Source organism: Bactrocera dorsalis, chromosome 1 (genome assembly GCF_023373825.1).
Source record: "Bactrocera dorsalis isolate Fly_Bdor chromosome 1, ASM2337382v1, whole genome shotgun sequence".
Lineage (NCBI taxonomy): Eukaryota > Metazoa > Arthropoda > Insecta > Diptera > Tephritidae > Bactrocera > Bactrocera dorsalis.
The window spans coordinates 83,412,855-83,701,212 of record NC_064303.1 but is presented as its reverse complement, the minus strand read 5'-3'; the positions used below and the strand labels follow the sequence as shown (position 1 = coordinate 83,701,212).

The 288,358-nt window shown below is 35.6% G+C and overlaps 18 protein-coding genes and 1 long non-coding RNA gene across 34 annotated transcripts in view; 10 read left to right on the top strand and 9 right to left on the bottom strand.

The window, feature by feature from the left end:
• The window catches only part of LOC105222050 (PITH domain-containing protein GA19395), a 1,360-nt gene extending 476 nt beyond the window's left edge, over positions 1-884 (top strand). Inside the window, exons 2-5 of the mRNA XM_011199230.4 lie at positions 1-10; positions 72-176; positions 519-604; positions 673-884. The exon at positions 1-10 is cut by the window's left edge and continues 112 nt beyond it. Of these exons, the coding sequence (XP_011197532.1) occupies positions 1-10; positions 72-176; positions 519-604; positions 673-797 (326 nt within the window). The 3' untranslated portion in view covers positions 798-884. The remainder of the gene's footprint in view (positions 11-71; positions 177-518; positions 605-672) is intronic.
• A 10,672-nt stretch (positions 885-11,556) lies between these two features.
• LOC125775247 (AF4/FMR2 family member lilli-like) lies at positions 11,557-15,826 on the bottom strand. Its single transcript, XM_049454426.1, has one exon. The coding sequence runs from the start codon at positions 15,824-15,826 to the stop codon at positions 14,027-14,029; it is 1,800 nt and encodes a 599-aa protein (XP_049310383.1). The 3' UTR covers positions 11,557-14,026.
• A 270-nt stretch (positions 15,827-16,096) lies between these two features.
• Positions 16,097-43,633, bottom strand: LOC105222051 (UPF0047 protein YjbQ). Of its 2 annotated transcripts, none has more exons than XM_011199231.4 (5): positions 43,392-43,633; positions 39,053-40,025; positions 16,575-16,629; positions 16,400-16,481; positions 16,097-16,312 (listed from the first exon to the last, which is right to left on the bottom strand). In XM_011199231.4, the coding sequence occupies exons 2-5, from the start codon at positions 39,249-39,251 to the stop codon at positions 16,097-16,099; spliced, it is 552 nt and encodes a 183-aa protein (XP_011197533.2). In that variant the 5' UTR covers positions 39,252-40,025; positions 43,392-43,633. The 2 variants fall into 2 exon arrangements, with proteins under 2 accessions (XP_011197533.2, XP_049310482.1); XM_049454525.1 differs by having other exon boundaries at positions 43,372-43,627.
• Positions 43,634-55,914: 12,281 nt separating this feature from the next.
• LOC105222052 (transmembrane inner ear expressed protein) lies at positions 55,915-62,624 on the top strand. Of its 2 annotated transcripts, XR_002183803.3 has the most exons (4): positions 55,924-56,309; positions 58,033-58,185; positions 62,122-62,261; positions 62,394-62,528. XR_002183803.3 is itself a non-coding variant. In XM_019988909.3 (3 exons), exons 1-3 carry the CDS (start codon positions 56,201-56,203, stop codon positions 62,519-62,521), a joined length of 390 nt encoding a protein of 129 aa, XP_019844468.1. In that variant the 5' UTR covers positions 55,915-56,200; the 3' UTR covers positions 62,522-62,624. The 2 variants fall into 2 exon arrangements, 1 of the variants encoding a protein (XP_019844468.1); XM_019988909.3 differs by lacking the exon at positions 62,122-62,261 and having other exon boundaries at positions 55,915-56,309; positions 62,394-62,624.
• LOC105222053 (actin-related protein 2/3 complex subunit 2) lies at positions 62,607-74,946 on the bottom strand. Of its 2 annotated transcripts, XM_011199234.4 has the most exons (9): positions 72,637-72,849; positions 71,991-72,526; positions 70,911-71,004; positions 70,745-70,844; positions 70,502-70,688; positions 70,215-70,435; positions 63,407-63,498; positions 63,224-63,333; positions 62,607-63,150 (listed from the first exon to the last, which is right to left on the bottom strand). In XM_011199234.4, exons 2-9 carry the CDS (start codon positions 72,062-72,064, stop codon positions 63,123-63,125), a joined length of 906 nt encoding a protein of 301 aa, XP_011197536.1. In that variant the 5' UTR covers positions 72,065-72,526; positions 72,637-72,849; the 3' UTR covers positions 62,607-63,122. The 2 variants fall into 2 exon arrangements, 1 of the variants encoding a protein (XP_011197536.1); XR_007421381.1 differs by lacking the exons at positions 62,607-63,150; positions 63,224-63,333; positions 63,407-63,498; ... (2 more) ...; positions 70,745-70,844; positions 70,911-71,004 and adding exons at positions 73,950-74,091; positions 74,157-74,431; positions 74,489-74,630; positions 74,690-74,946 and having other exon boundaries at positions 72,447-72,526; positions 72,637-73,888.
• A 166-nt stretch (positions 74,947-75,112) lies between these two features.
• Positions 75,113-76,639, top strand: LOC105222055 (very-long-chain (3R)-3-hydroxyacyl-CoA dehydratase hpo-8). The gene is made up of 2 exons (XM_019988911.2): positions 75,113-75,277; positions 75,353-76,639. Exon 2 carries the CDS (start codon positions 75,450-75,452, stop codon positions 76,179-76,181), a length of 732 nt encoding a protein of 243 aa, XP_019844470.2. The 5' UTR covers positions 75,113-75,277; positions 75,353-75,449; the 3' UTR covers positions 76,182-76,639.
• A 205-nt stretch (positions 76,640-76,844) lies between these two features.
• On the bottom strand, positions 76,845-78,993 carry LOC105222056 (cysteine desulfurase, mitochondrial). Its single transcript, XM_011199238.4, has 6 exons — positions 78,714-78,993; positions 78,565-78,656; positions 78,297-78,508; positions 78,019-78,227; positions 77,353-77,944; positions 76,845-77,278 (listed from the first exon to the last, which is right to left on the bottom strand). Exons 1-6 carry the CDS (start codon positions 78,868-78,870, stop codon positions 77,125-77,127), a joined length of 1,416 nt encoding a protein of 471 aa, XP_011197540.2. The 5' UTR covers positions 78,871-78,993; the 3' UTR covers positions 76,845-77,124.
• Positions 78,994-79,231: 238 nt separating this feature from the next.
• LOC105222057 (leucine-rich PPR motif-containing protein, mitochondrial) lies at positions 79,232-84,149 on the top strand. The gene is made up of 7 exons (XM_011199239.4): positions 79,232-79,444; positions 79,698-80,223; positions 80,288-80,762; positions 80,832-81,695; positions 81,760-82,283; positions 82,354-83,464; positions 83,526-84,149. The coding sequence occupies exons 1-7, from the start codon at positions 79,302-79,304 to the stop codon at positions 84,053-84,055; spliced, it is 4,173 nt and encodes a 1,390-aa protein (XP_011197541.2). The 5' UTR covers positions 79,232-79,301; the 3' UTR covers positions 84,056-84,149.
• Positions 84,150-87,015: 2,866 nt separating this feature from the next.
• LOC105222058 (cytosolic Fe-S cluster assembly factor NUBP1 homolog) lies at positions 87,016-88,285 on the top strand. Its single transcript, XM_011199240.4, has one exon. It carries the CDS (start codon positions 87,287-87,289, stop codon positions 88,229-88,231), a length of 945 nt encoding a protein of 314 aa, XP_011197542.2. The 5' UTR covers positions 87,016-87,286; the 3' UTR covers positions 88,232-88,285.
• Positions 88,286-93,901: 5,616 nt separating this feature from the next.
• LOC105222060 (pre-mRNA-splicing factor CWC22 homolog) lies at positions 93,902-97,819 on the top strand. The gene is made up of 3 exons (XM_011199242.4): positions 93,902-94,524; positions 94,585-95,836; positions 95,946-97,819. The coding sequence occupies exons 1-3, from the start codon at positions 93,991-93,993 to the stop codon at positions 97,622-97,624; spliced, it is 3,465 nt and encodes a 1,154-aa protein (XP_011197544.2). The 5' UTR covers positions 93,902-93,990; the 3' UTR covers positions 97,625-97,819.
• Positions 97,820-97,899: 80 nt separating this feature from the next.
• On the bottom strand, positions 97,900-101,292 carry LOC105222059 (EF-hand domain-containing family member B). The gene is made up of 3 exons (XM_011199241.3): positions 99,714-101,292; positions 99,475-99,648; positions 97,900-98,729 (listed from the first exon to the last, which is right to left on the bottom strand). Exons 1-3 carry the CDS (start codon positions 100,226-100,228, stop codon positions 97,952-97,954), a joined length of 1,467 nt encoding a protein of 488 aa, XP_011197543.2. The 5' UTR covers positions 100,229-101,292; the 3' UTR covers positions 97,900-97,951.
• A 944-nt stretch (positions 101,293-102,236) lies between these two features.
• On the top strand, positions 102,237-110,252 carry LOC125780093 (uncharacterized). Its single transcript, XM_049461644.1, has 3 exons — positions 102,237-102,616; positions 104,040-104,111; positions 109,742-110,252. The coding sequence occupies exons 1-3, from the start codon at positions 102,365-102,367 to the stop codon at positions 110,210-110,212; spliced, it is 795 nt and encodes a 264-aa protein (XP_049317601.1). The 5' UTR covers positions 102,237-102,364; the 3' UTR covers positions 110,213-110,252.
• Positions 110,253-110,276: 24 nt separating this feature from the next.
• Positions 110,277-125,173, top strand: LOC105222062 (carbohydrate sulfotransferase 11). The gene is made up of 3 exons (XM_011199243.4): positions 110,277-110,898; positions 124,042-124,507; positions 124,593-125,173. Exons 1-3 carry the CDS (start codon positions 110,542-110,544, stop codon positions 124,820-124,822), a joined length of 1,053 nt encoding a protein of 350 aa, XP_011197545.2. The 5' UTR covers positions 110,277-110,541; the 3' UTR covers positions 124,823-125,173.
• LOC125780099 (uncharacterized) lies at positions 113,299-121,420 on the top strand. The gene is made up of 2 exons (XR_007423548.1): positions 113,299-116,270; positions 116,751-121,420. It is a non-coding gene; the product is annotated as an uncharacterized LOC125780099 (long non-coding RNA).
• A 1,916-nt stretch (positions 125,174-127,089) lies between the features above and the next one.
• Positions 127,090-127,701, bottom strand: LOC105222064 (electron transfer flavoprotein regulatory factor 1). The gene is made up of 2 exons (XM_011199245.4): positions 127,519-127,701; positions 127,090-127,443 (listed from the first exon to the last, which is right to left on the bottom strand). The coding sequence occupies exons 1-2, from the start codon at positions 127,561-127,563 to the stop codon at positions 127,234-127,236; spliced, it is 255 nt and encodes an 84-aa protein (XP_011197547.1). The 5' UTR covers positions 127,564-127,701; the 3' UTR covers positions 127,090-127,233.
• Positions 127,702-127,904: 203 nt separating this feature from the next.
• On the top strand, positions 127,905-131,217 carry LOC125776494 (uncharacterized). Of its 5 annotated transcripts, none has more exons than XM_049448734.1 (5): positions 127,905-128,081; positions 129,962-130,098; positions 130,162-130,354; positions 130,418-130,980; positions 131,055-131,217. In XM_049448734.1, coding segments are annotated over exons 2-5 (774 nt in total). In that variant the 5' UTR covers positions 127,905-128,081; positions 129,962-130,081; the 3' UTR covers positions 131,056-131,217. The 5 variants fall into 5 exon arrangements, with proteins under 5 accessions (XP_049304691.1, XP_049304700.1, XP_049304718.1 ...); XM_049448743.1 differs by having other exon boundaries at positions 129,950-130,098; XM_049448761.1 differs by having other exon boundaries at positions 129,950-130,102.
• On the bottom strand, positions 128,376-129,812 carry LOC105222065 (uncharacterized). Its single transcript, XM_011199247.4, has 4 exons — positions 129,667-129,812; positions 129,413-129,605; positions 128,997-129,350; positions 128,376-128,915 (listed from the first exon to the last, which is right to left on the bottom strand). The coding sequence occupies exons 1-4, from the start codon at positions 129,681-129,683 to the stop codon at positions 128,511-128,513; spliced, it is 969 nt and encodes a 322-aa protein (XP_011197549.2). The 5' UTR covers positions 129,684-129,812; the 3' UTR covers positions 128,376-128,510.
• A 10,349-nt stretch (positions 131,218-141,566) lies between the features above and the next one.
• On the bottom strand, positions 141,567-221,222 carry LOC105222066 (synaptotagmin 1). Of its 9 annotated transcripts, none has more exons than XM_049446701.1 (13): positions 221,067-221,212; positions 220,078-220,345; positions 218,919-219,473; positions 175,732-175,945; positions 175,387-175,649; positions 175,234-175,329; positions 172,513-172,707; positions 172,265-172,441; positions 159,547-159,661; positions 156,637-156,770; positions 150,623-150,899; positions 146,309-150,494; positions 141,567-142,389 (listed from the first exon to the last, which is right to left on the bottom strand). In XM_049446701.1, the coding sequence occupies exons 4-11, from the start codon at positions 175,934-175,936 to the stop codon at positions 150,693-150,695; spliced, it is 1,392 nt and encodes a 463-aa protein (XP_049302658.1). In that variant the 5' UTR covers positions 175,937-175,945; positions 218,919-219,473; positions 220,078-220,345; positions 221,067-221,212; the 3' UTR covers positions 141,567-142,389; positions 146,309-150,494; positions 150,623-150,692. The 9 variants fall into 9 exon arrangements, with proteins under 9 accessions (XP_049302658.1, XP_049302661.1, XP_049302663.1 ...); XM_049446704.1 differs by having other exon boundaries at positions 146,309-150,415; XM_049446706.1 differs by having other exon boundaries at positions 159,547-159,658.
• A 49,552-nt stretch (positions 221,223-270,774) lies between these two features.
• On the bottom strand, positions 270,775-274,060 carry LOC105222067 (uncharacterized). The gene is made up of 3 exons (XM_011199253.4): positions 273,747-274,060; positions 272,531-272,633; positions 270,775-272,464 (listed from the first exon to the last, which is right to left on the bottom strand). Exons 1-3 carry the CDS (start codon positions 273,899-273,901, stop codon positions 270,887-270,889), a joined length of 1,836 nt encoding a protein of 611 aa, XP_011197555.2. The 5' UTR covers positions 273,902-274,060; the 3' UTR covers positions 270,775-270,886.
• Between the last annotated feature and the right edge of the window lie 14,298 nt (positions 274,061-288,358).

Below are 288,358 nucleotides of genomic sequence, written 5' to 3'. Positions count from 1 at the left end.
AAGTGAGACTGTAAGCAAACGAAATTTATAATGTTATATTATCGAATAAGCACAACAAAATATGTTATTAGTTTTAAAAATCGTCCTAAAATGACATTTGATGATGCACGAGCCAAGGCTGACCAAGAATTTGAGCTGACTAGAGATCCCCGAGGAGAAATTGAATATTCGCCAAAGTAAGTGGAAAGTACATATGTTATATATATATATTCATTTATAATTTTTTTTTATAAAATAAGATTTATTAAGAAAGAAAAGTATTAAACAAACTTTATTTGCCATTAAAAATTTAAAGGTGTCCGATTTTTAGTTATATTTACGAAATAAAATCTGCTTATGGAGATAACAGGGTTTTGCTCATTATCGTTTTAAAAGGCCTTTGCTGTACAATATTGGAAAAATAAATTGCAATATATAAAACAACAAATTGATGAGAAACGTAGTTAATAATATTACAATACACTTTATTTTACGTTATTTGCATTTCATTGATTGATAATTTTTCCGTGTATCCTCAGAGTGGTCACATTCTCTTCGGTGCATCATTTATCATTGCATTTTCCTTCCAATTTCGGCGACGATGCGACACGAATTTACTATATTGGTGAGGTTATGATAATTGAATTTAATTATAATGAAAAAATTTTGACTTTTCACATTTCTTATACAAAGGCCTACGTGGTGAGTTCAGCGAGTCACATTACCATGGCGTAACAATTTGCACCTATGAAGCGCGGCCAAATGTAAGCGACCACAAAAATGAGGCCTTCGATGGAGTTAACCGTACAATACAGTGATAAAGTGGTTTAATTGAATTGCAAAATGTAAAACTAAATTATTTAACGCTTTTTTGATACAATTGAAATTTGAAATAAAATGTTATATATTGCAAAACTATTGATGTATCTTTCTTACTGACCCATTTAAAAGATACATTGATAACAATAATTACGATAGTATTTACCAATTTGTAACTGTTAAACTTGAGGGTATTTTTATTTTGCTTTAGTGGAATAATTCCATTCAGGTGGATATAAATACGACGCTTTTCCTGTTAAGTATAGTTAAGATTAGAAATAATGCATAAATTAAATTAATTTTATTAACATATGAATAAAGTTTATTGATACTGAAATTCTGATTATTAATTAAAAATAATTCTTAAAACTTTTAATCCAAGATACCGTAGTGAAAAACAAAATTATTCCCAAATACGGGACTAAAAATTCTATTTTTTTTAATTTAATAGTAAATTTTTTTTTTTTTATGTAAGAGTAAAAAATTAAAATTTAATTTTTAACATCTTAAATTAAATTTTAATTCACCATTAAGAATCTAATCTTTAGTCCCCATCTTTAAAAATCTACTTTTTAACCCCAACAACTTGGATTAAAAATTAGATTTTCCATTTTTTGTACCGATTTTGGAATTTGTAACCCAAATTTTTTAATTAACAAATTCGCAACCCTATGTGAAGCGCTGTTATGGGAATGAATTTTTTTTGTAGATTTCTCTAACAATTTAAATAGATTGAATAAAACATTTTCCCCCAACACAAAGCTACAAATGAAAGTCAAATCACCATTTTGTGAAATTATTCGTTAATATTTTTAATAATTTTATTTTTAAGATAATCTATTCACTATTTTATTTCATTATCATTATTATCTTATTTTCTTCTTCGCTTATACATTGTGTTTTTTCGCTTCTCGTTTTTATGTTATTTTATTTATTATTATTTTCTTGAGTGTATGCCGTTTTATACGATTTAGTGTATACATACTTCAATTTTATATCTTTAAGATTTTACGTTTTGATCCAAAATTGGTTACTATTACATACTTAGCATGTTACTGACAAAGTTCTGTATGTATGCAAGGTTTTATTAATTTCATATCCGTTTAAATTTTTTTTTGTCTTTTTTCTTTGTTTTTACTAAATGTTTAATGATGGTATGCGACCATTTGCCACCCGCACACTGCTTTTTCGTATGTGTGGAAGTACAAATAGCATAACCATATGTATGTATGTACCAGTATGTATGTATTATATTATTAACAAATGTGTGTTAGGCATATGGATTCGTAGGATGCGGCAAAATCGAAATTTTCTTTATTAATGCATGTATGTATGTATTATTTTTATTTAAAATTCAATAATTTTTATTATTAATTCACTATGTTATTGATTTTTTTGTTATTTATGTGATTATTCAAGCTTTTCTTTGCATACATACATGTACGAGTATGTATGTATGTATATATAGTACAAATGTTTCGTATATAAATGTGCTGCACGCAAACGCATACCATCTGTATGTATGTTTGTAAGTATATTCGTGGACTTGGCGGTGTGCATAAGCGTGTTTATGCAAAATGTTACTGTACATAAATTATTACTCTTATTTACATTATTACTATATATATGCATGTAGTTATATACGTATATATATACATATTTCTATTTATATAATGTTTCATAGATCTCCTTAACCTTTGGATGCACATTGACTTTATTTTTTTTTATATTCATAATTCCCATCTATTTGGAGGTGTTTCAAATGTGTGTATAAATGTAAGCGTGTTGTTTGCATATGTGTTGGGTGAGCTGCATATTTTTTACACACGAGTTTTTATGTTGAAGTTTTGCTATAAAAAAAGTATTTAACCGTTCTCACGCAATATTCAACAAAATCTTCACTTTTCTTGTAAAATTTAATATATATATAATTATAATCCACACATTTCTCTAATATGGCACCCTCTTTGAAATCACAATTTGATATAACCACTTTGGTTAAACAAAATTTGAAGAAAGTAATATTAATTATTGATGTGTGTGTATGTGAATGATTTTTGCAATCGGCTGTGTTTTAAAATATTTGCGTAGATTATTAAAAATGTATCTTAATAAGTTATGTTTAGTATTTATCGTTCGTTTTATTTTATATATAAGCATCTAAAACTGGGTAGTAATGATGTAATGTTAAATGATTGACGACTTTGTAAAATTTGTATTGATTTATATATTGTATTTAATAAATTTGTGCTTCCCTTTTACAAGTAGGATTATTAATCACCCACACAGGCTCAAGCAAATATCTTTAATTGAATAATTTTTAAGATTTTAACATATAACAAGGAGGAATAAAAGAATATTACTTTAAGTATATACAAGTATGTATGCCTATGTAAATTATAATAATAAAATGTAAATATAACGATAACGAAATGTAGATATAACGATATAATATGTATAACGAGAAAAAGCATTAACTACGGTTGCAACAAAACTGAATACCCTGCACAATTAAAGATGATTCCATACAAGAACTTGATTTTGAGCGTTCAGTTTGTATGGCACCTATATGATATAGTGGTATGATCTGAAAAATTTTTTGAAATATTATAGCGTTGCTTTGGACAATAAGCCATGTCAAAATACTGTGATATCTGATCAAACAAAAAAGTTTTCCATACAAGAACTTGCTTTGACCGTTCAGTTTGTATGACAACTATATGCTATATTGGTTCGATCTCAGAAAATTCTTTAAATATTGTTGCATTGTCTAGAAAAATAATCTATGCCAAATTTCGTAAAGATATCTCATTAAATGATAAAAAGATTTCTATACAAGAACTTGATTTTGAGCATTCAGTTTGTATGACTGTTCTTTTATAAGTATAAATTTTATAGAATCTCCGACGTTTCCTACTGGGTTTTACGAACTTCGTAGCAAATAATAATGATTATTTAATATTTTAGTTCAAATTCAATAATTTTTAATAAATAATATTTTTTTTCAAATAATAACTTCTCAGTCGTTTCGCAAAGCATTCCTCGACATTATTACATTTTTATTTTACTTATTTCGTATTTTGTTTATTTTTAACTGTTTTTTTTTCTTCTTTGCAATCACAAAGAATTTTCCTGGTTGCATAAATTCCGTTCATTGGCTTTGAAACCAGTGCTTTCTTATTTTGACCGAATATAAGTGAGCTTGTGATCTGGATCGGAAATGTAATAACCATTGTAATACTTATAGCAGATTTTTCAATAATCGGCTTGAAGCAAGTGTGGGTGTATATTTTAGATATAAATATTTTTTTTTTGTTTTTGTGTTGTTTTTTTGGGTTTAAGTTTATTTTATAGTTTTTTTTTTTGTTTTGCGCTTTGAAACAAATTTTTTCAAATTTACAAATTTTTCGGAATAACTCAAATATACATACATATATGTATTGCAACAAAATTAAATATTATTTTCGAAAATTAGCTACTGTATTGCCATTGTATTTTAATTAAAAAAATATATATTTTATTTTATACTGTTTTTTTTTAACTAAGGAAAATTACTTAATACAAATATTTTTACTTGTTTGAGAGTCGATTTGTATACTTCAAATAATAGTAAATAATAATAATAAAATAAATTTTAGTATCTTTTTATATTTTTACGCCTTTTGCAAAATATTGAAATGTTCGTTTTAGAAAACAAATTTTAACCCCTTTTTATGGCTTGGTATGATTTATAAGTCTTGCTGCCTTTTGTTGGTTTTCGTTTTTGGTCTAAATTTTTTCATTTAATTTTAGTAAGTATTCTTAAATATATGTATGCAAGTGATATTGTATATATATGTATGTATGTATGTATGTATGTATACTGGTATAAGGTTTATCAAACATGCAAAAAGTCTTTACTGGTATGGTGATTAGCTTTGCTCTGCATTTAGTTGTATGTGTGTATGTATGTAATAATTGCGTCTAACTTTTGCTGATTTCGATTTCCTATATCCTTTTATAAATGTATATTTAGTACAGCGTAATCGCATTGCTACGGAATTTCGGTTTTTTTCTCTCAAAATCGTGTCGAAGTAATGCTTTTTTCATATATTTATATATAATTATAATTTGTCTTTTATATTAATTTATCATTTAGCAAAAAGCGGGTTTTTTCTTCAAGCAGGTCAATTGTTTCTTGGCAGGATTACATTTTTAATTTAAGTTTTATTTCTTTAGTATTATTATTTGTTTAATTAATTGTTACATATTAAATATAGTACTTTGTTTGTTATTAGCGTTAAAAACTTAGTTTATTTTAAAAAGATTGAAAATGCAAAAGAGTTTGGTAAGAAAATGCGCTTTTATTTAGCAGCGGCGGTCGCTCACTGTGCGTAAGTTGAAGTAGTTGCATTCGGCTATGAGTGTGTATGTGTGTGGTACGAGTGGTTGCTGGCGCATGTGTGTGAGCTGTATACATATATGAATAATATTTGCATGTGTTTGTGTGTGTGTGTGTGTGCATGTGTTAAGGCGTTGTACACAGTGGTATAAGTGTGTGCTGCAGTTGTGAGAGCCCTTTTGTTGTCGATGCAAACGCTGCCAGCAAGTGGTCGTGAACAACATTTGCATCGTGTTTGGTCATAAAACTTGCTTTAATGGCTTTGCTCGTACTCAATCAAGTAGATTAGTTCAACAGCTAGTTTGTTTGTTCATTATTCATTTTATGTTTATTATGATTTAATATAGCAAAATACACAGTTAGGCGACATTTACTTAGGTGCTAAAATTGTTTATGTTGATCATTATTAGATATTACATTGATTTATTATAGGCATGTATGTATGTATGTATGTATGTTTGTATATATTCAAGTATAATGCGTATTTTATTTTATTTATCTACAAATTTCAATTATTGAAATTCTTTTAATTTACAAATTAACTATTTAACACTAGACTACTGACAATGACATCGAATTAACGGTTAATTAAATTAATTAAAGCTTGTTTTTACTTTTTACACTTAGTTTTATAGTTGGTAATGAATGTACAATTTTCTATTATCAAAAAACAGTAGAAGTTGAATATAAGTACATAAAAACCGAAAAATAATAAAGTCATTAATAAACCGTTATTTACCAAGTTGAAATTTATTTTTTTTCGTTTTTTTTTGCAAACGCATCTTGAATCCATGAAGTTTCAGTTTTTGATCTAAACAAAGGAACCAATGGAAATTTTTAAATTTGGTTTTTATATTTACTAAAATTTCTATAACTAAATTAAAAATTAAAATTTTAAAACTACTAATTGCGAAGAAAATATACCTACAGCTTTGAAAAAATATTATTCGAACACAAAATTTTTCTCTCTACAAACAAGTTTTCTTGATTTTTTCATAAACATATTCCTTTAAATGTTATACACAACTTAAATCATGCATCAACTGCATTGTACTCATGGCGTACACCATGGCGTATGAGCAACACAGAATGTACAAATCACTTGCATGAATGCGCAAGCAAAATCATGTTTACATATGTACCTTTAATTGCGTGTACAAAGGTTTTGATCAAAAACTGAAATTTTCAGGGGCGTTGACAAACAAAAACCAACTAGGATAATAATGGAATCCACGTACTTACTTATGTACATAGATAAGAATATATAAACATCAAATAATTAATAAGCAAATATAATACGAACGAGAGTTAAATTATTTTTTAAGTGCTTACGAGCAGCGGATAAGTAAACGATAATTCAGCTATTTAACGTAATCATTACTTAATAACATACGAGAATGAAATGCTGCAAAAATTTATACATACATATGTACATATATACTTATGTATGTACTTATATATTTTGTAAATATATATTATAATAATAGTTAACCAAAAATCAAACCCTCTCAGCTTTAGACCGATTGTTAAGGCCTTAACGAAAAGTAGACACCGCTTATTATTAATGTAAATATGAAGAGTTAGTAAAAACTGCATAAAAATAAAAGTATTTAAAATATATAAAAAAAAAAAAAATAAAAATATATAAAAAAAAATAAAAATATATAAAAAAAATAAAAATATAAACTGGAAAATAATTTTTCTTGCTTAAATAGAAGTAATTTGAATTTTTCACCAACAAAAATCAATTGTATGAAACTTTAAAAAATATTTTTTTTTCCTTAATAAAAGGAAAACTGTTTACTAAAATTAAAAAAAAAATTAAAACTGCAACTCCATACCAGGTTCTGCAGATATTTTGACTTTCAGCGCTTGAGGAAACTGCTTAATACAGTCATTTTAGGAATTTAGCTTTAAACACTTATTCAGCTAAAGATAACGATAGCTGAATTAAGTGTTCAATAATGAAAGCGCATAGAAAGCCTGTTGAGAAGTAGCCTCTGCAACTTACTTAAAACTTCAGCTTCAAACATATTGCATTTTCACATTCAGCACCTATTCAGCTGAAGAGAAAATAAGCCATAAGCCATATAAATAGGTTCTTCATATTTTTGGGTATCAACTATCATTCAGTGCAAGCCAAAGTCAGCTGAGTTGCAGTTTTAGTTTTCACACAATTAAAGTCAATCTGTGAAGTAACAAAAAAAACGTTCGATATTTATAAGCTACTTATTTACTGTTATGGCGGTAGTGTTTGTGTATATTTGCATGTATGTATGTACGTTTCAAACTGTGGATAATGTACGCAAATATGTGTGTATGTGTGTAAAAGGCATTTGTTTGGTTTTAATTTAAATATATTTATTATTTAATTAATTCACTATGTACTTTATAATGGCATTCAGCAACTTTCTTGCAACGTCATCTCACTGCTCTTAATTATACAATAAAATTTAGCTACTCGCGTTCATACAAGCATAATTTAAATTTCATATTCTTATATTTTTTACCTTTTTAATTTTATTACAAATATAATATTAATATTCAACAAAGTGTAATTTTTATTATGACTTGGAAGAACTGCGTTGATGAATTGCTTAAAGAGATACCCATTGAAATTAAATTCAGCAGTCTATGCAAAAAAATATTAATTTGTGGGCATATATACATATATATATGATATAGTATATGTATGTACATGTACCGGCTAGACGCATGCTGTAAGAAGCTGCCACAGACGCGTTAAATCGAGACCCTTTACGTTTTTCACCGCAATTACACAGGGATATGCCATATTTTAAACTGTGCTCCGCGAAAGTTTTTCCAATTTTCAAGTATAGTGAATTCTCCACATCTGCTGAATTGCACTTACCTCTAAGATTAATCAAATTTAGCTGATAATCTGAAAATGTTGCAATATATTAGTTCTGCAGAAATATAACAAAGTTGACGGCTAATTTTTAAAGTTTGCGTCGCAAAGCAGTTAGGATCCGATGGTAGCGTTATGCGCCGACGAACTTGCTTTTGATGCGGCTTTCAGAGCCTTATTCAGCGACTATTCGCTCGAGCTGAATAAGCTTTAAAATCTCCACGTGTGAAGTAGATTTAAAAAATTAAAAAAAAAATTTAAATAAAAATATAAAATAAAAATATAAATATAAAATAAAAAAAAAATAAAAATTAAAAAAAACAAAATATGTAAAAAAAAATATAAAAATAAATAAAAAATAAAAAATACAAATTAAAAAAAAATTAGAATAAAAATAAAAATAAAAAAAATAAAAAGAAACATACAAAAAATAAGAAAAAAAAACAAAGAACTTTAACGAAGCTAAATACAAAGTAAATTTCTTTTCGCCGAATGTCAGACAAAACATATTAGACCCATACATAGGAGTTACGTTACCATCTCCTATTCTCCCAATTATCATTTTAAATATAACCAAATCATTCAGATTTGAAGAATAATGATTTATTTTATGAAAACATACAAAAACTTAGAAATTACTTGACTCCTTGCCATTTTATACGAAAAAATTTAACATATTCAATATTCAGAGCGACAAAACACATTGGACTAATGATTGTTATTTAGTATTTTATAGCTTAACAATTATTTGGCATAGAAGCTATAAGATTGTTAATAATTTCTTGTGGATTGTTTTACCAGGCTCCATCCTTCAATTTATTATATCTCAAAGATTCTCAATAGGATTGAGATCCAACGATTGAGCTGGCCACTTTAGGACATTAATATTTTGAGCTCTGACCCAGTTTGTCACAAGTTTCGGCGTGTGCTTCAGGTCGTTGTCGTGTTTAAATGACTACGAAAGTGGCATATTCCACTCGGCATGGGGAAGCATAACGTTTTCGAGAATATCCTTGTATATCAATCGATCCATAATGCCATTGTTTCGATGAAGAAGTCCAACACCAAACCCGGAAAAAGATCCTCATATCACAATACCACCTCCACCATGCTTAACCGTACCTTAAGAGTATCGGGATTCTTAAGGAAGAAGAGAAGATTCTCAATTCCAACGACAGCCGGTTCTACGCACCCGAATTGACTCGGATTTTATCCGACCAAGGGCTGTTTTTTCGGCGATCTAACGATCTAACAAGATCGGGATTCTTATTTTTTGATTGGCGAACTCTTATCATTCTGTCTGAATATTTAAAATTACATAAATTTCAATTCATCAGAAAAAATTATTATTTTTCATCGTTTCACTGACTAATTGATGTGTTCCGGACAAACTGTAATAGTCTTTAAAGATTTTTTTTTGAGGTTAAAGTATATTATAGCTGCGCTATAACTTGTTAGCCCACCTGCTCACGCTCTTCTTTGTACAGTACGGCTGTTAACTTTCAAATTTACGGCTTTAACCGTGCACACTGCCGACTTATCTGGAAACTTTTTTAGTTCTCTAAGTATTTTTGAATCGTCATAACGTATTGTAGCTTTAGGTCGTCCTTCACGATGATGAGTTTTCACAGATCTACTCTCCCTAAATTTCTTCATAATAATGTTCACTGTTGATTTATTGACATAAAATTTGTTACAAATGTCTTTTTGTGATAATCTTATAGTATTTAATAATTAATTGTTTTATTTAAATTGAATGTTTGTTTCCAGCCATGGCCACTTTTTGCTCTTATTTTTTTCGAAATAAGTAGAACTTTAATCGCATCACAACTTTTTATATAAAGAAACTTGGTTAAACTAAATGATGCTGATTTTTTATGCCGTTGTTCAAATTGTGTAGAGAATTCAAAATCATCAGAAAACAACGCGATTTTCGACCCTTATCGCGAATAGCTGCGAATAGTTCAATATGTTTTGTCGCAGTGAATATTGGGTACTTGTAATTTCTTTCTTATAAAATGTAAACATTTTTGAAAAAACATTTTCATTGTTTCACTAAATATACCTTTATATTGAAGTAGTTACTTTTTTTATATCCAAAATTGTAATTTGGAGTATACGACATGTTTTTAGCATTCATAGTCATCAGTTCCATTTGTTTTGTCCGACACTCTATGGGACCAAGCACTGTTAGCTTGATAGTCACTTGGGCCAAAACTCTTGCAACTAAATAACTAGTATGTGGAATTAAAAAATCAAGCACATATGACTTCAAGAAATTAAGAAAAAAACCGAAATTGATTGAGGTTGGTTTACTTGCGCTATAAGTGCAATAACTGATTAAAACTAAACGGCAATATAAATAAAGGCAATATTTAAATTATTTGCTAAAAAGCGTTATCCTTCGATTGACGTTTACGAAGGCTCCGTTGCAATAACTGTAGATGTACTCAACTGCCGGTGACCACCCGTCCGTTTATTAAAATTAAAATACGAGGTTAAAAAACGTAATGCGACGAAGAGCAAGTAAATGCTTAGTTGCACTTATCCTTAGAAAATATAGTTTAGTCCTTGAATACATGGAATTAGAAAAAAGCGCTGTTTTTGGTTACGTTTTTTGTAATATTTTTTTATGTTTTATTGTGTATAATTTCTTCGCATTTTTCAATTGCCCATTTTGTGAGTATATATATGTGTATGCGTGTTTTATTTGGTACTAGTGATAATATAAGAATAATTAATCCATAGAAGAGAATGCGTTATAATAATAAGAAAAAAATTGTAAAAGTTCCCCAAATATGTATCTCATCTCCACTTAAACGCCATAAGAAAAATGTTGTTATTGTAGTACAATATAAGTATTTCATATATAATAATAATGTTCATAACAAAATTGACAAGTTTGCTTTTGATATATATTCATGTATATATATATTTGTATATATATGTTTTGCTTTGTGTTTCTTTGTATTAATGCTTGCATGTGTGTGTATGTATGCGTCTCTACGTATACAAATTGAATGTATGTATGTAAGTGTTTACAACGCCGATAAGGATTGAAGTATAAGTTTAAGCAAAAAATAAACGAAAACAAAACAGGAAATCAAATGTAATGACTAAGCTACTGCGCCAAGCGTAACAGTAATTCTAAATAGCTACGAAATTTAGTTTTGTTTTTTCTTTTTAATGATGCTTGACGAAATTAAGGTAAGTAGAAGACGGCTTAACAATTCCTCGGAGTTAAAGTTTTTAAATATGTTCTTTGTATGTATGTATGTGCATAACCTCAAAGTTGCGGTGTGCGTGCGCACTTACATTCATTGCTTCTTTGCTTTTTAAATGTACTATATGTAGGTATGTATGTATATAAAAATCAACGAACAAAATTAACAGCATCGTACGTAACATTTCGAGACTCGAATAATCAAAACCCAAACTTAACAACTGGTACTTGGATTAATTTATTATGCTATATGTAGAATTTAGACAAATTTTTTATTATATCCACTTTTTTTAGTTTTTCTTTTTCAATTTTATTTCAATGACTCCGTTAATGATAACAGTTCCTGCACGCTTATTGCGCTGTCACATGACATGGTGTATTTTGTGTTTTCTTTTTTTGGTTTTTTTCTTGCTTTGTTTTACTTCTTATTTGCTTGTATGTATATTTATATGAATTACCTATTAAGTTATTGCTAGAATGTTTTGAAAATTAAAAATTAGCGCTTAAAAATTTCACTTCTACGCTTTTTGCTTTTCTTTTTTTGAATTTAAATTCATTTATTATGTTTCAATATTTTTTTTTGTTTTTGCTTGCTGACTTTTATTTTTCTTTTTCGATTTCACTCTTTTTCTATACAAGCTCTCTAATTAAATTAATTACTGGTATTTGATGCGCTTTTTATAGTTCATAGCATATATAGTTAATATGCATTGCATGTGGTATTGTGTTTTTTCTTTTTGTTTTTGTTTTTGGTTTATGTTCATATAGCTTCTATATTTTTAGCGTTTCAATGCATTAACAATATATTTTCTGCATTTTATTCACTTATTTTGCAAATGTTTTTTTTTAAGTTTTTTGTTTTGTTTTTGTATGCGTTTCTACTGTTATGTTTTACTTCTTTGTGTTTTAGAAAAAGTTACTTATCCTTAGTATTTGCATTAATTATAATTAATTATGTTAAGACTAAACGCTCGCGTTACAATTATTTTAATTTTGTAAAGTATTTTTCGTAAACATTCGTGAAATATGCTATGTGCTGCTGCTGCTATATTTACTTTCTTTTGCAATTTTACCTACCGACGGCATTTGTTCTTTAATTTTGTTTTTTTGTTCATATATATTATATATTAAGCTATTATTATTTACGTTTCCATGCTTGCACTGCCTTATTTTATTAGGTTTAGGTTTACGCTTCTTCTATGCAGTTTGGTGAAGCTCGCAAACAAAGTTGTATGTGTATGCATGTATGTACGTATGTATGTATGTATCATGTGCAGTTTTCGTTCGGTGTGCTGCAGTCACTTAAGTCGCTGTGTGAGTGTGTGTGTGTAGGCAATAAGATGACATTCGGTGTTCTTACAATAGGTGATTATTTAGATGCTTCTATCAAATTTGAAAACAAAAGCATTCGGAATTCACTACACTGCAATCGGTACACACTAATATCAAAAATAAGACAAAGCCAAGGACGTAAAATGTGGTAATTGTAACACTTGGTTTAATTGAAGTCAATTCAGTGAAATCCAATAGTTTTTAGGTAGGGAATATAAAAAAACAAAAACGACACCAAAAATATGACATTAAAATTTTTTTAAAATTATAAAAAAAAATAAATTAAATTAAAAATAAAAATAAAAAAAATTAAATTAAAAATAAAAATAAAAAAATTAAATTAAAAATAAAAATAAAAAAAATTAAATTAAAAAAAAAGAAAAATTAAATAAAAAAAAAAAAGAAAAATTAAATTAAAAAAAAAGAAAAATTAAATAAAAAAAGAAAAATTTAATTAAAAGTAAAAATAAAATAAATAAAAATAAAAAATAATAATTAAAAATATTTAAAAGAGTAAAATAAATACAAAAAAATAAATAAAAACTAAAATAAAAGATTAAAATTGAAATTGAAAAAAAATTAAAAAAAAAATAATAATTTAATTAAAAAATAAATTAAAACTAAAAACATTAAAAAACTAAAAAAGGTAAATAAAATGTAAAAAATTAAAAAAATGCTGAAAATTAAAAAGTCATAAAAATAATAAAAAGCAATAGCTTAGAATCAATATCGTTATTTTATAACTTAAACTTGTTTTTGAAAACTATAGCTACCTTTGGAATGCTCAAAAGCAAATTTTTCGCTCGCGTTTCTTCTTTTACGCGGCGTGTTAAAGAACTTATTAGTCTAACATTAATTCATAACAAAAAAGTTAATTTAAAAGCGCTTATTTCCAATGCAAATCTCTTGTTTAGTGCGGCGTATTTGTGGCTCTTTATTATCTTTGAGGTTAGCGTGTGTGGCTTACTAATTTAACTGGTACCAACTGACACTGGTACACGACTGGTTCACTTCCTGCATGCATGCATACAACTAAAAGGCTTTTTAAAAAAGCTTTAACATTTAGAACACTTTTTAAGACTTCTATTTTATGCTTTACTACAACTGTCAATATTCAAAATCTCTTTCACTTTTTGCCACGCATTGACGCGCCTTCAATGCGCTGCAGAAAATAACTCTTCCTGCTGCTCCTCCTAGTTTATCATCTAAGTTTGCGCTTTCAAACAAATAATCTACTTGGAATATCTTCATGTATACAAAAGTATTAGCGTAAATATTCCAAGTATAATTTTGAAATAGAAGTAATTGTTGATATCGCAAATAGACAGCGACGCTGATGGATTCTCAATTTGCTCTGTTTTGTTAGTAATTCCATGCTCACGCTCACACCCACGCCTACACACTCCAATGCGTACGCGAAATGTCAGACTGCATGGCCATTTTTGCGCGTATGTTGCTGTGCGACGCTGGCTTTACTCGCTCTGGCACTGGCGGAGGCGCCACCGCGCTTGCTAACCGACGCTGCAGCTGCAGTGACACTTGGTCGCTCACTTTGTCGACTGCCACGCTTTTGCGCTGCCGCCGCTGAATGTGCTGCGCTACGCTTTTCACGCCAGCGATCTATAGGCGTGTAGCAGCACTTGAAGAATGGCGCACGCCGTCGCTGCTCTTCAGAGCTGGCGGAACTACTGCTGCTCTTTGCTAGCGACGCCTCGGTTAGTGAGGTGGCGGTGAGTTCGGTTTGTACGCCGCTGCTAGTCAGACGCGCTTGCATGCCGTAGCGTCTGGGTGTTGTCGGCACATCGACGCCGCTTGAAGATGGTGTTGGTGTGGCAGGCGCTGGTGGCGGTGGTGCCTTGCAGATTACGCTCGGCGGCTCGGTCTCGTGCAGCTCGAGGGATTGCTCCGATGAGACAGATGCGGCCGATGTGCCCGTTGTCGTCGTCGTCGACGGTCGGAACTCGTGTGAGCTGCTCTCAACCATGGCAGTGCGATAGTTGGCGGCAAAATAATTTGTCTCCAAATAGTGGCAGGACTGAAAAAGGTAGTCGTCGAATTGTTGCAGCAAATATTGCTGTTGATCGACGCTGTCGATCGCCTCGTCGCTGTCGAGCGGATATTGCGTGCACTGCTGTTGGTGCAGTGAGGCGTACCGTCGTATGCCTTTGTGTGACAGCGACGATGGCGAGGTTATCACAAGCGATTGCGCTGTCGGTGAGTGTGCCTTGTCCACGCCGTGGCCCATATGCTGTTGCTGTTGTTGTTGCTGCTGTGTTAGCTGCTGTTGTTCATCCAGCTGTCGCTGTCTTTGCTCCATATCAACAATTTCTATTTCTTCTATATCACTAAAACTATTTAATTGTTTCAACAAATAATGCACATCATTTCGTTTCATTTGATTATCGTCGTTTGATGGCGCTGTTGCAGCAGCTGCGGCCGTCAAGGCTGCCGCTTCTACTTCCGTTGCTATTTCCGCTCGCGTTGTACGCGAACGATCATGCGTTGCACCGGATTTTCCTTTCACTTTCGCTTTCGGTTTTGCTGTTTGTGTGGTTGTTGCTGCTGTTGTCTTCGCTGTTGCCGCCGCTGCTGCTGCTGTTGTGAAATTAATTTTTTTCGTTTGCGAATCGGTCGAGACAATGTCGGGATAGACGAGCGCTAAGCGCTGCTGTAGTGCATCACTCAGCGTTGCTGGTGGTGCTGCACCGACGCATATGGCATGTTGCATGCTCTCTTGCGCTTGCTGCTGTTGTTGCAAATGATGCTGATAATAGTTAGTTGCCGGCATTGTACTGTCGATGATTCGGTTAAATTTAGCTAATGCCGTTGATGATGAATTCAACAATGACGGTGATGATGATAACGATGTCGCTACTCGTTTTGTTGCTGCTGCTACTGTTTCCACGTCTCCTCTAATTGTGGTTGTTGTTGTAGTTGTAGACGACTGTCCCACTGCAATTGCTTCGATTTTGCTATATGCTTTCCTAAGTTGTTGTTGTTCTGCTTCTAGTATTTGTTGTTGATGTTGTTTTTGTTCGTGTGGTTGTAGTTGTTGTTGTTGTTCTTGAGGCACTGTTGTGACGGTTTCTACATTAACACCATCCCATTTTAACTTAGATACTGCTACTGCTGCTGCTGCTTCCATCGAATCACTCGCATTACCATCATTATCAACATTCAATGTTCCCGTTACATTTAAATTTAAATGTAATTGGTTTTTCATGAACAATCTTCTACTATTACTTAATAACGCGTTCGTAGTTATATTAGTTAAATTAGTCGTATTTTTCGCACAAGTAGTAGTTGTAGTGCTCGCAGCTGCTGCGGCTGCCACAGCTGATGCGGCGGCCGCTGTTGTTGTTGTTGCTGTTGCTGTCGCACTGATTTTGGTATTAGCTAAATTTCTATTAAAAATTAATTTCCTCGACGAAATGATGCCATTATTGTCGCTCCCCCGCGATTACCGACTATCGCGGGTGGAGCGAGGCCTTCCCTAACTGGATGTCGAAGCGATTGGCGATACTGGCGACAGCGGACTGCGCGCTGTCTCACGCGGACACCCAGACAGTGTTATAACTAGCTTGCGTGAACCCGCTTGATCGCGATGCTCGCATAGCCAAACGCCCTGCCATGTACCAAGCGATAATTTACCATCAGTTATGGGGATTGTCAATGAGCTGCCGAGGAAGCAGGCTTTCACGTGCGCCGGCTGAAAGCATGAAATTAAAATAAACACAATTATTACGATAATTAACGGTATTGCAATTCAACACTTCACAAATTTATTTGTACCCACCATATCATCGGGTCCTTCGCACGAGTGCCTGTACGGTAGACCTTCGGGAACTATTTTATTTAACATCATTTCCATGTCGTCTCTATATATCACACATATTAAGTTTAAATTAGCCAATTATAAAGAAATCAATTTGGTTTAAACATAAGGAATAGAATAATTGGTTTTATATTACCTGACGTCTGGATCCCAACTCTCATTTAACGCCAAACTCGCGGATGTGTGAAGGACTGTAATCAAAAAAGAAAAAAACTGTTATTTTACGAAACAATTCCACATTTCACAAGTTTTTGTTACAACATTTAAATAAAATAAAAGTATCTATGCTCTTGTTACTGATTTATTCACAAAGAGAATAATTGTTTTGTTCAACTAACTGCAGTTAAAACTAATCTAAATAGATTTAGAATTAAATATAAATATCAAAATTGTCAAGATGACGAAACAAATTGGTATCGAACCATTGACGCGCCCACAAAATCGGTATGAAACACTAACGAAGGTAGAAAACTTAAATTCCCCTCCAGGGACGATAGTAGGTTAGGCTTTTTTGATTCCAATATTTTTCAACAGGGAGCATGGCCACGTCCTCAGATTAGTTTAATGTTCCAAACTACTTAGGAAATTCAAAGGTAATGATACAGAAGGGCCGACGTAAAAATTTAAGTGGCTGGTGCCTCGTCCACTTTTAGTTAAATTTCATTTCTTGGCAACTCTTCGATTGATCCGAACCACATTTTGCGCGTAACGTTATCTTGATATCCTTATGACGATAGTTTAAAAATAGCCTATTTTCCATACATAATATGGAATTTAAAATTTTTTCCACTATTCCTTCACTTCACAATATTCTTAATATGAACACCAAAGACAATGAAAATTAGTACATCGAGATAACTGAAACACAAAAAATATCAAAGGATCGTGTTGGATGTATCATTCATGAATATTCAGGCATTAAAAATCTCAGTGCAACGTGGATTTTGATGATTTTGGACACTATTTGAAAATTTGGAATCATCATCATCCAAGTAAACTGTAGAAAAGCTCAAAGGTACAGCTAGCAAATTTCGTATGAAGTGTCCGAACTACGATTATGCTATTGTGAACTTCGCACATATGGGTTTGTTTTGATTTAATGGCATTGTTTTCATTTTATACAATTATACCTCGTATTTACATATTTTTTTGATCGAGTCGGTATTACAATTTCAATTTTTAATTTTCGAATGTATTAGTATATTTTAAGCAATAATGGATTAAAAAAATTTTTTACTCACATTGAGTAGCAACCTCAAATGTACTTTGTTAATTACAAATTTGTGAATTTCTCCCTGGGCAATGGCACGATAAGGCTGAACATTTTTATACAAGCCCACCATTTTGCGAAAAAATTATATCAAGTTAAGAATGTACGTACTTTCCTAGATTAAGATCCCGCTTTTTTCTCTCAGATAGCACTTATTTCTATAATTGGCTCAATAGCAGCCATTTTATATCAAAATGTCAATATAAATTAGATTTAATAGCTTCCGAATCCACTCTATACGGCGGATCTGGAACGGAGACTTCTTTTTGTTCGTAGACCTTAAAATAATGATTGTTCGAAAGAACAATGGAGAAAATCTCAAGGTAATCGCCACGACTGAGATCTATTTTACAGCAAAAGACAAATGATAATAAGAAATTTGTATCGATATGTTGAAAAATCTTTTTAACAGGTGTATCGCTTTTCTTGGCAACTAAATACATATATTACAGGTGGGGTGCGGTTTTAAAATCCTTAAATTAGTGCGTAATATTTCAAATACTGTTGTGTCCAAATTTCAAGTCGATTAGTGCAAAATTGAATTGAAGCTATAAGTTGTTGCTCCCCATAACTTCAAAACTACTCCACCGATCCTTTTCAAATTTTCTAATAACAATATTTTTTCGCTATTTCTGTACAGAATTTACGAGGTAATACCGGAAAGTTATTTTCAAATTTGTTAAAAAAAAAAATATTCTATAATATAAATATAATTAGTTGATTTTTCGCAAAAAATTGCGTCTTTTCCTTTAAAATATTCCGAAAAATAAAATAAAAATTTAAATTTCCAAAAATTTTCGTTCGAATAATTGCTGCTACATATGTGACAACTTTTGCACGAACTTACCCTACTTATAATACCTTAATTTTCATGGGCTTACTGGTTATTGTTTCTGATGGATACCGAGGAAAAAGTTAGGCCAAGGTGTTACAACAATTTTTAACCCACGTAACACCTTGACTTTGTTAAATATAATAATACTATACAATCGTATGAACAGTTGATGTTCGGACCTTGCGGTTAAGTTTGATTTGTTGAGCAGAAACTAGAATAATTCTTTAAAAATATTTTTTTCACTTTAAAGCTTCTACAGCGAAGTGGTACGCACGCTATTGACTTCGCATTACGAAACTGAAGTCCATATGTTTTTTCCGCTTCTTGTCTTGCGTATATTAAGCGATTAGAGATTCTTTCAAAATCTCGAAATGCCAATTAATAATTTAATGGCTCGTAACTACGATTTATACCGGCGTGATACTAATGAAAGTGTTTATCATTCCAACCAGAAGGAAGTTGCAACAACGATATGAATCTTTGGAGGAGCGCGTTGTACACCACACCTACAAGAAGGCAACACGTTACATGCCAAACACATAAATATATACCGACATACAAACGGGCAAATACTGAAATGCTTTTTAATTTATACAATTAATTGTTTAAACGGTGGAAACTTTAATTATAACGCACAGTTCATAAAGAATGTCAGACACACCGACGCGTGCGAGTCGGCTGGTTATGCGGCATGCCGCAGTAAGAAGCTACTGCAGTATGAATCTTCTTTAAATAGGCGAATGGGGGTATGCAAATGTTGGTGAAACGAGCATTGCGATTGCGGCGTGTAAACGGTTGAAGTGGTGGTGGGGAGGGGCGGGCCGTTGGGGTAGTGTGTAAAACATGAAAGAAAGAAATAAAATGACTTGTGTGAAAATATGCAAAAACTGAGACACAATGATGACGCCGGCGACAACAGCACAGCAACAACACCAATACAAACATTAATAAGAGCTACTATAATGGGACAGCAGTAACGCGGCAAAAAGTGGAGAAAATATACTTGTAAATATGTCGAGGCATATACAGTCATATGGAAAATAACAGGAACATATTTTGGCATGTCATACATATCCATATATTTTTTTTTATTTTTTGTTTTTTTTTTAATCAATAATCAAAGAATTTGATGGGATTTATGTAATCAAAAAAAAAAACAGTTTCAATCGCTCATCTCGTTTTATACTGTGAAAAAATACGTAGATTTCGAAAATTAAAATTCTATTTAAAAAAAAATAATTATTATTGCTGCGATATTTTGATTCTTTAATATTTTATTTATTTATTTGCCGACATTGACGAGACATGCTTCCGTTACCAGTGACCGCAGGAGGTTCGTTTTATTGGTGGATTTCTTACTGCTCTAAGCTACTTTCAACTCTCGCCACAAGTTTTCAATTGGATTGAAATCCGGCAACAGAGCAGGCCAGCTAATTTTATTTTCTGAGAACGATTTTTTTACCAGCTTCGATGTGTGCTCTGGTCCATTGTCTTGCTAACATCACTTCAGCGCCTAGCCGCTGGCATTGTCTTCTCAATCCGATATATCCGACCTACTCTACCAGAGCTGTTGAGTATCCCAGTCACTGTTACATTAAGACTCCTCTGACCATTGCATATTACGCCATTCCTCCACTGGCCAGTTGGCATGCTCATGAGCTTTTTAGAAACATTTTATTTTGTCAGATAAGGTAATTTCTTCGGCTTTTTGATTTTAAATCCTTTGCATTGAGCCTTTTCAAATGGTGAAGGTCTCAACGTTTAAAGAAAATTCCAGGCTTTGTATTTTTTGAAGATGCAAAGGGGGTTTTCACAATTCTCACGACTATATCACTTTCAATAGTTGGAAATAGTTTTGGGTTTGGCTGGAGTCTATTGTTCGGAGCTGGACTTCAGGCGACCATTCAATAATCCGGATTACTGCAGTATCTTCCAGCCGGAGGTTGGGAAAGTTGCCGAGATAGCTAACAACGCAGGAAATAACTTTTTATATGGATAAATATTGATGTCTATAGCAAGTAAAATTAATCAAAGAATTTCCTTGGAAGCAGTAGATGTGGCGGCTGCGCGAAAGCGGCTCCATATGTACTGGGTTCCAGGCCACAAAGTTCGAAACGAAGCACGAGAGGAGATAGCTAAAAGGACCACCCATCTACCTGCCAAAACAGTACAAGAAATATGAAAGTCTAAGTCCGATATACAACGAAATTCACGAAAAGGCTGATAGACGGATCAGGGCGGGATGGAATACCTTAGCCCTCGAAAGGGCACAACCTATACATGCAGAAAGTTCAGAAAAGTTAACATGACATAGACGCTGAAACATCTCTTATACATTTTCCAACACTATCAAGTACTCGACTCAAGTATAAAGAAGCTACGAAGTTCAAAGGACTGGACGAAATATGAAACGTAGACGTCAAGTCGCTCTTAAAGTTCGCAAAAATTTTTGACGTCCTATATAACGAATTCTCCACCTCAAATTAAACTGAACCTTCATCTGACATTACTAAGGGCCAGTAGGTCTATGCATGGCGTGATAGCCGGCCAACATAAACCTTACCTAACCTAACTGAACTCACTTCACTAAAACCTGAACTAGTTTTTGAGATATCGATCTGAAATTTTGCAAACGTCATTTCCTCATCAAGAAGCTGCTCATTTGTCGGAATCGGCGATATCAGACCACTTTAGCATATAGCTATCATACAAAGCGAACGGTCGGTATAAAGTTCTTGTATGGAAAAAGAAATGTAGGGTTTTGAAATATTTTAATGTTGGTTTCCCTATAGTTTTTCACATGACTGTATGTACATACAGTAGGGTATGTACTTGCAGCAATGAATATGCATGAAAAACAAAAGCAAAAATAGCATAAGCAATAACAGTCACGCCATAAGCAACTAAACAACCGTTATAGCCACTATTAACAGGTGTACCAACAACGCCAAAGGACATTAGCAAGGTAACTAAACCAAGCCACTCTTACACACACACACACACACACGACAAACACAGACAATAACAGCGCAAATGCAAGGGAGATATACCGCAACAAACATGGCAGCTTCCATTTTCTTTTTATTTACTTTATAAATATGTAAGAAACAACGGAAACAACCAGCTAAATAAAAAGAAGAAGAAAAAAATAAAAAAAAGAATTCCCACATTTTTTCACTTTTGGTGAAACAAAGAAGTATAAAAAGAATATGGTGTGTATGTATGTGTGTATGTAGATAATGTGTGAGCAGAAACAGAAACAAATAACAACTTAACAATGGAATGTGATGACTTTAAAATGTGAAGTACATAATGGCGACTAAATTAAATTATGTGCTTTACAAATTAAAGATGGGGCAAGAGGCGAATTACGCGCCCAAGCACTCATTATAAAGCGGACTCAACACGTGCACACATACAAATGCAAATTGATACATATGGCGGTATGAGTAGCAGCGCTTATGTTTGGCCTCGTGTGCCGCACGGTATAGCTATGTAGGGGATGTGGGGGTTAATAAAGGTCCAATGATGACAACAAAGGCGATGAAGGACACTGGCAACATGTCGCGGACTTCTTTGTCTCGCGAAATATTTAGTTCGAAATGTAAAGGTGAGCAGAACGCCACACAGAGCGAAATAGAAGGAGGGCGAGAGCGGGCCTGTGACTCCAATTGAAGCACTAATATGAACTACAGTGACAATGCATTAATTGTTGTCTTCGAATTGCCACTCTTCTGCTCAGGTGAATACCTCATTCAAGTGGTATAATTGCTTACTACTTTCGATATCTATTTTATTATAGTCGTCTGTATTTAGAAGAAATTTATTCAATTCGTCACTCTCTTTGACGAATCAAAAACAGATCCCCTTTTATTATGGCAGGCTTGCTGCTGAACCCTAGATAGCATCCTTATACAATAAAAACTCAATATGGTGGAATACCTTTTAATAGGTAGTGATCCAAGTAGAGGTACTTTTTCAATAGCGTGAGTCGTGTCAAGCTGTCGTGTTATTTTGGTTTAGTATTGTTTGGGATTTTATCATGGAAAGACTTTCAAATCGTTCAACTTTATTACGAAAATTTACGTTCTGTTTCGCTGCTTCAAGCATTCATTATTGGATAATATTCGACCGAATAGATCACATTCAGCACGCAGTGATGAAAATATAGCAGCCGTAGCTGAGACCGTGGATAGTCTATTCGGCGCCGTGCGCAACTGGGACTGACGTATTGAACAACTTGGCGCATTTTACTTCGAGATCTTAAATTGAAAGCGCACAAAGTACAGCTTGTAGAAGAAGTGAAGCCGATCGATATTCCCAAGCGACATCGCTTCGCTCTAAAAGCTCTTAAAAAGTTCCAAAAATATCCGACGTTTTCGACCAAATTTTGTTCAGCGATGAGGCCCATTTCTGTAAATAAGCAACCTAAAAAGATCGGTTTGATGTGGCTGCGGGGCCGGTGGAATCATCGGTCCGTATTTCTTCAAAAATGATACCACTGAGATTGTAACCGTCAATTTAGAGCATTATCACGCCATGATAACCGTCTATTTGATGCTTGAAATTGAAACTCGTGATCTGTGCTACATTTGGTTTCATCCCACACATCGCCATTTCCCACACATCGCATCTATCAATGGATTTATTGAGAGAACGTTTTGGGCCGGTCGATTGGTCACCAAGATCGTGTGATATCACACCGTCAGCCTTTTTCCTGTGAGGACATGCTAGATCTAAAGTCCATGAGGATAATCCCGCTTCGTTTCAGATTTTGGAGCAAAACATCACGCTTGTCATTCGAATCCATCAGAGACATAGCAGCGGCCAACATTTGAAAGAGATAATCTTCAGAAAATAAATGAATTCTTCATTAAATTTGAAGTTTGTATTTTTTAATTCTTAAGTTCTTAATAAGAACGAGTATTAGTAGATAGGGTGTTTTGATTGGGCTCTAAATGCACATATACTTAGGTCGAATCAACCTAATACCCTTCTAATAATCTCTGTATGTATAAGTATATGTTTTTTTCACGTGACACTATTCCCCTGTCGCATAATTGTGGTATTTATAAACATGCATGCATGCATTATTACAGCGTTCTGTGTGCGATGGAAACGATTATGTAATTGTCAACGTCATACTTGTTACACTGACAGTAAACGCATTACAAATTAAAATAGAATACCCAAATGAAATTACTAATATATTCAAATTCGTACGACATTTGCAAATTGATTCAGTTGCACATAAACACAGCTCCTTCGCCTGCTCACATATGCACGCACACAGATGAATGTAACATACATATGTACATGTGTAATGTGTGGATTTGTTTTTAGGTACACTAGGCATCAAATGAAAGTATCAATTTCACAGACATGATTTCAAAGCAGATCTTTAAAAAAATACATGAGTATTTCATTCAATAATATTATTAAATTAATAAAAATAATAATAATTAATAATATTGTCAAATTTTAACATATGAAGCGCCTGTCGTTTGGCCATCGATTTTAACTAAATTACCTAGCCCCAAACCTTCTCCATGCTTCACTTATAATTGTATGCGGTTTTAAGCGATCAGAAGGTTTACTTGTGTACTTCTTAGCTCGAATTTGGATTCATTGGACCAAATTGCATTATCTCAAAACGTGGTTGGCATATTTAGATATTGTTTCATTTTTTGCAAACCAAATGCTCTCGTAGTTTCCTTTGCATTGTACCAATGGAAACATCCAAACCAAGACTTGTGATCAACTCCCTCGACGAAATTTCAGGGTTTTTAGCAAATTTTCTCGTATACGTTGCTCAGCATGTATGGGAATTTGGGATTTAGACCTCCAAAGTTCAGAGTCTTCATTTTCTTGAAGTTTTCAAAAATTTTTCTTGCTCCTCTCATCAAAATGGAATATTTTCAGATACTTTTATCTATATGATATGAGTTATGAATATTTTCTCAAGCGGAAATGTAGGAAGTAAATAAATGCTCTGAGATTGCCAGTATGTAATATATTTATACTTTTATTTGGCGCCTAGTGTAGTTACATATGTCCTCCTAAATAGTTAAATGCATTATATCCTAATGCGTTTGTAAATGCGACAGTAGACAAACGACAATGTGAATCAACTGAGGAAGTGCCATAAGTACCAAAGTATTGATTCCACAGACTCGTGGAAAGATTTACAGTAGTATAATACACCTACCGAGGATAATAGTGCACAAAACCAATTTTGAGTGGGATTTCGGGTTTAAAATGGCTATGTACGGATAGAGAAGGTTCTCCAGATTAATTGACTTTTTATTTTTGAGATATTCAACAACTTAAACTGCATGTTTCTTTGATTTATAATTAATTTATTTCACCAATTCGCCGACCACAAATACATACATACATATGAAGTTATTAAATTACGTTTAATCTATTCACTAATCTAGACTTTTCTCACTTTTATTGGAGATTTATAAAACAGCTGGTTTAAACACTCAAAAATTCACATCGTTTAATATTTATTGAAAGAAAATATTGCAATATTTTACATTGTTATAAAAGTCGTCTTGTTTTAATTTTTTTTCCATTTAATGGAAATAATGGACACAGTCTTTGATTTAGGAAGTTGATTTCCAGGTGAATTCAGATGCATTATTTTAATTTATTTGTTTGTTTACTATTTTTTCAAGACATTGTCTAAATCAGCTGTGATGTGATAAATTTCACTACTTACAAACAGATGGCGCTAAATCTGCGTAGGGAAATTCCGAGCAGTTTAGCTTTAGAACTCCGCGGTGACGAGATTAACAAGTGTAATTTTTGTCGGTGAAATTTTGCTAAATCTAATGGAATAGTGAGATTATCCATTCAACAGCCTAAATTTCGTGATTAAGTGTCGGTCGGAACATGGTATAAGGGACACACTGTGATAGCTTCGTATTATTATTGTGATTTTTACGTGAACATGAAAATAATGATAATGGTATGAATCGACTAATGTGGAATCAAATAGGCAATTCTTGACAAACGTTTTGGCAGCAATTGCTTACAGGGTTCAAAATCTCGTACGCGTAATACCCACTGGCATTTTAAACGTTTTATGTGACGAGCAATGACGGACGTCACTGGCACGTCAAGTGAGCCAGAAATCGACAACAACCGCATTAACTAGTGTTTTTGTAGTTTTTTTTCTTGCATCACTAATGTTGACACCATGAGTAGCAGAAATATTATACTTATAAACACCACCAAACACATACGCATATAAAGACATACATATGTATCTATATGCATACATACATATGTGAGTGGGTATCCCTATATAGAAATTTACCAGATATGTAAGTAGTAGTTGCGTTTGTTGCATTTTGTGTCACCTGTTTGTTGCGCGGCCATTATTACTGCGGTTTATGATGTGTTGTCACTGGAGAAGTAAAGTAGGCGGGGATATGGCAACGACTCTCAACTGCGCATATGAATATGTTAACTATCTTTGTTATCAATAAAAGACAAGTATGTATATGTCTATGTACATATACAAAATAAAATAAAAAGATTTAACAAGCCGAGATGGACTAAAAATTTGGGTTTCGACTGCGGTTCTAGTATTAAAAGCAACATATGGTAAGGAATTGGGGTTGTCATCGACACTATCTGCCGGAAAGACTCGAAACAACGAGGAAACACGGTCGAACCAATGAACTATGGATGAGGGGCCTGGACAAATGGGGTTATAATGCTACGGTATCAAGGACGAAGGTTGATCTGTGATTGACAGCCTCGTGATATTCGGTTCGTTGGATATTTTGATTTAAACAAGTGTTTTCGGGGATCATTTCAAAAGTGAAGAAGTAAATCCCGTTATGTTTATTGTCCATCTTAAGTATGGCGTTCTGTCAGTTCAGTAGCTTAGTTAACCACCTTCTATAAATTTGAAGTTCTACACCATCATCCATAGTATAGAATATATCCAACCGATTAACATTATCCGTATAATAAGGACCTCTTTATATGAAAGACTGGGCCCAAAATTCAAGTAGTGATTCAGTCCGGTGCAGTTGATTAGAGGCAATAATTTTTATAAAAGGAAATACTGATTACAACAACTATATACATATCTGATCTACTTACTAATGGTTCAAATAGAATGTTTTTAGTCGACAAGAATGCCGTGAAGGTTACATATACTATTGGCTATGTTTGGATACAACATCTACTTCTAAGTTTCTTGAAATATTTAGGCCTATTCCATGCATTTTTAAATGAGTTAATACGCCTTTCCACACTAAAAGATGCGTCCAGAATGGGATTGGTATGGCATTATTGAAAATTAACTGATAAATTATTTTAGTAATCATTAATCATTTTTAGATCACATATAGATGTTGTAATCAGGATTTCGTTCAACAGTTTATTGTCTCTAATCAAGTGTACCGGACTGCACTGCATATAAACTTACCTATACATCTATGGAGAACATCAATTTACATACAAATGTAAAGTAAATCGCAAAGCCTGACATTTTTTTGTAGTCACCATTATTATATGTATATGTAAATATGTCTTCTTACAATATTACACTCATTAACACATTTACAAATTAAATATGCACAAGAAGAATGCAAAGGTACATATTGCCACCTCACAATAAAACTTCCAGCTTATGCACTTTCAGAAAGCCCAACACTGCAGCGGCACCCTCCCTTTCACTCCCTTGCATTCTTGGCGGGTGATGTGTAGTGTTTGTTGGCATTGTTTGCTCGGTGTATAAGTTTGTATAGACATGTGAGGCAATACATAATTCATTATTCTTTAAAATGGCATTTTCCAGATTCATAAACACATTAGTGGTGACTTTACAAAGTAATTGTCTATTTACAGGCTGTCAGTCATGACATAAAATCTAAAGGGAGCATTACAACACACCAGCAAATGGAAATGTACATCGGAACATTTTGCAAAATTTAATAATTTCGCTAGCCTAACAGTTTTGGCATACCAAATTCTGATTGAGAAAGATATTGAGTTATACATATGTATATAGTAAATGATCGGGATTATTTGCGGATGTACATATATCTGGTAATAATTCTAGTAAGATTTCAGGTATCTTGATACAGGTTGCACGGCTACCTTGGCACTCTGAGCACTTAATGGTAGTATACATACTTGTATGTATAATAAAAATTTAATTTTTTATCTAAAATGTTGGAATAAAAAATTGGAAATATAATTTTCAATCCAAATATTTTAATTAAAAAATTCGCAACCTTGTGAAAGATTCTCACAGCCGACTTAGAAGTATACATATATAAATATTCTTGCCTTCGCCATTACCGTTTTCAATTTACCCATATGATTCCATATAGAGAATGTTTTAGTATTAGCATATGAGAATCCCGCAAATTGTCACTTCCCTTTTGAATAAAGCAGTGTTTTTGAGATCGCTGGTATTCTAGTTTTTCACCACCAGTAAAAGTATTAATTCTATTAATTCTTAAAAAAGTTAGTAAAGGAGGTTTATTTTAAGTATTCAATATCAATTTAGAGGTTATTAATTTTGAGCGGTCAATTTGTTCGAAAGCTATATGCTATAGTAATCCGATTTAAACAAACCCTGCAATTATTTTTGGATAGGCCACGTCCAGCACGCAGTGAAGAAAATATAGCAGCCGTAGCTGAGACCGTGGAGAGTCGATTCATCGCCGTTCGCAACTCGGACTGACGTATTGAACAACTTGGCGCATTTTATGTGACTTTATGTTGAAAGCTTGTGCAAAAACTGAAGCCGCTCGGCCATCTCAAGCGACATCATTTCGCTCTATGGTCTATTGAAAAGTTCCAAGAAGATTCAACGTTTTTAGGACAAATTTTGTTCAGCGATGCGGCCCATTTCTGACTCAATAGGTGCAAGCAAAATTGCCGCATTTGGAACGACGAGCAACCTGAAGAGATTCGAGAGCTGCCATTTCATTCAGAAAAAACAACGGTTTGGTGTGGTTTGTGGATCGGTGGAATCATGAATGTATCAAGGAATAGATTTATTGAGAGAACACTTCGGTGAGCAGATAATTTCACGTTTTGGGCCGGTCGATTGAACACCTAAATCAAGTAATATCGCACTGTGGGAATATGTAAAGTCTAAAGTCTAAGCGGACAATCCCGCTTCGATTCAGGCATTGAAGCAAAACGTCACGCGCGCCATTCGCCAGTTACCAGTCGAAATACTCGAATGTGTCATCAAAAATTGGACTCAACTGATAGCCCGTCTGAAAGTCAAAGTCAACTTCATTACTACATCCGATAACCCCTTCGAAACCGAATTTTTTACACCAAACGCATTTCAAATAGCTATGGGAAATTAATGCTTTTTCAGTGTTGCTCCAACAAGTGCTTTCAGTCAGATCGATGATACTTTGGATCCAAATGATCCTGATTAACTTGGGCGCCACAGTCGTCAGATCTTAAATGAATTGAAAATGTACGGAAAGAGGTTAAAGTTGTTTTTAGAGGCTAGAATCCTTTTTTGAATGTTTATTTAGTATTTACTGGAGACAATAAGTTAACTCATGTCCGAAATTGAACCCCATATCTCTTATTTACATACATATATGTTTGTGATTTATTTAAAAGAATTGTATGAAAACAAACAAGGGGGAATTTTCTTCGCAGAAAAAAAGTTAAAAGATACCAACGATTGATATCTTATCTTTTTCAAGCTTCTGTATTAAGGAGCAGAATCTATAGGGCCATATGAGTGAAACTTTTCAGCTTTTTGCAAATCATTCTAAAAATGTAGATGCATGTTCTTCATAAAATAAATCAAGTCAAATGAAAAATATTTTATTCCACTAAAATCCATCGTTAACAAAAGCCTAAACAAATATAATGCTGTTTTGCGACAATCACACTCGCACTGTAATATGAAAATCAAAACTAAAGAAAGCTTCCGCATTGAAGAAATCTGTTTCTGTCTTTACAACCGCAAATATCCTTGCAAATTAGGTTATAGCGCACTGTGGACTGTTGTCTTTGCAACGGCAAACATAGTGCTGTGCGATGTTAATGTAGCAATATGACCCAAATTAAATCACCTTCGTTAGCATGTTCGTAGTGAAATAAATAAATGTAATATAAAGAAGACTGCAAGCACGCATCCGACACAGTAGAAAAAGGCAACACGCACAGACAGAAGGAAAGCAAAGAGGTGAGTAGTCGGCGCATAATGAAATAGACAGGTGATAGGCTGAATGAGTCCATTGGTGGTGTTTGTCTCCACACTATGCAATCAAAACTGTAACACCGAACGAAAACTACTTCCCAATTGGTTTGCTAGCAGTGACTACACTGTGGGTCTTACTACATTGCAATTGAATTTTGTGTACAATATTTTTTTATCGAAATCTCAACTGTTGGAGTTCAAAGTAGAAGTAAAATTCTAGCAATACTAGAATTTTCAATACGCTGGTTCGAATACCGCACCCTGTGTGCAACTAGTTCCGCAAGCTAAAGTCTGAAACTGTGCTCTCAAACAAATTCATCTAACACACTTATACCTATAGTTCAACCCCGCGAAACAGCTTCTACCTGGAACTCTCATTAGATAATGCGACGACAACTAAATTAAATCTTACTATTTATTGAGCCTAACAGGGTTAGATCACCGAAATAACCCTTGGCCGGATAAAATGACTGTCAATTCCCGTAACCTAGAACCGCCTGTTGTTACCGACCAGACTACGAACGCAACGAACTTCAGACATGCATTAAACGTCTTTCACGGTTCTTTGGGAGTCAAACCATCATTTATAGTAGAAAAAAATCCCCAATTATCTCGCAGATCTGTGAGTTACCCTTAAGCATTTTCGTTTTGAACTCAGAATCAACCCGAATATCTAATCTATGCCTGCGTGCAGTGAGTCTCCGCATGGCTCTAACCACCTCTTTGCAAACCCTATGAAACGAATCCATCTAACATCATTTTCTCGAAAGAGCACGTTGCCTGGACCTCTCTATAGATGATTTTGATGACATCTAACTTGCGCCTCCCAGGGTCTGGATAACCGGGAACAACAATATTTACAACTAAATTGAATTGTAAATAATACCAACTTCAACATCATAGAGCACCTAACCGTCTGAACTTATTTTCTAATATACTCAGCTTCCCCTTTTACACGCTTTCATAGAGGCAATGAAGTGGTCAGTAGTTAACCGGTACGAATTCAGTGAATTTTCTAGCCAAATAATTTTGCTGCGAGGGTTATAGAATTATACATATATACATATTTATTTACATACGTAAGCATATACATATGTAGATGAGGCTGTGCGTAAAAAAGCATGAGGAAGTGTTAAAACATAAAATACAGCACAAAGATGGACTATAAAACAAATTTTCAAACTAACTTCTGCATAAGTATATGAATACCGGGTTTTCCAATAGGGATTATATGATTTCTAAGCGCAAATTGAAGGTTTGGTTTTCGGTCTGGGGAATAATCGCTTCGTACTTCTTTCGAAATGCAGCTGTTGATACCGTTACTGTCAATGGAGAGCAGTATAGAATAAATCGATGATAACAAACTTTTTTATGGTCGCAATTGGAATAAGTTGATCTTGCCAACATCTGGTTTCAACACGACGAGGCTACGTGCCACACAGCTCATGCAACAACCGAATTATTGCGAGAAAAGTTTGCGGTTTCGATTATTTTTTAAGAAATTGTGACATTGAATGGCATTCGAAAAGTTGTGATTTAACGCCATTGGACTACTCCTTGTGGGATTATTTGAAGTCATTAGTCTATAACAATAAACCAGACTCTCTTCAAGCTTTAGAAGTCAATATTAAATATGGTGTTCATGAACCGGGTTGATTTAGTGGAAAAGTAAAAATCATATCAATCTTATTGGAAACCCCTGTACTATGTTAGATATGTACATGTACATATATGAGGGCACATGAAAAAATAAATATGTCTGCATATGACCAGAAGTGCATAACAAGCGACGGAATGACGACTTTCAATGGTTCTAAGGTACACACTTTGTTCACATCATTAAGCACACATACACACATTTATACACGTGTGTCTCTGATTTTGATATGCAAAAGATGTTAACACGTTGATGCATTTTTATTGCTTGCAGTGCTTTGCATTTTTCAACCACATTCAATTGAGGCCAAGACATATGAATATTGATTTCCATCCCCACCGCAGTTTACCTTTGATTTCCTCCATTACCGGATTCAGCAATTGAGCTTTGAACAAGCCTCTTATTGGCACCTCTTTATTGAATATTAACTGCTGATCGTTTTGATGGTGTAAACCCATTTCAAATTAGTGATTACATTTCAAACTACGCCAAACTTGGGACTTTTTATACCCTGAACAGGGTATATTAAGTTTGTTACGAAGTTTGTAACACCCAGAAGGAAGCGTCGGAGACCCTATAAAGTATATATATAAATGATCAGTATGTTGAGCTGAGTCGATTTAGCCATGTCCGTCTATCTGTCTGTCCGTCTGTCTGTATATATACGAACTAGTCCCTCAGTTTTTAAGAAATTTTGAAATTTTGCAAAAGTCATTTTCTCTTCAAGAAGCTGCTTATTTGTCGGAACTGCCGATATCAGACCACTATACATACAGTTGCCATACAAACTGAACGATCGGAATCAAGGGTTTGTATGGAAAAATTTCACATTTGACAAGATATATTCACGAAATTTGGTAAAGATTATTTTCTAAGGCACCAATATAATCTCCGAAAAAATTGTTCAGATCGGATTACTATAGCATATAGCTTCCATACAAACTGAACACATAGTTACTAAAAGAAATACACCTGTGAAGGGTATATTAGCTTCGGTGCAGCAGAAGTTAATGTTTTTTCTTGTTTTTATTAAATTTAGTGCTTTAACTTTTCACGTTGTCATTTTTGTTTTGTAATTACAACAATAAATAAAATAGCCATAGGGCCACATACGATATTACAATGATCAGAAAATCGAGGCGAATTGTTTTTGAAGACTTACATGATCTCAGAGTATCGGGTAATAACCCCTTCCTCCTTACTTATAACAACACTTAAGTGCCATAACTCCCCAAAGAATAACCCAAAACCACTTTTCTGAAGAACAACAAAACGGCGGAACCAATGGATTGTCGTCTGAGCTAATTAAATACGGCGGCGAAGAACTGATAACGAGCATGCATCAGCTTTTTTGTAGAAGATGGTCGAAAGAAAGCATGCCCGATGATGGAAATTTAAGTGTGCTGGGCCCAATTCACAAAAAAGAGGGACCCACAATCTGTGCCAACTACCGTGAAAGATTAAAGTACGCTTTCAACAAATTGGACCTCATTTCAGTCCTGGAAAATCAACAACTGATCAGAACTAAACAGAGAAGGTACAATCTTCTACAAGAGTGTACAACTGCTGCCGTACGCCGATGATATTGATATCATTGTAATCAACAACCGCGCCGTTAGTTCTGCTTTCTCCAAGTTGGACAAGGAAGCGAAGCAAATGGGTCCGGTAGTGAAAGAGAGCAAGACGAAATATCTCCTGTTATCAAACAAACAGTCGTCGCACTCGGGACTTGGCTCCCACGTCACTGTTGACAGTCATAACTTCGAAGTCGTAGATAATTTCGTCTACAACAACAACAATGTCAGCCTTGAAATCCAGCGCAGAATAACTTTTGCCAACAGGCGCTAATTCGGACTAAGTAGGCAATTATAGCAATATAGTGCAGAGGCATGGACGATGACAACATCTGAGGTGTCTCCGTTACAAGTTTTCGACAGAAAAGTTCTGCGGAAGATTTATGATCCTTTACTCAGTTGCAAAGTTATTCTGCACTGGATTTCAAGGGTGACATTGTTGTTGTTGTTAATACTGGTTCCAAGGTAGACGAAATTTCAAATACCGCAGTCGATGGAACGATGAGCTGTACGAGAACACAGCGCATAGTTGCGACAGTGGCTATGCTGTCTAGGTCAATTGGAAGAAACAGCGAAGAGGAAGAAGATTAATTCAATACTTTTATATAACTTTTTGAATTATTCGATTCGGACATTCCATTCGAAAGATATCACGAATTTAAAAATATAAGTATTGGAAACAAATTCGAGTGGTGAACGGCGACCCGCTCGGACAAGCTGCTGTAGGCGTTATTGGGCTACTGAGCGAGAATCAATATCGTGATCTGCTCGTGATTAATAATTTTGAACTAACTAATTTTTATACTTCGTAATTGTTTTATATAAAAACGTGCTAAGCTTAGAAAATAATCAGTTGAAGAGCCAATTAAAATATTTCTTAGAAATATTCAAACACTCACTTGTATTAAATTCAACTGGATTACATTTAAAATTGTTTAAAAGAGACCAGAAAACAAACTCAAGGGGTCAGTAGGGTAATCTGGCCTGTTTTTTTGACATTTTTTTTCATAGAAATTTTTATTCTACAATATAACTTTTTTCACATATCATGAGGTATATCGTGAAATGTATAAAGAAATTTTTTCGGACTTTTTTTTTGATGACATCTGTCAAAGAAATGGCTGGGTGAATGAGATGCGTTTTTTCACTGACGGACACGATTTCTCATGTTTTTTACATAAATTTTGTCATAACATTGTCAATAAACTATAATAAATTATGAATCTAGTAGGGACGATAGCCAGGCGTTTTGTGAACATTAAAAAAAAAATAAGCCATAAAAAAGGGTGTTTTGAGAAAAAAGGGTTTAAAGTTTGAAATGTGCACTCCGAGCGCTCCAAACGTCGAGCGGCATTATTATTTTTGGGCCTTTTTCGAAACCTTCCAACGATAAAGTGGGTTTCTACATTAATACTAAGGGTATAAAGACACAGAAAATGCAAAAAAAAAATTTTAAAAGATTACCCTTACATATCAAAATATGAAATCGAACCGATTTACGATTTTTATAGGGTAGATTAGACAGTTTATGGGTATATCGTATCCACATACATACTTACATACATAAGTATAGCATTTATGTATCGTATGTCGAATATTTATGTAGCCCAGTATGGTAACTGTTTATGGTGTATTAACTAGTTTCCTTAAGGGGAGCTGTTTTTAAATTTAAAAAGTTATTTTAATCTTTTATACGATTTTCGAAAATATTATAGTTTGGGAAATTATTGTTTTCATAAATATGACTATATTTATTCGAAATCAGTGAGAGTGTTACAAACACCCATTCGCTGCAAGAGCTAAAAAGCCTTGCGAGAAATGTTGAGTCTGAATTTAATAATACTACAAATAACAATGCAAAGAGAGATTGTACTAAAACAAAACAAAAAAGCAAATCGAAAAGTTAATACATAAAAGACATTTGAAAAGGCCTTGCCATATGCCTTTATCTCTTATACCAAGAGTTGTGCCACACTTCGCTCCACTGCAGCTCAGCACAGCACAGCACAATCCGTAACCAAGCTTGACCTCAATTTTTGTTTAGTCGGTAGAATTAAAGAGCAAATTAAAAAGGACTAAGCAACAGCAGCAATAACAATCCCTTATATGCTGTAGATGAAGAGGGGCTGAGAGGACAGAACTTGAAATAATATCGAAGCAACACGAAGGGCACAGGATGATAGACAACATATGAAAACCTCAATTTCATTCACTGCTGCGACCGAGTCGCACCGAATGCTTTTGGATTGAGTTGCGGGGCAAGTGTAATGAGCAAATAATATACATACATACATACATACATATAAGCACTTACAGTCACAGCAATGTAAAACTATAACTAAATAGTATGTGAAGGCATAAATTTAGGGGTAAGCGTCTGCACATAGGAACGAATATGTCAACACCGAAACAATCACAATCGATTAATAAAAAAGGGCGCTAAATTTTCATATATACGTACACATGTAGATATGTATATATGTACATATGTTATGGACCCAGTGTATTTTATGTACGGACAGATTGGTTGAAAAGAAATACGAAATCATATTTCGTATGCAATTGAACATGATGACATGACCGAAGTGTATTCAACAAAGTGAAATAAGTACTTATGTATTTGGCATCTAATTTTTCTTTACGCCGATTTGAAGTCTACATACACACATACATATATTGTCATTGATTTTACCCTTACGTTTAACCAAAAATTCAAATTTCGAAATTCAAAAGTAAACAAATTTTAAATGAAAAAGAACAAATTTTTTAAATAAATAAAAAAATCCAATACTTGCTGCTTGTGCAAGTTAACTCATGGAAGCAACTTACCAATGTTTTGTGCTTCAACTGACAAATCGCAACGAGAGCAATGGGGAAAGAGTTTATCGCGTGCAACTCAGTTTCTCATCGAGAAAAAAACATAGAAGGGTTAATAGCGGGTGATCCAAGTAGAGGTAGAGGTATTTTTTTTTGACAGATCACGCCTGAGTTGTATCAACACAACCTCTACAAATCGTTCAACTTTATTACGACAATTTTCGTTCTGTAAATGCGGGCTTCGCTCTATTTGTGGTCAACATAGTCGACTTTGTAAAAATACTATTCGCAATACCATCACTCATCTTGAGGCCCCCAAACATTATTGGATAATATTCGACCGAATAAATCACGTCCAACACGCAGTGAAGAAAATATAGCAGCCGTGGCTGAGAGTGTACACGAAGATCGTGAAGAGTCGATTCGGCGCCGTTCGCAGCAACTTGGACTGACGTATGGAAGGACTTGGCGCATTTTACGCCAAGATCTTAAATTGAAAGCGTATAAAATACAGCTTGTGCAAGCACTGAAGGCGCTCGACATTTTCAAGCGACATCTATTGGCTCTTGAAAAGTTCCAAGAAGATCAAGAGTCAACAAGATCGCGCTACTTCACACACATTGAATCAATCAATGGATTTATTGAGAGAACACTTAGGTAAGCGGATAATTCCAACTTCTGTGCCGGTTGATAGGCCATAAAGATCGTGTGATATCGCACTGTGGGAATATGTAAAGTCGATTGTCTATGCGGATAATCCCGCTTCGATTCAGTCTTTGGAGCAAAACATCATGCGTGTCATTCGCCAGTTACAAGTCGAAACGAACGAGTCATCGAAATTTGGACCCAACAGATACACCATCTGAGACGAAGCCGCGTCCAACATTTGATAGAGATAATCTTCAAAAAATAAATACCAATAAATAATAAATTTCACTTTGTTGAATACACTTTGGACATGACTACAGAAAAGCTTGCTGTCAGCTTTGTCCTAATATCATCACTTCAATTTCCATATCCTCGTGAACTTCGTTTTACCTGCACGGACCATGAAAAATTTATAAACCAACACGTTATAAACACTTAAGGGAGTGAAAAATATATATTTTTGACTTCGATGATAACTGTTAATTTGGAAACACATTTCATATTTACTACAAATTATCGGCCCATACACATCGCTCGAAAATTAACTAGAAGAATGCACTCCGAAGCAATAGTCACGAATTTTATTCCAGAAGCTTACGTAGCTTGCTCTATAATTTTTGGAATTTTATATTTTTGGTGGTTTATAATTGTCAACAGAAAAAGCTAACAAATATAATGGAGAAAATAGGCGCGGTTAGTCACGTTTACACACAGGACTAACCGCGCCCCCAAACTAAATGACAGTGACGTACAGTAAAAGAAAACCCATTTGTAATTAGTGATGACCATGCTATTTAAGACGATAAACAGGTTAGTGGATTTACGAAAAATAGTCGTAAAGAATGGATTTTCATATAGAAAGCCCAAAAATAAGTCGTAGAAGTATGAATTCAATAATCAAAGAAAAGCGTAATAACCAGACTTTGGAGTTTTGGGACAAAATTTTATTCTCAGATGAGTTTAAGTTTTGCATAATTGACGCAAAGCACGAGAAGCGCTCAACCCAAAGAATACGGTTGAAACTGTTAAAGATGGAGGCTGTGGAGTTATGGTGTTGGGATGCATGGCAGCTGCGGGGGTAGGAAACCGTGTTTTTGTCAAAAATAATATAAACCGAAATTCGCATTTATTTTTTCTACGAAATAGTATGAAGTAAAGTACTCTAAGGATAATTTTACACGAATACTTCTTTTTTCAGTAAAAGGCCGGAGCGACGGCGCCTACCTGGAACCCTAACCCTTTTATGCACTTAAGGAGGCTATGTTAGAGAAACGGAGCAACATTAGCAGCGAGTTCACCAAAAAATTCGTTTAGATCAGTAATAAGAACTAGAGGACATCCTACAAAATACTGAAAAAATGTGACGTTTGAAGAGAAAGCAATGTCTTTAGGTGTACCTTGACATTTGTTCAAAACTTTATTTACTGTACCTCCACTTTTGAGGAAGACTGTTCACATATAGTAAAATTTCTTAAATTGAAAGCGTATAAAATACAGCTTGTGTAAGAACTGGAACCTCCCAAGCGATATCGCATCGCTCTATGGGCTCTTAAAAAGTTTAAACAAAATCCGACGTTTTCGAGCCAAATTTTGTTGAGCGATGAAGCTCCATGCCTTAATGGTTACGAATGGGAATGGGACGAAGAAGTTGCGAGTTGAGTTGTTGCGAGAGATTCAAGAGCTGCCATAGATAAAAAACGGTTTAGTGTGGTTTATGGGAGGGTAAAATCATCAATCCATATTTCTTCAAAAACTAAATGCCAAAAAATAATCTTTCGAATTATAATAAACATTCCCCATTAAGTTGGAAGTTTTAGAGTTTTTTCTTTTAAAAAGTGAGGAACCTCGAAATGGAACGATCTTAATATATTTCGCCATTTTGCTTGTTTGCAAGATTTCTATCCGCACACAGTTTAGTGCTAATTGATAATTTAGTTCATTGCTGATCCTAGTCCGCCAGCAAAAAGCTTCCGATTTCTATAAATAATTCAAATTACTGCTACATAAAAGAATTCTTCGAGTACTTACTTTACTAATTTTGTGAATATTTGAATAGAAAGGAAATGTCTAACACTTCTAATTTTTTAGAAAGCAATAACTCCTAGAACATGAAGAGCTGAACAAGAATATCAGTCATTTTGTGGACAACGGTTTTAATTAAGAAGGCAAATTTCACAAAGCAAAATACAAGTTGATATACTTGTCCCCAGATATGGCTACAGCAATAAGTTAATTTTTGTAAAACAATGTACATTTGTATGTCACATTAGCTTGAAGAGGCGTTGTTTTTGCGTGTGTACTCCCTTATAAGTAGAACGAGTTTAGTTCATTTGCCACTTGTGAAGTAAATACTTCAACGACAACAAATCAATAAAGTCGCTTTTGGCTTTTAAAGAAACCTCGTTACTACAAATCTTAAAATGTTTTATTGCCATGTTAAACTGTCATATTTATGTATATAGTATATGATATGAAAAAAGTTCTTTTCCAATATTCTATACTTTTAAGGTACAAAATAAAGCACTATAATATGCATTTCACATTCCGTCTCTTGCAAGAGTTTTTCTTTGAATAGTTAATAAGCGAAAATTTACTTACTTTGCACGTGACACAATCCCACTGAAAACTGCCCTAATTCGGGCATCTGTCGGAGTATCTCTTCTGTGACTAAATGAACACCTCGATGCTGTGGTCGTAAATTGATTTTGCGTTGAAACCACGCCGAGCCAATTTGCAGGCCCGAACTACCGCCAACACCGCCACCACCTCCGCCACCACGGTGATTGGACGATGCCATTGTGCTATTGGACGAAGAACTGCGAATGTTGCTATTGCGGCTCGCACTAGTCTTAATGTTGTGGCCGCTTCTGGTGTTGCTAATAGTGTGCTGCTGCTGCTGTTGCGGTATAGTGCTGCTATGACTGCGTCGTCCACTGCGACTATGTGCACCGCCGCCGCCGCCACCACCACTTGCACCACCTGTTCCTGACGCCACACCAGCACCAGTGCCTGCACCACCACCTGATGACGATGGAATCGCCGTTGTTGTCGTCGTTGCCGTTGTTTTAGCAGCAGATGATGCTGCTGCCGCTGCCACTGTTACCACTTTGCTCGATCGGCGACCACCTGCTGTCGGGCCTGAAGCAGCAATAATTGCTGGTGATTTTTTGCTTGTATTTTTCGTCGACGTTTTGGCAGTAAAGTCGCTTGTAAATTATTACTAATTTTTTCACAACTCGTATACTTTTTTCTATCTTCCTATTAAAATCGCAACCAACCGATAATTTCTTGAATTAGTCGTTGCAATGCAACTAAGCTGACACTACTCGTTGTCTGGCTTAAACTTTGAATTGACTGTGCAATTCTCAGAGCGGTTGTAAATTGTTTCCTGTGTATTATTTTCACCCAAATCTATAGCAGTGATGTATACTGCAGCACTCGTGTTTGGGTACACGTGGTAGAAATATCTTGTGCTTTCTCGATTTATATTCTTAAAGACACTAAGCCGCACACGTTTCCACTTGAAATTATTGCATTCTGGTTACTACGCTCAAATCTATTGGGAAAGCACCTGAAATTAAAAAGAAGCAAAAGAAATGTCATTCAAACCTTTACTTGTAGAACATATGTATGTATGTATAGTATAATAAAGCTTTTGCAAATAGACGTATGCATAAAAACATTGATTTACGCGAATTCTGTTTAAATGAGCACAAATACAAAAATCAGGCTTTAACTTAAAAATGAATTTCTAACAATTGTTAACAAATAATTATATTTTATAGATCAACTTAAGCACACAAACTTTAATTAATTAAAAAGATAATGTTTATGTTCCATAAGGTATCGGTTCACTTTGTAAATGTAATCATAACAGTTCTCACGCCTGACACAGAATTTCTTACTGTACAAACATATATTTTATAACATATATTTGGTAATAATCAACTATCACATTTAATATTAAATCTATTGACGAGGAAGGTAAATCGTAAGACCTTTCAAATTCAATTTATTTTATTGATTGAAGTAAATAACTGACTGCTACACAGCATACATATGTATGTATGTATGTATATATTTTATCAAAAATAAATTGACAAAATTATTAAGACAATACAAGAACAAGAAAAAGCATTAACTTCGGTTGCAACAGAACTATAATACCCTTCACAAATAAAAAAGTTTCCATAACAGAACTTGCTTTTGATCGTTAGACAACTATGTACATATATGCCATAGTGGTCCGACCGGAACTAGAAAAGGTGTGCAAAATTTCAGAATCATACATACATACGTAAATTTTAAAAAAAGATTCAGAATTTGGGGTTAAAATGAGTATGTGCGGTTATTGGAGAAGGAGACAATATATACATTTATATAGTTGCCGCTACCTTATGGTTTTTTAGATATTTGCAATTAAAGTTTAAAAATACAACTATTTAAAGTACGCGTTTCTTTGATTTTTAACGACACTTATCTTTTAACTTTTTATATTTTATATCCACTAACACTTCATTAATTCCTTTCTAAATATTTATTTTAGATTATAGAGTACGAAAATAACTTTAATTAAATATTTAACTTTTTTTCAATTATTTTTGTTCCAAGAAAAGGGTTACATTCTAACAAAAAATGACATTACGATTTCTACATATTTTACAAAGGAACCAAAACAGTAAAGAAAACAGATAATTTTCCAATAGCAGGAAAAAATGGCACATTATTAGTTTTTCGAGTAGAATTCAAAATAAATAAGCATGGCAGGTCTGGTCGATCCAACAACGGTATTTATAAAAGGGGTGGAATTTTTGTATGAATTTTTGATTTGAACCAAAGTATGTAAATGTATAAAAACGATTTATTGAAGTGTTAATGGATATAAAAGTTAAAAATATTAATGTAAAATTTCCTATAAATCAAAGAAACATGCACATTAAAGAGTATCCGAGGTTTCCTTCTGGATGTTACCAACTTCATTGCAAACTTAACATACCCTCCTGTTCAGGATATAAAAAATTGTGGAGTCTGATTTTGTTTACTCAATCTCTTTGTAAAGGCGAAGAGTGTATGTATATCGTTGTTATTGTTACTGTATAAAGCTAATTTAGTAATAAATGATTGCTCACATACAAAATTTTTTAATTTTGTTATTGTTGTCGTTGTAAATTGTTTAATTAACCCCACTGCCGCCAAAAAGCATTTCTCAAATTGCAGCGATAAAAATGTTTACTTTGTGTTATTGTCACATTTAACGCAATGGCATTTCCAGATAAAAATATTAAATAAAACATTAAAGTGAAATAATTGGAAGTTTTCAGCACAACAATATTTTACTTGGAAAAAATGTACCCAATTTAAGTAAACAGAGCTACTTTCGGTGGATGGGACCAAAACTTCGAACGATATATGACACCTCAACCATTCAGAACGAAGCTGAGTTTGAATCATTTATAATTTTTTGTTCGAAATTTAGATTTTATGAATTTAGTGGTTTTTGGGTTGATATACATATGTAGAGTGGTGTTCACTTAAATATGGGCGCAGTAGAAGTGAAAACATTAGATGTTCCAAAAACTAGTGGTAAACAAATTTAATATATCCAAAAGTGTCGTATACTTTTGATTGTACAAATATGTCCAATGTTTGTCAAAACGATCGAATACGGTGAATTCGAGGCGTTGCTTGATGAGGATACGAGTTAAACACACGAAGGTCTCGTTTTACCTTTGGAATCACCCTCCAAAACATTTCAAAGCGACTATATGCCCTGGGAATAATTCAGAATTAAGGAACCGGGGTTCCTTATGACCTCAAAACCAAGAGAGATATTGCACCGTCTGATTATTATTTGTTTTCTTCGCGGGCACATGTTCTGGCTCAAAAGTCACAAAACAACACTTTTTGCATAGCACCACAAGATGAATAATAGTATTCGACCTTTGCCAGGAAGACTGGAAAAAGTTCTCACATATTATTGATGGATAATACTTCAAATATCTCACTTCTAAAACAGTGAGAACTTCAGTTGCCTAATATAAACCTAATATATACATTTACATTTCCATATTGTTTTCGAAAGTTGCCAGTTATCAAGTAACGAAAAAGATGATGTTAAAAGAACGTTATATATTTTAGCTTCCAATGCGCTTTTATATCTGTGAATAGAATAGGTGAAAGCCCATATGTAGTCACTCTAGCATTAACTAAAAGATGCTTGAAGTTTTAAAAATATTAAATTTTCTAGTGTTCGTAATCAAGAGTCATTGCCCTTTTGGCCTTTTTATATTTTAGAGCACAAAAACAACGCAATCAGGGTACATACATATGTATAAGAACACATGCGATAACATACATATGCACATATAACAAAGCCTCAGCAACTGTCTGTACTGAAGGAACTTAAATGCAAATTCGTGCTTTATCGCCCTAATTGCCACTTGGTGCTATATTATTTAAATTATGTAGCGTTTGCTCAAGTACCAACAGACCGGCTCCTTCGAGGAGTTTGGATAAATATCCAAACATATTCGAACGTTTAGCTAAGCACAAACATACATACTTATATTTGCATGGAGTACGGCAATGACAGCAGGCCAAACACGCCAGTCAAAATGTATAAAAAATCAATTTCTTCAAATGAATGCTTTGAAATCTGTTGTTCCTTGAATTTCCGACTTGAAATTTCGGAAGGCAATGAAATAAGATACATACGTAAATATTCGAAGCATTTTATAAAAAATCTTCAATTTTTTATTTCACTAAAACAAATGGCACATACAAGGCAGCAATTGCCCATTTATAAGAATTCACCAAGTATAAGTAGCTCATTATAATAATACTATGCTCATAATTCTTTGACTTTTTTTAATTATTGACATAACAGTACTCGGTCACCGCACGCCACGTACACACACCTGTACAATATTCAACATACCGAAATGCAGTCAACGATACTTGCTTCGCGTTTTAAGATTTTTTGCTGAATTGAAAATAAATCGTTTAATAGAACCACTATCAGTCACTTGTACGTAATATTCTCAAATATGATTATGTATTTATTCTTCTTTTACCAAATCTAGTGGAAAACTAGCACATTAAGATTTTTCTTCTCGACCAAATGACACAGTATTTGACAGTTCTGAAAATTCGCAAATTCTTTTTTACATGTTCTTCTTTATGCTGTTATTTCTTCATACTCGTTACGGAGAACGTCAACGAGACTGTCCCCAACGTGCGCTTAACCAACGAGTAACTATGGAAATCGCTATAGTTCTGATACAGTAATCTACTAGGTACGTGTACAATTCAAATTGGAAATAATTTGGAATCAGTTTACGCACACACTGAGCATTTGTAGGACATATAGTGTTTTGCAATAACTAACATTTTTATCAATATACATACATACATACATACATAGATAATTTTGTAGTAAGGTTATTAAGGGGTTAGGAGTAGTCAGAGGCACGAAAAAATTAGAGTTTTCAGTATTTTTTTTTTGCTATTAAATCGTGTTATTTTACAAAAGTAGTAATATGTAATTATTATATGTAGAATGTGTTGACTTGAAGTCACGAAAATTTCAAAAAAAAAAAAAATATTTCCAAAGTTATAGTTGTTTGTGTTGACCCTGTTCCAAAAAAAGGTACTTGCGGTGACAAGCATAAGTCCTTGGAGATTCATCTAAATACAATCGAACAAAAAATATTGGGTTTTATAAATAGATAACCCTGGGCCTGATCGAAGGATTTTATGTTTTTTTTTTCAAAATTAACAGAATGGCGGCCTCAGGAATTTTTTTTCTAAATTTTTGCGAAAAAATCAAGAGTTAATTGGTCTTAAAAAATTGAAATTTTCGAAAAATAAAAATCCTTCGATCAGGCCCAAATTTATTATGTATTCTAAAAGCTGTATAAATTTCATTAAAATCTACTGAACGGTTTTTGAGTTACAGTTGTCACCGTTTCAAAAGACATAGTTTTGAGAAAAACGCGTTTAAAGTTTGCCTTTTGCCCGAGCTCTCTTTGTTATTTGTCGAATAGCGCAAAAACTAATTATCGGATCAACGTGAAATTTTCAGGGAATATTTTTAAGATATTACACTTAACGAAAAAAACGAAAAAAATTTTGGAAATTTTAACTACCCCTAACCCCTTAAACATAATTAAAGAAAGTCACTGTAGTAGAATTCGTGACTGAATTTAGATTCATTTAAATTTGTATAAACAAAATAGTAGACTTTGTGATTAAGTATTTTAAATTTGAATCTTTTAATATATATGTACGCATGTATGTATGTAGATGTATCAAGATGTGAAGTGTCAAATTAGGAAAGTGTGTCCAAAACAGCCTTTTAAAATCCAATTATTTCTGAATTAGCAAATAATATGACATCTTTTAGCGTGCATTTCATACAAAGTATTATATAAATATAAAGACAAACTGTCAAAAGTATTTAGACGAAAGTCTAGAGGATAATTACATGTAGCAAATGAAGCAGCTATGTAAATTTGATGTATGATGCTGAATGATGAGAATATTAAAACAACCCAGTTTAATTCCTAGACTTTCTATTATTTTAGTTAATGGCTCTTCTTTATTGGTTTTACAATTTAAAGGAAAAAAGAAACGGTTTAAAATTAATATGTTGTATATATGTACATACATATTACGATGCCCGTTATTTCACATGCTGATTTTTTTCAGACGCCTCCTGAAATTTTATTTTTCTCATATATGCATATATGTATGTATATACATTTGTATTTAAAACATGACATGAAATCAAAACTTTAATGAGATGATAAAGTACATTTACATATTATAAGGAAAGCAATGAAGCCAATACGGATATAATTTATAAAAGTCAAATGGTTTTATTTTTTTGAATTGCTTAAAAATTGCAGTTATGTGTCATGATATAATTTCCTACTTTTGCTTCCACTGTCTTCTGTGTCAATATATTTGTGTTTGTGCAATCGCGCAGTAAAATATTTGTTTCAAGCACTAACCTCACACATCCGGGTGTGACATAACAAAATGTTGCGGTTTGCTCCACAACACAACCCATGCAAACATTAGAAACGAAATGAATGAAAACGAATTTAAGCCGACTACTACAAAGACATATTAGGACACAAGGTTAGAGGCCACGAAATCACAAAATATAAAAAAAATAATGCAAAATAGTGAGGAATGGCACAGAATATTTGATTGTTACGAGCATTGATTACTCTCTGTTCGAGGCCTTTTAAGTCCTTGGACTTAAAGGCATTACTTTCCGCAGTTCTTTTACTAGTAAAGGCATGCAAATCTTACTTTTTCCTCATTTTTTCAAACAGCGTATTTTTCGATCACAAATTGCCTGAATTGGACGAAGTGAAAATGGGTGTGGGCGACGAGGACGAGTGGGTGGTGGCCGCCCCAAAGGGCTGTCGTATTGAGTGCTGTTGCTTGAGCTGCTTTGTTGAAATGATTGCCTGCATTTTGTAGCACACATTTGAAAACTTCATCCTTGATATATGTATGTACGTTGCATTAAATACGCTATTATTTAAAGAAAAGCGAAACTCGAGCTTTAAGCCACAATACGACGAATTATTAACACCGAAAAAATTGCATTTGTGCGAAAACCGTTCATGAGAAAATTAACAAAATTTAACAATACAGGATTGATTTGACTTTCGGTTAACGATTGGTTGGTTAGTTAGTTGATTAGTTGCTTAGTTGCACGTACAATATATTTATGGATATTAGTATGTAAGTATGTATGTAGTAGTAGCCGTGGCAGTGGCACATTAAAATATTTTACTCGTTGACTTGTGGTCCGTATATTTGCACACACGCTTCTGAACTAAAACTACTACATTTGATTGTTGTTGTGAGCTCAAAAAATGATTTGCAAAATTTTTTAATCATTACAAATTTTGCTGTTGGCATTTTTTCTCGTCGTTTACATTTTGCTATTTTATTTTAAAGCACTATTTATTGTAGAAGAAGAAAAAAACAAATCACTTACTGGCCTCCCTTCGTTGTTTTTCACCTGCGCCGTTTCTATCACGTTTTACTAGCCTTCTTTATTCTCTTTTATGCTCTTGCGACTTTGCTAATACTCTGGCTCCGCACTCGTTCATGCTTTTTACATGCCACCACGTTCACTTCACTGTCTTTCTTCTGCGGTACACTTTACACTTTACACTTTTCCGCTTTTGATCGCACACACACGACCCTACAATTCCACTCTGCCACCACGCTACAATGCCTAAAAGTGTGCTACTACACTAAACTAGAACGCTCCAATGGTACAAAGAACGCCACGGTACACTCGCACGCTGCACACCCCTCGCCCCGTATTCGCATGTGTGTTTGTAGCTACGTTTGTGTAGTTCACGACGTACTCGCGTTCGCTCATTCACGAACCTAAACCAAAGCAGCAGGCGCACTCATTGCCATGAAATTGAAAATTTTCATCATTAATTTTTTTTACGAATCCTTTACATATATGAACATGCTTTCTTTAGATAAACTTATTTAATCAGCATATTGATATTTTGTAGGCCCTTGTGCAAATATTTTTATATGGTTTTTCACTTATACACACACTTATTTAATTATATATTATTCTTTCTATTAACCGATGTATGGCATTTATATACATACATAAACAGATTTTCAACTATATATTTGCACAGCATTACAATTGCTAGAGCATGCGGCTGATTAGATTTATGTAAATTAGAATTTTGCACAGTTTTTTCTATATTTATTTAGTATTACTGTGCCTTATTATGTGCTCGACAAAATTTTCTGCATTCTTTGGGACAGACAAACAGACACTCGCAAGCAGCAGTGAACCTTAACTTTTCGTGTTTCCACCTCTTCGTTTCGTGGTGGAGTGCTGCATCGAGGGATATTTTGCGAAAAACTGGTTAAAAGTAGGAAGTACTCGCCACAAATGCAACTCAACTCAAATCGTCTCTCGTTGTGTCCTAACTATTTGGCACGATGAATGAATGAAGGCGTGTTTGAATACACCACCGCAAATCGTTGAGAATTCACCAAAATGAATCAAACTCACGTGCAGCTCAACGGGACGTACCACCACACATAAGTAGTTTAAGAAAAATTATTACAACAGCTTTTATGAATGGCTGCTCTTCTTGTTCTCAATTATTTGTAAGGAAATCGAATCTTTGTTGTAGATGTAAATGGTGCTCAGTGGACAAAGTAACCGGAAACGGATAAAGTTGGATTACGAATGCTATGAGGTGGCCAGAATATTTTTAGATTTTAATTAATAATTGAAATTTTTCTATTTTCTAAGGGATTGCATATACTTACTACAGTTGCTCTTATTTCTTTGTTTCCTTTGAAATGGGGTTGTGCCTCACCCATAGACAAATTTTATATAAGGGTATCATATCAACCACAACAATTAAAATGAGCATTTTCGCAGAGTTTGATTGTAAAGTATCATCAGTATACTAAATATTTTATATCGGTGAATGAAGTCACGATCACTTTCAAACGTTAAAAAATATATAAATATATGTAACTAATATCAGGAATTTCGAACTTCCGGTTAACTTTACTCCATTTGATTAGTGATCGTATGTGAGGTACCTTAATGAATCTCAGGGAGCATTTTATTAATATGTGGCATGTTAATCGAAAAATATAAAGTCGAGCCAATACCATCGTCATCTCCCGCTTACTACTTATAATGATTGCTGTTATTCTAACAAGTTATATGCCGAATATATAGTTCAGTGTGTGAGTTTTATATTTATAAAATTACTTGAAAATCTGTTCTCAGTTAATAATATACAAATCTGTTTGTTATCCATGTTTATACTCTTGCAACATGTTAACATAGGTTTGTTGACCTAACGGTTGCTTGTATCACCTAAAAATTATCGAGTTAGATGTAGGGTTATATACATTCATATATACCTGTACAGGGTTTTTCCGGAAAGTAACAGGACTGAGTCGATTTAAAAAAATAATTATTGAACTAATCATTACAATTCTATAAAAAATTTCAAAATAGACTCCTTCTGCGTCGATGCAGCGCTGCTAGCGTGTTTTCTAAGCATTGAAAGCGTCACGGAAGGCATTTTCCGAAGAAGCCTTGAGAGCCGAGGCGCATGCTGCTTGGATCCCCTTTGTCGTCCTAAAATGTTTGACTTTCATCGTTACGTTATTCCTGTATATCCTCTGATTGTGACTGTGTATACTCTGTCGGTGCGCGCACACTCCGAAGTACAGTCGCAGCGGAAGAAAATCAGTCTTATTACTTTCCGAACAAATCCTGTATATGTATATATAAATAATCATGATGACGAGACGAGTTTTTCTATGCAAGGGAAAACTTAGGTAAAAATTAAGATATCTTAAGAAACTTAGAATGTGTGTTCATTGGCGAAAAGCCTCAAAACAGCATTAACCGAAAACCTATAAAGTGATATGACTAAGCACAAAAATAAAATAAAGAACAATCAGTAGTCACAGGGGATCGCAATAGACCCTGTTGGCTAAACATTTTGAAAAAAAATTGTTTAAAGTACATATCTACTAAACCACTTAAGCTACAATAAGCAAATCCGCTCAGGGCAAATGTCTTAAGCATGCGGGTACTATTACAAAGTACTTAATACACAATCCATAACTAAAACAGCAGAAACTCAATATTTTACACCAGAGTTGAATATCACTATAATAGGTATGATCGGGGTAGGGGTAGGTCTGATTTACTGTTGCCATTAACTGTATGCTCACTTTCACCTGGTATAACAAAAATATTGTAAAGTACCACTTATGGGGAAATGATGCAATTCATGGACTCATGGACCGTTTTCACCTACATACGGTATAAAATAAACATGGAGTATAAAAATCCCTACATTGGATATATCCCTCTGGAATGTACTGAACTAATTGTATAGATTTGAAGCACTAGAGCACTTGGTTATAGGAGAAGATTTTCTCTGAATTTCGATAAGGCAGCTTATAAATTAATTGATGTTTTCGTTATAAAAAAGGCGTAAGCGTTTTATGTTCGATAACTAGGATGTTGTAAAGTTATAGTCTGTTTTCAACAATTTTTAAAAGAAAGAATCAGTTGGAATATACTGTTTTTATATATGGCGGATGGAGTCATGTGTAGAAGTTCACGCACGTGAGGAAAGTTCTCTGATCGCCATTCACTTGGGAGTGGCTAGAAACGGTTCTTTTACATATGACTCAAGCAGCTCACGACTTCCGGTCTTTGACCAAGTATCCTCTGGGTAGCCATCCCAGATATCCCATCCCATAGAACATCCGTTTGAAGGCGAGCTAAAGTGAGAAGGCGAAACATCCCCTGCATAGGGTTGTGCGCTGGGTTTGGGACCCGCCACGTAAAAAAACACCCCCAATGAAAAATTATCTCTGGCATGAACGAGGGCAAGACGAAATATCTCCTGTCATCAAACAAACAGTCATCGCATTCGCGACTTGGCTCTCACGTCACTGTTGACAGTCATAACTTTGAAGTCGTAGATAATTTCGTCTATTTTGGAACCAGCGTAAACACCACCAACAATGTCAGCATGGAAATCCAACGCAGAATAACTCTTGCCAACAGGAGCTACTTTCGACTGAGTAGGCATTTGAGAAGCAAAGTCCCCTCTCGACGCACAAAAACCATACTCTATAAGTCACTCACAATTCCCGTCCTGCTATATAGTGCAGAGGCTTGGACGATGACAACAACTGATGAGTCGTCGTTGCGAGTTTTCGAGAGAAATTTTCTGCGAAAGATTTATGGTCCTTTACGCGTTGGCCACGGGGAATATCGTATTGGATGGAACGATGAGCTGTACGAAATGTACGACGACATTGACATAGTTCAGCGAATTAAAAACAGCGGCTACGCTGGCTAGGTCATGTTGTCCGAATGGACGAAAACACTCCAGCTCTGAAAGTATTCGACGCAGTACCCGCCGGGGGAAGCATAGGAAGAGGAAGGCCTCCACTCCGTTGGAAGGTCCAAGTGGAGAAGGAATTGGCTTCGCTTGGAATATCTTAGCGAAAAGAAGAAACGACTGGTGCGCTGTTGTTAACTCGGCTATAATCGCGTAAGCGGTGTCTACGCCAATTAAGAAGAAGTAGAAGATATATAGAAAGTCGACTTTGATATTAGCTGATTTCGCGCATTTTCTTATTAAAATATAAGAATTCCTAAAAAGTGCATTTAATACAAATAGCCTACTGTGATCAAATCGAAAAGTGAATTTTATCCATTTCATCTCCTTCAAAGTAATTCCCCTCCGCTGCAATACACTTATGCCAAGAATTTTCCAGTCATCATAGCACTTGGAAAACTCCTTCGTCGTGATGGCCATCAGAGCCTTCTTCGATTCAACTTTTATATTCTATATTGAGATAAAGCGGTGTGCTCGGAGTGGTCATGTGAATTTGCTGAATAGCCAGAAGTTACACGAAGGTAAATCAGGCGAATGCGGCACGATATTAATTCAAAATGTGCCGAAATGATCACGAATAACCTATGCAGTATGAGATGGTGCATTATACACTTGTTCAATAAATTCAGATATAGTAAAAATCGAAGAATTCACTTTTAGAGCCTCACAAAACGACTCGTATCTGAAATACTAATAAATATTTTGACGTGAAAGTTAGCATAGATGTCACTAACAGTACTAGCAACTTACAGAAAAAATTTACCGTTTCGAAAAACACGTGAAGTATAAATTAAAAATTCACCTTTTAATTTGATCACAGCATTATTCTTACATACTATAGTACATATGCACAGTAAACCTACTGTTACAGAGCAGACTCACGCTTCACTTTGTCAAAATTTGGACCACAGTTGCTAATCACTACCGTAATAGCTAAATTTCGTAGCTTTAATTATCACCTTTAATATTTTTTTTAATTAATAGCATTTGGTGGGCTCCGAATTTTCAAAAACAACCTTTTCAGATTGCCAACAGACACGTGTACCAAGTTTCATTAATTATTTCTATTTGCACGGGGAGACGAACGGACAGGTACTCAATTCGTCTTGAATTTCGGATCACTTTGATACTCTATATCTATCTCTATTAGTTTTAGATGTTATAAACAAGCCTTATGAGAACAAAATAAATAAACTCTGTGAAACACGTTGCGAGAATATAAAAATCTGGTTAATCGTTAAATATCTCCTGTGTATTGACAGATTTAAGTCAATTATAACGGAATAATTAGCCATGGATTAGAGCAGAAGCAGAAATGGGTTTGTAGTCACACAAATGCAAAAATATTTATGTACTTAAGCGTAAAACCACAAAAGGGTCATAGTTACCAGTGGTCAAGCAAACGTGAATAGCAGACGCAACCGGTGAGCTGCACGCCAATAGGTGAGCAACAACAACAATAACTGTGTAGACTAGCTACAGAAAGTGTTCATCACGCCATAAAGACGACGCTATGCGCTGGCCCTTTCCCGTAATCACCTTTTTTGCTTTTGCTATCTTAAAGTTATGCCAACTATTTCCACAATTTTTACTTAACAAAATGTTCGTTCACATGTATAGGTTAGTGTGTATGTATGTGTATAGTTGCATATAAAGGATTCTATGTAATCGCACGTTTTTGATTCAGCACATCCGTCCGAGCAAAACAAAACAAATTAATACCATCAGCAAGGAGTGCCCCATTTTCAGCTGTGGTGCAAGTAATGACCTGCCACTGCACAGTGTATCACGTTACGACATATTCTTGACAAATATTTGTGCATGTACATATACTCGTATGTATGTGACTGGAGTAATTCTAAAGAAGTAAAAAACTGTTATGGCGCCAGTGCAGATAAATTTGAAAATATAATTAGGAACAGTGATTTTTTTTATATCCAAATGCACTGGTATTTTAACTGAAGATTTGTTATATAAAATGAATATGTTGAGAAATGGCGATTTATTTCGCCATGTACTTGTACATAGTTTCCACTTAACGCAGCAATGCTCCTACTTCTTTAACACGTCTGTAAAATACATTTTCTGGAAGTCTGTCAAGCAAGCTAATGTACCGGGGATAAACTACTTATTCCAATTGGGTTGAATACGGTGGATGGGACACCAATTCATCCCTACTTCCGTCAAAATTGAAGGAGCCAGCCGGTACGGTTGGCTCAATAATTCGGTGTAGTAGAGCCCTGTGACAATTTCCACTCCGACCGTTAGCAAAGCCTTCACCTTCTGAAGTCCACTGTTCCTTGGCCTCTGCTGTTTGGTAGTAGATCCATGTCTTGTCAACGACCACGGTATGTGATTAAACAGCGACTAATATTACTGTGAAAAGATTAACCGGATGTGCAAAAACGGTAACATCAGACAAGTTTCTCACGCTCAATATTTCATGCAGGATATTACTCATGCGATCTTTTAAGTTGCCTCTACTTCAAGCTATTTCGCTCGTCTTTAAACACGTGTCTTCGAATATAATTTGATTGTTTTTTTTTATGGTATTTCACGTTTGTTCTTTTGCAACGTTGCTCGAATGATTGTACTTATACTTGTATAAGCGACACGTGTGAGGCACGTTTGTCCTTGAGCTCATCCAAGATCCGACAAAAGTTTTGCTTTACAAAACAGCCCATCAAAAGACGTTTGCAGTAATCAATTCTGAAACTGAAGAGTTTGATTCGCAAGAGGACATTAAGGTATGCGTCGTCTATGTGAAACCAGAGTCCGATCCATCGTCACCTTTTTCAGACATTTAATGGTAGACATAATAAGTTAAGGTTCACCGATATTGGTGTTCTATGGAAATGGTGTGCGGAAATTGATTATTGTTCCCGAAATATGATAATATATATAAAATATGTTACACGATAGAACGTTGAGTCAATACAACCGAAGTAAATCTTTAATCGAACTAAAATTTGTTTTTTAGCCAAAAAATTACAAAAAATATTAAAAATATAGGTAATATATTGAAAATAGACTAGCCTTATAATTTTTTATGTACTACAAATGAAGTAGAAGTAATACAGTGAATCTTCGATAACTCGTATTTGCAAGGGACCACAATTTAAATACGAGTTATGGAGTTTTTTTTATTTATTTTTTCAATTTTACATAAAAAACAAGAAATTATTGCACATATTTAAATTTTAAAATATAAAGTACATATGTTATTCAATCAATATATCGTCACCTGAAATGCAAAATAACGTAACAACATTTTCGGAAATTTAAAGTGGCATGAATGAAACACGAAATAAAATGGAACATGAGTGAAACAAAATTTTAATATTGGTTAAAACTGGTTTATATCTGACTGCAGAACCTGAAAATGTTGAACATATGTAATATTATGTGTGTAATTTGAAGTAGTGAAGTGAAATCAAAAAGACACTCAATTTCGGATTTTTTGATGATACGTTATTTTGCATTTCAGGTGACGACATGTATGTATGTATTTTGAAAAATTGTACAAAAAAATTAGGAAAAGTGTTCATTTTAAAAGAAATCCGTAATATGTTTTTGACGGACATTATTTTGGCGTATTTTATCTATGGCATTATCAATATTTACAATGTCATAAAAAATAGTGTCTTCAACATTTGATGCCATGAAAAAAAGACGCAAATTTTCAATTGAAGCTTTCGCAACCTTTGTGGAAACTGAGGGAATTTCAAAAGTTTCATCGTTTTCATCGTCGATGTTTTCGAAACCCAGAATTTCATCATCATTGAGGCTTCCAGTAATCACTAACTCATCATCAACATGAATGTAGTCATCAAAGCTTACACGTGTTTCTGCATTTTGTGGAACACGAGCCCACTCTGCGATGTGAAGTACATCTTCGCTGATTATGACTACATTTTGATCCTTAACAAAACCGCAAGCTCGAAAACAGTTTTTAATAGTCGATTTACTGATATTTGTCCAGGCTTTATGAGCAATATTCATTGCATCATAAATCGAAATGGAATAATCTAATAATAATTTTGTGAAAAAAATACGAGTTGTAGAGGCTTTTGATACACATTTTTCAATTTTTGTCTCAAGAAAAATACGAGTTATCAAAGGGACCGAAATACATGCATTTTTCGCAAATTTTTCTAGGGACCGAAGAAATACTATGAAATATCAAGGTTTTTCGCTTATCGAGGTTACGACTTATCGAAGTTTCACTGCAGTTCCTAATTTTCTATTATTTGATACAAAGCTCTAACCCTCGGCACCTCGAAGGATCGTTCCCCATGCTTCGTAGGCTTAAAACAGATTTGCGACAAAGACTGGCGGGCCAGTTTCACCTTTTGAAAATTACTTGTAGTATTAAATAATATAAATACACATTTTATGTAAATAGAAGTGAATTCTTTAAGAACTAGGCTACGTATTCATAAAAAATATTGAAATACCCTTAGAGTATACATATGTACAAAAGCCATGACTAGGGACAGATAGTAATAGATATTATCAGTTAAATTGATTTCGAAAACATTTTCAAGAGTTTTCATAAAGCTTATTTAACAAGTAAATGATATTTTGAAAATGTTTCGGCCGGTGCTATTTTATTTTAACTCGTCATTAGCTAATGTCCTTTTACTGTGTACCGACATTTATCGCGCCATTCACAGAGCGTTTATGTACGGAGAACAATAGCGGTGACGGGGATTGAACGGTCGCTGAGACACATATCAACAACGTGCCGGCAGCCTCGCCTACTTGCACACGCTTCAGGTCATCATCAGGCCGCCTACATAAGGTATGCAAAGTCAGCGCCACCGTGTCGTATTAAATGAAAAAATTGTTGTGAAAACAACAACAAGGAAAAGTGAAAGCTCAAGAATGGCGGTGAAAATAAATTCGCTTGCTGTGGCACTCCCAGTTCACAAATTCTGGTGTCACTTGCTGGCCTTTTTCTAGTTTACCACAACTTAGCATTCACCATCCTAACTTATGAATGTACGAACACATAATAAAATGCTTTACATGCATACATACATATGTATATACTTAGATCTAATGCTATATCATATCAATATTAACGCACTATGCTACCTGCTTTATGAGCTGAAAGCGGTGGGTGTATATAGGGTCACACGACATGTCACTTGGGCGAATATTGCTTGGAATTGCTTTAATAGACTTCAATTCATCGAATTTTGGAAAGTGGCGAATCGAAGTAACAACTGTTGAGAGTCGAAAGGCTGACGAAGTTAAAGTGTTATATCACTTTAATTATTGTGAGTACTTGTATGTAATTAAATACTAAGATATAACTTTGTTCTTGCTTTTACATAGTTCCCAGTACTAACTTTCTCACTGTTACTCATATGTTCATTAATTGATTCTTTCACTTAATATGACCACCCTGTATTTAATATACTGCACCCATACATGGGAAGATTAAAAAAAGTACTCATTCTAGTGAGTTCGGCAAAGTTTACCGTTAAGGATATTTGAAATTCAGTATTCCTTTAGCTTTTGCACGTAGCGCTTCCTCCGAAGAATCTCAAACTTAGTCTACCATACATAAATTGAAATTGTATACATGTAGACCGTAAAACAGTATTTAAAACATTGAAAATATTAAAAAATATCGTGTATATATTGATTAAAAATTCATACCTGATATTAAGTTCACGTGTGTAAGCCCTCGAGAATCAATACTTTGAGACAACTCTTCAAGTATCACTAAAATCAGTCAAATCTACAGAGCCCACTTAACATATTGGCAATGAACGTGGAAGAGGATCCCGAACCTGTGTGGCTGGAAACAGTTACTATTGGCGGTTTTCGTGTTTGGCATATAATTGCGATTTGTCTGGGCATATCATTAAGTATATGTAGGTGTTAAAGGCTTTTTCATATATGTACATATACATACATAAAGCGTTTTTATTCCTATTTGTATGTATGAGTTGAGATATAAATATAAAATGATTGGAAATTCGGAATCAATTTATAAGTAGTTTTTAAACCGGCACTTTTAAATAATACAAACAAATCAAGAATTCTCCTAAAATACAATAAGTTTGCAATGAATAATAGATTACGAACTTCTTTACTCCTTTTGGACATTATATCGTTTGAAATCACATCTACCGTAACAAATAAGATGTCTCAAAAAACCTTGTTTTCCTTGTTGAGTAAGGCACAACAAGATATGTATACCTAAGTACGAGTACAAAGTGGCGAATAGAAAATATTTCAGACTTACTTCACTCAGGTGGGCGGATTAAAACGCCGGCAGGTGTATACTATAAAAAGAACAACATTGTGACAAAAAAATTTAAAAAATTTGTAATTTAAATTACCCGGGTAAAAGATATTTAAAAAATTTTCTAAGTTGGTAGGATCGTCCTAAATTACTATGCCAAATATGAGCGCGATCTGTCAACTGGTTTGTTTATAGCAACTGCTTAAGTCAGAACACCTCAGTGATGCGTTGCGGTTTTTACAATGGATAAAAATGTCGAACAAAGAATTTGTCTAAAATTTTGTATTTCTAACCAAATTTCGTATGCCACATCCTTGGGAATGTTGGAAATGGCTTACGGCGATTCAGTTTTATCAAAAACACAAACCTACGAGTGATACAAGGCTTCAAAGACGGTCGAGAGATCATTTTCAACTGATGAAAATATTAAAAAAGTGAAGGATTTGGTACTTGAAAATCATCAGACGAGAGTTAGAGAGATGGCACGAGAGCTCAAGTCCGTTCGAATGGTCTTGGTGAATATTTTGCGTATGAAACACGTTCTTGCACGACTCGTCCCGATAAAGCTATTTTTTTTTTTCAAAAGGAATCTTTTTGAACGTGCTCGATCGTGCGAATTCCGATCCAACATTCATGGAGATCATTATAACTGCCGATGAAACATGAGTTCATGCCGATGAAACATGAGTTTATGAGTTTGACATGCAAGCAAGTCAACATCATCGGAATGGAAGGAAAAAACCACGTCAAAGCAGCTCAAAAATCAAGATAATGCTCATTTTTTCTTTTGATAATCGTGGTTTGGTGCATCATGAATTAGTTCCGGAGGGTCAGACGGTAAATAAGGAGTTCTATTTGACCGTATTGATGCGTTTGCGTGAGAGCAGCCGTCGAAAACGGCCGGAATTGTTGAAGAACAATTCATGGATTTCACACGGTGATAATGCACCATGGCGGCGACGCACGATCGTGACCGAATTTAAAGCCGCAAAAGCAATGAATACCATCAATCAACCACCGTATTCACCAGATTTGACTTCGTGTGATGTTTTCAGTCAATAGAAGAGATAAAACAAAATACGCTGTAGGAACTGAAGCAATCCCAAAAAGTGCTTATGAAAAGTGTTTCGAGGCTGGAAAATCGTTGGCATAAGTGTATAATATCTGGTGGGGATTACTTTGAAGGAAACAAAATAAATATTGATGAATAATGTCGTATTATATATATATATGTAATATGACCTGTTTGTTATCTCTATTATGTATTATGAGTATTCATTTACTTTTTTACTTCTGCACTTATATTAAACTCGAAAAATATAATAGTTGTATCTTTCGTCTCCATTTAGTAATTATGGTCTGCTGCTGTATTCGATTTCGGATACCTCGCACCAAGCAGGAAATAGAGGCGGACTATCAGCGTAAACAAATCACGAAGAAATTTCGAGAAAAACTTCAGCAAATCAAAAATTCTGACATGGACGAAATGGACCTGCAAAAAGGTATTTTTAATACAAAATCAAAAACATTTTACTCAGTGTTTTCTGGTTAATAAAAATATGTTGTTTTATGTGAAAAACAAAAGCACCATAATATTACAAATCAATAATTTCACATGTACTAAGTACCTTAGCACATGACATATTTTTACTTTACTGACAACTGTTTCATTTTATAAATATCCTAAAAATGCGATAAAGCTCTTGTCCAAAAAGACCTGGTACTCTTTTTGAAAAAAAATTTAGCTTCATCGGGACCAGTCGAGCAATAACGCTTTTCATACCGAACATATACACCAAATCATTCGAACGGACTCTCGAGAGATGTCGAGTTCTCTTGCCATCTCTTTAACAATATATATTATTTACCCGGGGAATTAAATTACAACTTTACTCACTCTGAAATTCCTTCATCTGAGCCTTTTAACAAAAACAATAGGCCGAATATATTTTGCAATACATAATGAGATTTCGTATCAATATCAAAGTTTCCAGACGCATGGTTGTGTCATTCTATCAAACCTAGATTACCCGAAAACTACTTGAACCAGTTTTTCGATAATCGTCTTTACACAATTTCAAAAGTCTAAATCATCAATGTTAATGAAATATTACTAATGACTTATGTTCAAATACTATGAGGGTGGACCTATAATGACCATGCCAACGATTGACAATGCTCTAGTGCATTTAGTACGCTTAGTGTAAAAATTTAAGCCCAATCGGAGTCGTAGGTTTTTATTTTTGACTACGGAATTAAAAGAAATAAAAAAAGGGCAGTGATTCCATTTTTTTTTTGGTGAAAATTTGCTATGAAATCAAAGAACGCTTGTATGCTGGGTATAGTGATTCTACTCCTTCGATGGCGACTGTCAAACATTACTTTAACGACTGTCAATGTGGTCGCAGGACGGGTTTTGAAGAGCTACACCTAGGTGCCGCGATAACAGCTTCCACAGAGGATACCGTGGCAACAGTCTAGTATCTTTAACTAGCAGACTGTCAATTGAAGGAGCGCGAGATAAAGATAATACATTAGACATTCTTATAGTGCAGGTGTGATAAGCGCCACATTTGTTTACTCCGGGCAACAAGAAAAGACGTAAAACCTCTTAGCTTTAGTAAGGTGTAATCCGCTGGGGATTTTTCTTCGTTTTGAGACTATTAAAACATGGATCCATCGGTGTATTACTGTGATCGAACTGAAAGGTGAATTTTGTCCATTTCATCTTTTTCAAGGTAATCCCCACCCGCTGCAACACACTTATGCCAACGAATTTTCCAGTCATCATAGCACTTCGAAAAATCGTCCGTCGTGATGCCCATCAGAGCATTCTTCGCTTCAACTTTTATATCCTATATTGAGATAGAGCGGTGTGCTCGGAATGGTCATGTGAATTTCCTGAATAGCCAAAAGTTACACGAAGGTAAATCAGGCGAATGCAGTGGTTGCGGCACGATATTAGTTGAAAATGTGCCGAAATAATCACGAATAACCTATGCAGTATGAGATGGTGCATTATACACTTGTTCAATAAATTCAGATATAGTAAAAATCGAAGAATTCACTTTTATAGCCTCACAAAGCGACGCCGATCTCAAATACTAATGAATATTTTAATGTGATTTAGCATATCACTACAGTACTACCAACTTACAGGATAAAAAATACCGATTCGAAAAACACACGAAGTATAAATTAAAAATTCACTTTGAATTTGATCAAAGTAGTATATCAAAGACAAAGGAACATTCGAAACTTAAGTTTCTTATAATAGGTGGTACGTTTGTAGGAGTTTCTAATCCCTGTTTTTTACCATTACCCGCCTTTCTTTTCAAAGATAATTTTGCCGTTTTTAGTTATTTAGCGATTTCGCTATGAGTCACGTTTTTAACGCAGAACTAATCCGGGGACGTGTCATATCTCTGTAAAAAAATAATGATGCAATAATATGAACGACATATGTATGTACATAGTTTTCTCCATAATTTTGAATTAATCGTTACAAATTTTCAAATTACGCGACTTTCCATGCGGCTATTTTTTGTGCCCATACTTTAATATTACCTCAACCCATTCCATATGTTATATTCTCTGATTCCAACAAATGCTGTTAACTATCGAATTCTAGTTCCATTAATTCCTTGTCAATAATGGGTCTATAGAAGATTTCCACGTGGACTTTTCTTATTAGTATACCTAGAACAAACGAAGCAATGCTTACTTGATAATAACAACCTAACTGAAGCTTATAGAGTGAGAGTGAGGCATCATCAACATTGCTGTATTCTGACTCCAATGATTAGAACGAAGACGGTACTTGACCTTCTGTCGACATAATTTTCTCCTTACTATTCCAAACAACTAACATTTACATTGTACATTATATGCAATGCTAACACACTACATATGTATAGGGACCTTATTTGAATTCGATGTCTTCTCCGAAATCGTTCTCTTTAAAACAACTTGAGCAACATTTTCATTTATGTGATATACTGATACACAAATAGCGTTAATATCTCGTATTTGGTGAAAGTTATTTGTTCAATAAAATCAACGATTGTAAAAATCGCAAAAAATCACTTTTAATTGTTTTCAAAAGCAAGTGAAACTCGGAGATAATTAAACCTTTTGACGAATAGCAAATGTTATGGTCAGGTTGGTAAGCTACCTTCCTGATACCCGGAAGTTTTTTATTTTTTTTTTTAACACTGCAGTATATATTATACCAAAGTAGTGGTTTGTGTCATTTCTTCACCAATTTTACCCATTTTCTCCTATAAACTATAATGCAGTTGAACTTCTACAAGTATAACACGAAGTTCTCCATAACTCGAATACATGAAAATCGAAGTGCGCCGCATTCATTTATCCCTGCAAATGAGGTGAGAATAATGAGATTTGCTCAGCCGGATTTACAAAATATGATAATGTAGAACGGAATATTTCAGACCCAACAATATGACTTCTAGCACCATGGAAAAGGATGAGGACCATGAAGAAGAAATTATCATTTGCAATTTAAATTTCTATTTAAATACGAATATTAATACAACTGACGATTACTATAAAGTGTAAAACATATTATAATCTCTTTTCATTGAAACATAATTATTTGCAGAAAAACGTATTCTAGTAGTACAGACACGATTTCATCTCACAGATTGACCGATATTTTCGATGCTTGACACACATATTCGATATCTGCGGACTTGAACAGTTTACAACCAATCTTACACATGAGAAACCTTATCATATCATAAAGGCACTATTGATTTTTATCCGATTTCACTTTTTTTGCACGGTGGTGGGTGTATCCAAGAACCCCAAATGTCCCTACCTAATGCTATTCATTGTTCTAAATAATCCCTAAGTTACGGCAATGTATAAGTTTTTGTTTACTGGCATATTGTGCGCGTGGCAGTTTTCCGATTACGTCTATCTGCGCTTGGATGTGAAGAAACGTGTGTACATGTGTTTCATCAAGTTATCTTAATTTTTACTGAAGTTATCGCTTGCACGGACAGCCCTCCAACGGTCAGACAATTGCTTGGAATATTTTTATATATAACTTTATATCTACCTCAATTAGTTCTAAGTACCACAAATAACCGTTAGGTGAACAAAACTATTATACTCTTTGCTGCAACATGATACAAGAGTATAAACAAATATGTTCGTACTTAAATTGCAATCTTCTATAAACAATCAATAATATTTAATATCAAATCTAGATATTGTTAAATGTAAATATCTGCACATACATATATTCATCGATTTGTAAATATATATGTATACAAATTTTTAGTGTACTCCATTGTCACTCACATTAAACAACTCTGCTTACTATCAGCACTTTTCATCTTTTTGAACAATCCTTGAAACTGCTTAATCCTACTTCTATAATTGCAAAACTAATTTTATCAACAAAACAGCACTACATTCTATCAAATTGGAAGAGTTTGAAGTGCCATAACATCCCTACACATTCTCTACATCCGCCTGCATGTCTTTGCTTTGTGCTTGTATATGTCGGTCCTTTCCATACATATATCAAGCGATTTTAAACGAAAATGTGAGTAATATATGCTAATAATTAATATATACATACATATATATACATATATATACAAATAAGAATTTAAATAAACTTTTTAGATTTCTGTTTAAAAAATAATAATTGTTATTCTTTCAAATCTGTTTACAGCCATCGCGCATATCCAGGCGGATTATTTATCAGCACAAAACAGCTGTGGCACCAGCGACGCTGACAATGCAACCAAAGATCCATATGGCAGTTTAAAATTTAAGAGCAACATACAAGTGCCTGCGTAAATGAACATTTATATACTTATGAACATACTTACTTTCTTCATGTTATAAATTAATTATATCAGAAATATAATTAAATATTAAAAAGTATTGTTTTGATTATCAATATTGCAATTGTTTTATTATTTTTGGATTCTATATCAAATTCTTTAATCGGCAGCGTTGCATACTGACGAAGCTGTGTTATTTCATAGTTCACATTATCTAGTATGTATTTTCAAATTTAATTTTTGTTTAATTATTTTTTTACTTATTCCGCTTTTATACAGCGTCATTACATAACACGTTTACTCCGGTTTGGAACTTAATTGTACATATTTAGTTTAATTTCATTAGGGCTTTTACCAAATTATTAATCCAATTATGTATCGAGGAATTATTTCTTGTATTGTGGTGTTTTTAGTTGATTAATTTAACTTTTAGTTTTTAATACCCTTAGCATTTTTTGTTTTATATGTGCCGACAGAATATATTCCTGTCATGTTTTAAATCGCGCACAATTCATTTATTATGTATTTGTTTAATTTCACGGCTTTTAATACAACTTTTTTCATGAAGTTATAATTATTATATAAATATAAAACAACTAGACATTTTCGGTGAATCATTCCTTGCGAATAAATGTTCTCCCCCTGTAAATAAATAAAATATTTAAAATGAGAATATTCACAAATACTTGCATAATTGCAGTGAAAACGAACTTACGTAATTGTTTTCTTTTCCGTATTCTTAGTCTCCGGTCTAGCACGATTAAGCACTTTCAGAAAGTCGGACGTTTTTGCGCGCATTCTAGAATGAATGTACGCTTTTGAACACTGCAAATCAAAAATGAAAATTTTCCAATTTTAGTCAATTTGCATAAAATAGCTGTACAAAGTTTTAGCTTACCTTAATATGATAATGTAAATAATCTCGGAACATGTGTATTAGATTAATGGTGTTATCCCTGGTTTCCTTATTAGTATGTCGAGGGAACAACACTGAAAAAGCAAAAAAAAATATTTGATTAATTATAATTTACTTGCTAAAAAGTTAATATTAAAAACAAGTAAGGAAGGTTTAAGTTGCAGTCCAAATTTACATATACTGTCGATTTAATTTATCTAAATTTGTAACCAAACACAAGTCATCTGAGATAAAATGTGGTTTATTCAGGATGCCGTTTGATCTATAATTTAATTTAGGAGTAGTTGAGAGACACAGACCAAACGATAGTAAATATCCCACTTTTAGCTCCACCTAACAATGTGCAATTATTGCTTGCTAACTCTCTAAGTTTCCATTTGTAACCAAACACAAGTCATCTGAGATAAAATGTGGTTTATTCAGGATGCCGTTTGATCTACAATTTAATTTAGGAGTAGTTGAGAGACACAGACCAAACGATAGTAAATATCCCACTTTTAGCTCCACCTAACAATGTTCAATTATTGCTTGCTAACTCTCTAAGTTTCCATTTGTAACCAAACACAAGTCATCTGAGATAAAATGTGGTTTATTCAGGATGCCGTTTGATCTACAATTTAATTTAGGAGTAGTTGAGAGACACATACCAAACGATAGTAAATATCCCACTTTTAGCTCCACCTAACAATGTTCAATTATTGCTTGCTAACTCTCTAAGTTTCCATTTGTAACCAAACACAAGTCATCTGAGATAAAATGTGGTTTATTCAGGATGCCGTTTGATCTACAATTTAATTTAGGAGTAGTTGAGAGACACATACCAAACGATAGTAAATATCCCACTTTTAGCTCCACCTAACAATGTTCAATTATTGCTTGCTAACTCTCTAAGTTTCCATTTGTAACCAAACACAAGTCATCTGAGATAAAATGTAGTTTATTCAGGATGCCGTTTGATCTACAATTTAATTTAGGAGTTGTTGAGAGACACAGACCAAACGATAGTAAATATCCCACTTTTAGCTCCACCTAACAATGTTCAATTATTGCTTGCTAACTCTCTAAGTTTCCATTTGTAACCAAACACAAGTCATCTGAGATAAAATGTGGTTTATTCAGGATGCCGTTTGATCTACAATTTAATTTAGGAGTAGTTGAGAGACACAGACCAAACGATAGTAAATATCCCACTTTTAGCTCCACCTAACAATGTTCAATTATTGCTTGCTAACTCTCTAAGTTTCCATTTGTAACCAAACACAAGTCATCTGAGATAAAATGTGGTTTATTCAGGATGCCGTTTGATCTACAATTTAATTTAGGAGTAGTTGAGAGACACATACCAAACGATAGTAAATATCCCACTTTTAGCTCCACCTAACAATGTTCAATTATTGCTTGCTAACTCTCTAAGTTTCCATTTGTAACCAAACACAAGTCATCTGAGATAAAATGTGGTTTATTCAGGATGCCGTTTGATCTACAATTTAATTTAGGAGTAGTTGAGAGACACAGACCAAACGATAGTAAATATCCCACTTTTAGCTCCACCTAACAATGTTCAATTATTGCTTGCTAACTCTCTAAGTTTCCATTTGTAACCAAACACAAGTCATCTGAGATAAAATGTGGTTTATTCAGGATGCCGTTTGATCTACAATTTAATTTAGGAGTAGTTGAGAGACACAGACCAAACGATAGTAAATATCCCACTTTTAGCTCCACCTAACAATGTTCAATTATTGCTTGCTAACTCTCTAAGTTTCCATTTGTAACCAAACACAAGTCATCTGAGATAAAATGTGGTTTATTCAGGATGCCGTTTGATCTACAATTTAATTTAGGAGTAGTTGAGAGACACAGACCAAACGATAGTAAATATCCCACTTTTAGCTCCACCTAACAATGTTCAATTATTGCTTGCTAACTCTCTAAGTTTCCATTTGTAACCAAACACAAGTCATCTGAGATAAAATGTGGTTTATTCAGGATGCCGTTTGATCTACAATTTAATTTAGGAGTAGTTGAGAGACACAGACCAAACGATAGTAAATATCCCACTTTTAGCTCCACCTAACAATGTTCAATTATTGCTTGCTAACTCTCTAAGTTTCCATTTGTAACCAAACACAAGTCATCTGAGATAAAATGTGGTTTATTCAGGATGCCGTTTGATCTACAATTTAATTTAGGAGTAGTTGAGAGACACAGACCAAACGATAGTAAATATCCCACTTTTAGCTCCACCTAACAATGTTCAATTATTGCTTGCTAACTCTCTAAGTTTCCATTTGTAACCAAACACAAGTCATCTGAGATAAAATGTGGTTTATTCAGGATGCCGTTTGATCTACAATTTAATTTAGGAGTAGTTGAGAGACACAGACCAAACGATAGTAAATATCCCACTTTTAGCTCCACCTAACAATGTGCAATTATTGCTTGCTAACTCTCTAAGTTTCCATTTGTAACCAAACACAAGTCATCTGAGATAAAATGTGGTTTATTCAGGATGCCGTTTGATCTACAATTTAATTTAGGAGTAGTTGAGAGACACAGACCAAACGATAGTAAATATCCCACTTTTAGCTCCACCTAACAATGTTCAATTATTGCTTGCTAACTCTCTAAGTTTCCATTTGTAACCAAACACAAGTCATCTGAGATAAAATGTGGTTTATTCAGGATGCCGTTTGATCTACAATTTAATTTAGGAGTAGTTGAGAGACACAGACCAAACGATAGTAAATATCCCACTTTTAGCTCCACCTAACAATGTTCAATTATTGCTTGCTAACTCTCTAAGTTTCCATTTGTAACCAAACACAAGTCATCTGAGATAAAATGTGGTTTATTCAGGATGCCGTTTGATCTACAATTTAATTTAGGAGTAGTTGAGAGACACAGACCAAACGATAGTAAATATCCCACTTTTAGCTCCACCTAACAATGTTCAATTATTGCTTGCTAACTCTCTAAGTTTCCATTTGTAACCAAACACAAGTCATCTGAGATAAAATGTGGTTTATTCAGGATGCCGTTTGATCTACAATTTAATTTAGGAGTAGTTGAGAGACACAGACCAAACGATAGTAAATATCCCACTTTTAGCTCCACCTAACAATGTTCAATTATTGCTTGCTAACTCTCTAAGTTTCCATTTGTAACCAAACACAAGTCATCTGAGATAAAATGTGGTTTATTCAGGATGCCGTTTGATCTACAATTTAATTTAGGAGTAGTTGAGAGACACAGACCAAACGATAGTAAATATCCCACTTTTAGCTCCACCTAACAATGTTCAATTATTGCTTGCTAACTCTCTAAGTTTCCATTTGTAACCAAACACAAGTCATCTGAGATAAAATGTGGTTTATTCAGGATGCCGTTTGATCTACAATTTAATTTAGGAGTAGTTGAGAGACACAGACCAAACGATAGTAAATATCCCACTTTTAGCTCCACCTAACAATGTTCAATTATTGCTTGCTAACTCTCTAAGTTTCCATTTGTAACCAAACACAAGTCATCTGAGATAAAATGTGGTTTATTCAGGATGCCGTTTGATCTACAATTTAATTTAGGAGTAGTTGAGAGACACAGACCAAACGATAGTAAATATCCCACTTTTAGCTCCACCTAACAATGTGCAATTATTGCTTGCTAACTCTCTAAGTTTCCATTTGTAACCAAACACAAGTCATCTGAGATAAAATGTGGTTTATTCAGGATGCCGTTTGATCTACAATTTAATTTAGGAGTAGTTGAGAGACACAGACCAAACGATAGTAAATATCCCACTTTTAGCTCCACCTAACAATGTTCAATTATTGCTTGCTAACTCTCTAAGTTTCCATTTGTAACCAAACACAAGTCATCTGAGATAAAATGTGGTTTATTCAGGATGCCGTTTGATCTACAATTTAATTTAGGAGTAGTTGAGAGACACAGACCAAACGATAGTAAATATCCCACTTTTAGCTCCACCTAACAATGTTCAATTATTGCTTGCTAACTCTCTAAGTTTCCATTTGTAACCAAACACAAGTCATCTGAGATAAAATGTGGTTTATTCAGGATGCCGTTTGATCTACAATTTAATTTAGGAGTAGTTGAGAGACACAGACCAAACGATAGTAAATATCCCACTTTTAGCTCCACCTAACAATGTGCAATTATTGCTTGCTAACTCTCTAAGTTTCCATTTGTAACCAAACACAAGTCATCTGAGATAAAATGTGGTTTATTCAGGATGCCGTTTGATCTACAATTTAATTTAGGAGTAGTTGAGAGACACAGACCAAACGATAGTAAATATCCCACTTTTAGCTCCACCTAACAATGTTCAATTATTGCTTGCTAACTCTCTAAGTTTCCATTTGTAACCAAACACAAGTCATCTGAGATAAAATGTGGTTTATTCAGGATGCCGTTTGATCTACAATTTAATTTAGGAGTAGTTGAGAGACACAGACCAAACGATAGTAAATATCCCACTTTTAGCTCCACCTAACAATGTTCAATTATTGCTTGCTAACTCTCTAAGTTTCCATTTGTAACCAAACACAAGTCATCTGAGATAAAATGTGGTTTATTCAGGATGCCGTTTGATCTACAATTTAATTTAGGAGTAGTTGAGAGACACATACCAAACGATAGTAAATATCCCACTTTTAGCTCCACCTAACAATGTTCAATTATTGCTTGCTAACTCTCTAAGTTTCCATTTGTAACCAAACACAAGTCATCTGAGATAAAATGTGGTTTATTCAGGATGCCGTTTGATCTACAATTTAATTTAGGAGTAGTTGAGAGACACATACCAAACGATAGTAAATATCCCACTTTTAGCTCCACCTAACAATGTTCAATTATTGCTTGCTAACTCTCTAAGTTTCCATTTGTAACCAAACACAAGTCATCTGAGATAAAATGTGGTTTATTCAGGATGCCGTTTGATCTACAATTTAATTTAGGAGTAGTTGAGAGACACAGACCAAACGATAGTAAATATCCCACTTTTAGCTCCACCTAACAATGTTCAATTATTGCTTGCTAACTCTCTAAGTTTCCATTTGTAACCAAACACAAGTCATCTGAGATAAAATGTGGTTTATTCAGGATGCCGTTTGATCTACAATTTAATTTAGGAGTAGTTGAGAGACACAGACCAAACGATAGTAAATATCCCACTTTTAGCTCCACCTAACAATGTTCAATTATTGCTTGCTAACTCTCTAAGTTTCCATTTGTAACCAAACACAAGTCATCTGAGATAAAATGTGGTTTATTCAGGATGCCGTTTGATCTACAATTTAATTTAGGAGTAGTTGAGAGACACATACCAAACGATAGTAAATATCCCACTTTTAGCTCCACCTAACAATGTTCAATTATTGCTTGCTAACTCTCTAAGTTTCCATTTGTAACCAAACACAAGTCATCTGAGATAAAATGTGGTTTATTCAGGATGCCGTTTGATCTACAATTTAATTTAGGAGTAGTTGAGAGACACAGACCAAACGATAGTAAATATCCCACTTTTAGCTCCACCTAACAATGTTCAATTATTGCTTGCTAACTCTCTAAGTTTCCATTTGTAACCAAACACAAGTCATCTGAGATAAAATGTGGTTTATTCAGGATGCCGTTTGATCTACAATTTAATTTAGGAGTAGTTGAGAGACACAGACCAAACGATAGTAAATATCCCACTTTTAGCTCCACCTAACAATGTTCAATTATTGCTTGCTAACTCTCTAAGTTTCCATTTGTAACCAAACACAAGTCATCTGAGATAAAATGTGGTTTATTCAGGATGCCGTTTGATCTACAATTTAATTTAGGAGTAGTTGAGAGACACAGACCAAACGATAGTAAATATCCCACTTTTAGCTCCACCTAACAATGTTCAATTATTGCTTGCTAACTCTCTAAGTTTCCATTTGTAACCAAACACAAGTCATCTGAGATAAAATGCGGTCTATTCAGGATGCCGTTTGATCTACAATTTAATTTAGGAGTAGTTGAGAGACACAGACCAAACGATAGTAAATATCCCACTTTTAGCTCCACCTAACAATGTTCAATTATTGCTTGCTAACTCTCTAAGTTTCCATTTGTAACCAAACACAAGTCATCTGAGATAAAATGTAGTTTATTCAGGATGCCGTTTGATCTACAATTTAATTTAGGAGTAGTTGAGAGACACAGACCAAACGATAGTAAATATCCCACTTTTAGCTCCACCTAACAATGTTCAATTATTGCTTGCTAACTCTCTAAGTTTCCATTTGTAACCAAACACAAGTCATCTGAGATAAAATGTGGTTTATTCAGGATGCCGTTTGATCTACAATTTAATTTAGGAGTAGTTGAGAGACACAGACCAAACGATAGTAAATATCCCACTTTTAGCTCCACCTAACATTGTTCAATTATTTCTCGGTAGCTATTATACAAACATATATGAGAGAGAAATGTCGGATACATTTGAAAGTACTTTGGCAAGGTTATTAAATATGTTTGCCAGATATCATGCCAAGCATACAGAAAAAAGTTAAGGCTCGTTCACAACCAACACATTTATTACACTTACTTCATTCCGTTAATGATCACCGTGGCAAGCTTAGTCAATCTACGCTTGTCCATTGGTCTGTCCGATTTTATATACGTGAGCTAGTTTGTCAGTATTTGACATTAATAGATTTTTAGACCCCATTTTTATTTGGGTTTAAAAGCCAAATTTCCTTAACATTTAAACAAATCAACTACATGCATATTTACTTACCGAAAGTAACGTATCCAATGTTGTCGCCAACTCTTGCATCCGTTTTTGCCAATTCCAACGGTGGTTCACGATGCGAGAACAATACTTGTGGAGCTGTATGTGATGCACGGCGACCTTCTCTCAATTCCTGCATGAACACTTTACCAATAATCACGTCGTCCTCATCACGAAAAATCGTACTAAATACGACAGTTACACGATCAGACTTTGCCTCAACATAACTAAATGAAAAAATTTTTTAAAAATTTTCCTAACTATGTGTTATTTAACCAAAGTCTAATATTTACAGAGTTTCGTCGTTTCGGTAATTAATTACAGCACGCTTTTGGCCCTCTTCACCCTGTTCTTGAAAATCGAAATATTTTTCGAAAACAGATGCAAAGCAATTGCGCTTCAATAGACCAATTTTTTTAGCAACTGCCTCCCAGTCAGCAGGTATATTTTCTAGGTCAATAAGTACTGAAACGTTGTAACCTAAAACAAAAACACTATTGAAATTATACTTTCATAAATGAGTTATTATTTACTACCATCTTCAGTGTCTGTTAATAAACCGCCATATTCACGCTTCAGCAATTCGTCAGCACCATGCTCTTGTAATTGCTTGTAGAACTTTAGCGAAATGCTTGTCTGTATGATGAAAGAAAATTATTGAATTTTTGGTATAAATTATATTGCTTATTAATGTTGACTTACCCTAACTTTAGTCTTATCGCCATTAACATTTGATATGTGAAATAGCACACCATCAAAGTCAGCAATTCGAACATCAATAGATTCCGCTTTCGCTCTGTAATTTAAAAGATATGTATTATATATTGAAAATATGGCAAAAATTAAATTGATAACTCTATAAACATTAAATTTTAGAATGTGACATAGAATGTTACATATCAAACAAACACCTAAAACCCTGCAGTTTACATTAGTCATTTGTATACTACACATACTGTTTGCCATACATACATACGTGCATCTATACAAAATATAAATAACATTAATACTTCATCGACGAGTGTCGACCGAATGGTGGCATAATGCCTGCGTTTGTTATCAGAGTTTGATAAGATTATATTGGGCAGTTACATATGTATTTCAAATATTATGTATGCATATATGTACATATGTACATACATATGTAAACTAAAAAATTTTCAAGAATTTTTAATAATCAGACACATATACATACATATTATATAATTGCATACATATGTGTGTAACATTGAGTGGACATTTTACACACATACATGACTTGTAAAAACAAATTTAAACATAATTGTGTTTTGATTATTTATTTTATTTATTTGAATGAATTATTACAGAGCATACTACAATATATGATACACAAAAAAAACACACTTTAGGTGCTGAAGCATAAACTGTGTATGAGTCAATTACTCGTTAATTCTCATACATCTAATGTTCAGCTTTGGAGTGAAATTTATACTTTAATGTGGCTTTGACTCTTGCACGGATGATGATTAATACACATAAATATATAGGTAGATGTGCGGGGCGGGTGACAATTCAGTGTTAATAGCATAACAATTGCAACCATATGGTAAACGCCGGATATATGGTACATACATATATGTATACACATGAATATAAATCTGTACAAATGTACATAAACACAAAATGGTTTTTAATGAACATAACTAAACAATTACTCAACCAAAACTTTGATAACAGCGTTTTCGATAGTCAAAATAAAACTTAATATATATACATATGTACATAAATACATGTTCATTTAAATTGAATAGATTTACTTACCCAGCTAACGCATTACGAAATTTGACCAGAAGTGTCTCTTCTACGATGCGGTTATTGATTTCCAGTAAAATCATGTTATAACCTCAAAACAAATGACCAATACGCGTGAATGCAATTCTTACAACTTCAACTTCGCCTCCACTTTCCCTTTTCGTTTGGCGGTGACAATTTCGACAAAAGTATTATTGATATTTTTAATACTTTCAGGCAGTATGTACACTGATTTCTTAAGTTTTGGTATGTATCAGCACATTAATATTGTCAATTGGAAACTTGCATCCGTCTTTCGAATCTATTCAAATCAGTCTCGATTTGGCCTGCCAACAACCGCTGCCAATTCACACTTAGTGGTCACTGGCTATTCACTTTTTTAACATCACACAGAAAAAAACCTTGTACGTGTGCTTAAGTAGCGCCAACTCTTTACTGCGATACGCTTACTTTGATGACTGTCGTCACGATCGGTGTAAACTTCGACTGCACCAACACCTTAGTTTCAGTTTCTACTCGTACGTTACCACCGTTTGGTTCCCGTTCTAATAATAATATATGTAAAATTTTAACAATAGTTATTCAAGTCAACTAAGTAAAAAATTCCAACACTTGATTGCCCATTTATAGTAAATATGATTTGCTTATACTTTACATTTTTTTATTCTCCTTCTCAATATATGTATTTTTTTCACAATTCCATTAGAGAGCACGACAGATATATATTAAATTTACTTAAACTACTTTCAAAGCTTAGTAATTTTTTAATACTTAATGATAGCGAATCCTAAATAATTTTTCACAAATATCGCCGCTCCCGCAATGAGAAATCGTATGGTGTGTTTAGTATAGTTATCAATTGCTGGAGTGTGTGTCATATTTTTAATGGTGACAATGACAGCCTTCACAACTTGGGTACGTTCAACAAAATAGTTAATTTTTTAAAATACATTCTCGTGAAAAAAATTGGAATTAAGAACAAATGGATTGATTGATATCCTCCTGTGCTCAAATTATAAAACTTAATGAGGAGCAAGTGATAATAAATAATGGCATTCTAATTTTCGTTAAAGGGGTGTCAAAAAATTAAAATCAGAATATCACTCCAAGTAGGGAAATCAAAATGTTAAGAAAATTTTACTGATTGCATAATTTTTTTTCTTAAAAATATTTTAAACTTCCTTTTATTTAATTCAAAACTTTTAATTATAATTTTATTTTATGAACTAACTTTATGTATAAATATATAACCACAATAGTAATATTTGAGATTTACTTCATTTTTATGTAATTAATAATCTTCTGTACCATCCACATCTTCTATATCCACATTGTTTAAAGTCTTAATTTGACATTCGCATAAAAATTGTACTATTCGACGTTCAGCTAGCGTTCGATTTGGCAAATTCAAACCATCCAGTAGTATATGCACTTTTTGGATCATGCTAACTTCGGCATTAATTGATAAACTGACGTCGGATTGCATTTGCTGTTTTTGTTGTTCTTTTTGTTTTTGCAATGTTTTCAAACACTCTTGTGATTGCTCTAAAACTTGTTGAATTCCTGAAATAACAACTGAAAGTTTTTGTTCGGGTTCTTCTAAATTTGTTCCTTCAGACATTTGAAAACTAGACTGTGAGGTATTTCCTGGCGGTGTTATTGATTCATCAATGACAATATCGTTATAGGACTCGTTGCTTTTGGGCATTATTATTAGTTCATCTAATGAGTTTGAATTAACTTCACTAAATTCGGGGTCTAAATCATCTATATCTTCGCCGTGTGAATGATGTCCGTCTTTAACATATAGAAATGGACAATCTTCAACCCAAGTCTCATCTGTGGATGTTGTTGTCGCTGATTTCATTTTCTTCCTTTGTCTGATAGTATCTACTGGCAGCGGAATTCTTAAAAAAAACAAGCACAAATGTTTAACTAATGTACTTTTCTTATAATATTGAAGTTTACCCTTTTCTATAATGATCTTCGAGAAAAGACAAATCCTGAAAATAGACCCACGTTACAGATCGCTCAGGATAAATTTTCTGGTGGCGATATTCGCGGGCAAATCGGTCCCTCAATTTTTTCCAACGTTTGTAACATGTCTCTTCTAATAAGGTATGTATTAGTTTATTTTATCTGTGACAGTGTAATATGAATTTAGTTTTAAATTACCGGATATTCCCATACTCTCTGAAATGTCATGCCATGCGTCATTTTTCAGTGTCAAATTTTTCGAGTCCCTTATTTTATACTTATCATACAATACAGGATGTTCTTTTACTAATTCGATCAATTGTTGATTTTCAATTAATTCTTCAGGATCTACATCGTCATCATCTCGTTCTTCCTTAATTGCTTCAGCTTCACACTCTACTCGCGGCTTTCGCCCCCGTTTTCGTTTTTTTGGTTCATATTTTATGTTAAGTAGAGCTTCGCTGTTTGTTTGTCTATAAATGAGTTTCAAAGATATTATCAATCCTCAGTCACAAATATTTTAACAATACCCATGTTTGTAATGTTCTCGTAAGAAGAGTAGATGTTCAAACATGTCCCAGTTAACCGCTTCCTCAGGATTTTCTTGTGCCCTACGCAATTCTTTTCCAAAGCGGTCACGAATACTTTTCCATCGTGTTATACAAGCGCGCTCTTGAGAAGATTGAGGAAAGTTGGCAAATACAACACTTTATCGGTAGATTCCTACTCACCAGAGCAGTTTAACTGTATCGATAATTTCTTCCAAATATCATCTTTTAAAGAAGAAGTTTTAGGCCCTCTGACGAGATTTCTATCATACAAAATAGGATGCGATTGTACCAGTTTAATTAATCGAACATCGTCTAATTGTGTGACCATTGTATTAATTTATAATAATAAACAAACATGAATTGTAGAAATACCACTTTTGTAAACAAACTAATAAATTGCATTTGTCAGCTTCTTCTTATTCCGCACTGTTCACAATTAACTGTCAATCTTTTGAAAATCCAGCATTTTGGCCAATTCACATCGAACTTTCGCTTCACTTGGTGTCAGACATTAGTTTTGACAGAAGTTCGATGTACGCTTTTGAATGAGTACGTACACATAAAAAGTTCTCGACGCGAAACCAAGAAAAATATCTCTCATCTTTTTACGCTTTGCTAAGCAATAGTTGCAATTTTTATTAGATAAAAGCATTGAATACAGTAATGTATTCCATCATTCTTAGCTGAAAGCAAGTCGTTCATAGTGGCTAGCATTTTCTTTTCTGCGCGTTGTTTTAGTTTGAACTGTCACGTAAAGCCAGGAAAGTTGTATGTGAATGTACCCTTATCAACCCATCTATTGCCAATTTTGTTAAAACAAGTTTATTTCCTCATTTACTACAGCTGTTGGACGATACTGACAATACACTTGCTTAAAAGTAGTGAAAGTGTATGGTCGTGTTGATTTCGTTTATTGGACTTTGAAGGTAGTAAAACAAAAATGTCTGCGAAATCGACAACAGTGAAATCAGCTTCACAGCAACAGGGACTTGCGGTCAAAGGTTACCTTTTTGTATACAACGCTACACAAGTGGTTGGATGGAGTTACATCCTCTTCCAGTTAGTAAATTACTATTTGCTGCAAGGACCGGAATTCCGAGCTGGATTGGGACTTTGGGACTATACTCGCGTTGCAGTAATTGTATTCCAAAATGCCGCCTTCGTTGAAATTTTAAACGCAGCTTTCGGCTTAGTAAAATCAAATCCTGTAATAACTACATTCCAAGTGCTGAGTCGAATGATGGTAGTTCTCGGAGTCGTTATGGCTACACCAACGGGTAAAGTGTCGCCTGGGCTACCGATAGCGCTTTTTGCGTGGGCAGTAACCGAAATCATAAGATATGGCTACTATGCTCTCAATATTATAAACTTTATGCCATTCATTGTGGTTTTTCTACGATACACAACATTTATAGCTCTTTATCCAATTGGCGTAACCGGCGAGCTGCTATGTTTTTGGTGGGCACAAGGATTTGCCAAATCAAATACAATTTGGTCATTGCAAATGCCAAATAAATGGAATGCCACATTTTCATATTTTGCTCTGCTCTGGATTGTAATGCTCTTGTATATACCTCTATTCCCGCAAATGTATCTCCACATGTTTGCGCAACGCAAGAAGATATTGGGAGGAAACGGCAATAAAACCCAGCAGACGAAGAAAACTAATTAAGAAATATATTAATAATAATATTTACCAACTACATATGTTATTTTGCATTTGAATATACATATGGATGTACATAAACCAATATTTTTTTAACTATATTGCAAAACAGTTTTTGAACTTTGCAACACCTTTGGCTCATTATGCAAACATTATTAAGTTGCGCTCAAAACACACATAATACAAAATACATCGAATAATTTATACAAAAGCTCATTAGTTATACGACCACCGCTGAATGGCTCTTCACCCTTCACATTTTCGACGTGTGCAAGTATAATTAAATACAGCTAGTGTTTTATAGCCGCTGTGTTGTTAATACATTGGTTGTTTGTACTATCTCGATCAAAGCATATACATACATATGTATATATTTTACTGTTGTATTCATATTTAAACAGCTTATATAACTATGACTTTTGTAATCTCTTTAAGAAAAAAAATTAAAAAAAAAAACAAATACACATTAAATATTATTATTTAACTCAAGGGAAAAGTATAACTATTAATTACAAGATTGATAAAATTAATTTTTTAAAAATGGTGGGAAACTGTGTATCCCAATGTAAGTGTTTTTTGCTTATTCTGGTTCATCTTGGATCGGTTAGTAATGTTTGGCTTAAACTATTACCTATTACTAATATTTGGAAATAAATACATAGATATGAATTGAGTTTTCAATTTAACTGAAGTATGCATATTTAATCGGTTTGTTATTATATAATATTTGAGTGCAACTATGACATGCATATAACTAATAGCTCTTTAATATTATCTAGGTATTACGAAAATAGACCGTTATTCTGTAGACAAAAGCTTTTCCTTTTTCAATGTAAAATTCTTATTGAAAATTTCCATCGCTTTTATAAAACGAAAACATTTTCTTACTAACAATTGTAGGTACAATTCAATACAGTCCCTCGGACACAATAGTTGTTTTAAGCTATAATTAATGCTGTGACCACTGAATATTTTTCAAATCAATGCCTTCTTGGACCATCTCCCACAGTGGCGACATTTCACGTAGACGTTCCACATGTTTGATACATTTGTCAGCAGTGTAATCAACCTCCTGGATGGTTGTAAAACGACCAATGCCAAATCTTAATATATAAATATAAAAGTAAGTGTCGTTAACTAGGTATGATTACTTAAAGTTATAATTGACAATATTAACCTGATTGAACTGTGAGCCAGATCCTCATCGGTCCCTATGGCACGAAGCACATAGGAAGGTTCCAATGACGCTGAAGTACATGCTGAACCACTGGAAAGGGCAACATCTTTTAAAGCCATCAACAACGATTCACCTTCCACGTAGGCAAAAGACAAATTTAAACAACCGCTATAAGTCTGTTCAGGATCACCGTTGCGGATTACATGTGGTAGAGCCTGTGTTATACGGTCATACAACCGTTTTGATAGAAAATCGATCCATTTTTTATCATAATCCATTTCTTTCAAAGCAAGATCGCAAGCAGCGCCAAATCCAACCACCAGAGGTGCGGGAACAGTACCACTGCGAAGACCTCGTTCTTGCCCACCTCCACTTTGAAGTGGTTCAAGACGTACACGTGGCCTACGACGCACATAGAGTGCACCAATACCCTTTGGTCCGTATATTTTATGTCCCGATATAGACATTAAATCGATATTCATCTTGTTTACATCGATTGGAATTTTTCCTACTGCCTGGGCAGCATCCGTATGAAAGAATACTTTTCGTGAACGACAGAGTGCACCAATATCTGCTATCGGCTGTTTTACTCCTGTTTACCATATAAAGGGAAAATTTTTAATTGTCTTCTTTATGAGAAGTTTCATTTTAAACACTCGAACGTACCAATTTCATTGTTTACAGTCATAATAGATACTAATGATGTTTCCGGAGTGATAGTTTCCTCTAATTGCTTCATATCAATGATTCCATTTGACTTAACAGGCAAATAAGTCACTTTGAAGCCCTCGTTCTCCAAAGCACGACATGAGTCTAGCACGCATTTATGTTCTGTTTGTGTGGTAATAACATGTTTTTTCTTGCTCGCGTAAAACCTAGGAATTAGCAAAGAAGCCATAACCACAAGTGTTAATAATCCTAATAATTCCATGCGTTACTTTTACCTAGCAACTCCTTTGATAGAAATGTTATTACATTCTGTAGCTCCTGAAGTGAATATGATTTCTTTTGGTTCGGCGCCAATTAACTTCGCCACCTGTTCTCTTGCAGTTTCTACCGCTTTTTCAGATTCCCAGCCATATGCATGTGTACGAGAGTGTGGGTTTCCATAGTAATTCGTCATATAGGGCAGCATAGCGTCTAATACGCGTGGATCCTTCAAACAAATTCGTTAGTAACAACAAAAATATGAAGTAATTAATTTTTAATTACCATTGGTGATGTTGCCTGAACGTCAAGGTATAATGGTCTACCTTCAACATGCTCCGCTTTTATATTGAAACGTATTTGCTTCTTTCTAAAGTCTAAAATATATAAATATTATCAAAATGCACACGCAATTAACAAGCAATCATTTTTACCTTCAGATGTTAATGCCGGCTCAGCCTCAGTAGAGTTAAATCTATTATTTGGAAGAACAAAACATGACGGAGCACTTACTGTCGGAGCTCTTTGATTGATTTTTAGAACATATGATGCAAGAACGTTATTGTGAATTCTTCCAAATAGCTGGAACATTTTGGTAGATTTTATTAGATAATTTATGCTCAAACTATGCAGCAATTGTTTTCTAGCAACTTTAATTTCACAAGTTTTCGCTGTTATCACACACGCCGTATGTTTTTTCAGCTGATGGAACGAAAATGCGCAGAAAGAAATATACAGGAAAAACTCACTCATAGATGTCCCCACACTGTTTCTAATCAGAATATCATTATTTGACTCTTTTATTATAAATGCTTAAAAAGGAATAATTACTTGGTATTTTCTTATACCAACTAATTGCGGTAAAATATACAAATACCAATAGCACTCATAACTTTACACTTAATTTTTTTAATTCTAAGGTTTTACGTTAATTTGATATATTTTCTTTGAATGGCAATGCTATCGTTCAGATAGCTAGAAATATTTTTCTTGTCACATCCATTCCTCCAGGAGACGAAAGTATGGCATCAATTTTACGCACAGGAAAATTTCTTCGCTATTTCGCTGGTTTTACCCGAAATTTTGTGGTAGATTCAGTTAGACAAAGTGAAAATGGAAGCAGCCTGCTACAAAGTTCTCCAAGCATTGGCATACAATTCCAGCAGTAAGTAAATATTTCCGGCCGGTGCCCTCCCTCATCATAACATTACGCAATACAAAAGTAGTTTTTTGAAATAAAATAATTTTGATTTGCAATCTCCTTAATACAACCAAGCTTTTCAGTAATTGTTGAATTGAAAATGTATATATCTTTAAGATAATTGTTTTTCTTATTTCAAAAAAAAATGTTTTAAATATTGTCATATGTTTGTGATCTTAACCTAGAAACTGTTATACTCATGTTTGCACATTTCTAGTGGGTTCGCCAGCAGTCCAGCAGCGAAGTCAGATCTTAACTTAGAGAAACAAATACGCCGGCTAGACCAGGATGTTCGTCGAGTCGGTAGAATTTCACGTCGCGATATTGAGGAAGTTCTTGAAGAAATACGCACTCAGCGATCAGCAACTAGTTCACAATCACTGCTCGTAATACGTTGCTGTGGCAATTTAGTGCCGGAAGAAATGCCCGAAGTGAGAACAGCGCTGGTGCAGGAAATTTGGAAAACGCTAAACTCTTTAAATGTGCCAATGGATATATCCCATTACAATGCACTGCTGCGTGTGTACTTAGAAAATGAACATCATTTTTCGCCAACAGATTTTCTCGCAGAGATCGAGTCAAAGAATATTGAACCAAATCGAGTGACATATCAGCGTTTAATAGCGAGATATTGTCAGCAGGGTGACATTGACGGAGCTACCCGTATATTAGAGTTTATGCGTTCAAAAAATCTTCCGGTTAACGAAAATGTTTTCAATTCTCTTATTCTTGGTCACTCGCAGGTAAATTAATGGCATAGAAAATTACATTTTGATATTAAAATATATATTTAATTCTTTGACATAGGCAAATGATTTGGAATCAGCCAAAGGAATTCTGTCTGTTATGAAACAAGCTAACTTGGAGCCCAGCGCTGATACATACTCCACCCTCTTATGTTGCTATGCACGCCATGGTGATATTGATGCTATACTACGTACATTGGATGAATGTGAAAAAGCAGAAGTAATCTTGCTAGACAAAGATCTTTTGGACATCGTTTACGCTCTAAGTGTTAACGGTCACTCGGATAAAGTAGACCCAGTGCTGGCAAGGTTGCGTATATCAACCGGATTCAATCAAGATGCTGTAAATGTTATATTGCGTTTGGTAAATAAGGGTTACGAGGATGTAGGTCTACAAATTTTGCGAACAATGCCACGTGCTACCCGACCTGATGGCCAACTCGTAGATACAGGTAACTTTTTTATAAAACAACTTGTCAAAGTGGACCGTCCCGTAGAGAAGATCTTGAGCATATGCAAAGTTCTGCAAGATGAAGGTATGTTTTAAATTGATTCATTACGCTCTTTACCTACACTATTAAAATTTTTGTATTTGTCATTCTCAGGTCTGAATCCTAAAGCTCTGTTAATCGCCACTGAAGCTGGTCTAAATAATGGTTCGATTTCAAATGCACTTCCACTTCTGCGCGAATTGAAGAAGGCGGGTTTGCCTATACGTCAACATTATTTTTGGCCTTTGATTTGTTCTGCTGAATCCAACCAAATCATTAGTATTATCCGACACATGCAAGATGAGTTCAGTATAAATCCCAGTTCAGAAACTCTACGTGATTACGTCATTCCAAATTTAAAGGAGAAGAACTGGGATAAAATCGTGACAATTTTACGTGATGCAGGTATATCGAGTGCTAACGCAGCGGCTTCAGTTGCTTATGCGGCGTTAGCAACAAATCAACTAAAGTCCACCGCCAATATTATGGAGTCATATCGCGCATTTTATTCACCCCAGTTATTTAGACAGCCTTTGATTCATGCGCTATCTGCAACAGATGACTATGCCTCGTTTGTTCGTGTAATTAGGCAGCTTTACGAGAGCATACAGAGCCGCTCAACAAGTGCTCAACGAACGGAGCAGGAGGAGAGTGCTGAAATTGCAGCAACGGCTGAAATGGTCGAAAATGATGAAGCTAACCAAAGTTATGATATTGTTGGTGTTATTTTAAATGATGTTTCCATATATTTCCGTCGCAATACCGTAGAAATCTTGAGTAACATTCTTCCTAAGCTGGCAAAGGAAGGATTTACAATTAGCAACAAGAATGCTGCAAGAATTTCCGAACGCTTGGGTTCAGAAATGACAACTGAGATTTCTGAAAATTTGGGTAAACTTAGCTCTGGTGATCTAGAATTATCTCCTTTAAAAACTGCAGAACCGCGTAAGCGTAGTTTGGATTCATTAACTGTTGAAGGTAAAAATAATATATACATAGATTGATTAATTGGTTTCTTTAAGATTACATTATATCCTTGCAGAACTTGAACGATTCATCGCTAATGTGGAAGCTAAAGGTGAAAATGCTAACAATTTGAAGCGTCAATTATTGATTGCATGCTTCCGTGCTGGCAATCTGGAGAAGACCTTGCAAGTTATTGCGAAATTAGAAGCCGAAAATTTCACTATACCAACTGGTATATGGGCACAACTGATCGATTTGTATGCGATTGAGGGAAAAACAGCCGAAGCTCTGGAGCAATATGAAAAAATGAAAACAAAAGATCCCGAATTCATATTAGACAACCTCAAAACAGTGCACATCGTTAAATTATTGATTAATGAGGAGCGCTTCGATGAGGCCATTAAATTCCTAGAACGTAATAAGAAAGTAGAATTGGTTGTGGATGGCGAAGGCTCTTTCAATTACACATCTACGGTATGGCGTTTATTAAATACACTTGCCGAAGCTGGTAGCGCTGATAAGCTGCAGAAACTATTTGACACATTAAAGGACGGCAATTATATATATCCCACTAATGTACTTTTGGGACCATTGATAAAGGTATATTTGTGTTCAGTATTCTATGGCATAGAGATTATTTATTTATACATTTTTGTAATAATTATTAAAGGTACATCTAACAAATGACGACATCACGAAGGCTATGGAGACATTTGAGCAAATCTGTGAAAAGTATAAGTCAACACCGTGGAAAAATGAACTTGCATGCCGGCTGATACAAAAAGAGGATGCTGCAAATTTGCAGAAGTTGACTGATTTAAGTACAAATATCCATGGTGAAGTTAACAGTCTCTATGATTTGGTATTTTCATTCGTTGAGTGTGGGCGTATACGTCAAGCGAGAAAGATTTTGGAGACACCTGGACTTCGCACTCGTCCACAACGTATCAGCCACGCATGTGAACGTTACAAAAACGAAGGTATGGTAGAGCCTCTAGAAGGCCTAGTAGAAGCGACCAAGGACCTTAATCATATAGATCGCAACAAAATCTACTACAATTTATTGTTGAGTTACTGCAAGTCATCAGATGCAGAAAAGGCTTTAGGCTTATGGACTAAAATGCAGGAAGAAAATATAGCACCCACTGATGTTTTCCTAATTAAATTAGCAGAGCTATTGAATTCGCAGAACATTAAGGTACCTTTTGTAGTACCAAAATCAGAAGAATTTTCTAAAACTAAAACTGTCGAATCAGTTGATAATTCCAAGAAAGTAGTCGTCAAACATACAAATAATATATCGCTTCTTCGGAAAGCTGTTAACGCTGGTGACATTGACGCCGCACTTAACTATAAAAACCAGTTGCAATCAAATGAAACCTTGAGCATCAGTGATCTTTCTCATCTCATCGAACATTTAGTGCGTGCTGAACGTCTAACGGAAGCAACCAAATTTGTAAATGAATTGTTGGCGAATAATCGTTACCCCATTCCGAAAATTTTCAAATTTTATTTAAATAAAATCGCTGCCGCTGGCGATGACCAAACTTTAGAGACAATTGGAGGGCAATTATCCGACGATCAAAAAAAGATTGTTTCTTTCGATAATCGTTTTTGTCACGCCAACATTGTAGCTGGAAAAACGGACCACTATTTGAATTCGCTATATGAGAATATTTCTGCAGTAAATACCACCGAAGAGGCTGCGAAACTTGCTGAAAAGTTTCCACGTGGTGGTGCTCTTGGTATTTTGCAACAAAAACCTGAATCATTGCCGTTATGTGAGTAACAATTGTATAAATAGATTTTGAGGTATGACTTTACATTTTCATTTTATTTTAGTCCAAAAAATCGCTGAAAAATATGCTGAGCACAATCAGTTGGGTCCAGTGAATGTACTTTGGATGCATTTACTCGCACTAGGTGATGAGACTGCATCAAAAGCGTTATGGGATAAACATCTTTCGAATGCACCTCGCCTTATGTTTCAGCGAGTTTTGCAGACAGCGCGCGAGCAAAACGACGAAAAACTCGCCCTAACGGTTATAAATCAATTGCGTGATTCAAAGATTTCGGAAGGTGCTATTGGTAATGCCTACTCCTGTTTGATAGACATTCATACCACCAGCAAAAACTTAGATAAAGCTTTGGACACGCTAAAAACCGCCATCAAAGATATATGCTTGGAGAATATAAATCGTACTGCTCTCTTGCGTCTTCAAACTGCTTTACAAGAACAAAATAAGGAATTCCCATATGAAATTCCAGAAAAAAAGTCACAAAAAGACAGCAGTAGCAGCTCGCAGTCATCCGATGATGATGTTACACCGAAGCGACCTGAGACAAGACCAATTACCCGACCAACTAAGTAATAGAAATATGTTAAATATGTTTGTAGCTCCTAATATTACCGCATAATTTTGCTTTTTATTTTATTTTAAATAAATGCTAAGTATCCCATGTTGATTAATATGTTATTTGATTTTAAAATAAAATTGATTAGATATAAACATATACATATGTATGGCAGATAAATAGCACACTTTGAAAATGTGTGTAAATACATGGCTTGACTCAAGAATGATAGAATATAAGATTACGACACTGGTACTACCGTCAGTTTTCTATCATTCTTGGCTTGACTTCCACAACTTTTAACGGTGAGTTGATGCCGTTAGCATGCTTACTTTTTTGTTGTTACCCCTTCAAATGGCATTCTAACGAAATTTGTTTGGGCAAGGAAAGAGCACGCATCTGGTTATTTGTAAAAATATTCATTATTATATTCATTTACAGTCGTGGGGAAGAGATATTGTTTTAAGTGTAGTTGTTAAATAAAATTAAAATATTTAACATTTTGTTGAAATTTGCTTTATACTCTGGAAAAAATGATGATGATTTTTGATCTACACGAAAAAGGCAAAAATCCAAAACAAGATTGCCAAAATTATGAATCGAGGAGAATTGTATATAACGCCACACCGTTTGATAGATGTAATACTAATTTGAAAATAAAAAAATACTGAAAAATAAAAAAAAAATCTGCAAAGCTCCTCCACGTAAAACAACGAAACATACTGATAGAGTTATCATGAATCATCAGAAAATATTAAGTCCACGGCAAAGAGCAATGGAGCATTGCTAAGATGCAGATTGCAAAGAAAAAATTCAAAAATACTGGACTACTTTGAACTGGGACCGAGGAGGCATAGTACTCGATTCCGAAAAGTAGGTGCCAGAGTTGGTAGATAGTTGTAATTTATGTAAGATTGGGGGAATGTTTAGTTTAGTATCTCATTTTGAAGAGGTTTTGCGCAAAGGGGGAGGGGGCGGGAGGCTTGCTAGCCCCCTCATTTGAAAGGTAATGCATGGAATTTTTGAATAATACCACCCTTAGGACCCCGGGGGGCTCTAGGGCGGCCTCCTGAAAATGGCGTAAAATCGTAGTTTTTCCATACAATTTTCACTAATTAATATAAAATTTGTGTATTTTTACGCATAGAGTGACTCTATCCGTGCGATTCTGTAACGTGAGACAGTCTCAAGTCTCTAAATTTGAGATTTTAAGTTAGAGACAATTTTTGAGACTTGAGACGATTTTGCTATTCTGTAAGTGACAGTCACAAAATCTATTACATTTCATCATTCAGAGATGTTTTTACACTTGAATGGAAATAAATATGTCGATAACAAATATTAAAATATCTATAACATCGTCAAAAACCATAGTTATCAATAAAAATGAAAATATATGTTGACTTTGTTTCATAATATTTACGAAATTTATGTAAAATTTATTCATTTTTAACTTTTTCGTGTTTGAGTTGCTTACAAAATATAAAAATACGACAATCGATTTAATATCTATGATGATCTCTATCAGTATATTCAAAATGACAGACAAGAACTCTTTTTAGTTTTGTGACCGGCTAACTACCAGGTCTCAATATTTTGAGACTAACGCTAGAGACTGTTTAGTGAATAGTAACTAGTCTCAAATTGAGACTTTGCCTCAAAATGTCTCAAATAGAGACTAGAGACTGGTTACAGAATCCCGCTATATGTTTATTATTTTTATTATTTTAATGAATTAAAGTGGAAATCCACTTTATTTAAATAAAAAACACTGAAAATTAAAAATTGTATATGCATCGGTAATAATGCAGTAGTTGAAGTACCGAGATAACCCAACCAACCATTTATACAAGACCCCCTCAATAATAAAATTTTTCATCGCGCGATCTTTTTTTTCAAATTTTGAATATATTTTCAGCATAATATACTACATCGAAACAAGCGCCGCAGTATATAAGGCCTACCATTTTGATTCGTTGGGTTATTACTATCTTCCTTTTGTGCTTATTTTCTTCGTCGTTTGACAGTTCATATTCAGTAATTTTGCTTACATTTCAAGGAACAGTATAAGACGTAATTGAAAGCTGTTTTATTTATTAAATTGTACATAAAATTGCAACTTAAAATTCATAATTTATCATTAATTCAATTAAATATATTTCAAAGAATGTGTGTGTGTTAAATTGGTTAAATTTTTCACAAGCAGTGCAACAAAAACTTCAAAAGAAGAGAGCCATTTTTTGAGAAGATGTGAAAATGTGCGTTTTTTGCTTACTTATATCTAAAAAACAAATTAACATTTAACAATAAATTTACATTTAAATAAAAGTTTAATTCATTGGCTATCCGTGCTATATAAATTTAAAAAAATCCGTGCACGCATTTAAGAGAAATAAGCAGCGAAAATGGGATACTTAACTAAACCCAACCCTAAGATTATTATTTTAAATCTTTTCGTGTTTGAGAGACTTGTTAGAGAAGCCCGCTATAATTTGAACCGCGTTGCAGTACAACTTGGTAGCGCTTGTATAAAAGATTGTTACCAAAACATCGTCACTCGAGCGGTTCTGGCAACTACGAATTTTGCTGTATGGTCGGTTCCAGCAGTCTATCGTCGATTAAATTTTGTTCTGGCATTCGTATGCGCCACAATACGTCCTCTGAAGTAACCGTTTGAAAGTAATGGCCCATTTCTAAAGCAATTTCTATTGCTATTCGCAACTCAGAAATATTGCTATATAAATATTTTATTATTGGCATGTTCGAGTAGTGCTTGATTATTCGATTAGTGTTTGCATTATCACACTTTATTTTTATAAACCAATTATTTTTAAGTTATAATTTGAAGCAAACAAAACAAAAATAGTAAAAGTAAAAACTTTTCGTAATCTTTACCTTCTATCATGTTGTGTCCATTTGCAATATTGACTGTGGGATGATTTAGAAGTTAACACCTATTGCCTGTAGAGACACTAAGTTACCCTGGTTTTGTGTTATAATGATTTAACAAATAATGATAAATAATCTTTAAAAAGATTTACACACAAGTTGTAAGGTCCACTCTATGTAGTTCTAGATCTATCTTAGTCACATTGACTATATTTTTTGTAAGGTCTAAAATTGACAAAGGACAGCCGTATTAGTTGGTTCATTATACAACTTGGTTGATAAATAAAAACAGCGCACGGAAGTTTTTCAGCTAACTAGCAGCACCTTTATATTTGAAATTTAATCTGTCTGGAGGGACGATGGAAGCTGAACCGGAGAACTGTCCGGGAGTTGGTACAGAGAATGCAGGCAAATCTAGTGCTTGCGCTGGTTGCCCCAATCAAGCATTATGCAGTGATCCAAATACCAAATTGGAAGATCCTGGGAAAGCGCTTGTAGCTGAGTCAATGCGTGAAGTCAAACAAAAACTACTCATCCTTTCCGGAAAAGGTGGTGTTGGCAAAAGTACTGTCACCACATTATTATCACGTTATCTATCCCGCAAATATCCCGAACATAATTTTGGAGTTTTAGACGTTGATATATGTGGCCCATCGCAACCACGTTTGCTTGGTGTTGAGGGAGAAAATGTACACCAGTCGGGTTCTGGATGGTCACCAGTTGGTGTGGATGACAATTTATGCCTCATGTCAATTGGCTTTCTGCTCGGTTCACAAGACGATGCCATCATTTGGCGCGGTCCTAAAAAAAATGGCATGATTCGGCAATTTTTGAGTGAAGTAGACTGGGGAAAATTGGATTTGCTACTATTGGATACACCTCCTGGAACTTCAGATGAACATTTAAGTATTGTGTTATATTTACGAAATAATGAGGCTCCTGATTCTTTAAAAGCTTTAATAGTAACAACACCACAAGAAGCTTCTTTATTGGATGTGCGAAAAGAAATAAATTTTTGCAAGAAACAGAATTTGCCTATATTGGGTGTGGTAGAAAATATGTCTGCATTCCGTTGTAGTTGTGGAGAAACGTCTGAAATATTTCCAGCAAAAACGGGGGGCGCGGCAGCGATGTGTGCGGAAATGAATGTACCGTATTTAGGTGCCCTGCCATTAGATCCGGAAGTGACTAAAGCTTGTGATTTGGGTGAAGACTTAACTAACATAAAAAATTCAACTACAGATGCTCTAGTCAGTATCTGCCAAAAAATTATTGGGACTTTAGAAATTGAAGAAGTCTATTAAAGTTTATATAAAATAAAGTTCATAGAACGAGTAGAAAATAAAAATACATATATGCTTGTGAAAATTTTAACAATGTTAGTTTTACACTTAAAAAATTCTACTCATTTAATTTTTTTATGCCAGAACAAGGGCCCAAATATTGAGAGTCCCGTTTCCCGTTATTTTTTATGCTATGTATTTGCTTTTTGCTGTGATTTAAAATAGCAGTGCAAACTTAATTATATTGTTTCAAATAATTTGATTTAAATGTGAAAATTTTAATTAATGTTATTCATTAGTGAATAGATCGGCTTTTAAATTTTAAAATATATTTCTTTAGTAAAAAGGGGACGAGCCAAACAAACATTGAAGAACTAAATATCATTACAAAAATGTTGACGGAAGGAAAATCTTACAAGTTTATCGAAGATTTGTTCGGATGTTCTGCCAAAATGATGGCAAATGCAAAAAAAATTTAAACGAAATCCCGAAACAAGGGGACGAAAAGAAGATCTTTCGCGGACACGGTTGAGGAAAGTTGTGGCTTTGGCTCGAGAAAAGTCATATTATACTACAAAAAAATTAAATATGAGTTAAACTTTAGTGTCACTGCTTCAACATCAAGAAAAAATTTGATAGCAGCTAAACTCTATGGCAGGAGCCCAAGAAAGGTGTCGTTCTTTAAACCCCGACATTTGCAGGCCAGAGTTCAATTTGCTGAAGAGCACCTGCATTGGTCAGCCAAACAATGGCGCAATATATTGTGGGCCGATAAAACAAAAATTGTTTTATTTGGTTCCCAAGGACGCCGATAGCATGTACGAAGGCCAGTAAATGCTTCATTTGATTATAAATAAATATGTTTCACGGACGGTTAAACATGGAGGTGCTAAAATCAATTTATGGGGGTGCTTCTTTTACTATGGTACAGGTCCGTTATTTTGAATTAAAAAAACATGGATGTCAAATTGTACGTTGAAATAATGGAATCGACTATGCTACCACACGCTGAATGGAAAATGCCGTTGAAATGGGTTTATCAACAAGATAACGCCTGCAAAAAATAGCACCAGGTTGGCAAAAAATTGGTTTGCTCTAAATGGAGTTGAGTTTATGGGTTGGCCGGCTCAGTCATCGGACCTAATTTCAATTGAGAATCTTTGAGCAGAGGTCAAAGATGCTGTAGGGAAAGAGAATCCGCCAAATACGAAGCAATTGTGGAGTGGTGTCAAGAAGGCGTAGGATTCCATTTCTCTCGAGAAATGCAAGCGTTTGGTGGACTCCACGCCTACGAGATGCGCAGCTTTGTTATCCAACATTCGTCATTCAACGAAATACTAATTGTTTAAACTTTATTTTGTATTATTAAAATTAATTAATTGATTTTTTATGTAAAATCCTCAATACTGCTATTATTTATCACAGCTGAAATTTTCATTTACACATTTGTTTATTTATTTAAAAAAGAACTTTATCTTATTCTTTAAAGAAATCAAATTTCTTTTAAGCTTGAATATGGGCGAATTAAATACAATAATAATAACCCATAATAAAAATCAATTACACGATTTGATTCATTTGAATTCCTGGTTATTCCACTGTTATTATTTCGAACACAGTTGTAGGCGTTCGAGTCTACAAATGTATTGAAATTTTTGGAAAGATTACCGTACAACAGCACAGTTTTTTCAAGATGGAAATAGGAGAAATATATTAGAACTAATATGTTTTATACAAATCGCTGATCATCAGCTAGAAGAAGTCACAGTAATAAAAGATCTTGGTGTCATGATTGACAATGCACTAAATTTCGACAGGCACATTGACAAAACTACATCACAAGCATACAGGACACTTGGGTTCATATTCAGATGTGGGGATGACTTCTGGAATGCTGATACGTTCGTAAGGCTGTACTCAACCTTGGTGCGTCCGATTGTAGAGAGTGCAGAAGAAACTCTGTAAATATGTCGCGTACTTCCTGGGACGTAAAGGATGGGTCAGAGGCTCGGAGGAGGCTCGTGGTCAATTTGGGATTTGTGATATGATGAGTCGGAGACAAGTATCAGATCTCATGTTTGCTTTTAAGTCACTAAATGGATTAATCGACTCTCCGGAAATTTTGGAACAATTCGGCATTGTAAGCCATATGCCTGGGTTGAGGTCGTTAAAAACAGTCAACTCTTCGGAGAACTACGTGCGGGGTGGACCGAGGAGCAGGGTGGTAGACTTAGTTAACAGAAATTATGAAAATATTAATATGTTTGGTTGTACGTATGCGAGGTACGGCTCAACGGTTAAGGAATTAATTAATAATGTATCGATAATGTATCATTAATGTGTGATTTGCCTAGTCATGGATATGCCTTCTTTTTTATTTTTATTTTTGTTATACTTCTCTGTACATAGCCGATTGGCGTGAATAAATAAATAAATTTTGTAATATATTAACTGCAAAATAGTATTCACTCAAATAAAGGGGAACATACTATTGATAGATAGAAATAGAAATAGAATAAAATTTCAGGTTCTGCACCGCGACCTAGGGTCTATTGTGCCCTCCCCTATATCCCATGACCTCCCAGAGCTCCAGCAGCCTGAACAGTTCCAGTAGTTTGCCGGGCGCCAGTGAGGTGATGTGATCCCTACTGATATATACGGAATCCAGGGCCTTGAGCCTTTTCCCACAGATTGCTGTGCAATCCAGGATTAGGTGTGCTGGTGTTTCCACCTCCAAGTCGCAGAACCGGCAGGTAGCACAGGAGACCATGCCCATGTTGGACAGGTACTTCCTGAGCTTGCAGTGCCCTGTGTAGACTGTGACGAGGAGACGGAATTTCTCACGGGGGAGGTTCATTAATTCTTTGAACCTGGAGAGGTTATATCCTCCTAGAAGCAGCTTGGCGTGATGCATACTTGCTGCCTGCCGCCAGTACCGCTCCCTCTCCTCTCTCTCCTCAGTGCGAAGCAGCTTCTTAAGAGTGTGGGGTCCTACTGCTATATATGGCTCTGGTCCCAACATCTTGGACGCTGCCGCCTTGCGCGCCAGTTCGTCGGCCTTTTCATTTCCTTCTACTCCCTTGTGCCCTGGTACCCAAATTAGGTGTACCCGGTTGCGCAGGGACAGGCGGTTTAGCCTTTCTATACATTCCTCGACTAAAAGCGATTTGGTCTCGAACGACAGGATCGCTTTTAGTGCCGCTTGACTATCACTGAGGATAGCTATACGCTGGTTGCGATAGTTGCGGCTGAGGTTAACTTCGATGGCAAAAACTTCAGCCTGGAAGATGTTTGGGAAGCAGCCTATAGGGATGGACAGCTTAGTATGCGGACCCGCTATACCTGCCCCAATGCCTTCCGGTGGTTTTGAGCCATCAGTGTACCACTGAATGGTACTGTCCTCCAGCAGCCTTTCCAGAGTGGAATCATTCCACTCCGTTTTGCTGCCTAGAGTTACTTTGAAGTTCTTCTTGAGGTTTATTTTCTTCGATGTGCCGTCTCTTGGGAGGAGGGCCAGCGGTGTGTTTTCTGCTAGAGCATCCATCTGTTTAGAGGACACTATTTTCCCTCTTCCACAGCCTTCGGCTGACATTAGCATGGTGTGCTTTGCTGCTAGCTTGATCACCTGATGCAGCGGTGTGAGCTATAGTATGACTTCCAGTGCCACCGTGGGGCATGTGCGCATTACCCCAGAAGCACAGACACATGCAAGTCTCTGCAGCTTTGTTAGTCTCTGAATCACAGAAGACTGTGCTACTTTGTCGGCCCAGGCAACCGCTCCATAGGTGACGATGGGTCTTACTATCATGGTGTACAGCCATCGGATGATATTAGGCTTGCATCCCCATGATCTACCGGCCAGGCGTCTGCATATCATGAGCGCTCTAGTTGCTTTGGACAACGTTAAGTCCAAATGCTTGCTCCATTTCAATGTTGAGTCTAGGGTGAGGCCAAGGAATTTGACCTCCTTTGACATCTCCACCTCCGTGCCCTCAATTGTTAGGGACCTCAGGCCCGGAAGAGATCTCCGCCTAGTGAATGGGATCACGGTGGTTTTGATAGATAGAAATAAATGAAGTCTTGCACCGCGACTAATAAATTCTGGTATACTCGCGGATGATATGGGGTGACGTGATCCATATTCGGATACATAGAAACGAAGGGATTTATTCTGCATCAAATACAGAAAGTAAATGTTAAAATTGTGAGCTTGGATTGTGAACATGATATGTTGTCGACATTCCACTAATAGAAAATGTACAACAAAGAAAATTAAAGGAAGCGCGAAATATTTGATGAAATGTTTTGTGATGTGATGCTTTGTACTACTAATTTTCAATTCTAAAAGATAGAAAAATAAATGTTTATTTATTGAGAACTAACAATTTTAAATCACTTTGTTAGGTATTGAAAAATCAAAAGTCAGTTGTTTTAATAAATCATAAAACCATAAAAAATATTAAAATAGCTTCTCCATATATTAAGTGGCAATGGTAAATCTATAATGGTTGTTAATCGTGATAAATGTTGGGTATCGTAATTTAAATACCCAAAAACAAGATTTTGTCTGATATGGCTACAAAGCAAAATGTTGTTGTTGTAACGATTATCAATACCCGCTTGAGTGGTAAGTCTGATATGGGTGGGGGACTTAGGTCAAACTACTCCATTTACTCGAATGAAGACTGTGATGATGTTAAATACTTTCCAGTGTTTTGTTATGTCCTTAGTCGGCTAGGCGTATTTTTTCTATGTCGTTGACAAAATAATGGAATGATCTCTTGATCTTGATCCTAGGAGGCGACTTGGGTCCAAGCAGATGAGAAGGGGTAGTTTTTTATCTTAAAACATGCAACCCTCACTATGTAGGTGTTCAAGGAGATATAAGGATGCATCCAGTTATCGTACAGAGTACAGTGTTATGGCAAATCGTATACTTCTTCGTCTCCGTTTCCCTACATCCTGGCTCTCATATTGATACTGCCTTCTACGTTGACAACATAGTTCTCTCGAAAGGTGATGAGCAGCAAGCTTCCCTTGCTTCAGACAAACCGAAGGGTGCAAACACCGCATCTGTTGTAAAACGGTGTAACACGAGTCAGACAAGGCGGCGCCAGCGACACTATCAACGCAGGTAGGACAAACCGCGAAGGGCAAGAGCGAAAATAACAGCAGCCACCGAGTTCCGAAACTAAAGGATTCTAAAGGTTTTCTCCTATGAGCGAAAAGTGAGGAAGGAGTCGTGCCTATGCATAGCATGACGGTGTTTCTCACCAGGAACGGCAGCAAACCATTCGAGTTACGTTCTCGGGCTTTCGCCAATTTTGTTTTTGAATTATGTATGTATTTCAAAGATTATATGTGTATATTTCTGTCATAAAAAATGTTTTCAAATGTTTAGTGATGACATGCCAAGAAAGTGGTATTGAGGTACTATCAAGTAAAATAAATGTTATCTGTCAAATATTGAAATACTAATATTATATAGTTGTGCAGCTGCCTCAAAAACTGTGTCCTTAAGAACATGTGTATTTTAATATTTGACGGATGTCGCTTGCAGTCAGTCGCGCTCTATGCGTTCCGGGCGTGACTTCCATTATAATGTTTACCTGGTCACCTATAATTAAAAATTTTAATCGATAAATTTTTCTAAGCCATATCGGCGTTCTGTTTAAATCGATATATTTTGATCATCTAGAGTTGTTTTGCACTGGAAATTGTAAAATTCAAAGCAATTTAAAGGCGTGCATTTAGAGTGAAATATTTTCATTTTGTAAAAGATGGCAGACAGTGATACCGATAGCAGCTCATCTAGCAGTGAGAGTGGAAGTGTAACTTCAAGTTCGTCAAGTTCATCGTCTTCTGCTGATTCGGCTCCAAGTCCAAAAGAATCATCTGCTAAAAAAGATGTTACTACTACAGAGAATGGAAAGGATTATAAATCTTCATCAGTTCCCTCGTTAGAAGAAAAAAAATCTTTAACACAAAGCGAAGATTACTTGCCTGAAAAAGTTAATGTAAAGAGCTGCAAAAATCGAGAAGAAAATGATGAAGTAAGGTTAACTAACACAGTAAGTCCTGACAGAAATAAAGAGTTAAGCGATTCCACCGGTGCGGCTGAATGTGATTCAAATGAAAATAAAGCCTCAGGAGAACTTGAAGAAGGTGAAATAACTAATAATGAAGCACTTACCCAAGTAGTTGATGATAAGGAGAGAGAATCAGAAGGATTTAATGGGCCGAATGAAAATATCGAACCAACCCCTACTAATGATAAATCTGTGGAAAACAATTTCGACTTGAGCGAAAACAAGGTTTGATTTTTTTTATACTTTGTATGTTATTAAAGTAATAATTAAAATTATTTGTTGCAGGACCAACCTTCCGAAAAAAAATCGGAATCAACTTCCGCTAAAAAATCTGACGAGAATAATAAAATACAGGAAACTAAAGAAACCCGTATTGCAAACAAATCGCGTCGACGCTCTAGATCTCGTTCTCGAGAGCCAATAAAACCATCTCGACGCAATCGTTCCCGTAACCGCTCTATTTCCAGACAACGTTCACGATCTCGTTCCCGTAAACGTTCCCGGCGGTCAGTATCCCTAGAAAGACGACAAGAGGAACGTAAACGACGTCATGCCGAACGTGAGCGCGGCGAAAATGAAGATCGGAATAAAAAAAGAAGGGAGAGAGGAAAAAGTCTTAGTGCTGAAAGTTCGCCCAAACGTAATAAATTGTCTCCAACGCGTAAAGAAAAAGACGATAATAAAAATGATGATAATGACAATGCTACGGTTACTGATCCAAATGCAAAGATTACTGATCGCCAGCGACGAACTGTGGATCTGTTAACATCACGTACTGGCGGTGCTTACATTCCACCAGCTAAGTTACGTATGATGCAAGCCGAAATAACCGATAAAGCTTCAGCTGCATATCAGCGTATAGCATGGGAAGCACTAAAAAAATCAATACATGGTTATATCAACAAAGTGAATGTAGACAACATAGCGATTATAACGCGTGAGCTCCTAAAGGAGAATATTGTACGAGGTCGTGGTCTACTTTGTCGTTCTATAATACAAGCCCAAGCAGCATCACCAACATTCACACACGTCTATGCAGCTTTGGTCTCTATAATAAATTCCAAATTCCCTAATATTGGTGAATTGTTACTTAAGCGCTTGGTGATACAATTCAAACGCGCATTTCGTCGAAATGATAAAGCGGTTTGTTTATCTTCGTCCCGTTTCGTTGCCCATTTGGTAAATCAACGTGTGGCACATGAAATTCTCGCATTGGAGATACTAACTTTGTTAGTAGAAACACCTACAGACGACTCAGTGGAGGTGGCTATTGCCTTTCTTAAGGAATGTGGCATGAAGTTGACAGAGGTGTCATCAAAAGGAATAGGTGCCATTTTTGAAATGCTTAAAAATATACTGCATGAGGGTAAATTGGATAAACGCGTACAGTATATGATTGAAGTGGTATTTCAAGTACGAAAAGACGGTTTTAAAGATCATCAGTCAATTATTGAGTCCCTAGAGCTGGTGGAAGAAGATGATCAATTTACACATCTGCTAATGTTGGATGAGGCCACAAATCCTGAAGATGTTTTAAGTGAGTAACATTGAAAATTAAATATCCATAGTAAATTTTTCATGTGTATTAAAATAGTTTTATCATTTAAAATTTTTCGTAAGAATAAGAACTTTATTTTCCCTTTTAGATGCTTTCAAATTCGATGATCAGTATGAAAATAATGAAGAAAAATATAAAGGTCTTTGTAAAGAGATATTGGGAAGTGATGCTAGTGGTAGTGGGAGTGGTTCGGGCTCCAGCAGCGATTCTGAAAGTGGCTCTGGTGATTCGGATTCAGAAAATGAAGGAGAAGACGGTGGCCAGAAAACGGCTGGGGACATCATCGACAACACCGAAACTAATCTAATTGCTTTACGGCGTACAATTTATCTAACAATAAACTCGAGTTTGGATTATGAGGAATGCGCTCATAAGTTGATGAAGATGCAGTTGAAACCAGGTCAAGAGATCGAGCTCTGCCACATGTTCCTTGATTGTTGTGCAGAACAGCGCACGTATGAAAAATTTTACGGATTACTAGCGCAACGATTTTGTGCTATTAACAAAATCTATATTGAACCATTTGAAGAGATATTCAAAGATACATACCAAACAACTCATCGTTTAGATACGAATCGCTTAAGGAATGTAAGTAAATTTTTTGCACATTTACTATTCACTGATGCCATCGGTTGGGATGTGTTGGAGTGTATTAAACTAAATGAAGATGACACGACCTCCTCAAGCCGGATTTTTATAAAAATTCTGTTCCAAGAGTTAGCCGAATATATGGGACTGGGGAAATTAAATACTAAACTGAAAGATGAAGTTTTAACGGAAAGTTTGGCTGGTCTATTCCCTAAGGATAATCCCAGGAATACGCGCTTCGCTATCAATTTTTTCACATCGATTGGCTTGGGAGGTTTAACTGATGAATTAAGACAATTTTTGAAAAACGCTCCGAAATCAGTGCCAGCTATCAATGTTGAAATATTGGCTGTTAAGCCAGAAGAAAGCAGCTCTTCAAGTTCGTCATCATCTTCTTCAAGCTCATCAAGTTCATCAGACAGTAGTTCCACGACTAGTGATACGTCAGACTCTAGTGATTCAGAAGATGAAAAGGGCAAGAAGAAAAGGCGCGGCAAAGCAAAAACTGATAAAAAGAAAGGTAGCAACAAGGTTTCGAAGAGGGAGAAGGTAAAGCGGAAGGCTCATTCAAGACAAAATAAAACCAAGAAAATTAGCGAACACAATAGTAGCAGTGATTCTGACAATTCATCAGACTCCAACAGCAGTACAAGCGATGATGAAAGCAGTAGCGGAAGTAGCAGCAGCAGCAGTGACGATAATAGGCGTAATCGTGATCGTAAAAAGTCCAAAGATTCTTCGACCAAGTCAAAGAAAAAGTCGAGTAGAGCAAATGATGATAAACTGGATAAAATTCAACGAAATCGTCATATTAACGTTGATGAAGATAATAGAAAAGCAAGTAAAGTAAAAAGAGATAAACGGGACAAATCGGAACGAAATGAGCGTAATGACGAGGAGAAGAGTAGGAACGATAATAGATATTCTGACCGGCATATGGAGCACAGACGGCAAAGAGATAAGTCACCTGATAGAAAGCGGGAAGAAATACGTGAGCGAAAGGAACGTGCTAAAGAGTATGTTCGCCACTCTGATGAAGAACGACGAAAGGATCGTGAGAACAGACGCCAACGCAGTCGTAGCCGTAGTCGCAGTCGAGATCGCAATCGTAAAGACCGTAACTACTATGACAAACGTAGTGTGCGATCAACGCGCAATGGTTCGAAAGAACGTGGATAATCGTTACAGTTAGTTTGACAATGGACTTAAATAGGCTTTAGAGCTATTGTGAATTTTTTATGTTAAATAACTGATACTGTACATGTTAAAATATTTTGAAAAAAGTATTTTCTCTAAACTTTATCAGGATAAGAGCTATAATGTTTACTTACACACAAATTTTTACATACATAAATGTTTGTATTTTAAATCATACACATACGAAATTTTAATTAATCAAAAGTCGTTTAAGGATCAAAGGTATCTATGAGCATTGTCGTTCAATAGCTTTCAAATTAATTTTAAATACTTTGTATTACTCTGATTTGCACCTCCCAATTTACAATGTTAATCTTTATGACTATTCATAGCTAGTCGCAGTTCATCTACTGATATCAGTTCGTTTGAACGTTTTAGTTTATTTTGCGCGGTTTCCCACATAATATCGAATTTTTCTGCAACCAATAAACGTTTAAAAATACGTCGGAGTTCCTCTTTGGGGCGTAATTTAGCGAAATCACTTGGGGCAAGCCCGAAATGCATTGGAATATCAGGAGATATAACATCCTTGACAGTTGTCGGCTCTTCTGCATTCTCTGGATCGAAGGGCTTCGATGGTATGGCTTCAACGGGTGGTTTGTTTCGATCTTGACAGAGTAATCGGTAGGTGGTATCTTTGTTATAAATATTCGGCGGCATTTTCGATATATTACCGGTTTTTGGTATTGGGTATTGTACATGTATGAGCTTCCATAGCTCTTCATATTTGACACCTTCTGTTGGTAGACCCTCGTTTTCAATCAATTTGAAATGACGTAGCGCTGTAGTTATCTTTTCCGAATTACAATAAACACCCTCTCGCCTTAATATCTCAAATAATTCCTTCATGGTTAACAGTCCTGTTTTTTTAATGTCACGATTCTCCAAAGCCAATTTTAAATCTTGCATATGAAAGTTGTGGCGTTCGAATAGCTTCTGTCGCACTTTATTTAAATGTCCCAGAGCAGTTATAAGCGGACTCGTTCCTTCACACTGATCTTGTATTTCCATAAGTGCTTTCACATTACATTCATCTGCGCCAGAGGGTGCACCGAAAGACATTTCGGGTGTTATATAACGATTTTCTCTAATAATAAAAGAAAAATAAGAAGAAGCATTAGTATCGGCAGTTATAATACCCTTCACAGGCGAATTTTTTACAGCGATCAGTTTGTGTGGAAGCTAAATACTATACGGATGTGATCTGAACAATTTGTTCGGAGATTGTACTATGGTCGCGGATAATAAAGATATCTTGTCAAATAAAAAAGTTTTCCATACAAGGACTTGGGTTGGATTGGTTAGATTGTATTCTTGTCAAATCTAAAAAATGGATTCCGAGATTAGCGATGCCTTGGATAATGTTATATTTCGTTATAATATATCGCCAAAAAAAAGTTTGCCATACAAAGACTTGATTTTGATCGGTGAGTTCAATAGAAGACATGTGGTACGATATCGGTAGGTCCGCCAAATGAGCAGCCACTTGGTGAGAAAAAGTTGTATTTTAGATACTGAATCTAAAATATTTATATATAGTAAATATGTATGTACTTTATATGGTTTCCTTTTAGGTGTTACTACATTAAGCTATAACTGGCTCAACAGTTCTTAACCTTTTATGCTGTAGTAGGTACTTATGTATGTATGTAGGTAATAGCTCTTCGGGCCGAGATACGAAAAAGTTTTTGAAAGTACTCTCATTTAAAAACTAAAAGTATATAGTATAGTATTATTAAGTGAATAGTTTATAAACATACTTAATATTCCAGTCTAGAGCTCAAAATTTCGGCCAAGGGTGTAATTACAATTTAAAATATTATTTCCTTTACCTATAAATACTGCGTCCCAAACGGCCCAAAGTCCTTTCAAGAAATTGCTTTTGCGCCTTACTGATAACGATAAGATTATCACATTGTTGAATTGCTCTCTTAACATATTTTCCATTGAAGTCCACATCGTAAACTATACCGAAGTGGTTATTCTTGTCGAACGGTTTTTTGTAACTAAGAATTTAAATTTTATTTTTGAGTTTCAAATACTTGAATGAATATAATATAATGCTTCTTACTGGCGACTTAATTGTTCTGAAGGTAAGTAATGACCATGGCTGATAATATACTTTTCATGCCAGCGAACATATTCGCGGTTCACTTCATCTGGAGACTTTCGTGGTAATATGAGATCATATAATGATTCGGATCGTATTGTAGAGTCCCCAAAGGTGGTATTATCGTTGGTAATATTTTGTGGTTTCGAGTCCAATGGAAAGACTTTACCGAGTTCAGGTTTCTTGAAATACATATTTTCGGCAAATTTTTCGCGGAATACAACAAATCTACTCTTTTTCAATTCAGGACTAAGTAATTCCTTTATGTTTTCCTCTGGTATATATCGCTGGAAGGGCAAAACATCGTTGTTTACATTTTTGTTATTGAGGCGGCATTTGGTGAGCAATATATTTTCCGCTGCCTCTTCCGTGGAGAAAATTTTCAGCGCGTCTTCCGTCTTCTCTTTCGAGACAAAACATTTCCCTGCTGCCCGCAAACTCGGATTGCGATCTACGTATTTACCGCAATTGCTCATTTCAATATATGTATGTACGTATATAAAATAAAGAGCGCAATTTGGCGATTACTACTATCTTTAATGAAAATTATAATAGGATTTATCTATTGTCAAGAAGAAATTGTAATGTTTTTATTTTGTACCAAATAAGGTAGTCAATGAGGTAAAAAGAAGCAAACGTGATTGTTGAGTACAATATAAAAGTAAAATCAGGCATTTAAAATTATTTGTAAATACTTGTAATTGTTGGAGTTAAGCGAAGACGAAGAAAGTGAAAAACAGTTAAAAATTGAGGATTTCTTTCTTCTAAAAATCACAATTTTGTGGGCTTGGTAATGGTCGAATTGTACCCATTCATAATATAGTAATAGAATATACGCAATATGTGGAAAGTCGGAAAAGTATTCCCCAAACTTAAATCTAAGAAATCTGCTAACCTAGGGAAGTCTTATCATCCCATAACTCTCTTTGCCCCTGTAGTAAAGACACTTGAGGGCTTGTTACTCCCGATCTTCACCCACCTGAGTCTCGTAAACCGTTAACATGATTTCCGTAAAGGGTACAGTACCACAACAGAACTTCTACTTTACGTTCAGACGACAGTCGGGTCTAAGTAACTAGAATGGACTCGGTACAATTCCTCGAAATTCGTTAAGGAATGTTTTCTACCGTTAAAACAGCAAAAGCAAGCTTTAACTTCAAGCCTAAATTAAAAACCACCCTTTGAGAGGACGATCATAGTCGCGTTGGACTTCCCAAAAGCTAAAGAGGATAAAATTCTCTGTTAGGGCGTTATATTCACTTGTAAGTTCGAGTTTGTGTTTTTTCTAATTTTTTCTGGAGAGGTTTAAATTATATGAAAAATATAACGTATTTTAAGAATTCAAATTTTATTAATAAAAATATTGGGTTCTGTCGTTTCTGTAGAATATCTCCTGATAGTCCTCCACAAAAAGGTTTTTGGCGGTGAGAAAGATATCTCTGATCTAAATTATCTGAAATAAAAAACCAAAAGGATTACTTTTAGGATAGATAAATACAGGTAATGATCGAAGAATAGTCAACAATTTGATTTTAGACAAAATGGCGGCTTCCCAATAAAAAAATCTTTTTTTTTTGCACGAAAATTTACACTTTAAAGTGATTAAAAAAATCGAATTTTTTATCAGAAACTTTATTCCTTCAATCAGTATCTAGTAGTAGAAGATCCTGTGACATTTTCAAGTCAATCGGTCAGGCCATTTTAAAGTTATGGCTACTCCGGGTTACGGTTCCGCCTATTTTAAAACGCTCGGAGACGAGCTCATTATTCCGGATTACTTTGAAATTTACAGACAATATTCTCGAAAATATATACATACAAAATATGAAAAAAAATAAATTTTTTTTCAAAAATATAATAAGAGTAAACAGTGAGTGGTGATTCCCTCTTTTACTGCTTAGGTTCTTTATTTCGAAACTTTAGGTTCTCTTTATAGCTTCTTCTCAACAACTTTTACACTAAACCCACAGCGACCACATTCACGAGCTGGACGAAGGAAATAGACTGGAGCTTAATAACAAAAATGACGACTGACAACAATCCTAAGAATATAGACGAAACTAACTTTAGACACATGAGTTGTCCCGATAATTTAAAGACCCCTGCCAGCTTCTTTGTGGATAATGTAGCAGCCCAAACTACTACTTATCCAGAATCGACACCAACATACGAAATATATGTTATGCGTCCCGCATTACTCTAAACACTTCCTTCATCTAACACACCTTTCCCTATGGTCTGAACCCATCGAAACAGCAGATTTCCTGGGCTCCATTCAGTTGACTTTAATGACAAGCAACTTGAACCTTACCAGCATATTTACTGGTAACTACTGTCTTTCATAAGATAATTAACTTTTTTTCTTTTTAAGTGAAAATGGTGCAAAAAATATAACACAATATCCATGGGATTTAAGATTTAAAAATCGATTTGTCGATATTAGTCGATTTAATAGGTCGTTAATTTTTTATTAGCACAGTTATCGACCCATCACTACATTAGTTTGTTTATACTCCGAAACTTTGTGACATTTTCAGGAATATTTAATAAGACAAATATTAGATTAGTGTAAATATTTCCTATTATATATAGGTGTAACGCATTATTATAATATGCGCCGCAAAAGAAATAGAAAAAGAATGCCAATAAATTTGTTGCGACAGTATCAACGTGAGCAACGTCATTTGAAGCCGGGTGATAAGAAACCGGGTAAGAAAAAACGAATTCCTAAATTGGATGCTGAAAGGAGAGACCATGATCGGTTAGTTCAGGCCACTGAACTTAAGCTCCAACAAATTTTGGAATCTGATGAGGTACTCTCAGATATTCCATGTGATATAACGCCAGAAGAACTTCGTGGTGAGGTAATTATATTTACTTTCAAATAATAGATTTGATTATTGCGAAGGGAGGAGAAGGGTTTATTCGTGTAAAACCAAAGCCATTTTTATACCTTTTTTTTAATGAAAAAGTTAATTTGTTTAAATTGAAAATAACATTTTAGTATGATATTTTGGGACTATTCAGTTAAGTTTTTATCATCTAAAATCGAAAATATAAAAGTATATTGTTATAAAAACCCGATGTTTTCAAAAAATTTAAAACTTTCAAAAGGATCGGTGCAATAAATTAAAAGTTATAAGAAGAACCGTTTTTGAAAACGTGAATAGCGACAAAACGCTGTAAAGCTTTGAAATCTGATGTATATTTTGTTGTATCGACTAAAAATCTAGACACAACATTTTCGAGAGTGTATGCAGTTATGTATTTATATAAGGAAAAATAATTTCGAAAAAAATCCTTCTCCTTCTTAAGTAAAGCATCTTAAGGAGTCAGTAGTAGTAGTAATCTGGCCTGTTTTTTCTACTTTTTTTTCATAGAATAGAAATATTGTGGAGTGTATAAACAATTTTTTTCTGAATTTTTTTTATGACATCTGTAGGAGAAATGGCTGGGTGATTGAGATGCATTTTTTCATGGCGAACACGATTTCTCATGTTTGGATCATCTGAAACACAAAAACCCAATTTAGTCTTAAAAAGTACGTAAGTTGTCTATCGTCCCTACTATATAGAATCATGAAAAAATGTTGATAAATAAAAAAGTAACTAACGGTTTTTTTTTTTAATTTTCCCCATGTTTTTTTACATACATTTTGCATAACATTGTCAATAAATTATAAAAAATGTAGGGATGATAGCCATGCTTTTTGTGAACATTAAAAAAAAATTAAGTAAATCGGTTGAGAATCATGTCCGCCAGTTTAAAAAAATGTGTGTTTAGAGAAAAACGCGTTTAAAGTTTGAGGTACTGAAAAAGCATACAAAAATGGACATAAGCGTTGAAAGATTGGGATACCCCTAATTATTATTTTTGGGCCTTTTTCGAAACCTTCCAATGGTAAAGTGGGTTTCTACATTAATCCTAAAGGTATAAGGGAACAGAAAATGCAAAAAAAAAAACAAAATTTTTAAAGATTACCCTACTGACATAAAATATTACTTCTTAACAATTATACTTGCATACCATTTAGGTATGTCTGTATTCCTATAACTATGCACTTATCTGTTATAAATTATAAATTTTCGATGCTATAAGAAAACTTTCATAGGGATTTTATGTTTTATTACAAACAAAAATGTTATATATTTTTTATTATTATCTTTTTTTAATGTACTAAATTAAGTACGAGTCAGGCGATTTTAATTTTACAAGTAGTAAATGCAATTTATATAGAAAGTTACATTTTGACTCAAAATCATATTGTTTTTCCTCTTATTTTTTCAGATAGCGATAGCGAATGGTTATGCAACTACAATTTATATAGAACGTGATGGCTTATCAACACTGACAATAATTGTAAGTAGAGGCATGTTCAAAAATGGTAATAAAGAAATTGTTGTTGTAGCGGCGGTGTTGGCAGTCCGGATTCGTTCAGATAATATAGACATGATTTTCGTGAGAATAGTAATAGATGGTCCAACTCTTTTCAAGTCCTTCATATAATACTGTTAGAAATGCAAATCGAACAAATTACTAACGAAAATTATATACATAGATTGGCATAATCAAAGAGAAATTTAAATTGAACTCAAATGCATAGCGATGCCACCTGTTGTATTTCTGTATTTTTCAAATTAGGCAGGACCGATTACTTGCCATGGCCCTTACCTAAACTCTGAGGGTACGTTATTCAAGTCTTTCTTTGTGGTTTACCTGAACGTTAATTTTTTGAGGAAATAATTGTAAATTAAATTTGGTTGCAGATAATTAATAGATCCAATTATCTTACACAAAAGTTTGCTTGTCAATATAATCGAAATACATATATATAAATTGATTCCTGGTCTTTAAAGAGTTAAACTGGTACTAAACCTGCCACTTATAGACCTCTTCGCAGAAAAATGCGCAGCAAAATCGGTGGGACGACAAATACTCGGTATCGGCCAAACACCGACAACATGATCCCATTTGGAAAGAAAAAGATTGCTGGCTTATAGGTATTTTACCTACGCACAACACCGTAAACACTTTTACGGATGGCTCGAAAAGAGACGATGGAGTTGGTATGGGAAAAATACTGTCCAGAGTTAGACATAAAGCAGCTTTTTAATTTGCCGGACCACTGCGGTTTATTTTGCTATTGCGAAAGACGCGGAGCTGGCCTCTAAACACCTGCAAGCAATTCCACACACCAAAGCAGTAGCATCGTATCAGAAGTGTCTTGGAAAGTAAAGCTGCAGTGGAAAGTATTGCCAAAAGCAGGTAACCTCACTTCTACTGCGTGTCAGGCCACAAAGGCATCGAGGGCAATGAAATTGTGGACGAGATTGCCAAAAATAATGTACGGCTAACACCCGAAAACGTGATCAACATTGGGAAACCCATGCATTTTCTATACGACGATCTGGACCGAAGCATAGTAAAGAAAATCAAAACGAGCTACTTGGCTGCAAAACTGTAAAAATCATGTGCAAAACGGTAGATCGGAAGTACACAAAATTATTATTGGTCCTCGATAAAAGAGACTGTAGGGAAATGGGACTGACAGATCAAGAAGACTCCAGGAAATGCTTAGAGCAGGCACTAGGGAAACAATGGAGCATATCTTGTACACTTGTCTCGCATTTTCAAGACGACGATGTAAGCATCTGGGGTTCCCACGGCATGATACACTGGAGGAGGTATTGATAGGGAGGCCGTAGAATCTGTTAAAAATCGCGTCAAGCGCAGGCATCCTAAAGGATGAATAGTCCTCATGAACCTAGAAACTGAACTCCATCTAGTATTGCAAAAGACTGGTCTATGCGTGTCTTATTGGAATACCAGATTAACCTAACTTAACGGGAGTTAAACGTTTTCCTGTAATATCAAAATTTCATTTGAGAAATTACTAAATTACTATCAATATTATTATATTTACACCCCGAAGGAAAAGTCTGATGCCATAACAAATATGTATATAAATGATCAGCATTACAAGCTCAGTCGATTTAGCCATTTAACCATGGAAACTGTATTTGTAAAGTGTATAATAACTTCGGGGCAAACGAAGTAAATGTGTTTTCCAAATTCAGTTCTTCATAATCGAATTGAAAACTGAGGGTTAATTTGCAATGTTTTTTATTATAAATAATAACGTTAAAATGAATACGAAACATGAAAAAAATTGAAGAACAACAAACAATTATTAATATAAAACTAGTCTTAAATCACTTAAAGCTAAAATATAGCAGAACTTCTAGGTGGTTGTTGTTGTTTTGATTCCCAGAAGAATTTAAATTTTGCTCTTGGATTATTATACGCAAACTGTTTGAGTAAATAAGCATAATCACTTAGCACGTTACTTTTGAATCTGGGTCATTATGACAGACCTATCGAAGTGAGAAAAAAAGAATTTATTGTAGAAATAATAATTGATTTAGTTAATTCAAACATACATAAATATGTAGTCATAAAATTGAGTAGCGACAAATTATAATTGGGGATAGTATTCCCCAGCAAGTGAAGTGGGACTACTTACACATAAATAAATATATATATGTATCTTCCCGATACTCTTGAAATAAAGCCTTGAATATTTGGAAATGGCGGCATAGTCTAAACGTTCAGGCTTATTAGGAATTCGTTTAGTTTAAGTGATACACACAACACAAAACTATTCTACTCTGGGATGGAGACATTGAAGACATAAATAAAATCAGTGCTTAAATGATTGTTTGAAATTTAAATTTATTTAAATGATTTTTTTATAAATGAAAGTTTGCAGCTTAATTAACCTCAAGTAACATTTAGCATCTTAATTGGCAAACTGAGCATTATTTCTTGATGATTTATGCTGCAAGTTCAAGGTTTTGAGCCATTTGCGTCTATAGTGGTGATACTGCGTCAATTATGCATATGTTATCATATTTGTTGTTATCTTTATATTATAAATGCTTTTAGGCGGCAACGAATGCATTGCTGTCGTTAGTTAATATAATTTATACAAACGGTGGTCACAGTTTCTCTGATGTTTTATTAGTTAGAGCAAGCAAAAGCATTTGGATTTAATTAACATCAATGGGGATTTAAATTATAGCTATATATATACATATCTATACATTTAAATTTAAAACTATTTTTTTTTTTATAAATTCAATCGAAGCTGACATTTTGTAATAAATACTCTTACAATATGTTACACAGAGTAGAGCCAGATGTTCGAAAATCCTGATATTAGTTATATAGGAGCTATGCGAAGTTTTCGCTCAAATTTATCTATTTCACTAATATATCTCACACATTCACCGATATTTTCGGTAATAAGCCAACTATAAGCACTGGGTCCACATATTCGGTACCTAGAGGCTTTAACAGTTTTGGTTGGATTTGGACAATTTTTGGTCATAAGGTGGTTATTAGTGCAAAATTTATTCCGCTATATTAATTATTTCTTGATTTGTGTACTGGAAAGTGAAAGAATCAGATGGAATTTAAAATTGTGTTTTTTTGGGAAATAGGCTCATTTTCGCACTGTGACATAAGAACATGATGAAAATGTCACGTACTAAATTTAGTCGAAATCGGTTGGTCGGGTCCCAAGATATATGATTTCACCAAGAAGTAAGCGGCGCCACGCCCATCATCCAATTTTCACACCCGCTCTCATAAAGCCGTCTCATATTATCACGGAGGTATAATTTAATGTCTCTGCCGTAATTAGTTATTGATTTATTGCGCTTTTAGTAGTTTTGAACAGTACCGCAATATAGGGAGTGCAGGGTTATGTTTCGATTTCATCAATTTTTGTACTGTCAGTAGTTCTTACTCGTATTATATTTGTGCTGAGTAAATTTGATTGTTATAGCTTTAATGGTTTAGGAGGTATGTACATTAAACTTGTTAGAGGGCGGGGCCACGCCTACTTTTGGAAAATCAAATTAAGATTTTATATCTTAATTTAGGGCTTGATTATGGTACTTTATATGTTTTCAGTTAAAGGCGTTTTGTGGGCGTGGCAGTGGTCCGATTACGCCCATCTATGAACTTCTAATTTTTTTGGGTACTAAGGAACCCGCATACCAAGATTCATAAAGATATATTAATTTTTACTCAAGCTTGCCCGGACGGACGGATTTCAACTTTTCTTGTCATCCAGATCATTTATTTATACATAACCCTATATCTAGCTCGCTAAGTTTTCGGTGATACGTACAACCGTTAAGTGAACAACACGAGTATAAATAGACGTTTTCATTGGGTTTTTATCACTGAGAACTCATTTCAGTTAATTAAGTTGATTTTAATGTACATATTTCGGACGCCAAGCAAAATGTAGTAATGAAACTAAGTAAGTCTACGACCTACAAAATAAATTAGTAAGTTACCGAATTTAATTATATTTCATTCACAAATTCATCACATAATGAATATTGGAGTTGTCCCACGTTGATTTGTGAGAGTAAAACTCCCTTCCTTACTTGTTTATAGTATACTAGAGGACCCGTCTACGTTTCACTTTGGCTGATACATAGATAATACTACTACTACCATCTATATAATTTCTATTAGTTGGATTGTAATTATTAGTTAATGCATTTCTGTGAAGCAACTTGTGTTAGTTTACAAAAAAATGGATCATAGAGCATTTCATGTGTTAATAAGTCATTCTTTTTGGAGGAAAATACTGTTGAATTTGGGCTCAGGGAAATCCACCGATGAAAAGATATTTGCTAAGCTTAAAGATGTGAAAGCTCTGTGCAAAGTGGGTGCTCGCAAGTTCATAATCCAACAAAAACAGCGAGTAACTAATTCTGAGAAGTGTTCGAGTGTTCTGTAGTCGTAATAAAACCGACGTTCGGTGTGTGACAATAGAAACACAGCTTCATCATTTCCCACTGAAGTCCAATCGAGAGTCATTCTAGTGGACTGCACGTGATAAACCAGTTCTCAGGCGTGGAAAGATGAAAATGTTGGCTACAGAGGTTATGACATCAGTATTTTGGGATGCACGTGGTATAAAACATACTCAATGACTGATTACTGAGCCAGTTATAATCTATTTCATTGCATATTTGGTTGCACTTCTTTTCTACTTCTTTTCTACTATTTCAAATAGTTGCATATACTCAAATTTCTACAAACATGAATTTTGAAATTATTATTTTTTTAGCCAAATCGGTTCAGCCGTTCTTGAGTTATAAATGGTGTAACTAACAACAATTTTCTTTTATATACAGATATATAGATTAGAGGGTTAAAGATTCTTTTAGTTATGAAAATACTGATAATTCTTATATAGGGTGGGATTCGAAAAAAGTATGGTTCAGGTACAGAGAAAAAGTATGAAAATACTGAAAATGTACTTTTTCAAAATTGTTTGTTTCCTACCAAGTTTCAAGGGCTCACCCATGTTTGAGCGTATACTTATTAATTGTAATTTCAATTGTTGCCATGTAGAAGTTTTAAAACCGGTTAACGGTTATTGCTAGTTACCACAACTATATTATTCCTACAGTGGCGTTTATGAAATACGAAAACATAAGAGCGCTCACCTATTACAACACGTTTTTTATTTGTCTTATATTGCTGATGCCAAATATACCTGTAAATGAATACATATACATACATATATGTAGGTATTTATATATGAATAAAAGCTAAGGTGTCAGCTAGTGTGTCAATTTAAGGTGGCGTGACTTTTAATGTGGCTTATTCTTACACCTTTCTAGACACGGGTGTTTGTCTAAAAACTTCCCAGCTTTTATGATTGCTGATGCTAAATAAAAACTTAAAAGTTTCAACTTCAAACATTATAAACTTACATTTTAGATTACTTACTTAAAAACTATATTTCTCTATTTTATTGCTGATCAAAAGTTCAATCAAGCAATTAAGTTATTTAAAAATTCCGTATATGTACATAGGTATGTGTGTAAAAGTTGTTTGTAAACCTTTCGCGCCTACAGAGGCTTTAATCTAAGTTTTTTGTTTCCCTTTTCCATTAGTTGCCGCAGCCACATCCAACAATAGCTAATTTAAAGAGAGCAATCGAATCAACCGCACGTGTACAGCATAAAAGAGAGTTGCGTGAGCGATACGAAAGCCGACGACGCAGACGACACATGTCCGAAGAAACTGGAAATGTGAGCAATAGCAACGATAACTCCGACCATACTGACAACAGAGTGGTAGCATGTCAGCAACGGCAACAACAGGTTGAAACTAATGCCGCTTGGTTGGCGGCGAACAGAAGCACCGGAGAATTCGTCTACTCCACAACGCGCTGCGGTCATCCACATCGAACAACGGTTTCATGGCGTTTTCTATGGCGCGCCTTCATGTTGATCGATGCTCATACCAAAACGCCGCTTTTCGACCACGACGGACGTAAATTGTTGAGTGAATGCGGCATAGAAAACGGTTCAACATTACGCTTTTGCAAACGTGAAATATACTACAAACGTCGCCGGCAATAATCAGTGCAACCATTCTATCCATAAAGTTACCAAAAAAAGCTTATTCTAGTTTAAAATAAATCCGAAATATAAAAAAATATAAATAAGGAATAATAAGCAAGTTGAAAGTGTGTAGCAGTGCAAATCAAACGACATTGTTTAAAGCAAATTGTGCGTCCATAAGTTTCCGCAACTCAAATGTTAAAGCTTTTCAAGATTTCCATGTCACACATCATTTCGCCACCACTACTATCACCGCGTCGCACAAAAAGTAAGAAGTCAAAATCACGAAATCTCCACCAAACCACATATACATACAACCGCATCGTGGTATTGTGTCGCAACGACGCATGTATGCCAGCCGTCAGCCTAAGAATACAGAGATGATCATGCCGTCAGCGGAGGCGAATTCAATTTGCTGCCGTCAGTCCTGGTTGATCACTTTGTTCGCGTTTACTTTTATTTGTATGCTGCAAGTTGACCTCAACCGCGCTGCCTTCGAAGAAGGCAACAATAACAATGTGAAAATCGCCGAACACAGCCTGGAACTAACACAGACCATTAATATACAGCGACAGGAATATTTGCAGAAACAATGTGAAACGTTGGGCTATAGCGCTCTCACCCTGGATGATCTGACGGATGAGCAAATGGATCATATGATTGTGGATAAGGAGCACAAGTTTCTTTACTGCTATGTGCCTAAGGTGAGGGTTTTTAAATAAAACATTACCGAGGATTGGTAGTTGATAAAGAGGAATAAGCAATAAATATTATATATTATATGTACATAAGTGTTCCCCTCGTGTCTCGTTTCGTTTTGAAGGCAGAGTCATATTTGTGCTTGTACTTTTACTGAAGCTGCTGCTGCGGTCGTATAGGCCCCTTACCATTTCTGTTGATTTTTTATTTGACTTTAATTTTATAATATTAATTTATTCATTATATAAATCGTAAACATCATAACCTTTAAGCAATTCAAATAGGTTTTATTTTATCATAATCCGATTCCCCTTGTGTCTAATACCTCAGGAATTAGTTTAAAGTTTTGTAGCCAACAACCTTCTCATGTTGTTCATTTTTTCCTTGAGTTGTTAATAAATATGAGTAGTTAAAAATATATTTCAATTTTTTTTATTCGAAAACAAACGAAATGCAAATATAATTTTGTTTCTTCATGAAATCTAACCTACAAGTCAACGAAATGTGGTCAGTAAATAATAATTTAACATTATAAATAGTTGTGGTTGAGTTTGTTTACTTCAGCACAGCCACAAAATTTTTGTTTCGCAGAATTTTTTTTTGTGGATATATCAAAATTTATATAAGTGGATTTTAAAAATATGTATATGCAATTATCGTTATCGCTTTTGAAAATTTTGGACTTTGCAACATGACATTAACATCGGAATTAGAACAATAACAACGGTAATATTAACTGCTTGTATACACAAAATAACGCACGAAATATATTGATATTCGAAACCTCATAAGTATTTCAAAACGTGGATTAGATGTATATGTGATTATGCATTATAAAAATGCTAAATAACCATTTACATACATTCGAAATTTAAATATCTTGCTGAGTATCTAATTACACCGAAAAACTATACCGTAAACAAAATATGAGTTTCAAGAAAAAAAGACGAAAATTTCGGTGTTAAAACCATTGCCAAAATGCAAGGAACTCAAAATAGTGTTTATTTGATATTTTCACATAAAACGATTTTTTCTTTAAGCACCGCAAGGTATCTAGAATTAATATATGATATATTCTAAAATCTGTATTCTTGAAAAAGTTTGCTCGAACAATAGCAAAGGGCTTTTGTGCGGAAAATCCTCTGTCTAATAAATTACTGTATTGTAAAATATTGTATTGCAGAATATGATTTTTATCGATACAATAGATTTAATAAAAACAAGTTATACAAAGACAGAAAACAAGTGAATTGAGTGCGTTAGTGGCAGTAGGTAGGCAATGGTATGGGTTTCGAGAGTCCCAGCAACCACATTCAGATATATTTTTTCCCCAAGTGACTTTTTTATTTAAAAATTATTTCAGAGATTAATTAATTTAAATAAAATTTGTGTATATTTTTAAACGTAATTTTTTAATTGACTGACCTTGATATGTGTATATTGGGTATTCGAAAAAGCCTTTTTGTATTTCTATTTAAACTTCAACTAATTTTTTTCATATTTATAATAATAAATAAATGAACAAATATGTACTACTTTTATCGATTTCTTTTTGCCATTAGAGACATTACTCCATCAGTGTAAATCGAAATTTTGAAATTTCCAGAACGGCAGCGAGCGAGCGATTTCATTGGTGACTTGCGTGGCGTTCTTCTTTTTTTTATACAAAAATTTCAAAATATAGCGAATTCCTTCATTATTTTCACTCATTTTTGAACAGTTATAACTTTTTTTCGACTTCCCCGAACTTAAGTTTTTTTGGTTAAATGAAGCTCACCTTTCCAACACTATATGATATGGGAGATATACGACTGCAACGACATCTATTGACATAATACGAAAATACTTGTTTGACTACCCAATATTAAGTGGCTGTAGTACCTAAGCATTGCGCACGATGAAATTGATGCATACTTTGCAATTTGTAAAATTTCAAATTTTTTTCACATGCAGAGGGCTTTGTAAAATATAAATATAATAATATAATATAAAGTTTCAATAGCAGTCGATACGTTTTGCTTTCAAAATGAGTAGTCCATTATAGTGCGTGAAAAAATTATTCGATTTTAAACGAAAAATAAAACAATTGCTAGAAAAGCAAATGTTTCCAAGCATACCGTATCGTGTTTTGTTAAAACGTTAGCTGAATTCCAATAGGAAGCAAGGAAGTGGTAGAACGAAAGGTTTTAAAAACAATATATAATTTGCAATCAAAATTGACAATCAGCAAATTTTTTAAATACATTAATAGTGACAGGATTGATTGTTCTGAGTATTCAATATATTCTTAAAAATTAGCTTAAACTTCTAAGAATTAAAATCTATCTGGAAGATCCAAAATGTGAGTGTTTTAAAACATAAACTGTTGTCTAGTAAAACCAGTCCTTTTAAGAAGAGCGTTTTTTTTACGAAAAACTCCAAAATATCGAGGAGAAAAGCGGTGAAAACTACAGTGTTTGAAACTTTTGTCAGAAGGGTTAAAAAGGAGGAAGGTTGCAGAAGTTTAGAAAGTTTTAGACAGGATATCCAAAAAGAACAGCACCAAAGATGGAGTTAAACGGCTTCACCTTAATTTCTTCAAAATTTTTAACTGCTGCATTATATGTGGATGATGAGGCGTACATATGTGCTTGGAGACTTCTCAGCTTCCAGGATTTTTATATTGGAGATTATAGAGGGATGTTCAAGAAGAGTTTAAAAAACAAAAAAATTCAAAGTTTCAAAAGAAATTTCTGGCTTTGCAAGCAATTTGTAGCTGAGGTAAAAGAGGCACCTTTATACATCCATTAAGTAGTGTTTGTAAAAACGGCTTCTGACATTCATAAGACGGCATGAGGTGTCCACATTTTGCTGGTCTGACTTGACTTCATGCCATTATAGGAAATCGGCAGTTGAGTGGTATGAGAAGAACAATATAGTTTTAGCCTACAAACTGTTTTTTAATAAATTTAAACATGATATGAATTTCTGTTGAAAAACTGTTTTACATGAACTATTTGAAAAGCTATTGAAATTGTTTCGTACACTAATTTCATTTTGCGCCGTTTGCAACTACATGCTATATACTATATTTACTTGGAAACTGATTATTTATAAAGCTATGTACATATATAAAAAGTAGTAAAATATGTACATATGTGTATGAGTAAACAACTTATTTAATTTATTTACTTTCTAAACAGCTTTTAATATACTATTTTTGTGGAAGAGTAAATAGTTTTTAAAGCTGTAATTACAACTAGCATATGTATATTAAAAGTTATTTATACAGCCATTATTAAACATTGAATTACAGCGATTAGAGCTTACTTGCTATTTATTATAAAAACACAAATACATTCACATACGTGTCTATATATGTATACAGAAATATGTGTTTGTATTTCGAGCTGCAAAGTTTAAAGTTCAATGTGTCGATGTTGATTAGAACAAACTGTGCGAGTGTGTTTGCGTTTTGATAGCAAATTATATTCATACAATTCATTTGAAAGTACAATTACGAAAGCATTACGATAATCATTAGTTTCTAGTAAATTCATATAACTTGAAGCAGAAATTGAGGTATAATTCTTGGAAAAGTATTAGCGTGCTTTTCTAACACGAGAAGTGCATAAGATATGCATTTGTAAATTTAAAATACTTTGTTTAGTATTTTTAGGTTTTATTTTGAATTTGGTTTGGAATAGTAGAAAAGTTTTTTAAACTTTAAAATATTGGAATTTCATAAATTAAATGTAAATATGTTGTTATTATATAATTGAAAACAATATAATTCTGGTGCTGCCGCTTGCTTTGTGTTACTTTATGAATTATATCTAAAGCAATTGATTGTTTGTTCAAATACATACAGTTTTCAAATAAAAAAAAATATATATTAAATAGCAAATAACCTCGCAACATTTTTGTGAGTGACTACAATACAGTTATTAGGCACTTAACGAGCGTCCAGATATACATAGTTACTACATATCTTCTAGAATACATAGTTGTCGTACTGAGTTACTTTCAGTTAGTTTTCCAACCTTTGGTTCGTTAATGTTTTTACTTAAACGTGACACTTTTTAAAACTTAAACTTTCGAAGAGCATAATGTACATTAGACATTAATTAGACCTACAGAAAGTTTGTTGCAGACCTTTATTAACGTAAAGGTAAACATCCAACACAACTATCGCAATGAACGCATAGCTATACTAAGCGATAGTCAAGCGGCACTCAAAGCAAATTCTGCGTACGAGATCAAATCGCTATTGGTGCAGGAGTGTATAGAACGACTGAATAGTTTATCAGATCGTAACCAAGTGCACCTTATTTGGGTGCCAGGTGACAAAGGTATAACCGGAAATGAAATGCCTGATGAGCTTGCCTGCTCCGCAGCATTCACCAACATGGATCAGAACCTTTTATTGCGGTTGGACCCCACAACATAAGGGAGCTGCTCCGCAATGATGAAGTAGTGGGTAGAGAGAAACATTGGCAAAAACTCTTAGTTAGAGTTGCTAATGGGTGGTTACAACCTTAAAAAGTTTAAATATGTAATCAACCTCCCATGGCAAAAGCTCGGTCTACTTGTCGCCTTCAATACTGGCAATTGTAAGCTCAAAAAGCACTTATTTTTTATTCTTGTGCGAATTGCCGGTTCTGCGACTTGGAGTTTGAAACACCAGAACACCTGCTAATGGAGAGAAGTATGTGGGTGCATGATAAAGGCTCTTGGATTCATGTTTCCAAATAGGGATCACATCGCCTCAGTAGCACCTAGCAGTATATTGGAATTTATCAGTTTACTGTGGCTAGCTGAGACGTTGTAACTTAGGAGAGGGCACAACAGACCCTAGGTGGCAGTACAATTCTCATTTACTTATCTAATCTAATCGTATTAAACCAATTTTCAAAGTTGAATTAACAATTTGTTATCCAGTGGCTAATATTTTCATAAAATAATTTACTATGTTAATAATCAATAATCGATAATTAATTAAATTTTAGAATGATATACTTATTTCTTTAAGAAAATAAAGCTGTAAATTATTTGAAACATGCAAATGTATATAATTTTGTAAATATGTACATACAAAAATAGTTTTCCTTTTAACTAAAATAAAAAATTAGTATATGCAAATGTAATTCAATGTATTTCTTCATCACACAGTATTTCGCCACACTTGGTATACCTAATAACCCTGTCGGAAATTTCATTTATTCACAACTAGTGATATTGAATATCATGATAGTAAATCGCGTCAAGTAACAGATTCACGGAATGCAAACACCAAGCAGGTGCCTAACATTTTCTCAAGCGTAACCGATTTTATTCTAACTATGACTGGAAAATAATAGTAATTTTCCGGCGATCATTTGGATTGAAAGGATTTTGGGTAATTTACTTTTCCAAATATATACATAAATTATCTGTTTTTATAATATTAAATGCATTTTTAAACTTAAAAAATTCATTCATTTATTTGCTTCAATAAAACATATGGATTTACATGAAAAACATATGTATTTATTATGAAGAGAAAAAATTTTGAATATTCTTTTGTTTTTTTTTTCTTTTGCAATATATTTTCTGACCATTTACATATGTACATATCTCAAAGTTTATTTACTAAACAGACGCGATAAACAAGAGAGTAAGTGTTTTTGCAACATCGTAAAAAATGCTGCTTGCTTCGTTTCGAATTTTTTATCACACTCTCTGAAAAGTAAATTAAAAAATTTACTTTTTCGAGGTGCATGTGTAATCTTAAAGGTGATTTACTTTTCCGCGATTATTTACTTTCTGAGAATTTACTTTTCGAGAGTATACTGTAATAGTAATTTTCCGGCGATCATTTGGATTGAAAGGATTTTAGTTCTTTTGTTGCTTTAGAAAATAATGGTAAAACTCTCAAAGGAATCTAAAATTGTATTCATATTAAGCCCTAGTCCACCAGTATAATAGATTTTTTTCTAGCGGGGTAAGTGCCAAGTAATTATGTCTATTTAATTACAGCCAGAGCGTTAATGAAAATTTTAAAAGCGATTATGTGCTCGTCTATTTCCATGCACAACAGACTTAGCGGCCACGACAGTTCATGTAAAGTGTTAAAATATTGAAGCTAAGGGATAGGAAGATGATAATGCTCACATATATGTGCTTATAAACTATTGCCAGCTAAATGTATAATTACATTTATGTTCACAAAAATGGCAATGCTGATTTAGGAATGAGAAAAGGCGGTAGGGTTTTTAGAAGATTAGATTAGAGTTCACTGTTGACCACATTACCACTTTACTGTCAGCTGTTCGTTAAATATTTCTTTAATTGTATTCGTAACACAAATGTTTAGAAGTGATAAATTTGTTTGTGCTTCATGGCTTGAAAAAGGGAAATAACAAATTTATTCTGACTCCCTGTACTGACATTATGGTTGAAGTCACCCTTCACCTTCTGAGAATTAATATTTGAGTGCCTTTTAACTAATTCATTCACTGAATTTAGAGACGTTTATTTGTCTGCCCATTCTTTTTTGCCACATTATTTCTCAATTTTAGACAACTTAACAGTACTTTCGTCGAACACTAATTATTTTTTGTATATCTCTGAATTTTTTCTATTTTTAAGTTTTTATTAAATATTTGGATATTTCAGCATAGGGCTTGAATCAATTATATTTAATTTCAAAATATTATTTTTTGATTTAAACAATTCACAAATAGAAAAATTAAGGACAGCACTGCTATTTCTATGAACAACTCAAAAAGGACGATCAACATAAAATGTGCTCGTAAATAAAAATACGGTTACTATGTACATAAGTACATCCGAGCCTGGATTAATAGTGATTTTATTTACTGTTATATTAATCTGGAAATGCAATTTAAAGTAAAATTTCAAATAAATCAGTTCTTTTGCACTGAAGCATATAATCAACTCGCACTGCATTTAATATGAACCTGACTGTACATCAGTGCACTGATTTAATTTTTAATTTTTTTCTCAGAAATATTAAGAAATTCTCATTTTGTGTTTGTTTAGTACGAAGGTTAGTGAATAAAAACAAGGTTTATGCTCTGAAATACTGAAATAGTCGAGATTGGACCTACATACATGTTATGTACATATACTAAACAAATGTAAAATAAATCGTATTTGCTAAAAATATTAAAGTTTATTTCATGTAAAATTAAAAAACAAAAAAAGGAAAAACAAATTTATTTTTTCGTGCTGATTGGAATTCGATACTATTTTTTTGTTCGAAAATGGTTAAATACTACTACTTAAGACCATTTCGCAAATTTTAAGCTTCAATCGCGGTTATTATAAAATAGATTTGCGTTTAAAGCCTCTTAATTCATACATATGAACTAACTAAACACCTCCACCCAAGCATGGATATAAATTAATATCTTAAACGAATATACCTTGAACACACTTATTGATGGACGCTAACCTTGCTGACGACTGCTGTACTAGTGGCTGATGGCTGGTGGCTGAGTACGCATTTTAAAGGGGCCGGAAAAAGTGAAATGAGTTAGCATTTATTGTTGCCCTGATGCAACGAAATTTTTGTTAATAAATGCAACTTTTCCGAATTCAAATTATGCAGTTTGGTTTGCCTAGATTTATAGATATTGTACGTCCTACAAAATACCGACAATCAACAGTTCTAGGAATATAATTAGTTCAATTTTACATTGCATGTGTATGTAGTGTGCACATGTAAGTATGTATATGTGTAATCGAAATTCTTTCTCACATTTTGCGCTATATGTTTTGTAGGCAGCCATAAATCCCCACGTGTCACCTGAGTTTGACAAACCTCGTCATTGGCCTTGCTCGTACATACATACATATGTACAATGTATGTAGATATGAATGTGTATATTATATATTTTTGTATATGCGATATGTAAGAAACTATTGCGGCATGAGCAATTTCATCAAAGAAATTAAAGTACAAACTATAATGTATTTTTGTAATACACATACACATGTATATATTGTACAATGTATTCACAGTGGTGCTAAAACAAAACCATTTTTTTAAGCGAGATAGTAATCAGAATAAAAGTAATAACCAGCTTATAATCAAATCAAAGCTTGAAGTGGGGATATTAGTTTCTTACATAGGCGAGAAAGATTACGAAACTGCAAGTCGTCGTTTCCTCAGTTGTGGTGTTCTGTTTCTATCAGAATGCCTTTGAATAATTCCATCAAGTTATATGTGGATGTAAGGTTTAATCGCTGCTCGCACTTCAAATACTGAACACAGTTCTTTGTGAATCCATAAAAATACAACTCCTTTGTTCGATTGTATAAGTTCACAAAGCGCCAAGTGGCCAATCAAAATTTGCTCAGGCGTTATATTCCTACTTCCACCAATTCGGTGGTATATCATAAAGTATGAGCTTCCAAGCGCAAAAGTGGAACGATCAAGAAGGAAGTTTTAGCTGTTTCCACATCGGCTTCTTCCATACAGCTTCAGCTGCAGAAGGCCACTGGTAGGATTCTCAATCTTGCAACATGGAAGCCGATTGTGCAAGGGCCAGGTAGAACGCCCAATTACGGAGAGGCTGGTCTTACTGAAGGCAAAAAGCTTATTGAATCACAATGTACATTTTTGTTTTTCTTTTTTTTTTTTATTATTATATTATGAACACTATCGAAACATATCTTTGAAAGTAGTTCTTTATCAATTGAAGATGTTTCTACCACGGCAAAGATATCTGTTTTTTGCTTCTTTCAAAATTTGTTGTAAAGTTTGATGATGTATTGAAAAAAAGTAACAAAAATATTGTTATACTACATACATTAGTTCCATATTATTATTCATTTTATGTTTAGATTTTTTTAGAACTTATTGAAATTTGAAATTTGAAATCGAATATTGATTATAAGGAGTGAAGTAATCAAATATGTTGGCTTTAATTTAATACCATTTTAAAGTGAAATTTCATCAATTTATATAGTTTTGAAAAATCTGACTGATAGTTTAAGTTTATTTCAAATATATAATTAGGTATGTATGCTATTTACTTGAGCACCACTGTATTCAGTTGTACATGCTTAAATTCTATAATGGCATACATCGATCAACGATCAGTAAAAATTTTGTATAGTTCATGTGCGCATTAGAAGTGACGCCAAGCAGTAAATCAATTGAAGAATTGCCGCATGTAGCGCTTTTGTTGTGTCAAAAGCCAACGTGCTAAGTAGCAATGCTTTGTATGGGGATTTTTATTATATTTATTCAATTAAAGGAATTGAGCACTATCCAAAAAAAAAAAAATTAATTATGCTAAATTCAGAATTCATTCATTCATTTCATACACGTAAACGTTCAACGGCCAAGTGGTTGTACATATGTACATACATATACATAAGTATTTAGTACGTAAGGCAGGAAGTAAAAAATGAGTCAAGTAGTATTTTTGACGGTATTCTAAAAACCAACACCAGCGTTATGTATTGAATTATGATACAAATCTATCCATATTTATCACATAGCCGTGCATATGTAGATATTTTAATCGGTTTGCATGCAATTAATAGGTTCAGATATTTACATATCATGTTTGGAGTTCCTTTCCGATTATTAAGCACTTACTCCACAAGACATTTATTCGTGCTGTCGATAAACGCACAACTAAACACTGTTATCTTATCGATTCGTTGATTAGTGTGTATGCAAGTCATTAATAGTTTCTTTAATTTGATAAATCGCTAATCAATTGTTGAGACAGAAGTGGCTTTTCATTTAAAACGTTTAATTTATAATGCATTAAGTTTTTAGAAGTTATTTCCTTAATAAAAACGGATTTACCATAAGATAATACACTAAATTTACGAGAAAGATTTATTTTCGCATATTTTGCTAATAAAGTTTGACGTGAGATTTAGCAGGCAGGAATTTATTGCCAATCGACAGCTGAAATACCCAATTTATTAGTATTAATAAATTGTTTTTAAAATCCTCCCTTGATGCGCATTGTTTAGTAGTATTTGTGAATATTAATAATTGAGTACTAGGTCAGATGTTTGGGCTGTAAATAGATTATATAATAAACAACATATATTAAGATACTTAAAACATCGGTGTAGGGAGTCAAAATAATAGGGTCAACCCAAAAACAATATTTTGTTTTGTAAAAAATCAACTTTGTTATTTAAAATGGTTGTCAGATGGTGGCGTTTTTTCAACTTTTCGATACAAGTTTTTTAGTACAATCAAGGTTTTTTTGAAAATCGGTGTAAGTCTCGGCGGTTACCGCTTATAAAGAGTTAACTTTTCTTCCCTCTCTTAGCGCCAGTATTATATTGCTGTCTGAGAACAGGAAAATGTTATTAGATTTCAAATTCATGGAACTTGGGTAAGCTTTTGATTGATTCCAATATTCGCTATTTTCAAGAACGCTGATGGCAATTATTCGATACGCTTTTCAAATATAGACGTCATAACTACGACAGCTGCTTTTGCTCGACTTTAAAAACTCATGCAATTGACCTTACAACATTTTCTAACTTAATTCAGAAGTTTTATACATTTGTTGATAAAAAGTAGCCTCAAATACTTTAAAAGCTTACTTCTCTACTTCCTGTTTTTATACTCTGAACAATTTGCAACAACTTTGTAACCAAGAGAGAAAGAAACGGAGACCCTGTAAAACATATATATAAAAGATCAGCATGACGAGCTGTATAGATTTAGCCATGACGGTCTGCCTGTCCATCCATCCGTCTATCTGTATATCCGCGATATATTCTTCAGTTTTTGATATATCGATCTGAAATTTTGCACATGTCATTTTCCCCCCAAAGAGCTGCATATTCGAAACCCCGATATCGAACCGTTGCATATAGCATATAGCTGACATACAAACTGAACGCCGGAATCAAGACTTTTTATAGAATGCTTTTCCATTTTACGAGATATCTTCAAAAAATTTGGTGTAGGTTATTGTCTAAGATAACGGTGCTATCTCCGAAGTAATTGTTCAGATCGAGTCACTGTGGCATATGGTGGCCGTGCATACTGACGGATCAAAATCAAGCTCTTGTATTGAAAATTGTTTATTTGTGATATCCTCGGTGGTAACTTCGGTGTAACGATTTTTATGTTGTTGCAAGTCCATTAGCGTTTAGGTTGTAAACGGTAACCCTGCTATAAAGCTGTAAAACGATGACAACTCAACTAAAAATTTGTGATAAGGTGCAGTTATTATCAAAAATGGCAATTGAAATGGTGCGGAGTTGTAAACCGTTAAAGAAAATAGTTTTGTGGATCTAAGTGTGGAAATGGTAAGAGGAAGTAACAAAATTTTCATTGGATGTTTTTAATAAAATACTGAATATTTAAAAAAAAAATTGTTTGCTTTAACCAATAACAAATAAAGTGACTGTGTAGTCTAATTCCCTAAAAGTGGTGGTGTTATGAGCAACTTTGGGCGTTTTGTGGTATCGGAATATTTCAAATATCCGCAATGTATAGGACATTTGTTTTTGCACCAGCTTTTTCCGCGTTTTCTCTCTCTGTAAGGTAACAATTCAATGCAACATGCAAAATTGCTCTTTTTTGTCTAGGAGTTACCGCTTTTGCTCGCCCGCTACTACGTGCTTTTCCGTAATTCTCAGAATCTTTCAATAAATTTATAACAGTTTTACCAATTCTATTTAAATGTTTCGCGGTTTTTTTTATTCTCTTCACGAGAATTTAGAGCAATTTTGACTTCTGTGATATTGAGTGACCGAATTTTGTAGAAATTTAATTTATTAATTATTGTTTTACGAAATAAAAATAAGTTTATTTTATACAAAAAAATTAACAGACAATTACTACGCGGAAAAATAAAATCTTTGCTTATGTTTTGAAGAGAAAATTTTGCAAAAGATTAATTGTGCAATCTTTATGCCGTGGACTATACGCACTCTTTTATTAATTACAAGATACATACATATGTACATACATATGTATGAAGCCTAGTCATAACAAGCCTTAATAATTGAATGTAATTACATAGAGATATACATGCACAAATAGTTATGAATGTACAAATATTTTTCCAATCTGCCACATTCCACTCAATTACAAATGAAAAGTGAAATTTTCAAGGCAAAAGAAAAAATAAGAAATTGATGTGTAATAAATGCATAGCAGTAGCTTTAAAATGAACAAGCTGCGCGTGCGCAAATATGCCAGTAAGCAGCCATGTGATTACAGCAGTGCGATCAAACGGGCAGATCAGATGGTGCACTGTAGATATACGCAGTATGTGTACATACTTATGAATGCACACATATGTACATATGAATGTATGTATGTATTTCACGCAGGTAAACTGCACTACGTGAAGGTGAAAGCTTTTAAATAACTGGAATAAAAATGTGCCGCTGCAATTAACAGCCATGACGCAAAGATGCAACACTGACGAAACGGATATGAACATGCAAAATGCTTGTTAGTGTTTATATAGGGTAAACAAATAGCACTCACATTTATTTATCAGCTTGTCCCATATCTACTTAGTTAGGTAAATGTTGCTAAGAATTGATGACAAATGATGACATCAAAATTACTAGAAAAGTCAAATACGCCTACTTTTTTTCCTTCATCTACTTATGATAAACAAACCGATAGTGGAAACCTTTTATTCGCTGAAAAATGCATGACTCATGAATCGCACATTTTTTCATAAACATGTGCATACATACGAACGCACATTGTATCGCACTACTTTTATAAAAACATGAAAAATCATTTAACAATTTCAAATTATTATTTTTAACTTATCAATATCCTCCATTTATCTATAACCATTCAATATGAAAAATGTGTGTATGTAGTTGCTCTCTAATTTCCCGCTAAATGAAAAGGTGGAATGCATTGTGTGTATATAATAAAACAGCTGTGAGCAATTTTGAAATACATAAATAATCAGACCGCAATATTTGGCCATAAACAATGATATGTACATAGCTGCTTTTATTTATGGGCGCAAAGTCAATTGAGCGATTCAGATAAACAATACTCATGTACCGTATTAACACAAATCTAATGTTATGAGTTTAGCACTGTTCGACAAACCCCCTTACATAAATCAAATATTTAATTCTCTCGCATAATCAATAATTTACTACTTCTTCTATATGTATATTTTGCACAGGTGGCATGTACAAATTGGAAGCGTGTGTTGATGATCCTCACTGGAAATTGGCAGAATGGCACAGATCCGTTACAAATACCTGGTTCGCTGGCGCATTCAGTGGGCATGTTCCACAAGCTCAACTCGCTCAGCGACGAGGAGCGTGCTCAGGTGCTCTCCGAGTACACGCGCTTCATATTGGTGCGTCATCCATTAGAACGTTTGCTCTCCGCGTATCGCAACAAATTGGAGGGCGATGCGCCGAGCGCGCGCTATTTTCAGTCGCGCGTTGGCCGGCAGATAATAAAGGCTTTTCGTGCCGGCGCTAACAATCACTCACTGGAGCATGGCGACGATGTCAGCTTTGCTGAGTTTGTGCAATACTTGCTTACGCCAGAGGTGAGCCGCACCAATCAGTCGTATAATGAGCATTGGGAACCTATCTCGAATCTCTGCAATCCATGTGTAATGAAGTACAACGTAATAGGTAAGCATTTGCCAATTGTTAAAACAGTACATACATATGTACATATGTGATAAATTGTAAATTAATATTATCTCTTCACTTATAGGGAAATATGAGACGCTGTTAGATGATTCTTCTCTTGCATTGTACTTGGCTGGTGCAGACAATCTTACATTCCCCACTGGTCACAAGCCATCCAGTACCCGTGCACATTTGCGTTCATACTTTGATCCGTTACCCATAAATGCAATACGACGACTTTATGAGATTTATCTGGAAGATTTTCGACTCTTCGAATATGGCTTGGAAGATGTGCTAGGTTTTGAGTTTGGATGACTCTATATGAGTTCTTCGTATATACGTTATTTTAATATCAGTTACTCAGATGGATTTTTTCACCTTGTGGAAAAACAATTAATCAACAATGACGCTTTAATTTTAATATTTGTGATGATGGAATGAATGAATTTTGCAATAAGTTTTACAATTTAAATTAATTTAGTTTAGTTTGGATATTATGAATATAAATACACATGTATGTATGTATGTACGCATGTGTAATTTTCATTTGAAAGAATTTGCAGTTTTTGTTTATTGTTCAAAACTGATCACGGTGAATTTCTATATTGACAACATTCATATTATGTATGTATGTATATTAAATGATATTATTAAAACAATTAATAATTTTAGTGTCCTTTATTTCGAATATCACGTTGCTGAAATGCATATATGTTCCGTTAGTTTGGAAAACAATTTAATCTAGCATTTCTATCTTCCTGGTTTTATAATTTCTTAAAAATGTTTTAATGAGCACAGAAAGTTTCAAGGAAGTTGTGTATAATAAAATTGATGTCTGGAACTCTCTTAAGTTTCTTATTGACGTGCTGAAGTAAATATTTTCAAGCAAAAAAGTGAAGCGAACGCTCTGATTCACCCATATTTTAGCAAAAGATGCACTGAGATCAGCAAACCAACACAAAAGCCGATGGTCCGGTTTGTCCGGAATTTTCTTCTGTGGCATAATTACTGGCTTAATAAATTTCGGCCTAACTGTATAATTCAACTTGAAATAAATTTTGAAACCTAGTTACCAAATAATCAGTTTTATGAATCTTCAAGGGTGATTAGTAATTTCTAGACAGAGGAAATGATGAATAGGTAAATATGTAGGACTCCTTACAACATATGCAAAAATGAGGGGTATTGTCAATTACAATTTATTCTCTGCGCGACAAAAAGCATTTATGTCATTTTGAAACGAATAACATACCCAGCGGGATAATGGTTCACTGCTTACATTTTTCTTTGAAGAATGCCTCGAAGAAAATTCTATGAAAAATTCTTCGATACCAGGTAATGCATAAAAGTAAGATATGCGGAATAATGGTTCCCCGCTTACATTTTTCTTCGAAGAATGCTTCGGAGTATATTCACCAAATTCAAAAAAGTATCAAGCTCGCCAAAGGCCGTTTCTTCAAGTCTTGTTGCTTGCAAAAAAAAGAAAAGAGACTCAGCCACAAAAATAAAAGAAAACCATAATGGCTAAATGAGTAGTGACCAACATCTCCGCTTTGGCAGCATCCCGGTTCTTTCCGCTAGTTACCCGTCTGTATATACGAGTATGTATATTTAACGTTTTTTTAAAACCTGCCGTTTTAAATCTTTGATCAGTTTATATATTCATACATATATAATATGTATTTAACGTTTTTAAACTATTTCAATTTGTAATAATTCAGTTCAGTTAAACACATCTTGTTATAATAATTTTTAAGTGTATTTCGCATAAAAATCATCGCATATTGAATCTAGTGCATTTTTCTTTTTAAAAAAAAGTGTGAGTGGCCTATAAGGTGAGTTTTTGTACACATAATACTTATTTTCATACGAATATGCAATTTTTCCTATTGACCTTGGCATCAAAGAATTCTTCGTGAACTATGGCATCGAAGAATTCTTCGTTTACTTTGGCATCGAAGAATTCTTCGTTTAATTTGGCATCGAAGAATTCTTCTTCCCTATGGTAAGCGAAAGAGGGGATCTTTTACTTTTCGTAGGACCATCGCCGTGTTAATTTTCATCGGTCGGGGTAAGCGATACAATCATGCTGCATCGTTTACCTTGCTCGCTTACCAATGTCTACCATATCCCGCTGGGATATATATCGCTCATTTGCTGCAAGACCGGCATAAATCAAAAAACGTGATTTTTGAGTTAATGCTGCAGAATTGTTTGTTATATCATACTTCATGTTGAGTGAAAAATTCATATGAATACTTCTTATATGCTCCGCTTGAGAAGAGGTGTAAGGTTGGAGTCACCGTGTAAGGTTGTAGTCAGTTGAAAACTTTAAACGCGTTTTCCGGAAAATCGATTTTTTTGACTTATGCCGGTCTTGCAGCAAATGAGCGATATGTACATATATGAAGAGCATTTACATTTTGATATTGGCTTTTTAATATTCTGTGACATTGACAAATAAAGTTGTCTGCATAAACATGTTATTTGCAGTAAACATTGCAATTTTCGCATATTGTCAGATATCTATGAATCTACATACATATGTATTAACATTTATTAATAGATTTTCGCATAATAAATATGTATATGGCAGAAAACTCTTCTTTATTTTACGATGTTCAACATCCTATTTTTTGATAACACAATGCGTTACATTAACAAACAAAAACATTTCAGACTTAGTTATTGTATCAATTTCATCGTCCATTTTTGGTTATATTCGATTAGTCATAGTATCGCTGCTTCAATGCTCTATATTTCTTTAACGAATAGAGCGCCTCCACTTCCTTGGCTACGTAACGTCCATGTGCCACTAGAGCCATAATCTTTTTTGGATCCGTCTCATCTTTATGCTTGAGAAAAGCATCGCGTATTTGTTGTCTGAACTTTTGTGGTCCATTCGGGCCAGGGTACTCCCTGCCCAGGTACTGCAACTGCAGATGAAATGTTTGTACATTAATGTCTACATAGTTGTGCTCCACAAAATATAATCAAATCTTATTACTTACATGCTTATAGAGTCCAATTACTTTTGATCTTATCTCTGCTGACATTACCAATAAGAAATTGCCGCTTCTTACAAAAATTTAATTATTTAGATTGTTCCACAAAAATATATCGAAGGATTGATTAATTTCTACCAAGTAGAGCGATTAGAAAATCAGTGTTGCCACATCTCAAACTATGAGCATAAAGTATTTATAGTTTTCGTATAACTTGTTTTTATACTAATTAAATAATATTTATTGATTTCATTGTGTCTAAATTTTGTTTACTTACATTACTCCACAAGCGCAATAGAACAATTGGGGATATTTTTTGAATTTTCAACTATAAATATAATACATGGCAGCAATATGTTTCAGTAAGTCAGATGACCAATTCTAATAAAAATTATCGATAAGAGTGTGGTGGAATTACACAGTATTGAACAACTGTTTATACCTTTCAGAATAAAAAGAAGATTTATTACTTTACTTTTATTAAATTCGCAATTGTGTATTTTGAAATATAACAAACAATATGAAATCGGGTTTAAGATAAATGCGGAGTGATAGTGGACGTTCTTCTGGTTAATATTATATATAGAGTGTTGCTGCTACATATTTACGCTTCTATTCAGTGTATTTGACAAATTTAACATTTAGCTAATTTATCAAGATTGATAATTCATCAAGATATCTCTATCCCGTTTCATAAACAAAAGCTTTTTTTTTAATAAATTGTAAGAATGTGAAATCTATTGACAGTGACAGTAAGATGTTCATAAGAAAGGTGTAAAACACTCGCAACTTCAATTTTACTCCCATCGACATGGAATTTTCACACATTCTTTAAATGTTATACATTTAATAAAAAAAATATATAATATAAAAAATTTAAACTAATTTATTTTTGGAGAACATAAAAACTAAGCAATTCCAGGTTAGATGCACTTTTTTAGTTATAATCCAAGCAAAAAAATTTCTGGAATTCATTGAAATATATTTTTTTTATTGTTTTATTCCGACCCGTTATGAAGCCTTTGTTTCAGTACATTTAGAAATTCAGCAACAGTATTAGTTAGGCCTTGGATGGCCTGCATTATCTCCCGGTGTTCTTGGCGCCTTTCACTGGCAATGCGTTTCTTTTGCTCTTCAGCAATAGTATTGGTTAAGCCTTTAATGGCCTGCATTATCTCCCGGTGCTCCCGATGTCTTTCGCTTTCAGTGCGTTGCCTTTCCCCTTCAGCAACAGTATTAGTTAGGTCTTGAATGACCTGCATCATTTCTCTGTGTTCCAGTTGCCTTTCACTTTCAATTCGTTGCTTTTGTTCCTCAACAGCATTCCTTTTTACAATATTAGCTATCAACGTGTCAAGAAGTTTTTTGCGATCCCCTCGTGATAGCTGCGGTGTGGCAGCATCCTTCATCAGAATCAAAAATAATTAAAAGTGCAAAAAAAAAAACATATAAGAATGTATATTTTGTAAACCTAAAAAACTTACCAGATTTTCTAAGCTTTCCGATGGGCATGCAGATAATGCAGGCTTTATTGGGGCTTCTGCGCTTGCCGGTTGCTCTTGATTGAACGATGGTAGTGGCGAGGTGCATGATGACAGACGACTACACGAAGACGATGCAGTTTCTGTCGGTGTTGTTGAGCAATCAACAGTCAAAGGCTCATGTGACATCAACCCAAAGCCCTTCGCCTCATTAACAGCGGGCAAATCAAACGTAGATAACGCCTTTTTTTCGAAATCGCTCATCGGTTTGGATGTTGATCCTCCACTAGTTAGTCCCTGGCTCATTTTCAAACGCTTTCCACGTATGCGTAGTTGGCTCTTCCACACACCCAAAGTCTACATAGAAAACAATGAGCAAATACACCAAATATAACATAAACTAGTATGAAACCAGTTGCCTCTTTCCATTTTGCTACACTACGAGTTGGCCCTCTACAGGAATTTAACTCCTCTGCCAGCTGCTTCCATAACTGCTGAATTTCCTGAGGCGACTTTGTCGAATATTTTCTATTGCCAATTTCCGGGTGTGCTTGACAAAATGCTACATATTGCTCAAGCTGCTCGTGAGTAGCTCGGTCGTACTTTGATTTTCTGTCAATATTAAATTTCAAGTTATTGTAAAATAATATTTGGAATTTATTTGAAATCTTACGTTAAAGAAGAATCCATTTTGTCAACAATATTATGCAAGCAGAAATAAGCGTTTTCTTGTTAGCATTATTGAGCATTATTTAGTCCACCACACGTGTGGGGAAAAGTGCTGTTTTCTGTATCTTTAGAATTTATCAAGGTTGCCAAAGAATAAAAATATCATACCTGATAAAAATTTTGACTATTGTCAATATTTTGTTAATTCGTCAAATGCACCGAATAGATGTATCAATATCATATTATTATCTAGAAAATATTTTGTAAAATTGTAATATTCTATTCAGCCCTATTCTTAGATATCTTCAAAACTGATTTGTGAGGGAAAATTTTGAGAGGTTTAGAAATAAACATTAAAAACTCACCACAAGAGGTGAAAAGCATTTTGCTATGAACCAGCAGTTTTATAAATAAAATAAATGGACAACCAAGAAGAGTGAGTAATTTTACAAATTTATTAAATTTGTTGTACATATATATTAATTTAATTTATTTTTAGGACTTTAAAATTTGAAAGAACAACTCAGGAGCAGCTGCATTATTACACAATGTTTTGCAAGCAGCATCCTGAATTGCAACGAGGAAAGCGATCTTCGACCAATCCTCAAGCACTGCAAATGCTGTGGTCGGAGTTAGCGGAAACATTAAATGCCTTAAGAGGGCCGACACGCACAGCAACCAAATGGAAGAAGGTAAGTTTAGAAGTGTTTATGCATGTTTTCCCAAAATATAAAATGTTTTTTCCACACATATAGACGTTAATGCACTGGAAAAATCAGTTGCGTTCCCGAGCGCGAAAATTTAAAGCTGACGCTAAAATTGCTGGTAGAGAGCACCCTAAACTTTCAATATTAAAATTTGAGTATATAACAACGGACCCAGTCCCTTCTCCTGCTCCATCACCATCACGAGTTTCAGCTTCAGATCCTGCTCCAGCACTAGCTCCATCTCTCTCCAAAACGGCCACATCATCTGCTAAATCTCCTCCCATCCGACATTCTCCTACACCATCAATTTCTAGTTCAATCGTTTCTGAAGCCCCCAAACCAGCAAGAGTGAAAATGCTTGGAGCAGTGTTAAAAAAAATAGATGCAAATAAGAGACGTGAGGAGCAGGTCATTGCTCTACAACAAAAAATTTTAGAGCAGAACGAGCAGTTGACGGGTGTCTTGAAGCAAATGGCACGGGAGAGACGGAAAGAGCAACAAAGGGTCGCGAAGCAAAACCACCAGATGACGAAAGTATTGAGCCAAATGACTAAAGCGCTAACGGCAACGACAATCGTACTCAATAAACTTGAAAAAAAATTAAACAAATGGTAAGCTAATATTATACTATTGAAAAATTAAGCAATAAAACAAATATACATATATTAATTTTTCTATTTTGCAGATCACAATAAATAGGTGCATGTTACAAGAGAAGAACCATTTCAGTTTTTCTCATCTACGTGTTCTTATAATAGTTAAGATTACATATTTTCATATGAAGTATTCATCAGATTTTATATTTTTAAAAAGTATATTTAATAAAATAACTGAATTACTTAAACATACTACGTGCATATGTATATGCCATTTTATTCATTCCTAGAAGGACCGTAAGTTACATATTTATTGAAGTAGAAAAATACATATGTACATATATTTATAATGGATAACGATTTGGAAATATGTCTGTGACAAGAACAAGACGTAGCGTTCTCTAATTCTAGCCCCTTCCCTAAAACTAGAATTTTCTGCAACTTCGATGGCAATTTCGATCTCTTGCGATTCTCCTGAAAGTTCTAAAAGTGTTTTGAGAGACGCCGGAAACGTGACTTCAAAACACCGAAGGCTCTTTCAATGGTATTGCGAGCTTTGGTATACAATTTGATAGAACGAACTTCCCTTTCATTGGAGGGTTCTGCGACAGGCGTTAACAGCTATGGTTCCAATAGACATCTTTAGTCACCTAACACCCTTGAATCACTTTGAGTGTTATATGTACTTATGAAGCGATGTGGTCCAAATACCAGAGTCATGACAAGACCCGCCTTGACAGCGGTGAACAAAAGTCGACGATCACACACCTGGTTAAAAACATTAGTTAAAATACAAATAGTTGGAATAGAAGAACTTATTTCAGAAGTAAACGAAGAAAACATAAAGAGATTTATATACATTATAAGCAAAATGAGTTTGTACTTTGAAATATAAATGTTTTACTATTATCAAAACCATAATAACGTAAAGCTGATGGCTTAACCGCTAGTGCTATATATGTATATATATTAATTGTAATTGTATTCAATTAATAATAATTAATAATAATAATAATAATAATAATAATAGTTGGAATTATATAGAACATTACATAAGGCTTCTACATTAAGGCTGTAAAATACCTTCCGATTCACAAATAGAGAGAGAGAGAAATGTCGTTTGTGGTCAGTGGTGAAACAATCTCAATATGCGTGTAATCGATTGCTCCAATGATTTATTTTAATTTTCTTACATGGGGGCTATATACAGTGAAACCTCTTCTTGCGGACACCTCCAATAAGCGGGATGCGGATACTTTTTATACTCTCGCAACAAAGTTGCTAAGGAGAGTATTATAGTTTTGTTCACATAACGGTTGTTTGTAAGTCCTAAAACTAAAAGAGTCAGATATAGGGTTATAAAGGGTGATTTTTTAAGAGCTTGATAACTTTTTTTTAAAAAAAAACGCATAAAATTTGCAATCTCATCGGTTCTTTATTTGAAACGTTAGATTGGTTCATGACATTTACTTTTTGAAGATAATTTCATTTAAATGTTGACCGCGGCTGCGTCTTAGGTGGTCCATTCGGAAAGTCCAATTTTGGGCAACTTTTTCGAGCATTTCGGCCGGAATAGCCCGATTTTCTTCGGAAATGTTGTCTTCCAAAGCTGGAATAGTTGCTGGCTTATTTCTGTAGACTTTAGACTTGACGTAGCCCCACAAAAAATAGTCTAAAGGCGTTAAATCGCATGATCTTGGTGGCCAACTTACGGGTCCATTTCTTGAGATGAATTGTTGTCCGAAGTTTTCCCTCAAAATGGCCATAGAATCGCGAGCTGTGTGGCATGTAGCGCCATCTTGTTGAAACCACATGTCAACCAAGTTCAGTTCTTCCATTTTTGGCAACAAAAAGTTTGTTAGCATCGAACGATAGCGATCGCCATTCACCGTAACGTTGCGTCCAACAGCATCTTTGAAAAAATACGGTCCAATGATTCCACCAGCGTACAAACCACACCAAACAGTGCATTTTTCGGGATGCATGGGCAGTTCTTGAACGGCTTCTGGTTGCTCTTCACCCCAAATGCGGCAATTTTGCTTATTTACGTAGCCATTCAACCAGAAATGAGCCTCATCGCTGAACAAAACACGCGCGCGAAACACATTTCGAACCGAACACTGATTTTGGTAATAAAATTCAATGATTTGCAAGCGTTGCTCGTTAGTAAGTCTATTCATGATGAAATGTCAAAGCATACTGAGCATCTTTCTCTTTGACACCATGTCTGAAATCCCACGTGATCTGTCAAATACTAATGCATGAAAATCCTAACCTCAAAAAAATCACCCGTTATATACCAAAGTGATCAGGGTGACGAGTTGAGTTGAAATCCGGATGTCTGTCTGTCCGTCCGTCCGTTCAAGCTATAACTTCAGTAAAAATTGAGATATCATGATGAAACTTGGTAAACGTATTTCTTGGCTCCATAAGAAGGTTAAGTTCGAAGATGGGCAAAATCGCCACGCCCACAAAACGGCGGAAACCGAAAACGTATAAAGTGTCATAACTAAGCCATAAATAAAGATATTAAAGTGACACTTGGCACAAAGGATCCCATAAGGGAGGGGCAAATTTGGACGTATGTTTTTGGAAATGAGGCCCCGCCCCCTACTAAGTTTTTTGTACATATCTCGGAAACTACTATAGGTATGTCAACCAAACTCTATAGAGTCGTTTCTTCAGGCATTTCCATATACAGTTCAAAAATGGAAGAAACCGGATAATAACGCCCACCTACACGCTACAAAGGTTATGTTGAAAATCACTAAAAGTGCGTTAACCGACTAAGAAAAAACGTCAGAAACACTAAATTTTACGGAAGAATGGCAGAAGGAAGCTGCACCTAGGCTTTTTTTAAAAATTGAAAATGGGCGTGGCGTCGCCCACTAATGGTCCAAAAACCATATCTCAGGAACTACTAATCTAATTAATTTTACAGCAAAATAAAAAAATATGTAAATAACGGATAATGAAATCTCATTTATCACTTTATCATGCGAGAGTATAAAATGTTCGGTGACCCCCAACTTAGCCCTTCCTTACTTGTTTTTACTACTTTTTATTTTCATTACCTCTCGAAAGAGGACGTGGACCTCTCGACAAGGGACAAGAAACTTGGCTTACTGAACGAAAGTGTAAAGAAAACAGTAAAAACCTCTGATGAGCGGACGCGAAACTCTTATTTGAGGACAACGAAGACCAATAATTGAATTAAATGTAGAGTAACGAACCGAACAGCCGAAATCTAAGTATATACGAGTAATATGAGTACATACTCGTACCCACACCATACGTATAAGTATACATACTTATGTTAAACTGTGAGGACAAGCATAAACATGTTAAGATGTAACGGGATCTATATGTAACAATTTGTAGCTATTAACATGAAAAAAATAAAAAGCCGGCAGGCTGCCACTATTGTGAAAAAAGGAAGACATTAAAAGGATATGGTTGAATGGTGATAACATAAATAAAAAGAAAAACTTCTTAAATAGTGATGGTTCAAAAATAGACAATTTGTGTTTTGAGTGGTTTGTCAAAGCCATAAATCAAAATATACCAGTGTCGGGCCCTATTATAAAGGAAAAAGCAAAACAAATTGCGGGTCAATTAGGAGTTCAAACTTCTGAGGATGTACATCAATTCAAACAAAAGCTACTAGACTTATTATTGGGCTACAGACAGTGGTGTAGCGTGCCTTGTCGGGACCCCGTATAAAATTTTTTTTGGAGGCCCTAATATGGAGGTAAAGATTTTTCACAAAAGAAAAAAAATATTGTGAAAAGAAATATTTATTTATCACATAATTTACCCATTTTACAAATAAAAATCGAATTTTAAATATTCACTCTCCTTGCCTTTTTTCGGCTTTATTAAATCATTTATGGCTGACGATGATTTTAGTTTTTCTAAAGTTTCTGCCTCTATGGACAATAGTGAGTTGTCTGACAGCCGTTCTTGTCCCATCGTAGTTCTTAAGTAATTTTTTATTAGTTTTAATTTTGAAAAACTTCTTTCTGCCGTTGCGGTTGTAACTGGAAGGGTCAAGAATAAAAAGCATGCAGTGATTACTTCGGGAAAACTGGACGCAAGACTATTGAATTTTACTAGCAATAATTCAATGAGTTCTTTAATGGAATACATTTTTTTAATTTCAGAATTTAAGCATGTTTTTAGAGCCTATAATTGGTCACAAAGATTAAGTGAGATGTTTTTACTGTATTTAGCAGACAGTTTTCCGGAAGCGTTTAATATCTCTTCGCTTGAAGAAGATAGGAGTTTCTCCGGTTGTAATATTTCGAATATACTACTCAGGTTGCAAAGGCTCTGAAATCTTTCTTTAGTTTGAGAAATTAATATATCTAAACAGCAATAGTATACATTGACTTTGAAATAGGATTCCGGGTCGGAAATTCTCTCATCTAGTGATAACTCATAAAAAAAACGCTTCGTTATCTTTCGCCTACTGTTTTTAAAAACAGTTGGTACCCCCCACTCTTTTGCTAAATCTTTGGATTCATTTAGCAAACTATTAAATGAATTCTGATTTCTTAATTGGCACAGTCTATTTAAAAGATTCTTCTTCTTCTTTACTGGCGTAGACACCGCTTACGCGATTATAGCCGAGTCAACAACAGCGCTCCAGTCGTTTCTTCTCTTCGCTACGTGGCGCCAATTGGATATTCCAAGCGAGGCCAGGTCCTTCTCCACTTGGTCCTTCCACCGGAGTGGAGGTCTTCCTCTTCCTCTGCTTCCCGCGGCGGGTACTGCGTCGAATACTTTCAGAGCTGGAGTGTTTTCATCCATCCGGACAACATGACCTAGCCAGCGTAGCCGCTGTCTTTTAATTCGCTGAACTATGTCAATCTCGTCGTATATCTCGTACATCTCATTGTTCCATGGACTGCGGTATTCGCAGTTGCCAATGTACAAAGGACCATACATCTTCCGCAGAATCTTTCTCTCGAAAACTCGGAACGTCGACTCATCAGTTGTTGTCATCGTCCATGCCTCTGCACCATATAGCATGACGGGATTAATGAGTGACTTATAGAGTTTGATTTTTGTTCGTCGAGAGAGGACGGATTTAAAAGATTACTTAATAAAATACTAGATTTCTGTAAGTCATTATTTTCATGCTGTAGAGCTTTAGAAACAGGATTAATAATTTCAAATAGTGAAGAAAAAAATGTAACGATCACTAAGAAATCAAAACTCTCTAAAATATTAATTATACTTTTACATTCTTCACGTTCATCTCTTTTGTTTGAAATTAAATTTAGTTGGTACAAAGTTTTCATGATTAGTAAAAAATTTTTCTTTACTGCTAATAAAGCGTCGTTCCTAGAAGACCATCTGGTAAGACATACTTTTTAAGGGTAATCAAATATTTTTCAGATAAATCGTCACTTAGCATAGCCCAGCGTTTTATACTATTGTCTAAAAAAGTATATATTTTTTCTAAATTATCGAAAAAAGTCGATACTTCACGAACATGTCTCGCAGCATCGTTCAAAACCAAGTTTAAAGCGTGCGCAGCACAATGAACATAATCGGTATTTGGAGCATGCTCTTTTATTAGGGTTTGTATCCTCCATACACACCCGACATAACATTTGCTCCATCGTATCCCTGTCCTCTACATTTAGTCAAATCAATTCCATATTCTTTAGTCAAATTTAAAATGACAGTTTTCAGACCTGCTGTACTGCAATCGGTTACTGCTATAAATCCTAAGAAGGACTCACAGATTTTTATTTCTTTAGGCACATTATCATAATTTTCTGTAACCGAGAAATATCGAAAAACTACAGATAGTTGGTCAATTTTTGACAAGTCTTGTGTTGTATCCCGAATTATTGTCAGAAATGGAGCTTTTTTAATTTCTGAGATAATATTGTTCCAAACGGTGGTACCAAGCAAACTAATAATTTCGTTTCGTAGGGCTTAAATAATTTATTTCACCTTTCGGTTTTAGAAGAAGTTCTTCACAGTTAGATAGCAGACGTAAAATTGCCATAAAATTGCCAGAATCAGAATCATGCCCCCTCAAAGGTAGATTAGATACTAAAGTAATTATAACATTAATTATACGATTGCGATTTCACTTTTAAATAGAGTATCGATGATATTTCCTTGCAATCAATTATTATAAGAGAGTGAGGCACTAATATGCTGCTGTGACTTTTCATGGTCAAGAATAGTTTGTGTGAAATTGCTTCTAACCGAAACACCGTTAACCCAAGCAGAGGAGTACGAATTGTTTTGACGATCTGCTAATAACTAACATAAGTGACAGAACGGTTTGTTTAAAACGTTAGAATAACATAACCATGGTCTTATAATTTTTATGCCTGCCTGATTGAAATATGAATAATAATAAGCCGAAAAAGGTCGGTTATTTTCTGAAACTTTTGGAAATCGTTCTTGTGGTTTAAATGGACCCAATTTAAAAATTATTTTTCGTTCGCATTCGGTTAAATTGTCACCAAAATTTCCTCTATCTGATGAAATTATATTACAATCTGCAGATATATCAGAATCGTTGACTTGGGGTTCCTCGATTTCTGGATGGACATCCGATAAAGTATGTGCTTGGCTTTCTTCTATTTCCGGATGGATATGTGACGAAGAACATGCTTCAGAAGAATCTAAAAATAAACGAGTAATTGTTAAAAAATAAATACGACTGCTTGGATACTAAACTAAAAAGAGTTATATATAAATAAATAACGTTACTAAGGGTCACAGTTAGAGAGTGTTCAGTCAGGCGCTCGTACCTATTAGTAGCTACAAAATCACCTGCAGCCCGCCCGCGCATTACTATACACCTGCGTGCTATTTAAACGCAGCCCGTAGTGTAGTGGCATGGCCATACAAAACGAGAATCCGAAAGCGAGTCTGCACATCTGAAGTTCTCAACACGCAACACTAGTGTTGAATTTACATACTGCAAAGTGAAAAATTGAAATTATGATTAAGAAAAGTAAACGCCCATTTTCACCATGTAATGTGTAAATTTTGTTAAAATTGGTCGTTTAGAAATTTAATGCTTCTGCAGTATTTATTTAGTGCGTTATCGCACTTTTAGCAGTTTTCATGATGTATGAGTGGGATCTAAAAGGAGCTATTGTCAGCATACTTGACTGATTCAACTTTATGGAGAGGATCTGAGAACTATGTAACTTTAAACTTTGAGAATATTTTTATTATTTGGTGAAGTTTTTTGGTGGATATTTTTCGAAATTCCGTGCTTTTTTGTTCATTGTAAATATAGGGTGGGCCTTATACAATTTTAAATTTCGAAGATAGGGCGTAAAAGATTGAGTGTAGCGTTTGCTGTATGGCACGTAGCACCGTCCTGCTAGAATCAAATGTTGTCCAAGTCTTCCTCTTCAATTTGCTTGAAGAAAAATTCGGTTAACATTACGCGATATCGCTCACCATTGATGGCTACGGCGGTTCCTTCTTCATTTTCGAAAAAAATGGGCCGATGATTCCACCAGACCAAAATGCGCACCATGCAGTGATTCGTGCTGGGTGCATTGGCTTTTCGTGCGGATTTTCTGTGCCCCAAAAGCGACAATCCTGCTTGTTAACGTAACCATCGAGGTGGAAATGAGCCTCGTCCGAAAAAATGATTTTTCGGTAAAATTGACCATCCTCGGTTAAACAATCTTCTGCCCAATCTGCGAGCTGTAGAATAGTGAATAGCGACCCATTTCGTAAATTTTAGACTTTTTACTGAATATCTGACACTTTCCGAATAGTATTTGACTTTTCCAATGTCGAAATATAGATAATTCAAATTTAAAACGTAAGATGGCCCACCCTATATTATATATTACGATTAAAAGAGCTATATAGGGTCGTTCGCTCAGTTATTTCTTTGATGAGCTGTTCATGTTGAATTTTTTCGCAGTCAACTTCACACTTAATCGTTTTTTAAACAATTTTCATAAACTTTTTGAAAAATTTTTGTTTGGTGCCTTATCGAAAATGGAAGATCGATAACAGCTTTTCGGCATATTTTACAGTTTTATTATCAAAAGGAAAAATACAGTTGAATCAGAAGTTGTGATGGGTACGGAAAACATGTGTTGACCGAACGCTAATGCTAAAAATGATTTGCAAAATTTCGTTCCGAGAATTTCGATCTAGAGGATGAACCACGTGCTGGGAGGCCTCCTAAAGCCAATTGAGATATAATAAAACTCATTGATCGATGCAAATCGTCGAATAACAACTCGAGAGATTGCTGAAAGATAAAATTTGTCTAACGTGACCGTTCACGTTACACAATAAAAAAATCGTGTTTAAATTGCACAAAAATTAACGAAGTTAACAATTGCGTGTTTAGAAAATTAAAAAGTTTATTAGAAATGTTTAACACATTTTTTTCACATTTTTAGCTGAGTGCTTTGTCATGCGTCAAAATCAACTCTTACGCATCGATTCGAACGTTAATAGTTGCATAGTATTTTTAAGAATGTTGAGATGCGAAAGTTGGTCTGTTATACCGTCTACATTCACAAATAGCCGAATGCCGTTCCAGGAAAAAGTGTCCAGACCACCACGCTATCGCCAGCGTTCTTAACGCGTTTAAGGGTGTATCTGATGTGTCTGACACCTATGTTTATGAAGTTATAAACATTGCGATTGAAGGAAGCACCACACTTCGATAATGGAAGAAAACTGTCAACAAAGCCTTGATTTTTGGTCTGTTTCGACGTGGTTTCTTTCGATGTGGCTCACCTTTTTCACGATATTCGGCCGGTTGATCATCTGTTTCCGGGTCGTAGATTCAAAACTCATTACTAGTAATAATACGTTTCACGACATCCTGGTAATGGGAAAGCATTGTTTCACAGACGTTAACATAACGCTGCTTTTCGAAAAAAAAAATTAGTGGTTTTGGAACTAATCGTGCTTTCACTTTTCTTAGTCCCAAATGATCTTTCAAAACTGATCCTTCCAATATTTCAACGATGCTAGTAAGATCTCTGCCTGTTAATCGTTGATTCACAAGCACTAATTCCTTTATTTTACTAACGTGTTGATTGCCAGTTGATTATGAGGGCCGTGCTGGACTTTGTCGTCAACACGTTCTCGACCTTCTTTGGATAATTATTACCAATCAAGAACACTTGCTTGCGACAAACAATTGACACGGTAGGCCTCTTTCAATACTCTGAACGTTTCGGCGTCAGAAATTTCATTCCGCACACAAAATTTATTGGAACTTCTTTGTTGAATAATTTTAATCATCGTAAAAGTCGTCGAATGCACTTTATGTACTTCAGAAAGACAAGCGTATACTAAACACAAATGATTACATTAAGGTGACATTTGGCACAGATGTCACTGACTGTCATACGAACCTAGAAATAAATATTTCGACGAATGTATTTTCTCGCGAAATTTAAATTAAAAAGTTATACTATTTTTTGCCCTCTTATTACTTGTGGCTTAATTAAAACAAAAAAAATTCTACAACCTATTTGGAAAAGGAAATTATAATTAATTTTTTCCCACCCAAAGAAAAATGTTATCTATGAAAATCCCTGTTATGAAGAATTCTTATGTTAAAAGAAAAAAAAACATAGCAATTAATTTATGGTTTTGAACATTTTTATTTTAACTTATATAAATTTTGTATTTATTTAACTACAGATGTTGTTCTCTTGTGTTATTATTTCACTTCAGTTTTTCTTTTGTTTCAATACATTTGTAATACTTAAATTCATAATAATATCTGCACATAGGTCATTGCATTTAAATAAAATTCTCTCTTTAAATACAATTACGTTGAACTTTAATAAACATTATTCCTGCTCACTGCCGCATTACAACGCCAGTGATCAACAGCTTCGTTATAAGTCATTTTAATTACTTTTATAATAATAATATTAAATTGTTTACACTTTAATTTATATATATTTATAAATATTTATACATTAAATTGGTATGTAAAATATGCAAATGAGGCTGTGTATGTCTCGTGGATGATGAGCGGTTTGAAATTTTGTGCCTAACGGTTTAAACATAATGCAAAAATTTTGGGCCTAAAATAGCGGTTGCCAAACTTATTTAAAAACTCTATTACTGAGTGGGTAATAAATTTAAAGATAATTAAAATTAATGTAAGTAGGCACTGGCCTATCAACGTCTGGAAATAATATTAGCTAAATACCAAAAGCGTAACAAAAATTCGAGAAACTTTTCACTCAGATTGCCGGTGCCGGTGTCAGTATTTTCCGTGACTTCCTTTTAATCGCACAAAAATAGTTAAGTGTGTATATTAAGCGTTCACTACTCTACTTTTTCAGCTCCCACCTATCATTGCTCCTTTACATACATCGTTTAATTGCCTTATTTTTATAATTTGCTTCGAACTTTTATTCTACTGAAACTTTGTGCATTCCGGTACGTGTGTGTACAACTATGGTATTTCATATCTATGCCAGTATATTTGTATATCAATTGTATTTAGCTGATTAATTCATACTATGCGTTGCTGATGATTATGTATAGATGATTATTTGTATGCCATTTCCATTTGCTAGTATATTTTATATCAAGATTTTTTGTTTGCCTTTATTTATTTTATTTTTTTTTCATATTTTTTGCATTTGTTTGTGATATTTTTGCGTATGTTCCCAGTGATTTTGAATTTTTTATCTTGAATTTTATATAAAATATAAAATTGATATTCTATAGATTTATAAAAATTTTCGAGAAATGGTTCAATGCGCGGTGCGGCTAAAATTCCTCGGTCTATCGTCAGTCCCTCTCTTTGCTATAACACTGATCTCTCAATAAAGCTTTCAACGTGTCCAAAACGGAGTTTTTTTACATTTGTTAATAATTTTTCAAGATAAGTTAAATTAAATATGAAAAACTTTTTGAGCTGTGGATTTGAGTCTACAGCTTCGGTTGGTTATTTGAAAAATAAATTCCTTTTCTATGAGAGAGAGAGGGGCATGGTAGTGCTGTAGCAAATCTGCTGTCTTTAAGCTGACTTATCAGATCTGTACCAATGTGTCGGCTATTCAAAATGAAAGTTAGTTTGAGATTTTGCGATTTTTTACTAGATTTTTAACTTATTTAGTTTGATTACTTTTCATTCGTTTAGTTTTGCCTAGATGAGCAGTTTCATGGTTGTAAGTGTGCACACATATTCCATGTGTATATATGTATATATATTTATATATATGTATGTATATATAAGTTTTAAATGGTTTACAAATGACTACTTATGTATGTATGTAAGTAGGAGTTCTTGCGCTAACTCTGCTAACCGTTTAACTCATAGGTATGGTACCCAAATCTTTGCCGGGTACTTGTTTCTTTCGTTCTTTCAAAAAGAGAGAGTGAGAGAGAGGTACTTAAGTTCTTTCGTAGAGATGGAAGTTCAACCTAGCGATTTCGATAATTTATTAATATATTGTTACAAAAGTAGTATTAAGTTGTATTTGTATTGCTATATGCAATAGCTGTAGGTATATGGAATAGCATTTGTCTTATTGTAGACATCTGGCGCCGCGGCTGTTTGTTTGTCGAAGCAATAGCTACATCTGGCGCCGTATAGCAGTATGTTCTGGTGGTTTCTAGACGCAATATTCTAGAAGGACACATCGGCATCTAGCGACATCTGGCGCCGTATAGCAGTATGTTCTGGTGGTTTCTAGACGCAATATTCTAGAAGGACACATCGGCATCTAGCGACATCTGGCGCCGTATAGCAGTATGTTCTGGTGGTTTCTAGACGCAATATTCTAGAAGGACACATCGACATCTAGCGAGAAGTGCGTGGCTATATAAGCCGTGGCAGCGCCAACGTAATCAATCAGTGCTAAGAGTAAACTGCTATAGTGTAGACGAGTTGTGAAATAAAGAGTTGTTGAATTAAATTAAACAGTGTTGATTTTATTTGTCAATCCAGAGATACGAACCTAACAAAGTAAACTAGCAAGAGTAAATTCGTAACAATTGGTGTCAGAAGTGGGATTGTCAAATAATCCAAATTCAAGATGGTTAAATTCGGAGAATTGAGAATTCAGCAATTAAAAAAGGAACTGGAGGAGCGTAATTTGCCGATAAGCGGGCAAAAGGCGGATCTGCAGGCACGATTACGTGAAGCAATGGAAGCGGATGGAATTAATGTGGACGAGTTCGAATTTGTTGGGCCAGAAACTTCTACAAAGGTAGAAGAGAAAGTAGAAGAACAACGAACATCATCAAGTGTAGACATGAACACGTTGTTAGTGGCTATTAAGCAAATGGCAGAAAATGTAGTGCAAACAGAAAATCGTCTGGCACAGCAAATGGCAGAAAATGCAGTGCAAACAGAAAATCGTCTGGCCGAAAATGCAGTACAGGCAGAAAATCGTCTGGCACAGCAAATAACGCAAATAGCTGAAAATACATCACAGTTAGAAAAGCGTTTGGTTCAACAGATTACGGAAAATACTACACAACTACAAAAACAAGTGCAAGAGAAGTTTTCAAAATTTGAAGACGAATTAAGCACAATAAAAAATGACAAAGAAAATTTAAGATCAGAATTTCTCCAACTGAGTAATCGTATGCGAGAACTGCAACTGCATGGCCCTGCACCATCAACAAATAATCCAAGATTGAAGGCACCCACATTCGATGGAAGTATTCCATTTCAAATTTTCAAACTTCAGTTTGAAAAGACAGCAATGGCCAATAACTGGAATGCAGCGGACAAAGTGGCGTCCTTGTTTGTATCATTGAAAGGACCTGCGGCAGAAATCCTTCAGACTATTCCAGACTGTGAACGGGACAACTATGAGGCATTGATGAGTGCGATAGAAAGACGATATGGTAGTGAGCATCGGAAACAAATATACCAGATCGAACTGCAAAATAGGGGTCAGAAGATGAACGAGTCATTGCAAGAGTTCGCAACTGAAATAGAACGACTGGCTCATTTGGCAAATGCAGATGCACCTGTGGATTACATTGAGAGGGTAAAAATTCAATGTTTCATAAATGGAATTCGTGATGTGGACACCAAACGCGCCACATATGCATTGCCAAAAAGAACGTTTGCTGAAACGGTTTCGCACGCCCTCACACAGGAAACAGCTTCCCTACTAAGTAAACCAGCACACAAAGTACAAAGGGTTGAAATGGAACAACCGGCGCTGATGGAAGAAATATTGAAGACTCTGAAGACAATTGCTGCACAGCGAGTAAATACAACAGGCAGATGTTTCAACTGTGGAAAAGCGGGTCACTTTGCCCGTAATTGCAATATAAAGGTAAACCCATCAAAACGGAATCAACCAACAGAACACCGAAAGAGGATTCACCACAAAAATGCGGATGCATTATCACATCGCCCTTGTCCACTGGAATTTAAACATTGCTCCAAATCAGAAGGAAAAGAAGGTATAATCGACGTGCGATTACTGAATATAGAACCTGAAGATGATTGGACTCCTCACCGCATCAGAATCAATCAGCTGGAGGACCCTGATCTTGCAAAGCTGATAATGGCCAAAGAAAATGGGGTACGACCACCAAAGGAACAAATAAGTAACGAGAGTCCAACGGCAAAAGCATATTGGGCCCAATGGAACAGCATAAACCTCGTTAATGGATACCTTCATCGTACCTGGGAAAGCGAAGATGGCAAACATTCTCGTCTGCTGATCATAGTACCGAAGTCCATGATCCCGAAAGTATTGAAAGAATATCACAATGGACCTAGTGGAGGGCACCTTGGGATTACAAAAACTATAGAGAAGATTAAACAACGGTTCTACTGGATCGGTTGTCGAGATTCCATAGCAGAATGGATAAGTAATTGCGTAGAGTGCATGGCAGCTAAAGGTCCTAAAGCCAAAAGTCGCGGTAGGCTACAACAGTACAACGTGGGATCGCCATTTGAAAGAGTCGCAATGGATGTTGCAGGTCCGTTCCCAACCAGTACGGCCGGAAACAAATATCTACTGGTTGTCATGGACTATTTCAGTAAATGGCCAGAAGTATATGCCTTACCAAACCAAGAAGCGAAGACAGTAGCCGAAGCGTTTGTAGAAAATTGGATAACAAGGTTCGGAGTGCCCGTCGAATTACACTCAGATCAAGGCAGGAATTTCGAATCTACCATTTTCCAAGAAGTCTGTACATTATTGGGCATCCACAAGACACGGACTACAGCGTTACACCCACAATCAGATGGGATGGTAGAGAGATTCAACCGAACGCTCGAAGAACATCTGCGGAAAATCGTTGATAAAGATCAACGGAATTGGGACAAGTGCATCCAGATGTTCCTGCTGGCGTATCGTTCAGCGAAGCACGAGACAACTGGTTACACGCCAGCACAGATTATTTTTGGATCTGATCTGCGACTCCCTGCTGATCTTAAGTTTGGAACGAATCCTACAGCTGTAAGAAATGATGGAGATTATTGTTCTGCCTTAAGGGAAGAAATGAATGAATTGCATCTAATGGTAAGACAGCATACGCATCTGATGAGCAATAAGATGAAGGACCGGTTCGATCAAGCGGCAAATTCAAAAGGTTTTGAAGAAGGTGATCTGGTCCTATTGTACAATCCACTTCGAAAGAAAGGCTTGTCCCCGAAACTGCAGTCAGCCTGGGAAGGACCCTATATGGTGATAAAACGACTTAATGACGTGGTATACCGCATACAAAGGAATGGAAAAGCACGATGTAAAATGAAAGTAGTACATTTGGAGAGGCTCGCCCCATTTGGTTCAAGAGGATTTGTGCCTAATCGGGACGATTAGGCTTTAGTGGAGGGCAGTGTTACAAAAGTAGTATTAAGTTGTATTTGTATTGCTATATGCATCCATTATTATGAACAATAGCTGTAGGTATATGGAATAGCATTTGTCTTATTGTAGACATCTGGCGCCGCGGCTGTTTGTTTGTCGAAGCAATAGCTACATCTGGCGCCGTATAGCAGTATGTTCTGGTGGTTTCTAGACGCAATATTCTAGAAGGACACATCGGCATCTAGCGACATCTGGCGCCGTATAGCAGTATGTTCTGGTGGTTTCTAGACGCAATATTCTAGAAGGACACATCGGCATCTAGCGACATCTGGCGCCGTATAGCAGTATGTTCTGGTGGTTTCTAGACGCAATATTCTAGAAGGACACATCGACATCTAGCGAGAAGTGCGTGGCTATATAAGCCGTGGCAGCGCCAACGTAATCAATCAGTGCTAAGAGTAAACTGCTATAGTGTAGACGAGTTGTGAAATAAAGAGTTGTTGAATTAAATTAAACAGTGTTGATTTTATTTGTCAATCCAGAGATGGAAGTTCAACCTAGCGATTTCGATAATTTATTAATATACATACATGCAAATGTCAGAGTTTGATATCGTTTTGCGGTAAATACAAAATGTGGTGTGTTTCAAGTGTCACTGTGTCATTGAAATGTCTTAATGTATGTAAATAAAACCAAACCAATCTTTTATTTTCACTTGCAATTTTTATTATACTCGTATTTATGTATGTAATTGTTAATAATATGTATGCCTCATTGTAATCAAAATTAACAATCTTCTTTTATTATTATTATTAAATAGTGTCGCTTTAGTTTTTGTCTTTGTTTTGTGGTATATAGGTATTGTTTATATATATATATATATATGTTTATTTATCTCTAATTTTTGTTTTTATTATTTAATATGTATAATATATGTTTGTATAGTGCAACTATGTGTAATCTAATTTTGTTTAGTTTAACTTTTCATAGCAATTTTTTATTCATTTTTACACCGCCTACAGTTTTTTCGTGCATATCATCATCATGTATCATCGCCCCAGCATTCTACTCGACAAATGGCGCTTAGAACGGTACAGCCGTTCTCAATATTCAAACTTTGCTATGCGAAATTAAAGTTATCTTAAAATTTGCAGCAACAATATATTGCCGTTTTTTATGTATGTCAGTGTAACTGCTTTCAGTGTTCCATTATTTGTGTGTGTTGCCATTTAACAGTATGTTTAGTTTCGGTACGAGTTTGTGTGTAGACCTTAACTATATTTTTACAAGACAAAAACATATACATATCTTCATTATTAATGTTCTATTTAGTTTAAAAATCAATAGTGGTATCTTCTTCATAACAATGATATTTGTTGTTGCATTTCTTTTTGTCACTTAAAATAAGTTTAGTTATGTTCGTTTTTATGCTTGTTTTGTTACCATTGAAATAACATATACTTGTATTTTGTTTTTGTTTAATTCTCTGCATGCTGAGTTGTCTGCCTTAACCATTTATCCTTAATATAGTATAAATTAGCAGTAATAACTATTATTGTTCTTAATATGTCTTTAAATATTTTAATTGTAGTATTAAATATGAGTTTTCAAATTCTAAATATCTATTATTATTTGTATATATATATTTATATATATATGCGTGTATATATATTTATTAAATATAAACTCCAACGATTTTTACATAAGTAAATAAAAGCAGCATGCCACAAAAGCACATCTCTCAAATATCGATTAACGCGTCAGTGTGGTGAAAAGGTAAAAATGAAAGTGACAAGACATTACTGAAATTAATTGAGATAAACTCAGCGGAAAGCAAAAGGTGAAAAGTTGAAAATGAAATTGACAAGTCATTAATAAATTGAGCTGAACTCAATCCAAAAAAAAGAAAACAAAATAGAAAATATAAAATTAAATATTAAAGTAGACTAGTAGTAAAATTAGGCCTACACACGCTAAAAAAGAAATATATATATATACATATTACGCTATTCTTAAACAAAAATATTTCAAAATTAAAAAAAGACACTTAAACTAGTTATAAACAATGTCTTAATCGATGACCGACCAATAGCCAATTTCGAAAAATTATATGTGTAATTGAAATGCTGTCACACAATACATAAAAACTTTCTTGTACATTTGTATGTAATTACTAATATTATGCCGTCTCAATATATATAAGTATTTAAATTATTGTTTTGTTGGCTTCCAAGAACCGATGATATTTGCTTTTTGCAATCACGCGTGAAGTTAAACTTTCTACAATTTATTTATTTTAACTTGATTCATTAAATATTTTTTTAAATTTAATTTATTAATTAATTGTAATTAGTAATTTTTCTATATAGATTACACTTACATAGCCATACAAACATATACGAAATGCAATCATGCTATGCACATACATATGCTGGTGTGTTGATGCATTCAAAGTAAATTGATGCTTACTTAAACATAACGGTTAAAATTTAACTTTATTTTGGTGTGTTTTATGAAAAAAAAATTTAAATATTTATGGTACAGAAGTAAGTAAGTAATGATGAATATGGACATAAATGAGCTGTACAAATATATTCAAGCATAGGACAATAATTGGGGTTTTGGCTGGAGAATATTTTTACCAGCTGTTTTGCGAATTTCGGGGCACTGGAGTTAGATTTATTATCCGCAATGCGCTGTGTAACATTGAAAATTGTTATTTGCAACATTACTGCTATGCACACTCTTTAAGAAATGCCATTCATTCATTTTCTTTAAGAAAAGTCTGACTTTATCGATTGCAACTGCTTATAAAGTAGATACATTTTGTGCGTACTCATAACTGTAGCGGAAGTAAAAGTTTAAAACGTTGCTTTAATTCAAAGACCAAATCTCTTAAGCTTACTTATTGGACAAAGAAAGCATGTGAAAATCACTACTTTGCTTGGTATGAAGAGGAAACTGGTTAAAAAAAAAACTGCACGAATGAGATTTGTGGAAAAGTTTGTCAGACTCCTTTTGAGATTTTGTAATTTTATCCAAAAGCTTTTTGTTTCGAAACTTTTGTCATGAGAGAGATCTCTCGATCGTTAGAAAGGGCGCAAAAGTGTGCCAAAATTAAAAAGATTTTGTCATGTTCTGAAATTTAAGTTAATGCTCAAGAATTCCGTTCACAAACCCAGTTTTATTTTTGTGTTGCTGTAATAGTGGAAAAATTTCCTCTCTATAAAAAAATTTGGTTGCCAGAAACCCCAATTATGTATGCAAGTTTTTATTTTTTGTGTTCTACAATGAGCGTCTTTAGAGCATTATCTTACACGAAATTAAATGTAACATCCCATGCGTCAGTGTTTTTTTTTGTATTATTTTTGCTGCGTAAATATTAGTTTTAGTATTTTTAATCGCTTTGAATTGAAAAATTCATAATTTGCTTATGGCGTAAATGTTCAACAACTTTATTATTTAATTAAAATTTAAATACAATTTACATTACAATTGGAATAATGACAAAAATGGCAAACAGTATTAAGAAATTGAAAATCTTTTATTTAATGTTTGCATCTTTTAATTTATACTCTTTTGGTTTGGGTTTAAAGGTTTCATTTTTACTTTCATACTTATTTTTTTTTTTGTATTTTTAATTAGCATGTTTCGGTAAATTTAGTTTTAACATTTGAAACATCGCCCTCAATACTTAAATACAATACATACAAATTATGAAACAAATATAATATTGTGAAAAAAGTGCTTCCTTTCTAAAGAATCGAGCTGAAAGCAGAAAACAAACAACTTTGGAAAGAGCATACGTAGATACAATGGAGGCATCTCAATATCTATATATATATATAAATATGTATATATAATTATGCATATAGTACAATACGGTCACAATATATACTAGACGATGCAATACAGTAGAGTACAATGCAATGCGTCTTAATTCATTGCATATGATTTCATATAAACATTTTAACAGGAAGTCAACAGTTACAGAGTTTTGTTTTTGGTTTTTGGTTTTTCATATACATAACTACATACACACACATATTTCTGCATATATGCATGCATGTGATTTTCGTAATTATTTAAATATTTGTCTAAGAGTAGTTCTTGCGTTTGGTTTGTTTTCATAACCGACTCGCCTCACCGCGGCCATTTTGAATGCCAAAGCTGCATTTTACAGCGAACCGTTGCACAGGCATAATGCTGTATTTACACCGCCTGTTATATTTATTTCAATTTGTTACCATTTTCATTACATTTTAGAAATTTCTCTAGTTAGTTTTAACGCGGTGTGTTTGATTGTTGGTTTCGAGGTCGGAGTCGAGGACTAACAAAGAATTAAATTATTTTTGTTCATGTACATATATATATATATATATATATGAATATATATATAGGATGTATGTATGTATATTTTTATGCGAATAAGACGTTTCTTCTTCAAAGACTTATACTTTTTCTATGTGGAACTAATGATGAGCGGTTTGCCTGTTGTTGTTGTTCGGTTGTTCGGTAATTTGTTGTATATTATGTGTTTGATTTATTTTGTTTTGTTGTTGTTGCTGTTGTTTTTTCTTGTTGTTGACGGCATTTTAATTTATATTTGTTATGTTAGACTATCATCTCTAGCATTCATTTGCGGTACGGTACGGTTCGGGTAACTATTACATAGTGAGTATGTAAATATGTTAGTTGATTTATTTTGCGTTTACTACATGAATTCATTGTATTGATGAACAACTGTTAAAAATGTTTAATCAATAATCTTAATGTTAGAAATACATTTTTTGTTTAAATACAGACATACAAGTTATGTATTTATGGTAGTTAGTGAAAGCACCATGGTATATTTATATATAGCTTGTTACCTTGATCTTCACGTCTCACATTCTTCACACCTCCTACTTAGTACTTTCTACATAAACCGCCCCCGTCACTTTACTTCATATTCTTCAGTATTTCATCGGTTTCTTCGGGATCCTTCAATGTGTGCCATTGGGCAATCGGTCGTCGTGGTGAGGCCAACATATCGGACCAATGCCGCAATTCGGTGCCGGTAGCCATACAGCCGAGTATGCAGCGTCCAATCGGCTCAGATGTACCGATACGATCGTAATCCACAACAGTAACGACGAGACAGATTTTCTGAGATAATATCCAGTAAAAGAATTGCATCAAAATCGCAGCAAAACGTTTGCGTATTTGTAAAGAGTAAAATAGATTAGTAAGTTGTGTATAATATTTTATAGCAAATTTCCTGCATTTGTTGCGGTCACAGTTTTTCATGTTTCTTGTTCTTTTGTTTTTAATATAAATATTTTATTTATCTTTATATATAAAAAAAAATTTAATGTAAATTAATTATTTTAATTTTTTTTTTTGACTTTGGGTTTGTTCTATAGTTTGTTGAAGAAGAAGAGTTTTTGTTTGTAGTTGTTAAAATAGGATCTTTCGCATGATTATCTGAGTGAGCAGAGAAGTGGGGGGAGTTGTGCACCACGAACAACTAGTTTAACGCTAGGTTTGTGCAATTTTGCGGGTTGGTTGGAGGAGTTGGATGGTGATTATCTCAATTAGGCATACTTAAATATAATTACTCACTAACTACGATTACTAATAACAACGAGAACAAATTTTGTATATGTAATAATATCAAGTGTATTATATTTGAGCAAAAGAGGGTAGTATTCTAAATTGCAATTATTCTAATTAAAATATCATTAAATGTTTCCAAAATAATCTATTCTGTATACTATTTTGATCAGTCTTTTTATTAGACCCGTTCTAAAGGCTTCTTAAATTAACTTTTAGTTTAGAACTGCATAATTCTTAGTTGCCTAGGCTAAAATAATTCTTTGAAAGCTTACTGCTTATACGTATAATGATTCTCAAACAACATTTAGGATGTTTTATGGGATCATATGGGTTACGGGCTTCAAAAAATCTAATTATTATTAAATTTTACAACATCTCTAGAATGTTGTCCTAAAATTTCAAGTTGATTCGAGTAATAGTCTCGGAGATACAGCGTTGAGAACTTGTGTGCTATAAGCTAACTAGGCTAAGTGTGCCGTCTTAAAACTCGTTTTTCTCGAAACTGTGTTTTTGAAGTTGGTTGGCAAGATTTCTCGAGCATTTTTTTCCAAAAACTTCAGAATTTCTTTGTTAATAGTGTATGTTTTTAACAATAAAAAATTCTAATAAAATATTTAATTTTTTATACGAGATAAAATTGTTGAAAAGGCTGTTTTTCACCCGAGGAAATCCATGTAACCCCTTATAAGCGGTAACTCTATTAGCTAATACGTCTAAGGTCGAAAAAAGCTTACAATAATTGTATTATATTGGCCTCAGACTTGATATTATTTTTCATGACTTAGAAAGTGCTTAAGTACTTAAGAGTGGTAGCGTTTAACTCCTTTCATATGGAGAATTTTATTTAAATACCATTTTTATGAATTATAACCTCAAAAACTTTGAAAACTAGTGAGCAACCACATGGGAACTTAATGGTTCAAATAATCTCTTTAATCGAGAACCTAACATAACCCATATGATGCTGGTAAAGCGGAGCTTTTGTGTACTGTATTTGAAAGAATGCTGAGCATACTCCTTCTCTGCAGTTTGGTTGGGATTGAGATGCTTTTCACTAATTACATATTTGAAAATGGAAAGCATAAATTTGCTCACTTTGCACTATAGTATATTGAATTATACAAAAACGAGTGTTACAAGCTAATTGCTAAGTATGTACGAGTAAGTTGATCAAGCTGATTCAAAGATACAAAAATGGAAGCTTTAACGTAAAATAGCTTAGTGTTAGGCGTTTACTAGTCAAGATCGATCACTTAAGCGGCGAATTGTATTATTAAACACATGCAAATAAAGAAAAATATCAGCAGTAACGGTTTTTTCTAACCTAATTAGCTATTTGATCTATTCTAAAACTATAATTGCACTAAGTATGTATGTATGTACTCATTTCGATATGTAATATGTACGATTATGCATTTACATTCAGCATTTTCTGGTGGTTTTGAGGCAGTGCTTATTGATCGCTTATCACAAAGTTAGCATACATAAGCTTTGTATGTGGTAAATAAGTATGTAAGAGCGAGTAGAATGGCCGTAGCGCCACCCATACATAAGTATAACGGTGCGATTATGTCAAACAGTGTCAATGGATATGAGATATTGCTGTAATATTTATTTATATTTTTTTTGGTGATATTTAAATGAACAATTTCTTTACGAACACGGGGCTACGCGGCGTCTGGGTTGACGTCTTCGCCCAAAGAATAATGTTCATTAAATACTGGTAAACGAAAATGTATAATATTCAATCCCATTTTGCGAAGTTGTTTTTTTGCTGTGTGTGTTTTGGTATTGGTTTGAAGTCCAGCGTACAGGGACTATTGAGTATCACAGTAAGGGGGCGTGAGAGCGGTCAGCCTGACTGACACGAAACAACGCGGCTACATTCTTTTTGGGTCTAGCTGACGCTCGGGACATTACTACTATCTTAACTACATACATTGTAAATTTGTAATTTGTAAGTTAATTGTATAAAATATATGTATGTATGTGTGTCTATAAACCAGTGTATTTCAAAAATTATAATTGATTTCAAAAAACTAATAATTTACAACACTGGACCACAAAAAAGTTTTGACGACTTGTAAATTTAGTCTTCGCTTTTTTCACTTCTCAATTGTTTTTATTGTTTTATGCTTTAGTTTTAGTTTTCTTTTAATTTACTCCTCTCAGCTACTTGCGCCCGTTAGCATTTGTTACTATTCTTTGTTGGTTTTTCTTGTTGTGCAGTGTTCTTGTAGTTGTAGTTCTAGTGCTTGTTGTAGTTGTTGTTGTTTTGCGATTTGTTATTGCTGTTGTAATATCGTATCAAATCAGAAGACAGTGTCAAAACAACGAACCCATGGCGGTCGTCGTTATTGACGCCGACAATATTCATATGTACATATGTATAGTATATATATATTTATATGTATGTACATTGACTATTTCACGCTGTAGCTCCTTGGGAGCTTCTCAGTAGCGAAGCTTTGTATTACCAAGTGTTAGTTAGTTAGAAAATAAATAGGAGTGAAGGAGTTGTAAGGAGTACCCACCCCTTATAGTGGTGAGTATGTAAAATGTATCGTGGTGATATTCACTTCAAGGACGAAGTAGGGAAAGTTCATACGAAGAATACGATACGGAAAGGGCTGTCTTTGCCAGGTGTGACGTACTACAGCCATCTACAGTTTTCATAATGTGGAAGGTGTACATCAGTGGATGGAGAGGTTCTGTGGAAGATTTATGGTCCTTTGCGCATTGGCAACGTCGAATACTGCAGTACATGGAACGATGAGCTGTACGACATTGATATTGGTTAGCGAATCAAGAGACAGCAGCTATGCTGGCTAGGTCATGTCCTCCACTTTGTATGGTAAGGAACTTGTATCCCATACAAACATTTTGGCAGGCAGCTCAAATTAGTAAATTACTCTTCTTGCGTCAAAATGTAAAGCATAGAAGTATCTATTTAGAAGGTAGCTGCAAGTTGTGAGAACGTAACTACACTTTCTTAGTTCAAAATCGTGTAAAAATCAAAGGACGAAGCTTCACTGCGTAAGAATGGTACAATGGGGCAATCAATGGACTTTTGATGGGTTACTTAGGAAATAACACTATAAGCAGTGGGCATAGCGCGAAATCATTGACGGTCAGTTTGTGTTATGGATTAGTAATATGACAGTCTTCATCGCTGATCACTGAATGGATGGCGAGAATGAACGAAGTTTTAGAACACCACAATAGGTGGTGCTGAAACCCGAAATCAATACAAAGCGCTTAAGACGCAATATTGTCGTGTTAAGTTATGGACTGAAGATTTCCACTTGGTGAGTGCAGTTTAGAAAACTATTTACCGTGTTTAGTACTAAGAAATTATCATTGAGGATTTTTAATTGAAAGACAAGAATTTTTAAATAATGCGGGCTTCCTTCAACATAAATCCGCTGCACAATCTTATTTTAGTCACTTTCATTTCCAAAGTTACACAGTTAAAGGGGTAAAGGAAGCTACCTGAAACTGCTAGGTAGTGGTAGTTCAGCTCTTAGCATACTATTATGAACAGGGAGACCAGAAGTATAGCCAATTTCGAAGAAAAAATTCTTACATCGCATGTGAAACACAGGACAGCAATTTTCTGAAGCAAAGGATTCTGCTCAATTGGAATGAAATTCAATGAAATTCTTGACGTGTTCGATAATAATTAATAATATTAAAATACTTGTACCTTCGTTGAACTCCTTGCCGCCCGCAGTGAATACCACCTGCATACATGCGATTATTTGCATTGGTTTGAGTAGTGTTTGAGTGTTGAGAGTGTCAAGTCGAAAGCGTTTTCGATTAGTGAATCAACAAAAAGAAAACTTGAGTGAGAAACTCAAACTACATAGATATAAAGTCCTTCTCCATGCACATATACAATTGTGTTACACGGGTTTTTGAGCTCGTCACAGCTGCTGTCAGCTGACTTTTACACGTCGTCATTCCCGTATGAGGCATTGCTGTGTGTGGGCAAAGTTTGCGCTGAATTCGCGTGCAGACCACACTTCGGGTGGCGAACTAAGTATTTCTTGCAATCTATGTAGCCATACACTTGTTTAGTAATACTTATGTACATGTGTACACCTGTGTATGTGTATAAAGCCGTTAATTGAGTATCTCGCTACGAAAGCCTAAACTAGTTAGAAATTGGTTAAGGACTAATCGTGCACAGTCCTACGGGCTAACACCGTTCAATGTGATTGTTTTGTTTTTGTTTTAATTTTACAATAATTAATTTGTTTAATTTTTGTTTCTAATATAAAAGCGCAAAATAATAAAAAAACAAAATTTTTTTTTGCTTAAATTTTTTAATTTTGTTATTATAAATAATAAAGGAACTTAAATAATTCAAATAGTCAAATATTTGTTAACACATTTATGTAAGCTACACAAAAATATGGCACTTTTTAAACAACAGTTAAGCCAAAAACAAAGTACGCATGTGTATATCGCTGTCAAAGCAAAAATAAAGCATTTTCGTACTCGTATGTATGTAAGTATATACACACAGCGGTACTCTTGCCGAGTGAAAATGTAGCAGCAGTTTGCTTTGCTTATTTACAACAACAAATTCTTGAATAATTTTCTTTAACAAAAATGATAATAACAGTAACTAAGCAGCCGACTTTTCCAAAGAAAAAATCAAAACCGGCGAAAATGAAGCCTTTTTGGTTAAAATTATGGTTATTGAGCGAACACCGATTACAAATAATCATTATTACTTAAGTACTGGTACTTTGTCTAAATTAAATGGTACGTAGTAACTTGTTTGTTTGCTTGTTTTGCTGTTTGGCGTCTGTACGAATACTTTAGTGTGCCGGATATGTGGTATATAACGGTTATTCAAACTCAATCGGTACTTGGTATGTACAAAACATTGAATGTAGACTTTCAAAACATGTAGTGGATTAGTTCGCTATGTAGGGATTTTATAATATTCTTGCGGTATTTTTTTCTGTTTCAAAAAACATCGATAACTTTGCAAGTACAAGGCAGGTGAGTGGGAGCGGGGAGAACATTTAATATAACGTTGGTTGGGTGGTAGTAGTGGGGTTCATAGTAGTAGTAGTAGTTTTTGTTGTTGTAGTAATAAGAGTAATTTTAGTAGGTATTTGTTTGAGCAGTTGTGATTGTAGTAGTTTTCAAGTAGTTAGTAGTAGAAGTAGTGGTAGTAGTAGTAGTAGTAAGTAGTAGTAGTAGTAGTGGTAGTAATAGTAGTAGTTTTTAAGTAGTTAGTAGTAGGATAGTATAATACATTCTCGCATACTTGTATTTGTTCAAATGGTACTTCAAATGAGAACGACTCATTATAGTAAGGGTTGAGGGTGCATTTTTTGATACTTGTCTTCTTCTTTTTCAAACGTTTTCCATTTTGCATGATTGCAATTTTCACATATGGATCTATAAAAATAGAAAGAGAAAGTGAGAAAATCAAAAGTAAATACAAAATTTCAATTGCAATTCAATTCAATTTGTTTACTTTGTTTTATTTGCTTCAAATTTCATTAAATTTTGGTTGAACTAATTTCTGTTTGTGGCTTGGGTTGTTTTGGTTTTTTTATTTTTTGTAATTTAACTTAAATATGTATAGTCCACGTTAGGTTTATATATATGTAACTTGGTTATAAAATTTGCAAATTTAATAGAAAACAGCTTTACATATATATATGTATAAATATATACTATAATAGTTAATTTTCTCAAACCAACTTTGTAAACATTTATTATGGGGAACAACTTAAAGTACTGTTTCAAGAAAAAAAAAGAACAAAAATTGAAATAAATAAGTAAGTAAAAATAAAAAATTGATTAATTACGAAGTTAAAAGCAAATTATACACAGCAAACGGTGCACTGAATCTTCCTAACTGCATATCAACTATATCTAAGGTTTATATACTAAACACTAATGATCCTTTTGATGGGATATTTGGCGCCAACATAGGCTCGTTTTGCTCTATGGGCTCTTGACCAGTTCCAAGAAGATACGACGTTTTCGAGCCAAATTTTGTTCAGCTATGAGGCTCATTTCCGGCTTAACAGATATGTAAAAAAGCAAAATTGCTGCATTTGGGACGAGGAGCAATCTTAAAACATTCAAGAGCTGCCGTTTTATTCAGAAAAAAATCGGTTTGGTGTGGTTTGTGGCTGTTGGAATCGTCGGTCCATATTTCTTAAAAAATGATGCCACTGAGAACGTAACCGTTAATGACGACCGTTATCTCGCCACGATAGCCGACTATTTGATGCCTGAAATTGGCGCTCATGATCTTGGCGACATTTGTTTTCAACAAGATGGAGCCACTTCCCACACATCACATCAATCAATGGATTTGTTGAGAGAACACTTATGATGAGCAGATAATTTCACGTTTTGGGTCGGTCGATTGGCCACAAAGATCGTGTGATATCACACCGTTAAACTTTTTCCTGTGTTGATATGTAAAATCTAAAGTCTATGCGGACAATCCCGCTTTGATTCAGGTCACGCGTGTCGTTCGCCAGTTAGTAGTCGAAATGTTCGAACGAGTCATCGAAAATTGGACTCAACGGATGGACCATCTGAGACGTGAAAAAGATAATCTTCAAAAAAAAACTGCCAAAAAATGTTTTTCCGGATAAACATTACCCATTAAGTTTAAAATTTTTATGTGTTTTCTTTAAAAAAAGTAGGGAACCTCGAACTTTTACCCTTTACTACTGCAAAGAATTAATGAATTTCTTTAAAGATTTTTCGTTGTTTTATAAAATTATTCGATTATTATGACAGTTATATGCCATATTGATCGTCAAAAAATGAGCAGCTTTTTGAGGTGAAAAAATGGTATAACTACCACTTTGATTTTATCCTTTTTTCTCTTATTTCATAAAGACAGTTTCCAAGCTCCTGAAGACTCAGTGGCACCGGCATTTTTAAGAGTTTTGCTACACAAATGCGTTCGTGGAATACTAAATAAAACATGTAGTTCGATTACTTACGAAAATGAGATAACACCTAACTAATAAACATTGAATAACATTTCTTTTTAACAATTATTTTAACCAACTGATTTAAAATTATTTAACGGTAATTTAAACGATTTCATCAATTCATATGTTTGTAAAAGCCTAGAAGAGCTGGATTTGATATTTTCAGAGGCAACACCGCTGCACGTAGGCGGGCGCATTAGGACGAAACAGTACGAGTTGAAAATGAAAGCGAGCGGATAAGGTAGCAAAGATGTACAGTTCAAAACGTGCGAGCCTCCTGTAGCTTAGAGTATACAGATATATTATGTATAGTATTAGTTTTTAATTTTTTACATTGGAGTTCGTTTGAGAATGCTTGGCAGGCTGTACAGCAGCTTTGTTGCATTTACAAATAAATATTTTTTTATATTTAAATATACGAGTATAAACTAGCATATGTTATATAATATTTATGCAAAAATATTCATTTATTTTTAGTCGTAAGAGTAAAGTAACATAAGTAGGAAATTATGAAGGGCGCCGCACCGTGTTGCCATTTGAAAATATCGATGATTTTTAATGAAGGAGTGGTTGAAATTGTTAATCGTATAGTTAGAGAAGCGTAGAATCAAAATCGAAAGTTAGTTATAAAACACAATTTAGAAAGCTACGCCAAAGGGCAAATGAGAATGGACGATTTTAGGCAAAACAAAGAAATTCATATGAAATAAAGTTAATAAAATATTGCATGGATTGACTTTCGAAAGCTAATTTTTGCAAGCAATTGAAAAATATATATAAACATAGCGTACATAAAATCGCCCACTTGCTGAATTGGAGTAGTAAAAATATAGCAACAAAATCTCAAGCAATTTTAAGAGTTTAAATTAATAAAATTTTTTTTTTCTATTAAAAAGGTAATTAAGTAATTTTGGCATGCATGAATCCCCGAGAAAAGACTAGTAAATATACCTACATGTACTAAATAAAACAAAACTACACAAACACTTATTGGACACAACAATTAGTGTGTAACGGTTTTGCAAAAGTCCGATGCAAGGACGACAGTTTCACGTTTTGGAATGCAGATTTGCAAGTTTTATAACTGTTTCGGGTTTCGCGCTGCTTATAACGGTGCAATTATAAAACCACCGATTGCATTCAACGAAAAAGTCAAATTTGAAAAACTGTCGAATTCCTTGCATCGCATTGGCGCCACAATTTATTACCAGACAATCCGCCGACGTCCATCTTCTTCAAGTTCTTTGCTTCCAAGATGACCACAGTTAGCTTGCCAGCGGTTGGTACATAACGCAGTGAGAAGCAGATGTCGCCAAGCTTTTCCTATATACACATATTTTTTTACAAGTCATAAAATCGAATGAGAGTATTGGCAAAGAGAAGAGAAGGAAAGAGAAAAAAATCCAAAAATATTATTTTTCATTTGCGTTAACATTTATTTAAGCACATACATTTAATATATATTTCACACAATTGAAACATTAATAATATTTAAGCACACAACATATCACTTGAGCTACATACAATATATATTTGAGTATTCAGTTGGGTACATACATACATACATACATCATACAAACATACATATAAGTCAATATGGCGCGTATATAGGTATGGGTATACATATTGATACCGTATTATTACAACAACATATATACGTTTATTATATAATTATTTATAAGTAATTGATTACACATCGAAAACTCTAAATTACACAAGTAAATACAATGGCACACATATATTGAGGGTTCGTACTGGAGAGGTTGTTTTGTTTTTGGTTAGATTTAGATATGATACTTGAGAAAGCACAATAATTCATAAGTTCCCCTACGTAATATCGAACTTTTGTTCAAAAGGCGTATGAGCCTGATTTCGCTCTCGTTCGTTCGATTCTAATTTAAGAAATTGATTTTTTTCTTTCAAAATTGATGGCAGCACTTTTGGTTGAAGTTAAAGTAGTCAGTGAAAGTTTCAGCGAAAAAGAAGAATTAAAGGCTAGTCACATAAAGAAAAAAAAATTGCTAAGTTCTCGTCAACACTAGTAATGGCAACAAAAGCAAAAAATTTAAAAGAACTTCCCTGGCTGAATCATTTAGGGTGAGACAATCAATCACAGATTCTATTAGAATAAATATATGTAATCACATATGCATATACCGTTATTGTAAAAGTCTGAAGTGAAACTTTAATAAATAACTCAACACCTGAGGAATTATATCAAATTATGAGAAAAAAGTACCCGGAAATTGTAAATTATTATTTATTTTGTCGCCTTCGAAGTAATCCTCAAAAGTTATGCCAACGATTATTCCAGTCTTAGAACCACTTTTTGTTTTATCTCTTCGATCAGCTGAAAATGGGTTTCACAGTTAGAAGAACAAAAAAAAATCACACGCAGCCAAATCTGGTGAATACGGTGGTTGATCGATAACATTCATTGCGTTTTTGGGTTTAAATTCGGTCACAATCGTGGCTCGATGGGATGGTGCATTATCATCATGAAAAATCCATGAATGTTCTCGGATGTTCTCACACAAACGCCAAATAGAACACTTTATTGACTGTCTGTCACTCCGAAATCATGCTCTCCTTGAATTGGTGATCGATCGACTCGAAAGCGACCTATTTACGGTTGTCTTTTTGAAAAAAAAAATCAGCCTTATCAGGACGAGACGAGCAAGAACGCGTTTAAGACCCAAAGTATCCACCAAAATCATTCCAACGGACTTACGAGAGATGTTGCCAGATTGAATGTCGTCCAGAACGACGCATGTGTTCAACGATCTCTTGAACGCCTTTGAAGGCTTTGCACTACTCGTTTTCTTGCATTTTTGATAAAACAGAATCAACAATTACAATTTCGGGGTACTTTTTTGTCACAATATCTGTATATATGGTGGGTTACATTGTTCTTGTTATATAGAAGCTATACTCAGTGATGATAATTTGTTGAATTGGCTGTAAGGAATTAACAGAGTCCGAATAATGCTTAGATAATTTAAGCAGAGTGTATTTTATCTATGCATATTTTCATATTTAACCTCTGACTTGAGTATTTTAACGCCATAGGGATAAACACTCAACGCTTTTCACACAATTACTTAAGCCAAGTAGGTACTTGACTATAACCCCGTTCTAAATACCTTAAGCAATATTTAACTAATTTGAAATAAGGAGATCCGAGTAGGGGTTTCGTTGAATTCGTTCAAAATATATTATCATCAAATAAATTACTTTGAATATCACCAAATTATACTTATTTATAAATAATTGACCAGTTTCAAGAATTCCAAACAAGTATTAGATTACAACACAACAACAATTTCTCACAAACATCGATTTCAACACATACTTATATAAGTATATATGTATAATTTGGTATATAATTGCATAAAAACGGTAATTTAGCGCAAATTTACAACTCAATTATAAATGAATAAATTCAACTTGAAAAGAAGAGAACAGAATTTGTAAAGTTGTAACATAAAAAATTGTTAAAAGTTCTGAGTAGTTGCTAGAGCTTCGATTTGGTATAAGAGAGAAGTAAGTGAATAGACTTAAGTTTAGAAGTTTTCAATGTTTTTCAATAGTTTTTTGTTTCGTTTATCCTTTTGTGATATGCTAAAATTTGTTCTGCTTAAAGTGTGTTGGGCAACGGTCGGTATTCATGACAACTGTACTGTGGATGGTTGTTGATCCCTTTTTGTTGTTCCTTTACATACCAAGTTTAGACAATGTGTACATAACCTAGATTTTGTGTACTAAAATAAAGTTTAAAATGAGAAAGCATAAAGCAAATAAACACAAGATCAACAGGCGTCTTAGATATTCTTTTAATTACGTCAATTACCATGGTACTGTTTTCTCATAATTCACAAAGTACACTATTTTCTATAGTTACACAGTTTTCAAATAGATCAAATTGTTGCGGTAATAGAGTGTTAAACTACTCAATTACTTACTCACTTATTTAGTATTTACCGGTTACATATTCTCAGGCAATCGGGATTTAGTTTCCTCGTAAGAAATTTAATACAATTAATTTAGATTATGAAAATTAAGGCACCAAGAAGAGAACATTTTTTTCAAAACGTATTTCCTTACAATTCAGCAATTACTTGGAATGATTACTTAAGACTTTATTTTATACAAGTACGTTCTAATGGCCTAACTTTCCCAAATACGCGATTCAAAACTTATAGTTAATATAGTATTTGCCAGCTTATCATATTTATGAAAATGTATTGTGTAATAGACAAGGCTTTATTATTACCTTATAGTTGAAAAATTGAATTTTATTGAACAAACTAATCGAATTCTATTTACGAATTTATTTTGTGAAGGCCAAAAAACTTCGGAAAATCTGGTAGATTAATCGTTTGAATTTCTCTATTTTACTTCCTGATATTAATTAGCAGACCTTCACTTTCATATTCAACTTTATTCTTAGCAATTAATGACTAATTGACACTTAATTAATTTTTTGCCTAATTTGGTCTTAATTAAGCTGTCTATCATCACTAAGTCATTAAGTTGATTTTGCTTAACTTTTTATTAACATTAATAAAGACAATAAAAATAATAAGAGGAAAACTGAAATTAAATAAGTAAACTTAAATAAATTAATACTTTAACACATGAAAATTTTGTTTTCACTTTCGTTTTTCATTGTATTTTTTCGAAACTAAAATGTTACAACTAACTTTGTTCATTTACACCCAGTTGAAAACGCTTGACACAGACGTAATCATGTCACAGTATTAATTGTAGTTGAAAAGTGTATTTCATAACTAAAATAAACAGAATAGTTGAGTAACGGTATTGTTTATTTACAGAAAAACTGAGCGTCCATAAAACCATCACTCGTATAATGAGTCACAGTGTGAGTTGTAGAAATGAGTTGCCATCAAATTTTCGGTTCTCATTTGTATTATATGTATATGTTTATGTGTATGAGTGCGTTTAAAGCCTTATAATGCTAAATAGATTTGAAAAATGCATATAAAATATGAGAAGTGAAAATTTCAAATATGCTTTAAGTTCAAAATACTTAATTATATTTAGTCACCAAAGAAAACACTATTAATTAGTATGATAATCATTATTGGCATTCAAAAACTAAGTTACATATATAAATGTAGTAAATAGAGGTGACATACGTAGAGAACAAATGTAAAGTAAGACTTCGGTTCATTCTTCAATAAATATATGCATATAAAGAGTTAATAAAAAGTAGCTACTTTTCTGCCAATTTTAGTATTTTTTACAAGTTCTGCCCCGATATTGTACAATTTTTGCTTGTATTTCTTTAAAAAATTTACTAGCAAAAAAGTAAATTTAGCTTTTACATAGAAAATAAGTAGGATGCTATAGGTTTACCACTTACCTAAATGGTTCAGTTTTAACGTCTTTTTGTTGCTGTCTTGTTACTTTTATAATTACGAGTTTTTATGACTTGAATATGTGTGTTTGGTAATTTTTTGAAAAACACAGTTTTTGAGATGTTTAAATAATTTTTTATTAAAACCAAAGAAATGTGAACGAAAAAATAATTTCAAAATAATTTTATAAAAATTATTTTTACAAATTTTGGTTGTCTGTTTGGGTAAATATTTGTTGTTTGATGTTTGTGTCGAAGCTCTTTACATTGAAACGTAAGATATAAATAAAAAACATAAACTGTTATACTATATTTATATATGAAAATAAACTGAGCAAACAGAAGAGTTTAGACACCAAGACAGTGAAAGAGAGAATTTTAAAAGAGAAAAAGCCTTCACCAAATTGTAAAACGTACTAAATCCTTTAGAGAAAAATGAACTAGACGTTGAGTCGCTTGATATAGTTTTGAATAGGGGTCGGTTATCAGTAATTCAGTCTGAAAATAAGTCTGGCGTATTAAAAAAGCTGGGTATTTATACTAAATGTATGTATAAAAAAGCTGAATTTTTTGATTTGGATACTTTTAATTATCCCATAGTTGTCACAGTATAGATTACTTTCTCATTGATATTTTCTTCTTCACTCTCACGAAACTTAATCCTGTCGCATATTTGTTTCCGGATTTTGACTGAGAATGATCGAGCTACTTTAGTTCTTAATACTTGATAGATATGATACTATCGATAGTATTATTAGTATACTGCTCCTTATTATCAGAACATTAGCTGCCTTGAATCAAAAAGCTGTTTCCGATTTGTTGAAGTATATAGAATATCAAAGTCTCTTTAACGTTATTTAATGAATAACGCTGGACTTGCACGAAAGACTTGATGTTAGCAGACCTGCAGAAGCGATATATGGAAAAATATGTCCCGCGTTTGGGAGGTCAAGACTTGGGAGCGCATTTCTTCAGACATCTCACCGATATGGCTGGAATGGAAGTTAAACGCCTCTGCAAATTTGTATTGGTTACCAATTAGCAAATTTATAGTTCGAACGCAGGAGTTTTTCTTTTCTATGGCCTCACAATATGGCAGTCCACATGCGATCTTAGGTTGATTACAGGTAAAGGGCTTTAGTAGCCTCAGTTACATTTGACGCTTTGACGAATTTTGACGTTTGACATCTGGTCAACTGATATAAATACAATATAACAGTGTGATAAGATGCAAAAAACGGGTGTTCTAGATGAAAGCCATATACTCGTTTTGGTATGGAACTCTATGAACAATTGGCGACAGCTGTCTTCTAAAGATGTATACAAATTCTCTCTTGTTGTAAAAGTCGCAAGCAAATAAGGCAATATAAATAAATACACGACGATGAAAAACATGAAAAATTATTTAAATTAAAGTAAATATAAAAAAAAGAAAAACAATTTCTTTTGGCAAATTGAAAAGTGCAAAAACAATTTCTGCTCACATAGGGGCGTCCATTTATTTCGTTACAAAAATATCAAAGGAATATGCTTAACATTCGGGATGTACACCAATACATCGAAATACGAGTATATATGTAAGAATTTCAATAATTGTTTATAATATGCACATTGATTATCACTAATAGCAATACCAATTCGGAAAACAACGAAAATACGATTATAAATACTTCGGTAATGTGACAACAACGAAACAAAACAATGAGTACTTTGGAGAAAATCCGTTTGATGAGTACTTACGTGTGAGTGGCCATTGCGTTAACCCAGTTTTATAACGTTAAAGTTGAGCGAATATACGTAAGAGATTTGAACAGATCGAGGTGGTTGTGGTGGTGGTGGTTGGTAGACGGTTTTGCGATGGAAAGTGGTTTGAAGTTTTTGATTTTTGTTTTCGATTTGGTGGACCAATCGCATTTTTTCATAATTCGTAATTCGCATTTTTATTTTTTTGTTTGGCAAATGATGTGATTGTACAAATTGAAATGAGTTGTTTTTGTAATTCGTTTTCGTTTTTTATTTTCGATTTTTTTTTTAATTTTTGTTTTGTTTGACAGATCAAATCGTTTTGGTAATGGATTGAATTGTAACGGTACAACATTACGGGTGGGTTTGATTGGTCGATTTGCATTTTAGCGATACGAACGGAAGTAATGTAACGTGTTATAAAAGATAAAAGTAATTAAGAAGAAAAGAATTAAGAGAAGATTAAATATTTTCAATATTAATTTAATGTTTATATAATTTTTTTTTTTTGAATAGCGAAAATTTTATAAAATTTATATAAGTTATATAATTTGAAATAATTTCTTTGCATATGGGTTGAAAAAAGCAATGCGATTTCGGAACAAAAATAATTTCGAACGAAATGTATTTAAATTATCTTCTTCATACAAATAATGTAGAGCAACGGAAAAGTTCAAATATTTTACGCATCATAATGAATAATAGTCTAGAAAAGTTGGAAATAATTTATGTAAGCAAAGCATGCAGGTAATGGCAGCAGAATTTCGCTAATATACTTGGTGAGAAAGATCATAATTTTCAATATTTTTGTTTTGTATAAATGTTTTCGTACAATTTTTGTTGCGCTAACTAATTAATTTACATTGACAAGATAAAAAAATGAAAATTGTATTTATATTTTGAAATTGTAATGCATTAAAAACGAGCGCGCACACTTGCTTCGGTGTGTTTCAGACTCATTCGCATGCCAGGCTTTTGAGATAAATCGATATCAATATTTTTACAGTTAATCTGTGGCATTTTTCAATATGGATAATCAAAAATTCGATAACTAGTGTTGATTGTAATGCTGGAGTAATTTCACGGTATGCCATGTGTGTTGGGTGTGTGCGTATGAGTAATTTTGTGTGGTGGGTGTGCGTATGTGCTGGAGTTTATTGTATGGTAATTTTGTTGTAGAAAAGTGTTTGTGGTGTTGGACAGTTGTGGTTCTCCGATTCGTATGTGTGGTTGTAATGCTGCAATTTTCAATTAAATCAGTGTCTCAAGTGCGTCAAATTTTGTTTTTGTTGTTGTGCTGCTATGCTACAGGTAATGAGTTCAGTGCAAAGTATGACTTATTGAAGTAGTGTATTAATTGTATTAGAAACACTTTGAGGAATATTTCAATGTGCCCGGTTTTTAAATTTAAATAAATCGAAAATAAAATTGTTTGATGTGGCAATTTTGCATGGTACGGCAGCCAAGGCTTATGCTATTGACAATTACATTAGTTGGTTCTAATCTTTAGCTCCATCAAATAACATTTAAAATTCGTACTCAAAAACGGACAGTACCACAAAGCCTTGATATTAATGTATACAATTTGCTTCCGTAAAATGTTTACAGACGCGGCCATGCTGGTATTAAAGGTTTGTAAAGCATTAAATGACAACGTCGTTGGAGTAAAAGTAAGATTTTCTCTTACTAAACTTGTTATTAATATTACAAAACACAGTTTTTTCTAGTAATTCAGGACAAGATAAAAAAATTTATGGAAAATATAAAAATTAGTGTTTTCATACGTTATCAAAATTATTCGAAAATTGGTTTGACATAAATTACATATTTCACTTATAGAAACGTCTAATTTTGCGGTGCTCCTTGAGTCTCTGTTTTGCCGAAGGTTTTTAAACGCCATTCAATATTTTACTTAATTTTAGAGTTGAAACTGTTTTGAAGTGTTTGTTTAGGACCGCATAATGATCGGTTGAATAAGATTCTCTTTATCATAACTAAATAAAAATCAGTTTTTTATGAGGTTCTTAGTATCTTTGATAAAGTTTGATATCTAGAAGCTTGTTTAATCTATACTAATGTGTATATTGTATGTACAGTTTGTCTGTCTGGTACATGGTTAAATCGACTGACCTCTTAAGGCTGATCATTTATATACATTTGTACGAGGATAGATAGATTAGAAGAGGATGCACCGCAGAAATAGGTCTATTGTGGCTCCTGATTCTTTCATGCTGTTTCGTTCAATTCTAGAGGTTTTACAATATCTAGGATGCTTGAGGGATTGATTATTTTGATTCATGACTTCTTGAGGCGCCAGCCATCTTCTAGTCACAGAGTTTTTTACTATTCTGTGCATACTACCATGAGTACAAATAGTAACCCTTAACTAATAATTGAACATTTTTTAATTTAATCATCAAAATCTAAGTCGTCCCTCTCAAAATGATCTCCTTTGGTCCCAATACACTTGTGTCAACGTTTTTTCCAATTGTCGAAACAGTTGTTAAAATCAATTTCCGAAATAGCCTTCAAAGTGCTCAGCGATTCACGTTTAATGTCTTCAATTGACACAACTGACCGCTTCGGGAAGGTCATTTGAGGTCGCTGAATATCCAGAAGTCACCCGGAGCTATATCAGCTGAATATGGTGGTTGCGGCATGATATTGTTGTCGATCCATAATTTCGGGCTCTTTTTAAAACAGTTTCGCGTAAACGAAACGTAACACTCAAATAGTATTCCTTGTTAACTGTTTCTCGGTTGGAAGGAATTCAAACTGCAGCACACCTTGATAATATGTAGGAGAGAGCTGTGAACATAATGATATTTGACCTGCTTTAGTGTGCTTCTTTTTGGCTTCGGATCATGCGTGCCACCATATTTGGTCGATTGATCTGTACCTGTGAGGGCTTTTGTTGACGAGTCCACGCCCTTTTTTTGCACGTTTATCTACTATTTCGTTTCCTTCAATGCGTTTAAGTTCCGGAACACAAAATAGCTACAGTTTATTCCGTTCGTTTATTGCATTTAGTTTCCTGACACACCTCATACTATGTGCATTACTGGCAGTTCCAGAATTTATTTTTGGATGGTTCTACAGAAAAAAAATTTTTTAAACATATTTTTAATATTGATTTTACTTCGTAAGTTCTTCTGAATTTGAAGTAAAACTATTTTTCGCGCGCTGATTTTATGATAGTAGCGGACTGTATGAATTCGATTCAATTGCTATCAGTGCAGCTTGCACTGCAATTTACCGTATGCTCATTGATGGGTTATAAGGATTTAGGGGTTTCCGAAAATCTAAGTTTTTAATTATCTTATTAAATTCTACAATACCTTTAGAATATTGTTGCAAAATTTCAAGTTTTTCCGAATAATAAAAATACGGTTGGATAACTTCTCGAGAACTATTCAACCGATGTTCATGAAATTTTACACAGGTCAAGGATTGAATTCTTATACACTTGAACAAAGAATTTTTTTCGATTACAAATGTCGCGAAATTTTCCTTGAACTTTTAATTTTTTTTTGCAAATTTGTCTGGCAAAAATTCAAATTTCAGTTTTTTTTTCCTTCGACCAAGTTCTAAGTTAGATTTTAACTGAAACACGTATTTCTTTACTTGAGATATTCCTGTAAAGAGTTATTAAGTAGTTACAAGAATCAAGACTTCTTAAAATATAGGCTTTGTTTTCTCTGTATTCATTAGTGATTTTCCAACAACGTTGTCATTTTCAAATATATATTTTTTAATATTTCATTCTCGTACAATAAAAGCCGGAGGGGTTTGCTCTGCAATTCATCTGAGTTTCTCAACAAAATAATATTGTAGCATAAATGATTGTATTTTTAATTTATAAATTTAAAAGTAATTAAAAAATGCCCACAAATCTCATATTAGATTCCATTCGATCATTTTTGCGCCGCTTCTTCGTTTTAATTCTATGGTGAAACTGTACATTTTTATATATGTAAGTAATTAGTTAAATACTCAATATGTTTTTGCGACAAAATTAAAACACAAAAATTTAACTACAATATTAACAATGTGAGAAAAATGCAGAAAATATTTGTTTTTAGAATTCGAAAAAAATTTATATTGCGTAAAAGTGAGGTGGTAATTAAAGAAATATTAGTAGTAGTACAAAGAGTAATATTCATATGAATTTTTGTTGTTGTTTTGTATGTATTTATTTACCTTCTACGAAAGGTCGGAATCAAATCAATTTTATTTTTATTATTTTTTTGAGTTTGAGTAGTGAGTACGAGTAGTAGTAGTAGTACATAGTAGTAGTAGTAGTAGAGGTAGTAGTAGTGGTTGTAGTAAATAGAGGGGGAGTGGAAAAGAAAAACTTGTTTAGAGTTTGATTTAAATGCTTTGTTCATTGCAAATGTTGTCTTATTTTAATTTTAAGTTTGCTGCTATATAATAATGTTCAAGACCTTGAGTGGAACTTAAGCGCCTTGATAAGTAAAAATGAGATTAAACTTTTATAGTAAAATATTATAGTAAAATTGCTTTTTGTGCTGTTGAAATAACTAGGAAAATCATAAAATTATTTGAGAACCAAATAACCTCCAAAATATATATATTCATATAGTATTAACAAAATTTCGAATACTTTAAAGCACTTCTTTTTGCTAGGGTAATAAAGGTTGGTTGTTAAGCTTTTTCATTTACTCATAATACTTGTTTTATTGGTAGTGGGTTGTTGTTAAAGTGGAAACTTAAAGTTTATTTTTCGTTTATTTAATGCATTTTGAACTGGGTGTGTTGAGCTAAACGGGTTGGTTTCTGCGCTGTTTCATATTAATGTTGCCAGTGGTTCCTGTAAATTTCTTTATGTACTGAGGTTGTGCATTTGTCTGCTGCTTTGTATGTCATTACGTAACACAATTAACTGACACACACTGTTGCGCGCGAAAAAAGTCCAACTATACACACACACAAAATATACTCATTACACGCGAGTTAACTGTTTATAGCAATGTAGTATCTCTAGTATTATTAAATTATGTTAAACAAGTGAGGAAGGGCTAAGTTCGGCTGCAACCGAACATTTTATACTCTTGCAACTGGCTAGAATCAAAGCGAAATATATTAAGCTGCAAAACGTCAACCAGAGGTTCGGAATCCAAGCAATAAATACTGACGCTGACTGTAGACTGACCGTCAGATTTGACAATCAGGTTTGTTAGAAACACGAAAATCAATATACTGTACATTTTTCGGTCATAAGATAGGCTAAAGGTATTATTAGTACAAGATTTTATCCCATTATATTAATCCTTAAACGACTGGCGGTTCCTCCAGGCACCTGATGGTTCCTCAAGGGACCATTCAAGTTTTATTTCATACAATTAAAATTTAAATTTGTAAACTTTTCATTAACATTTTCATCAAATTTAATTGTAATAACGATGAAGATTCCAAATTTTCAGCACTAATTAATTATTATTACTTTCACAATAGTTACTTGAGAATACAAAATTTTCCTTTAAATTCCAAATGACTGCAAAGCTCGCACAAGTGGAGACTGAGCTAAAAGATAACGGATATATCAAAGCAACTTGTGACGTGGTGTAATATTTAAAAATGCATGTTCATATATGAAAATTTGACAAAAAAGTAGTAGTTCCTGGTGGAACCATCAGGCGTTTAAGCGTTAATTGCTTTTTGCTTTGTACACGGGAAAGCAAAGAGTGAGTTGGAAGAAAAATAGATGAATTGTATTATATGGGAAGTAGGCGTGGTAGCAGTCCGATTTCTCTATTTTCGGACTGTGCAATAAGAATATTAGGGGAATATTACGTATTGAATTTGGTTGACATCGGTCGAGCAGGCCCTGAGATATATGTGATTTTACCTAAAAAAGGACCTATCGTCCATTTTAAGGTCCTTTCAAGTTAATGTCTCTGGCGTATTTAGTTATTGATTTATGGCGTTTTTATTACTTTTGAACAGTGCCGTTATATGGGGAGTGGGCGGGGTTATCATCCGATTTCATCCATTTTCGTACTGTCGGTTCCTATTAGATTTGCGCTAAAGAATTTGGGCTGTTGTAGCTTTAGTGGTCTAAAAAATATGTACAATAAATCTATTAGAGGGCGGTTCCACGCCCACTTTTTCTGAATTTTCAGCCCACACATGCCCATTGCTACTGCTATCATCTGTGCCAAATTACAGTGGTGCTTATTTGTGACACTTTATAGGTTTTTTTAACGGCGTTTTGGGGTGTGGCAGTGGTACATCTCAAGCTTCACCAAGATATCTTAATTTTTACACAAGTTACGGATGGACAGTTGGACGGACGGACAGACAGTCACCCGGATTTCAACTCCTGATCATTTCTATATAAACTATTTAATCCTATACTCGTATCTATCCTAAAAGAATTAGGTGATATGTACAACCGTTAGCTGAACATGCTATTATACTTTATAGAAACATATTGCAAGAGCATAAAAATTGTGTAACTTCACTTTGAGCTTTTAATTGAACTTTGAACTTTTAATAGCGCTAGAAAGCTGGCACTTAAGTTAAAAGCTCAAAGCAGTTAAATTTTTTATTGCAGCTCTTTGAAATTTATATTCATACGTAGGGACTTAGAAATATATTTAGTTTATTTTTGTTGTTGTTTTTTGCTTTTGTATTTTACTTATTACGTTTACATTTAGAAGAAAGTAATAATAAATTAGTAGAAGTACAACTTTTTTGTTAATTGAAAATAAAGTGAAAATTAAAAATTTAACTCTTAGCAGCTGGCAACGCTGCGCGCCAGCACAGCCAGTATCACATACCTGTCCGCCTTCACCTTCAACGCTGACCAAGTCTCGCCATTCCTCGATGGTTTGCGCCAAGTCAATAGTGCAGAGTGGCACCTTCACCTCGCCGATTTGGTCATGCTTGGAGAAACGATCGAAATCGAATATGGCAAATACGAGCGTCTTGTTCATGGCATCGGCATAGGGCAAGCTCTAGCAGTTGACGACGAGGATATAAATTTTCTCATTAACAAATTGTAAAATGGCAAAAATAGGTATATTACCTTAAATGTGAAGGTTTCATTGAAGACCGGGTTCAGTGTTTTGCGATGCACTTTGGTTTCGAACTTCTTCTTCTTGTCGGGTAGCAAATAGACCTTAACGTAAGGATCTGATGTGCCGCCCATATCAAGCGCGGGCAATTCTTCGGCTTGTATAACGGTGACCGCTAAGCTGTTCGAGTTGAAGTCATATTCGAGCTATTAAATGGAAGAGCAAAGCGACATACAGAGAAAAAGGGATACAAAAAGAGTAGAAAAAATAGAGAAAATAAGAAAAATAGAGAGCAAGTGAAGAGTATTGTAGCAGATTCACGCAATCCAATCATTTACGGAGCGGCGACATTAGAGAAAAACATACTTATTAGTTGATTTGTAATTATTTCTTGTATTTGAAAATCAAATAGGATTAGGCGTAATGTGTGTTTTTATTGTTTTTATATAGTGAATTAGTTTGTGCAATTGTGGCTTGATTAAGATATGTGGTCTATACTAGAATGTGGGATTTAAAATTTATTGAAAACAATTTTCCTCAATGTCAACATTTAGAAATTTAATATTCTACCAGTGTTGTTGGAGTGCTAATGACGTAAGGTTAGTAGAAATGTAGAGACTACAAAGAAATTCGGTATAATATTGGTTTAACAGGGTCGTTAATTACGTAAAGGATGAGCCACATCAAATGGTAGTATTGAATTGCAAGAAAATGAGATGCCTTCTGCATGAAATATTTGTCGTTGCCACCAGAGACTAAAGAATTTAGATTGGAAGCAGTGATTTCAAGCGGGCATGGTTTACATCGAATAACTAGAGAAGGCCAAATCGGCTACAGGACTCTATTTTTTAGGCCCTTTTACTGGGCTGATTCGAAGTCGAGTTGAAAGAAAAATGCCATATTTGGCGAAGAACCTATAGAACGCCTTCGGTATAGCGTAAAATTAATTATAACATCCGAAGATTGAATTGATTTCGCTAAATCTTTTTGTGGAATTCTTTAACCCAGTTCCCATTTTTGTCTATTACTTGTTCAGTAGCCCCATTGTTGCCAGGACTAAGAGGCCATGATCTTTCTCAAGAAGAATCTTTGTTTATTTTTATTTTACTTTGTCTGTTTAAACACTAAGGCATAAATGGGGACTCTCATCAAAGGTGGTAATTTGGCTCTACGAAACTGTAGTTACACTTCTTAAGAAGCTTGGTCGTGTACAAAGAGCGGCTCTCATCGGCATTTCCGGTGCACCAGGAACTACATCAACAATGTCACTTTACACATAGCCCCAATGGAAATTGTCGGCAGCTGCATTGCTGCGAAGTCGCTCTAAGAAACTCTCTTCTCCTTCTTTTCCTAGGACCTCTGCGTCACAGAGTCTACTCGTGGCGGTTTTTTCACTGCTCACATACCGACGAGGGACATGTGGATAGGGAAGAGTCGCTGGTGAAGAGGGGATTTTCATGAATGGGTCGAAGCTAAGAAGGAGGGTTGGGGCGACAGTTTTCAATAAAGAGTTCTACCTCTTTCATCATCAGACTCGTTTAGGTGCCTGCAAAGCTAACGAGCTAGTCATAGAGGCCCTTTTGCGCCGCTGATATTGGAATGGGATCGTTTTAGATCTCCATTGACATTTTGCGTTCTAGTACTCGAATAATGGACTTCGAGTGCGCTTAGCAGGCGCTGGTCGACGACCTGCTCCTGTGCAATTGCAAGATTTTCTGAACTACTTCTCTTTAGCTAAATTCATCATGCTGCAATCATAGGTTTGCATTATCCAATACTTATTCTTGCGGTAGGGCTAAAACCTTGACGGAGGCAAGTTGAAAAAAATTTATGGAAGAGAGTAACATAGAAACATCCTTGAACTTTCTCATTCATTGTGTAGCCTCTGCAATACTGAAGACGAAATATCTCCACAGTTTTTCTCGCGAACCAGAAGATGGCAGAAACTGACATTAGTCGTATCAATGAATTTGTGATAAGCTCAAAGCGCTTTGTGGATTTGTAAGGGTCTTATGATCAATTGTGATATATGGGAGTTTCAGGTAATAAAACGGACCGGCGTTCTAAGCTATTCAAGTCAGAACCTTCTAAGCGTGTGAAGGGAAATTACTCTCCTTCTTTGCTTGTTACATCTCAGCTTTGCTCTCTTACGGAAAAGTTAACATAAGAAAATAAATAAAATATACAGGTAAATTAACAAGGTCTATTCTAAACCAAAATCGAGTTGTAAAACTCACTGTAAGGCACATCAAGCCCTTTTAGAAACTCATCGTCCATTAAAGGTATAAAAACTATATCGTTTTTAGAAAAATATAAGGCATCTTTTGGGGTTTAGAAAAGTAGTTGGTCGACTGTTATGAGAGTACTCCAACAACACCGGAGAGTTTTACTTTTAATTTAATTGAGTCAAGAGTAAAGGAGCTTAATGTACATGAGTCCAAAAAGATAAAATGCGAATGCAAATTTTATGTGCAACAACAAAATTGGTGACATTTCAATCTTATGTAATGTAATTAAACTTTACTTTAGAGACAGACATATTAACAAATTATTTAATATAAAAGGTTGAATATTATAAGAAGAGATCTGAAAGAACCGTTGCAACTTTCTTAAATTATTTACGCTAACGTTTGCTTTGCTCCTTGTGTGCCTTGACAACACGTTTGATGTTGTCACTAGAGTGTGGACTTTTGTACAACGCCAAGATGGTAGAGAGCTCACAGTAAGCTTACCTTAAAATTCAGTCTTCCTAATTTTTGCTCGCTTTGTTTATCCTCCTCATCGCCTTCTTCAGCATTTTCGGTGAGTTCCTCCATATCAGGCTGAACCTATGACATACCAGAACCCAATAACTACTAAGGAATGATAGCGTTGTTGATACTTACTTTCTCTTTATACGCCGATCCTAATAATTGTACCGATTTCATATCGACACCCTTCTTACCCTTACCATCTTTGGTTCGTCGCTTCTTTAAGAAACGACGTACACAAAAGAAGAGTATACCAAAGACGACGAGGAATACCAGTATAATAATTGCCACCACGCCCCATGTGGGTAGACCGGTCTTCTCGGCAATCACTTCGGTGACCACTTCGCCGGCATGTCCGATTTTCTGGATGGTAGACGCAGTTGTTGTGGTGGGTTCCTCTACAAGGAAGAAAGGAAGACGAAATAATATCATAGTACATACTGTGTATGTAAGCACAGGATATCTGAAAAGTGGTCTTACCTTCGGCCTCTGTTGTGGTTTTGGGTGTCAAAGTGGTGAACATTTTTTGACTTTCCGCCTGCTGTTGTTCCGCCTGTTTTTGCGCGAGCTCACGGAACACCTCACGCTGCGTGGTCTCTTCAACTTTCTGATCGGCCGGTTCCAGACTTTGCGTCGACTCTTCCGGCAGCTGCTCTTCGGTGTTCGTATTCGTGTTTGGCGGCATTTTGTGCTACTGGAATTGGAGGAAAATGAAGAAATATTGAGTAAATAGTTGTAGATAAGATAACGCTTTCTTCATTTAAGTTACTTATAAAATTAAATAAAACAGATGGTTTAATTTACTGGCTTATGTTACCCTCTCGAAATGTCAAAAGAGGTATAGTCTGCTTTCACTCGGTACATAACGGCGTATACGGCTTCAATGGAAACGGCTTTTGTTTTGTGTATGTACCTCAGAGATTTTGTGATATTCCCTCAACATGGCTTTACAAATAATTGTAAAGACTGTTATATAACTACATATCGTCTTCAGGAAATTTATAATTTTCTAGTGAAACCCCGCATGCTTGGTTGAGTATGTATTCACTTTTGCAGTGAATGAACTTTTGCTGGTAATATGCCCGGAAACACTACAAATGTCGTCTCAATTAACGCCAATTCCACTAACTGCTTTATTTAATGAATTTCCTTGCAATGAAATGTGCGAGTGTGTGCTCACTTATAAGAACAACTGCAAGTATGGAGGGGTTATTCCACGAACTATTTCGATTTCTAAAGAAGAATACTGAACCATTACATTGAAGTATTCATATGAATTCAGTAATTTTCAATTGACCAAGTTATTTCAAAAGCAATTTGTTTAGAAAAAATATGAAAGAGGCGAGCTAAAGAGGAAGCTTTCTTCCCAGAATTGTGTGCTGTGTTTGGGACTCGCCACGTAAAAACGATGGAGCAGACGTTCCATTGCCCAAACATGAGAAGTTCGAATAGCAAATATACATATGTACCCATTTGAAGATAAAGAAAGTGGCGAGTGTCGATGTACTGACGGTCGAGCTACTCAAATACGGCGGCGAAGAACTGGTATGGAGCATGCATCAGATTCTTTGTAGAATATGGTCGGACGAAAGCACGCCCGTCGATTGGAATTTCAGTGTGCTCTGCCTATTCTTCAAAAAGGAAGACCCCGCAATCTGTGTCAGCATCGCATAGCTTCGGATTGTTCTATTTAGCGTACTGTGTGAAATATTAAAGCCCACCGTCAATAAACTGCTTGGACCTTATCAGTGTGACTTCAGGTCTGGAAAATCAACAACTGACCAGATATTCACTATGGGCCAAATCTTGGAAAAAAAGATTGATACACACCACATCTTCCTCGAAAAGGAGCTGATTTTATGCCACTATGTCTGAATTTGGTATCCCCACAAAACTAATACGGCTGTGTAAACTGACGTTCAGCAATACCAAATGCTCCGACAGGAACGGGAAGAACCTCTTCGAGCCGTTCGATGTCAAACGAGGTTTCAGACAAGGCGACTCCCTATAGTGCGACTTCTTCAATCTGCTGCTGGAGAAAATAATTAGAGCTGCAGAGCTGATTAGAGAAGATACAATCTTCTATTAGAGTGTTCAACTGCTCGCATACGCCGATGATATCGATGTCATTGGCCATAACAACAGCGCTGTTAGTTGCTGCTTTCTTCAGGATATACAAAAAAGCGAAGCAATAGGGGCTTGTACTGAATGAGGGCAAGACATCACTGTGTACAATCATAACTTCTAAGTAGTAGATAATTTTGTCTATATTGGAACCAGTATTAATACCAACAACAATGTCAGTCTCGAAACCAAACACATAATAAATTTTGCCAACAAGTGCTACTTCGGACTGAGTAGGCAATTGAGAAGTGCAGTTCTCTTTCGAGGAATACAGACCAACTTCTACAACGCACTCATAGTTTCCGTCCTGCTATACGATGATCGTATGATGCAAAGGAATGGACGATGATAACATTTGATGTTCAACAACAATGGTTCGTTCGCTTCCGTTTTGAAAATTTATAATGATGGAATAGTGTCTTTAGCTGAAAAATGGCAAAATGTGGTCGATCAAAAATTAGTACAAATATAAAAAAAGTTGAAGTTTGATTAAAATTACGAACAGACTTTTTCGATTACCAATGTATATATATATTTTTTTTTTGAAATATCGTTTACCCGGGGAATTTAAATTGCGATTTCCAATATTTTTGACAAAAAGTTTTCAAATGGAACTTTGATGACGTATTCAGTATCTGGAGGTTTGAATAGTTTTGGTACGATATGGAATTCGGACAAAGGTCTAATCCAATTTCATCCAATTTTATAGTGTCAGTTAAGTCCTTATTCTGAGCGAATTTGAATATTGTGCATTAAGTGGTCTAGGAGATATGAATATTAAATCTCATAGAGCGCAGAGCCGCGCCATTTTTTTTTTAATTTTAAGCCCACAGTTGCCTCTGTAACCCTTTAAGAAAGCCACCTGCCACGTGATTTATATGCCATCCATAGTTGCATAAACTTCGAAATTGATTTTGATTTGGTTGACAAATTGTTTCGAATAAAATACTATAGAGAATACAAGCAATGAAATAGATTTGATAAAGCAAATTAACAAATCAACATTAAGTAAGCTATATTTACAATGTGTAATAAAATAAACTATTGCGAAGAAATGTGTGGAAAATTGTAAAAGGATAATTTTTATGAAATTCCCTTGCACACGTCTCAATACGCTGAAAATCAATCAGTGTTGGTGAGGGCATGTAAGCAGCTTGGTCATTAACGCATAAGTAAAATGCACGTAAAACCACTTACGACCAATTAGTTACTGTTTTTTATGGCTTAACTGTCGTTACAGAAAGTTTAATGGTTGACTTAAGCCGGCACTTTTACGAGTACCCAGCGGCGTGGTAAAATTACACGTGATTGCAGTGAACTGCAGAGTAATCTGAAAGGTTATAGGAAAAATCAAATTTTATGTGCATAATAGGTTTTGTTTACAACTTTTACTCATTGGGAAATAAACTTTATTTCAATTATCATGAGCTGAAATTCTTTAATATGTAATACAGAAATGAAAAAAAAACAATAATTTTTTAGTATATTTGGAACTTTTGGAGTTGTATAGTAAGTAAAGTACCGAATGGCATATGCTCTTTCTAATACTGTAGTGATAGTTTTTTTTAAATTCCTTTCTAATTCATCTTTATGAAATCTGTAACTGAATGGTGGAAAATATGCAATCAAGCCAAGCACTAATTCAGATACAATATCGAATACTAAATAAATTGCTAAATACAAGACTCTGCTGAGTGCATTGTAATGGACGAAGAAATATATTTAAAATCGACTCAAGAAAATTACAAAGGCCCCAATTTTCCACGAAATCAATACATAGTACTGTCGACTAGTCAGTGCCAACAATAAAACTCATCATTGTGTGCAATTGATGCCATAAAAAATACATATATACATTACAAGGTGGGTTCCAGAGTAAACAGAAGTTTTTGAATCTAGCGCCCCCGATGGCGCCATTTGGATGTCGGTTGGTGTGTTAGAATGTGCTATCTTTATCGGTTGTCCAGTGAGAATTTCATTTTGGAAGTGAAGTTATTGCGTTTTAAGTGTCAGTATGTTTGTGTTATCGGTGCGAAAATGAGCTTCGAACAAAGAGCCAACATTAAATTTGGTTTTAAAATTGGTAAAACTTTTACTGAAATGTTCAATTGATGAAACAAGTTTATAGCGATGATTGCCTATCCCGTAGCAGAGTGGGCGAGTGGTTTCAACGTTTTCAAAGTGATCGTGAGGATATAATTGACATGTGTGCCAATCAAATTCCGTGATCACCGGGAATTCTATCGAAACTGTGCCTGAATTCATCAAAAATCAGCCGAAATCATCATTGAAATTCATAGAAATTGAATTGAATTATTTGACCAAAAATCACATTTTAACCATTAACTACTCCCCGTATTCACCTGATCCACCGTGCGACTTCTTCCTTTTCGAAAAAATGCATTTGTCCATGAAAGGAAAGCGTTATGCAGACGTAGAGGCCATTCAAAAGGCTTGCACCGGCATACTGGCGGTCATACCGGCCAACGAGCTAAAACACCCGTTCGACATGCTTTTGGATCAGGCAAAAATATTATATTGTATTGAAGCAGAAGGAGACTATTTTGGATAAAATAAATTGGTTTTGCCGAAAAACAATTTGTTCTGTTTTTTTTTAAGTCCTGTTAACTTTGGAACGCACCTTGTGCTATGGAAAACTTTCTCAAAAATTGCAAAAGTTCTGAAAAACGTTTGAATGCTGCTTTTTCTACTTGATCTACCTATTGCATCATAGTAGCAGCAGTAAAAATGTATTTTTGAGTCATTTTACATAATTTTTGTTTTTAAATGTTGTGACAAGCATACACTGAACAGTGTTTAGGAAAAATCCAGGCAAAATTTTTAAACTTAATAAATATTAAGTATTACGAGTATAATCATCATTATTTCCGACTACACCGTACACTAGTTTGCTTCGATTCCCTAGAATAACTTTTTAAGTTACGGCTGAACATGCTTGCTATCGAACCGCAAGCAGCTTAAAATAAGTGTTAGTAGCTCGTTTTCGAAGATTAACTGTTCAGAGAAGAGTAAACCTACTATGACATTCGTAAATTCCACGAATAGTTGATTGTCTCCTTGTTTATTGTGAAATTGTAATAATTTTTGATATTTTTACTAGCAAGTATATTATATAAGTATATTTTATTAATTAAAATTTGTTGGCTCCAATTACACTGAACTCTGTAAAAAATTATTTTGAAGTGTTGAAAATACAGTTGAAAATATTACATAAATGTATAACAATTTTAGAAGTTCACCAATATACTAAGGCGCCTTCCAGCATTTGTACCACAAGGCCATTCGTTAGTGCGCCTGAAATTAGTTTTTGCGCAGCATTACTTAGCATTCAACTTTGCGTTTAATATTTTTTATTGCATCACTATACCATTTAGTTAATCGCTGTAAGGGTTTTAAAATTTAATAATACAGGGAAAATAAATTAATTTGCATATTTTCCCAGCCATGTCGACGGAAAACTATGCAAAAGCACTACTCATTAACAGTAAGTCTATATTTGACACATTTTTTCACTGCACAAATGCACTCGCACTTTCAATACCAACGGTCCAACTGCAGTCATGTCAAATTCAACCCAGTTCCGAGAAAATGCGGGCAACCTCAGGGTGATGTTAAAGTTGGCATTAAGACCGCAGCTCCACAGCTTATTACTCAGTTGAATGTGGACTATGTTTTCGAGGTGGTTGTGCAAGCTGTATATGTATATGTTTGTATATAGCTTATATACGAATATATACATATATGTATATGTGAACATTAGTGCCGAAGTGTGCAGTGAGTCGTAGCGCAAATGACGTCAGTTGGAAAGGCTTTGGTGCTGGTTGGCAGCTGTTGATGGCGCCTTTGCTTCGCCACGGTAGACGAACACAGACCCTGTCATAGCCATTTTTCATGTCAAAATGGGGAAAAACATATACATATATATGTACATTTATAATAAGAAGGTAATGTAATGTAAATAAGCTTTTCTTGTAGGAATAAGTGTGTGCAGCTGAGCTTTATGGCGTGAATTTTAGGTCTGCATCACTTAAATTTAGCGCTTTATACAGTTAAGTATAGAAAAATATAATGTCGAAGATATTATATTATTATCATTAACGGTAACTTGTAAGGTTTCTATATAAAATGCACACATATATCTCAGCATATACATATGTGTATGATACAGGTAACAGCTGCAAGCATTTGTTTTCATTTTGATGACGGTCACTTTAGTTTGGCTGAAGATTTGAGATTTTTGCATAAAATTCGGAGGGATGCTTATGTATATCAAGTATGAAGTTTTATTTTTAGATGACTTTGTGTGTTATTTATATATTGATTAAATTTGTTTAATTTTAGTCAAAAAGAAGATGTCAGTTCGGCTCAGATTAATCGATAAATCAATTTTAGTGACTCTTAACTGTTTCAAATTGCAAAATATCTATTGAAATTTTACTCTTTATCGTATTGTGTTGGGTACGCCAAATATTCTGCTATGTATTGAATTCTTAACTGTGGAAAATAGGCGTTTAGAGCCATAAAAAGGCATGACTTTGATAATAAATTCTGGGAACAAGGAAAAAATAATTTAATTTAATATACATAATTTAATTAATTTTTTTTTAATATAAAATATGTGAAAACATTTATGTATTCATATCGCGCTATCATAACCAAAATAAAGTGCGGTATCTTATTATACATAAGACATGCTTGCCATACATATAGATATACATATAAGCTTTTAAATGTATATGCATTTTTTGAGAAATGGCGGATATGCAAAAAAAGGTTAAATTTATTATAGAAAAATTGTGTCGTAAATTGTTTGTTGTAGTGACCAGATAATGTTACTGTAAAACTGCAGTTTGGAGAAAAACGCGTTCAAATCTTTATGTATTAAGCTGACATCAAATGAGTTACGGCACTACAGCGGACTCGACAGGAAATCTGCTTTCAGTAATTTATGTACCAAACTTTAAAATGATTTTAGTATACCAAGCTGTACTTTAAGGCAAAAATAAGTTAGTTTTGCGTAAGCCCTTGACTGGCATAAACTCTGCCAGTTCGGTTCTGAAGAAAAATTTTCGCAAAGAAAGATGTTTTTACCCTTCTCACATTAAACTCTCTATAAAAACCATTTCAAACAATTTTTTAGACTTCATAATACATACAATAAATTAAAAAAGTTTGGCACACTTTGATTTTCTAAAGAAAGATAGTTAAAAAGCAACAAAAAATAATCTTATTCAATAATTTTTGTACATAGTGTAACTGGTAGAAACAAAACAAAATGCAAGCGATATACCGTTATATATACCGTTACATTCACCCCCCACTCCCCCCAAATCTAGAAAAGAAGTCAGAAATAGCGGAAAACACATCAAAAAAGTATTGGCACACATCATGTTTTTTGCTTATTCCTCTTTAAGTGGACTTCCTTTGATCCCGTTTTTGGTGACTTCTCTTAGATATTATTAACGACTAATTAGAGCAATTGACTTTTAGTAATGTGTTTAGGCTTGACATAGATTGAGCAAATGGGTCGCAGAAAATAGATAACCGTTAAAGTGCGGAAACTCATTTTGAATCTGTACCTGGAAAAAAAAATTATTGCGCGAAATAGGACAAATTGTCAATAGATCATTTTTCAGTGTAAGGAATGTAATAAACCATTACATAAACAGCGGAAAAATAGAAAGCAATTACAGATCTGGGAGGCCAAAAACTTTTTCTGATCGGGAGGAACGATCCATTGTTGGCGCAGTGGTAAAAGACCCAAAAATTTCGGCTGTAAAATTGAGTGAAAAAATGCAAGAGCAACTGGAGAAAACATTTAGCTCACGCGGAAACGTAATGGTGTGGGGGTGTATAGCGGCAAGTGGAGTTGGGAATCTTGTATTTATAGACGTAAAATGGATAAGCTTGTTTATTTAAGCCTTTTGTAAAACAATTTGCTTTGCAAGCACCAAATAACTTCGAAAGAATCCCTTAAAAATGCTCTGAAGGAAGAATGGGCCAATATTACCAGTCGAGAGACTTCTCATTTGGTCGCAAGTATGCAAAGGCGTTTGTAAGCGATTATTAAAGCCAAGGGAGGTGCAACAAAATATTAAACATTTTCAAATTCTTTTTCTTCATCTTTTGTATTACCATTTTTATATTTTGTGCCAATACTTTTTTGATATGAATATGACTCTTTTTCATTATTTTGTTAATAATTTCCTACTTGTATGAATTTTTTATTTTTAATTTTTGTATATATGTATTAAAAAACATTATTTACACAAACATGTTTGTTTTTTGTTTGGTATGTTCAGTTAATTAAAAGTTATATTGAAGCAAAGTGGAAAAACTGAGGTGTGCCAAAACTTTTTTGATTCACGGTGTGCATTTTCATAGCCTGTATAAAATATATTAAGTTTGTCACGACGTTTGTAACACATAATAGGGATCATTGGAGAGCCTATAAATTATATGGGTCATTCCAAATATTTTGTCGTGGCAAAATTTGTTTTTTGTGTTCTTTGAGGCAATATATTGGACATAGTATATTTTTTATTTCGATTCAATATGACACATTTTTTAGTTTGGATTTTGAAAATTTAAATTTTATTAGAAAAGTAGCTTTAAATGTTTACGCACACAGTTTTCTCTGCTTTTCAAAGGGATATATGTACATTGAACTTATTCGACTTGTCGTTTTTTTAACAAAAATGTATTTTTTTATAAAGCATTTTTTTTTAATTTGCTGCGGCTGTGAAGCTTTTTTGATGCATCTACTTCTTTCGAGACTTGGAAAGTAATGCTCACTGCGCTAGCAGCAAACGCAACAGGCAAAGTTCAAAAATTTGTCAAAATCGCAGATTTGTAAAGTTCTTCGTATTAATTATTAATTAGTAACTGAAAAGTCTAATGTACATTTTTCAATAAGAAAATACTGACTAAAAATATTACCAAAGTGAAAAAAATATTTGTTTATAAAAAAACTGAGATATTGATTATATCGTGCTTTTCCGTCAGTTTTTGAAATATCGCTATGAAATTTGTCCTACGTCCTTTCCTCAACAAAAAGCTGTTTATTTGTCGGATATGCTGATATCGAGCAACTATAACCAATAGCTGCCATATTAACTGACCGATCCAAGAAAACTTATTTATTTGACAAGTTATCATCACGAACATTGCACGGAGAACTCTCCTAAGAACTCGCTACAATCTCTGAATATATTGGTCAAATAGAAGCATTATTGCTGCCATTTAAACTGACCGATCTAAAAAAAAAATCTTTTCATCCTTTTTTATGCTATAAAAAATGCACCTGTAGAGAGTACTAAAACTTCGGTGCAGTCGAAATTAACGTTTTTCTGGTTTTTGTGTGCGAGAAATTATACCGAAGCACTAGCACTGAGAGTTAAGGAGAGGAAGTAAGCAGGCTACTAACTTTTGAAGTACCACAAATCAATTATGAACTCACTTATTTGCGTTAAATTTTTTTTTTTTGTTTTTGCTTGTTTTTGTGCTTGAGTAAAAGAAAAATAAATTTGTCTGCAAAGTTGATCACTTAACTACTGTCACAAAATTCAACACAAGTAAGGATTTACTTTGGCTAGTTTCCTAACTCAAACACTAAGCAACACAATGAATTGCGGAAGTGACGGAGGTTTTAGCTAGAAACAAATTCCTGACACCATTGAAAAGAAACAACGAAAAAAGTACAAAAAGGAATATTTTTTGTGCCTTTGCTCATTCGTCACCTGATATCTAAAACTACGTATCATCAAAAAAATCGAAATTGAATTCATATTATATACATGTATCATAAAATTTTAATCTCCTCAGATATAACCAATATATATATAACCATTTTATAACCAAAACTCACCAAAAATCAAATTTTGTTCCAATTTGGGAAGTTTCTATTATATAGTTTTTCCTTCGCTTGAAAACTTTTGAAAAGTGATGTTAAGTTATTTTGCATTTTAGGTGCGGATATGTATGTATGTGTTCGTATGTTAAGATGTTTTGAAGAAGAGGTTTTCCACTGTCGCAATATGCAAACATCTTGTCTTAGAAAGGTCTTTCGTGAGCTCTCTTTCTTGCAAGGAAAATTGTAAGAAAAATACGATTTTGAATGCTGGCTGACATGTGTGTGTAAGTGCACTTGAGCAGCCGCTTTCTGTGTGTTGTAATGTTGTTGTAATGCAGTATGTTCCAAGGCACTCGTGTATGCTGATGGCTTTAATTTGATATGGTCGCATGCAGGTGTGCCTTTGCATGAACAAAATAAACGCTCTAAACAAACTTTTTCAATTTTTCATTTTACTTTGCGCTCGACGTCATTTTATGTTAAATAAAATGTTACGTATACCACATGTTGGCCCGTGCGATGTGTTCATGCATGTTACGTATACGCAGCGGTGGTCGCGATGATTTGGCAATATTTTTACGCAATTCATCAATAAATTGCGCGCGTACCAAAGTAATGCAGTGAAATAGTGAAAATATTTGTTTTCAAATCATTTCCATTTAATTATCAGCAAATTAAATGTGATTTAATATAAACAAGAATTTGTATTGGCTTACTTCACAGCGGTTTATTTGCCATTTTGTGTGTGTGACGCCGGTGCGTTTTATTTGATTGTCAATTTGCTGCTCGCTGTGCAAACACACGACGACTTCGCAGCAATACAGTTAGGTTTGTAGTACGCCAGCAATGACTCTTGACCCGCATACCCAGCTCCCACTTTGCGCTCAACTCAAATGCTGCCGGCAGTTTGAAGTACCAACTACAAATTTCATTTTCATTTTCGTTTTCCTTTATCAGCAGGAAGTCATTTCCTTTGAACGCCAACTCACGGAACAGTTTTTTTCAACAGAAAGTCATAAATTGATTTGAAGCTCTCCGTTATTTGTATGACAGTGACCCGGGAATGCGTCGCAGTGCTTACCGTTATTTAAATAATATAAAAGGCAATTTATTGTGAGAAAAAGCAGAAAATTGCATAAGCAAGGACTTACACTTCATTAAACATCGTTTTGCCATTCACATTTCTTAGCAAATTTCTTGGAATGTTCAGCACCCCATAACATATATTAGAAATATTTCAGAAAGTCTCGTTAGAAATTGCAAATCTGCTTGTAATATGCTGCATATAGTTTTCCCTTACTTTGCATCAATTTTGTGCCGTGTCCAAGCGCATAACAAATATTTATCGAGGCAAAGGCGGCACTACAAGTGAGTAAACACTTTCGTGCAAATTAAACGTGGAACGAAGCGTAAACGTCTGCGGGACGACAGCGCATTTTACTGTGCACTTTTAGTATTTATAAAAATTTTTTTGCTCATATAGTTGCCGGGTATGCGCAATAAACTAATTTTACAAAACTTAGTTAAGCAACATATTGAATGAAGGCAACTTAAGTCAAAATTTTCTCTAAACGCTTCTAAATGTATTTTTTTTTTATTTTATTGCTGTGAAAAAACAATGAAAATCTAATAGAAAAATTTATAGAAAATCTTTAACAGAAGTACTTCGATGTGCGCTCACTGTTTCTTTTAATGTTAAATATTTATAATGATTTAGCTTTAGTTTCGACGTCATAACTATTTCGAATATTTCTCAAACATCTTTCAATTATTATAACACTTTTCATAAGCACTTTTTGCGATGTTCTTCAGCTTCTTCAGCGAATTTTGTTTTATTTCTTCGACCGACTGTCCAAAGAGACCTGTTTTTGAAAAATATTCAGCTTCATTGGGACGAGTCGAGCAAGAACGCGTTTTATACCCAAAATATCCACCAAAATGAAACTACTGCTATTGCACTCTTTTGCCATCTCTCTAACACTTGTCTGGCTATTTTCAAGCGCCACAAAATTCATATTTTAACAGTTGAAGAGGCCAAAAGATCGACCAGAACGAGGCATGTCATCAAATATCAACGATCTCTCGATCCCCTTTGAAGGCTTTGTACTGCCGGGAGCTTGTGTTTTTGGTAAAACTGAATCACTGTAAGCCTTTTAGAACTTTCGCAACGATTCCGCATACGAAATTTAGTTAGAAATACAAAATTTGAGACAAATTCTTTGTTCTTTTTATCCATTACTAGCTGGCCCCGCAGCCATTGTCCTGCGTGAAATTATGTGTTTTGAAATGAAAAGATTGAATTTATCATTTCATTTTTTTTTTTCAATGTAACGCAGCTTGATAAACAAAATTTTTTGGTTTCTGTTCCGGTGTACAGAAAAGATGGCTTTCCAACTCGTGTGCACGCCACGTATATCTAGCCGTGTGAAAAACATAGAATTTCCAAACTTATTGCACACACTATGCGACTATCCTTGTGTCCTGTTGAGTGTCATCTCAAATGCAATTTTCGCTGGAAACTGAAATGGCAAATCGTTGGAACTCAAAGAAATTCGTAGAATCAAGCATTCTGCCCCCTTGTATTCGATAGGTGCGTCACAATCAGTCGGGTTCCATTACATAGTTTCGGCGCTTGCAGATTGCAAAACATAATAACGACAGATCAAACTTTGAGACGCAAATGATGCGGTGGCATACCAAGCCTCTCCAAAGAATTTAGAAACTCCACTGGATAATTCACGGCGACGTCTTCAATGGAAAGACGATCGGTCGATTTGTATGAGCGCAAGTCTTCCGGAATTTGACTTTGAATCTTCCAGTTTAAGTCAAGAACATCTGTATTTTTTGGCAGTTAATATTGCGCGTGCATTTAAGGAATCATAGTTACGATAATTTGGCCAATGTCCGAAGATTGGTGATGAGTTCATCTTTCGTGAATTGATAAACCGCAGATGGAATTGATATCAAACCACCGGAAGCATCAACCGGAATTGACCCATTTCCAATTTTTAGCGAATACGATGTAAATGTCTTCGACAATGTCATTTTTGTTCGTATCTCATAATTGACGCGGATTTAAAGGCTGATATGGTGAAATGATTATCGCGAAAAGTGTGGGAACTTCAGTGGCATTCGAAGTAGCTATCGCATCGTCCAACATTTGTTTCCACTGATTATCGTGTTCCAGCAATTGTAATTGCACACACCATACCATTCACAGTACGCAATACGCCGCGTACATTAATCAGTAGCAACCGAAGGTAGAAGCAATCATCGTTTTTTTGGTGGGTTGTGTAAATTCATCCTAATGCATTAGTTGAGAACACACCTGAATGTCCATCTACTGTTCGGTCTTGCTTTCAGGGTAACTATTTCTTCGACGATGCATTCCATGAATGCAAGGTATTTTCAAATAGAGCAATGTTCTCGTAAGCGGATCACTGACGAAAGTTGAGAAAAAAACTCGTCAATGTTAGTTTTGTTGTTGGTGGTGTTACCACCGGCTGTAATGTATTCTCTGGGCTGAAATAAACTCTTTGGCCAATCTCCATATTAACTGCGAGACACACAACAATCGGAAACCGTTCATGAATTGCAAAAGTAAATATCCTACAAAGCGCTTTATTTGCAGTTCACGTATGGACCGTATCGTTTAAGACCATTAAGCGCCATGTTGCTTCCCTTGGTGACGTACTTACAAACGTATTTTATAGATTACACCAAACTGCAATACTAAACATTGATATGAGTTTAGAATGTGAATTAGACAACAGTGGAGAATATAGTACGATCCATATGTTGTCAACTTCGATATTCACTACTCTAAGTTGTATGGTCGTCTGATGAGCTACGACGATGGAGTGGATATCCATCATTTCCAGTTTGCGATTCCGAAAGAAAAGCAAGCGGATAGTGTTTCGTGCATTTATTGTTAGACATATAAACCGAAAAGGGATTGTAGTGTCCGCAAGGTCCATGAACCATATTGCTTTCCACCACTTCATATAATACTGGATCTTTCACACGTAAAGTTTCACTGAATAATTTTCAATTGTTCAATTCACAACCTGTCGTAAAGCATCGTAAATCGTAATAGTAATAATTTTTTCTCTTGAATAGCCGGAATAAAAAAGCAAGCGATCGATACAATATTTCCAAATCAAAATATTGAAAAACAAAACAGAAATTGAAAAAAAAAAATGTTTTTGGAAAAAAGTTACTTTTGGAATTATCCAATTTTGCCGACTTTTCATGAAAAGTATAAGATGTTTTTATTTCTAAACCTTCCTTAATCCACAAAGAACAACCTTCTTAAAATTTCATCAATATTGGTTCAGCCGTTCCCTTAGCGTTACTAACGAACAAACATTCATTCGTTTGTATGAGAAAAAGAAAAGGACTGTTTTTAGGGTTTTTCCGGCAATTATTGCGGAAATAATCTAACTTGATCCTCATATTTGCTTTAGAATCATCAAATTGATTAACATGAATTTTGAACAAATGCTTATGATTTGAAATATAATTTTTGTATTTATGAGTTGTATTAAATTTTGACATAAAGAGATAAAAAGTATCCTATGTCCGTCTCCTGGCTCTAAGCTACCTCCCTACCAATTTTCAGCCAAATCTGTTCTGCCGTTCTTGAGTTATAAGTGATGTAACTAACACGACTTTCTTTTATATATATAGATAAAAAGCACAACGCACTACTGAGGTGAACCAACTTAAGCAGCTGCTGTAAACAAACTGGTTAGAAGATCGTTCTTAAATTTGGCTTAGTGAAATAATTTTTTTTTGAAATATTATTTACCCCCGTTATCTATGCTACACCTTTCGGAATAGTCATAACTTTGTTAAAATCTGTTTTCTTCGAGAATACTTGGGGACTTACAAAGTATACTGTTTCAGCTTTTCCATACTAAATTTGGAAATTTTCTATAAATGCCACAAAAACCATATCAAAATTGTTTTATTATCCCTAATTTGGTCATGTGTTTAATCATTGGGTCAATTTTGCGAGACTAACTTTGGTGTAGATGTTTCACCGTCTTATTCACGATCAGTGGTGAACGGTAGACTGAAATTCTAGGCTTCACCTTGTTTGTATGGTTCCTGAGGATAAGAATCACGTGACGTTTCCGTGCACGAAAAAGGTGTGGAGAACCATAATCATGACTGGAAAGTTAAATTTTAATCACTAACAATAAGATATTTATCAAAATATTAGATATGCAATTTTCTTAAAAATATGGCCTGAATCGAAGCGGAATTGTCCGCATAGACTTTAGACTTTCCTTATCCCTAAAGTAAAAATTCTAACCGGCCCAAACGTGAAGTGGCGCCGTCTTATTGAAACCAAATATATAGCCGAGAACTCATGATGCCACCGGCCCAGAAACCACACCAAACCTGAATAAAATGACAGCTTTTGAATCTCTTCAGGTTGCTCTTTGTCCCAAATGCGGCAATTTTGCTTGTTTACATACCTATTGAGCCAGAAATGAATGCTGGGTCTCACGATGTGTGATGGTTTCGCAAATAGTACATTCAGTAGACCGATTATGTTGACCATAAGTTGAAGGTGAATTTTTTTTAATAAAGTTGATCGATTCGTAAACGATGTTCAGGCATAAGTCTTCCCACGACGAAAGGCCAAACAATACTGAACAAAAATAACATGATATGTAGTTTGTCTCGACTCACTCGTGATCTACCAAAGAAGGCTTTGAAAAAAGTACCTTTAAAAAACTATGTTCATAACATAACTTTCGTGTATTTGACCAATTTGATTGCCATCCTTACGATATAGCTCGTAAATCACTTTCATTTCCGAAAACTCAAGAAGTGGTTTTCGAAAGCTTTTGTTTTTCGTATAACGTATTTATATCTGGTAAGCTCGTGAAACTTATAATAAAATGGGTTTTAGAGATAGATAATTTTAATTCATTTGCATTTTTGCATTAGATAAAGAAATTTCCCCCACATCGCTTACATCGGTTAAGATCATACAATAAAACTGTAGAATTAACTTTAAAACGGTTTTTATTTGGATGCGAAATATTTATGTTTCCTAAAATATTCAATTTCTTTCATTTGCATGATACCTTAACTGCCAGGTTATTTTGTATTCAGTTGTTATGCTACTTATTTCTGGTTATACTGTTCACTGGGCAATGCATAGGAAATAGGAAAGCAAAGGAGGTAGTAGAAATGTGGGTTTGTGATGAGACGACGCAAGGTCACTTATAAAAAAACAATTTTAAATTCTCTTGTTAATGACGTCAGCGATATTGAATTTATGAAATAATTTTCATATATTCTTATACGCATTAGCACGTCTATTCATTAAAAATATTGAAATATAATAGTTTATGACCCTCCTTGCGATTCTTCTGCAATAAAGACACTATTAAGAGTCATTCTTATTCTACAAAAACTTTGCGTTTAATAAAGTATACAACTAAGCAGCCGTAAACATGCAATTCTATTAGAATTTCTGCACATAAATTACGTCCCCTTAATTAAGTATGTCTGAACACAATAACCAAATACTTTGTAAGTGTTATTTCCTCTTTTCATATTTGTTTCCAATTGATCACCGCCGGTGGCACACAATAATTAATCCTTCTTATCCAATATATCTATGTATACGGGTATTACCAGCAACGAAACCGTTGACTTGCTGTAGCTTTAATGCTCACTGCTTGCCTTGAACACCCACTTGCTGTGCATATTAATTAAATAAATAGCAGCAAGCTGCTTGGCGAATACACACGAGAATAGAGGCAAGTAGCTGCTTTGGTGGAAAAGTACAGGAAAAATTATAGCAAGTGATGAAGAAAGCAGAAGCACTAGGAAGGAAGCACTTCAGTGTGCGCACATTGACTCAGTAGACACTTGACTGACAGATAATTACAAGTGGCAGCTGTGGAGATTGCCAGTTTGCTGCGCTCGTGTTGTGCGTCAAGTATAGTGGAGGTAGAAAGTCTGTTCATATACATTAAATATATACGCACGTTGTGTAGGTGTAATGTCATGATTGTGTGTGGGCATGAAATAAGAATTAAATATTTTATAACGGTAGCAATTAAGCTTATCAAATATTTTTTATAATAGCTGAAGGTGACAGCTTTTACAGATATTTTTTTCACTAAAATATTCTGATTGATGTGCTTAGGTTGTTAGGTATAATATTTTTCTCATGAGTTAAAAGCATTTTCAAAATTTTAAACAATAATAAAAATTTAATAAATAATAAAATTTATTAATAAAGGAAGACTACAGTCATTAAATGAGGGATGGGATAGATACCGAGAGCTGAAGAGGATAGCGATACGCAATTTGTAGACAAAACAGGGACAGGCCTTAATGCGTGAGTACAAACAGCTTGATAAGCTGGCTGACAGGGGTAACGCTCGAAATTTCTATGAAAAGATACGGTGACTAAAAGAAGGTTAGCAGTGAAAACATAATACCAGGAGATGGTAAACCCGATTCCCCAATCAATGACGATGGAGCGAATGTTCGTCGATTGGAATTTAAGTGTGCTTCGTTTAATCCACAAAAACAGAGGCCCCACAATCTGCGACAACTATCGTGGCATAACTTTCTAAAACATCGCATATAAGGTTCTATCGAGCGTATTGTGGGAAAGATTACAGCGCACTGTAAACAATCTGATTAGAACTGTTCAGTGTGGCTTTAAGCCTGGAAAATCAACAACTGACCAGATATTCACCATACGTCAAATCTTGGAAAAGACCCGTAAAATGAGAATCGACACCACCACCTCTTCGTCGATTTCAAAGCTGTCTTTGATTACACTGACACTAGTTGCCTTTATGCTAATACTTCTATGTATACTGACGTTGAGTAACATCTCCGTGCTCCGTCAGGATCGGGAAGGACCCATTCGAGCCGTTCAATACCAAACGAGGTTTCAGAAAAGGCGACTCCCCATCGCGCGATTTCTGCTATTTACTACTGGAGAAATTAATTCGAGCTGCAGAGCTGAATAGAGAAGGTACAATCTTTTACAATAGTGTACAACTGCTGGAGTACGCGGATGACATCGATGTCATTGGCCATAACATCTGCGTTGTTAGTTTTGCTTTCTTCAGACTGAATAAGGAAGCAAGCAAATGGGTCTGGTAGTGAATGAGGGCAAGACTAAATATCTCCTGTCATCAAACAAACAGTCGTCGCACTCGCGACTTCGAAGTCGTAGATAAGCGGTTAATTCCTCAGTCGATGGAACGATGAGCTTTACGAGATAACGGGTAATTTTTTTGAGGTTAGGATTTTCATGCATTAGTATTTGACAGATCACGTGGGATTTCAGACATGGTGTCAAAGAGAAAGATGCTCAGTATGCTTTGACATTTCATCATGAATAGACTTACTAACGAGCAACGCTTGCAAATCATTGAATTTTATTACCAAAATCAGTGTTCGGTTCGAAATGTGTTTCGCGCTTTTTTATCGACAAATTTTGTTCAGCGATGAGGCTCATTTCTGGTTGAATGGCTACGTAAATAAGCAAAATTGCCGCATTTGGGGTGAAGAGCAACCAGAAGCCGTTCAAGAACTGCCCATGCATCCCGAAAAATGCACTGTTTGGTGTGGTTTGTACGCTGGTGGAATCATTGGACCGTATTTTTTCAAAGATGCTGTTGGACGCAACGTTACGGTGAATGGCGATCGCTATCGTTCGATGCTAACAAACTTTTTGTTGCCAAAAATGGAAGAACTGAACTTGGTTGACATGTGGTTTCAACAAGATGGCGCTACATGCCACACAGCTCGCGATTCTATGGCCATTTTGAGGGAAAACTTCGGACAACAATTCATCTCAAGAAATGGACCCGTAAGTTGGCCACCAAGATCATGCGATTTAACGCCTTTAGACTATTTTTTGTGGGGCTACGTCAAGTCTAAAGTCTACAGAAATAAGCCAGCAACTATTCCAGCTTTGGAAGACAACATTTCCGAAGAAATTCGGGCTATTCCGGCCGAAATGCTCGAAAAAGTTGCCCAAAATTGGACTTTCCGAATGGACCACCTAAGACGCAGCCGCGGTCAACATTTAAATGAAATTATCTTCAAAAAGTAAATGTCATGAACCAATCTAACGTTTCAAATAAAGAACCGATGAGATTTTGCAAATTTTATGCGTTTTTTTTAAAAAAAAAAAAAAGTTATCAAGCTCTTAAAAAATCACCCTTTACAATATATGAGGACATTAACACAGTTTAGCGAATTAAGAGAAAGCGGCTGCCTAGGTCATGTCGTCCAAAAGGACGGAAACACTCCGGGGGGCGGGGGAAGCAAAGGAAAAGGAAGGCCTGCACTCCGTTGGAAAGATCAAGTAGAGAAGGATTTGGCTACAATTGGAATCTCCAATTGGCGCTAAACAGCGAATAGGCAGAACGACTGGTTCGCTGTTTTAAAACCGGCTATTACTGCGTAAGTGTAAATCTTTCTCATCAAAATATATTTTGTTGTTGGTTGCCAAGAATTAAAAATTTTAAAGATCATAATCAATAAATTTGATAAGAAAAGGTACCACTGCAGTACTGATGCCTAAATAAAAAAATTTAAAATGGATGCAGTTGAAAATATTTTTCAGAGCGTTGCCACCTATTTCACTTATTTATTCAATTAAAATGAGTAATAACTACAATAAAATATCCAAATTGGTTCAAATAAGTATATTAAATGAAATTAGTTCGAAAATATATATGGAAATTGTTGCCATATGTTTGAAAGATTTAATTGAATACGTAAACTAATGTTAAGAGTGCAATATTGATATTAAATTGAATATGTTGAATAAGAAAATTTTTTAGTAATATTTTTTATGAACAATTGAATTCAAATCGATTACGGAGACACACCATTGTATATAATTTATTTCGTTAAATGTAACCAAAGCTGCCACAAAGAATTTTTGTCTTGAACATTTTTGAACATTTTAATAATTTTACTAGAAATAACGGAGAGTATTACAGTTGCTGTTTCTTGCAGAGAAAACGAAAAAAGCGAAATATTATCCAAAATTCCAAGACTATTTTTGACGCCATTCGTTTCAGATATAAAAAAAAAAACATAAATAAAGCCAAAATTCTGAGTCCACTCTTTTTATATTCACAACCTAATCTGCTTTCTGCAGAAATGAACTTTTCAACAAATGAACTTTACCACACTCAGTATGAGGGTTGAGAACTTTTATGCTCGTGTGCAAAGTGAAAATAACTGTGTGTGCTGCAGATGACTTCATCGATAAGCTGCTTTCGCATAAAACCGGACAAAGGAAAAGAGTGTAAAAGCGAATGTGGAAACTATAAAATGGGCAAATATAACGGAGAGATAAGAAAAAAATGTATTGCGAAACTTTTTGCTGCTCAGCAGGCATTGTAATCACAAAGGCATGAAAAGTGCTTTTTTACGTTACGAATTAATAAGTAATTTGATTGTCCATGTCTGGGACGGTTATTGCCATGATGTGTTCTGTATGTGGCCTCTAAAAAAGGAGCTTAGAATGTATCAAGAAAATAAATTAAGTAGAGAAACCATTTATCTGACAGACGTCTGTCAGTGTTGCTGGAATTTTATGAAGAATATAATTTTTGTGCGTTTCACTGTGGTTAGGAGTTCTTGGATTTTGCTGCCATTACAATAATTTTAATTGATTTTATTTTATGTCGCCGCTATTTTCTTGAATGTGACTTTTCGGTTTTTTAAAGAATTGAGGAAAATTATGTTTGCACTCTGTACGTCCAATTCAACTGCTTCCCAGTTAAAGGCAAAGTTTTAAAACGTATATGCACACTAGCATGCTCGTTATTTCCAGAGTGGAGTTTTGTTTTTTTTTTTTTTTCAAATGACCTTGAAGTTTCGGCTTTCGCCCTAGAGAAAGAATTTATAGTAAACAAGCTATTTTTCAATTTAAATCGTATCTAAGTAATTTAATACATTTTAAATATAAGAGATTTAAAAAAATATCTAAATCTTTGAGAAAGTGGTTTTTCGATCTTCAAAAAAGGTTATGAGTGTTTTCGTAAAAAATATTTCTTTAAAAATTATACGCAGTTAGAGTTATGTGTCAGATGTACTGTATTCGTACAATACATGTAGTACACCATGTCGTATGAGCAACACAGAATGCATGAATCATTTTTCCAATAGGGCACTACAAAAGTAGACCGATAGGGATAGCAAACGACGCCATATTTTTTCTCGCCCTTTCTCATCATCATCATCATGGAAAGATATATGATTCAATAACAAGTCGAAATTATTAAAATTTACTGCCGAAATTTGGAGTCAGTGGCCTTAATTTTAAGATTTCTACGGTAAATGCCCAGTTTAAATTTGAAAACAATAAAAAAGAATGAAACCTCATCGCTTTTTCATGTTTCTCTCTCTAACTCAGCACTGGAGAGTATTATGATATTCGTTATCTCTTTGTCCATTTTTCTGCTGGCTTAATTTGGCTGCTGATCTCTTCTTAAATTTTCGACGAGTTGAGATCTGTGCAAAAGCTCTTTGATCAAATCAAAACACCGTAATTTTCATATAACTTTTTCCTATTCTACTCAATATTTGTTTGCGTTTGTTTCTACATATATTCTTTTGAAATTTATTAAAAAGCTCAATGCTTTCCGATAATTGATTCAAGGCGACCAAATATACCATGTTGTTGTTGTAGTGGCAGAATTCTGCCGTGTTGACAGTGTTTGACCGGATAAAAAATTCCGGGTCAGGTCCAGTTACTTAGATCTGACTGTCGTGGGGAGGAATCAACAACAAAAACACCATAGGCAATTTTTATTAGTTCGTTTTCAGTGCAACCAGTTTATTTGAGCTTCTGGTGTAATGTGTTCGAATCACCAATTTCTATCGCTTGCTGACTCGAAGGTAGCTAATGTCCCAATGAGGCCAGAAGTATAAATTTGACCAAATCTATAACTCTCTATTCAGAAAATCGAGTTAAAATTTGTAATAACTGGGATTGATTGTACGAAACATCTGAAATTTTATCAATCAGGAATGCTTAGGTATTGTACTAAAAGTGTACAGACTTTAGCATGGTTTTTCATTGGTGACTTGCGTGGCATTCATCCTTTTTATACAAAAAATTTCAAAATACAGCGAATCTCTTCATTATTTTCACTAATTTTTGAACAGCTGTAATTTTTTTTTAACTTCCCCGAACTTACTTTTTCGTTAAATGAAGCTTAAAATCCCACTTTTCCAACACTATATGGTATGACACAATGTGATTGGTAGCACTGGAGATATACGACTGCAGCGACATCTATTGACAAAATACGAACATTTTACTCAATAAATCGAATTCTGTTTAAATATTTTAAGCTTTACTTGTCAAGACAAAATTTATGTGGTTTAAAAGTTTCAAAATGTTGTCACACGGCAATTTTTTTAGCAATTTTACAAATAAGCGCTATCGGCTGCTCTATATTCCCTTCAAATATAACTTCGTGGTCAAAATTGATATTTTTCTGTTGCCGAATTTAATTTTCTTTACATACTCAGGTGTATAATCTAATTCTATTTCGCTTATGATTTTAAAAGCTCCAAAATATAGTGAGCAAACCTAATCACTAGTTCGATCGCATTTAGTACTCCTTTCAGTCTCACTAATTTAATATCCCTCATTTTAGCTTCCAGGCCATATTTTCTTGGCACGCACTTAAATAGACGTACTTATTTATTTCCTCGCATGCTGCTCTTTGTGGGCGTAGGAGAACACTCATTCACATAAGTAAGTGGCTTTTTCGCCGGCGGCTAATTGAGTTGCATTAACTCGGTTAGCGACTTCCATTTTAAGCTGTTCGACGCTGTTGAGCTCGTTACAATAGCCACTCAGCTGCCTCTGATATTACCGGTTCGGTTACTGCCGTTCTAATGGTATTGTATTGCATAGTAATCAACATACACGGCTTAATTGCCTCGCGTATACAACAACAATAACTACGTACGTTTCTTCTGTCGTCGCAAGATATTGTGGGATTTTTAATTGCGTCTAAGTACACGCACTAGGGTGGGCGAGTATAATCAGCTTAAGGAAATAACTGTGCTTATGGAGAGAAAATTCTAAATTGGCAATGAAAAGCTCTAAGCTTGAGTACTGCGTATTGGCGTTGGGAACTTTTTTTGATTTTTCAACGGGTCTGATTAACCGTTTATACCAATGTCCGGCGGTTTAAATGCAAAATACAGCAGTCGAATCTTTGAAACGGTACATGTATCCAGATATCGATAAATTAAATGGGCAACGAAGGGAGAACGGAAGTTTCGTTATCAAATTATTTGTTAGAACTTATAAAGTAGTTAATAGTATAGTTAGACAAGCGAAAGGATATCGGGATATTGAAATATGTGGTTGATATCAGTTATACTTGTAGTATTGGATATTCAGTTTGATATTTAAAAACATAAAGAGTGTAAAATAATGCACTACGATTGCTAATTAAATATGTATTTTTTTAATTCTACATACTTAATTCCCCAATATACTGAACTGCCCTAATAATGTTATTCTTTCGGGTGAAATGGCTTTGGCTAATGGTTTTCTATTTCTATTCCCAATTACTTGTCAGGCGACTAGTAGAAATGCTCGGCACTTTTAATTGACTAAGAAATTAGTAATACATTTGTTGAGGGTTTAATTTCGTCTGGTAATTCTTTTGATGCTAAATGTTCTGTAAATGGTCTTTATGTAGGTTTACCAGAATTTACGTAATCTACACAGCTGAACGTCTAATATCTTCATTATGCTATATGCCTGTTTTTCATTTCCGGATACTTTGTTATTTAATGTTATGTTATTGTAGAAGATATTTAACGAGTTACATGGGAAAAAATTATTGAAAGAAGACTGTTTTTTACCCGAGGAAACCCATGTTACCTCTTAAATAATACGGCGTTCATTTATTGTTGAAGCTATTTTAAGGCCGGAAGCCCTTTTTCAATTTAATTGAAAGAAGTGACAATTAGTTATGCATGGCGCCACCACGAAATGTTTCAGTGAAAGAAGGTATGAAAAGACCAAGAACATGCTTTAATCAGGACTTCAGTGAATATTTTTTCTTAGGCCAAAACTGCCCAAAATAGCTTAAATCTGGGTCAAACCACTTCAGTGTTCCAGGGAAATTTCGCAAAATCACCGATTTTAAAAATTAGCAGTCCATCTCTGTAATCTCTCTTCTGGTGTGAAAAGATAAAATTCCAGTATTTGATGACGGCTTTAATATAAATATGGCTGGAGTTTGGTTCTCTCTGTTCTTCTCATATGCAACACCTTAAGTGATAATAGTATGAGTTTTCCATCGAGTATAATATAAGAATTTTTTCTTTTTTTAATTGTTGAAAGTAAGGTTTTTAGATCGACTTAAGTGACCATCTCTTTTTATCAATAAAATTTGTTATTAAGATTGTTATTGTACTAAATTTTCAAATAAAATTTTTTAACGACTTGACTCTCTTTAAGTTGAGTTTTTAACGCTTTATTTCACAGCTTCCAAGCGCGTGCATGAACTTTCACTGCGAATGTAAATACTTCCATTAAAATCGTTTATCATATTTTTTAGTTTATCTATGTGTTTTTGTTTTTGGCGCTGCAAATGCATGCTGCTGTGCGACGACGCGTATCCATTTTCTGGAAGCGCGCAATCTCGGCTTTTGGCTTTGCTCCAACAACCTTGACCTGGCACCGAGCACTCTCTGTCTGCTGCCAACTTTGGCTGAAGTAAAGAAATGAAAATAAATTGTAACATCTTCAACACTGAAAAATGTTTGGCATTGTTCAACATCCTTGCAATGGTGGAAACGCGCTAAGAAAACCACGGAAGGACGTCATAATGAGTGGCACACGATAGAGGTATATGCGGTAAAAGAAAAAAAATATATTTTTAACTAATGCAAGGTAATTTTGTAGGCGTAAATGTGTAAAAGTTTAAGGTATAAGTTGCTGAGTGTTGACATTTGGTTCTATATGTACCTTTGTAGTTATTTAGCACGTTTCTACTTAAAGTTAAAAGTAGTTCGGCTTGTTAGAGAAACAAATAAGCAACTTGCATAAATCAAATATGCCCAATGCTACTTGCTGGTATAAATCAAATAGAGCAACAATAGAAAGTTTTGGGTTTACTCTCATGAGGTATTAAGGTAGTACTTTTCATTGCTTTCAAATGTATATTTCTTTGCATGAGTATAGAGTTTTAGTAGAACGAGTAGAGAAATTATTACGTGTAAATAATTATATAGAAAACTTCTTTGTTTGAATTTTTTATCTCATGAAATATTAGCAATGAAAAAATTACGCAATAATGGGGCAGTTTTATGAGAATAGTTTATGGTCTAGTTATAGCTATAGATGAAAACAGCTGAATATAGATGTTCACGCCATAGTAGCTCACTTGGCTTTTCTTTGCTTCCAACAACATCAAGTGACTCTCTATGGATATCAAAAATACGTATTACAACAAATATTGTGTTTTTAAGGAAATTGGTCAGAGCGAAGCATTTGACTTATGTTGGTGCCGACTGGACCGCTCAAAACTAACGGGATATCAAGCATTGTTTTGCTGTTGGTTGGTTAAAAGATCTGTCAAAGAGCGCCAGACTTTAGACGGTTTTATTTTGGTTATCATTAGATTCATTGTGCTTCTGAGCGATAACCAAATTTAGCATTATCCAGTACCTCAGTGGATTTAAAAAAATACCATTTTATTCCACCGTGCCGTGGAGTAGTGGGGTATATACCGTTTAATGCAGGTGAAGTCTGGGCTTTCGCGATGATTATGTTCCAGCGTCTTATGATTTTCGGTGCATGTTCTGCATTCCGCTGAATCCTATTTTACAATTTAGTGAAGGTGGAATCCTAATGGTAGGTAACCTGTGATGTCCTCTACAATATTACTAAATTGCCTTTGCCTTAATGTAGAAGATTCTTGGTCTGCTTTGGTCTCCACCATCAACATAACGCCAAAGTAACTTTGTAGTATGCCCTGTGTTGCTAGTGTTCCAAGACCAGAGGTGTTTTTCTTGGGTCCTTTGCTTCAAACAACCCGAATGGCTTGGGGCAGTCTATAGAATTTTTTTTTCCCAGCTCTCCCCGAGCGAGTCTTTTCATTTTAATCACTTCCTATAAGACTGGGTATCCAGATGATACAGGTATTAACCGATTTATGTACTTAGAATCTAGTTGCTTGCTGCATCATCTAACGCAGTAAAATTTTGTATTGGCGTTACGAATAGTCTTAATTATCGCTTGGCTGTTCACTACACAGTTTATGGACTTGCTGGTTAGAACAGAACACACTTGGCGCTTGGACTATCCTTAATAATTATGCCAAATATGAGAGCGACTGCTATCCAGTTTGTTTACAGCAGCTGCCTAAGTCGGTGCACCTCGCTGGTGAGTTGCGATTTTTACAATGGTTAAAAATATCACATAAAGGATTTGTCTCAAATTTTGTATTTCTAACCAAATTTTGTATGTGGAATCGTTGCGAATGTTGGAAAAGGCTTACGGTGATTCAGTTTTATCAAAAACACAAGCCTATGAGTAGTACAAAGCCTTCAAAGACGGTCGAGAGATCGTTGAAGATATGACTCGTTCTGGACGACCTTTCAACTGATGAAAGTATTAAAAAAAATTAAGAATCTAGTGCTTGAAAATCGTCAGATAAGTGTTATGGAGTTGATGATCTATCCCGAGTCCACTCGAATGATTTTGGTGGATATTTTGGATATGCAACGCATTCTTGCTCGATTCGCCGATAAAGCTTTTTTTTCTTCAAAAAGAGAAACGCAAACAGGTCTCTTTGAACATGATCTAGCTAATTCCGCTCCCACGTTCATGGAGAGAATTAGTATAACTGCGAAGAGACATGGGTGTATGAGTTTGAATGGAGGGAAAAACGAGCCGAAACCAAAAAATTACGCCAAAACCGTTCAAAAATTAAGATGATGCTCATATTTTGCGTGCATAATAAATTTGTTTCGGAGGGACAGAAGGTCAATAAGGAGTTCTATTTAACCATACTGGGGCGTTTGCGTATTTGACCAACGTCTCGAGCCACGATTGTGACTGTATTCAAAGCCGAAAACGCAATGAATACCAGCGATCAACCACCGTATTCACCAGATTTGGCTCCGAGTAATTCTTTTGTCCGTGTTGTTTTTTTGCAATAACTTTATATATTAAATAATGATATTCGCTTTTCAGGTCGAAAATCGATTGTAAAACTGGCATTTCAACGGCTGAATTCGTGAACGCGAAGAGTGAGTACAAAACCAATAACAACAAACAAAAACAGAAAAATTATTGAAATATGTGTCACAAAAAAGTGAGTTCGCTTGCCAAGAAAAAGCTGCCTGGAACCTGATATTATATAGCTATATAACATGTCATACATATGTATAAATCTAGTATTTTATAAATGAAAATTGTCACTTGGCTAGCAGCAGACCGTTTATAGCAGCAAAATCCATATTTTATATTTAATATGAGGACAAGATAATGGAAATTGAAATCACAAGTTTGTGGTGAGAGCTTATTTGCAACATTTTGCTTTATTTTTCAACGTTTCCTGCACATTTCGTTGGAAAAAATTAGATTAAAGTTACATATTTTCGTTTTGCGGTTGCAGCCTGCTGGCAATGCCAAACGGAGCTACACGGAGCCACTCGAGGCACTTCACCACCGCCCGTTGTTTGTGTTGTTCGCATTTTTTTGTTGTTGGCTGCTGAGAAGTATTCGGTATAAATATCTATTCCTCCACATTTCAATATATGTAGTTACATACATATGTATGTATGTGTGTGTAAAGGTTTTTGTTGGCTGCGTGTTTCTGGCATTCTCTGCTGCCTGGTAGCACATTTCCAGCGTAGACAAGTGGTCTCCAGCTCAATTGGAGCGTGTGTGAGTGTGGGTGCTCGTACGAGTGTTTATACACCAGCCCACACACACATGCGAACACAAACTCACTTTGCCATTTTTGTGTAAATCATTCCATGTGGTCCACATGGAAAGGTGTGTATAGACATTCATGTGTGTGTTTGAGTGTTTGTTTGCACCCAAATTTGTGTGCGTGTGTTATGTTGGTGTAAGCGTACACGGATTCTTGTCAATAGCTCTAGCTATGAAGGAGGTTTATTGTTCTTGTTTTATTTGTTTTGTATGCTTGTAGGCGCCCACCGATCTATGGGGAACAAAATAAGCTCGACACAATACCCACGCGCCAGCAATGAAAGCGAAACACAAAAGCACAAATCTCAAAAAATGGCATTGTGTGTATATGTGTGTGCTTATAAATTATTATGTAGTTACATTGGAGAGAAAAGTGGTAGAAATTGCCAGTTTATAACTGAGCGGGAACGAAATTATTCAGTCTCGGACCAGTTAAAAAATCAGTTGCGTAGAAATTATATTTTATGTCCCTCATATTATTAAATTAAGAAACACAAAAAAATATATGGATGTCAACAGGGTATATTGAGATTGAGCTTGTCACGAAGTTTTCAACACAGAGAAGGAAGCGTCGGAGACCCTATAAAAATTATTTGTGGTGAGCTGAGTTGATATAGCCTCGTGCGTCTGTCTGTATATCTTTATACTGTGCCCAAAAAATAAGGTGACATTTGAATTTAAACTGCGCGCGTCGAAGGATTTGGAGAATTATTTTTTTTTAGGTTGGTAGTACTGTCAGTCACATTTATGTCAAATTTCATGTCAAAATATTCATTAGTGTTTGAGATACGTGTCGTTTTGTGAGCTGCTAAAAGTGAGTTTTTCGTTTTTTGCGATGTCGAAATTTGTTGAGCAAAGAATTTGCATTAAATTTTGTTTACGGAATCAATTTTCTGCTGCGGATACTTTGAGGATGGTGCAAAAAGCCTTTGATGATGAGGCTATGTCTAAAAAAAATATTTACAAGTGGTATAGTGAGTTCCAAGCCGGCCGTGAACGTGTCGAAGACGAAGAGCGTCCAGGGCGACCATCAACCTCAACCGACGAAGCTCACGTTCAACAAATCAAAGATTTGGTGTTGAAAAACCGTCGATTAACAATTAGAGACCTTGCTGATGAAGTTGGCATATCGAAAGGCTCAGCCAATACCATTTTGAAGGATGTTTTGGGCCTCAAGCGCGTCAAATCTCGACTGGTACCGAAAACATTGAATTTTTTGGAAAAAAGGCGTCGCGTTGAAGTGTGTGAAACGATGCTTTCCGACTACCAGGGTGTCATGAAATGCATTATAACTGGCGATGAGACTTGGATCTATGCTTACGCCCGCGAAACAACCGTTCAATCGAGCGAATATCGTGCCAAAAGAGAGCCGAGACCAAAAAAATCGAGCTAAAGTCGCTCAAAAATCAAGGTAATGTTGACTGTTTTCTTCGATTATCGTGGTGTTGTGCATTATAAATTCCTTCCAACCGGTCAAACAGTCAACAAGGAATATTATTTGAACGTTATGCGTCGTTTGCGTAACGCTATCCGCCTAAAAAGGCCGGAATTGTGGAAAGACAATTCTTGGTTTTTACACCACGATAATGCACCATCCCATACTGCCCTCGTAATTCGTGATCATTTCGCCAAAAACTCAACCCATATCGTTCCGCAACCACCGTATTCACCTGATCTGGCGCCGTGCGACTTCTGGCTGTTCACCAAACTCAAAAGACCGCATCGTCTACACCGTTTTTATACGTTAGAGGAGATTCAAGCCGCGGCGAAGACGGAACTGAAGGCCATCCCGGAAAGTGACTACAACCAGTGTTTCGAAGATTGGAAAATCCGTTGGCATAAGTGCATTGCATCGGGAGGGGATTACTTTGAAGGGGATGAAATTGATTTGGAAGAATAAATAAAGAATTTTCAAAATAAATACAATGTCACCTTATTTTTTGGACACTAGTCTCTTAGTTTTTGAGGTACCGATATAAAATTTTGCACGCGTCCTTTTTCTCCCAAGAATCTTCTCATCTGTCAGAACCACTGATATCGCACAACTATAGTCTAGAGCTGTTATATGAACTGAAGGATTAAAATTAAGTTCTTGTAAGAATAAATGTTCAAAATGTTCAAAAATGGCAGAAATCGGATAATAACCACGCCCACCTCCCATACAAAGGTTATGTTGAAAATCACTAAAAGTGCGTTAACCGACTAACAAAAAACGTCAGAAACACTAAATTTTACGGAAGAAATGGCAGAAGGAAGCTGCACCCAGCCTATTTTTAAAAATTGAAAATGGGCGTGCCGTCGCCCACTTATGGACCAAAACCATATCTCAGGAACTACTTGACCGATTTCAATGAAATTATATATAATATTTTCTTAACACCCTGATGTCATGTACGAAATATGGGTGAAATCGGTTCACAACCACGAATTCTTACAATATAACGCTATTTTGAATTCCATCTAATACCTTCCTTGTATAATATATACATACATTAGGAAGCAATGGTAATAGCGGAATAAAACTTTACACAAACACGGTATTTGAGCTGAGTATCCCTTGTGATCGGACTATAACTTTTCAAGGTCCCTGATATCTATAGGTAAATCTCTCAGAATTTAATTCTAATTCATTTTACAACAAAATAAAAAAATATGTACCCTTCCTTACTTGTTTTTTTGGTTATATTCCTAACTAACATCGTTTTTTGGTCCATTTCGGACAAACTAGTTTTCAGTTGCACCGTAATTAGTAGAATTCATTACTGGGCGTACACACACAAATACATATTTTTACAACTACACGGACAGTGTTGGCAAAAATTGCTGCAATCGCTGGATTTTTATAATTTTTTCTTTGTATTTGTGGCGTGCTTTTTGTTACAGTTACACAAAAACAATCCTAGCTGTACATTTCTCTACCTATAATCATATATGTACATTATTATAAATTTATGTACAAATACATGTTATTTTTGTTGTGTGTAACTGAGCGTTCGTAATTTTCAACAACACCAACAAATGGATTTTTCTAATACTACACAAGTTCTGATCTGTTTGTATGCGTGTGTGTGTATGCATGTTTCGCAAGGCAAATTGTTTTTAACGGTGTGAGCATATTTCTAAAATGCCTAACGGTAATCGCGCTACCGACATTTAGAAAGTCCTACTTTCATTTTCTACTCACATCGTTGCTGCTTTACTATTTTGCTCACAAAAGCTTTTATTTTTGCATGCGAGCTGTAATTCATCGCGCTGCAAGTACTTTTTTGACTTCTATAGCACGTGGGTGCAATAATTTCACACCAACAGCGTACTCATCATTCGCTTGGCAAGCGCAAATTTACATTCAGAAGCGTTTACTACTCATTCATTATGCATGTGTGAGGAAAATGAAAACTGAATTCAATTATGGGCCTCTTAGAAAGCGAATGTTTTTGCGTCGGCTTTGGAAGTGAGTATTTCGTTTAATTTATTTAAAGCACCGTTATGCGTGAGAGTATGTACGCGGAATTTGTATGAAACTGCTTTCCATTTGGAGGAGATTTCGTCTACTTCTCTACACCGGAAAAGTTGTTCAATGAATATTTCCCGAGTACCGTAGGAGACATGCGCAGAATTGCTCGCTTATTTAATTAATATTTGAATATGTATAGTACAGACAGATTTCAATTACAAATAGGAAATTTTGAATTGAATATTAAAAGTATTTTGGCTTCCTTATCAGTGACGCGATTCAAATTTCCGCCAAAAAATTTGATTCACTGATTTTCCATCACTGACCAGTTATTGGTTTGATCTTCAAAAGGAGCAGAAATTTTTTCCATTGTAGGAAGACAGCAGATTGGAAGAATATTATCATATAAAGTCAATCTTTTGGCGAAGCGAAAGTCATAGCAGGAACTGACATAGTCGCTTGATTTAATTTGTGAAATTTTCTAAGCGTTTCGCTAGTTTATGAGGGTATTTATGATCAATTTTATAGTAATTCTATTTATTACAATGAACGGGCTTAACGGGTTACATTGGGTTGTCAAATATCTCCCTTCCGCCTTTTTGTATTTTGAATTTCGCGGCTATGTATAAAGCAATATAGAGCTCGTATCTGGCAATACTATACATCTTTGAAAGGCCTTGACATAACCTAAAAAACGACGCTATGTATAATTATTAATAGATTTTGCGTTCAACAGTTATAGACGTGTAAACATGGAGTTTACAAACGCCGAAATTCGCGCTATTTTAAAGTTTTCCTTCGTTAAGGCAAATCCGCTAAAGAAACGTTTCGTGATCACTCCGAACTGCAGACGAATGGCTTCGACTATTAAGAGTGGGTGAAAACGAAACCATGGATAAGTCACCCGGCGGAAGACCTGTGACGACGAATACCGATCAAATCAAGGAAAACATCATGTTAGACCGGCATGTGGCATCTCGTGACATCGCCCAGAAGATGGAAGTTAGTCACCAAACCATTTTAAACCATCTGCAGAAGGCTTGATACACAAAAAAGCTTGATGTTTGGGTGGCGCATGATGTGACGCAAAAAAAAACCTTCTGGACCGAATCAACGCCTGCGATATGCTGCTGAAACAGAACGAACTCGACCTATTTTTGAAGAGGATGGTGACTGGGGAGAAAAAATGGATCACATACGACAATATCAAGCGAAAACGGTCGTGGTCGAAAGCCGGTGAATCGTACCAAATAGTGGCCAATCCGGGTTGACGGCCAGGAAGGTTTTGCTTTGTGTTTGGTGGGATTGGAAGGGAATCATCCACTATGAGCTGCTCCCATATGACCAGACGCTTAGTTCTAGCATCTACTGCGAACAACTGGAGGGCTTGAAGCAGGCGATCGACCAGAAGCTTCCAGAATTGACCAAACAGGAAGGGTGTAGTATTCCACCAAGACAACGCCAGACCACACACTTCGTTGATGACTCGTCAGAAGCTATGGGATGGAAGGTTTAGCGCCAAGTGCTTATCACCTGTTCCTGTCCAAGGCGAATGCCCTTGTTGGTATAAAGTTGAACTCAAAAGAGGATTTTGCAAAGTGGCTGTCCCAGTTCTTCGCAAATAAGGACGGGCTTCTACGAGGGGGGTATTCTGAAGTTGCCGTCTAGATGGAAACAGATTAACGAACGAAACGGCGCATATTTGAACTAAATCCGATCACTGTAACACTTTTTATAAAGCATTGAATAAAGAGCAAAAAGGCGGAAGGGAGATATTTGACAACCTATTATAATATACAGTTAGAATTTTCAAAAAAATAGCTTTTTTTTTCTCAATGTACATATATTTAAGAAGACTTAGAGAAAATTTCATATCGTTTTGTGAATATTTTGAAGTTACACGCACATTTGAAAAGGCGTTTCACAGTGTTTGGAAGTGCATTACAAACTGTAAACGCGGATTTCTCTACTCGAAAAGCTCGAGCTTCTTAAATATACATATGTTTTAGTAACTAATAGAAGATGTTTTCTCAGCGATAAAGTTGTATGTGTACAAAGTTTGAATCAATAAATTTAAAACTTTTTTCAGAAATAATTCTGGAAAATTTGCTTTTTTTCGGCCTTCTAACTATATATAACCCATTAAGGATGCGGTTGTTCTATGGCCGTCGAATCTTCGAAAATATTTGTAGCACTCAAAAACTTTCGTTGGTTCATTAAAATGCACTTTTGTTGAAAGGAAATTGTGGCAAAAAGTGGAATTATCAAAAAAAACGGGTTAGACAAAATTTTAAAATCAGTAGGTAATCTTTCTAATGGCTTTTTTTTACAATAGCTTGTTGACAGTTTGGCCAGCCGGACCTGATTTGACGTATGTTTTTCGGCATCGGCTATCCTTTGACACCATATTCCATATAGATCATATATGTAGATCAAATACTCCTCGTTAATAATATGTTTTGTTACATCCGGGTAGTCGGAATGCAGTGTCTCACAGACATTATCGCGACGCTGTTTTTGAAAAAAAATTTAGTGATTTTTCTTCTCGGTATTATAAACTGCGATATGGCTCCCTTTCGATGTATACAAAAATGTTGTTTCAGTGACACAACTGCTTTTTCCACATTTTATCGCTGGCAATGTTATAAGTATTTTATTTATTTATACTTATCAGTAGTCAACGTAGTTTAGCTATACATATACCAGTTACTTATCTAATACATTGTTTGCCATCAGCTAATGAATTATTCATATTCCTGTGTTATTTTTAGATATTTCAACTTGTTTCCAACAGTTGTGGAGGAACCACAACTGAAAATTGATGTTTGGGTATTAAAGTGAAATACAATGCGGCATTAGAGGAAACAGGAGATTTGCTGTGATAAGATAAGGATCATTGCCGGGGTTGGTTTTGGTGCACATATTAGATATGAGGATGTCTGACCATTTAGAAAAATATGCACATTAGGGTGCTCGTTACTTTCCAATTTGATTGTGTCTTTACATACGTCTACTAAAGTTACAGTTTTTCCATAAAAAGGGGTCATCGTAAAGAAGCACTTTATTTCCAATTTAAATTGTACCTAAATATAATATTTTACTTTTCCCAAAGGAATTTTCTGATAAATTATCCTTCAACTTGGATTAAGTGTTGTTGTCATTGTACAAGATAAATTTAACTTTCTTCTAAAAAGATCTTAAATATTTTTTTCATAAAAATTTTCCTTTAAAATTTAAACGCAGTTAAAGTTATGCGTCAAATGTAGTGTAATCATGTAGTACACCGGGACGTATGAGCAACGCAAAATGTAGTTACTATACGAATATAAGTCACTTGTATGAATGCAAAGGTCAGTTCAGGAATTAGGCACGGTTTAAATTGAATAAAGTGCTTGTTTATGTTAGATCGCTATTTTTATAGCAAAGATTAAAAATTCAAGGAGTGTTCACGAAAAAAAATATAACAATTATTAAGGACAATTATGTTGCTCTCTTAGTGCTGATTTCGGTTTGTTTGATTATTTATCAAGTGCGTATACTTTCAATTTGAATTTTATCAAATTAGGGACAGTGCAGCTATTAGCTGATGAGTCAGCTTATCTTAAACTTTTTGAAGTAGATATCAGGGTGGACGTAGCTGCTGTAACGGCCCTCCAACATTTTGATATCGGTGCCTAATTTTTTTTTGATTCAATGCTCGTTGATATTATGAATGGTATCCAACTCAAGGTCTAATTTATAAAATTACTTAATTCTTTTTATTTATGATAAAACTGATCTAACTAACTCAAATCTTTGCATTCCTCACACTAGTGTTGGGAAAGGTAAGAAAAAGGTTGGGGGAAAAAAACATTTAATTTCAATAAAATTTCGCACATATTAACCTAAATAAACTCTTTAAGGCAAAGAGTAGGCGAGGATATAAGTATTATCGATGTATGCAAATACAATTATCATTTAATTAAAATAATTTGCATATTGACTTTTAAATTTAGATTTCAGGCGAAAACGCATCCGTCGAAATATTATTTTCTGAGTCAAATTTCTCATCAAAATAAACATTAGTATTTAGTATACGCTTGCCCTTCTAAAGTGCATAAGTGCATTCGGCGATTTTTACGAAGAGTGAAATTATTCCACAAAGAAGTTCCATTCAATTTTGTGGAATTTGCGGAATCAAATTTCCGGTGCCGAAAAGTTCAGAATATCCAAAATAGTCTTCTGTGATAATTTTTTGTCACGAGCAAGTTTGTTGAACCACGTCCAGGGCGGCCATCATCATCAACTTTTCATCGACACGGCAATACAATAAAGGAATCAGTGCTTGAGAATCAACGATTAACATTAAGCGATCGTTTTGACAGAGTATCTCGGTTATCGAGGTGTGGTGCACTCAAAATTCCTTCTGACCGGCCAAACTGTCAACAAGGAACACTATTTGAGTGTTATGAGCCCGTAATTATAGATCGACAACTCTTGGTTTTTATCGAACGATAATGCATCGATATATACTGCTTTGACTTTTCGTTATTTTTTCGTCAAATTTCAACCAATATCTTTTCGCTCCGGGTTAACCGTTTTGAGTTAATTGAAGACAAGGTCCGTGAATTGACTTCGAAGATTGGTAAAAACGTTGGCACAAGTGTATTGGCGTGAAGGGAACGACATAAAAAGTTTTGAAGAATATATGAAGAATCTTAAAATTATGATTAAAGTGTATTGTGCTCATAGTAGTATGTGGTATAAATTCAGTGGAAAGTTCGATTTTTTTATATTAGTCGATTTTTTTTAGTTTAGTCGATTTAACTTTTGTGGTTCAGGATATATTTTTAAGCCTATTAGGGAACGGTATGCCCACATTTTAAAATATTTTTAACATACGACTCCTATTTACACTTCGATACTCGGTACTAAATCATAGTTTTGCATCTTAATATGTGATTTAGTTAAAGCGCTTTATCGGTTTTCAATTAATGGCATTTATTAGCGAGACTCAATTTCTTTCATATGAAATATTCTCGGATGCTAAAACACATGTAGCTAGTTTCATGAATAAATCTCAAGTTTACACAAGTTGTCACTTGCACGGGCGGATGGATACACTGATAGTCACTCGGAATTCAACTCGTCTTCTCATATTTATCAAAAATAGATATAGTACACAGAGCATAACGCTATATCTATTTGAGTTAGTTTTAAGTACTACAAACAACCTTTAAGTGAATAACAGTATTATATTATCTGTTCTATACATATTTCCTAATTGCAATTTTGAACAGCAAATGCCATTTAACGCTCACTTAATAAAAGAAGAAGAATTTATGTGAAATATATTGATGGAAAAATTAAGACACGCCTCAAAATGAAATAAAATAAAATACGCGACTCTACTGCACTCATTCACATAACGGAGAATATCTGCGTAAAAAAGTAATAAAAGAGGACAGCAGACAGACGGACGCGTCACCGCAATACCAACCACATTACCGTCATCAATGCATCAACGGGACAAAAGGCATAATAGCCACCGCAGCATATTATGTAGAATAGAGGAAAGTGGAGCACGAAAAGCAAAAGTGCAATAGTGAGCAGCAATATTAAGAAAATTTATAACCACAAGGGGTTGTGAATGTGGGTATTTGTTGGTTATTTTGCTACGCCCACCTGCGGTGAACCAGAAAATTCGTTCTGCTGCTAGCAAACAAAAGAAATGATATAATGACAGTTTAAGTGCCAACGTTAGGATATTTCAGCGCACCGTAAAAATAGAATATGTGTTGAAAGGTCACATTGAAAAAGTAACTGTCTCTATGCATATTTAACTCTGCAGTGTGCTCAATACAAATCTAAATTCTCTCAAAGCTTTAAGCTACATATTTGTAGTATCGTATCTGTCAAATTAGACAGAGAATAAAAGTGAAGTTTTGTAAATTTACAACAACTTGATAGTTAGTGCATATGTTTAAAGCATTAAAATTAAATACTCAAACTCTTCATCACTACGATATGTGGAGAAAAATAATCGAGGTCTAAGAGCAAAAAATTATATATTTTTCATGATTTCATTAACGAAGCGAATAAATCATCTTAGACAAAAATTGTAGATAAAAAATTAGGATGAGGAGTTGTTTAAACAAACAGGCGGCACTTTTAGTGCAACCCTACGTCAGCCTGTCCTCTGACGCATTTGAAATTGTGCTCGATTCTTACTTTGTGCAGATATTCTTTTTTTTCTTTATAAAAAATCGTTTTAGTAGCATTTTATTCTTTTTTTATAAGCTATAATAATTGATTTTAAGTCTTAAATTTCTGAAATCGAAGAATAAAAAGAAATTTTCCTTTTCATTTATCATTGGAGTAATATACAATAGTATTACTGATGCATTGAAGATAGTCGTTATATCACTTTCATGAGGTATTCGCATACAAATTTAACTCGATAACATTGTTTTTGCTTTTACAAGTTATTTTTTTGTTAAGAGAGCAGAGCGTAAAGGTAGTAAGCAGGGAAGTGGAGAATTGAGGATAGTACATTTTTAATTTAAAACTGTTGTGGGTATCAGGAGTAGAATTTTTCTTTATGGTCAAGATGGCTTTTTGAGATCGAAACCTTCGTGTTTTTTTTTGTTCTAAAACGTTTAACTCACTCCAACTGTAGAAGTTCTCCAAAAGGAACTGAAGTGGAATTGGCTCATAACTTTCTTATTACCTTTATTAGGGGTTACATGGGTGTTCTCGGGTAAAAACAGTCCGTTTTTAATAATTTTTTTCTCATAAAAAATTAAACAGAATTTTATATTGCTACAAATGTACGCTATTAACAATGAAATTGTGAAAGTTTTGGAAAAAAAATGTTTTAAATTCGACCAAGAGACGCCATTTCTGGTAACCCCTCGGAAAAAGGATCATCTTAAGTGAAAAAATACGCGTTTTAGTTAAAACCTTAACTTAGAAGTAGGCGAAGGAAAAAAAATTGAAAATTGGATTTTAGGCAGACATTCGATCCCGGAATTGAACTATCAGAAAACATTTTTTTAGTTTTTCATTACGGATAAGATACAAATAAATATGTTTCATTTTTATTTACATGCCTGGATGAAAGAATTTTAAGGTTAGGCGACTATTTTCAGAGATAATTGCAATTAAGAGACTTATTTTTGAAGACCTTTAGTTCCAGATCTTTCCGAAAATCTATCACATTATTTTCTCCCTCCCTTTATACTCTGATTTCATACTCAGAAATAATATTAGAGTAGGTTTTTTGTTATCTGATAGGGTACAAAACCTATATTCTGGCATTTTTTAGAATAATAATTATAAATGACAAAGAAAACACTTAAAGTTTACTATGAGAACAATTTCATAGTTCATTTACAACTACATAAAGGGCTACATTCATGGAACGAGTTTGAAGCAGTGTATTGTAAGAAATATTATACATTGAATAAATAACCTATTTATAATTAAATCCATTTGCCTTTGTATGCCAAATAATAAAATATTTTCTGAGAGTGTTACTATGATTTGATAGTGAATAATAAGTTTTATAAATTCAAATATTTATAATAATAATAAATTAAGGGGTCAGTAGGGTAATCTTTTTTGATTTGTTTTTTTTTTTTGCATTTTCTGTTCCCTTATACCCTTAGAACTAATGTAGAAACCACTTTACCATTGGAAGGTTTCGAAAAATGCCCAAAAATAATAATACCGCTCGGAGTGCACACCTCAAACTTTAAACGTGTTTTACTTAAAACACACTTTTTTAAACTGGTGGACATGGTACCGGATTTGCTTAATTTTTTTTAAATGTTCACAAAACGCCTGGCTATCGTGCCTACTAGATTCATAATTTTTTATAATTATGACAATCTTAGGACAAAATTTATGTAAAAAAAACTTCGAGATAGAGTAAAAAAAAATTATTAATTACGTTTTTATTTATTAACATTTTTTCATGATTTTAGGTAGGTACGATAACCATTCACGTACTTTTTAAGACTAAATTGGGTTTTTGTCTTTCAGATTATCCAAACATGAGAAATTGTGTCCGCCAGTAAAAAAACGCATCTGATTCACCCAGCCATTTCTCCGACAGATGTCATCGAAAAATTCGATATACCTCATGACATTTGAAAAAAATTCTATTGTAGAATAAAAATTTCTACGAAAAAAATGTCAAAAAACAGGCCAGATTACCCTACTGACCCCTTAAATGGTTTTGAAGAAAAATAACTCTATTTGAGCTTTGTTGCGTGATTTGCGGTAATTTATTACAAAATATTGAGGAAAACGAGTAATAAGTGCTATGAAGCTTCGATTAATATTACTAGCGATAAGATTATGTCAAAATTTATAGGCTATAAACTATTAATTAATATATCTATGCAATAGTATCTAATATATTTATGCAATAGTAATCAAAAGTAATGTGCTGAGAGTACGTTTTTTGTTAGGGCTGAGAACAGCAATTACTTTAACCTAAGTGAGTTCCGCAGGAAGAGGATATTACATTGCAAGCAAAAGGTTTAAAATACTAGACGTAAAACGAAAGCTTAACCTTTTCTGAATATTTAACTACATACATATTTACACCCTATAAAAACTTTTAGTGCATAAACTTGTACACGAAAGTAGCTAGGAATTTCGAAAAAGAAGGACGGATACAGCCGAAATTGATAACAAATCAGAGTGAGAATAAAAAGAATGTAATGAAAATGAGAGAGTACGGCGTTTCGGGAGAGCAAGAGTTTATTTGTAATAGCAAGCCGTCATAGTAAGAGTAATACAGGTTCTCTGTGAACTGATACTTCAAGTCTGAGAAATTCGAATATCTCAAGGTGTTTTGTGAAAAAAACTCACATCCGAACACACACGAAACCCACACGAGCGTGAATCTACGCGGATTGTGGGAAATATTGTGTGCCAGTAGTTAGAGAAGACGTGATAAACTGTTTGTCGCATTTCGTAACAAATAAAGAATGAAAGTTCGCCGTTTCAATCGGTTTGAGGCAAAAGAACAAACGCAAGATGCGCGGTAAGGAGCGTAGCTAATGTCTTCTTATACAAGCACAAGCTTCTACTATATGCCACACATAGTAAAACTGCAAGTATGTATGTATGTATTTCAGTGCTATTGATTACTATGCGAGCGCAAGAATTGAGGAGAGTGTTGCTACAAAGGCACTCGGTAATAGATTCAGGCCGCGGGCAAGAACATAAAAGCGTTAGAATTTTTATTGGCAACAAAAATTACAACCACAACCTCATCAATGTGTATATGGAGGGCACTCGGCGGGCTGGCTGCGTGTGGTGCGCCTTCTTGCGACCTGCTTTTCAGGCCTCTAATGTACTTTATTGGGCTACTATTTCTTGTGGCTGAGACGAGCAACGCGACTCGCAACGCGCTAATGCTATCAATGTTGCTTAGGATTTTATGTGTAGACACCATGTTGCCTTTGTCCAAGCAAAGAGAGAGCGGGCTACTGCGATTTGGCAACATTATGTGGTAAATATATATTGCCATGTGTTGGTATATAGTATATAAGTGTGTCAGTATGTTGTATGGCTTGAAGCCTTTGCTTTGTTTTGCTGCTGGCAAATGGGAAATTTCTCTTTAAAGGTCTTGGCACGTTTCAATGCTAACGTTAAGCATGGAGTGGTCCGTGACGTAATGCTCACGCAGCAAACAAGCAAATAACGCGACAAATTGGCGTATGCAAATTTTGTTTTCAATTTAATTTCCATTTTTTTTGCCTTTACTCGCTGTTTGGAGATATTTGCAGTTATTGGATGGCGCTACGTGTCTGCATTTTTGGAATCCTAATCAAATATTGTTCATCTTGGTTACAGACAGCAATCACTCAACCACTCAGATTTCATGGAAGGACTGATACAAATTTCCAAAAATGGGGGAAAAAAATAAAATTCATGTGAAAAGTGTATAGAAATTAAGCAGAAGTATTTATAGAAAGGGTTTAATGATTAAGAAAGGATGTGAAGTAATAAAGGATTGATTCACTGTACTTTTTCATTGTGTCAGAACAAATAATGTGTTATAAATGGGGTCCTACTGTGCATTTTACACGTAATAAATAAATTATACCGTTAAAAGGTTTAAAGAGTTGTGCGTCCTTAGAGAGTGCTGAAAATAGCTTCTTCGTGAGTTCATACATTTTATTCTTGCCAGAATATTTTCGAAATTATAAGCTTAGTTTTTGCTTTACCAAATAATTTTTTAAGGGTTATATGGGTTTACAAGTTTGAAAAAGTTGATTTTTTTATTGTTCTATTAAATTTCACAGCACCTCTTGAATATTGGTTTAAGGCTGTTTTTATGCGAGGAAACCCATGTAACCTCTTCAGAAAACCTTTCCAAATCTTTTCGCAGAATTTATAATTTTTAATCATTTTTTGAAACTTACACACTGCCTTTAGGGTCTACAACAAAGCTTAGGTTGATATAGTTTTATTCTATAGAAGATACGCAATATTTCACCCCTTTTGGTATTTTTAGTTTCTAACCTTTATTTATTTTTTATTCTTTATAATCATCTCTCTATTATTATACTAGTAATTGAAATGTAATGATGGCTCGACGCCTACAGATGTTCGTGTTAATGAAGGCTCTAACATATATAGACATACAATATTTGTAATTGGCTCGTATACTTTGGTTAAGTGGTCGACTGAGTTACAACTTCTTTCAGTGGCATTACTCAACTTACAATCATATTGAAATACTGTCACAGATTTTGCCAAAAAAATTGGAGCAATTGACTCAATGAAAAAATAACTGAATCAGGTCACACGTTACTGTCGGCACAGAAAACTCCACACTACACACAGTCCACTTTTTGCACCTACTGGTAGAGTGATCTATGTATGTACTGTCAGAAAATAGCGAGGTACTTGTATTCAAATCCCATTGCACTCAAAAAATGATGATAACATCTGAACTAGCTTTCTGTAATAATTCAAGTACTGTACAATAAATCTACAAACCCTTGATACAAGATTACTTTTGGATATCTACTCTAGGCAGACTAAATTGCTTTTTCTGAAAAACAGTGAATGCTGATTAATGTGTTATGGTCATCACATTGCACTTACTCAACTTCAAAAACTAAGTCGGATCCGTGAAATCGGTAAGATGAACGGAAAGCGCTGAGGATGATGAAACGTTGGAGTATGACCAAGAATGCCTACCTTGGAGCCGGTTGAGGCATAATCCTTTAGACAACTCTTAATATTCCCATTTAAAATAAATTAGGTAGCCAGGGTGTAGGAATGTGAAACCACGCGGGAGCACAAGATTGAGTGGACGTTCTTTCGATATTCTTAAATAAAACAACCAACCAAAAACAAAAAAAAAAACAAAGGAAGGCAGGAAGAAAAAGTTAGTTTTGTTTGAAAAAGAACAGGTCAACACGTTCGCTTTTCCATTGCTCTACATAACTTCTGTACCACAGAGGCAGGACTATGCACTTAATCACTAAAACTATTTTGCTTTCTGCCACATAGTGGAATCTCGTGTTGACAAAATATGTATTTTTTCAGCTCTTCAACTTTTTGCTTTAGTGTTAATGAATTTCAGTCAGTGCGCCTGAATGTAGGCGGCAATTTTGTAGTTTGCATTGATTTATGGAATAAATGACCAGCTGAAACAGTATTCATTAGGTAACATTAGGTTAGGTTGGCTGAGCTTAATTTGGTAAGCCAATAAGCCATGCATAGACCAGTTTTGCTTCTTTGCGATACTAGATGGAATTCAGTTACTAGATCCAAGAGGAGTAGTCTTCATTTAGGATGCCTGCGCTTGTCACGATTTTTAACATTCTCTGCGCCCTTACTATAGATACCACCTGCAGTGTATCATACCGTGGGGACGCCAGATGCTTACAGCGTAGTCTTGCCAATGCGGGACAAGTGCTCAAGAGATGCTCCATTAATTCTCTGGTGCCCTACTCTAGGTGCAATTCTCTCGATCAGAGGGTAACGTTAATATACTAACGTTTATATAGTATATTTCTTTTTTTTTTGCTAAAGCAAATTCAATTCAAAACTGATTGGAACGCTTGATTTAGTGACTTTCCTATTATATAATCACTTATGATACTCCCAATCGGTCCAACTATTGGAGAATTTGCAGTTTAAAGACACTCGGTGTGAATTCGTAATGCAAATTAAAGTCTGAAATTTTTGTTTTTACTCACCTTTTATTTGTTTAACGGGTCTGTTGAGTATCAGCAGAATGACAGCGAAAGTCGCGTCTTTAATTTGTTGTTTTTTGTTTTATCTTTTGAATTATAGTCTCGATTTCCGTTTCTATGCCACGCTCTTTCACGACTCAGCTGATGATTTGCTATTCGTTGTTATTACTTTTTTCGCTCAAAAACACGAGAGCGAAACTTTAGTTTTTTTATTTTTGTATTGAGAGCACTTTTCTACTGCATTAGTGTTGGTAGTTGTATTTGTTGTAGCATTATTATTTTAATTATAACTTTCTACTTATGCGCTTCTTTTGTTTTATTTGTATTTCTGCGTACTTTTCGCTTAGCAAACAACGTTAAATCAATACGAAGCACTCGAACAATTTTGCACGCATCCGTGTCGGTTCGTATATAGCTGCTGAGAGCAGAGCGGCAAGCAGTGTCAAGCGTTATTACTTCTGCTGACGACGCGCTTTTGTTGGTTCGCTTGTTTGTTTGTTGTTCTTGGCTGAAGTTCGGTACTGTTTTTTTTTTGCCGTGATGATGATGCCGTTAGCGCTGCGTAAACGTGGGAGGTTCAACGTATTAGCAGAGAGGGAATTAGGCGAAGGCGAGGGAATAAAATGTGTATTAGTATTAGTGTGTTTGATAAAAGAAGGATGCCATTCAATTGTGTGGAAATGCGCTTGTGCGACGGAAAAAATTACGAATAATCGAAAACTATGTTAAAAGTTCAATGTTGTGTGTGTGTGTGTGAGTGTGCTCAATCAGCTAATTGCGCGTGGCCTCGTAGAGCTGTGTGAGTGCTTGTTTCTTGGTGGGTGTGTTGGTCGGTGTCTTAATGTCACAATGGACCGAAGACACAAAGAAAAGTCGCAATTTGATGGTCGACATTTAGGCGCATCAGCGTTTGTAGCGCTTGTGCGCGTGTAAATGAGAGAGAATGAGAGAGAAGATTGTAAAAAATAAAAACAACAACTGTCGTATACTGCGAAGCTGACAGTTCTCTAAAAGTACTAGTGTTAGCCAGAGTGCTTAAGTTATGCTCTCCTTCTCCCCATTGACAGCGCGTTTATGTGTGTGTGTGGGTGTGTGTGAGTGTAATGTAAGCTTTTCGCTTAGCGACTTTGGGGCGACTTTCGGGATAGAGATTTTTTCTTACAATGACAGGCACTGCTGATGGACCGATTTGATGTGGCTGCTCGTATTTTCAGCAAGTTTCACGCTGTAATGCTTTCCTCGTCCTCTCTAATGGCTGTTCTGCAACTTCACTGCGGAACCGTTATTCAACGAAAATTATTTAATTATTTCGCTTTCTGCGTTTTGCTGTTTACGCTAGTAGAGCTACGTTGTTTTGTTGTAATTGCGACAACATTTTCGACAATTTAGCTTCTCACAGGCGCACCGTGTTCGACTTTAAGTTGGAAGGGCTTTGTGGTAGAATGAAATACCGAAAAAACTGTGAGTTGCCTGCGATTACACAACAAATGATATGGAGAAATTTCACACTGCTCGCAAAGTGCGCAGAAATTTCTTGATATCAGCAAAGAAAAATGCTCAAAATAAAACTAGAAGAGGAAATTATAACTGTAAATGTGTGCCATGCATATTTTCTTTGGTTCAATGTTGCCCCTACAGAAAATCAATAAATTCATATTTCGTTGACCGTTCGCTATTTTCGAGGTCCGCTGACCGAGTTTTCTCTGCTGAGTTTTGTTTTTTTTTTTCTCTAAGATTTTTGTTAAACTTCAATTTAAGTTTGCCTTTGTTAATAGTTTTAGCACTCTATCATGACACTTGAACTTTATCGCCAACCACGTAAAATATATGCATATACACATATGTATATATAAATATGTATGTACGTATAGCAATCAATTGCTTTCTCCTCCGCACTCCCACACTTTTTTCACTATCGACACAATGATTATTTTTCGTTCTCTACCACCAATGAAAGTTGCCTGTAATGGCTCAGCCTTCAATCGCGTTGGCTTAGCTTTTCTATTAACGGTATTCTCAAGTTTTCACTGGCTTCAAATAGTTTTCACATTAAGGTTTCTTTTTAACATTAATTTGTTCAAATTCTAAGTAAGCTTCTCAATATAATATTAAATAAAAGTTTGGATTTTTCTTCTCCCTATATGTGTTCACCTTCAGCGCTGCAATTATTCCTCGTCAACGTTCACGGTCGATGCTCATTCGCGTTTTGAGGTATTACAGTATAGAAAATCCTATGGTAAGCGCACATCGGCCAGCATTTCCTCATAAGTTGGAGTGTGACAAACGATACGAAATCGATTTTTTACCCAAATGACACGAATGACAGGCAAGCACGCAAGCAGTCGGAAACACTGGTGAAGCTTTCAAAGCTCCAAAGACCGTTAGTGCAAATTAAATGCTGGTTATGCCGCGCAAAGCGCTTTTAGCCATACATTGACGAGTTTCGGCTTTTAAAAATACTAATAAATGTTTTCATTTAACATAAAACAAAAAAAACTTTCATAAGTTGCTAAAAAGAAATACCTTTTATACAGGCTTTATAGCAACACCAGGGTTGCTTTACTGAAAAGGTTTACAAATATTTCGCATTGGCAAGCCGTTCAATTTCGAATTCCCTTGCAGCTCTCAGTGCTCTTAAAATATTTTGCATCTCATTCATTCACTCCCACTCTTTTTAATTTTTGTAAAAAACTCTCGAAAGTAGGCTCTCATTTGACCCTTTACCTCAGCAGTCAAGCATAGCGTTGCCATATTAAATTCTATGTCAATTTATGCGGTCTTTTTCCCTTTTATTTGTATTCTATTTGTCTTCTATGATATATCTCTTTGTTTTTATAATAAAGGTAATCTCTCTAGATGATTTGGTGCAAGCATTGTAGATAACTGCGCCATATACTCTAAGTATTTTTATAGTTAGGAACTCGAGATCTAACATTCTAACACTGAATCTTTACTTTCATTTTTCATGATGAAACTATTAATAATGGACTCGTTATTAACTGAGTGTTGTTGATATTGAACTACTACTGAAATACTGGTTCGTTAACTTAGCTCTTATATTTATGTCCTAGTGGTTACGGATTACTGAGTTTTTAACGTATATAAAAAATATATTATTTTGTCTTAGGCATCACAACGGACAATCGTCTCTTGGGCTTATTCGTGGCTTTACGAGAAATCCGGCAATTTACCCAACCTAACCCAAACTGGCGCATATCACTTAAATCTCAGTAAACTTTTTTGGACTATAATTGATTTAAAAGCGAATATCTGGGTAATAGAAAATTTGGGTTTCGCTCATATTTAAGCCTTGCTTTCCAATTCTTAAGTAACATCTACCGCAGGGTATATCTCTAATATTGGGACAAAGAGAGTCATCAAAGAGAGGGATGTAAGATAACTGAATGAGTATAATCGATGTGTTAAAAAAGGTGCGAGCTTTTTAAGCCAATTGCTCGCAGAGCTTCACGAATTTCACTCTCTGCTAAGAGTGTGGTTTCAAAAATACCCGTGAGAGGTTTTGTTGTAGACAAATTAACACAAAAACCAACAATGCCTTATTATATCTACACATGTATATACATATGTATGTTTGGTAAGCGATACTGTGATAAGAGGGCGACTTTTCTCAATGACACAACATGACTGACGCACGTCGGGGTGGAAATATGGTTGTAAGCAAGCTGATGACGCTTGATAAATGAGCTCCAGCGGGAATATGTCAGAGAAAGTGAGTAACAATAAGGAAGATTTATATATAACCATTACTACGTTTTCTACTTAATTGAACAGGTTTGCTGAAAGCTTTTTAACACACTCATCTTTATGCTCCAACTTTGCAAGTTCTTAAAGGTTTTTTGAAGTTCCTTAACAAATTAAATAAAATGGAGCATTTAGCAATTACAAACCCGAACCTTTCGTGCTTTCTTCTCAAATCATAAAATTATCGTAAAATTTGATCACAAAAAGCTAGTCTATTATGTCGAAATAAGATTCGTATTCTTATTAGCGGTACAAAATACTGGATCAAAATTTTAAGAAACATAATTAAAGTGTGTAATAATAATGTCATTATTAAGCCTGTAGTTATAAAGCTCACTGAGTTTTGGCTTTACAAACATAAAAGCTTTTGTGCAGGCCTGTAAAGCCTTAAAAGCTTTAACTGTGTTCAGTGTCTGTTAATGTTAGCAGTGCAACTTTACCAACAGATGTCGTTGCTGGTAAATTAATGGAACATTTTTTCAATGCTTGTAACTTGAAAGGTCATACTAACGGTTTTTTACTATGAGATATAAAGTAATTGTTAGTATATCACATGCAAAGAGGAAAATATTGTGCTTTATTAATTTCGGAATTTCACGAATTTCATATATTCTTTGGGGTTTTAATTTTTATTTGGTAATGCCATCAAATGGAGGATAGAGCCATGTGTAGAATTTCACGCAAGTTAGGAAAGTTCTATGTCATTCACTTAGGAGTGGCCAGAAACTATTATTTTACATTTGGTTCAAGCAGCTCACGACTTACGGTCTTGGTCCAAGTATTTTCTGGGTAGCCAAAAAACATCTGTTAGAAGGCAGCTAGAGTGAGAAGGCGAAACAATCACAACAGACATCAGAAAGATTTTCTACTCGACTTACACTCTTGCTTTCTGAGATCACTCATAAGCAACTCGGTAGGATGGAAGTGTGGGACGGCATTTCAAGCTCCTTACGTATAGATGCAAACGAGAGCATTGGTTTTCGGAAAATGCGAATGAACATTATTCCCGTTACGAGTTTTGGAAAAAATTCTGCGGAAAATTTATGTTTCTTTGCGCTTAAGCAACGGCGAATATCGTATTTGAACGATGAGCTAGTGGTTACGTTGGCTAGATCATATCGTTCGAATGGACGAAAACACTCCAGCTCTGAAAGTATTAGAGGCAATAACCGACTGGCTGCACTTGGTGTCTAAAATTGGCGCCAAATTGCTAAAAGAAGAAACGATTGGCGCCCTATTATTAACTCGGCCATAACCGCGTAAGCGTTGTCTACGCCATTAAAGAAGAATGCAGCCAAATTAACGTTGAATAAAACTAAAAAAAATGTGGTTACATCGGGCATCGGAAAATGTTCATAAGAGGGAAACCTATTCAAGTTGTCGCTCAAATTTATTTATTTTTGGCACAAAGTGTACCTTTGTTATGAGTAAAAAAAAAACAAAAAAATACGCTAGCGCTGGAGATAACTTACATATTGGCCGATACTTGTATATGCGGTACAAATTCACCCGAAAGTTCGATTATCTTTATATTAGAAATATGGGGACTAATATAAGTATTAGTACGATTCAACCCATTTTTGACATACAGGCATACCATTGTCAGAGAAGTACTATCTCTGAATTTCTATAATATATCTCAGACTTCGACCGATATTTTCTAACAAAAGTAAACTATGAGTACCGGAGTCTAAATACTCGGTACCTAGAGGCGTGAACAGTTTTTGTTAGCTTTGAACAATTTTCGGTCAAAAGGTGACATTCACTAAGGGCATTAGTCCGACAGGATCGGTAAGGACCTCTCCGAGCCGTTCGATACCAAACGAGGTTTCAGACAAGGCGACTCCTTATCGTGCGACTTCTTCAATCTGCTGCTGGAAAAAATTATTCGAGCTGCAGAACTTAATCGAGCAGGTACAATCTTCTATAAGAGTGTACAGCTGCTGGCGTATGCCGATGATATTGATATCATTGGCCTCAACACCCGCGCCGTTAGTTCTGCTTTCTCCAGACTGAACAAGGAAGCAACGCAAATGGGTCTGGTAGTGAACGAGGGCAAGACGAAATATCTCCTGTCATCAAACAAACAGTCGTCGCACTCGCGACTTGGCTCCCACGTCACTATTGACAGTCATAACTTTGAAGTTGTAGATAATTTCGTCTATTTAGGAACCAGCATTAACACCATCAAGAATGTCAGCCTGGAAATCCAACGCAGGATTACTCTTGCCAACAGGTGCTACTTCGGACTGAGTAGGCAATTGAAAAGTAAAGTCCTCTCTCGACGAACAAAAGCCAAACTCTATAAGTCGCTCATAATTCCCGTTCTGCTATATGGTGCAGAGGCTTGGACGATGACAACAACCGATGAGTCGACGTTGCGAGTTTTCGAGAGAAAAGTTCTGCGAAAGATTTATGGTCCTTTGCGCGTTGGCCACGGCGAATATCGCATTCGATGGAACGATAAGCTGTACGAGCTATACGACGACATTGACATAGTTCAGCGAATTAAAAGACAGCGGCTACGCTGGCTAGGTCATGTTGTCCGGATGGATGAAAACACTCCAGCTCTGAAAGTATTCGACGCAGTACCCGCCGCGGGAAGTAGAGGAAGAGGAAGACCTCCACTCCGTTGGAAGGATCAAGTGGAGAAAGACCTGGTTTCGCTTGAAATATCCAATTGGCGTCACGTAGCGAAGAGAAGAAACGACTGGCGCGCTGTTGTTGACTCGACTATAATAGCGTAAGCGGTGTCTACGCCAATTAAGAAGAAGAAGAATAATTGAAATCGTCACATCATCTGCGAGGGCCCCTCTTTTCTAGATCTAACAATATTTTTTTATTTATAAGATCCTGAGAAGTGGAGATAACATACAAATCATGGAAATAATGCACATGCCCATGCCCCATCAATTTCACGATAGATTCGGATACGCCCAGAGCTTTAAGCGCACTAAGTACTTGTATAACCATATGCTGAAAGTTATTGAAAGCTCCTTTTATGTCAAGGAAGACTCCAGAGATTTTTCAATTTTAAAAGGTATAACTCTTTTTTATGATGGTGTGTAATAAAATATCTATGAAAACTCCATACAGCCTTACTTAAAAAGCCTAATATCTTACCATATGCTGAAAGTTATTGAAAGCTCCTTCTATGTCAAGGAAGACTCCAGAGATTTTTTAATTTTCAAAGTTATAACTTTTTTATAGTGGTGTATAATAAAAAGTCTATGAAAACTCCATACAGCCTTACTTAAAAAGCCGAATATCGTGTATTAATGAACGATTTTGACCTAGTACCTTTATTGTAGAAAATAAAATTTTCTGCAACTTTGTTATACAAATTTTTTCTATACCTCTTGTCATTTACAAGATAAATATACAATATACAAAAAATGTGATTTTTGTGGAAATATCAGGTTTAGAGCCCCGTACTATCCCGTCGGTGTGAGTTTTGACTTTATCGCAATGGGCACTTTTGTTGAATGTTTAATTCTGAGGAATATGTGTCTAAAGTCAAAGCGATGCCAGAAAATGCCTCTGACCTATAGAAATTTAAAGATAAACAAGTAAGGAAGGGCTAAGTTCGGGTGTCAGCGAACATTTATACTCTCGCATGATAAAGTGATAATCGAGATTTCATTATCCGTCCTTTACATATTTTTTATTTTGCTATAAAATTAATTAGAATTAAATTCTAAGAGATTTACCGATATTTTTGGTGAAATATTAGGTTAGGTTAGGTTAGGCACTGAGTTCTTCGTGTTCGATATCAGGGACCTCGAAAAGTTAAAGTCCGATCACCACAATTTTTTCACAAGGGATACCTCAGCTCAAATACCGTATTTGTGTAAAGTTTTATTCCGCTATCATCATTGGTTCCTAATGTATGTATATATTATACAGAGAAGGCATCAGATGGAATTCAAAATAGCGTTATATTGGAAGAAGGCGTGGTTGAGAACCGATTTCATCCATATTTCGTACATGTCATCAGGGTGTTAAGAAAATATTATATACTGAATTTCATTGAAATCGGTCAAGTAGTTCCTGAGATATGGTTTTTGGTCCATAAGTGGGCGACGCCATGTCCATTTTCAATTTAAAAAAAAGCCTGGGTGCAGCTTCTTTCTGCCATTTCTTTCGTAAAATTTTGTGTTTCTGACGTTTTCTGTTAGTCGGTTAACGCACTTTTAGTGATTTTCAACATAACCTTTGTATAGGAGGTGGGCGTTATTATCCGATTTCTTCCATTTTTGAACTGTATATGGAAATGCCTGAAGGAAACAACCCTATAGAGTTTGGTTGACAACTCTACAGTAGTTTCCAAGATATGTACAAAAAACTTAGTAGGGGGCGGGGCCACGCCCACTTTTCCAAAAAAAATACGTCCAAATATGCCCCGCCCTAATGCGATCCTTTGCGCCAAATTTCACTTAATATCTTTATTTATGGCTTAGTTATGACACTTTAGAGGTTTTCGGTTTCCGCCATTTTGTGGGCGTGGCAGTGGGCCGATTTTGCCATCTTCGAACTTAACCTTCTTATGGAGCCAAGAATTACGTGTACCAAGTTTCATCATGATATCTCAATTTTTACTCAAGTTACAGCTTGCACGGACGGAGGGACAGACAGACATCCGGATTTCAACTCTACTCGTCACCCTGATCACTTTGGTATATATAACCCTATATCTGACTCTTTTAGTTTTAGGACTTACAAACAACCGTTATGTGAACAAAACTATAATACTCTCCTTAGCAACTTTGTTGCGAGAGTATAAAAATCACGATTTTCATGTATTTTCAATGGAAAATTTTTACATACCTTGGTCCAGTGCTTAATGTTAATATTAAGGGCTCAAATGTTCAGAGAATTTTTGTAGGGTACGAGGTGTGTTCAAAAAGTATCCCGAATCGTAACTGACAGTTTTCTTCGATTGCAGGGGCGTGGTGCATAATGAGTTCTTGCCACAGGGAGGAACGGTCAATATGGACTATTACCTGTAAGTTATGCACGCCCGGATTTGTGGAAGAACAAAAATTGGCTTTTGCACCACGATAACGATAACCTGCTTGTGCGCGACTTTTTGGCCAAAAACAATACACTAATGATGCCGCAGCCAGCGTATTCCAAAGATCTGGCCCCCTGTGACTTTTTCTTGCCTTAAGTTATTTCCCTGGCTTTCAATACGGCTCCCAAAAATGTCTAAATACATCACCTTCATCCTTCGACATAATATCTCGAATACGAATTGTATGGTCCAATATGCAGAAAAAAGTCGTTTGTTCCCTATAGTGTTATTAGATTATTCATTAAAGTAATTCAACATAGGTTTGGATGTGGCAAGAAACAGCAGTATTGGTGTACTTCTAACTCTATAGGAGTACAAATATTAACTTTTCACATTTTTTTCGATTTGGCCTTTGCTCCTGTTTGCATAAATTTCGAATATCTTCTTTAAACCGTTTATTTTAAAAAGAACACAGCTAGCATATACAATATAAGTCCACAATTCGACGTCAAATTAGATACTGTGAGCTAAAGACGTACATTAAGGTCATTGAAATGCATTTAAATCGATTACTGCAACAACAAATTCGATTGATGTACGCACAAAGCATTCGCCCTTTGAAGCTAATTTACGGAGAACAGCTTGTGGACATGCATACTATGTACAGTTATCAAAGGCAGCAGTTACAGTATGTCAATGGCATTCCGGTTGATGTGATTATGCTGTTGTCTATCAACGTTGTTACGTTGTTGTTGCAACAACAGCATTTGAGTTATTCGCTTTTCCTTAGAATTTTGACTCACCAATACATAGGCACATATTCTTGCAAGTATTCAGTGTTCGTGTGTGTGTGTGTCCGTGCAAGTGGAGTTGCCACTGTTGTGAGATGTGCCAAGTAATTCATGCCATTTAAATAATTCAACTGTACCTAATTGGTTGTAATGAGCGCAATAGCTCAGCTGTTGCTGGGAGTTTCAACTGTCATTTGTGGCAATTATAACACATTCATTTCGCTCTCAGTGAACTCAAAGTTTACCGGAGTTTTAAGATGCAACTGGGAATTCAGCTAAGGGGCTAATCAGTTTGTGCGTGTTTATTGCTTGCAGTTGCTTTAAGAATTGAAAATAAAAAAGTGAATAATTGTTGTTGACGATTTCAATTAAGATATGATTCGAAAAGTCCACTTTTTAAACTTAAGTAAATATGTATGAACGTGTATTCGATCAACCCAGCTACATAGTACTAAATGAGTGCTACAATTGCAGATAGCTTTCAATAGCTCATTGAATATTAATTCGTAACGCTTACCCTTTAATACACCTTTCAACATATTGTCAATGTGGCATTCTTAACATCGATACCCGCTGTGTTTTAATAATTCAATTATGTTGCTTTTTTGTTCTGTTCGCGATACCGTTATTTCGTTAAAAGGCTTTTATGTTGACATGCCTGTAATGCTAAATTAAATACCGTTGAAAGCGTTAATGTATTTTGATATGTTCACTGGTTAGCGCCGATTCTTTTCATTAGGTGAGGACAACAAATTGTTTTTGTTTCACCATTAGGATAATGAAATGTGAAATGGAATAAAGGATGAGTGAGTAATTTCATAAAATTATAAAAATTTGGGATCCACTGAAGTGTCTTTAAGTGCCTTGGTGACAATCAAATAATCTCATCAAAGCTTTATTAATGTAGGTGTCGCCGGGTTTTGTCGGGTACACGTGCAGTACTTCGGCTATGCTTGATGAAAATCGAAAATTTTTGATTTCAAAATTTGATGGAAAACTATTTGATCGTTTGCGGCTCTGATTGATGGAAATGTGCACAGTTGCGTTTGACCATTCGTGATGGAAAAGTCAGCGGACGAAAAGAAATTTGTTTTGCAATTAATTGAACAAGATGGAAGCTTACAGAGTCGATGGAAAAACAAATATGAAATATTGCTAGTTTTTTGTAAAATACGGTATCCAAACGAAACGGTGGAAGATTTGAAGAGAAAAATCAATGAATTACATACTAATTTTCGACGGGAATAAAAAGATTGGTTTAATGTAGCAAAAGTGGAGCAGATTTTATTTTACTAAACGGAGCTGCAATTTTTGATTGATTTGAAAACACCACGCACATCAAAAAGTACCACAGAAAGTAAAATGAAACTATTTGTGTGATTTTTTCATTTTATTTCATAAAATTGTGGTATTGTAGTATTGTGTTGTTTTAAAAACTTTGTTTGCCAAAGAACTGCGCCTTCTCTGATGTTATTGGTTCATAAGCTTTGCGAACATGTTTTACTATTGAACTATTATACATTGAGGTATAATCATCCATCCATCCATTACTATGGATGAGACTTGGGTCTATCACCATGATCCTGAATTAAAACAAGAGGCTAAAGAGCGGTGTGAAACTAGTTGATCGGCTTCGAAACGAGTTCGTGTCCGGAAATCGGCCAAGAAGGTTATGGCATCAGGAATTTTGTTTGTGGATTACTTGAATTAGTTTTGAATATTATTGCAACCTTTCGGAGCTGTTGAAGGAAGGCAATGGACCGTGTCACAGGAGCATTTTGACAATGCTAAAATACAGGAAATAAAGTTCGAATTGTTGGAGCATCCACCGTATTCACCAGATTTAGTCCCCAGCGACTTCCGTTCGTTTCGAGAACTCAAACAATTTAAGCGTGGCAAGCATTTTGCATCAAATGAAGAGATTATAACGGCTGTTGAAGCGTAATGTTTGAGGAAGTTGACAGTGTTATGTTGTACAAAGTGTTTCAAAAATTGTGTCTCGCATTGCATTTCTGCCTCGTGTCGAACGACACAAAGTTACGAGCCTCTTTGACATGTATTTTTTATGCTATTTCTCAGCCTTTGACAATGGAGTGTTTTAAACAGAAGTTATAAGTGACGTATTTCAAGTGTGTCATTACAACAGAACAGTCAATGCAAGAGCATGTAAATCTGTAGTTATATAAGTGCGATTGAATTAGACTAGAATTAGATTAGAAATATAAGATTTACTACTAAAAGACTTCTCAGACAGTTTATGAGACTCTTCAGAGATTCTTCAATAAGGGCAAAAACGAAAGCTATATAGCTGAAAATGTGAATAGTATTTATGGTCCTGGTGCAATTTTGGTTTTGCTGAATCCGACATAAGGTAATTTTGATGTCAAAGATGCACCACTTTCTGGAAGACGTTAAGTATCGATAAAATGAAGTAAATCTTTGAGACCGATCGTCATCTGAGCACTGTTGACTAGGAGCTAAACATTAAAAAAAAAAACGTTTACAACTATTTAAAAAAGTTGTGAATATAAAAATGAGCTAAATCGCAACAAAAGCGATCCATTTATAAAGCTGATAGTTACTGGAGATGGAAAGCGGGTTACTTATGATAAGTCGAATTTTGGTGAGCCAGCGCAAACGGCAGCCAACCCAGGATTGATAGTCAGGAGAAGAGTGTCGCTTGTTTGGTGGGTTTGGTGGGTTACGTCACTGATAGTGATTCACTAGAAGCTTTGGCATCGAGGAAGGGACATTCTTATACATTCGTATTACAGTTTGGTCCTAGTGCTATGTGATTAGTACCTGTTTCAGCCTATGGCAGATGTGTTTGTTTTTGAAAAGTTCGCCTCAATATAAACTTAAGAAAATCGACTCTCCCAATTTTTTCGGAATAGAAACCAAGATTTTTGTGAGAATAGTATTATGAAAATATTTTCAGAATGCCAACAAGTTATCGAATAAAACGTTATATATTTGACCTTAAAAGGACGATAAAAGGATCTTCATTATAATGCGAAAATAATTATGTTTTCTAGATATAATATTATGTATAACTAGCCAAATTGTTCCCTAAGTTACAACCTTTTTCCAATAATATACGTTTGTAGTCGTGGTAATATTCCAATTTTGTCCATATGAAATGTAAATTTCTTCAAAGTAGTTTCGTGAAAATACTGCCATTTTTCACGAGTTATTTTTAATTTCAAACAGACAACGAATGCACAGAGTGGAAACCCAAATAAATTATTGACGTCATCCTGGTCATTTCATTATATACGAGTATAATCCTATATAGTTTTAAGAGAATTCTTTTTCTTCTTCTTTATTGGCGTAGATCCCGTTTATAGTCGTACAATCTTCTGGTACTGCGTTGAATTCCAGAATCTACTGCTGGAAAAAATAATTCAAGCTGCAAAGCTGAATAGAGGAGGTACAATATTCTACAAGAGTGTATAACTGTTGATGTACTCCGAAGACATTGATGTCATTGCCCTCAAAAACCTCCTAGTTTTGCGGGTAATGAACTACTAGTGTAGATTATTGTACCTTCTCTATTCAACTTTGCATAATTATTTTGTCAAGCAGTAGATTCAAGAAGCCGCACTTGGTCCATCGGCCCCCGCCGCTTTGTTGTCCTTAAACAGGTAATTGCTATTCGCACTTCCTCAAGTTTGAGCCATGGAACGTCTGCTCCATCGTCATCGGTTGAGGAATCGGATTCACCATCTCTTGGTGCTCATGCATTTCGGCCTCTCTTTTGATTTATCTGCTAATGCGTCTCGTTCCACTCTTCATAAGTGGAGGCGAATCGTCCTAGAAAAATAGATCATATTCAAAATGGCATAATTAAGTTATGAAGTGGTTTACGGATTACATTGACATGAAGCAATTTACTATGCGTGATTACTCATCGGTCATTTAAATTGTTCCCTTTTTTGTCTAGTCGCCTATAAAATCGAGTTTGTGTTCTTGCTTGACGAGTTATGTGTTAAAAAGGAATGTGGCTAATGTGTGTTGAGCGTAGTTTAATTGCCGTTGCTTTCTACAACACAAACAAATGCCTTTTCAGCGAATTCATTGCCTTTGTCCTCATCATCAAAGCACTCTGAGCAGGCCTTTCAGCGAAATCGTTTATTCCTTTAAGCGATTCATGCTTTGCGAAAGCGGATGCGTTCGTGTGTACTGTGCTATATGAATGATTCTGTCATAATACAAATATATATATAAAGCAACGGTAAATATATACATACTTGTATAGAAATGTAGGCATAAACTTGAGCATCAAATCATATTTATTTGCAAGCGTTTGTGGTGTGTCCTTCGGCGGCGTCTTCACATGCCATGACAATCTGTGTCAGTGTCACGTACGACTGTCTATGTTTGTTTCGGCTTTTTTTTACCGAGTTTCGATGACAATCCAGTCTCGTTTTGCAGCAACGCAAATACCAGCCTAACAGCCTAGGCGCGTATCGTGGTACTTTGTATGTAGTGCATGTCGTCGCAAGTGGAAGTGTCGCTAAAACGAAAGTGAATTTGAGAACAAAAACGAGTGCGAAGAATTGAATTGCGAGTATGAAATTCCGATGTCAGCGGTTGGGGTGGTGTCAGCATTTGAATGTCTTTACAGCAGCCTGATTGCGCGTTTCAGCACGTACCGAATGGTGTACTTAGCATTGCATGAATACATACATGCACTAGTCGATGTATACCCTGTAGGAAATGAGTTGCGTGAAACATCACTACAACCCTCGATATACGTTTTTCAAAGTACGGTACTGGTGCGACATTTAAAACAAACTGAGGTTTGTTATGCATTTCGGATCTTGAAAAGATCATATGTAAAGGAGGATTTTTTTTAGACAAATCGACATTCTTACAGAAGATTGTGCCTGCTCGATTAAGCTCTCCAACTCGAATAATTTTTTTCAGAAGCATATTGAAGAATACATACGAACTTTAAGCTATCCCACAATATGCTCGATAGAACCTTATATGTGATGTTGAGGACGCTTATCCCACGGTAGTTTGTAGGGTTTTGGGCAGAACACGCTAAATTCTAATCGTTGGACATGCTTTCGTCCGACCATATTTTACAAAGATGCTGACGCAAGTTCCTTGTCAATTCTTCGCCGTCTGAATAGATGGCCGGCAATCCATCGGTTCCCACCGCTTCGTTGTTCCTCAGACGTGTAATTGCTTTTTCGCACTTCTTCATGTTCGCGGGATGAGATGTCTGCTCCATCGTCAACGATTGGCAAATCGGGTTCGCCATCTCCTGATGTTATGCGTTCTCTGTCATTCAGCAGGCTGAAGAAGTGTACCAATAATTTTAGTATGCTCGGGGCATCAGTCACTAGATCACCTCTGAGGGCTTTACAAGAGTATGTTCCAGTCTTGAAGGCTTCTCTTACTTGACGCATCTTCTCGTGCAATTTTTGAGCAGCACCTCTGTCGGCCAATTTGTCAAGCTTTTTATACTCACGCATGACGGCATCTCTCTGGTTTTGTCTGCAAATGCGTATCGCTTTCCTCTTCAGCTCCCGGTATCTTTCCCATCGCGGAAGTGTTGTGGTCTCTTGTAACGTTGCGCGGTAGGCAGTCTGTTTTCTCTCCATTCCTCATCGTACCAGCTGCTCTTTTGCATTTTCCTAAAACCAATGGTTTCGTTTTCGTAAAGAGCTTGAAATGTCGCCCAGCAGTTCTCTTATACCGAGTGGCTGATGAGTGCTCCCAGAGAGCAGGAGTGAAAGTAGATTAGGAAACCGTTTGGGTGTCTGTTGTGATATTCGTTTTTTGCTGCACAGAAGCGGATACGTATCTTGGTTGCAACAAGAGAGTAGTCTGAGTCAATGTTAGGACCTCCGTCTTTCATTTGGTTGGAGGCTTTTCGATCCGGAGACAGCCAAGTAGCTTGAAGCATTTTTCTATGCTAGTACTACAGATAACCATATTTCGGGTTCCAGCGAAGTCGATCAGCGTGGAGGCTGAATTTATGGACCGTTGTACCTTCTTTACCCATCCTGGCGTTAAAGTCGTCAAGCATGATTTTGACATAATGCGAAGGAAGCCCTCGTAGGTGCTCTCTAAGCGCTCATAGAAGGCATTTTTTGTCACATCGTCCTTCTCTTTCGTCGGGGTGTGGGCGCAAATCGGCAATATGTTAAATAACTTCGCTTCGATGCGGATTGTGGCTAGACTTTCATTCACCGGAGTGAATGACAGTACTCGGCGACGGAGTCTCACTCCAACCACGAATCCCAAGAAAATGCCACAAGAACCTGTTCACCTCAGTCCTTGTCCCATCTATCGCATTTCTTGACGGCGGTGATGTCAGCTTTTACTCAGCGAGGACATCAACCAGCTGCGCAGCGGCACCTTCCTGAACCAAATCTTAATTTTAGTAATAAATTTACGCGATTTGCAAACGTTTTTCCGAGGATAGTGTATTTATTATGAAATGACAAACCAAACTGAAGTCGCTACAATCAGTAAACATGTTATTGTCGACAATATTTTGGGATGCTAGGATGTTGAAAAGACCTAATTGAAGGAATTGTGATTCCAATTGCGGTACGTACTACGAATTAGGCGAACAAGAACTAAGGAGTTTAATAGAGGTCGTTTTCTTAGAGGGTAAGTGCTTGTCGTACATATTCGTACATATGTGTATGTTGTTTTGTGACTTGTGGCAATTCGGCTGATAGTGTGAGGCATTTGTATCTGATTGATTCGCTATTTCCTTACTCCATCTCCGTAAGCAATAAAAAGTGACTCAGTGGCAAATGTTTTCGATTTACGGAGACTGCTGCCGCGTCTTCTGCTGCTTTAATCCGCTTTCAATTACACGCTTCTGGCTATTTACAAGCGAAGTTCATTTGCTGACAAAATTACTGCGCCTATAATGCTGCTGCGCCTTAGCATATTCCGCGCAGAGGCAACTCTGCCATGCGTGCCGTTACGCAAACATTGTGCTTGCTTTATCCTGCGCCGGGGATGTAAGCCTTAAAGACGTCAGCATTTTCACTTTCCGCCGTTCAACTTTACGCCGTACGTTGAAGATACAAATTTTCATTATTGCTATTGATGTTGTTGTTGTTGTGTTTGGTGATCTGTTGTGTATGCGCAATTGATGAATTTATCGTTGACAGTGATTGAAATTATTGTTGCAGTCAAGCGGAGAGTGGCAACCGCTTGGCGCTGTTGTTGCTTTCAGTGTTTATGTCGAAAATTTCATTTCGCTGTTTGAGTCACGCATTTTAAGCCGCAACCCAACCCATCATTACAGCCACTGCTCTCTGCCGCTTATGTGTGGTGTCAGCTGGCTCACCGTCATCGTGACGTCGTTGTGGCTGTCAAGTGTTTCCTGGTGATAAGTTTTGATGAAGGCATTTCCGTGGCATTTGGCGACATGGCGTATTGACGTCTGACCATTTTCCAGCTATGCAAGCACTCGTCCACACCCTCCTCTCTCCCACTTCTACGCTTGTCAAGTTTTTTTTTAGTGCGTGAGCCCATCGCCGGATATGTTTGTTTTCGTGATGGAAATTCAATCAAACCAAATTACTCGCACCATTTGATGTGAACGGTTTATAAGATTGTTACGAAACAAGTGACACCGTTTTCTTGCAGCCGGTTCAAAGTGCCGATATGAGAGAGTTTTTAAACCCTTTGGCTTGATATCAGCGCTGAGGACAGCATCCTTGAGAAGTTGAAATAAAAAAATAATGTTAATTTCACAAAATTATTAGGCCTGCTTCCATATAAAGATCTGGACTAAATAACCCAAAATAATATATATGTAACTAACTCAAACATTACGGAAGTATTTCAAGGGCAATAATATTACCTCGCGTATTTTCCGACATCTTTTATTTTAGATGAGAAGGAGTTTAAGTCCTCACATCCTGACAAATTTGTATACTACCCTGAAGAGCTAGTTTTCCGAAAAATAATTGGGACAGATGAAGATGCTCGCTCAAGGAAACACAGTCTGTTACAAAACGACATTTCTAAAAATGTCACAAGGACTGATAACAGTATTCTCGACCCCGGGGTCTGCTTCGTTATCGGATAACCGACGTTGCATGTCTTTTTTTTAAACTGATCCACAAGGTGTGTTCCATGTACTGGACTTTTTGAATCTAGCAACCCTGGTGGCGCCATCTATATGTCGACTGATGCGTTAGAATCTGCTACCTTTATCGAGTGTCCAGTTAGAATTCATCGATTGAAGTGAAGTTATTGCGTTTTAAGTGTCAGTATGTTTGTGTTATAGGTGCGAAAATGAGCTTCGAACAAAGAGCCAACATTAAATTTTGTTTTAAAATTGATAAAACTGAACCAACTGACCGAAACGTGTTAATTGACGAAACAAGCGACGATTGGCGATGAATGCCTTTCCCGTAGCAGAGTGCACGAGTGGTTTCTACATTTTCAAAGTGGTCGTCAGGACATAAATTACGATCAACATGTAAGCCAGTCAAAATCCGTGATCACCGAAAATTCCATCGGAACTGTGCGTGAATTCATTAAAAATCAGCCGAAATCATCATTGGAATTCATGGAAATGGATTTGAACATCTCCAAAATATCGACTTATCGCATTTTGACCGAACATTTGGGCTTACGAAAGGTGCTTGCGCGGTTTGTTCCGCACAAATTGACTGACGACCAAGAATTGCTCAGAATCCAACATTCGAAATTCATTCCACTGGGGAAAACTGTGAATCAAGACTACTATTGCCAAATAATCGAAGGATTGCAAAAACGAGTCAAGAGGGTACGCCCAGACATCGCTCGTTGCTGGATCCTTCATCACGACATCGCGCCGCGCCACACCGCCCTCAGCGTGTCCCAGTATTTGGCCTCTAAAGGGATCGCCGTGGTGCAATACCCGCCTTATTCGCCCGACATGTCACCCTGTGACTTTTTTTGTTTCCTAAAACAAAATCGGTGGTCAAAGGAACCCATTTTGAGATGATTACGGACATCCAGGCGGCCGTGACGAGGGTACTCGCGGACATCCCTGTCGAAGCGAAGAAAATGTTACGAAGCATGGAAAACGCGCTGGAATTGCTGTATAGCTGCCCGTAGGGATTACGTTGAATGGGATGGCAGAGAGAAAATTGCTTTACAAAATTTCGATACGTTTCCGGTTGTTTTAAAAATTGCTCTTTGTAGCTTTCTCATTATGTTTGTACATAGAAAATTGAATTTATGCTAGTTTATGTATACTTAATTTGTTTTTTTTCCAAAACATCAAGAATGCGGCGCAATATCGAGCCATCGAGATTCAGACGAATAGTTTTCTGAATGTCGGTCTGACTGTCGGTTTCATCCATTTGTCCGCGCAAGCTAAATTTGAAGATCTGGTCTGAGAGATAGGAAACGCCTATGAGAGTAATCGAACCATTCCCAAGTTCAAGGAACGTGGTATGTTCTTAAAATTATAACTCAGTCGTCAATTTTGCTGTAAAGCTTAAATAACATAGAGAGAACATTTTTCGAATTGAAGGTTTCTTGATTTGAGGATGAAAGGAGTATGAAACAAATAACGTACGGCTATATTTTATACTCTTGCATCTTACAATAATCAAAGCCAGGGAAATACCTCAAGGTCCAAGACGTCAACCAGAGGAGCGGAATCCAAGTAATTTTGCGGCTACGTCTGAGATAGTCCATTAGTTGGGTCCAATTTTCGATGACTCATATTAGCATTTCGACTGGTAGCTGGCGAATGACACTCATGATTCTTTGCTTCCAGACCTAAACCGAAGCGGGATTGTCCGCATAAACTTTAGACTTTACACATTGCTACAGAAAAACATCTAACGTCGTGATACCACATGATCTTGTTGGCCAATCGACTAGCCCAAAACACGTAATTTTCTGCTCAATGAAGTGTTCTCACAATACTCGTAAATCCATTGATTGATGCGGTGTGTGGAAGTGCCGCCGTCTTATTAAAACCAAATGTCGCCGAGATCACAAGCAGTTCATGGCACTATAACGATCGACATTGACGATTACGTTCTCACCCACATCTTTGTTGAAGAAATACGAGTATGGGCCGATGGAATTACAAACCACACCGAACCGTTGTTTTTGCTGGAGGAATTGGCGGCTCTTGAATCTCTTCAATTTGCTCTTCGTCCCAAATTGCTTAGTTATATACCTATTGAACCAGAATCTGCTTGAAACTTTTCGAAAGTCCATAGAGCTAAGCGATGTTGCTTAGGAAAGTCAGTTCTTGAACAGCGTGTATTTTGTACGTTTTCAATTTAAGATCCCGACGTAAAATTCGTAAAGTCACCCGGAAGGTCGAAAATCTTTATATTAGGTTTGAGTGTTATATGATGATGGCATACGCTAAAGGCATTATTCGTGAAAAGTTTCATCTAGTTATGTTAAAAGTTTCTTGATTTATACACTGGAAAAGAAAGAATCAAATGGAATTTTAAAATGGTATTGTATGGAAAGTTGGCGTGGTTATAGTCCGAATGTAACCTAAATATGTCAGAAGAATGTCACGTACTAAATTTAGTTGAGGAAGTAAAGTCTCTGCCGTATTTATTTTTTGATTTATCGTACTTTTAGTAGTGTTTAATAGTATCGTTATGGTTGGAGTGTATGGGGTAATCTTCCGATTTCATCGATTTTTTCAATGTCGGTAGGGATATTATGTAGTTATTGTAGGCTAAGTGGTTTAGATGTGTACCTTGCTAATACGGATCCCTGTGCCAAATCACAGTTCTATATTTAATTTAGTGCTTAGTACTACGGTGAATGGCGTGTTGTGGGCATGACAGTGGTTCGATTACAACATCATGGTTATCTACGAACTCGCTTTTGCTTTTTTGGCATATAACGTTTGTTTCCATGTTTCATCGTGGAAACCAGTAGTAATGCCAAAAGTTGGACAACGCTTGCGTTAAATTTATAGGCAATTGATTTAATAATTGGGGTAACATCTTTGAGCACTAAAGTATATTTTTCCTATAGCATATGATAACTAGATTGTATTATAATTATGATGGTTAATATGTGAGACAAGATGCCTCAGTTCGAAGGATATATGTATGCTTTACATTCGGTTGATACTAAAGCTTGATAAAAAGCGTTCAGACCTTTTTCTGGCTTTTAGCATAGTGGATTTGATACTAATATTAGTAATATGATCCATTACAACCATAATTTTCCTTTCTAGCATTATTAACGGTTAACATATTTTTATACATTTCTTCTCCTTCTCTAATATCTTTTTACATTTCATATGTTAGTGAATGAGGTTTGAGAAATGTATTTGTCGCCTCTTGAGAGAAGACTTTGTACTTACAATGAAAGATATTATATCTCTGACTGCAGAAACTTGTTTCATTATGTTAGAGTAGATAACTTTTTTTTATCTGAAAAAAAAAAATTGCTGCTGTTTAACACATCTCGGAAGATTTCAGATCGGGTTACAAGTTTGACTAACCTTAAAGGTAATCTTAGCAACACTGAATACTTTCTAGGGATTTGGGGTTATCCGAATTATATTTGCCATGATATTCATTCTAGCGGAATCTGTTTCTGTTTATAAACGACGAATAATTCTCCCGTACTCTTAGCTAAGTGTATGATCGGTGGTAAACAACGAAAAGTATTGGGCTAACTATCAAGAAACATCTATCTGGGGTGCAATTTTTGAGTATAACGCAGAAAGGGTTTGACAGCCTTTAATGAAAACTGTGCTCTATTGTTTTGACGCTCTGAATACTGGATGCTTCTCTACTCGTAATTAGTGAAGTTTACCTTCTTCCTTAATAACTTTCTCGTTGGAAAATATATTATGTAAATGTTGATTCTCCTTTTGAACTTTAATATAAAGTATGAACAATAAACAAAATATACGAATATTGTGAATGGAAAGACTGTTTGTTCACAACTCGTTGATCTGGGATTTGTCAAGAAAATCAATATTTTCTCCATGTGACATAGTCTTACCTTGAGTTGAAAGGAAAATCAAACCTGCCCGCCTCGCTTATATAATCTCAGTCTGTTGACGCATGTTGACTAGGATGCAAAAGTACACTTGTTCAATACACGTATGTATGTATTTACGACTATGTATTTGGATCCACTGGCGTGACTGTCAAGCCGTAAATGTATGTACTTTCATCCTACCACAGGTCTACTTTGTAGCATGCACTCACTTGATGGCACTCTCTGAAGGCCAAGATGCGCTTAAGCCGCTGTTAATCCGCTGAATCACAAGCGTCGCGTTCGTGTGGAGGTTGCGATTGAAAAGGAAAGGAAGGCTAAATTGCTCGTGGCTGTGGCAATGGCAGATACGCAGCGTGATTTAGCCGCATTGATTCGGCTGGTTGCCTGACTGCAATTCAGGTTCACGTACACGCAAATATACGCACGCATGGAAGTGTGCATTAATACGACCGCAGAAGGATGTTTGAAGAAGGATAAGCTCACAGACAAATATAGATTGCACGAGAAATGAAAATATATGCGACAACATGACAATGTCAACGTTAAATGGGAACTTATAGTCTTGCGCTGGAAATTTTACTACGCATAGGAATATTTTGCCTCCCACTTAAAGTTCATATCAAGAGATTCAGCATTATCTACGTGTAATTGTAGTGCTTAACTTTTCATTGGAAATTCAATAAAGATCGAATTAAGAATACTGGAGATAGCGATTAATTTAGTATAACTTTGACTTTCATAGTGATCTCCGAACATGTTCCGACATGAAAAATTTCTCATTAATATTTCTCATCAATGCTATCAGCTTTTCGGAGTTCTATATTCTGCAACCTTCCTTTGTCAGATAACAACAATGAGCAAATTTCAAATGAGAGAGGGCTTAATTAACCATCCAGCAGATATTCAGTATTCTATCAGGCCAGTTAGTTAAGCAAGTTTAGAGCAACAATGAAACTTCTAACTTCAAAACTATTGCATCATACTGGATTTGTAGACGAGACACGCGTCATTGGACTGTTAGCTTAGCTATGGAAGCCGAACAAGCAACACAACACACCAAGATTATAGCAGTTTAATGACAAGGATTGAGCAGCTCAATGGATTCAGAGAGTAACATGGAAACGTCCGACAAAGTTGCATCACAAACAGGTTAAGTACGTTCCCTGCAAGAAATCATATCAACAATAAAATACTTAAAAACAACAAGTCGTCAGGATACGATAGAGTTCAGGGTGAAACTTTGAAAATGTGTCTAAATACGGCCCAAAACCACTGGACGCATTCCGCCTCTTCAACTTGTCTTCGTTGCCTCGTTTCGCGTGACAGTATACAATGTGAAAGTATTTTGGAATGCGGAAGGGCGAGCTCTCAACAAAAGCATGTAGAACACCAAGCAATTGATCATGTCGAATTGATCATGTCATTACCTGCCTAGGCGGTGTAATAGCAATTGGCACAGCTATGCCAAATCTGGAACTCATCTCAAGTATCCTTCCAAACTTAGATCAGACTATTTAAATCCATCGTTGAAGCGAACAACTTACTGAAAAGTTTCAGATCTTTCTAACAGCAACCGGGTATCCTTAAGCTGGTCATCAGCAATCACGACTTGTATAAAAAAAACAATTTTGAACCCATGCCCAACTATTTCAAATTGCGAAAATGGAGTTGGATAGGGCGAAAGACCGCGAAAGGATGCTACATAAGTTTGCTGACAAGCTCTTTATTGGAACCTCCAAGGAAGCCTTGAGAGGAGAGTATTAAGACCACGTGAATAGGCTCCATCCGGAATCCATCAGATCCGGAAATTATGGGATGGGCTAACAATGCAAGGAAAAACAAGCGCAGATGGAAATGCAATCTTGAGGCCTTATGCTCCATTGGGAGTTAAGGAAATGATGATGAATCAAACAATTAAAAAAAGGTGTGCAATCATAGCTCACCTCAGATAAATGAAGTAACCACTTAATCATATGCAATTATGTATGTATATGAATGTTTTTCATGCATTCTTTTAACTATAAAATATCAATACTATACAGTTTAGCACTTTTTCAAAGTTTTCGCCTAAATAGCTAAACATCTGCTGTAGTGATTGAATTTATTCTGCTTAATTAATTTTACTATGCTTTATGGCAATCTTCGTTCAATGGAAATCATCGCCTATGCGAAATTCACTTATTCATTCATTCATTACCTCTCACGTAACCCTAATTTTCGCACCTTTTATCAAACAATGACTGCTGGCGGATTTACTCGTTTCGCCTTCCTTTTCCGACAACTCTTTGCGGAATTAAAGATTTATGAGTTTTCTTGATTTATGAGTTTCGCTTTATTGAGGTGAAATATTGAGTTTGCAAATATGTACTTTACACAATCATACACACCTAATCCACACCAGTAGTCACAACGTCACATCGAGATGTGTATATTAGATATATAAAACCCGGTGTGAAGAAAGTAGAAAAATACGTGCAATAAAAAATCTATATTCGTGTATATCATTCTAACAGTGTGACAAAATGATACAGCGCCAATGGACTTCAATGACGTACATTCTATTCTATATACATACATATGTATGTACATATTTTATTAATGTAAGGTTTGCTTTAGGAGCTGTAAACCAGTGTAAGATTAAGATAAGAACTTTTCTAAAAAAGTTGATTATTTCGTTAGCTGTATGGCATGTAGCGCTGTCTAGCTCGTTGCAACCGAAGGCCGTACCCATAGAGCACACACAATAGTGACTATTGAGGACGTAACAGCGATGGGGAATGGAGTCATATGTGGATTTCAAGTGAGGAAGCGCCATTCACTTGGGATTCTATATATTATTTTACATAGAGCTCAAGCAGCTCATGACTTTCGGTCTTAGACCAAATATTTTCTGGATAGACAAAGAACATCCGTTTGTACTCGAGCTAAAGTGAAGCTTGGTGCAGAAAAAAAAAACTAATAATAATAATACTTAATTCAATTTTTGTTAAACGTATTATTGCAACCCTGCGCGCCATATAAAACCTATAGGCATGAGGACTTTTTGACAGTATTTTGACCACACCGCTTTTACACAGGAATGACAGTCAGTCTATTCATTCTGAAATGGCAAACCAAACTGAATATAAATTAAGTAACAGCTGTCAGAAAGATCATCCCCAAAAAAAGTACTGCCTCATTGAAAACCACACGTAAATAAAACTAAATAACGGTTGATATTTAACCGAGTGAATGAATGTAGTTTTAATTGCCTACCAAAAGCAAGTGTTAACGGGCTGTGTAGAGAAATTCATGATAAATGAATGTTGATGTGCATGAACTAATTACACTGGTTAACTATAATTTTTTGATACGTGAAAACTCATATAAAAATATAAAAACTCATATAAAATTTTCAGAATAATAGGGTCACTAAACAATAATATGTGAATGAAGCCGACACGTCCTGTTTTTTGACGTCTGACGTCAAACACACACATTTTCCCATTAAATAAAAAAACTTAATATTTCGTGAATATCTGGCTTCGCGAAGGTTTTTTAAGTCTCCAACAATAAACTACTAATTTTACCTCGACGGAGCTTCTCCTTTAAGGTAATGCAGAGATGATAAGAAACAAATCATTGGTATAGTAAATGGCGTTTATCTGGGTTCTTGTACAGCCCAACCTATTTAATAAAAGTCTCACTCATGTTAGACAATATTTATGTAGAACTCAGGCTTTACATTGATTCCTCACAGCTAACCCAAAATGGTCTAAATAGCACTGTTTAATTAATGACGTGAAATTGCGATGCGGAGACTTATATAGTAAGTTAATTTCCAAACACATAAGAAAAATTTCTGGTGTCGTTAAAATACTTTCGTGGGATGTTTATGATTTAAAATAACGTAAGTTATCCGAAAGAACATTCTTTGGCACTTACTTTTTGAAGATTATTTATTTGAATGTTGGTCGTGGCTACGTCTCAGATGGTCTCTCCATTGAATCCAATTTTCGATGACTTGCACGAGCTTTTCGACTGATAACTGGCGAATGTATGCATGTCAACATGTTTTGCTTCAAAGCTTGAATTGAAGCGGCATTGCCCGCATAGACTTCAGATTTATATATCACACGATCTCGATCCATTGATTGCCGAGACCATGAGCTTCAATTTCAGGCATCAAATAGTCGGTTCTCATAGCGCCACCATGGTCTCCATTGACGGCTATGCTCTCACCGGCGTGATGTTTGAAGAAATATGGACCGATGATTCTACCGGCTCACAAACCACACCAAATCGTTGTTTTTTCTGGATGAAATGGCAGCTCTTGAATTACTTCACAATAGCGACAATTTTGCTTGTTTAAATTTCCACTGAGCCAGAAATGAGTCTCATTTGTGAACAAAATTTGGTTCGAAAACGTGGAATCTTCTTGTAACTTTTCAACTTAAAATCTCGACGTAAAGTGCGTCAAGTCCTTCAATACGTCAGTCCGAGTTGCTGCGAACGGCTCCGAATCGACTCTCCACGGTCTTCGTGTACACTTTCAGGTACGACTGCAATAATTCCTTAACTGCGTGTTGGACGTGGTCTATTTGGTCGAATACTATCAAATAATGAATGCTCATCTCAAGATGGGTGATGATGTTGTAAATAGTACGATCAGTAGGCCGATTGTGTTGACATAAGTTGAGCGAAGCTTGCTGAACACATTCTTTACAGAGCGTGAATTTTCGTCTTTCCACGATGAAATGTCCAACAATACTGCAAAAAATAATATTAGTAATATACCTCATATACCTCTGTTTGTATTTATCAGGGAGACAGAGAGAGAGGGGAAATGTTTCTGCATTTCGTGAATTTCACCTCTCAAGCAAGAATCTAATAACTGAAATAACTCATGTCGGTTTGAAAACATCTCTCTTTGATATTTTGAGAAGATCTTAATTTATTGAAAACCTAAATGAAGAGCTATTCCAAATTCTCTTCTTTCATAATTATTGGGTGTCTTACGACCTTCACTAAGCTTAGCGCCTGGTCCTCCGCTTTCTGCTTTAGTAAGAACTTACTACATTGGAAACTGTTTACTATAGCAAAGCTAATGTTAAGTTAGCTGTCTTCATTATGAAGTTTTATACAACGAAGGCTGCTTAGACTCTATAAATAAATAATTTTCAAATACTTAGTTAGTTAGTCTTCTACTTGTCTTTTTCATGCAATTTTCTATATGTAAGAAATGATTGTAGCATCTAATATGCTGTCAAGTCACCAAAACCAATTTCCGGGTTCGGGGGTTATCGATTGAGAACAACAACAATCGAGTCAATGTGAAAAAATTGGTCGATATGCAGACATATACTAGAACATTTTCACTCTAAGTACTCGAAGAAGTTGGGCACTTTTACGTATACATCAGCACACTGATCTACACACCGAATGCTGGCGGGTGTTTACTAAATTCATTGATGGTAAAGAATGTGAACGTGTTTATTGCAATATACCCTCTAGGAAAAATGCACGTTCTGTAAAGAATGTGTTTCGCACGCTTCCCTCAACTTATGGTCAACGTTATTGACTTACTGAGCACAGTATTCGCAACACCATCACCCATTGAGATGAGCATTCATTATTGGATAGAATAGACCACGTCCAGCGGTTAACTATTTGACGTGGTTGTGGCCGATTCATCGGTCCGTATTTGTTCAAAAATGAAGCCGGCGAGAACGTAACCGTCAATGTCGAACGTTATCGCGTAATGATAACCGATTATTTTATGCTTAAAATTGAAGATCGTGATCCCGGCTGCATTTGGTTTGAACAAGATGGTCCCACTTCCCACACATCGCATCCATTAATTGATTTATTGAGAGAACACATCGGCAAGCAGATAATTTCAGGTTTTGAGCCGGTCGATTGGCTATCACACCGTTGGACTTTCTTCTTTGGGGATTCGAAAATTCTAAGGTTTATGCGGGATTGACCCGTTTCGATTCAGGATTATCAGTCGAAATTGTCGAGCGAGTCATCGAAAATTGCATTCAACGAATGGACCATCTGAGACGTAGCCGTGGCCAAAATTGAAATGAGTTAATCTTTAAAATATAAATGCCAAAAAATGTTCTTTCGAATGATAATTTGAAATGTCTGTGGTTTTTCTTTAAAAAAGTAAAAAACATCGAAATGAATCACCCTTTAGCAACAAATTATGTATAATAAATATGACATTTGTTTCATTTCAGTGCATGTATATTTTTTATTCGCTGTTTAAGCATAGTGCGGAAGCGGTCTTGCGTCATTTCGTGACAATAGGCGAAACATGCATTTACTGGAGTTCACCAAATACCAAAGAACAGCCGAAATAGTGAATTTCATTCGGCGAACTTGCTAGTAAGAAGCCGAAGACTGTTGGCAGGACAGTTGATGGCCACCGTTTCTTCGCATTAATAAGGTTTGATGCTCATGGAGCTCTACTATGCCGAATTATTAGGTGATTCGACACTGAATTGCAGAAAGATCGGTTCCATAACAGTCCATTGACTCAATGGAACCAATCCTGTCGAATTTGAAGTTTATCGCTGCTTTCGTGTAGAGCTCCTGATATTTTGAACATAACATTTTAGGGGGAACGGGGCATCCGTTCACATTCTTACTTTATTTAAGAATTGAAGCATTTAAAAAGAAGCTTATTGAACGGTAAAGGCGAAATCTTCAACAGGCGGATCGTCCGTCTGATTTACAGTTGTAATTCTCGACGTCTTTGAATTTGTCAAGCAATAAAGAAACAGATGTCTAAATTTTCTTACCAGTCAAGCTCTCTTATATATTACTTCACACACATATACATTTCCGTGTAGTATGTATGTTCGTGTACATATTTTTGAGCTGTGTGTTTTTGTATTTTGAAACGTGATGTTGTTGTATGCAGCACCTGGCTGCCTTGCCTCATGCGATTGCCTGAATAAATTTTGTGCACCTATCTCTTAGTCACACACACACCTACATACATACACTGGCACCTTCTCTAGTTATGTATGCACTTCAGACCCTAAAGCATAAAAACGCCACTCCCTGCCCTGGCTGACAAAGTGACCAACTTACCAAACGGGAATGCAACAAATAATTCAACACTGTTGCTGTGCTGCTGGTGGCTGCGGCCACCGCGCTGGTATGTGCGCAGCATTGGCTGTGACTGCGACAAGGCCACGCGTACCAGCTGTTTTCTATAAACTGCAGCATGCGGTTGAGATTTTTTATCGTCACTGCTGAAGCGTTGGGAGCAAGCAGCAACGCTTAAAAAATGCCACCAATTTCTGCTACAATAACAACATTGCTCGAGGGTAGCCGTGTTTGCTTCGTTTGTGGCGCTTGTGGCCCTAAGCGGTTGGTAGCGGTGAATTTTAACCCACCAGCCAATGTGCGGGGTCATTGGAACACGAAAGTGTGTGGGTGGCTTCCAGTACCTATCGTATATTTGTATGTTTGCTGTATGTAAAGTTTGTTGGTTTGGTTGTTTACCAGTTAGACGCTTGTTGGCGCGTGTGCTGGTAATAAATCAGTGGCACATCCTGCCCGAAGTGCATCTGTTGATCTCGTTGGTCGCAGATGTTACCTCATTTCGATTTGAAATCGATTCTCAGTAACACTTTTTCTGCCGTGACTTGGAGTTTTTCTGTGTAATACATTGGCAACAGAATCTAGTATATAACTGTAGTCACTTTTTGTGCATGGGCCAATCAGTATTTTTGGCTGTGTCCTTCAGTGGATGCGTGCGTGAGCTTGGTCGGGTTGGAATTTGTGTAACACTACTGATTCACGAATTCGGTTGGTTGGAGAAATGGATGAATTCAAGCGATGTCACGGCACATCAAAATAAAGTGTAACAATGTTGGTGAGACGTTTAAATTGGAATTGACAATTTTGTACTTTTGCAGTTCAAGGATGAAAATAATTGTAAATTTATTTTGTATTATTTTCTGAAGCAGCAAGAATTTTTGGTTAAATTTTGGTCAAATGAATTAAAGTTGACTTATAGATCAAGTGGCATATGACTATCAATATACGAGTAGAGAAACAATGTCATAGTTGTGGGAGTTCATATGCCAGTTCTAAAAATAGGTTGGAAGAAGGCGTCGTAAAAAAGGGATAGCCCACCTTTTCAAGTTTAAGATTGAAATATCGTGGATCTCACATTTTGTGTCTTCAAGGATAATGAGCTGGAATAGAAATTATTCACCTCAAAAGATGTTTGATGGTCTTAAAGCGCTTTGTATCACGTCCTAGATCTATGTCGCGGGTTTTAATTTATTTACCTAATTTGTTTTATTTCCAATACTTTCAGATTTCCCTCCGGAAACCAGCTGTCAATTGTGTATGTCCTCGAAAAATACAATGCCAGTGTCTCCGCACTTCAGAAAAAATTATGGATGGGACATGTCTGCAGGAAATATGCAGCATATGACATCTACTATGGTTGTCATGAGACCATGCACACATTTTCGGACCAACGGTTGGAAAATTTAGCCTTCACGACAACACCTTCGACAACGGCGAAAGGCTAATTGACTTTATCGCGGCGTAACATGATAGTTTATAGCATCCAAACAACCATAAAGTTACCCGGCTGTCCCCTGATAAAAACATAAGCGATCAAATTGTTCACATTGAAATATACAGAAGGCACGCTTCTAGTGTACTAGATGTATGTTTTGTCCGAGGTGCTAACATCGACTCGGATTACTGTCTTGTTGAAGCTAAGGTAGGCACATGCCTCAGTGCAGCAAAAGGCTTATGTCAGACGCACATAGAAAGCTGGACGTCGAAAAGCTGCAACCACAACAGACAGCCAAGGATTACCATACTCGGCTTTCAATCCTGGTTAACCAAAGCGACTCCATCGCGAGGACGTATATGTACAGTGGGACTCTATTTACCGTTCTTTTCATACCACTGCGGAGGAGGGGGTAGGTTACTACCGCCCACCCTGAAATACTTTGTATGATGGTGAATGCCAAATCGTCATTATAGAGAAAAATGCTGTGTACAAAACCACACTGCAGCCGATTGTGACGGGGCTGTGAAAGACCGGTATCGCGAAAATAGGAGGGAAGAGAGACGTCTTTTCAACAAAAAGAAGAGAGAAACAGAAATACGTGAGTATGAAGAGCTTGAGATACTGGATAGCAGGAGTTCGTCTCGAAAAATGTATCAGAAGTTAAGACAGCAAGTAATTGATTTTAAGTCCGTGGAAGGCTTCTGTAAAAACAAGAACGAAAACGTGATAATAGACACACAGAGTATACTCGAAAGTGTGAAGGGAACAGTTCTCGAACCTGATAAATGACGGACGAAAAAGAACCCACACCAGCAATCTAAGCTGAGCTGTTTAAAGTCGGCGATAAGGTGCTGGAAAGACGCATGTTTCATGATTTGGTCGGATGAATACATGCCCATTGATTGGACTACGAGCGTACTCTACACTCTCTAAATCCCAGTGACGCTCATACGGCTATGCAGAATGACTTTGAGCACAATCATCAGCTCTGTTAAAATCGAGAAGAACCTCACCCAGCCGTTGGCTATCAAACGAGGCTTTGGATAGAGTGATTCTCTCTCGTGTTTATTTTTCAATACAATGATAGAAAAAGTAATACGTGTCGCTAATCCGCGTGGCACTGTCTGCTCTAAAAGTAGAATGCTACTGGGGTACGCATAAGATATTGACGTCATAGGCCTTAGCAACAGACCCGTCAGCGCACCCTCTTCAAGCCCAGAAAAATAGCAAAAGAGGTTGGTCTTGTGGTGAACGAGGACAGGACGAAGTACCTGGAGGTCACATAGAAAGATTCCTCGCGTCTCCGAACTAGCATAAATTCCATTAGTCATTTAATACTGGAGATCTAGGCCAGAATAACTCTTACTAACCGGTGCTACTTTCGGATCGGTAGGCAAATAAGAAGCAGTTCCCGACGAACAAAAATTACGCTCTATAAATTTCTTATTATCCTCCTACTATTATACGGATCAGGAACATGGACGGTGATGACCGGAGATGAGGAAGACTTCGGGAGAACTGTTCTTCACAAGATATTTGGAGCCATTCTTGTGAGGGAAGAGTATCGAAGAAGAAGGAACCACGAACTGTTTGAGCTATATGGCAACATTGATATAGTTAAACGCATAAAAATTGAACGAATGCGCTGGTTAGGTCATTTCGTTCGTATTGAAGATGATACTTCAACGAAAAGCTGCTTTGACTCGAGACCCATGGGAGGACAACAAAAGCAAGGGCGCCCACGCTTTCAATGGAGTGACCAAGTACATAGCGACCTCTCTGGACTTAGAATGTACAACTGGCAAAGAATATAGGCAACTGACGAATCTAAGATTAGATTTCAGATCAACACGCTGCGGTCTAGGTCAATGAAAAGAACAGTACACTTTATACTCATGCAACTTGCAATGTGCTAAACGTAAATTAGAGAATCGGAATTCAAACTATTATATATATACTTGGGTGTGTCATTCTGAGGCAACCTTTTTTTTCAACTGAAAAACAGGCTCAAAACTTTCGAAAATGTGAAAAACAACGTCACTCAAAAGATGAGCTCTTAATATTAATATTAAGAGGTGCCTCATTCAAATTTTCTGTTTTCCATATAAATAACATGTAAAAAATCATTTTTTTGTGGTACAATAACCTCCGCACAATTATTATATGTGCACGCGATGGCTGCCAGTGGGGATGGTAAACTCGATTCCCATTCTACTCGAGAATCGAGTTTTCTCGTAAAACTGGTGTGTTAACACAATAATGATATGGAAGGCATTTTACCTTCACCGAAAAAAATACAAAAATATACTGTGATCAAATTGAAAGGTGAACTTTGTACATTTTATCTCCTTCTAATCTCCTCCCACATCAATATACTTATGCCAACGAATTTTCCAGTCATCTTAGCACTTGGAAAAATCCTCGTCGTGATAGCCATTAGAGCATTCTTCTATTCAGCTTTTATATCTTCAATTGAGTCAAAACGGTGTCCTCGGACTGATCATGTGAATTTGCTGAATAGCCAGAAGTTGCTCGAAGGTAAATCAGGCGAATGCGGTAGTTGCGGCACGATATTAGTTAAAAATGAATATTTTGACGTGAAATTTAGCATAGATGTCACTAACAGTACTACCAACTTACAGAAAAAATCTACCGATTCTAAAAACACGTGAAGTATAAATTAAAAATTCACAGAATGTATGTCAAATAGAAGGAAGAAGATCATCTTCATTATACCCTGAATAGGGCACGAAGTTTGTAACACCCAGAAGGTAGTATCGGAGACCCTATAAAGTATATATATAAATGATCAGTACGTCGAGCTGAGTCGATTTATCCATGTCCGTCTGTCCGTCTGTCTGTATATATACGAACTAGTCCCTCAGTTTTTAAGATATCGTTTTGAAATTTTGCAAACGTCATTTTCTCTTCAAGAAGCTGCTCATTTGTCGGAGTGGCCGATATCGGACTACTATAACATATAGTTGCCATACAAACTGAACGATCAGAATCAAATGCTTGTATGAAAGAAAAAATGTTCAGCGATTTATACGCCGTTATACAAGTACAGACTTACAGTAGTAATAAAATAAGTTAAGCAAGATTTTCCAGTTTTTTTTTTGGTTTCCTTGAGTTAGCGACTAAATAGTTATAGCAGTAGCAATTGGATAATAACTATTTTTGTATTAACGAAACACTGTCGGAAGTAAAGAATATGGCGGCCAAGGCGTATATTTTTAATTTACGGCTTTGGTTTGTCTGGATGATGATAATCAGCCTAAAAAATGGGTAGACTCCGGTCCACTTGTTTTATAACTCGTAGTTTACCCAAATTCCAACTGAATTTAGTTAAAGAGGATCTTGGTTTTGGATAACTTAAGGTAGAGTTATTCGATGGTAAATAAAAACAAAACGCTATGGAAAGAGCTTTTTGGGTGTAAAACTGGCAAAGATGCACATGCATTTTAAGTAGATCGGAAGTACACAAAATACCTATCGGCGAAGAGACTGTAGGAACATGAATAAACTGGTCACTGTCTGGTGACGACGCACGACCGCAGGATGAAGCTGAGAGATCGGGAAGACTGCAGAAAATGTCTAGAGCAGAGCATCAGGGAAACAATGGAGGATCTTTTGTGCACTTGTTGCATTGGCAAGACTACACTTCTGGGGTACCCATCGTATGATATACTGGAGGAGGTATCGATAGTGATGCCGCATAGTCTGTTAAAATTCACGTGAAGTGCAGGCATTCTATCCCCCTAAATTAGAGGCTGCGATTCTATTCTAAAATGGATCTTTAGAAAAGGTATAAAATTAAATTGAACCCCTCAAGAAAGATACAAACAGTAAACTAGCCAATATACGCGAACTTGCAATGGTCGCTTGGTAGCCGGCGTTCCAACTCGTGCCCGTCACTCACAGAAAATATTGAATTTATTACAAGAGAAACGTCAAAAACGCAGCGTCCGCTGGAGCATCCTAAAATGTGCCACGCTTACACGCACACCACTCCACGCTGTCACGCTGCCACAAGTGTGTGTGCGTACGCGTTACGAAATAAAATACCCCTCGTACACAAATAATAAAAAATCGCACAATATGGCAAGGGCGATTTTGATAAATGGTCAACGCTTGCAGTGCAGATGTAAAGTATAAAATGACGTGCTTTCATATGCTCCAAACGTGCTCTTATTGAAACATTTATATACATACATATGTATATATTATGTTACATTAGCGTGTGTATGTACATATGAGGTTGTGTGGGTGTGTATATGCACCCATTTTTTGTTATTTATTATTTTCGTTTTAAGCTTTTTTGTTATTCGAAATATTTTTAGTAAAAAAGTTAATACATAAATTGCCCAAAATGGCGATCGACTAGCTAAAATGGGCGCCAAGCTGCTGCTATTGTTGTTATTGCAATGGGGCAATTTGTATTAAGCGAGCGAGGCAAGTGTCGCAACAAACTGTTACACAATGAAAAAGTCAATTGCTCACGAGTATTGTATGTATTTGGAGAGCGTACAAAGTGTAACACTAAATGTCAATGGCGTTTATGACATATGGCGGCGAGAAAATAAAATGAACTGGAGCTACTATTTGGGTTAGTAGATATGTAAGTGGGCATAAATACATATAAAGTAAACTTATGCAGTGTATAAATGTTATTGGAGTTTACTTTCTCCTTTGTTTTAAAGAAATATGTAGTTCTATGCATAGCTAGGGTAAATTATTTAATCTTAGGTTTAAATCTTGATTTTAATTTTAATTTGAATTTGAATTTGAATACTAATTTATTTTTAATTCTAATTTTAATTTTAATTTTTAAATTTCAATTTTAAGTTCAAGTTTTAGGTTAATATTGTATTTAATTAAGCTCAATTTTCATTATACACCATAAAGGTTATGTTAGGTTGGGTTAGGTTATGTTAAAAGTCCGATTCTAAGAAGGGTCTCATTGTACAGCTTAAAACGTAGATTTTTTGTGCTATATATAAAGTTCTACTGAGCCAGTGCTCATAGAACCCTTATAGATCGACAAAGCGCTTTGAGCCTGTCACACATTTTTTGAGACGGCTAATATCAGTTTTGGTTACGGCTTCAGGTGCACCGATGGAAAAATTACCGAGATATTCAAATTTCAGTCTTGCAGAGGCTGGAAAATAAAAGAGAAAGTCCATGAAGTTCCACTTCATCCTTTTCTATACAACTTTGATCACTGCTTCCGGACGCATATTGTTAAAGGCCCCCTCGATGTCGAGAAATGTGCCCTATATGCCCTAATGTCCTAAACGTAAGCTCCAACATTAAATTACATCGTCCAAATCAATGTCGACCGTGCTTCTAATATACAAGTCTATGAACCTCTACAACGTTTTTACTAGAAACAAGAAACGAAACGAAACGAAAAAATTTTTGGCGTGAGAACTCTTACGGGATTTAGGTAGGAATACTACTTTAATTTGTATTCAGGCCTTTGAAACATGACCAAATCTAACCCAGGGTATATTAAGTCTGCCCAGAAGGAAAGTTATTTAACCATATCTGTCCCTCAGTTTTTGATATATCGCTCTGATATTTTACACACACATTTTCTTCCCAGGGACAACAACGAGGTTTGACAATTAAGTAATGAGACTGATTTTATTGCCGAGCTTGCGGTAGACCTCCGACCTTGAAATTCCCTTTCTCTTTTTCCAGCATCCCTCCCCTCTCCATTGATATATGAACTACTACTCTAGCTTGTTTAGTTCGCCTGCTGCGTCCAGTTGAGTAGACGTGTGTTTGTAGTGCTCGTCACGAAAATGGAAAAACGAAATCAAGAGCAACGCGTTGCAATAAAATTTTGCGCCAGATTGGGCGAAACAGCTTCGCAAACGTACGTTAAAATTGTAAGAGTGTATGGTGATAGTGCTCTTAGTCGTGCCCAGGTGTTTAGATTTCACAATGGTTGTCTCCGCGCGCCCCCCGCCCGAAAAAAGCTCGCATGAGCAAGTCGAAGGTGAACACCATGGTTATTACCTTTTTTGATAGCCGTGGAATCGTCCACAAAGAATTCATTCCACTGGGGAAAACTGTGAATCAAGTCTACTTTTGCCAAGTACTCGAAAGATTGCGAAAACGAGTCAACACGGTGCGCCCAGACATTGCTCGTAACTGGATCCTTCATCACGACAACGCGCCGTGCCACACCGCTCTCAGCGTGTCCCAGTATTTGGCCTCTAAAGGGATCGCCGTGTTGCAACAGCCGCCTTATTCGCCCGACATGTCACACTGTGACTTTTTTTGTTTCCTAAAACAAAATCGGTGGTCAAAGGAACCCATTTTGAGTCGATTACGGACATCCAGGCGGCCGTGACGAAGGTATTCGCGGACATCCCAGTCGAAGCGTTCCAGAAATGTTACGAAGCATGGAAAACGCACTGGAATCGCTGTATAGCTGCCCAAGGGGACTACTTTGAAGGGGATGGCAGAGTTGTAGAATAATTTTCAAATATACGGTTTTTATGGAATCAGTCTCAATACTTAATTGTCATACCTCGTATAGCGTATAGCTGCCATACAATCTGTCATCAAATTTTAACACGAAACATCACTACAACATTGTTGCGATTGTAACGGTTATCTATTCCCCGTTTGGCTGGTAAGGTTCAGATAAGTTGTAGGTTATCCAACAGTAGGCCCAGGAAAGGCGCTATTTCGACGAGGTTGGACCATAGGGAGAGGCGTGTCTGTTGTGTAAGGTTAGCTGGGCATGCAAAGAGGTGGTTAGAGTTCTGTGGCGACTCGTTTTATGCTGGACATATTATATATTTGGTATGTTGGGGTCGATTCTGGATAAGAAGGACTTTAACCTGTTACAGTTTTCAGAACGAAGCAACTCAAGAGTTAGTAAAGGAGTTCATAGTTTCGCTGTGAATGGCGGTTAGTGCACCAACTGAAGATAGTGTCGTCCGAAGACTGGTCGGCGTATGGTCTTATGCCGTCGACGTAGTTAAGGAACGACCTCTTGATGCTCCTAGGAGGCGGTTATGCTGCAAGCATGTGACTGCAAGGATGGTTTCTATGGAAAGAAGTTCATTATGCTCCTTAACTGGGAACATATGGGCATCATTGTGTAGATATTCGATAGGAGATATCAAGGGGCTTCCCGTTATAGTCCGGAGAGCAGTGTTGAGGCATGTCTGAAGCTTCCTTGTCTGCGTTTCACTGCATCCAGGCGACCATATTGGTGCAGCTTAGTTAAGGACCGGTCGGCCGAGGGCCTTATATGTTGGTTGCCAACAATTTTTACTTGAATATATTGCTCGGATCGGACCACTATTACATATAACTGCCATTGAAAATAGAGATTTTTTTATCACTTTTATGCAAAAAAAAAAAAAAAATCAACCGTGAAGGGTGTTATAGCTTCGGTATAGCCGAATGTTTTTAGTTTAAGAACACTTTTTACGGAAAAGTTTTGTTGATCCTCAATATCTCATATTTGGGACCATGATACAGGGTTATTAAAACAAAAATCTCAAAACCTCAAAGTATTTTATAATGAATCGCCTTATTGTTGACAATATAAAATTTAACGAATAATTAAATAAATTACGAAAAATCTGCAATAATGAACTAAATATAAAACCACTTGAATTTTAGTCAACTCTGTTAAAGAAAACAACCTTTGAAATTCACAAAGTTGCTCGTTATGCTAAAAAGTGACTCTCCATGTAGATATTTTCATTTGTGTATTCTTCCAAAAAGCACAATGTTTGCGCACATTTGCATGCGAATACCAAAGCGGAACATTTACATAAGTAAACAATTATGATTACGCTCCATTTGTGGTACACAGGCGCATGCCAACAGCACACTCACGCTCAGGCGCAAGCAGCAAGCAGAAATTGCAAGTGATTTAATAAAAGCCTCTGCATAATGTAGCATGAAAGTGCATTTGTATTCCACAAACACACACACACAAACACAACAGAAGTGAGTACGTTTTTCAAACGCTAAGCGAACTGCTGAACTGCATTAGTGCAAAAAATGGAGCTTTCCATAATCACATGCACGCAGCTCCGTGTAATAACGACCCTATTCTAAGCCTCGCTCAATTTTACTCTTCCCTCACCACTGCCTCCTCAGCCATCACTCATACACGCATACATACACACATGTAGTCGCTTACGCACCTTTGTGCCGCACGAGCCACTTCGATGAGCTTGACACGCTTGACTGGCAGCGCGAGCGCATCATTACTTGCATTTTTGCACCGTTGTTGCGCCTAAATGTATGCAAAACTTTTCTCCTGCATCTCATTGTGTGCACAATTGAACAGAACGGAAAATTGCTAATGCAGGCAACCTCAGCAGCTAAAGCCACTTGCACGAACTGCACATAGAAGGCGTGTGTGCGTGTGTAGTGGTCGTTTAGGCGCACAAAGGCTCACTTCTGCTCGGTTGTAGTGCTTGCCTAGTAGTTTGCTGGCAAAAGAATTTACTTGCGCAAGTAGAGTAGAAAATATGCGTGAATTTCATTTATGAATACGAAATTACTTGAACAGCAGCAGCACCGCACGGCAAGTGGCAAAAATAATGTCAAGCACGTGAAGTTGTAAACGTGCGGCAACAATAACAACAACAACAACAGCAAGAGTTAAGTAGTTGAGCAAGTGTTTTCCGATGCGCCAAGTGCCTACAGCTTCTCCATAGAGTTTCTTATGTTTTGCATTAGCTATTTAGCATTGCAAAGTTTTGCTTTTGCATAAGAATGTGAAATCATTGCTTGGCACAGCGGCGTAGCTTCATTATTAGCCTAATCGATTAACAAACGGGTTACTTAAGTAGCAGGCTTAGATTCGCTAAAGGCGGTTTCCACTGACAGACTTTTTTAAGCTCTTTGATTGATTTACTGTATTTGTAATAAAAAAAGTTGAAATGAAAATAATTTTTCATAAAAATTAAAGTAAAACGTCAAATTAGACTTAAAATAACTAGAACTTAAACTTAAAATTAATCTCAAATAAAACTAACAGTTAACACTAAAATCAAAATTGAAACTGTTTTCAGCGTTTCAGCAAGATACCATACCTTACATGTCGTCATCAGTTGTTTGGCGCAAAGGTGGGATTAAACCTATTAGGGGGCGGGGCCACGCCAACTTTTTCAAAATATTTAGCCTGAAGGTGTCACTCGCTACAGCGATCTCTTGTGCTTATAGTTCTATATCTTAATTTAGCGATTAGTGATGGCCCATTATAGGTTGTGCTTACTGGCGTCTTGTGCGCGTTATAGTGTTCCGCCTGTCTGCGAACACATCTTCCGTGTTTTGGCAAGGAACAAGTATACCAAGTTTCACTTCTTCTTCTTCTTTAATGTAGAAACCGCTAACGAGTTTATAGCCGAGTTTACAACACCGAGCCAGTCGTTCTGCCTATTCACTGTTTAGCGCCAATTGGAGATTGCAAGCGAAGCCAAGCCCTTCGAACGAAGTGGAAGTCTTCCTCTTCCTCTGCTTCCCCCTGCGGGTACTGCGTCAAATACTTTCAGATATAGTGTTTTTGACTATTCGGACGATATGACCTGGCTAGCGTAGCCGCTGTCTTTTAATTCGTTGAACTATGAAATGTCTTCGTACATATACATTATATCATATAATGCAACTCATCGCTCCATCGAGTGCGATATTCGCCGACTCATCAGGTGTTGCCATCGTACATTCCACTGCACCATATAACAGGAGTGATTTATAAAGTTTTGTTTTTGTTCTTCGAGAAAAATTTGTACATTGAGAAGCCTACTTAGTCCGAAGTAGCACCTGTTGGCAAGAGATATTCTGCGTTGGATTTCGAGGCTGATGTTGTTGTTGGTGTTAATGCTGGTTCCAAGATAGACGAAATTATCTACGACTTCGAAGTTATGACTGTCAACAGTGACGTGAGAGCCAAGTCGCGAGTGCGACGACTGTTTGTTTGATGACAGGAGATATTTCGTCTTGCTCTCTTTCACCACCCGACCCATTTGCTTCGCTTCCTTATCCATTAAGGTGTTAAGGCCAATAATTATTATTATAATAATATCAGTATCGGCGTTCTCCAAAAGTAGATTTAAGAAGTCACATGAAAGGGAGTAGTCGCCTTGTCTGAAACCTCGTTTTGTATCGAAAGGCTCGGAGAGGTCAGGAATAGACTAAATACTTTATTGAGATTAAAATGATGGAATTTAACCTTTCACTAGTTTATTTACTGATACCCATAAGAAGCTCAAAGGTCAAAAGCCGTAGCTCCGTTCGCCTGGAGTTTGAGACTGGCATATTTATTTTGGTGCTGCGCTGAGAATATCAACAGTTCATCTTATGTTATATTTGAAATTTTTCTCAACACTGTAGCTATTCCACTATTTTTTCAGGTTACATGTTATATTTGGTACTCCGGCAGTTAGATGCCATTTTGTTTTTTGAAAGTGTCATAAAATTTAGTGTTGTAACGATCCGGAAACATAGCCAGAACTTGTCATAACGCATAGTAAAATTAAAACTGAGTTTACAAAATTAAAATTTTTCGCTTGGCTGTACTTCTTGACGAAGCCTCTTGAGTGTATTCTCTGCAGTGGTTGGCATCACGAGAAAACTTCGCAATTAGTTGCAATGTGCTCCTCTTAAGAAGATCTGTCATGGTATTGTTGATAGACTATCAGCCCTACAGCCTCCACGAGGTTGTATCGCCTTTGCCAGGGGATTGGTGTCGCCTAACGCTGGTGGCGATGATCCTGCTCCTATCAACACCAAGGTTTTTGTTCGCGAACTACCCAATTTTGGTGCCCCCTTAAAGCGGACTGTTTCCGTAATACAAGTAGTTGTACTATGGGAAGAGTTTTGCACTTTATTATTACCATCACTCAAGGTTCCAATGCTGCTGCTTCTTATGATCCCAAAAATGTAGCTTTTGTTGTTGTTATTGTTGTTTTTCTCATATTGTTCTACAGTTCTCTGAGGTCTGTCCTACGCTATACCAGTCCCGGAAAACACGGACGGATCGACGCTCTTCCGCGACAACATTTGTTACTACTCCTGCGTTCAATGCACACTCCCTGACCAGCACCCGAAGGGGCTGTTTCCTGATACACACCAAAGCGGACACATCAACATCGAGTTTTTCTAACAAATCATATGTTTTTGTCGGATGCTGTATGCAATATAGTCTTAGATGATACAAGCAACTCTTTGTCGAACAAAACTATTCTATTCTATGCATACTGCGAGAGCATAAAAACCACATAAACGCTCATCGCGCCTTCTACAACTTTCGGAACTGACATCCGATATGAGTTTAAGCCTCATCCAAAAACAATTGGTAATGTATCATTTATTAGTTTAGTTGAAAAGTTTGGGGCCAGTGGTTTGTACCACCGATATATTTAAGCTGCTTTCAATATGCACACATTCTCAAAATATAAATCTTGTGACTGTCTAAGTTTTACGACCATTGGTGTAGATCTGAAAAAAGTTAGGACGCTTATATCATAGCTCACTTGGTGCTGTTTGGTTGCCATTCGGGCTTTTGTTTTGTTCCGAAAAATATTTTTTAAACACAGTGTTTTTAAGAATAATACACAAAATTACCACAATGAGATAGTTGACCAACTTTGGCGCCTCCGGTTTGAGTTAGCGCGCTCGAAACTTAGGGGATAGTCGTCATTCATTCACAGCATAGCTTTGTTGTTATTTCTGTCTATATCTAGTTTTGAGTTGAAGTATTTTTTGTCATTCCGATAAGTAATTTCCATTGCTGTTGTTGTCGTGTCGCTAAATTGTTTGGTCATCCCTGGTCTAGAGAATCGAGAATGAAAGCTACCAAAGATTTTAGAGTACAAAGGCGTTTGTGGGAACAGAGTCCAACGGCTGGCTTCTCGTCTCTTTACGAAGGTATTCCCGGTGTTAGGAATCGTTACGTAGTTATCGTTTACCTTTATTTACTACTAAAGTTTTCAGGCCAATCACTACCGTTTCATCTCAGTAAGGTGATATTTTGTATCTCAACCGAGCAACAAATGTTATGACAACATTTCACTCTAATCAACAGGCGCTTTGTCATTTTCTCTTCAGGCACTGCAACCTAACCGAGCCTCCACAGTGAGTACGTGCTTGAAAATGGTGTGCTTAGCAAGTGCTGCTCGATGCTGGTTCGTTGGTTGACAGCCTCAGGTATTTGGTCCGGTAGCTAAAATGTAACAACATATCTAACTTTGTAAAAACTAGCAGAAAGCAACAATTTGTTTCAAATTAAAATTCAATTAAAACTGTCAGCATTGGGTAATTGCACGCCCAGCTAAGCGAAATGTCGAAGCATCACTCGGCCGCAACACTCTGCCATACCATACAGCCAAGTAAATACATTCACATCCATATGCACACGTTGCTGCGAGTGTGTCTGTGGCAACAGATAAAGCCGTTACCACCTGCGAGTCACGTCAGACAGGAACGTGCAACATGCTGCCATAGTTGACTGCCGCTTCTGCCAATTTCACAGTGCTGGCATTTATGGCACAACCACGCGTTCACAGGGCGCCATCTATGAGCATGCTTATCTATGGCACACACAGACGCCCACAGACAACAGCCAGTCAGATGAGTTGCGAAATGTTGTTAAGATGTTGTAATTGAGTAGTTGAAATTGTTTTAAAAAATCATTTCGCAACGACTTGATTTGATTAGGGAGCATTTGCTGCCACACGTTCCCGCTGCCTGCCTGCCACCTGCTGTCGACTGCCACCGAGGACTAGCAATTCGCCATGCCGTGCCGCACTGGCTGCTTGAATGGATGAAGTTAAATGGGATTTTGTCAGAGTTCTATGCGCGCTTGCTTTCTTGGTGAGTTCATCACTTTTTAATTGCTAACGCTTCGTGTTGCTCGCTTCAGAGTGTTGGACGTCTAAATAATTGACATATTCACTGGGCGCCTTGAGCGCGCGTGTGTGTGCGCTTAGTGCTCTAAAGAGGATTACGAGATATGTATTGCGTTTAAATGCTTCGTTTAGAAGTTTTTCATATTCATTTAATTTGCGATTTCTTCTGGAACTCCTGGCAAAGCAATTAGTTTTGCTACTTTCAATTTAAGCGCCACGTTGGCCAGTTGCCGCTTTGGTTTAGAACATCTTCTGCTCTTAGATTATGTTTTCTGTATTTGTGGAACTATTTTGTGTAAAGAGAAAATCACTAAAATATTGTTCACTGTACTCAGCGGATACGATGTGGCTCATATGAAGCCTCTCATGTCTTCTTGGGTATACATTTTAATGTGTCTATTGCATTTATTTAGTGAGTCATCGCACTTTTAGTAATTTTCAACATAACTGTCATATGAGTGGTTTTAATCTGATTTCATACATTCACAGGCTATTGGAAAGCATGCTGAAAATATTTATCCGGGACGTATTTGGTCTATTTAACTTGGATGGCTTGAAAGATATGTATATTAAACCTATTAAGGGTGCGACCACGTCCTCTTTTAAGAAATTTTGTAAACCACAGATGCCTCTTCTTTGCGGGATTTGTTGTATTAGTAATAACGACCATTATAACGGGTAATATAAGCCTTTTTTAATAGCCTTTTTTGACAGATGACGCTTGAGTCATGTCAAGGTGTTATCTTGTTTTTGTTCAGTATCGTTTGACATTTCATTATGAAAAAGTTTACTCCTGAACTACGCTTACAAATCGTTCAACTTTATTATTTTTCACGTTCTGTTAGAATATGTTTCCCGCGCTTCCGTTATTTTGTGGTTAACATACCATCACACTTGAGACCCAGCATTCTTTAATAGGTAATATTCAACCGAACAGACCACGTACAGCACGCAGTGATGAAAATATAGCAGCCGTAGCTGAGAGTGCACAAGAAGACCGTGGAGAGTCGAGTCGGCGCCCTTCGTAGCAATGCGGACTGACATATGGAACGACTTGCGCGTTTTTCTTCAAGTTTATAAATTGAAAGCGTACAAAATACAGCTTTAGCTTCCCAAGCGACATCATTTCGTTCTATGGGCACTTGAAAAGTTCAAAGAAGATCAAACATTTTCGACCCAATAAACAAAATTAAAGCATTTTGGACAACGAGCAATCTGAAGAGCTGCCATTTCATCCAGAAAAAACAACGGTTTGGTGTGATTGGTGGTCCGGTAAAATCATCGGTCCATATATCTTCAAAAATGATGCCGGTGCGAACGTCGTAATCAATGGCGACCGTTATCGCGCCATAATAACTGACTACTTGATGACTGAAATTGAAATTGAATCTCGTGATCTCGGCGAAATTTGGGTTCAACAAGACGGTGTCACCTCCTACAAACCGCATCAATGAATGAATTTATTGAGAGAACACTTCGGTGAGTAGATAATTTCACATTTTGGGCCGGTCGATTGGGCACCAAGATCGTGTGTTATCACACCGTTAGACTATTTCCTGTGGGGATATGTAAAGTCTAAAGTCTATGCGAACAATCCTGCTTCGATTCAAGCCTTGGAGCAAAAATTACGCGTGTCTTTCACCAATTACCAGTCGAAATACTCGAACGAGCTATCGAAAAGTGAACTCACCGGATCGACCACTTGAGACGTATCCGCGGACAACATTTGAAAGAGATAATCTTCAAAAAATGCATGCCAAAGAGTGTTCTTTTGAATGATAATACACATTCCCTTTAAAATTTGAAGTTTATGTGTTTTTTCCTTAAAAAAGTAGGGTTTGACGAAGTGGATCAACCTTTAAAAGCGATTTTTTGTTATTTTAAAGTTGGGTTGCTTCAATTTCATTTCGACTTATACGAGTTAAAAATTGTAACTTTCTGTATTGACAAGCAAAAATCAACTTTCTTAACAGGTGGCGCTCGCCAAGAACAACGGCAAGAGCCTTGGAGTTTCCATGACTACTTATCGGCTCTTACTCGGAGTTTGAGGTACTTTTGTGTCTTTCACAAATGATCAAAACGGTTATAGTAAGAAATTGTTTTTGGTATAGATACTTTTGTTTTTAAAGAAAAGAAAAGAGTATTTTTCAAATATTAAATTGTTCAAGTCTTATTGAAATATATTCTGCTCTCCATGGCTCTTGTACCTTAAATATTGTATGCAACAATTTTGAAAGAATCTCCAATTGCACACAGATTCAATTAAATTGTGCATGTAAAAACGTAAAAACCGATTTTTATTACTTTCGCATGAAGAATGTGACTATTGGGGAAAGAAGCTGGTCCATTGGTCCACAAAAACTTGTGCAAAAACAAAACCAAAAACAAAAAATGGCACCATAAAGTTTCACGCAAAGGTGCGCTCAGACGGTCCGGTACGAATATACACAAACATGCATACGAACAAGTAAACTTAAACTTGAACGTGTGTATCACAAAGCCGAAGTGAAAACAGAAGATTTCGACTCTGCCATCGATGTGCAATAAAAACTTGTACAAACTATCAAACTTTTTTACACTTCCGAAGTAACAAGAAATTTGTTAAAGCAAAAACAACGAGCGCATAGAAAAATTAATAGCGGATAGCAGGGGATGAGAGGCAGCGTTAAGCGCATTTCAAAGGTGTACACGCTGCGTGGCAGACAAAATCTGCCGCCGAATAACACGAATGCGCACGAAATTCGAAAAGTAAACTTTACACGCTCTAAAGAAAACCGAATTCTGCGTTGAGTGGAAAAAGACGCGCTGCGCTGCAAAGCATTTCAACATTTCAATTCCCTGCGGAGCAGACAAGTTAGCAGCAGTGTTGCATTTCGGCCACCGCAATCCACGATGAGAGCCGTAGTCGCACTTGTGACATAAAGTAAGAATAAGAAGAGAGTGGTGGAAAAATCAGCACCAACTTGTCGCATTACAGCAAGCAGCTTTGTCTTCTTATTTCTGCTTGCATTTCAATAACTCCGGCTTTTCTTGCGGATTTGCAGTGCAAATAAAAAGCGCTGAGCGGAATTTACACAGCCGTATAAGTAAGTGTGTGTGTGTGTGTAAGAAAAATAGCAGCACCGCAGAGTATCTCGAAAATTAATGAAAAAAACTTTTTGCATAATCCCAACCTGCGGCGAGAGGAGATAAATACGAGTTAAAAGGAAAGTTTCGATGCGTAAGCGCAACATAACGATGCGATAACTGCGTTGCCAGATCTTTCTTTCGCCGTTTTGCTTGCCGTTGCACTGGCTTATGTTGTTTAAGATTTTGCGCGGATTGCACTTATTTGGTTCCTTCTTGAAGATATTTTTTTTTTGCAAAATTGAAATGGGTCTTTTAAATAAATACCGTTATGGTTTGCGTTTCAAGCAAGCGATCATGTTTCCATCTTTTTATAAAGGATTCATGTTTTGGGTTTGTGGAAGCGACTTAGTTGCTAACGGGAATTGAATTGTTTTTATTTGCCAGAAGGTATAAAATATCTGATACACCTCTTTCTTCATCGTGGGGATCCCAACTTAACTATGTCTAAAAAGTACTGATCCTGATATAAAGTTATCATGGAAGCTCAATATTGACGACAGGATAATGAAGATATTGATTGACTTCTCACCTGTTGAAAAGCGGTCTGTCCAATAGATCCTCTACAACAATATCTTTTATTAAAGTTGTAATTTTGCTTTGCGAAATTGTAGTTAAACCAATAGAGGAAGGCGCTCGATAGAGCCATACTCGCTGAATAGCTAGAACGTGTTCAACGAGCCGTTATCATTGGTATCAGTAAAGCGCTGTATACAATAACTTGGACCACAGTGTCGCGGAACCTACTCTTAGCGGCGTCTTCTCCGCGCACATACCTCCGAGGGATATGTGGGTCGGATGGAGTCGCTGAATCAGAGGCGCAGTAAGATTTTACACGGATTGGTCGAAGCTCAAGGGGAAATTTGGAGGAGTCTTTTGGGGGGAGCTCTCCAACAACTCCGGTTTTAGTTTGCCAGCCCGCTGTAGTGTCAGAAGAAGTTGCTGGTATTGCGGTAAGATCAGATGTATTTCTCCGAAGTTTAGAACTATTATACAGACATTGAACTCACTTACAGTAAGCTCAAAGTTAGTCAAGGATCCATGTATGGATATCTTTTTGAGTGATTGGCACAGTGGAATCGGTGGAAACTGTAAAATCGAAGAACTTGTAAGAAAATACATGCTTGTGAGGTTGCGAAACATGCTTGGAGGATGGAGTCATATGTAGAAGTTCACGCAAGTGAGGAAAGTTCTCTGATCGCCATTCACTTGGGAGTGGCCAGAAACGATTCTTTTACATATGACTCAAGCAGCTCACGACTTCCGGTCTTTGACCAAGTATCCTCTGGGTAGCCTAAGAACATCCGTTTGAAGGCGAGCTAACGTGAGAAGGCGAAATATCCCCTACAAAGGGTTGTGCGCTGGGTTTGGGACCCGCCACGTAAAAAAACAACCCCAGCGAATAGCAACAACCAGCCTCGGATGAGAGACCCCCCTTTTGATGACGACCATGGAAAACGAAATAAGGACTACGAATTGAGGGCATGCACCTGGAATGTCCGGTCCCTTAATTGGGAAGGTGCCGCTGCCCAGCTGGTTGATGTCGTCGTGAAAATAAAGGCTGACATCACCGCCGTCCAAGAAATGCGATGGACGGGACAAGGACAAAGACGAGTAGGTCCTTGTGGCATTTACTACAGTGGCCATATAAAGGAGCGCAAGTTTGGTGTTGGATTCGTGGTGGGAGAGAGACTCCGTCGCCGAGTACTATCATTCACTCCGGTGAATGAACGTCTAGCCACAATCCGCATCAAAGCGAGGTTCTTCAACATATCGCTGATCTGCGCCCACGCCCCGACGGAAGAGAAGGACGATGTGACCAAAGATGACTTTTATGAGCGCTTGGAGCTCGCTTATGAGAGCTGCCCCCGCCACGATGTCAAAATCGTGCTTGGCGACTTCAACGCCAGGGTGGGCAAAGAAGGTATCTTTGGCACTACGGTCGGTAAATTCAGCCTCCACGAGGAAACATCCCCAAATGGGTTGAGGCTGATCGACTTCGCCGGGGCCCGAAATATGGTTATCTGTAGTACTAGATTCCAGCATAAGAAGATTCATCAAGCTACCTGGCTGTCTCCGGATCGAAAAACTACCAACCAGATCGATCATGTTGTGATAGACGGAAGACACGTCTCCAGTGTTTTAGATGTGCGTGCGCTCCGAGGTCCTAACATCGACTCGGACCACTATCTTGTTGCAGCTAAGATTCGCACCCGCCTCTGTGCAGCAAAAAACGCACGCCAACAAACACAAGGAAGGTTCGACGTCGAGAAGCTGCAATCACAACAGACAGCCGAACGATTCTCTACTCGGCTTGCACTCCTGCTCTCTGAGAGCACTCGTCAACAACTCGGTATAAGGGAACTGTGGGACGGCATTTCAAACTCCTTACGTACAGCTGCAACCGAAACCATTGGTTTTCGGAAAGTGAAAAAGAACAGCTGGTACGACGAAGAGTGCCGTGTCGCAGCGGAGAGAAAACAGGCTGCCTACCTCGCAACGTTACGATCGACCACAACACGTGCGGGCTGGGATAGATACCGAGAGTTGAAGAGGGAAGCGAGACGCATTTGCAGACAGAAGAAGAAAGAGGCCGAAATGCGTGAGTACGAGCAGCTTGACAAGCTGGCCGACAGGGGTAATGCTCGAAAATTCTACGAAAAAATGCGGCGGCTTACAGAAGGTTTCAAGACCGGAGCATACTCCTGTAGAACCCCCCAAGGTGATCTAGTCACCGATGCCCAGAGCATACTTAAATTATGGAGGGAACACTTCTCCAGCCTGCTGAATGGCAGTGAACACACAACGCCAGGAGAAGACGAACCCGATTCCCCAATCGATGACGATGGAAAAGACGTTCCATTGCCCGACCAAGAAGAAGTTCGAATAGCAATTACCCGCCTGAAGAACAACAAAGCGGCGGGGGCGGATGGATTGCCAGCCGAGCTATTCAAACACGGCGGCGAAGAACTGATAAGGAGCATGCATCAGCTTCTTTGTAAAATATGGTCGGACGAAAGCATGCCCAACGATTGGAATTTAAGTGTGCTATGCCCAATCCATAAAAAAGGAGACCCCACAATCTGCGCCAACTACCGTGGGATTAGCCTCCTTAATATCGCGTATAAGGTTCTATCGAGCGTATTGTGTGAAAGATTAAAGCCCACCGTCAACAAACTGATTGGACCTTATCAGTGTGGCTTCAGACCTGGTAAATCAACAACCGACCAGATATTCACCATGCGCCAAATCTTGGAAAAGACCCGTGAAAGGAGAATCGACACACATCACCTCTTCGTCGATTTTAAAGCTGCTTTCGACAGTACGAAAAGGAGCTGCCTTTATGCCGCAATGTCTGAATTTGGTATCCCCGCAAAACTAATACGGCTGTGTAAACTGACATTGAGCGGGACCAAAAGCTCCGTCAGGATCGGGAAGGACCTCTCCGAGCCGTTCGATACCAAACGAGGTTTCAGACAAGGCGACTCCCTATCGTGCGATTTCTTCAATCTGCTGCTGGAGAAAATAGTTCGAGCTGCAGAACTTAATCGAGCAGGTACAATCTTTTATAAGAGTGTACAGCTGCTGGCGTATGCCGATGATATTGATATCATCGGTCTCAACACCCGCGCCGTTAGTTCTGCTTTCTCCAGACTGAACAAGGAAGCAACGCAAATGGGTCTGGCAGTGAACGAGGGCAAGACGAAATATCTCCTGTCATCAAACAAACAGTCGTCGCACTCGCGACTTGGCACTCACGTCACTGTTGACAGTCATAACTTTGAGGTTGTAGATAATTTCGTCTATCTTGGAACCAGCGTAGACACCACCAACAATGTCAGCTTTGAAATCCAACGCAGGATAACTCTTGCCAACAGGTGCTACTTCGGACTAAGTAGGCAATTGAGAAGCAAAGTCCTCTCTCGACGAACAAAAACCAAACTCTATAAGTCACTCATAATACCCGTCCTGCTATATGGTGCAGAGGCTTGGACGATGTCAACAGCGGATGAGTCGACGTTGCGAGTTTTCGAGAGAAAAGTTCTGCGAAAGATTTATGGTCCTTTGCGCGTTGGCCACGGCGAATATCGCATTCGATGGAACGATGAGCTGTACGAGATATACGGCGACATTGACATAGTTCAGCGAATTAAAAGACAGCGGCTACGCTGGCTAGGTCATGTTGTCCGAATGGACGAAAACACTCCAGCTCTGAAAGTATTCGACGCTGTACCCGCCGGGGGAAGCAGAGGAAGAGGAAGACCTCCACTCCGTTGGAAGGACCAAGTGGAGAAGGACCTGGCTTCGCTTGGAATATCCAATTGGCGCCACGTAGCGAAGAGAAGAAACGACTGGCGCGCTGTTGTTGACTCGGCTATAATCGCGTAAGCGGTGTCTACGCCAGTAAAGAAGAAGAAGAGGTTGCGAAAGCCTTCTGACCCAAAATGAAACATGAAAGGTCCATTAATCTGCCCTTAGCAAAGCTTTCACTGCGCAATTATAGGTGTCCTACATAGACACTGTCTCATTGGTATTCACGCGGCTAGACGAGACTAAATATTCTGGATGACGCAACTTGTCAAAGTGGCAATGGGGAAGTTGAAGTGAAAACATGTTTATGCTCCACTGTAGAGCTTTCGCCAGACTAAGATTTAAACAGCTCAGATTCGGCGAATCGAGACAGGCGTCTCTGGCTTTCCAAGTGGTATTATTTGTGACGCCATGAGAAATCAACCTATTTACCTAACCTAACCTCACTTAGCTACGATGTTACTTTCAAAATGTTGAGAATGGAAATTTTCTGACACATGAGAGAGTTACATGCACATGTATTAAATACTCATTCATGATTTATTAAGTGCTTAGACAGAATCTCAGTCGTACTATGGCCGCGAAAGCAATTTATGATTTTCCTGCTTTCGCAGAATTTTATACTAATTTTTCCAGCAGAGCCAACCTGATTTCGCCAATAACATACGTACATAAATATATACATACATATATAATTAATATGTATTGTTTTTATCTAGACTTCGACTACTGAAAGATTTTTGAATTAGCTTTATCGAACCCCGAAGAGATCTAAACCAATTTCTAGCGCTAAGCTATTGCTTAAACTTGAAGCTTATTCGATTTGACACACTTGAGAAATATATGTTGATATGATCTAGTTAACTACGTTCGAAATGTATAGTATCACTGGGTGTCACTAGAATTGAATTATTATCAAAACCCGAATTTTTGTTCCTTTCTCTGGCATATGAAGCAGTTTCTTTTTTTATTCCTTTAGGAAAAAGTATTCGAAGTACCGGTCATAGTTGCTTTTACGTCCAAACAATTTCTACTCAAAAATTCCTAACTATTAACAACTCGAAGATACTTGAGTACAACCAAAGCTTTCTTCAAAAATGAATAAGATACAATCATTTCATTAAGTGAACCTTTGAGATTAAGTGGTGTAACCCCTACATAAAATCAAATAAAAACAGCCGAAGAAGTTCCACAAGGTCGTTAGGTAAGCTTCAAGAGTCGATAATTATAGGCATCATCATAGTGGAACTTTGAAAATGATCCAACAGCGCTCTTTGAAGTATGCACAAATCGATCTTTCTAATGTTGTAATTGCAACTGGATTGCAATCTGGATTGCAAAAAGGAAACAACTCAAGTTTTAATTAATTCCACATACTCTCTCTGCACCAGAGGACCTTCGACTTTCATGACTACGATCGTACGGCTAAAAAAATTAGTTGAGTTGATAATTTCTAGGAATATTTAATCGGCATAATGACTATTTCTTCTTTTATAAACTACTTAATAAGTTTAAGAGCTATATAAATAAATCAGTCGTTCGTGGAACATTCAAGTACTACGATCACTATCTTTAGCAACTATTTCACTATACAAAGGAGGTGGAGTCTCCGGACGTCGTCGATGAGGCATTCTCGTCGCTGTGGTCAAACTATTCAACTCGTTATCCAAATTCGGCATAACGGCGCCATTCGGACTATCGGGTGGTGTATTCGGTGCAGAACTTGCGGTGTTACGTTCACGATCTCGATCACGTTCACCAAAATGTTGACTCAGGCGATTATTGAATAGATTGCTACGACTCAAGCGACGTATTAAAGTCGCTGTGTTTTCATTGATGGTCCGATAATATTGGTGACGCGCTGGTCTGCCGAAGAGCCGCGAAATGAAATTATCACTACCAGGGCGCGCAAGATGATCATGGCGTACCACTGCACGTTGTGTGGATGGAGCGCGACGCTGACGTCGGCGTGGAGGTTGCGGATATATAACTGGTACTAGCTCTTGCGTTGGCTCAGATTCTCTTGCTGACGATCTCCTAATTGCATCTACTGCTGCATGTGAAGTTGGTGGTTGAGGTGGAATTGCTTGTTGGCGGGATGGTGATACTACAGCGTAGGTGGTATCATATGGATCTTCAACTTGCATTTGTCTGGATCTTAAAGAAGAACAACGCCAAATGCAGATGATACAGCTGCCAATAAAGATGGTCAATGCAATGCCGACTGCACTGCCACAAATAAAAACAAATAGTAAATCAAAGTCACTATAAAGCTTCGCCCTAAAATCTATTCCATCGTTCCAAGTATGCTTCGGAAATGTCTTATTTCCATAGTGTTGACACCAACGACGACAAGTTTCGTTGGTGGTTGAATCGTTGTACGTATCGGGAGGTACTCCATCACTCTCCTCATTCTCCGCCACATCAAAATCGGCGTAGTCATCGGTATCATCTATTGATGTAACTGGGAAATGCCAGCCTGTAAGAACTCCGCTACGAATGTTGTCGTCAAAGTCCTCTTGTGAGTCACCGACGTCATCCGCGGCAATTCCCATCTCAGCTCTCCCTTTATCTAAATGCTCGCCCATGAGCTTGATACGCTCAAATTTTGTTGGAACCTCATCAACGGGAGCTGCATCAGCTGCTTGACAATAACTGTAGTCGACTTCAACGTTTCGCGCTTTCAACTGTTGCAATGCCGTTTGCAGCGTTTGATCACAATTTAAATTATTTTCATTTAAGTTAAGTACGCGCAGTTGTTTTGGTGGTAGGGCCGCAAACTGATCGATGGTAATGATGAGATTTTGCGTCAAATCAAGCTCATGCAGTTGTGGCAATCCGCTGTAGTGTTCAGGCAGCAGCACATTGATTTGCGAATCTGCCAAATTGAGTTTGCGGAGAGACTTGCTGTGTAGCAGCGGCTCGTTCGGCAGCGACAAGAATTTGTTGCCTGCCAAGTTGAGTATGTGTAATCTACGATTCGATTCGAACAGTCTTGCATCGATGGTTTCGAGACGATTATACGAGAGATCAACGACGCGTATGCGTTTCAGTGAGGTGAAGACATCCAGAAAGATGGTGTGTATAGCATTGTGAGCGATGGTTATGTTGAGTAGGTAGACATAGCCCTAGGGGAAAGAAGCGACAAGCGATAAAAATTTATAAATATTATATGTACTTGATAATTTTCTTACCTCAAAGCAATTATTATCTAAAATAGTGATATCGTTGTAGTTTAAATTCAACGATTGAACTTCAAATGGCACCCCTGAATTCGGACTTATCAAGCGTTTTCCACTGAAAAAAGAAATAGAGAAATGTAGTTATATAGTTTTACGGTTTCCTTAACAGTAACTTGTAAATTTTAAACCAAAACACAATGCCTTGGAGTTGGTTTGGTTCTTAAACACTGACAACAATCACTGAAATTTCGCACATGCTTCTCATTTAAACCAGTTATGACAGCTATATAGTTTTGTCTATATTGAGATTACAGTTTGATGACAATGTTTTGTAAGCCTATGAACACTAAGGTAAATAAAAGTCACTTACACTAACTTATACCTTCACATCTGTATGGAAGGGTTTCCATAAAGTAATGGGCATGAGAACGCTGTCGGGGCGTTATATGCCCGGTTAGCTGGCTTCGAAGAATAACCGTGACTTAGAAATACATTTTGAGTAATGCTTTATGCTATTCAAACAGAACTTTAAGTAATTTTTCGCAGTTTCATGACCTTCGACAAAGCACAGCTTTATACTTTAGTCGGCGAACCTGTTCCAAAGAAGACATTGATTGTCTTTTTGGATGGAAAGCTGATGGTCACCGTTTTCTATGACTCACATGGTGGATCTGCATCGACTATCTGGAAGGCAAAACGGTTGTACGGATCTACTAAGCCGCATTTTTCGGCCAGGAAGGTTTTAATAAAGTCTTCCAGTAAACGTATTTTTCGGAGTTGAAAAGAGTTAGAGCATCATTTTGAAAAAAAAAACAAAAAAAAACGTATTGAAAAATAAATCACAATTCTCCACTACATTAATGTTTCCTTAGAATTATATTGTTTAAGAATTTATATAGTTACTATACAAATATTTCTTTATTGTATGTTTCCATTTTCTTTAAGCAAAAGGCTTCGGAACTTATCAGCCCTTAGTCATAGATAAATACATAATATTCTTTCACAAATTAGGCCATTTAAAGTCAATCCATTTGCTTCGAGTTTGTCAATGACATATCGATATATCGGTAGTATGTTCATATATATATATTTATATATACACCGATAGCTGCACGAATTACACATATGAGTAAGTACTTGCTTATTGAGCCTTACACACCACATAATAGTAAATTTTTAACTAATTACTTTTTAAATAAATAATTCAGAGTTATTTTGTTTTTCCCACCTGCAGTCCGCATTGTTGAGGTTCTCCAATAAATTGCAGTTGCAATAAATTGGACAAGTGTTTGGTGGTCCGCATTCAACCAGTTGCATCAACAGTGCAATTGTGAAAAGTGTTGACCAACCGAAAAGAACTCTTTTGTGCCCGGAAAACCACATATTTTTTTAGACGTTATTTCTATTATTTGTTGTTAAACTACAAGAGTAAATTAATTAGTTTTATATATGAATAAATCATTTTTGAAAGTCTCTTATGTATTTTAAGTATTTTTAGCTTCGTTCAGTATTTTCGTTCGAATCGTACTGAGCGAAGTTTCACAAGAAATGACTAAATCACCAGAATAATTTTCGAAGTCAAAGAAAGATAAGAATTCGATAAGGGAATACAGTCGGCACTTGCTGATTCGAACAGATTTGTGTCAAGCTATTTAAGTTTATAAAATATATAAAGAATTTATACTCTTTAAAGAATGATTGTGAGTCTGAGATCGGTTAAAACGTCTTCAAACCAGAACGATGAATTATATTCCTATTGTTTTTACCTTTTGATCCAAATTTTTAAAAACGTATTTTTAGGGGGTTTCTTGCCATTTCCAAAAGCTTTTGTCTGACATGCTGATATTTAAGACCAACTTCCTGTTTAACAGAAAGATGTCATAGACATATAATCCAAATTTCCAACTTAATTTTGAATTACTTCACTTATCCATTGTAAAAAGTGGTGTTTGTGGACTTTGGAAATTTTACAATTTTCCATTAGATCGAATGATGGATAACAAAGAATAAAGAAATGACGCACCTGTTCTTACATGTTTTTGTAATAGACAAATGTACCAGTTAATGCGAGTCCACAGTACTTCTGCATATACATATGTATGTATAAAACCGTTTAATTAATTGTTGTTGTAAGTTACTACATATAATACTGCCAATCTCTGCATGTAGTTATCATGGAAAGTCTTATCGTGCTCTCTTGGCTTCTACAGATAAGATAAAATTAGATAAGGCACCTCATCTGATTCCGAATGTTTGGTTTTCGAATATTTTAATGTTTATGTTCGAAAACTGACTAATATTACTTATTACTCAACCGGCAAAGTGAATAAATATCTTCTGTTTACATTTTATAATAGTCGAAAATGAGAACTATTGGTTCGCTTTATATAGTCATTATGATAGATGAGTTCATAGTCGTTGTGCCAGTGGTATTTAGTTTTTTCTTAGTTTTCCTTCGATGTTTGAATTATCATGTCGACGAGTCAAGTAACACAATAACTTATAATTCAGACTGATTGCATAAAAGTTGGACGGCTGACCTCATTTTTCCCACTTTAAATATCACATATCATATTTAATTTTAGAAATCTGTTGAGTTCTTTAATTGGATTATAAAAATATGTGGCTTCAGGTTCAAAGGCACCAATTTTTAGATGATTAATTATTATTCATTTTTATTTCTTGGACACATAAAAACCTTTAGTTCGAAATTTCTCTTACGAAAAACAAAAAGCCGTTTTACTTTAATTACAATCATCATTAGTTTTAATAGCATAATTCGCCTCCCGCTAGCTAAATTCCACATACTTGTGGTTTAATAAACACCTGTTTAACATGAGTGTTGCGTCAAGCGACCTATCTACAAATTTATACCTAAAATAAAAATAATAAATGAATTGTAAAATATTGAATTATAAAACTATTGAATTGTTAAAAATTAAATTAAGAAAATCTATTATAAAATACTTACCTTAATAATGCATTCATAATACCAATCTACTACTTACCTTAATACTTACCATAATCTGTTACAATATTGAACGAAAAGTTGTAGATGCTTATACTTACCCCTTAATGAAATACCATCAGCGAGGATAAAGTATTTTCACCCTGTCAAGAATTTAAAAAAAAAAAATTTATAAATAAAACGAAAATTTTTCAAATATAATCCAAATTTATTTTGTCGCTGCACATGTGTCAACGCTCCTCCAATCGTCAAAACATTTTTTATAGGCACTTTCCGTCCATCACTTCAGCCTCGCGTCGAATTTGTTTTGATGTCTTCAATTGAGTCGAAGCGTGTTCCCCGAAGTGGATATTTGTTGAGTATTTTGTCAAAATTTAACACAAATACGTAAAATTTGTTTGTAAAATTCGACAAACACTATTGAGGTCGATTGACATACTATAAACAGCTGCTGAAAACACGCTGATTGAGAGATTGCGCTAATTTTTGACATCATAATTAAGAAAAGTTGTACCAACCTAAGAAAAAAATGTACCTGTCTTCCATATAAGCGGGATATGAGAGAGGGAAATGAAGAACTCCCGATACATTCTTGACAGGGTGTATTATACAATAATTCTTAGACGCCTAATTGAAATTGTATCTATTTAATTTCAAACGCGTTATTTCACCAACAGCTCCTTTATTCTCCTACTTCGAGCCATTCATTTCCATTGCATTGTCACATCAAACTTTTCTTGTTGTTGCATCCATCTCCTGGAAATGGCGGATCTGTCGGTATTTTCTACTAAGCCATAAATTAAGTGTGGCTAAAGCGGAAGCGTTGTAAAATTGTGGCAAAGCGAGCTGCAAGCCAGTGCAAAGTGGTGAAGTGCTAAAGTGGCAGCGGAAGAGCGGAAACAACCGCTGTGAGTGTCGGCTTGGAAGTTGCAAAGGGGAAGAAAATAACGCCATCTGGAAGCTGGAGCGAGTACAAAAGACGCTTCGTGGGCGGTCGGGTCACTGGTTAGTTGGCTGGCTGGTCAAGTGCAGTGTGGCACTAAATACTTAGCAGCACAGCGGGTAGTTAAAACGCTGGCAGCTAACTACTTGTATGATATGCCGCCAGCTGCGCGGCGTGTCACGAAACGAGTAATGTTGAACGCGTGGGCAGGAGCGAAATGTGTGTGACAGGAATTGAGTGCATTTAGAGTAGCCATTGCGGCTACAGTATTATTCATGGTGTAGCAGCCTCTCTTGCAATACCACAGTTGCTTGCGGAAGGAAGTGTTTCATTTCCGTTTAGTGAGAGTTTTCTGCATCGAAGAGAAGCGGTCGGAGGTGCTTTACTGCTACTGCCAATGCTGAATATTACTGCTTTTCTGGAGTATAAGCTGCGTGCTCATGAAGTGCTTCAGGAGCGCTTTACTTCCGCTTGCTATTAATCGTCGTCGTCTTCGCCGCCGTAACGCAGCATGAACTTGGAATATACATCTCTGCAATAAATAGTCATCAGCCTCCTAGACGGATTATAAGATTATGTTTAATTGTGCCTAAAATTAAGGGCTTAACGGTGTATTTTTTTATCCTGACTAAAGGATCTTGAAAAATCTCGGCTTTTAATAATGACGAAAAATGTTATGTAAAGTAAAAAAGTTAAGTTAATCGAGATAGCTAAAGAGTTACAAGAGTCGTTCGAATGATATGATTTCTAAATGTCGTTTCGCCTTGTAATTTTTTTGTTGGATTTAGTAATGTTTGCAATTTCATCATGGAAAGATATACACAAGAACAACGTTTACAATTATTCAATTTTATTATCAAAATAATTGTTCTCCAATGGCAATTTTTCGTGCGCTTTGGTCATTTTATGGTCATAATAATCGTCTACCTGAGCTCATTATTCGTCGAATTGTTCAAAATTTCTAGCGCACGCTTTCTTTCTATAATGCTTAAGTGCCAATAAGACAAAGAACCGCTCGAGCCTCATTTGGGGAAGTATTGCTGAAGACCGATTCCAAGACGATCTCAACCTGGCAAATTTCGAGAAAGGATTTGGGCTTGCAACCGTATAAAATACTGAAGCTATTGGATCACCACAAACGTCATGAATTGGCTGGTTTTGTCTTGGAAGAATTCAAAAACGAAAACGATTTTTTAAGAAAGAGGCTCACTTTCATCTGAGTGATGCAGTAAATAAACAAACGTTTCGATATGGTGCGAAGAAAATCCACAAATCATTCATGAACAACCATTACATTTACCTAACAGTTGGGTTGATCGTGTCCTGTAAAACTAATACGGTTGTGTACACTGACGTTGAGCAATACCAAAAGCTCCATCAGGATCGGGGAGGACTTCTCCGAGCCGTTCGATACCAAACGAGGTTTCAGACAAGGCGACTATCTTTCGTGCGACTTCTTCAATATACTGCTGGATAAAATAATTCGAAGAGAATAGAGAAGGTGGTGTGCAGCTGCTAGCGTATGCTGATGATATTGATGTAATTGTCCTTGGCAACCGCGCCGTTAGTTCTGCTGCTAGATAATTTCGTCTATCTTGGAACCAGCATTAACACCACCAACAATGTCAGCTTCAAAATGCAACGTAGAATCATTCTTTCCAATAGGTGCCCTTTTAGACTGAGTAGGCAATGAAGAAGTAAAGTTATCTCTCGACGAACAAAGGCCAAACTCTATAAGTCACTAATTATTCCCGTCTTACTGGCGTTACGAATTTTCGAGAGAAAGATTCTACGAAAGATTTATGGTCCTTTGCGCGTTGGCCACGGCGAATATCGCATTCGATGCAAAGATGAGCTGTACGAGATTTACGATGACATTGTATCCTTGAAGATATTTCATCTTCACTCAATTGGAAATACCAGGTGGAGAAGGACTTGATTTGGCTTGGAATCTCCAATTGGCTCCATATTGCGAAAAGAAGGAACAAATGGCGCGCTGTTATTATTTAACTCTACTATAACCGCGTAAACGGTTTCTACGCCAGTAAAAAAGAAAAAGATACCTGAGGTTGAGTACTTTGAAATGGACCCAAAGAAAATCGCTTGTATAATTTTCAACAACTACTCTTTTGATAGACAAATACTACGTAAAATGTCTTTTATTTCGGGATTAGAGAACAAAAACAAATTTTAATAATCAAAAATCGCTTTATTTTTCAAAATAATCTCCTTTAAGATCTACAAAGTGTTTTCCAAAGTAAACAGGACTTAAAAAAAAGAACAAATTGTTTTTTTTTTTGGCAAAATCAATTTATTTATTCAAAATAGTCTCCTTCTGCTTTAATACAGCTTTTTGCACGGTCCAAAAGCATGCCGAACGAGTGGTTTAGTTCATTGGCCGGTATGACCGCCAGTATACCGGTGCAAGCCTTTTGAATGACCTCTACGTCTGCATAACGCTTTCCTTTCATAGGCAAATGCATTTTTCTGAAAAGGAGAAGTCGCACGTTGCCATATCAGGTGAATGTGGGGAATGGTTAATGGTTAAAATGTGGTTTTTGGTTAAATAATCGGTAACAAGCGTCGATCGATGAGACGGCGTATTATCGTGCGGCAAACGTCAACTTTCATCTCCGCGATATTCGGGCCAAACACGTCGAATGCGGCGCACCAAACGCTTCAAAACTCCAAGGTAGAATACCGCGTTAATGTTTTAGCCGGGTGGAACAAATTCTTTGTGGACAATACCCTTGGATTCATAAAAACAAATCAGCATTGTCTTCACTTTTGACTTCTACATGAGCGATTTTTTGGGTTTCGGCTAGTATGGTGACTTCCATTCAGCACTCAATTGTGTGGAACAAACCGTGCACTCACCTTTCGTAAGCCCAAATGTTCTGTAAAAATGTGATAAATCGATGTTTTGGAGATGTTCAATTCCATTTCCATGAATTTCAATGATGATTTCGACTGACTTTTCTTGAATTACGCACAGTTTCGATGGAATTTTCGGTGATCACGGATTTTGATTGGCTTACATGTTGATAGTAATTTATGTCCTCACGACCACGACCAAACGTTGAAACCACTCGTCTAATCTACTGTGGAATAGGCAATTATCGTGATAAAATCAAATTGCTTTCATCAATTGAAACGTTTCAGAAAAACTTTTATCAATTTTAAAACAAAATTTAATGTTGGCTCTTTATTTGAAGCTCATTTTGACAACGATAACACAAACATACTGACACTTAAAACGTAATAACTTCACTTCCAGTCAATGAAATGTCATGAAATTCAGACTGGACAATCGTACGAATGATGACTTATCAAATTAATGTTTTGAGTGTTTAAAAATGCTCTTGTTTTTTGAGAATAATCCGAATCGGTGATTGGTTTTCTCGATTTCTTGAAACACATCTGAAATGTAACAAATGTTAGCGTACCACTGAAAGTGATATCGTATTTTTTTAACATTTTTCCCGACCAATCGAGATGAGCCCTGGATATTGGATAAGCTTCACGAAATTCGTAATGACCTCGATTGAATTCATCATTCCATCGATAAACACTGGTCCTTGATAAAATTTCATCGCTAAAAATTTAATTGAGTTGATCGATGAACTGTTGGGAAAGAAAGTTGTAAAAAACAATCACGCGAAAATGTTCGAAACTTAATACATTTTTTTCCGACATGAATATTTTAAGTCACTGTAAACAAAACGAATAGCGCTCGTATGTCAAAAGATTGCCTAAGTATTTATAACATTTAAAATATGTAACTTTACGATAAAGTTGTCAGTTTACCAGATTGCGACATTAGGATTTCCAATCCTAAATTTAAATGACACCTACGTACGCATACATATAATTTGCTTATTTAAAGAGAAGTTATTTTAAAAGAGCAATGCTCAGTTTGTTGATCAATTTTAACTTCATTCGAGTATTATCCCATTTAAGAATCCCAATTAATTTTAATTTTTCGTTTCCATTTTGAAACTCGATTCTGAAACTCGAATGTATGCAGCTAAGTTTGTACAAGTTTTGTGTGTAAGTTGGTAAAGAGATCAGACAGTAAATCTTCACACCCCCAATTTACCAAATTGCAATTCATTTTTAACTGACCATAAAATTTGCTGCTGTCTGCTGGTCTTTGTCACCCCAGCGAATGTGACTATAGTGGGAGCGCAGCAGTTGTGTGCGGACGTTTACTCACCACATGGGTGAGAATGTGCAAATGGATCACTAATGACCGACGCCATCTAATGACGCAAAAGTTGCTGCAATTCGCTTCAGTTGGCCGCAGACCCACACACACTCAGACACATTGGCAAACACGTTGAATTGTGTCTCCTCAACCGCTCGTCGCCTTGTCGTAGCCACTCTTCTCTCTGAATGACAAAAGTTTTGCTCATTTACGTTTTTGCGGGTAGTTTATTGAAAATATTCCCCCAAAAGTTTTTTCTGTTTTTGGCATTATTTTACACACTCATGTGCTTATTGATTAAATTTATTGTAGTCGCTGAGACAAAGGGACTCTTGGGGTGGCAGAAGTGTTGGGCTATGAAATGAGAATTAAATGAGTTCATTTAAATTCATTTAACTTGTGCGAAATGCTGAGCGAGTTCTTCAAAGTTTCAACATGAAATTATGGCAACCAATGGACTTCTAATGTAATATTTTGCATTTTAAAATAAGAAAATTAGTTTTTAGTTTAAATTTGGCTGGGAAATTTCAACAATGTAGTCAGATTTAACGTCCAGAATATATTATTAGAAGAATATTGTGATGTATCTAATGTAGGTACTACTGTGATCAAATTGAAAGGTGGATTTTTACTTCGCGTGTTTTTCAAATTGGTTTTTTCTGTAAATTGGTAGTACTGTTAGTGACATCTGTGCTAAATTTCACGTCAAAATGTTCATTAGTATTTGAGATACGAGTCGTTTTATGACGCTCTAAAAGTGAATTCTTCGATTTTTACTACGTCCGAGTTTATTGAACAAAGAAGTCCAATAATGCACCACCTCATACTACATTGGGTTATTTTTAATAAATTCGCCACGTTTTCAACTAATACATAGGCTGCTATATATATGTATTTCTGGACTAGGCCACACTAAGTGTTGCCAGGTGCAATCTGACATTTCCATTGGAAAGTTAGACATTTTTTAGCATAACATCTCTCAGAACATTTTGTCATTTAATCGTGAATTGTTTTATTTACAGGGAATTAAAAAATTCATCTCGGCCAAAAAATGGAATTAACTCGTGAACATTTTCATGCGATCGTTATTCACAACTTTCGACGTGGATTATCACGACAAGAGTGCATCGATGAACTAAAATCTTTGTATGGCTATGAAGCACCATCCTATAGCACTGTGAAAAACTGGTACAACGAATTCAATCGTGGCCGACGCTCGCTCAAAGACGAATTCCGTGAAGGTCGTCCAAAAACAGCCGTTGTGCCAGAAAACATCGTTGCCGTACGTGAACTGATAATGCAAGACCGTCATGTAAGATACCTTCAGATAGAGGCATGCCTATGCATTTCTCCCACCAGCATACATTCGATATTGCATGAACACCTGGCTGTAAAAAAGGTTTGTTCTCGTTGGATCCCGGCCATTCGCTCAAAAAAGGCTCGTGTGGATTGGTGTAAAGAAGTGCTGAAAAAATACGATCGCGGTGCTTCAAAAGACGTTTATAAGATCGTCACAAGTGACGAATCATGGATCTATGCGTATGGGCCCGAAACAAAACAGCAATCCACCGTGTGGGTCTTCCAAGACGAGCCAAATCCAACGAAAAAAAAACATTTTCGTTGATAAATATGCCTATTTTCATTATTAGGCCAGAAATATATATAGCAGCCCACGTATCGTGCCGTAACCACCGCATTCGCCTGATTTACCTTTATGTAACTTTTGGCTATTCAGCAAATTCCCATGACTACTCCGAGAACACCGTTTTGACTCAATTGAGGAAATAAAAGCTTAATGGATGAAGGCCTGATGGTCATCACGACGGAGGATTTTTCCAAGTGCTATGATGACTGGAAAATTCGTTGGCATAAGTGTATTGCATCGGGAGGAGATTACTTTGAAAGAGATGAATTCGACAAAATTCACCTTCCAATTTGATCACAGTAGTATGTTTCCATGTCCGAAATATGCATCTATTATACTAAATATAGTTCTGCGGGACTTCTGTCCGGGACCGATTCTAATGCCGAAGTCAAATATCATCGCATTAAACAGTTATATTACTGAATCTATTGAGATTTTGGTAAATTAACTAAAAATTTTACTAATATAAAAGGAGATAAAAACACTCAATAAAGATCTTAAACATTTCCTTCCAAGTGGAACACACTTGAATTAATCATATGTTATTTCAAAGGGTATTAAATTTGATAGGTAGCTAGAGTGGATGTAAACGACGCACATAGACTTTCAGGAAATGCAATGTAAAACCACCGAGACTAAAATGCTCTCACTTTATTATGTCCTCTCTGAACCACCCTGTGCACTTGATAAAATTCATGAATCCATACCATGTGTTATTATTTCTTCTCCTTCTACCTCATGACAGCTTTTTGTAGTCATTGTATGGTGTTGCCAGTCTGCTGGGAACTCCTCTGTAGGCAGATTTACAAGTAAGTATGTTACAGGCTCTGATGAGTTACATTATCTGATCTTGGTGCGATAGCGAGCTGAAATGCAGACCATTGGCCTGGGTTGGATATCTTTCTTGTCGACCCACAGTAGTTTGACTGCCGAGTAGACCTCTGCAACTTTAGCTATAACCACCTTATTGAGTTGGACCGATCTTTCCTGGTCGCATGCAAAGATTTTGAAGTGGCCCTGGTGCCAGGATTATTAGCAGCACTTCCAGCGCCACGCTTGTTAGCGCAGCTTGCACCCACATTCATTGGGCTCTGGTTTCCTTCGGCATCTCTCTTATCCAGCATACTAAGAAAAAATGGTTGCGGCCCTCATCAGCAACGACTCTATTTGCTGCTGGTCGTTCAAGTTTAAAATTGGGTAGAACCACTTTCACGTAGTCAACGGACTACTGGAGCTCCTTTGCAAGCTTTTCATTCACACACAGCTTTCATTGGTTCTTAAAAATAAGTAATTTCATAACAAACATACTACCAGCAGCAATAATTTGTCATCGCATTCCCCTCCTTGCTTTGTGGCCAGAGTATTGTTGCCTGCCTGAAGCTATGCTTAGCTTTAGTCATTTAGTTTTGTTGTTGTAATTGTTTCGGTTCATATTCTGGAACCATCAGTGGAGGAGGAGGTACGTTTTCTTGTGCATTGTCCCGTTGAGCACCTAAGGCCATCTCATTGCGGGGGGCGAAAGGCTATCATAATCTTCGTTTGAGACTGCGCTGTTTAAGGCCCCAGTAAGGTTGATTCTCTGCGCAGGAAACAACACACCTTGATCCAGACCTTTCTATACCCCCAATCTTAGTAAGACTTTCAAATTATTATTTTTTTTTTATAAATGGAAAGTTGAGTCTAACCATACATAATTATAAATATATCAATTTAAGTTGCGTGTTGTTGTTTCCAGCACTGGGCGGGTGTTTATTCAGTCGTATTTTTTATTAAACGTTTCTCTTTCATTCAGCCAATTTATATGGCCATTTCACTTACAACAACTACTTATCATTGCGAATATTCATGACTGGCTATATGCTCCCATATACGAGTATGCAAACGGTTCCAGCTGTCGAGTGCGCTTGGCCGCAGTCTTTATTTCCGGCACATGAATGCCAAAGTTGCAACTTGATTCAAACGATCAGCAAATGAATAGACCGAATGGCAAAAAGGTATTACAATCGTACTCGTCGTATGCCCTCGTATGGCTACTAACGGCCTAACAGCCGCTATACCGCCGATATTCCTTTATCGCCACACGAAGGATTATTGTGTGAGTGTGTGTGGATGTGGTGGTGGTGGCAAAAAGTGCTTGCTGTTAGTGGCATTGTGCGTTGTGGCGGCAATAAAGAAAGTTGTGACACTTGTGTGGATGCAACAGTGCTAAAAATGGCAACAATTGCGAACGAAACTAGGCGGACACAACAACAGCAATATGCCAACGCACAAAAAACCGCAAACGATGCTGGTGGTCAGTTAAATACACCGCACAATCGCCACAGAGCTCCCACACAAGCACACAAACACACGCACATTCAAATATGCCGGTTTGTGTGTGTGTGTGTGTGCTGTGCTGTGAGCCCACACACACAGTAATGCGTGCGGTGACACATTGGAAGTGTTGCATGCAACTTGCCGGCCAACGGACAGCTGTTTAGAACCGCCGATGGACGAGGCGGCAAACTTGCACAGTGCGGACATTAACGCAGACAAACGCAATTTACATGCTCACTTGGCTAAATAACAACAACAACACCAACAACAAAGGCACATTACAATGAAAACAAACTCGACAAGAGCATGAAAACAACAGCATGACAAAATGGCTGGAAAGAAGTAGTTGCCGAGCGCAAAAGAGCAGTAAATGAGAATTTATCCACTCGGACGACAGCCAGCGCATTCGTGTGTATTTGCGTATATACATACAAATGGACGCTGGCATATGAGTTGCTGTGCGATATGTAAACTTTGCCTCTCCGGTTGCGAACCGTGCGGAAGCGGAAGCCGTTGTCTAAGGCCGTTACTCAGTACTCTTTCCCCGCGCGGCTTAGTGCGCAATATCCTGTGGCTGCGATAACATCAAAACAACAACAAAAACACATTACCACATACACGAACACAGACGTGCAACACTGATGAACTACTACTTTTTTGCTTCCAACGAGTGAGTTCGTCGCCGACCACCGAATAAACAAACACATCGGACACAAGCAATGAGGCTGTGAAATTCATGGGATGACTAACTTTTTTCGGGCGATAAGGTATAGGCAAAGAGTTGACGGCGAGTCGTAAACGGTTGGAGCATTAGCTAGTGCGAAGGTGGACTGGTTGCGGCAGTTTTCACTAATTTTCGCCAACGGAAAGGTTAAAATTGTTTTTCTTCGAACTCTCCCTGGTTTCATTAAGGTATCTCACATACCATCACCAATCATATAGATGCCCGGATATTATTGTATTATATATATTTATTATATGTGGGCTAGGTCAAGTTTTCGCCCAATTTTATCTATTTTAGGCACAAAGCGTTAGTGGTGAAACATGCTCTCTCATTGTCATTAAGAAAACTCACATGTTGCCCCATATATGTGGTATACAGTCACCCGGAAATTCAAAAATCGTTATATTAGGTATATGGGAGCTAAAAGAAGTACTCATCCGATTCAATTAACTTTTGAAACACAGTCATACTATTATCCGGAAATAATATTCCCTCAATTTCAAAACACTTTTTCAAAAGTTTTTGCCCACAGGTGCCCCTTGTTACCACGATGCCTTGTGCCAAAGTACAGTTCTCTATCAAATTTGCTGCTTAGTTCTGGCATTTTGTAGGTTTTTGATTAAGGCGTTTTGTGGGCGTCGTAGTGGTCCGACTATGCTCATCTGGAATACCAACCGTCTCTCGAGAAGCATGTGTACCAAGTTTTATTAAGATAACTCAATTTCAAGTTACAGCTCGCATAGACGGACGACCGACAAATTGAAGGACGGACAAATAATCACCCGTTTTAACTCTTGTGGTGGGATCACCCGTTTTAGATAAAATTTTCGACATTTCAAAAGCCTTCAAAAACGCTCAAGAGATAGTTCATGACATGTCTTATTCTGGACGACCAGGCAAGTGTGTCATCTCTCTAACACAGCTCCACATCTCTCACGTATCTGTTCCAATATGTTTGGTGGATATTTTGGGTTTGAAATGCATTCTTGCTCGACTCGTCCCTAAAAAGCTGAACTTTTTTCAAAAAGAGAACAGTAAACAGGTCTCTTTGGACAGGCTTGATTGTGCGAATTTCGATCCCATATAGATACATGGTATTATAATAATTCATGGATTTTATACGATTATAATGGTTCATCGAATCGAGCCACGATTGTGACCGAATTTGAATTCGAATTGAAACATAATGAATACCATCGATCAATCATCGTATTCACCTGACTCTTCTTCGTGTGTGTCGATAAAGCAAAATTCGTAGCAGAAGCTGAAGGCCATCCCAAAAAGTGCTTATGAAAAGTGTTTCGAGGACTGGAAGAATCGTTTGGCATCAGTGTATTACAACTAGGGGGATTACTTTGAAGATTAAATATAAATATTGATGCCAAAATGATTTGTCCGTGGCGAACTTAGTTATTATACCCTGAATAGTTTAGGAGATATGAACACTACACATAAAAGAAGGCGAGAACGTCCACTTCTTAAAAGAAAGTACATGGAAAGTGATAGAGAATCCAATCAAAAGGAGAGACGAAAGAATACAAGTTATCTCTTCAATTTCTTGCATGGAGCCTTGGGAATCAGAGCTTGAAGTTGTCATTTCCAGCTGAATATTCTATTTATTGCTAGAGTTCTCCAACATTTCAAAGAAGTTCTTTAGTTAGCACAGTTACAAAATAGTATTTTAAATAAACTGAATGAAAGTTTTAGCTGCAAAGCAGATTTCTATTATGGTTAGGTTATTTTAAACTTAACTTCTTTAAACTTTTAAATTAATCCTTTTCTCCTTTTCGATGGGTTTTAAATCAAGTCAAAATAATGGGTTTCGGCATAAATTAGCTAAGTATTCCAGTTTCTAAATTAATGATATTAATGTATTGCTCGTTTCTCAGAAATCGCACTCACAGTAAAGTAAGATATTTTAATTCAATTCGATGAATGTTTTACACATACTTACGCAGCTGATATGTGTTTCTTCACGAGCTTTTACCTTCGCACATTTACAGGCCGGTAGTTTGCATAGTGCGAGGAAGCATTTTATGACGCAAGACAAAAGAACCGATGTAATTTTTGCGCAAATCGACGGAATCCCTATAATGGCTAACCAATTGACGCTTTATGGCTTTAGTGTGGGTAATTCAATAACGCATCGTTTAATGTGCCACAAGTGACAAATTCCTGCTGATAGCGATGCTTGTAAGGATAACGGTCATGGCTTGCAATGCACGCACACAGGCGCACAATTGCCGATAATGAAAGCAATGTGTGTTTTTACAGTCGTTTACTCCGAAGGTGTCACATATGCTCTCTCTCTCGCTCTTTGTGGGTATGACTGTGTGACGAAAGCCATTATGTGGCATCTGCATGCCCGTCGGTAGGTCTCTTATGTGTGTGTGTGTGTGTCCTTAAATACACTTGCTTGAATGCCACTGCGTCCTTCGCCATTATCGCAGCCAATAATGTAAGACAAACGACAAGTTAAATGGCTGAATAATTTCATTTTAATAAACCAATAATGTCAAATTGCAGCTGTGCTCGGTCGGACGTTGGAGCAGCTGCGAGCATTGCCCTGCTTCCGTGTGCTACTAATAACCAGCTCAGTTCAGCAACGAAAATTAAAAGACCATAATTCAGATGATAATTGAATTAAATTGATAGCTTTACGTCTACAAAGTGCACTTAAGAGCACTTCTTCATTATAATTCCTTTATGAGTGCTCGGACTGCGAAAAACACATACACGGCTGCATATGTATACTAGGTACTCTCAACTTTAATAAAAAGTGAGGTTAAGTGAGTAAAGCCATTTTTGTAAAATGTAAAATCGAAGTATTTGAATTCAATATTAAATTTTTGTGTAAAGGACTCTAGCCCCAGGATTTTCATATGTATTATGTTGTTGGTATGTGAAGGTCCCTAATGAAGCCTACAAACCATCTTGTTCTGTTAGTAATGTGTGGTATTTCCAAAATTATTTCCCATATGTCTAATGATACATTTTCAAATCTCCCTCAATAAACAAGTAAAATACCTTAGCGTAT

Coding starts and splice junctions, on each gene's coding strand:
- LOC125775247 (XM_049454426.1), bottom strand. CDS start 15,826: ATGAAAAACCAATTACATTTAAATTTAAATGTAACGGGAACATTGAAT.
- LOC105222051 (XM_011199231.4), bottom strand. CDS start 39,251: ATGGCATCGTCCAATCACCGTGGTGGCGGAGGTGGTGGCGGTGTTGGC. Junction 16,630..39,052: donor GGGATTGTGTCACGTGCAAA/GTAAGTAAATTT, acceptor TTTTGATTACAG/TCCTTCACACATCCGCGAGT. Junction 16,313..16,399: donor GCGAAGGACCCGATGATATG/GTGGGTACAAAT, acceptor TCATGCTTTCAG/CCGGCGCACGTGAAAGCCTG.
- LOC105222052 (XM_019988909.3), top strand. CDS start 56,201: ATGAACGTGGAAGAGGATCCCGAACCTGTGTGGCTGGAAACAGTTACT. Junction 56,310..58,032: donor GGGCATATCATTAAGTATAT/GTAGGTGTTAAA, acceptor GTCTCCATTTAG/TAATTATGGTCTGCTGCTGT. Junction 58,186..62,393: donor CGAAATGGACCTGCAAAAAG/GTATTTTTAATA, acceptor ATCTGTTTACAG/CCATCGCGCATATCCAGGCG.
- LOC105222053 (XM_011199234.4), bottom strand. CDS start 72,064: ATGATTTTACTGGAAATCAATAACCGCATCGTAGAAGAGACACTTCTG. Junction 63,334..63,406: donor ATTTACATTATCATATTAAG/GTAAGCTAAAAC, acceptor TTTGATTTGCAG/TGTTCAAAAGCGTACATTCA. Junction 63,151..63,223: donor ACGGAAAAGAAAACAATTAC/GTAAGTTCGTTT, acceptor ATTTATTTACAG/GGGGAGAACATTTATTCGCA.
- LOC105222055 (XM_019988911.2), top strand. CDS start 75,450: ATGTCTGCGAAATCGACAACAGTGAAATCAGCTTCACAGCAACAGGGA.
- LOC105222056 (XM_011199238.4), bottom strand. CDS start 78,870: ATGTTCCAGCTATTTGGAAGAATTCACAATAACGTTCTTGCATCATAT. Junction 78,509..78,564: donor TTCAGGCAACATCACCAATG/GTAATTAAAAAT, acceptor ATTTGTTTGAAG/GATCCACGCGTATTAGACGC. Junction 77,945..78,018: donor GACTGTAAACAATGAAATTG/GTACGTTCGAGT, acceptor TATGGTAAACAG/GAGTAAAACAGCCGATAGCA.
- LOC105222057 (XM_011199239.4), top strand. CDS start 79,302: ATGGCATCAATTTTACGCACAGGAAAATTTCTTCGCTATTTCGCTGGT. Junction 79,445..79,697: donor ATTGGCATACAATTCCAGCA/GTAAGTAAATAT, acceptor GCACATTTCTAG/TGGGTTCGCCAGCAGTCCAG. Junction 83,465..83,525: donor ACCTGAATCATTGCCGTTAT/GTGAGTAACAAT, acceptor ATTTTATTTTAG/TCCAAAAAATCGCTGAAAAA.
- LOC105222058 (XM_011199240.4), top strand. CDS start 87,287: ATGGAAGCTGAACCGGAGAACTGTCCGGGAGTTGGTACAGAGAATGCA.
- LOC105222060 (XM_011199242.4), top strand. CDS start 93,991: ATGGCAGACAGTGATACCGATAGCAGCTCATCTAGCAGTGAGAGTGGA. Junction 94,525..94,584: donor TCGACTTGAGCGAAAACAAG/GTTTGATTTTTT, acceptor TATTTGTTGCAG/GACCAACCTTCCGAAAAAAA. Junction 95,837..95,945: donor AAATCCTGAAGATGTTTTAA/GTGAGTAACATT, acceptor TTTCCCTTTTAG/ATGCTTTCAAATTCGATGAT.
- LOC105222059 (XM_011199241.3), bottom strand. CDS start 100,228: ATGAGCAATTGCGGTAAATACGTAGATCGCAATCCGAGTTTGCGGGCA. Junction 99,649..99,713: donor TCAGAACAATTAAGTCGCCA/GTAAGAAGCATT, acceptor TTAAATTCTTAG/TTACAAAAAACCGTTCGACA. Junction 98,730..99,474: donor TTGGGACGCAGTATTTATAG/GTAAAGGAAATA, acceptor TTTTATTATTAG/AGAAAATCGTTATATAACAC.
- LOC125780093 (XM_049461644.1), top strand. CDS start 102,365: ATGCGCCGCAAAAGAAATAGAAAAAGAATGCCAATAAATTTGTTGCGA. Junction 102,617..104,039: donor CAGAAGAACTTCGTGGTGAG/GTAATTATATTT, acceptor TTATTTTTTCAG/ATAGCGATAGCGAATGGTTA. Junction 104,112..109,741: donor TATCAACACTGACAATAATT/GTAAGTAGAGGC, acceptor CTTTTCCATTAG/TTGCCGCAGCCACATCCAAC.
- LOC105222062 (XM_011199243.4), top strand. CDS start 110,542: ATGTATGCCAGCCGTCAGCCTAAGAATACAGAGATGATCATGCCGTCA. Junction 110,899..124,041: donor TTTACTGCTATGTGCCTAAG/GTGAGGGTTTTT, acceptor TATTTTGCACAG/GTGGCATGTACAAATTGGAA. Junction 124,508..124,592: donor AATGAAGTACAACGTAATAG/GTAAGCATTTGC, acceptor CTTCACTTATAG/GGAAATATGAGACGCTGTTA.
- LOC105222064 (XM_011199245.4), bottom strand. CDS start 127,563: ATGTCAGCAGAGATAAGATCAAAAGTAATTGGACTCTATAAGCAT. Junction 127,444..127,518: donor TAATTGGACTCTATAAGCAT/GTAAGTAATAAG, acceptor TTTCATCTGCAG/TTGCAGTACCTGGGCAGGGA.
- LOC105222065 (XM_011199247.4), bottom strand. Junction 129,351..129,412: donor GTGTAGCAAAATGGAAAGAG/GCAACTGGTTTC, acceptor TTTTCTATGTAG/ACTTTGGGTGTGTGGAAGAG. Junction 128,916..128,996: donor CGGAAAGCTTAGAAAATCTG/GTAAGTTTTTTA, acceptor ATTCTGATGAAG/GATGCTGCCACACCGCAGCT.
- LOC125776494 (XM_049448734.1), top strand. Junction 130,355..130,417: donor CAGCAACCAAATGGAAGAAG/GTAAGTTTAGAA, acceptor CCACACATATAG/ACGTTAATGCACTGGAAAAA.
- LOC105222066 (XM_049446703.1), bottom strand. CDS start 175,936: ATGCCGCCAAACACGAATACGAACACCGAAGAGCAGCTGCCGGAAGAG. Junction 172,708..175,233: donor TAGGAAGACTGAATTTTAAG/GTAAGCTTACTG, acceptor TCCATTTAATAG/CTCGAATATGACTTCAACTC. Junction 159,662..172,264: donor TTGAAGGTGAAGGCGGACAG/GTATGTGATACT, acceptor ATGTGTATATAG/GAAAAGCTTGGCGACATCTG.
- LOC105222067 (XM_011199253.4), bottom strand. CDS start 273,901: ATGTGGTTTTCCGGGCACAAAAGAGTTCTTTTCGGTTGGTCAACACTT. Junction 272,634..273,746: donor CTCAACAATGCGGACTGCAG/GTGGGAAAAACA, acceptor TTCTTTTTTCAG/TGGAAAACGCTTGATAAGTC. Junction 272,465..272,530: donor TAGATAATAATTGCTTTGAG/GTAAGAAAATTA, acceptor TCTTTCCCCTAG/GGCTATGTCTACCTACTCAA.